The 288,358-nt window shown below is 44.1% G+C and overlaps 2 protein-coding genes and 1 long non-coding RNA gene across 10 annotated transcripts in view; 2 read left to right on the forward strand and 1 right to left on the reverse strand.

Annotated features, from left to right (window-relative positions):
* Positions 1-22,851: 22,851 nt before the first annotated feature.
* Positions 22,852-190,473, forward strand: PRICKLE2 (prickle planar cell polarity protein 2). 5 transcript variants are annotated; one of them, XM_060307450.1, is made up of 9 exons: positions 65,638-67,381; positions 68,385-68,546; positions 91,519-91,702; positions 128,492-128,605; positions 131,487-131,624; positions 134,507-134,710; positions 139,465-139,651; positions 144,550-145,422; positions 188,290-190,473. In XM_060307450.1, exons 3-9 carry the CDS (start codon positions 91,559-91,561, stop codon positions 189,162-189,164), a joined length of 2,535 nt encoding a protein of 844 aa, XP_060163433.1. In that variant the 5' UTR covers positions 65,638-67,381; positions 68,385-68,546; positions 91,519-91,558; the 3' UTR covers positions 189,165-190,473. The 5 variants fall into 5 exon arrangements, with proteins under 5 accessions (XP_030723496.1, XP_060163433.1, XP_060163432.1 ...); XM_060307449.1 differs by lacking the exon at positions 68,385-68,546 and adding an exon at positions 69,884-69,927; XM_030867636.2 differs by lacking the exons at positions 65,638-67,381; positions 68,385-68,546 and adding an exon at positions 22,852-23,128.
* Positions 190,474-269,403: 78,930 nt separating this feature from the next.
* The window catches only part of PSMD6 (proteasome 26S subunit, non-ATPase 6), a 23,053-nt gene continuing 4,098 nt past the window's right edge, over positions 269,404-288,358 (forward strand). Inside the window, exons 1-6 of one of the 2 annotated variants that reach the window (XM_030867631.2) lie at positions 269,404-269,635; positions 270,378-270,583; positions 273,357-273,502; positions 274,169-274,388; positions 274,496-274,604; positions 286,028-286,196. In XM_030867631.2, coding sequence (XP_030723491.1) covers positions 269,491-269,635; positions 270,378-270,583; positions 273,357-273,502; positions 274,169-274,388; positions 274,496-274,604; positions 286,028-286,196 — 995 coding nt within the window. In that variant the 5' untranslated portion in view covers positions 269,404-269,490. The other variant, XM_030867633.2, reaches the window with a different exon arrangement.
* Positions 287,220-288,358, reverse strand: part of LOC115859055 (uncharacterized) — a 10,799-nt gene continuing 9,660 nt past the window's right edge. For all 3 annotated transcript variants that reach the window (XR_009566039.1, XR_009566040.1, XR_009566038.1), the window contains one exon: positions 287,220-288,126. This is a non-coding gene — a long non-coding RNA (uncharacterized lncRNA). The remainder of the gene's footprint in view (positions 288,127-288,358) is intronic.

Raw genomic sequence — 288,358 nt, forward strand, 5'->3', positions numbered from 1 at the left:
ATTTTACATTTGATAGTTGCACACTCCCTTCTGGAGCTCTCACTTGGGCCCCATTGTTGTTGTTGTTATTGAAGGACTTGAGAGTCAAGTCAACCTTTAAGATTTTCATTAAAGTTCCAGATGTAGTCATAGTCATTGCTGCTCAGAATATTTGAATGCTCTGTTGCTCTGGGAGCTTTGAAAAACTATTGAAGTGCAGTTGAAAAAAACAAGAGAGATGATTTCCTGAATCTTGAAAAATGTCAACCTCTTCATTTTGACTTGAGTTCATCATTCAAGTTCCCAAGTTTGCATTTGGTGCTTGAAAAGCACAGTGGTGATAATTAGGGTCTGACTCTAGTTCTTCTCTCCCGGACTAGAAGCATTTTCCTGATTAGCTAGATTCTCTTAAACTCCTACCTGATCTGTTTGCTTCTAGCTCTTTTCAATGCTAAGTGTCAGTGTATCAGTGCCTTCCTTAAAAGTAGTCATGAGGAGTCTGTGTTTCTCTGAGTGAGTTCCCATTTTGAGTTCAACTTTCTTAAGGGCGGTGACTGTTTCCTAGTCCAGTTTTATTCACTCATTTAATCTCTGTTCATTCGATGAGTCAATAAATATTTAAGCACCTACTGTGTACCAAGAGCTATGGGAATCTGGGATTATCGTCATGGATAAATGTGGGCCTTGCTATCTTGTAGTTTTATGTTCTTGAATGGAAGACCAACATGGAACAGGTGATCATACGATCATTTAGTGACAGTTGTGGTGAGTGAATACAACTGTGTATTGTGTTTAATGCAGCGTCATTCACTCAGAGGCTGCATGATTACGAGTTGTTGGTAGTAATTGGAGAGGAACTTCTGGATCCACTTAGTTCAACTTAGGTTGCCCTGTAGTGTTGGACAATGTGCTTTTTAGAGCAGCTCATGTGTTTGTTATTTATGCCGAAGTCCATTATCTGGAAAGCTTTAAAAATTGGGATTTAAATACTACAAGCAAACAAACAGAAAGACTGGATCATCCTCATATTCCCCAGTATGTGTGTGTCAAAAGGATATGGGTTCTCTCAGATCCTTCTTATTACTTTCACAACATTAATATGACTGTGTGTGGCATGATCATGTGTCTGCATTAATATGCATGAGCTCTAAGCTCCATTTTTTCCTCCGGTTGCTTTAAGCATTTATTCCTTGTCAATGATTTTATTTTAAATTTCTACTCCATCTCATACCACTGATTCTATGAAAATGCAAAGTTTTGGTCTAACAATTCAAAGTGACAGGTAAAGATAGGTCCAAATCAAAAATATGACCCTAGTTACTTTTTTTTTTTTTTTTTTGTGGTACGCGGGCCTCTCACTGCTGTGGCCTCTCCTGTTGCGGAGCGCAGGCTCCAGACGCACAGCCTCAGGGGCCATGGCTCACGGGCCCAGCCGCTCCGCGACATGTGGGATCTTCCCGGACCGGGGCACGAACCCTTGTCCCCTGCATCGGCAGGCGGACTCTCAACCACTGCGCCACCAGGGAATCCCAAAAATATGACCCTAGTAAAGAAAAGTAATGAGGAACAAGATGCATGATGGCAGCCACAAACAAATGACTTGGCCACTTTTATTGTTCACAAGCCCTAATTCCGCTCCTGCCACAGTATTAATAGATCTTTCTCATCATAGGAAATGACAGACACATTGGCCATCAGAAGCACCAGAGAATACGTGATTCCTGGTATAGTTTTCATCAATTGATACTAAAGATTTTATCAGTCCTTTTCACTCTGTCTGTTAATACATAGATGGCAGGGATGTCTCTGGAGGGCTTTTGCGATCTTAGGAGCCTGAGCCACGAAGCGGAACATTTCTATCTCATCCAAATGAAGAGACATCATTCAAACGTAAAAATAGCCAAGCGCCAGTGTGCAGATTAATATTCCATGGTGAGAAGACCTGTGGTCTGTTGGCCTGCCCGCACTCACACGCTTGCCAACACGCACATTCTCTCCAGGTGGAGACCCTCCCCCACTTCTGGACAAGGCTTGAGTCTGAGAAGTGTTTCCAGATGCGTTCAGGTGCTGACACCTTAAAGGATAAGGGTGGGCTCTCAGGATCCTCAGCCAGCTGAGTGTTTCCTGGGCTGCACCCCAGAGTGGCATTTAAGCCTGGCAGCCCTGCAGTCGTCCGGTCCATGCACATCCCCCCATGGATGCCCCGTTATCTCTGTGAAGGGCCACCTCGGAGCAGGTCAGGCACTTGCCAAGCCAGATGAATTTGGCAACAGAAACCCTGTGCTGTTTCCATAAAAGGCTGTTGGTCCTTTATCATCAGTTAATGGCGTCACTTCCTTCCAGGTGTGCAGGCTGCTCCTGGAAGAACGTTGGGTGGGTTGGGCGGGCTGTTAACACTTTCCACCTGCTAGACCACCTACGGGGGCACAGGGCATGTAGAGTCAGTCAGTGGTGGGAAGAGCTCTTGTGGGATCAAGGTCACTGTGGAGAACCCAAGGTCACAGGCCTCTCCCTACCTCTGGCTGACTGCCGCCTTGAGGAAATTTAGGGCCAACTTTGTCTGATGTAAATTTTTCAAAAGAAGCTGGAGATCCTGCTTGTTATATAAAATCTCCGGATTTTTACAAGTTGCCAGCTAACGGAGACTTCCGGGAGCACTACGCCAGCCAAACACAACACATCTGTGGGCCAGGGGCCCTTTTATGCCAGGGCCTGGCTACTCCAAGTGTGGTCCCCCGAGCAGCGGCCTCAGCATCTCCTGGAAGCTGGATAGAAATACAGAATTTCAGCTCCACCTCAGTCCCATTGGTCAGAGTCGGCATCTAAACAGGATCCCAGGTGACTTGGATGCATTAAAATTGGAGAATGATTGTGTTGGGGGCCTGATGCAGGGTCTCACTCAAAGCAAGAAGAAGCTTTTGAATTATTGGCTAGAAATTAAATGTTTTAAACGGAATTCCATTTTAAAAGCCCAAAGAGAACCTCATCCTTGAGGTATTAACTTGGATATAACTTTTCTGGGGAGACCTCCTCCCTAAAACCAGGTTAAGTGTTCTTTCTACGTGACTCCGTCCCACCTTGTTCTTACTGGTATTTGCCTGTTTATGAAAGAACACCGTGAAGGCAAGAGCCATGTCTAGTTCCCTTTATATATCCAGCACTTGTTAGGGTGCCTGGCACATAGGGACGTTCCACACATGAATGAATGAGTGAAATCTCCTGATCCTAATTCAGTTATTAAAAAATTGCATAGTAGACGTAGAGGATGGACTTGAGGACACGGGGAGGGGGAAGGGGAAGCTGGGACGAAGTGAGAGAGTGGCATGGACATATATACACTACCAAACGTAAAATAGATAGCTAGTGGGAAGCAGCTGCATAGCACAGGGAGATCAGCTCAGTGCTTTGTGACCACCTAGAGGGGTGGGATAGGGAGGGTGGGAGGGAGACGCAAGAGGGAGGAGGTATGGGGATATATGTATATGTATAGCTGATTCACTTTCTTATACAGCAGAAACTAACCCACCATTGTAAAGCAATTATACTCCAATAAAGATGTTAAGAAAAATTGCATAGTAACTTATTTACTGTTTGGGGGGTTTAAGTAGATTTGTCAGAAGGAGGAAAACTTAGCAGCGGTACAATCTTTTTTATGCTTACAGTCTTCTCGTCCACTCCTTTGGGGTGTATCTTCCATTTCACTGTTCATCTTGTTCTCCCTTACATTCCTGGGACCTGTCCCATGACCTGGCATATGTAGATGCTCAGTGAGGATGTCTTGAGTGGATGAACAAGTAAAAGCAAAGAGCTCAGTAGTGGCTCCTGTACTAAGTAATACTCCTCTCATCATCATCCCTTATTTACCCATCCGAATTACAGACTCGTGGTTTAATTATAAGTTAAAGAAAAAGCTTTCAATATCTGTAATATACATACTATGTATGTATATAAATACAGTGCCCAACAGCACTGTTCTGAATTAAGTGGGGTTTCAGTGCCCTTAAATATGCGGAATATATTACTTTATGAAAATAATGGGACAGTCCTTCATGTTTATCTTACCAAGTAGAAGCATCAGGAGTACCTCCCTTTCTGAGAGTTTCAATAGGTTGCCCTTATGAAATCTGAAGTGAATTTTAAAAAAATAATTAATTAATTAATTTGTGGCTGTGTTGGGTCTTTGTTGCTGCGCTCAGGCTTTCTCTAGTTGTGGTGAGCCGGAACTGCTCTTCATTGCGGTGTGCGGGCTTCTCATTGCGGTGGCTTCTCTTGTTGTGGAGCACGGGCTCTAGGCCCATAGGCTTCAGTAGTTGTGGCTTGCGGGCTCAGTAGTTGTGGCTCACGGGCTCTAGAGCGCAGGCTCAGTAGTTGTGGCGCACAGGCTTCATTGCTCCACAGCATGTGGGATCTTCCCGGACCAGGGCTCGAATCTGTGTCCCCTGCATTGGCAGGCGAATTCTCAATCACTGTGCCACCAGGGAAGTCCTGAAGTGAATTTTGACTACCCCTATCTGATCACATTCTTTATCCACATCTTATATAGAATAGCATATTGTGAAGAAGGAAAACACGGCAAAGTGGGTGCGAAGATAATGTTTCCTATGTTAGTGTTCATTTTTTACATATTCTATACAAAGGTCATTTGTCATTGGGACAAAAGCTTTTGATCCAAATAAAATATTTTAAGTTGGATTTTTTTTTTAAATTACATTTTTGGGTTTAATGGAAGGTGAAATGCTTTGCTAGGATTCTGTCACTTGATAGAAACTGTTCCCATGGTTCTTAACAACTTGGAATATATATTGACACTCTTACTTTCTAAGAGAATTTATTCTATTCAACTTTACTCTTATTTTAGGCTGGGATGGCCTCTCATTTTTGTGTTTATGCATTTGCTAGGCTTGTTTTTCTGTTTTTGTTTTTTTTTTGGTGTGTGTGTGCGATTTTAAAGACTTGTTTTAGGTCTCCTGGCCTGCCATCTAGCATGGCCGTTCTGAGAGTTTGACTTCAGTTCTGAAAGGTGTGGTAGGGCTTTTCAGATAAGAATTCTATTGTAGACCAAAAGACCAGAAAACTGGCTTTCTGTATATGTGTTATAGAGGCTAGCCTTTCTGCTGGTTGTGTAAAGTGAAGGAATAATTGTCACTTTTGTAGATACTTGATTATAATGGACTGAGGCTTTTATAAGATTTCTTTGAATGATGAAGCTGTTAAAATATGCTCTTTATAGTCAACAGATTTTTTTATTTTTAATTTTAAAGAACAGTAACTTGGTAAGCCTTTAATAACTATGTTTGCATAATTAAAGAAAAAGTATAAAAGAAGCACATTAAATTATTAATAGTTGTTACATTAGAAGGTGAATTTGGAGGGTGAGAACAAGGGAGGGAGGGACTCACTTATAGTTTATGTACTTTATGTTTAAAAAGCTCGTATTGCTTTTGTGATGAATTGACTAGACTAAAATGTAGAAAGCATTGAGGAAGCACACAACCTAAAACATTTAAAATAATAAAGACTGATTGAAGCTTATTATTTGCTTTATATTTTCAAAATTCATTCTAAAAGTTATATTGTATCAGTCAGATTTTTTTAATGGAATTTGGTGCATGAATGACTGGGGGTACTTTTGATCTCCTGCTTTCAGGATCCAAAATGTCTTCCCGTGGTAGTTCCTTACAGCACGTGTTTGGTGCTCTTCATCACTGATGTAATTGTTCACATTAAACAATACTTTTCATATGTATAAGATAAATATTTCTGTAGGAGAAAAGTTAGAAAAGTTTATCATCAGTGTTGTGTAGTTTGGGAGCAGATACTCTGGAGCCAGAGGGACTGGGTTCAAATTCTGACTCCATTGTATTCTAGCTATGTGACTTTTAGGTAGTTAGCAGATCTCTGTGTGTGCTTTCACTTCCTCATCTGTGAACTACGTACTAGTACTGTCCCCAAAGGGTTGTTGTAGGGAGTAAATGAGTTTATTTATTGTAGGGAGTAAATGAGTTTATTTACGGAAAGCAGTTTGAAGCATTCATTATGTAAAGCACTTTATTTATGTAAAACATTGTATCAGTTTTCTCATGCTGCATAACAAAGCACCCCAAAATTTAGTAGATTAGAACAACAGTTCTCTATTTCTCATAATTCAGGCAGGCTGGGTAGGTCTTCTGGTCTGAGCCTCGTTGTCTGGGTCTGGATTGGACTATTGGATGCTTCATTCACGTGTTTAGTGTGATGGCATCTGTGACAACAGGAGCTGGGCTTGTTCACGTGGTTGTGGTCACAGGTTTCCTAACAGCAGCAAAAGAGCAAAGGCCAAATGTACAGTTGCTTTTCAAGCCTCTGCTTCAGTTACATTGACTAATATTTCATTGGTCCAAGCACGTCCTATAATCAAACCAAGCCCATAGCCAGTATGGGAGAGTACTGGCAGAGAAATTATTTAGACCATTTTTGCAGACAGTCTACTTCAAGCACTGTACAAGTATTAGCTGCTACTATTACTATTTTTATTCTTATTAATATTAACTCTCCAGCATAAAGCTGCTAAAAGTAAAGACATATTCAAATAAAGCTCTTGACTGTATCTTCAGTTAGTCATTAGCAGTTGCCGTTTCCAAATATTGTGGGAGCCTCAAAAATTAATACCTGCAACAAGAGAGTTTTTAAGAGGAGCTTATTCTGCAGGGCTGAAATTATTGTTTTTGTTACAAACTGTAGCTGTCCCTACTGGTCTCCCTGGGAGCATTTTGCAGGTTATAAAATACAGCGATTACTATGGTAATCATATTGCAAGTATAAAATGGCTTTGACCTACTTGTTAAAATGCAGTGTGTATCAAAATAAAAACTGTGAGCTTAAAGCTAAATGGACTCCGAATAAAAACAGAATAGCAAGACCAAAGTGCTGGAGACATCTTCAAAAGGAAAGGAGGGCGTTCGATAAAGAGGATGCGGTTTTCCTCATCATTTTCCCCTAGGTCTGATGACCTCCAGGAAATGACACCATCTCAGAAAGCACTTCTGTTCTCTGCCCGACTTGCAGGCAGAAAATTTTTTTTTTAAATAATAAGAGCTACCATTTGCAAATCCACATTGTACCAGTCACGTGCTAGGTCTTTTAAGGCGCCGTTTCACTTTCTCATCATGACACCTCCCCAAAGTAGGAAATATTATTCAGTGAAGAAACTGAGGCTCAGAGACAATAAATGACTTGCCCCAAGCCTGGGAATTCCTGTCTTCAGATGCCTGGATCACTAAGGACACATGAATCAGGATACCTGAAAAACCTGTAAGAAATTGGTTACAGTTACACAAAGGGATCTGTACGTTGACATACTCATTTATTCAAGGAGTGTTGAATGTGTGCCTATTGTGTGTTCGACAGCATGCTGATTGCTGTGTTGGTCAACAGGCAGGGCACCTGAGAGGGTCTTCTGAGGTCCAGGAAGGCTTCCCAGAGGTCAAAGATGTGTGGAGGATGAGTGGGTATTACTTGAGGGGAAAGGACTGAACTGGGTTTCAGGTAACAGGGGCAGTAAGAGCAAGAAACCAGAGTACCTACAAACAGGGCAGTTTAGCTGGAGTTGGGGGATTATTTATTTATTCATTTATTTATTTTTTCCGGTACGCGGGCCTCTCACTGTTATGACCTCTCCCGTTGCGGAGCACAGGCTCCGGACGCGCAGGCTCAGCGGCCATGGCTCACAGGCCCAGCCGCTCCGTGGCATGTGGGATCCTCCCGGACCGGGGCACGAACCCATGTCCCCTGCATCGGCAGGCGGACTCTCAACCACTGCGCCACCAGGGAAGCCCATGGGGGACCATTCTGATAAAGAAACTTGGCGCCGTAAGTCAGGGTCAGATCCTGAAGGTCTCTGTGAGTCAGGGTCCTTGATCTGCGGAGTTGTGAGCAGAGAGTGATGTGCTCAGATGTATCATTGAGCAAGGTCATTCCAGACGCAGTGTGTAAAGTGGAATTGGGATGGGATGGCAGGAGCGGCAGGATCTCTGGCGATGAGTAAGGCTGGTGCAGCAGCCCAGGAAAGAGAGAATGGTGCCTGGACCAGGGCATGGGTGGTGGAGGGGCATTTAGAAGCTGTTTGGAAGTAGAGGGAATGGAGGAGTTAAGGATGCCATCGGGTGTCTGACCTAGGAGTCTGGGTAGATGGTTCCACTGGGGAAGAAAACTTGGAAGAGGGTGGTGATCCGTGGTGGGTGTGGTGAATTTTGTGTCTGTGGGACTTCCAGGCGCAGATACCCAAAAGGTAGTTAGGATGCGCGAGTCTGAACCTTAGGAAAGATCTCTGGGATAAAAAGGAGATCTGTGGTCATCAGCACTCTCTAAGCCAGCACCTCTGTACTCTGCCCATCCTTCTTTCCCCTCGTTTGACTTTCTTTTGCCCCTTAGCACTTCTCATCTTATTTGCTGATTGTCTTTCTCCACTGCAGTAGAATATAAGTTCCACAGTGACTGTGTCTGTTTTGTTCACTGCCACATCCCCAGCCCCTAGAGCAGGGCCCGACGCTGAACACATCAGTCAGCCAACAGAGGGTGATAGGTGCCACTGGAGAGAAGGGGAGTTGCTCAGCTCACCTTCAGAGCTGTACAAGAAGAGAGCCCAGGAGAGAACCTCCAAGGACTGCACTAAAAGGAGGCACAGAGAAAGAGGAGCCTTCAAAGAAACCGGAGAAGATGCCGCCTCACTTTGCTCTGAAGCTCTCATGGCAAAATGTTTAGAACTTCCAAGTACTTAAAGAGAGCGGCTCTTGGCCACCTGATGATTTCTGCAAACAGTGGGCAGGATAGAGCCGAGTAGCTGACATGCTTCAGTTCCTGTGTTCTTTTTCTGTGTGTTCTTTTTCCTTTCCTGCATTAAAAAAAAAAACAAAACAAAACAGCCAAATGCAGGCATGGCTCTAGGTGAAGAGGGAGAACCATTAGTACGTTTAATTCAACAAGAGGCAAATTGACTTTATCTTGTGGGCCAGTTGGGATCGTTTGGGAGGAGCTTTTTCTTCCCGGGAGAGTTGTGTTGAGAAAGAGTCTGGGGCTGGCTCCAGGCCCAGCTGGAAGGAGTGCTTTAGTGATCAGTTAGTGGTATTTGCTGTGGAAGCTGTACGTGGGCAGTAACATAGCTGACAGACATTCTCTACCCTCCTCTAGAGAATCCGTTACTATGAGTAATAATTTTCCAGAAACACTTATATTTCATCTCTCACGCTATGCATTTACCAAATGTAAATCCTGCCTACCTCGTTCCCTGGTACTCTGCTTGGTAACTTGAGGGCCTCTGTTTGGTCTCATTAGCATAACTCACTGGGGAGTTGAATGAGGCCAGAGTGAAGGTTGACTTTTTACAGCCTGATCATTTTTATGCTACCCAAGGAAGCTGTGACTCCATAGCTTATAAGTTCGAGCTCCCAGTTTTGTCCATAACTATTAGTTCTTTAGCATACATAATTTTGAGATATAATCAGCCCCAAGGATTGCAATTATCAGAGTCATATTAACCGACCTGCTGATAATTACAGAAATGAACAGAATGTACACATAGGTTAGCTGGCAAATTGAGGTCCCAGGAGCTCTAATTCCTGAAATTATCCTGGAAAGAAATCTGAAGGTGAAGGCTGCTTACTACAAATAGACCTTTAAGTGTTCAGTTATTTCACATTTTCAATTCCATGGTGAAGGGCGATTGGGTCAGTAAAGATAAGTGATGCCATCTGATTTAACTTATTTTAGTTAATAATGTCTACATACTCCTCTCTTTGTGCTCATCATTTTCCTAGAGAAAGGTGATTCTTGAAATTCTCTTGGTGCCCCTCCAGAGGAGGGTAGAATATTCAGTGGACAGTGGTAATGGAAGGCTTCCTTTGGAAAACTCCTAATTCGGATCTTCTAACAAGGAGACTAAACATCAAGCCCAGTGACCAGAAGTATCAAGCGTTATTTACATCTAGATGGGAGGAGCAGCAAGAGAGTGGAAAATGCAGGGAGCCTGGAGACTTTTTCTTGGGCAGCTCATAGTAACTGATTAATTGCTTGACCCTGAGAGTTAAGTGACCCATGAGAGGTCACCTTGACTTGAGAGTAATGATCACCAATGAGGGTGATCTCATTTAAGTCATTATCGAAATACAAATGGTTCTTTTGGATGCTAACGTATTACTCCAAGTCAGTTCAGTCATAACGTGAATTGGACAGTGGTTTGCAATACCCTCTCATCCCCTTGTGTGTGGGGTAAGGGGTGGGGAACCCGACCATCAATCAGTAATGATTTAATAAGTGTCTACAATGGGCTCTGATAGGCCTATGTGAGAAATTCAGAAGATCCTTCAAGCGATGACTGCTATCTTCCCAATGCTGATTTCTGTGGAAGGGGAGGGAAGGAGAGGGGCCAACAAACACAACATGTAACACTTCAGGACATATTCAGTGGTAGGCAGAGCAGTCGTTTATCCATGTGAAATGTCACATCAAGTGTTTGGGACAGCGGAATCGGCATGAGAAGGAGAGTGGTGATTTGGGGAAACTTGCAGTGGCCTGGCTTGCCCTCTGCGCGGAGCGGGGAGAGGCCTCATGGAGAAGGAAGGATGGAAGCGGGACCTTGGAGGACTGAGGGGTCTAGGTTGCGTTTTCCGTGGCTGCACAGTGGATTACCACTCATTTAGTGGCCTCGGACAATACCCATATGTATTATCTCGTGGTGCCGTGGGGCAGGGTGTGGTTTTCTTCTTGGCTCAGATTCTCAAAAAGCTGAAATCAAGACGTTTTCATCTGCATTCTCATCTGCTCATCTTCCGAGCTCATCGAGCTGTTGGCAGGATTCAGTACCTTGCGGCGGGACTGAGGTCCCTCTTTCCCAGCTGTCACCGCAGAGCTTTTTTTTTTTCTTTTAATTTTTATTGGAGTGTAGTTGATTTACAATGTTGTGTTAGTTTCAGGTGTACAGCAAAGTGTCTCAGTTTCACATATACATGTACCCACTCTTCTTTAGATTCTTTTCCCATGTAGGCCATTACAGAGTATTGGGTAGAGTTCCCTGTGCTGTACAGTAGGTCCTTATTAGTTACCTCTTTCATATATAGTAGTGTGTATATGTCAATCCCAGTCTCCCAGTTTATCCCTCCCCTACCTTATCCCCTGGCAACCGTAAGTTTGTTTTCTACACCTGTGACTCTATTTCTGTTTTGTAAATAAGTTCATTTGTACCCTTTTTTTAGAGTCCACACATAAGCGATATCATATGATATTTGTCTTTCTGTGTCTGACTTACTTCACTCAGTATGACAATCTCTAGGTCTATCCATGTTGCTGCAAATGGCATTATTTCATTCTTTTTTATGGCTGAGTAATATTCCATTGTATGTATGTACCACACCTGCTTTATCCATTCCTCTGTTGATGGGCATTTAGGTTGCTTCCATGTCCTGGCTATTGTAAATAGTGCAGCAGTCAACATTGGGGTGCATGTATCTTTTTGAAATCTGATTTTCTTCAGGTATATGTGTAGGAGTGGGATTGCTGGGCCATATGGTAGTTCTAGTTTCAGTTTTTTAAGGAACCTCCATACTGTTCTCCATAGTGGCTCTACCAAGAGCACTTTTAACGGCAACTTTTAGGTCCTTGCCATGTGGCCCCCTCCATCTTCAAAGCCAATGACTAAGAATCTCTCTTACATCAAATGCCCCTCACCCTTTCAATCTGTGTGTCCAGGAAGATCCCAGTCTCTTTCAAGGGGTGATAGGATTAGGTCAGGCTCATTGAGGATAAACTCCTTAATTTAAGGTCAACTGATTTGGGACCTCAAATTACAGTTGCAAAATTCCTTTGCAGCAGTACCTAGGTTAGTGTTTGAAAAATTGAGAGAAGGCATGTGTATTCCCCAGGGCAGGAGTCTTGGGGACCATCTCAGAATTCTACCTCCTACATGGTTAGATAGTAGGCATTACGTGTCCAAGCTGGAAACCAAAGTAATTATCAAAATTATATCTTCTAAAGTGGATTGCACGCGCAGCCTGGAATTGGGAGGAGGCCCTTTTAAAGGAAATGAACTTCAGAGTGGCCAGATGGTGATGTAGAATTGGAGGGGCCTGATTGGCTGGCTTGTTTCATGATCTAGGCCCAAACTACCTCCCTCTCCCTTTTTTCAGTCACTGGCAAACTCTCCTTTCTTGCCCTTCTTTCTTTTCATGCATACAGGCAGGCTTTCCCAGGAGTCCGGGTTCTCCATGGGCTGCATCTGTGGTTAGGGGCATTTGGTGGTGTCTGGAGATATTTGGGGCTATCATAACAATCAGGGATACTAGTGGCATCTAGTGGGTAGAGGCCAAGGATGCTGGTCAACATCCTACATGCACGGGACAGCCTCCATCACAAATTATCCAGCCCCCAGTGTCAATACTGCCAAGGTTGATTAGCTCTACAAAATGTCGCCTTCCTGCCACTCTCGGGTCTCTTTCAAGCCTGAATGTGCTTCTCTTGAATTTCATCTGCCTGAGTGTGTTTCTCCCCTTTTCGACCTCAAGGATTCCTCCTCATTCTTTTGAGACTTGCTGCTACCATCACCTTCTTGTGTTGGTCCAGGTCACTCACTCCACAGTACTTTTTCATACCCAGGGTACATCGCTCCGTGCTCTGTTTTATCAGTGTATGTATAACAGATCTGTCTCTCTCCCGCAGACTGCGTTACTCTTGAGTGTGGGTTGTGTTCTTTTATATCTATGTACCCAGAGCTCATTACTATAATGGCTTGTGTAAAGTAGGTGCTCAATAAGTGTCAGGTGGACAGGTGAATGGATAAAATGTCTGAGCGCCTGAAAAGTTCGTAGAAGTGAACTACCATTAGTTCTCAGTTTCCCATCCCAGCTGCTTACAAGTTGTGTATACTAGAGGTAGGTTACTTAACTTTTCTGTGCCTCAGTTTCCTCCTTTGAAAAATGGGGATCTTCGTAGTTACTGCTTCAAAGGTCTGTTGCAAGGATTCCGTGAGAGAGTTCTCCTAGAGTCAGAGAGTGGGAGAAAATGGGAGGGGCGTATTCATTTGCATAATGCTTCCTTGTTTTCCAAAAACAGTGGATGCAGGTGAGCATGGCTGAATGTGGCATACACCTCCAAAGTAATATACCTGAAAATGCAGGGCCAGAATGTTCCCATAACCACCAAGAAAAGAGATGTCAAGATTTAGACCCAGAAAATGAAAATGCTGATACCTAGACCTCATATCATACAGATTACCTCTGTTAGAAATGCTCAGGGGAAATGAGAGGCATCCGTTTCCCCTGCGAACTGGAAAGTTTGCCTTTTCAATTTAGGGATAGTAATCAAAGATAATAGAAATATTTCCATTTCTTCCCTCCCCCAAATGTAATAATGAAGAGATTCTGTTCAATCTTTAGGTATCATTCATCAATTTTTCTAATGTACTTGATGATATAATGGAGAAGTAATGAATATATTAGTTTGGTTTTAAGAAAGCTTTAAAAATACAAGTTCTGGGCCCTATCCCAAACATAATGAATTTAAATTTCCAGGGTCGGGGTCCAGGAATCTGCAGAATTGACAAAATCGCAGATGGTCCTTACATACACATAGTCTGGCATTTGGAAACTAATGTACTTGGTGATACTTGGCATTAGGAAGCAGATGGAGAGTCCCAAATTCTAGCATGAACAGGGATGACGGGCTGAATTAAAAAATAAAAAAAGAACAGACCTGCACTTGGAGCCAGAAACCCAGCTACCCAGGTGTAGAATAAAGTAGATAGAGTCTAGTGAGAGATGCGTGAAGGGAAAAGAAAAACAAACGACCTACATTTATACAGGTTTTGGTCAACAGCTCAGTGAGAATCCAGTTAATATGATCTTAGAAGCACCGAATCTGGAACGAGAAGGGCATAAACCCACCCTATTCTGCCCTGGTCAAATCATGCTTGCAAGTTTTTCGTTATTAAGAACATTTTAAAACATAATCAGAAGTAGAAAGAATAGTACAATGAATCCCTGTGTAATAGATTTAACAATTATCAAAATTTTGCTACATTTCCCTCATCGATCTCTCTTTCCTTTGGCTTACGGTTCCTCCCTCTTTCCCCCCTCCTTTACTATTCTCCTTCCTAAGTATTCGAAAGCAAATCTCGGACATCATGTTATTTTAACCTTACATACCTAAACAGGTTTCTCTAAAAAGCATGGATATTTTCTTACGGGACCGTATCTCACCGAGCAGCACTGACAATAATTCCTCCTCATTTAATTGAAGTGTCACATTTTTAAGTGGCTGGGATGTAAAAGCGTTGGTTTGAAGCCATGTCCCATGAGGAACCGTGCATAGAAGGAGGTTGATAGAAGATAAAGACTCAGGGTTTTGAAAGACACTGAGTGGAAGAGTTAGCTGGCCTGGCTGTCTGTGATCCACATTGGTGGCGTATCGGCTGCCAGCTTACTGTAAGCAAGAACTTAATCCAGGATCCAGCTGTCTACTGATGAACTGAACTGCCTCAGGAGTTTTCTCTTCTGCAGGGGTGGAGCATGAGATACAACTGAATGGTTTATTTCATTCATTTTGTGAATGGTTGTCAAGTGTCTGCTGTGTTAGGTGCTGAGGATTACTGTGCAGAATAAGACAGACACAATCCCTTCCCTCATGGAGCTTCCAGTTTCTAGCGCTGTTTCCCAGAACGTGAGATGGCTTGGGGTGGTCCAGAATCCATTAATTAACTAACATTGAGTTACCCGGTTAAAAACAGTTCTCTTTTCAGTGTTCTAAACTTTGTAAGTACATCAACAAGGAGATCTCACTTAGGTGCTAGAGTTGGTGCTTCTCTAAAACTTGATCATCTCCCTTTTTAGTTGAGAAGGAACAATGTCATGGTCATAGCCTCTGGCACACCACAGTTCCTCAGTAACTGTTTTTTGAGTAATTTGTTAAACATCTTTACAGAAACAAAATAATAGGAAAATGCTTAATACAGGAATAATTAAAGCCAAAGTGATACGAGGGATGTTTTTAACTTTCGGGTTTTTGTTTTTCACTCTTTAGATTTGCATACAGTAAAATTTACTCTCAGGTTTACCGTTTCGTGAGTTTTTCCAAATACATCCAGTCATGTGACCAGTGCCCCAACCAAGATACAGACCAGTTCTCTATCACCTTCTAAATTTTTCTCAATCCCACCTTCCGTCTCCAACCCTTGGCTTTCTGTGCCTATAATTTTGCCTCTTCTGGAACGTCACATGAGGCAGTCATACAATATGCAGCCTTCTCAGTCTGCCGTCTCTCTCTCCGCACTGCGTACTTGGGATTCATCCATCTTGTTGCTTATGTTCGGTCCTTTTACTCACTGGGTCGTATTCCATGGTCTGGATGTCCCACAACTTGTTTATTCAATATAAATAGTAATATAAGACACATTCAATATGACATATCATGAACACGGTATTTAGCAGAAGCAGATTTAGCAGAAATCCTGAAGGTGGTATGCAAATGAGTGAGTTTTGTGGGGAAAAACTAATCTGACCAACGTACGCGTTAAAGGGTTGTTGTTGGTGGTTCATCTTTGTTTTTTGTTTTTTGTTTTTGGCTACACTGCACAGCTTGTGGGATGTTAGCTCCCCAACCAGGGATTGAACGTGGGCCCTTGGCAGTGAGAGTGTGGAGTCCTAACCACTGGACCGCCAGGGAATTCCCAGTTGTTCATCTTTTAATATCTTACCCAAGCCTTCAACAAAGTGTTTGATTGAAATATAAGTAGGTTTCCTATCACCTTAAGTCAGAACATATTTTTTGGGGCCCCCAGGTAAACCCAGCGATCTCCAGAGCATTCTCTTCACATTCTCTCAATCATTTATTTTCATTTGTTCATTTCTCCCCTCCCTCCCTCCCTCCCTCCCTCCCTCCCTTCCTTCCTCCCTTCCTCCCTTCCCCATCTCCTCCCCCTAATATTTCACTGGAGTTTATGTAACTGAATTAATTAGACCTATTTCTCAAGGAGTTGGTTTTCCATAGAATTCACTTTGCAGTTAGCATGACAGAAGAGCTGGCATATTAATCGAATGCTACAATTTGTTCTTTGTATCTGAATCAGGCTGGGGTTGGGCTTCCTGCTTATCAGTTGTCCCTTTATACCATTCTGTCCTTCGAAGGGAATGAGCCAGGATTCTTTGTGATAGGACCGGGTGATGGTTGTGAGTGTTGATAGATAGGGTGTGGAAATGCTTAACAGGGACAGACTCTATCTCCTTAGTTAGTGTTACAGAGTCCCCAGGATATAAAGTGTCTTATGAGAATAAATAAGAGCTTTTCTTTTCCTTTCTTTGGCTGATGATATCGGTACCATTTAACCGAATAAAATGATAAAAATCTTTGTTCTTTCTTAAATAACCTGTTAATTGCTGTTCTCTGTATTTCATTCACTTGGTATTTCTGAAATATATTCATTTTATAGACATTTCTGTCCCCCAGTGCATTTTAAATCCTCAAGCATACTCAAAGTATATATGTTTTATGTAGTTTTGTGTGTGTCTAGTGGGGTGGGAGGTATGCTGTTTGTAGCTAACCAGGAGATCAAAGCATGTAGCTTTCTCCATTTAGTCTGTTTGCTGCAGAATACAAAGGCTGCTAAAGGATTTGAGTGCATATCTTAAAAGCTCATCAGAAATATTCCAAGCTCTAGATTTTTTTTCTCTCTCAGCAACATTTCAGATGTGGAGGTTCTCCTCGGTTGCCCCTGCTAGTGTTGCTGAATTTAAAAAGGAAGAAAGAAAGATCTGTTCTGTTTTCTCATCTGTGGAATGAGGGGGTTGGACTAGATGGGAGATGTCAGATTTATAGCACTAGTGCTGTCACTCCTTCTCCATCCACATGACAGACATCACTAATCAATCACAGCATGCTTTCCTGCCATATGTAGCCTCAGACTTCTTATCAAATCGCACTCCAGGAATCCACTACTAATCAATCGGTGTTAGCCCAAGAGATGAAATCTATTTGCCATTGTGAAACATGATGGGGTTTAGTCTCTAGTGCAAACTTAGGATGGTTTATAAATGTCAGATCACCACAGCATGGTAGCAGGAAGATGTTGGAGGGCATGGGCAGTTTCAAGTGAAGAAGATTTCAGATCACTACGTTTATGCTCTTTGAAGGCAGGCATCATGTTTTATTCATGTTTTTCCTTGTTTACCCAGCCTATAAGGCAAACCCTTTTCTCTTAGTAGACATTAGATACATGTTTGTTAAATGATGCATGAAGAAATGAATGGAAAGCTTGGCCTTGGCCAATTCTTCCCTCTCTAAGACTGCACAGTTCAGTGCTTCTTCCAAAGGGCAGGTGCAACCCTTGCCATTATTGAATTTCTCTACTTTAATTCAGGCCGTTCCTACAGATTGGCTATATCGCTCTGTGTTCTTATCTGCTGAGCACTGGCAGGACCCAGCAACTTGGCATCATTGGTTGGACTTTACAGGTTCCCTCTCCATCCATTGTCCAGGTCATTCATAAACGTGTTGAGTAATACTGAGGAGGGTCCAGTCTTTCCCTGCTGGACTCTGAATTCTTTCAAGTTGATTTGTGGTTGGGAATCTGAAGGTTTCATGATAAAGAGAAGAATTCTGTCACGGTTTTGGGATTTATCACAGAAGAGAATCACATATTTGACACTTAACATATGCAGCCTTCATTAATTATTTTGGGAGAACTGTATTTTAAGTTTCTTTATTAAAAGGACCAGATTGGATAACTCTTTAAATTTTGATAGCATGATAATGTTACTTTTGCAGGGTAGATTCAGTAAATATTCAATGGTCTTCAAGATAGTTTCATGAAAATAGGCTGAAGCCTCTGTCTTCTTCGGCTTTCAGAAGAAAATCACCTTTTGAAACAGAAGGCAGGGCTTCCCTGGTGGCGCAGTGGTTGAGAGTCCGCCTGCCGATGCAGGGGACACGGGTTCGTGCCCTGGTCCGGGAAGGTTCCACATGCCGCAGAGCGGCTAGGCCCGTGAGCTATGGCTGCTGAGCCTGCGCGTCTGGAGCCTGTGCTCCGCAACAGGAGAGGCCACAACAGTGAGGGGTCTGCGTACCGCAGAAAAAGAACAAAAAAAACCAGAAGGCATTTTTTTCCCACCCAGGCACTGAATTTCATCTAATAATAACACGAGCTACCCATTTAGTAAGTATCAATTTTAGGCCAAGCATTCTGCTAAATGCTTTACATTTATTATCCCTAAACCTCAAAACAACCCCAGGACTGGTGCTGTGAATTCCATTTTACGGATGAGGTGAATGAAGCTTGGAGAAGTTACATAATTTGGCCAAAGTCTCTAGGTGATAGGTGGCAGTACCGGGATTTAAAGCCAAGCCTAACTCTAAAGTGTTTCCTCCGAAGGGTACCAATTCCCTCAGTGTAGATGTTACCCCTTCCAGGAAGCCTTCCATCAGGTACCACTTTTCTGCAAGGCTGGTTGAGATGTTATTCCTCTGTGTTTCTGTAGTCGTTTATGCTCCCTTATGATGACACTCTCCATCTGTTTATCTGCTTCCTCTACCACCAGAGTCAGATTCCTGAGGACAGGGGCTTTGTGTTTCTGTTGGTTTGTTTTGTGTGTGTGTGTGGTTTTTTCTGCCGCTTTTGTTTAATGGCTGAATGAATACAGTTTTCCCAGGAGTTCTCTGCCACTTCACCTTGGTACAGAGGAGCCATATTAATGTACAGCTAGGCCTGTAAGAACCTTCTATAGTTCAGAATTCATTATATTTGGGGATAAAAGATCCAAGGAGATATAGTCCATCTCAAAATGTGGAATGGCACAGTTGCCTCTCTTTAATACTACTAAGTGCCTTCTGCTTAACTCTGTCATTGCATTATCAAACTGTTTCCCTTTTCCTCAGTTCAGTTTTTTATTAACTGTACTTTTATGAGTTATTAATACATGCAGATGTTCTTATGTTTATCCTGCTTGAGATGCCCTGTGCTTCTTGAATCTGAAGATTCATGAGTTTTATAAATTCTAGAAAATTCTTAGCCATTATGCCTCTTCTGAATGTCTCTTCTGTCCCAACGGGACACCTATTAGACATATGTTGGCCCTTCTCAGTCTATCCTCTGTATCTCTTAACCTCATTTTTGTAGTTCTCACCTCTTTATCCCTTTGTGTTTCATCTTGTGTAATGCACTGAGATCTGTATTTCTCTCTTCAGCAGTATTTAGCCTTCTGTTTCACCTCTCCATTCAGTTTGCAATTTTAATGACTCTGTGGGGAGAGAGAGGCATCGTGTCTTTTTTTTTTAAGAGTTTCATTTGTAGCGTTTTTGTGTTTAACTGTTTTAAATTTTATTAATGTTCTTTTCCAAGGTGTTGTTTTACGACCTCTAACTCTTGAGCCTCTGATCCTCATGCTTGTCGACTTGTGACCTTTGACTCTGTGTTTTGTAATTTACTATTGGGAGCTCATGCTTTGCAGGGCCAGTTTTAGCCCAGGTTTCAGGACTGACTCTCCAGGGCAGTTTTTCATTTCTTCTGTGGGGGAATTCTTGGCATATCGTGAACAGGACCAAAGTTTATATTAATGGTTCATTTGGAGTTTTCTGATTCTGCCTTTGGTTATTCATACTCCACTCTCAAGAAAGGCATAGGCCTAGTGTTTCTAATTCTCAACTTAAACGTTTCCCTCCTGCTCAGAACACACATAGAAAGACAAGTTTCCTTGGGTTGGTTGACAATTTTTCTAATCCATTTGTTCACTGAGGGTGCAGTCCTCAGGGAGCATTCCTGGTTTTCTGTAGGAGTCTACTAACAACTTCCTGCTTCTCCTTGTTCCAAGGCCTCATATTCTGTCCTGCTTGGGCATTCAAATCCTAGCCCCTAGGGAACTAAGACAAACCATTCCCCTGTTGCCAGCCACCTTCCCTTCCACCTCATAGCCCCAGCATGAGTTTGCATGCTCATCATTCTTGTTTTTAGTTACCTCTTTATTTCTACCACCTGGGTACTCTCTTAATTGTGAGTCAGCTAAGCCCTTTAAATCATTTTTATTATATTTTACCTAGCATATCTAGGGTCTTTGAAGGGTTGGAATTTTCAGGCTGCATCATTTGCCATCTTGCCAGAAATAGGAGCTTATTACAAGTTCATAGTAAAATACTCAAATAACACACAAGAATATATGATGAAATATTAGTGTCCTTTCCATCTCTGACCTGCTTAGTTCTCAAACCACCTTGCCAGGTATAATAACCTTTATCATTTTCTTAGGCATAGTTTTAGAAGCATTTTATGCACATAGAGCATACATATGTGTATACAATACATGGAAATTTATTTATTCAAGCAGGGATATATTTTACCTTCTGCACTGTACTTACTAATGTATTTTGGAGTTCATTGTTTATTAGTGCACTTAACTCTGCCTCTTTTTTCTCATAACAGTATAGTATTCCATGAAATAGATGTACCATAATTTTACCATTTCCCCTATTTTTATTGGATGATCATCTGCAGTTTTTGTGATATTATAAGCTGTCCTACAATAAACATTCCTGATCATATGTCTTTGCTGAGTATCATTTAACATAATTCTCTTTGTCTCTTTCTCTGTCCTGTCCCCCACCCTGCAGTGATTAATTTTATGTGTCAACTTGACTGGGCTAGGGGATATCCAGATAGCTGGTAACATTATTTTATTTTTTTAAATAAATTATTTAATTTATTTTTGGCTGCCTTGGGATTTCGTTCCTGCACGTGGGCTTTCTCTAGTTGTGGTGTGGGGACTTCTCATCGCGGTAGCTTCTCTTGTTGCGGAGCACGGGCTCTAGGTGCGTGGGCTTCAGTAGTTGCAGCATGCAGGCTCAGTAGTTGTGGTGCATGGGCTTCAGAGCACAGGCTCATTAGTTGTGGCACATGGGCTTAGTTGCTCTGCGGCACATGGGATCTTCCCGGACCAGGGCTCGAACCAGTGGCCCCTGCATTGGCAGGCGGATTCTCAACCACTGCGCCACCAGGGAATCCCCCAGTAACATTATTTTTGAGTGTGTATGTGAGGGAGAGTCCAGAAGAGATTAGCATTTGAATCAGTGAACTTCCTACAGAAGAGTCCTCCTGACCAATGTGGGTGGGCGTCGTCCAATCTATTGAGGGTATGAATAGAGCAAAAAGGCGGAGGAAGGATCAATTTGCTCTCTCTGCTTGAGCTGTGACTTCCATATTTTCCTGCCTTCAGACATTGGCAGTCCTGGTTCTCAGGCTTTTGGAGTGGGACCAGGACTTGCACCACTGGCACCCAGTTCTCAGGCCTTTGTACTCAGACTGCATTATAATACCAGCTTTCTTGGTTCTCCAACTTGGAGACTACAGACCATGGGACTCTTCTATCTCCATAACCATGGGTGCCAATTCCTATAATAAATCTCCGCATCTCTCTCTCTATCCTACTCGTTCTGTATCTCTGGGAAACCCTAATGCTCGCTCCCACTCACTAAGAGTTGGTGACCTCAGCACCTTGCACAGGACCTGACTCTGAGTCGGCACTGAATTCACATCTGTTTCGTGAATGACTAATACTCACCAAGAAGCCAAACCAGCAGTCAGACCATCCCAACCCCCCAGGAAATGTATTTTTTTTAAATTTAATTAATTAATTTGGCTGCTTGGGTCTTTGTAGCAGTGCATGGGCTTTCTCTAGTTGTGGCGAGCAGGAGCTACTCCTTGTTGCGTGCAAGGGCTTCTCACGGCGGTGGCTTCTCTTGTTGCAGAGCACAGGTTCTAGGCGCACGGGCTTCAGTAGTTGTGGCTTGTGGGCTCTAGAGCGCAGGCTCAGTAGTTGTGGCGCACGGGCTTAGTTGCTCCGCGGCCTGTGGGATCTTCCCAGAGCGGAGCTCGAACCTGGGTCCCCTGCATTGGGAGGCGGATTCTTAACCACTGCGCCACCAGGGAAGTCCCAGGAAATGTATTTTGATTTCATTAATAACACTAGCTCTTGACTGTCCCAATAGCCTGTAGCTATTGACTGGGCACATCATGTGGTCCAGATATGAGCTAATACTATCTTTACAACAACCTTGTGAGATGGGAGATTTCATGATCATGCTTTACAGACAAGGAAACTATGGCACAGGTTATATAACTAGTAAGAGGCGGAGGCTATCACTGAAACACCTGGCCTCTTGAATACTGCCTTTTAATTAACACTTGTCACAGCTAACATAGGATGTATCATTGTTCATTCCTTTGTTTATTCATTCATTTATTCCGTCCGCAAGTATTTACTGAGAGCTCACAGTGTTCCAGGCAGGAAGTAATAACACTGTGATGAGGAATGGAAACATCCCTGCTGTGGTGGAATTTACAGTGTAAAGGGAGAGACAGATTAAGCAAAAAAAAAAAAAAAAAAACAAGTGAAACTGTGATGAGTGCCCGGGAAGGGGATAATAATGGGGAGAATTTAGAAGCGCCTAGCTGGGGGGTTCTTCCCAGCAATAGAGGGTCTCCAAATCTGTGATAAATTGAATGAGCCTTGATGGACGAGTAAGATGGAAGGGGTGAAGGCCAAGGGCCAGCCTGCTCCCTGCCTTCCTTGTGTATTCTCCTGTACACCATAATTTTGCTTTTGCAGCCACTGCCAGCTCTGGGGACCTCCACGTGCAAGGGCCACAGGGCCTGTGTCCTTCTGCTTCTGAGGAAAGGTGGCTGAACCCCCCGCCCCCCCCCCACCCCCACCCCCACCATCAGCCTTTTCTAATTTTAAAGCAGTAGCTCCCTTGATTGAAATCTCAATTTGGGAACAGGCCTAGGATTGGCCTGGAGCTTGGAATTTTCACCAATAAGCGCAGCGGTAGGTGGGGAGGCGTCCCTTTAAGCAGCTGGGAGGCAGCCTGGAGAGCTGGAAGCGTCCCTCCTGGGGACCTGAGCGATTTTCCTGGATCCAGAGCTGCGCAGGGAAGCAGCTGCCACCACCGCGCCCCGGGAATGTCACCTCCCTTGCGCAGAGCCCCTGCAGGGCCCCCTCTGGCTCCGGGCAGTTGGCGGCCGACGCCCCGCTGGTCTTTTTAGCCGCAGCCGCATCCCCTGCCCCTGGGTCTGCGGCCCCTTCCCCCCAGCCCTTTAGTTCCCGGCGGTGGAGGCGCCGCAGCGGCGAGCGATGCAAGGCTGAGCCGGGTAAGTGGCCCCCCAGGGCCAGGGCGCACGGAGGGGGCACTGGGGCGCGGGTGCTCGTGGTTCTCAACACCCTCTCTGGGAAAGGGGGCCTTAAACTGGGACAGTAACCTCTGGGAGAGATGCGCCTTGCCACACAGACACTGGGGAGGTCATGAGCTATGGGGAGGGGGCTTTGGGATCATTTTCTTCTGAGCGTCTCCCAGCTTTTGCGCACTTGATTAACCAATAATAGTAACAGTATCACGAGACAGGGATCATGTTGTTACTGTATTAGGACTTCTTCGAGGGAAACATTTAAACGTCCCTGAACTTGCTTTTTAAACAGCCTTTATTTATTCTCTTACAGTTCATTTCCTTCAAGTACTTAAAATGTATGTATTGTTAATGACCTACTTATTTATTTCCCTTACACTCTCAAAAAATGTTTCATGTCTCCAGGAAGGTCTACTTTAAAAGATGATGTGTTTCTCCCCACATTCCTCATTGCTCGTTTTCCTAGAACTTAAAAAATTCCTTGCTTTTCTCCTTGGTGGATATCTGTAATTAAGCAGCTCTGAAATTTGTTCATTTATTCTCTCTGAATTGGGGGTGGAAGTAGGGGAGAGGCCCCCCTCTCCTGGCCTTCCTAGCTCTGAGAAAAGAGTCTGTGGGATGGGGAAAGCTGTTGGGGGGAGTTCATTGGAACCCTGCTCTCCCAGGATTGCAAATGTACCCTCTTGGCTGTTGGGAGACCTAACCTGAGATCATGCAAATCTGGGGTGCCTGGGCAGCTGTATCCTGGGAAATTTTAAAACCAAAATAATCTATAGGGATTGGGCTGGGGGAGGGGTAAGTTTTATTTAAAAGATGCGTTTTCAGCGTCCTCCCTCTCCCCAGTCTGTTTGCTCATGTGTACCTACCTAAGGAAGAACTTGGAAGCCTAATGTGTGGGGCCAGCGGGTTGGTTGTTTTTGTTTGTTTGTTTTTTGGGTTTGGTTGTTGTTGCTTTTGAAGATGAGGCTGCTGGGCTGCTGGAAGAAAAGCCTTCCAGAATTGGAGCAAAGTCTGAGGCATGGATTGCCCAAGTCCATTTCCGCCCTTATTAAATTATTTTGGCTCGTAGCAGCCCTCATTTTGCTGGATTACCTCTGTTTGCAGTTGTTTGGGTGTTGTGTGACTCATTTGTATACTTTGGGTTCCCTGCTTTCTGCCAACAGATGTTTTTATCTGTGCAACTAGTTGAGTAATTAGAGAGATGGACACAGCGCTGTATGTACAGACAGAACAAATACCACTTGGGGAGGATTTGGGCCTTTCCTTTTTCAAATCATCACTTGCCAAATCTTCCCAGCCGTTGGGCAATTCAGATGAAGGTGTCAAGGGAGCTGAGCAGTGAAGAATTTATATGTACAGCTAATTCTGCTCATCTTACAATAAGACATCTTCCCATGGGGCCAAAAAGTGGGGGTGTGGGGAAAGCTTAGAAAAATAATGCTGTGTTCTTAGTCACTGACTACCCAGCTCTCCCTGGATTTCTGAGAACCTGCCAGGAGAAACTGTTGACTAGATGGAAGTTTCAAGAAATGCTGAACAGAAATCAGTACAGGCCCTCCTTGAGCGACTTTTATTTCTGTTTGGAGGAAGGGAACACTTTGTTAGAATAACAAATCGTGGCTGCTTTTCAAGAGCAGAAAACAGTTCTTGTTCCGAAGGCAAGATTCCTTTTTAAGAGTGTGAATCATTTGGTTTAGGTTTTTTGCTTTTTTTCTCTCTCTTGCGGTGGAGGCTTGGAGATGATTAAATGTCTTGTCTGCAGGAAATTACCAGGAGATTTGAGTGTTTTCCTGAATCAGCCTCAGATGGTACACAGCTTTGGGTGTAATACAAGAAAGCTCTGTTACCAGGCAATCTTTCTGCAGTGATACCCTCAACCTCTCCCAGCCTTTCAAGCTTCTCCCTCAACAAGCCTTTTCTTTTTTTATTTTTGGGGCTGGGCTTCCATTTGAGAAACTGAAATAACTCTCTCAGTCCCTTCATGAGCTTTTTAAGATGGAACTTATTTTTGAGACAGTTTTATCGAGCCCACTTCCCCATTGGCCTCCTCCCACCAGCCTTAGCAGGAAAAGCTCTTGGCTCCTTTATCCAAGATTTCCTTTAAGCCCGGATTGCTATCCGTAGGGACACAGATGTCTCAAGGAATGAGAGGCAAAGGTTTGAACTAGCACTCGCCAATTTGGTGGTGACATTTATGGTCTTTGCCGAGAAGGCAGAGTGATTCTGTGCTGCGTTTACCCCCGACGTGAAGATCGGGCAATTAAAAGGCGTCCAGGGACAACCGGGGGGTCCAGTGCCCTGCTTTGTGTAGTGCTTACAGAGATCTGCCATTTTCAATAATTTTGGAAAACCGAATCTTAGAGACGCTCTGCTCCCCAAGCTAGATTTCTGAATCTTTCCTGAAAGGTACCTGGTCACGTGAAGCACCTCCTAGCTGTGTAATCAAATAGGAGAGCTCTGGGTGCATATAAACTCAGCGTGATATTCCGAGTCAGTGAGAGGAAGCAGAGGGAATAATTTTTTTCAGCTACCAAAACACAGAATGGCAATCCTAGTTGAATATAATGAAACTTGATGGAAATTGTATGGAGAGTTTAAATGTAATGTTCCGAAAGAGTTTCTTTGCTTTTTTAAAAATTTTTTTCTCAAAATCTAAATGGCAAGGGATTCTTTCCCAAGATACTTCGCATTTGATTACCGTGCAGTTTTCTGTTTGTTTGTTTTTGGGGGTGATGTTCTTTTTTCATATCCTGCTGCTCTGTGTGACAAGCAGAGGGAGACTTGTTTTTGCAAAGATTGTATCTGGATGTCTTCCAAAAGATACGGAAGATGGAGGGACGCTGGAGGGAACAGACGGACGCAGGTACTGTGGGACTCAGTGTCTGGGAAAACTCATGAATGGTTTCCCTCCAAGTATAGCCCAGAGGCCTTTGAGAATTGCTTCATGTTTGACTTTTTACCAGCCAGCTTGTGTATAGAAATCATCATACCCATCACGAAGGTCTTCCTCCTCCCAAAGCACCTTCCCAGGCAAGATGCCAAACATCAGGGAGTGTGTACGTGACATTGCTTATCACGTCTTTGAAAGTTTGCCTTGTACTACTTTTTCTTTAAAAAAAAAAAAAAAAAAAAGAAGTGACTACTTGATTTCTTGGTAACATTAACAAAAGATTCCTTTGCATTCACCTAGGCGGCTGTAATGACAAAACCTTTAGTTTTTCCAGTGGTTGAGGCTTTGTTTAGGCTTTTGAGGATAAGTGAATATCTATTGAGCTGGATTTCAGGTGAATTCTAATTTTGAGCCCTCGGACTGTCTAGCCTGGAGAAAAGGTCTCATATTAACATGTTATACTTGATGATAGCAGTATATAGAATGATAGCTATTAACTTACTGAGTCTTTGCCAAGTACAGACTACGTGTCTTATCAATCTTTCTTAGACTTTCCTGCACATAAAAATATTCTTAAGAGAGTCTGCTTCAGGGGGTATGTGTGACACCTAGAAATCTGCATGTGAAGAAGCATCTCAAGTGAGACCTTGGACTCTACCTTGAGACACACTTGGCTTTTCCTTTCTGATCGCTTAAAATCCTCACAGTAACCCTGCGGAGTAGGTGCTGTTATCATCCCTGTTCCACGGATGAGGAAGGGTAGGCTCAGAGAGGTGCTGTAACTCTTCTGGGTCACACAGCTACTCAGTGGCCATGCGGGGGACTGGAACCTGTGACTGTCCACCCCCAGTATACGTGGAGCTTACGCTTATGCTTCTGGTGGTTGTGTGGTCTTCCCTTTACAGTTTGGACCTAGTGACCCCTCCCCACGACTCTCTCTGCTGCACCCTTCCCTGTGACGTTGGCATGCAATACGCAGCTGCAGTCCACGAGGGCCCCTTGTGGCAGGATGCAGGAGGGCTGCATGGGGGTGTAGGGGTTCACGTTCATACTGGAGAAACATCTGACTAATTTGCCTTGAGTTCTCTAACTGCTGAACCAAGACGACTCAAGGTCAGATTGATTTACTTGTGAGGTGCTTTCGAGTCCCCCAGCTTTTGGAATTCTTAAGGCAGGTCTGTGTCCTTCAGTGGGTCCTTCCCCAGTCCCCAGTGTCACCTCTTTCCTCCTCTCCAGACACTTCCCTCAGGCTCCTCCGACAAGACCCTTCACAGTTCACACGCCCAACAGGGCTGAAGCCTCTTCCTCATGCCCGTGACCTGAGCCCACCTGGAGCCCATCTTTTTCCTCCATCTTCTGCGTCAGTTAACACCCTCCCCCCCCAGGTAGATTCCTGCCGAAAGCAAATACCAAGGGAAAGTTGTAAAGAAAGGGGCAGAGGCCAGGAGGAGCCTCATTCACGCCTCCTGCTTGATTCCCCCTTGGCCTGACCCGATTTCTCTTGCCCCTGGGCTTATGAACCGGGGCTGATTTCTCTTGCTTAATTGCTGCAGGATTGTGGTACAGGACAAACCACTTAACCTCGTGCACTTTGCCTCCATTATCTGTTAAATGGAATGTTCATGTCAGCCCTTTCTCCTTTGGGTACAAGTGACATAATGTCTGTGGAAACACTTTGGACTTTGTTCAAACACATTTTGAAGACGTGATCCTGTTGCCTTCTAGCAACGAATGGTTCCCCTACGGTGTTCTAGGAAACACCTGTTGGGCGAATGGCTCTTCCAAACAAGAAAGCGAAAACATGGTTCCATGTATATTTGAAACATGCGATACCCTACATCTCTCTTTGGAGGAATCACAGTTCATACCAGCATATTAAAGGCTCTGAGCCCTGGAGTAGGGAAACCTGTTTAACTATGAGTTTGCGTCTTCCATGCTAATATGACCCCAGAACCCTTTTGCAGCCTGAGTTGTTAACGTGCTGCAGTACGCGCTTGGGGGAAAGCTGCTACGCGTCAAGATGTCAGCTCTTCTGTTTATTAGCCTTTAGACAAGTCAGTACCTCTCTGAACCTCATTTCCTTCTCTGTGAAATGGGAATGATAATGAGACCTACCCTACAGAGTTTGGGGGATGGTTAAATAAATTAAGCGACGCGGAGGTTGCCTTCCACCTGCCAGGAACATTTGTGTGAGTGCATCGTTCCCGCCTTGCTGTGGTTTTATTCTTGCGTCGGCAGGTTTAGGCGTATCCCATTGCCGCATCTTCCTCTTGCCTCAGTCTCCTTTGCTCCTCCGTTTCATCTTTATTCGCTCCCTTGCTGACATCATCCAGTCCATGGCTTCACGCGATGGCTCACAGCTTTCCATCTTCAGCCTGGACCTCACTCCTGAGCTCCACACTTACACGCTGAACTCTTTTCTCAGCGTCTTCGTTAGGTGTTCATTGAGCTTCTCAAACCTGATGTGTCAGAGCACAACTGCAGATTTATTCTCCTCCCCGGGCCTTTACCGCGTCAGGCAGTGGCACTTCCAGGCACCCCCGTTGTTTGAGCTACGAACTTTCGGCATATTGGATCTTTCTGTTTTCCACACACTGCCATGTCGCAGCCCAGGGAAGTGAGTCTTTTCAGCTCTATCTCAAAAATATATCCCACACTGAACATGGGGGAGGGAGAGGGAAGACTGACGGGAAAGGGGCTTGAAGTCATTTCCTTGGGTACAAAAAATGCTTTACATTCTCGGTAGAGTGTGGGTTTCATGGGTAGAGGCATCTGTCAAAATTGATCAGGCTCTACACATAAGATATGCATTTTGCTGTATGTAAATTACACCTCAATAAACAATATGATAGAAAAGAGGTTTATCCCAGATGGAGCGCTGCTCATCATCTCTACAGGCACAACTTTAGTATGTGTGACCATCGTTTCTCACCTTGATTACCCAATAACCTTCCCCAGTACCGAGTGTTTTTAAAGCTTAACTCAGATCATACCCCTCCCCTATGTAACATCTTCCAGCAGCTTCCCATTGCAATACGAGTAAAATCCAAACACTTCACCGTGAACTGCGGGGCGGCCCCCTACCCGCCACCTTAACAGAGCTGCCCCTTGTCTGCTCTGCAAGGACGTGTCCTTTCCCAAACACTCGTCCACATGCTCCAGCCACAACGGCCCTTCACACCCAAGTTCCTGCCTGCCTGTGGGCCTTTGCACTTGCTCTTCTTCCTGCTTGGAATGCGCTTCTCCTAGAACTTTGCCTGGCTGGCAGCTTCTCATCATTGACATCCTTAGCTTAAATGTCATTCTGCCAAGAGGACTTCCTGCCCAGCTTTGCGTCACCAAGCCCCGCCCCCTCCCCACACACCATGTTACTTTTTGTCCAGAGCATTTCTCAAGATATAAAATATTTGTTTTTCAGTGTGACAAGTGTCTTCCACTGCCTCCTAGTCCCTGAAGGGCAGGGACTATGTTGTTCAACTCCCATCCTCAGTGTACAGTTCCTGCCACCTAGTAGGGGCTGACTGAGCTGACTGACCGGGACCTAGCTCAGTGTCTGACATAGCAACTGCAAGAAAATTGTTACTTAATGTAAATTTTTAAATTATTTTTATCACTCTCCTCCTTTTCTCAACTCCCTCCTCCTTTTGGGGGGATGGAACGGCTGAAAACCCTCATAGCCTCACTAAATCCCCGTACTTAATGTTTCTGACCTTCAGCTGTTTTTTTTTTTAAATTATAAAACAAGGTCAGCGACAGTTGCCCCTTGCAGAGGTTTGTACACCCCTCGGAGGAAGGTGTTCTTGCAGTAGGAGTGAGGCATTCATGGTTCCTCACCTTTTAAAATTACACCCCCAACTAATGGTTTTCTTTGAAGACCCTGAGCTTCCGAACTTTCCTGCCAGGGAAGTCTAATCAGACGCAGCTGCTGCTCTGGGATTTGACTTCGGATGCAAAGATTTTTAAGATCAACTGCAACGTCCATGAATGGCTTTGGAGCTCAGAAGGCAGTAAACACATATATATATTAATTTGTTGGAGAAAATTCTGCCAAGAGAACAAAGGTTAGACTGCATGTAGAGTGCCCCAACCCTCCCCTCCCTGCTCCCAAAGGCTCTCATCCAGTATCATTGCTGGAGTTCTCTTTTAAAAATCAGAGCAAAGGATTGTACGTTCTAGAAATGGCAAGAAAATCAACACATGTCGGTGGGGATGAGGTTGTCCTTCCTGGGCAGGAAGAAAATAACACTCATTTCTGAAATCCCATAAGCCACCGTTTATTTATTTGAACTGTCTATTGAGTTACTAGGACAGAAATAGTACACAGGTTTTATTTGCCTAGAGCTCTGGTTAAGGAGGACTAGGGGGCCCTTTCAGAGCTCAGGGGAGTGTGCTGTGATTGATTAGCAATGTCTGCCATGGGCAAGAACCATCTCTGGTGTTATACATAAAGAATTAGAAATTGTTAGATATCGAAGGCCCCACAGAGATCATCCAGTCTCACTCTTGATCTGATAACTACTATGCTGTGTTTGGGGGGGACTTTAAAAAATAATCATGAGCTTGGCAAAGTAACACCTCTTAAATTTTTAGACCTTTGTCCCCTCGTGGGTCTCAGCAGTGTTTTCAGCATGGCATACTGCAGCACTTTCCTGGGCTGGTCAGTGGGATCTTCCAGTTAAGACTGGGAAATTCTGTGTTACCATACCGCCTTCTCAAAGACACATAAGACACAGTAAACACATAAAAGGTTCCGAGAAGTCCAACTGTAAAGAAAACTGTCTAACGTTAGTTCCCAAACCTGTATGATCCCACGATGCTTCTCAGGGACACTCGTGTGGCCATCTTGTAGAACATTGTTTACATGATGCTGTACGATGTTTAGCTGATGGAGAGTGTATTTGTTTCCTGTGGCTGCTTTACCAAATTGCCATAAACTGGGTGGCTTAAAGCAATAGAAATTTATCCTCTCACAGTTCTGGAGGCCAGAAGTTTGAAGGCCAAGGTGTTGGCAGGGCCATACTTCCTCCAGAGGCTCAGAGAGACTTCCTGCCTTGCCTCTTCCAGTTTCTGGTGGCCGCCAGCAGTCCTTGGTGTTCCTTGGTTTGTGGCCACATCACTGTAATATCTGCCTCCATCTTCACATTGTCTTATCTGTGCGTGTGTCACATCTCTGTGTCTCTGCCTTTCTCTAGTGAGGACACTTACACAATAACACTTAGGACCCACTCGGATAAGTCAGGATAATTTTCTCCTTTCAAAATCCTAATTTAATTATATCTGCAAGGAGCCTTTTCCCAAATAAAGTAGCATTCACAGGTTCCAGGACTTAGGACATTGACATATCTTTAGGCGGACATTTTTTAACCACCCAGAGGCATATTGACTCAAAAGTCAGGAGGCCTGGATCAAGTTCTCACTTTGCCAAGAGCTCTCCCCAACCTGCACGCCAGCCACATGCTTAAATCAGGGGTCAGGGCGCATGTCTTTACTCCTCAGAACCTCAGTTTCCTCAACTATAAAATGGGATGTCATTGCCCATACTTCATAGCGTTATTGTAGAGATTAAATGCGATAATACTTGCAAAGTGCTTAGCACAGGTGAGCACTGAATATCTATTAGCTTATTACTATAATTATATAGTTTTACTATTGTTACAGCTACTACCACTATTATCATGTCCCTTCTCTTTGAACCTTATCGTCAAATGAAGTTATATGGGTGCCTCATCCCCAGAATATCTAGGGCTCCTTTCAAGACTGGCAAACTATGGTTCCCCATCTGTCAAAGGCCAAGTTATATTTTTTGAGTCTTTTCAAGTGAACATATCTGATGCTTATAAAGTGAACACACTCATGTTCCCAGCATACAGATTAAGAATAAAATGTCACCAGTGCCACAGCGACCCTTCTGCCCCCCTCTTACCAGTGATCACTACCCTTATTTCTAGCGTGGTAGGTTTTGCCTGTTTTTATACTTGCCGTAAATGGAATCATACTCTTTTTGTACCTGGGTTTTTTCACTCAGCATTCTGTTTGTGAGGTTCAATCATTTTGTTGTAGATCGTTCATTTTAATTGTTGTATAGTATTCCATTGTTAAATAAATCCCAGTGTACCCATTCCGTTTTCGGTGGGCAATTGGTTAGTTTTTAGTTAGCAGCTATTACAGAGAATGCTGTAATAGACGTTCTAATACATCCTCCTGGGGAACATTTAATGCTGAGACAAAACACGTGATACTTTTAATCAAGAACTCTCTCCTCCACCTCCCATCCCAGTTGCCTGTTTCAGATTCTTTGCAACATGACAAACTCATAAGCAGCGGTCTTGGCTCACCTAAAGGAACTGATCCCTTCCCTGGCCTACCCACCACCCTCCTAAGCCGTTGGCCAAGGCTCCCTTTCCTTGATGTGTTGACACCTTTTGAGCCTCCACACTTGCCAAAAGACTTTCCCCTTGGCCTGTCTTCCCGTGGGCTGAGCCGGATGTGGTAACCTGCAGGAGGCTACACCCAGCCAGAGACGCAGCTCCGCCTCCCAGCGTCCCACTTGTTGCCACCTCATTCATTGACTCACGCCCCCGTGCCAGTGCGCAGTCCTTGCTTCCCTGACTGCCTTCAGGAGAGACGTGATGCCCACAAGAGTCCCCTTCTTTCTCCATCGGGGGCCTCCACTGCACTCATCCTGCACCCCCATTTCATAATCCCAAGCCTGGTATTTGTCACAGCCCAAACTCTTGGACGGATTAGAATGTGTCCAACTGAGGGTCGGGGGCAGAAGGGTGGTGGAGGGAGCTGGCCCAGACTGGCAGAGCGACATGGGCGTGAGCCAGAAACTTGGCACTGTTGCCCACAAAGGTTGGGAACTTGCGATTTAACTCAACCATATAATTTTCCTTTTGTTGGAGAAGGTTGGAACTCATGTTTCAACTGCTCCTGGTGTTACATCCACGAGAAGCTCTTTCTAGATGCCCAGATTGAGTTTGGTCGTGGCTGAAGCATTAGTGCCATGTGGTGAATGGTGGAGTCATATACGTGGCTTTGCCCAGGGTTCTGTTCATTTGTGTCAGATGGGCAGTTTACCGCTGTCAAATCCGGAGTTAGATGGGGAAATGTAGGATGGATAGTAGGCCCAGTTACAAAGACATTCCAGAGGGGGATCTAAATGAAATTAGACTTACTCCTTTGTCTTACCCATTTTGTCCCTTTTTTGACTAGGTGATCTTAAAGATATGTGTCTATGAGAGGTGGAGTGGGGGGGGAGGCATGGGAAACAGTACATTGTAAGTGTCTTTGTTAGGCTCTCGTGTTTACTTTTTATTGCCTGGTGACCAAGAAGTAGGAAAGAAAGTGAAGATGCTTGGGAAGGCTGAGGTTGACTGGAAGATTTTTTTTTTTTTTAATCTGTTCAAGTCAGCAAAGAATTAAGCCAGACTTTTCTGTAGGATTGTAATATCTCGCAAAGAGGAAGAAATAATGGAGTAACTTCAGTGCCAAGCTTTTTTGGAGATTTAATTATACTCATAGCTGTCATTTACTGAGCATTTTCTATATGACTAGCAGTGTATTTGGGACTTTTCTATACCATAGGTCAACGGATGCTTTCTGTAAGGAGCCAGACAGTAAATATTTCAGATTTTGCAAGACGAGGCAAAGTCGAGGACAGTATGTAGGTACTGATGTAATGAAAAAACAGATTTCGACAACATTTTTATTGAAAAAATTCAAAATATAATAATAATTGAGTATCACTCTTTCATAATACAGGTCTACTAATGAGAAGAATGGAATTCTGTTTTGAGGTGGTGGGGTTTAAGAGCTGTCATTTCCTATCATCACATTGATTCAAACTGGTCATCTCTAAAAATCACTCTTAGCTCCTGGGCCATCCAGAAACAGGTGGGGGGCTGCAGGCTGTAGTTTTATTTACGTCATTGCTGAGCTCTATTTCTCAATAACAAATGGGCTGAGCTGCCCAGGACAGAGAAAAACTCACCAGTGGCATAAGTGAGTTGGGCATTTATTTCTCTCCCTGTAAAAGAAGTTTAGAGGTGGCTGTGTAGGGCTGGTCTGGCAGCTTCACTGAATCATAGTGACCCAGGTTTGTTTTTTCCAGCCCTGCCAATCTCAGGGTAAGTTTTCCCTTCCTCAGGGTCGTTGCGTGGTCCCAGCTGCTGCCACCACATCTGTATTCCAGGCAGCAAGACAAAAAGGGAGAAGCAGAGCACATCTCCTCTTTTTTTTTTTTTTTTTTAATCTTTTGGGGATTTTTTTTGAAGTATAGTTAATTTATAAGGTGTTAGTTTCAGTTGTACAGCAAAGTGATTTAGTTATACACACACACACGTGTGTGTGTGTGTGTGTGTGTATATATATATATATATATATATATATATATATATATCCTTTTTCAGATTCCTTTCCATCATAGGTTATTACAAGATATGAGTATAGTTCCCTGGGCTATACAGTAGATCCTTGTTGGCTATCTATTTTATATATAGTAGTGTGTATATGTTAATCCCAGACTCCTAATTTATCCCTCCCTACCATCTACTCTTTTTTTTTTTTTTTTTTGCGGTACGCGGGCCTCCCACTGCTGTGGCCTGTCCCGTTGTGGAGCACAGGCTCCGGACGCACAGGCTCAGCGGCCATGGCTCACGGGCCCAGCCGCTCCGCGGCATGTGGGATCTTCCCGGACCGGGGCACGAACCCGTGTCCGCTGCATTGGCAGCCGAAGTCTCAACCACCGCGCCACCAGGGAAGCCCCCATCTACTCTTTTTTAAGGAGACTTCTCCAAGTCCCACCCAATTCCACTACCATGTTCTTGGCCAGAACTTGGTCACATGACCACACAGCTCTGCACAAGAGGCTTGGATATGTAGTATCTCTTCCAGCTGTTAATGTGCTTAGAGAACAGCTGGAGTCCTGCTCCTGAGGGGGCAGGAAAGAGATCGGGATGAGTACCTAGAGTTCTCTGCCGTATGTAACAAGGGCAGAAAATGAGCATTGGAGAGACGAGCATCCTCCCCAAGGCCTTGTGGGAGCAGACTGGGATATGAACCAGGTCTGCGCAGCCCCAAGGTCTCTTCTCCCTCTCCCTGCATCTGCCCTGAAGCCTTGTGGGGAGGTACACATGCACAATAGTAGGAATGAGGTGACGGGTGATTTTTACCCTTGCTCCTTCCAAAGATGTTCCCAGGGTACCTATAAGGAAGGATTATGCCCATCATCCTTCAGTGGAGAGCCCTGTGAAGGCTGGACCAGGGCCCATGGCTGTGGTTGAAGCTGAAATTGGGCCTCCTACCTACCTCCCCCTAAACCTGAGTGCATATTTTGAGATGCTACCAAACCTTCTCTCCAGTTGCAGAGAACAGGTAGCAAGAGCAGTGACCAGCTAGCTCAGGCACGCACGCAGAGAGGAAGGTGGCAGGCCTTGTCATAAGCTCACTGGCCTACCAAACTGCAAGAAAAGAAGGACATGGGAGCAAGGAAACAGTGCCTGGGTATGTGGCCTTTTAAAGGGGCCCTCCTCACTCCTATGGCTTAGAATTTAGCCAACCAGGTTCACAATTTCTTACGCTGAGTGAGAAGCTAGGTATGAAGTTTCAGATTCTTTCCACATACTACTTACACTACACTGCATATTTCTACATATACATGTAGAAGGAATCTGAAACCTCATACTTTTGTGTCTGTATATACGTGTATGTATACATATGCAGGTATGTGTATATGCACATATGTGTGATGCATAGATATGGATATGGTTACGGATATGGGTATCTAGCTATTAGAGAGCAGTCGAGTGCTTGCCGAGTACCCAATCATTTCTCTCACCTAATGTCACAGCAGTCCTTTGGGGTACCATCATCATCTCCAATTTAAAGATAAGTAAATACAGTGTTGAGAGCTTAAGTAATTTGCCCAGGACCACGCAGCTGGTGGCCTAGGCATTTGGACTTGAGATTTCACTTTCAACGGTGCTGTTCCTGACTGTAATACTGAAGTCACCCGGTGAGATAAAAGCTGTAAGAGCATTTTCAACAAAGCACATGGGATTATGAGGGAAGGAATGATTCATTTTGACTGGGGAGGGGTGGGGAAAGCTTCCCACAGGTGGTGACATTTGATCTGGGTTCCAAGAATGACTAGGGCCACATGGGTGGGAAGGATGAAGTCCACCGAGAAAAATTGTTGCTGGCTAAAGATATTATATAAGCTACCGTAGTAATAATAACTAGCTGTGGTTGGTTAGGAGGTGAGAAATGGATTCAGGGCCCCTCCTGTGCACCTTCCTCTGCATTTTACCATCACCCTAGGAATAGCTGGTCCACATTCCTGAGGTGGCGGCTTGTCTCACTGTGTTTCAGGCTTGTCTCTCACGCTAGGGGACTAGGGCAAAGCCTCTCGCCAGAAGATGACCTGCGCTGAGTTTTGATGGTCTGGTGTGGAATGGTTTCTTCCTCTCCCTGCTGTATTCATGACTCCAGTGTGTCTAAACCCGCTGTGTGTTAGCGTAAAGGAATACAGCTCATCAATTAAAGAGGAGGTGGAAATAGGTCTTAGTAATGAGGCTCCTGCTTAATCGCATCAGCAAGCTCGGGAGAGACCATTAAATATTTATTGAATTGTTGCATTAACATTTTCACCGTGGCTGCTGTGGACGCTAGAACTCTCTGGAGAGTGCAGTTGTCTAACGTCAAGCCAGGGAAGGGAACGGTGGCTGCACCGAAGCCTACACCCCCGTGATCGCCAACCTCCATCCATCTTGGCCCTAAAGAGATGGTATTAATAATTGTCAGTTGCTCAAGGAGACTCTGTTGAAGGCGCAGAGAGTGAGAAGCCCAGGAGCTGTTCAGCAGGTGCCCCACCTTGAAACGCCTCCCATGAGACCAGCCAGCCTCACTGATGCACGTTCTAAGTTGCCCTTTGATTTTTTTTTCCAAGGCCACTGTTTGTTGAGAGTTTTGTTTATGACGAGTTTTTATTTTATTGGAGTATAGTTGATTTACAATGTCATTAGTTTCAGGTGCACAGCACAGTGATTCAGTTATACACACGTATATATATCTATATATATTCTTTGTCAGATTATTTTCCCTTATCGGTTAGGTTATTACAAAATACTGAGTATAGTTAGTTTAACTGTGATAAACCATGGTAGATGTAGGTCCTTGCTGCTTCTCTTCTCTCCTCCTCCTTAGTTGAAAGAATTCTTTAAACAGGGCTGTGTCCTGCTGGGTGAGAGACTGCAGACTGCATCAGCAGGTTCAGCATTTGCCCTGTGATCGCCTTCCAAATAAGGCATGTTTTAGGTGCTCCAGCCGCTGCTGCCGCGAGGTATTGAGCTGATCAAGGAGTCAATTATTATGCATTAAAAAGCAATTTGTTGTCTAGTGTTGTGAACTCTTGTGTTATTTTTAGGCCAGTCTTTTAATTTATGTGGCATGCAAGGACAGGATTTCTCCCGTGAACTTCTGGAAGGTTCATGGAAGAATAACCAGGGTAGGGGGTGAAGCGACCAGTGGGGGTGGGTCTCTGAATAACTTTGCGATAATCCCATAAGTCAGTAGTGTGAAGCAAGGACTTTGGAGTCAAACAACAGTTCAGATCCCAGCTCTGCCACTTCTCATTTTTATGATGTTCAGTGGGTTACTTAGACTGCTGAAATCTCAATTTCTTTATCTATAAAGTGGATTAATTATAGTATCTACCTCAACAAATGGCTGGGAGAAGAAAATGACATGATGCGCATAAAGCCATTTGCAGAATACTTGGTACATAGCAATCATTTATTAATTGGTAGCTGTTATTCTTATTTCTTGAACTTTTAACTTCAACCTAGAACTTTCTATAAGGCCAGATGGGAGATGGATCTTGAACAATTAAATTGTGGAAATTCAGACATAGAAAGTACCAAAAAGAGATCATCTAATCCAGGGGTTTGCAAACTGTGGCCCTCTGGCCAAATCCAGCCTGCAGCTGTTTTTGTAAATAAAGTTTTATTGGAACACATCCGTGCCCATTCATGTATGTATTGCCTGTGGCTCTTGCTACACTGCAGGGACAGAGTTGAATAGTTGTGACAGAGACTCTATGGACTATGTGGCCCTCAAAGCCTAAAATATTTTCTCTTTGACCCTTTACTTAAAAAGTTGTTGACCCCTGATCTAATCCACTGAGGTTTTTACCCCTGAGGAAACCAAGTCCCAGAGGAGGGCAGAGACTCACCGAGATAAACAGCCAACTCTCTAATGTAAATGCCCTGACTCTTATGCCAGTTCTCCCCCGCATTATGCAGGCTGCCTTCTGGCTTGGTAAGGAAGGGGTAGGCGAAGCAGAGAGGAAAGCTCGTGCCACCTGAAAACTATTGCAAAAGTGCACATGACCAGCAAGTAGACCAGTTCTCTCATGGAGGAAACAGCTTCTTAGAGGTAAAGGATCGACACTGGGAAGATGCAGGGTGGCACCCCCCCCATCTGTTACTGTATCAGCTGAAGGGGGTCCAATCTCATGCTCAGTTTTCTCCAGCCAAGCAACCAGTGGGTGGGGAGGGGGCGTACTTCCCACTGACCCCTCCAGCCTGTGGTTGAAGTGGGTGAGGCACAGTTGATGGTGACCAGGCATGAACCTTCCTGGGAGAGAAAGCTGGTGGAAGAGGCAACTTCTGGAGGCTTTTTTGCTTCAGAGTGTCTCCCCGGGCTGATTGCCTCAGACTTTTCATTCTGTTAAGTTTCCTGCATGAAGCACTTCACTTAATCCTCCCAGCAACCTTATAAGGTAGGAAACTGTTGATACCGTCCTTTTACAGAGGAGGAAGTGGAAGCTCAGAGTGATTAATAATTTGTTCAAGGTCACAGGGTCAGTGGTGGAGCCAGGCCTGACTGAGGTCTGCCAGATTCCAAAGAAAGGAAGGCACATACTGGGAGTGAGGGAAGAATGTTGGCTTGAGTACAGGCTATGCCTGTTGTTGTTATTATTATTGAGACCATCTTGGATTGACTCATGCATTCTTGAACTCTTTGCTATAATGTCTTCAGTGTGTTCTATTAAAATGTGAGTTCACCCATAGGAAGGTCTGACCAGACAGGCAATAAATCATGTCTGTGTGCAAAGTGGCAAGAGACCCCCATCCTTAGACAGTACAGCAAGGCAGAGGGGTGCGTCTGTTGTGCTTGGCAATGTGTCCCCAAAGCCTAGAACAGAGCCTGGCATGAATTAGGAGCTTAGAAAGCACTTGTGGAGTGTTGGAAAAACTAGACTTCCAGATGTGAGATGTTATTCGTTAGAATCACCAAATGAACACAACATTGTAAAGCAACTATACTCCAGTAAAAATTAATTAAAAAAAAAAAAATCACCAAATGCAACCGGGTTCCTGTGCAGCAAAGGAAAGCCTAACCTGGGTGAAGGGGCCCAGATGCAGACCCGGAAATGGAAAACGTCAGACTTGCCACTCAGGATTAGCGGCAACGGGTAACAGACACCCAGATGCGAGCAAGTCCCCATCTCTGATGGCTCCTCCTGTTCTGCCCTGCGTGCAAAACAGACTCTGTGCCTCTTGACAGAATGTTAGGGGGATCTTATGACTGCTTTTCTCCCGCTAGAGAAGGAGCGCTGCATATAGACTTGGAGGAAGTAAGGAATGCTGATGCTGGGGGGGCATTCCAGGCAGAGGGACCAGCGCACACAGAGTGTGCCTGGTGTGTCAGGGAACTCCAAGGAGGACGGGGTTGTGGGCATGGGGCTGGAGCAACGGTGGATGAGCCAGGGAAGGGGAGATGCCAGAGCATGTCAGACCTTGCTGACCTGGGAAGGGACGTGGGCTTTCACTCTGTGCTGCAAGGGAAGCCCATACTGGGGCCTCACATTCTACGATAAATCAGGCCTCTCTGGGTTGCAAAGTTCAGAGTCTCAAGTACAAGCCAAGAGGGAGTTTATTGGCCCATGGAACTGGGAATTCTGAGGGGTGGTGCTTGTTTCAGGCACCACTGGATGGATGTTCTCACGCTGCATCGTGGTGGCCCTCTCTTCTTCATATCTGCTCTCCTGTGTATTGGCTTCATTCTTTCTGCCTGCTGCCAAAGATGACCACTGTCAGCTCCAGAACCCAGAAAGCAGTTATCTCAGGAGCGAGGCTTTCTCACTTTTGCAGTGTCTTTATCAGCATCCTCCCCGCCAAAACACCCAAAATACTGAGGAGCCCTTGACTTGATGACATTCACGCTCATGGAGTAATCAGGAGAGGAGAGCAGTGTGGGCTGCTCTGGTTGGTCAGTCTGGGTCACGTGCCCCCTCCAGACAAGGAAAACTTGGCCTCTCCGTAGCCCAGTGATTCTCGAGCAGTGTGACCCTCTCTTCCTCACTCAGGGGACGTTAGTCAAAGCCTTACACATTTTTGATTTTCACCGTTTGGAGGAGGGGTGCCCCTGGCACCTAGTGGGTGGATGCCAGGGATACTGCCACATACCCTGCAGGACACAGGACCACCCCACGACAAAGAGTTATCCGGCCCAAAATATCAGTAGTGGAGAAATCAAAATGTCCCCATGAGAATATAGTTCCATAAGGCGAAGTGTAATGCAGACGCGGTAGTGGTCTGGCTCTTGTGGCCTTCCATAGTACTTGCTGATTGGTGACACCATGGTTGGGAGGTAAAACCAGTGTTTGCTTTGGTGGCAAAGGGAAGGGAAGCAGAATCGAACCCTGGCATTTGAAAGCCTGGGTTCCTTTCTACCTTTGCTTTTTAAAAGTCTTCGGGGGCTTCCCTGGTGGCGCAGTGGTTGAGAGTCCGCCTGCCGATGCGGGGGACACGGGTTCGTGCCCCGGTCCGGGAAGATCACACATGCCGCGGAGCGGCTGGGCCCGTGAGCCATGGCTGCTGAGTCTGCGTGTCCGGAGCCTGTGCTCTGCAACGGGAGAGGCCACAACCGTGAGAGGCCCGCGTACTGCAAAAAAAAAAAAAAAAAAAGTCTTCGGGCCTTGAGTAAGACATTAAGCTTTTGTCTTCTCTTCAGGAAAACAGGTAGGGAAAAACCCATCTCACCCAGGGGCTGGGAAGGTTGAAGTCAGAGCTCCGTGTCACGAGTTGTTCATTCTAGTAAAGAACCTGTGGTGTGCAGGGGGGCTTGCTACCATCAGCGTTGCACAAAACAGTCTCTGCCCTCAAGGAGCATCCGTTATAATTTGGGTGATAGTAATATATTTAGTACAAGACTGCAAGTAGGAAAATATCCCCGAATAGAGGGGGGTGGGATTCAGATCCGTACAACAGAACTCAGATCTACACAGCTCTGTTCTGGGAGAGGAACAGAGTGGATGAGCTGCGGGGTTCAAGGAAAAGGGCTGTGTAGTCCTCAAGGCATTTACTGTATAAGTTGCGTGTGTTATCATGGTGTCTGTAGAGTCTGCTATTATTGTTTGATTCTGTTTCATAAGAGAGCCTAGCAGGATAAAAGATTTGCCACATTTTGCAGTATGGAATAGTGGGAGGGGGTAATGTTTTTGTTTTTTGTTTTTGTTTTAAAGGAGTGATGGATGCATTATCCCGGTGAAGGGACGAGATTTTCCAGCTGGATTTGTCTCATTGGCTTTACCTCTCGCTTCTTTGATGTGAGTGGTGATTGATCTCTGGTTCAAGTCACCACTGGCCTGACAGCCAGAGAGGCTGACCTTCTGCTGTTTATGTGAAGCAGACTTTAATTATGAGCCTGAACGGTGCTGGTGTCCCCACACCCCCATGCTGGTTGCAGGTTAATTACATCTTCCTGGTCCTTTCTGATTAGAAACTTATTGGAGAAGAGAGGCAATTTCCCTTTGGAGTTGACTGGCAGGTTTTTTGTTTTTTTCTTTTTTGCCTTATTATTTGCCATTTGGCTATTATTAAATGCTTTCATTGAAATGAATAAGGAAGATGGAAGAGGAGTTAGGTGAAACAGTGTTCTGCCAGGACAGATCATTAGCAAGATGTTAGTGGGAATGACTCATGAAAATTAACTGATGTTGCATGAATTATTTCTAAGGTGAATTTTAATTTTCATCTGGTGAGAGGGTGGGCTGCCTTTTTAAAAAAAGAAGTATTATGTGCACAGCTTTCTGTTGCTAACTTTTTCAGTGAGTAAAGTTCCAGTTACGTAAGTTTTACAGAGGATGGTTGGGTTTTCAAATTTTAAGGATTGGGGTGTGCAGACCCTGGGAAGGCTGTCAGTTTTCCTGACCCAACTAAGGAACGAGGAGCTGATTTCTCAGTTGGTGACAGGCCGGTGAAAAGCAGTCCAGACCCAAAGTCGCTTTGATCTCAGAATGATTGTACACAGCCACTTGTGTTTGAGGCCCATTAGAAAATGAAATTCCATGCTGTAACTCCTAATCAAATTAATTGTCTTCATGAAGAAACAGTTGGAGTTGTCAGCCCAGTGGTGTCCCACACCAGAAGGCCTATCTCATGTGAAGTCTTTGTAGCTCAATACATTGCTAAAGGAACTTTAGGGAGAAAGTAGCTCATTTTATCCTATGTCACGCTCATGGCCCAGGTAACTTAAATTACGCCCTACAGTACTTCCGTCTGTGCTCTCCTTCTTTTGAAATGGTGTCTTTTTTTTTTTTAATTTATTTTTGGCTGCGTTGGGTCTTCATTGCTGTGCTCGGGCTTTCTGTGGTTGAGGTGAGCAGGGGCTGCACTTTGTCGTGGTGCGCAGGCTTCTCATTGCAGTGGCTTCTCTTGTTGCGGAGCACGGGCTCTAGGTGCTTGGGCTTCAGTAGTTGTGGCATGCAGGCTCAGTACTTGTGGTTCGCGGGCTCTAGAGCACAGGTTCAGTAGTTGCGGCTCACGGGCTTAATTGCTCCACAGCATGTGGGATCTTCCCGGACCAGGGCTCGAATCTGTGTCCCCTGCATTGGCAGGCGGATTCTTAACCCCTGCACCACCAGGGAAGGCTGAAATGGTGTCTTGTTAAGTAAGGGGAAAGAACTTTGTGTCTTCTAATTGCTGCAAAATTTTGCACAGCTAAACAATGGAATGAGAAGGATCCACCTACAATTAAAGCCTGACTCAGTTAGTTACAGATTATATACGATGCAAGACAAAAAGATTGTAAAATAAAACGTCTTTATTCCTTGAAGATAATAGTAATTTTAGAGCGTTGCTCTTTTTAAATCAGAATGCTTAAAGGTAATCTGTAGCCTGTAAATCACACGGCAAGGTAATATAAATAGGATGGTGCCACTTCAAAAACAAAACCTCACTTGTATCTTATGCAATTAAAATGCATGCATAGTAATAGCTGCAATTATTAAACTGTATTTTAGGAGCGTTCTGTTCAAATGAGAAAAAAATATGATATAGATAATTAAAATACATCATCCAATTGGGGAGCCTGGCCTGCCAGAGAAGGATTCTGTACTGGAAACTGACCAATCAAGAATCGTAGATTCTAGGGGCAACTCTGCCAGTTACTAGGAGCTAGCACTCTGGCTTTAGACTAGTCTCATGATCTGCTTTCAGGCTTTTCATCTACAAAATGAGAAGTTCAAATATGTGATGTCGAGTATATGATTTCTTTGAAAAATGGACTCCTGATTGAGCCGTGAAGACCTTCCTGTGAATAAGTATTGATAAGCTATGAATGAACCATGTGGACGGATCTTCCCCGCTCCTTCTCTGGAATTCCTCACTGTCTTAAGGGGCAGGGAAACCTGAGAAGTCTATGAAGGGCACTTTCTATCTGGAACTTTATTGAAATGAAGGCAGGGGCGTAGCATGGGGGATTGAGACCTCTGGCTGCGAACTGGGCTGAAGTCTCTAGGAATGCCTTTGCATTCCTATCATGGTTAAGGATATAGTTGAGTGGTCCTCAAAGTGTGATCCCCAGATCAGTAGCATCAGCTTTACTGGCACCTGGGAACTCCCTAGCAATGCAAATTCTCAGGCTCTGCCTACCCCAGACCCACTGACAAGCAAAAGCTCTGGGGTTGGGGGCCTAGCAGTCTCTATTTAACAAGGCGGCCAGGTGATTCTGTTGCACATTCAAATTTTAGAACCAATGATATAAGTTGAACCTAGACCACAGGCCTTATCAAGTAGAGAAACCAGAAGATCAATAAGGGAGAAAAGAGAATTTTATTCTAATGTTAAATGGTGGAGTTGTAGGGGGCTGTAGGTTGGGTCAGGGTTACCTGAGATAACTAAAGTCTTGTCCAACACCAGAGCTCTCTTTTTAATAGCATCGCTAAGATCCCTCAGATAAAGTTTTAGAATGACCATTATAGCAGTGAGGTTTTCCAAGGAAAAGGCGTGTACACAGCAGGGATTTTGGTTTTTTGGTTTTTTTAATTGAAGTATAGTTGGTTTACGGTGTTTCAGGTGTACAGCAGAGGGATTCAGCTATATATACATATTCTTTTCCAGATGCTTTTCCATTGTGGGTTATTAAAAGATATTGAATGTAGTTCCCAGTGCTCTGCAGTAGGTCCTTGTTGTTTATTTTATATACAGTAGTATGTATCTGTTAATCCCAAATTCCTAATTTAATTAGGAATTAATTTCCCTTTCCCCCTTGGTAACCATAAGTTTGTTTTCTGTGCCTATGAGTCTATTTCTGTTTTGTAAATGAGTTCATTTGTATCATTTTTTTTAGGTTCCACTTGTAAGTGATATAATATTTGTCTTTGACTGACTTCACTTAGTATGATAATCTTTAGGTCCATCCATGTTGCTGCAAATGGCATTATTTCATCCTTTTTTATGGCTGAGTAATATTCACGCGTGCGTGCGTGTGTGTGTGTGTGTGTGTGTGTGTACCACATCTTCGTTATCCATTCATCTGACGATGGACATTTAGGTTGCTTCCATATCTTGGCTATTAACAGTAGTGCCGCTATGAACATTGGGGTATGTGTATCTTTTCTAATTAGAGTATTGGTCTTTTCCAGATATATGCCCAGGAGTGGGATTGCTGGATCACATGGTGATTCTTTTTTTAGATTTTTAAGAAACCTTCATACTGTTCTCCTTAGCGGCTGCACCAATTTACATTCCCACCAACAATGTAGGAGGGATTTTTGTTCTCTAATGATATTCAGGAGAACTCAGACCAATATGAAAAGTCCTAGTAAACTATCACTTAAAAGAGAAACTCATCTTTGCAGAAATACCACGTTTATTGGCAAAACGAGAACACATGGTTATTCAGATACCTGGTCCTTTCACCCCTGCTTTCTTCTGTGCCTGAGAGCTCTGAGGCCACATTTGGATTTCAGACCATAGAATCTTTGGCTGGAGAATGCTTAGCTGTCAGTTACAGTGAATTTGATGAACCTTTTTAGGAATCACCCATTGGAACCCAAAGAGGAATCTCCTCCATGCCTCCCTGCATTTAAATGATTGGCCTAGTTGAAGGAACAGTTATATCACCTTCTCGAAAACCCTGGAAGTGCTCAGTGCATCCGCCTGAAGTCTCCCTGGACACATAGCACCCCTTCACGGTTCTCAGTTTTCTTTTAAGATCTTCTGTTGTTACGAATGTGAACCCTCATTGCAGACAGAAGCAGCAGTCAACATGTAAAACCTGAGTTTCTAAGTATTTTGAATGCACTGAGTACTTTGGATGCAGACAATTATGTATAGAATGGATAAACAACAAGATCCTACTGTATAGCATAGGGAACTATATTCAGTCTCCTGTAATAAACCCTAATGGAAAATAATGGGAAAAAAATTATACGTGTAATTGAATCACTTTGCTGTGCAGCAGAAATTTTTATTGAAGTATAGTTGTAAATCAACCATACCTCAATAAAAAAAAATTTTTTTTTTAAACTGGAAAGATGGTGGGAAGAGCTGAGAACCACTAGCATTTACATAGCCTTGACTACAGAGATTTCTGATCCATTATTTCCCAGTTTTCCCAGATTGAGAAACCCCGTATACCCCCAGAGGCAGCTTTGCTATTCTTCCTCATCTACCCATTTAATCCTTTTTGTTATGAAACACTTGAAAATAGTAGAATTTTTGGCAGGACATTTTAAGGGATTAGAATTGAACCTTTTTTTTTTTTTTTTTTAAAGCGAGCTTTGGAAAATTGAAAGAAAATTTTCCAATGTCATCTGTCCAGTGAACACACAATTTTCCTTTCAGAAAACTTGGCTTGAAATTGTCTTATGCTTCTTACCCCGTGTTAGTAATAATTTACCCATTGATACTAAATGGCTAAATAGCTTAATTCCACATTCTTTAGGTTAAATTTCAATGTTGTAGCATACATTATTGATCACAAAAATAATTTATACTCATTGATCAAAATCTGACAGCCCAGTTTGGAAGGATTCAGTGTATACTGTTGTATGCTCTAACATACTGGTTGAGAACCACTGGTCTACGGACAACCTCAGTGTACTCATGTATGTGTATTATGTATGCAATTATATCTTTCTATTTTCTATCTCTATCAAGCTGTGGTCTCTGAGTCAAGGACTGTTCCTTATTCTTCCTATAATCCTGGTGACCAAATGAGGCTTAGATTATGCGAAATTGTGGTTTGTTGAAGGCATGTGTGAGTATACCCATTCTCTCTCTCTCGCTCTCGCGCTCGCTCTCTCTCTCTCTCTCTCTCTCTCTCTCTCTCTCTCTGACTCACTCTCTCACTCACACACACACACACACACACACACACACACACACACACAAACACCACCCATTCACTCTTTTTCTTCTGGGCTTGTCACTGTCTTTTCTTTCATCGTCATCACCTAGTGGCCAACATCAAAATGTCCAGCACAGGTCCACTAAATCCAGGGTAATTAAATGTCAACCCCGGCCAGAGAAAGCTCCCTTCTAAATATAACTAGATAATTTCCCCCAACTTTTTCAAGTGAGAGACTAATTATTGCCTGACCTATACTACCTGACTCCCTCTGCCAGCTAGCTCATCTCATAACTTCCCTTAAAATGACAAGGCACAAATAAGTATACAGATTGGAGCATATCGAGATGGTGTTTTTCCACTTGAACTGAGATCCCACAGTTTCTAGCTGTGGTTACCAAGTGGTGGAACAAGCATTTTCAGTGAGCAAAGTCAAACAGTATGAGGTATTCCACGACCGGGGTTGAATTCAGCAAAATATCAAAATACTGTAACTTCCAAAATGTTGGAAGGGTCTCTGTGAGCCAGTGTTGCGATTTCATGCATTTAGCACTTCTTTTTCTCCTGTTTGTTTTTCATTTGTCTTCGATTGCTCCATCTAATGGATGGTAGGTACTTTCCTGAAAGACTGAACGTGTGCCCTTCCATTATTTGGCTGCCGCAGATGGGAATACTAACAATTGTAAGACGAAAGAACATGGGTAATTCAGAAAGAATATACTAGGGGGCTCAAAGGTACAATTTTATGGGGCAGGAATGATTAAAGGCATTGTGTGCTGTATGATCAGGCCATCCAAGATGGCTGCTCTCTTGCTCTCTGTACATCCCCTGCTCTACCATACCCTACTCACCTGACTGGCCTTCCCTCTTAATCACAGATCCTAATACATACTTGTCAGCTCCCCCCCGTAACTGGTCACGTTCTGCCCGCTGTGTGCCACACACACTGGGGTGTTGCTCTAGGGCCTGACGTGTAAGATCCCCCCATCCATTAAACCATTAATGTCTCTGTCGCTTACTGCAGGCTCTTTCTTCGGTCATGAGGCTGAGCCAGCACAAGGCTTGCAGGCTTGTGGGGTACAACCAAACCGGTGCCGTGGCCAAAAGCGTGTAATTTTTGAAGAGGTGGACTAGGTCCTGATCACAATTAATACCTCCTATATTTGAGCCTCAGTTTACTCACCTATGAGCTGAGCTGACTCAGTTTGACACCTTCTGACATCTGTTTTTCTTTTCTTTTTTAACTTTCCTGGATTATGGTTGATTTACAATGTTGTATTAGTTTCACGGGTACAGCAAAGTGACTGAGTTATACGTATCCATATATTCATTCTTTTTCAGATTCTTTTCTCATATAGGTTATCACAGAATATTGAGTAGAGTTCCCCGTGCTATACAGTAGGTCCTTGTTGGTTGTCTCTTTTATATGTAGTAGTCTGTGTATGTTCATCCCAAGCTCCTGATTTATCGCTTCCCCTTTGGTAACCATGAGTTTGATTTCGAGATCTGTGAGTCTGTTTCTACTTTGTAAATAAATTCATTTGTATCATTTTTTAAAATTAGATTCCACATGTGAGTGATATCATATGATATTTGTCTTTCTCTGTCTGACTTCACTTAGTACGGTAATCTCTAGGTCCATCCATACTGCTGTAAATGGCATTATTTCATCCTTTTTTATGGCTGAGTAATATTCCATTGTACATACGTACCACATCTTCTTTATGCATTCTTCTGTCAGTGGATATTTAGGTTGCTTCCACGTCTTGCCCTATTGTAAAATAGTGCTGCAATGAACACTGGGGTGACTGTATCTTTTCTAATTATGGTTTACTCTGGATATATGCCCAGGAGTGGGGTTGCTGGATCTTATGGTAGTTTTGTTTTTAGTTTTTTAAGGAACCACCATACGGTTCTCCATAGTGGTTGTACCTATTTACATTCCCACCAACAGTGTAGGAGGGTTCGCTTTTCTCCACACCCTCTCCAGCATTTATTGTTTGTAGATTTTTTGGTGATGGCCATTCTGACTGGTGTGCCACATGTGTTTTTCTTAATCGCAATACTAACAGCTGGCATTATTGCACTATTACTGTGTCAGGCACTGAGCTAAGGGCTTCACCTGCATTTTGTCAGTTAATCCTCAGAATACTAGTATCTGTCCCCATTTTACTCGGAAGGGTTCAAAGAGGTGGAATACTTCTTAGTTCACAGAACTAGTAAGCGGCAGAGCTGAGATTCTGACTCAGGCATGTTTGATACCAGAATTTGTGCTCTTTTTTTTTTTTTTTTTTTTGCGGTACGCGGGCCTCTCACTGCTGTGGCCTCTCCCGTTGCAGAGCACAGGCTCCGGACGCGCAGGCTCAGCGGCCATGGCTCACGGGCCCAGCCGCTCCACGGCATGTGGGATCTTCCCGGACCAGGGCACGAACCCGTGTCCCCTGCATCAGCAGGCGGACTCTCAACCACTGCGCTACCAGGGAAGCCCAGAATTTGTGCTCTTAAGCTCTACCTTCTATGGCCTCCAAAGAGGCAGTAGTAACTTGTTGCAGGGTAGGATTTCTAAACTACTAGACCAGTGGTTCCCTGAGGGGCCCCCAGAGGACATTTGGCAATGTCTGGAGACATTTTTAGTTATCACCACTGGGAAGAGGAGCGCTACTGGCATCAGGTGGATAGAAATCAGGGATGCTGACAAACACTGTACAGCATGGAGCACAGACCTCACAACAGAGAATTATCTGACGCGCACTAGACCCAGCCTAGGAACGTCCTCTTTACCACCTTTCACAGAAGGTAAATAAAAAGTGCCTATGCTCAACGGTTGGCATCCCTATTTTTAGAGTTGCGTACACAAGTGCATCTCAATACATGTCTGCATTTAAGAGGCACTGGCTTTGGTACAAGACAGACCTAAGTTCCAAACCCTGTTCTGTCGCTTTCTGTTTTTCTTTAGGGCCATCGTTTACACTCTTAAATCTCATGTTTCTCATCCCTCACATGGAAATATTCCTTCCCGATCTTGGGATGACTGGAACACAATGAGTGCTCGGTTAATCATCCCAGCCATCTCTCATCATTGTCTCTTTCCTTTTATAAACACCCCAGTCAACCCGTGCTTTCACAGATGGCCAGGTATGCTCCTGGCTCCACCGTTGATGCTGGCAGGACCCACCGACTGTCATTCACAGACTGGGGCTCGCTGTCTTAAACACACAGGAGATGGAGCAGGCAAAACGCACCCAGAGAGAGAAGCAGCTGTAAAGTAACGGTGGCCTGGCCGTGTGGGATCGAGGGAGGCGGAACAGTGGGAGGGAAAGAGTCCAGGAATTTTGGCCCCCTGCCAAGGTGTCGACTGAAGTGGACTCTTAGGGTTGGCTAGTTTTATTGTAGAATAAATTGTTGCTCTGTAATGTAAATGGAAAATTAGCTTGTGTAACCAATCAAAGAAATCTCTGTGATTCTTTGTGCAAACATTCCACTCAGATAAGGTGAAGATTTATGTATTTTCTTTCAAGAGACCTTTTCTGGAGTAGACCGGGTGGGGAAAGGGGTACAAGTTGAAGAAAGAGGGAGGGGCGGTTAAGTGGAGGAATTTCCTTGCTGGAAAGGCCCCTGAGAAAAATGCATAGTTAGAAGAACGCAGTACTATGTTCGTGTAACTTGAGTTAAAATTAAAATGCAAGGTTCCAGGTAGACTGCTGAGAGGGTGACATTAAATATGCCCTTTTCCTTCTTTAAGAAAAGATCATGATCGTCCTGTGCACATTGTTTATTTATTGGGGTTAGTGTGAGGATGGGAAGACGAGGAAGGAAAACTGAATGAGGGTAGAAGCCTCCAAATAAGACCTCTGATCCCTTATACTGCCTCTAGGAAAGAGAACAGAGGAATAGAAGTCACACCTGTTATTCTGAGCTTCCCAAAGAATCTTTAGCTGATCTGAGCAAAATAATGTATGTGGAGGGTTTTCTTTCCATGGTCTGTCATTCATAGGATGTGTGGCGAGTAATGAGAGGACCAATGCTGTGGAGTATTATCCATTTTGATGTAGGGAGGTGTTTAGATACCTGATGTAGGAGGAACACAAAACAAAAATAAAAACAGAATCTTTTCCCCTGCTTGGCCAATCCTGAAGGTGTGATTCGGGCTGCTGACTATTAGGCTGTTTTTTGCTACTTTCCCGGGTGGTACTGCTGGCTTGTTGACACAGCAAACCTGAGAGGGAAGGAAGGGAAGGATGATTTGTGCACTTGAACACAGGAGGATCCTCTGAGCGGGCCACAGTCTGGCTCAAGTTATAGCTGCAAGGTCAGTCCTAGGGCTGGAGCCCCCGTCCCCAAATTCTAAACCAGGCTTCATACTACTGTGGTATTAAAGCCCTTGGAGAAGACTGAGATGTCCGGGCATCTCTGTAAAAATAAAGCACTGAAAGCCTGTGGGTGTTAAAATACACAGACACACACACACATACATACGTATGTACATACGCACATGTACGTACAAATGCACGTTTATGTCAATATAAGTAGATAAAGGAGAAAACGAGCAGGATAACATATGTGAACTGGCTCTGCCCTGGTATTTAGGAGAGAATCTGTGGGGACTGTGGAAAACTAGAGACGGTGTCCCCAGGGAAGAGGGCTGCCCATTCAGCTCTAGCTGATTGCTGCCTTTTGGGGACTTGAGCTCAGAATGGCCAGATCTTCTGAGTGCTTTTGTGTGCTTATTTTTACTTTTTAAGAGGAGCTGTTGTTCCAGATGTAGGGTTGGCTAACCACAACCGGCAGGCCAGATTCAGCCCAGCACCTGTTTTAATAAAGTTTTATTGGGACATAGCCACGCCCATCTGCTTGCAGGTTGCTAGCTTTCAGGCTACAGCAGCAGCGTTGAATAGCTGTGCGAGAGTCACAGACCACAAGCCTAACATATATATTACTTGGCCCTTTTCAGTTTCCTGACCTCTGGTGTAGCCTCAGTGAAACCCTTATGTGGGCCCCATTTTGTCTCCAGGCCTTCAGCTTGCCATCTTGGGCCCTCAGAGGCCCCTCCTGTCTCATGCCCTTGTTCATCCCTTCTTCTTTTTGGCTCCCAACAGCAGTTCCTGGTGGTTACTTAGACCTCTGAGTCTTATACTTAAGCCTACTTGCAGAATCCCCTGAAGGGCTTGTAAAAATTGGGATGACCAAGTTCCACCTCTAGATTTAGTAGGTCTGGGCGGAGCCTGAGACTCTGCCTGGTCCACAGGTTCCCTGGGGAAGCTGGTACTGCTAGTCCGGCGTCACACTTTGAGAACCAAGAACTCAGATGCGCCATGCTGTGTGGGAGGCCTCAGTATACCCACTCTATCAGGCAGGTGGCTGAGTTGGCCAAGGGAGAGGAATGAAGTCCACAGCACCCGTGGGACAGACACACTGAGGCATTGCACGGCCCACACAGGGGCGTGAAGAATTCTCTGGGTCCTCAGAGATTGCTACAGAGTTGCTGTGTTTCCTCAATTAGAAGAGCATCCAGGCCCTACTCCCTTAGCTTGAAAAGAGGCTCTCACTGTATGGAGAGCGTTCATTACTGGCAGACCTCGTTTGATTGCACTTCACTTTGTTGGACTTTGCAGATATTGTGTTTTTTTACAAAGTGAAGTTTTGTGGCTGCCTTGCCTCCAGCAAGTCTGTCGGTGTTATTTTTCCAAGAGCATTTGCTCACTTCAGGTCTCTGTGTGTCACATTTTGGTAAGTCTCACAGTATTTCAAATGTTTTCATTACTGTTACGTCTGTTACGGTGATCTGTGATCAGCGATCTTTGGTGTTAAACTATTGCAAAAAGATTATGACTCACTGAACGCTCAGATAATGAACAATTTTTTAGCAATAGGTATTTTTTAATATGTACATTTTTTTTTAGAGATAATACACACTTAATAGACTACATGGGACTTCCCTGGTGGTCCGGTGGTAAAGAATCCACCTTCCAATGCAGGGGACACGGGTTTGATCCCTGGTCGGGGAACTAAGATCCCACATGCCGTGGGGCAACTGAGCCCGCACGCCACAATGAAAGATCCCGCGTGCTGCAGCGAAGACCCAGCGCAGACAAAAATAAAAGATAAATAATATTTTTAAAAAAATAGACTACAGTATAGTGTAAACATAACTTTTACATGCATTGGGAAACCAAAAAATGCATGTGACTCACGTTGTTGTGACATTCACTTTATTGAGCTGGTCTGGACCTGAACCTACAATATCGCCAAGGTGCGCCTGTATTTCCTGCGTCCCACAGCTCCATGAAGAGGGGCTGTAACTGCCTCACCCTGCATTCATGGCATTCATGACGAGCACGGGAACTTGCCCATTAGCCCTGGGGTACCTTGTTTTTCCAACTGCTCTCCTTGACCCAGTCAATCTCTTAGTGGTATGATCGCATCCCCCCATAACTGGCCCCACTCAAGCATCCCTTATATCCAGATGAACCGGAACCTAGGATGGATGGAATGGGAAGGGCAGATTCAGCTGGCTAAATGGAAGTTTCAAGAACAGCAATAAATAGGAGAAAAAGGAAATAGGTTCAGTAGTTAGATGAATGCTTGTAGTTACAGCGATTTTGACTTCTCCAAACCTCAGTTTCTTTATCTGTGATAAAGGACTATTGAGATAACCTTGGAGGGTGGTCAGGAGGGTTCAGTGAGATGTTGTGTGTACAGTAAATGCTACTTACGAACCTGGCTTCTAAATCTTCTCTCCACTCATGTGCCTACGGCTAGGTGCTCCTCAGAGCAGTCACCTTGGAGATCCCAAAGGACTAGAGGCCTTTGGAGTGTCCATGGGTACCACTTGATGATTCTGATCTCTGTTTTCTCGGGGCAGCTGACTCTGGTCACTGGCTGACCCTGACCTTCTTTTGTTCTTGGTGTTTCTGGTTGCCAGTAATGTGGCTCTCCTCCTTGGAGCTAGCTGCACCTCCTCTTCTGTGTATCTTCTTTTTGGCTGGGCTCCTACATCCCTTCCTTCCACAGCCGCCCCAGCTGTGAGGAGTTGAGCAGTGAAGACTGTGCCGTCCCCACCCCGTAGCAGGGCTCTGCGTGTGCCATTTAAGGGAAGAGGAATGTGCTCCTGCCTGATGAGTCAGGGGCTGCTACCTCGGAGCAGGGGTGCTAAATAATTCACCACAGCAGCCTGCTCTGACATCCATCTGGGCCTGTCCCCTGGTGACCCCGAAGACACACCAGCAGGGTTCCTGCTTGCACTGGTGTCGTGGGGAGGAGGCAGAATAAACAAGGCAACGGGCAAACCGCCCCGGCTGTCAGGGGCTCCGCAGGCCTCAGAGTCAGGGAAGAATACAGGCGGGGGGCGGGGGACTGATCCGCGGGTGCCGACCGCCACTGCAGTCGGAGGGCTTGGGACGGTGCCCCACCATCCTGACTGTGGTACGTTTACGCTCAGACTGCATTACGTTTTTTAAGAACCTGCTCTGTGCTTTGGAAAGTTTGCCTGTATTATTTCATATAGTCCAGAAAGTCCATGAGGCAGAGACTACGGGATGAGGCTCATGAGAAAAAGTGACTTTTCCCATTTCACACCGCTAATAATAAGGCGCAGAGTCAGGATCTGACCTTGGACACGTCCTGCCTGATACCCAGAGGTCCCTGGCCGTTGGGAATGTTCCTCTCTCCTCCAGACACTGGCTCTCCCCGTGGTTCAGACTCATGTTAGGTCAGACACTACCTGCTTCTCTGAAGGGAAGCAGGTTATGGTGGATAACCGCTCGTTCCATCTGGAAGTTCAAGTTCGATATGTTTTCTGTAGTTTGGACTCTGCCTTCGCCTGGTCCTCTGTCGAGCAAGATGGTGGCTGGAAGACGGAGTTCAGAATGATAGCCTTGTGCCAGGAACTTCCTCCCTGAGGGAAGGTGAGGGTCTTCAGACAGGATTTCCAGTTCTCCTCCAGGGCCTCGTTGAGCCTGGGACTTGAGTAATGGGAGCAGAGGCCTGGAGGAGTAGCATGATGGATTAGAACAGAAGCAAACGCTGGTGAGGCTTTTTCTCAGCCCAGCAGGTCAGAAAGACTTAGCTCTGTAGCTCTAAGAAGGTAATTTTGCATGATACATCCACGTGAACAATCTGCCTCCCTAGCCACTCTCTCATTGAATTCACAGACCACCCCAGCGTGATGGCTGAGCAGGTCTCTGATTTCTGTTTTACAGGTAATCATCATAGTACCTAACACTTAATGAGTGCTCCGGGTGTGTCTGACACTGTGCAAAACGCCTCGCAAAGATTGTTTGAACTCATACGAGAAGAAAAGATATTACAATCAGTTCTCGCCATGATTCACGTTTTTCAGAGGAGGCTTCTGAGGAACAGAGAGGTTAAGTAACTTGCCCAGTGGCACACAGACCACAAGAGCCAGAGCCCAGAATCAGACACAGGCTTCCTGATTCCGTTTCCAGGACTAGTCCCATTACAGCAGGACTTTTTTTCAAACCAGGATAAATTAGATGCCCTTTATAGCAAGCTATTTATAGATGTTAAAGAATATTTAAGATGAAAAAGAGCAGAGGTGGAATCCAGCACAGAGGGTTGAGGGATATGTATGCCATAGCTATACTTCTCACTCTTTCTTCTCCATCAGTCATCTGCCTGACAACAGTCACAGGTGTGACAGTCTCCCAGGGCTGTGATCAGCTTCTGAGGGAATTGCAAAACAATGTTATGTGGAAATATAGGACTGCAGTTATCCATAATGGTCTCGTGAATGACTCATCAGCCATGGCAATGTATGATCAGCTGTGGCATACATAAGATAGGCTGCTGTTCGTGGGTATTCCATTCGTTCAACCCATATTTATTGAAGACCTACTATGTGCCAGGCATTGTTCCAGGCTTTGAGGTTAGGGTGCTGACTGAAACTGACAAAACTCTGCCCCCCTCACCACAGCATGGGGCTTACGTTCTAGGGCTCTGTAGGGAATCGGAGCATAAAGCAACATAAACCAGTAAATCATATAGTGATTTAAGAGTGTTAAGTGCTGGACATTAACTTCAAAATGGCAGTGTGAGAAGCATGGCAAACCCTTTCAGTTAACCAGGGAAACAGTTGTCTGACTGCTGTAAGTTACTTATTAAAAAAAAGCATTTATGGTTTTGAAAAATTGTCCCAAGTGTATGCAACAAACGGAGAAACTGCTCTTCAAGAAAATCTATTCAATCTTGGTAAGAACAGAGAGTGTATGGCATTTGAGCCATGGCCCACTCATCTCCCCTGTTCCCCCTGACACAGATCGGTGTGATGGAAATTCTACTCTGGAAATATGCAGCCAAGAAGGTGGGGCTCCATCTCCACCTAGATCTCAGTCTAGGGCTATGGTTTCCCCCTGGGAGGGACAACCTCAAAGACTGGCAAACACCGTGCCTCTGCAAAGGAGCCGTACTTCAGTCAGATCAGACTGTGAAGCAATTTATGCTTCAGGGTATTGTTGAAAACAGAAAGTAGAATAATCAACTAGCAGTTAGTGGAGGCTAATAGCTGGGTGTGAATCTGATAACTGTAGACCAGCGGGTGCTCAGGGAGACTGTGCTCATGTCCTCTGAGGAGCAGCAACCTCAGAGTCTGCACACTGCAGGGGAAACAGACTTCACGCGACTAGCGTAGCCAGTCACGAAGCAAATAAGCCAACAGCAGCAAACGCCTGGCCAAGAGAAGAGGGAGTCGGTGTTCAGAATTGCTAGTGTATTATCTAAAATGTTCAGTTCTCAAAAAACATATCATGAGTCATGCAAAGAAACAAAGTGTGATCCATACACGTGAGAAAAAAGTAGAAGAAACTGTCTGTGAGGGGACCTAAATGTCAGCTTTACCAGAGACTTCGAAGCAATTATAAATACATTCAAAGAACTATAGGGAACTATCTAAAGTATTAAAGGAAAGCATGATGACAGTGTCTCGTCAAATAGAGACTATCAATAAAGAGAAATTATTCTTTTGAAGAATTATTTAAAAATGGAAATTTTAGAGTTAAAGAGTATAATAACTGAAATGAAAAATTACTAGTAGATTTAATCTGGAGAAACAAAGAGTCTGCAGACTTGAAGGTGAACCAGTAAAATATTATTCTGTCTGAAGAGTAGGAAGAAAAAGAAAAAAAGAATGAGGGAATAAAAAAGCAGAACCTTTGAGAAATGTGAGATACCATTAAGCATACTGACATATGCATAATGGGACCAGCTAAAGGAGGGGGGGGAAAAAAAAGGAAAAGAGAGAGGGCTTCCCTGGTGGCACAGTGGTTGAGAGTCCGCCTGCCGATGCAGGGGACACAGGTTCGTGCCCCGGTCCGGGAGGATCCCACATGCCGCGGAGCGGCTGGGCCCGTGAACCATGCCCGTTGGGCCTGCGTGTCTGGAGCCTGTGCTCCGCAGCGGGAGAGGCCACAAGAGTGAGAGGCCCGCATACCACAAAAAAAAAAAAAAAAAAAAAGAGAGAGAAAAATATTTGAAGAAGTAATGGTGGAAAACGTCCCAAATCTGATGCAAAATATTAGTCTATACATCCAATAAGCTAACGCACTCCGAGTAAATACATAAAAAGAGAGCCACACTGAGACATATCATAGTAAAAGTGTTGAAAGGCAAAGAGAAAATCTTGAAAGCAGTAGTAAGAAAAAACAACCAATCACATATAAGGGAACCCTAACAGGATTAATGACTGATTTTGCAGTCTTGACAAAGACGTTGATAGTTCCTTAAAGTGTTAAACAGAGTTACCACATGACCCAGCAATTCCATTCCTAAATATATGCCCAAGAAAAATGAAAACATACATCACAAAAACATGGACATTTGTCAAAAAGTAGAAACATCCCAAATGTCCATCAGTTGATGAATGGATAAATAAAATGTATATCCATACAGTGGAATATTATTCAGCCACGGAAAAGGAATGAAGCTGTCATCTAAGCTGCAACATGGACGAACCTTGAAACTATTATGCTAAATGAAAGAAACCAGTTACACAAGGTCACATATTATATGATTCCATTCATATGAAATGTTCAGAATAAATTTCTAGAGACAGAAGGTAGACTAGTGTTTGCCTAGTGCTAGAACAGGGGGCAAATGGGGAACGATTACTACTTGCTAAGGGGTTTCTTTTGGGGGTTAGTGAAAGTGTTCTAAAATTAGATTCTGATAAGGGTTGCACAACTCTATGAATATAGTAAAACCTGTTGGATGGGTGAACTGTGTGGTTTATAAATTACCTCAATAAAAATTTGATATTAAGGTTGCTAAGTGCTGAGGAGAAACAAAGTAAGGAAAAGGTTTGACAGTATTAGGAAGATAGGAGGGAGGACAGTCTCAGATAGGATGGGGAGCCCTCACTGAGGTGACATTTTTCAGACTTGAAAAGATAAGAGAGTGAGCCCGGCTACCATCTGCAGGAGGAATACTTGAGGCAGAGGGAAGAGCAAGTGTAAAGACCAGGAGGCAGGCATGTGCCTGGTGTGTTTGGGGACCAGTGTTTGAGTGACAGCAGGGTGGAGAGTAGCAGGAGATGCTGTCAGAGAAATCATGGGGCCTAGATCTCAAGGGCCTTGCTCTGAGATGAGCAGCATTGATGGGTTTTGAGTGGAAGTGTGACATGCTCTAATGTTTGTTTTCGGAGAATCACTATGGTTGTAGTTTTGTGAATAGACTGAAGGGGGGCAAAAGTAGAGGCGAGATTTGATGGTGGCTTGCATCTCCATCCAGGAGAAAGATGGTGGTGGCTTGGAGCAGGGTGAGAATAGGGGAGGTGATGGAGTGATGTTAGATTTTGCATACAGAGCCAACAGGACTAGTCAAGGGTCACAAGATATTCAGTGTAAGGGGTCAGATAGTAACTGTGGCCATACAGTCTCTGTTGCAACTACTCAGTTCTGTCCAAGCATGAATGTAGCTGTAGATGATAAATAAATAAATGGGCAAGATTGTGTTCCAGTCAAATGGTATTTGCAAAAAGATGGAGCAGACTGGATTTGGCTGGTGGTGGGATGTGGTTTGCCAGCTTCTGGATTAGATGTCAAGGGCAAGAGGAAGAATAGAGTGAAGGGTGACTCGAAGGTGTTTGTTCTTAACCAGGAAAGATGGAGTTGCCATTAACTGAGATAGTGAATGCTGCAGATGGAACCCACTTGGGCGGGAGGGGGGTGGGTTTGAAGAACTGAGGTCTGGACTTGTTAAATTTGAGAAGACTTTCAGACATCCAAATGTAGACGTGACATAGGCAGACGGATCTGTAAAGCCTTGAGTTCATGGAGTAAGTCTGGCCATGGACGTGGTGTTTTAAGACCCTGGACCGGATCAAAGAAGTGAAGGTAGACAGGGAAGAGTAGAGGTTCCAGGACTGAGCCCTGAGGTATTCCAGTGTTTAGCTGTCAGGGCGATGAGGAAGAACAGCCAGAGAGTAGGAGAGAAAACCAGGAGAATGTGACATCCTGGAAGCTAAACGAAGAAAGTCAGAGAGGTTTACTCCGTCCTTTCCTTTCCCACTCACGCAATCGTGTTGGAATGCACATGAGCGGAGAGATGTTCTTACAGGAATAATCCTGAATTCCCTCTAATTTCTAGGCAAGAAAAATCATTGTCAAACTTTGTATTCATTAGCTGTCAGGTCACCGGGTACTCTGGTAGGTGCTTGGAATAGAATGGTGAGCCGGAAAAGGCATGTCCTGCCCTCAGAGATGCACAGTCTAGTTAGGGAGAGATGTTAATCAAGTAATCATTAACCCTGAACATGGATGGACCAGAACTGCTAACCAAGGTTGCAGAAACTGTGAAACAGGACACAAGTTTTAAAGGAAAGGAAAGGACACAGGTCTAAGACAGTAGTATTGATGAGTTTTGTACAAAGGAATCCATCAAATCTGGGTGACCAGGGAACCTTCTGTGTTTTTTCTGTTTTTTTTTTTTTTTTTTTTTTGTGGTACGCGGGCCTCTCACCGTTGTGGCCTCTCCCGTTGCAGAGCACAGGCTCCGGACGCGCAGGCTCAGCGGCCATGGCTCACGGGCCCAGCCGCTCCGCGGCATGTGGGATCTTCCCGGACCGGGGCACAAACCCGTGTCCGCTGCATCGGCAGGTGGACTCTCAAACACTGCACCACCAGGGAAGCCCTTTTTTCTCGTTTTTAATAATAAGTTAATTCCAACATATCGCACCCTGATTGGGACACACCTCGTTTTTGTGGGGATGGCTGAGAACCTTTGAATTCGAGGAAGAAATATGGACTTGGTAATCAGACCCAAGAGCAAATCTCAGCTGTGGGTCCCTGTGTCATTCTTTTATCCCCTTTGAACCTTGTTGTCCTCATCTATCAGTGTGGGATAATCAGAGCTACGGTTTGGGATGATGGTGAGGACCAAATGAGATAAAGTGTGCAAAACACCTGGGATATAAGTCCTTCCCAGTCCTTGAGAAAAACAGTATGTCAGCTGGTACGTCTGTGACACTCTGTGTTCCAGGATAATCTTCCTGAGACAGATCTCTGTTGCCAGTTTGCTATTTTATGAGGCAGAGTCTTTTTTTCAGTCTTTTTCCAGGGCATCCTCCGTTTTTTCCAGCGTTGTCTCCCAAAAGAAGCATGCAGGGGCTTGAGTGCCTGCATTTAGAAAGTGCTGGAAAACCAAAGCATCCCTGTACAATCCGTGCTTGTTCTTCTGGTCCTTTACATAGAGAAAATTCAGCTTTTTATTCTGATGTTCAATGAAAATTAGTAGTTACAAAAAGCTGCTGTAATTAAGTGCAGCGTTCTTTATCTAAAACAAAAGTAATGTTTGCTAGCACGTCATGTCACTTTAACAATATTTTCATGGAAATGTGTGATGGTAAACATGTTTAAATCATTAATGCAGTTTTTAATCTTTTGGGGGAAGGGAGCAGTCTTTCATTTTGTTTTGCCCACACTTGCTTGTCTGTATTTCTCCTTTGAATTCATGTAATTAAAAGAGGATTAAAAGGCTATGTTAAAATTTTGTGCGTTAGATTATTGGGATCAAGAATGATTAAAATGTATGAAATGTGGGTGATCCCTAAGATGGTGGAAAAAACAAAAAGGAAGGCCTCTTTTTTGGATGTAAAGTGTGTCAGGTTACTTTTCACAAGGTAGAGAAATGTGTCCATGGTCTGAGAAGCATTTATGATGATGGAATCTTATATAAATGGATGTGAAAGAAGGGGGTGCTGTGGAGAGGGGGTCATCCTTCTGTTTAGCGTGAACAGTTTTATCATTTATGGCTGCATCTCTCATTTTTGCTCACTTCTCTGAAAACCAAGAGAGGAGTAATAGTATATGCTACTGTAGTGTATCCTGTTACATGCGAGGTACTCTACAAAGCACTGTATAGAAAGTGACTCATCTAATCCTGCCCAAACTTTGGTAGATAGATGTCTGCATTCTATAGATGGAGACACTGAGCCTTAGAAAAGGTGATGGGCTGTTAATTAGCAAGGTCATACAGCTAGGAGGTAATAGAGCTGGATTTCAGTGCAGGTCTTTTTGTTGGACTCTTTCCAGGACAATGCCCCCCCCCCCCCCGCCCCCCGCCCGCCTGCTGCAGGAGACAGATTATTGTAGGCCTGAATTGGAAAAGTGGTTAGAATCGCTTGAGGAGAATCTCTTTCGAGCATTTCTATCTTATGAAGGCAGCTCCACCTTCGGGTGCCTGGTTTATCTTTACCTGCAGCGTAGAAGCTTCACAGGTTTTCATTTATTTTCTGCTTACATCGGTTAGATGTTGGTGCTTGGAAGTTAATAAAAATCGAGAATATTTTGTTTACTTCCTTTTGGGGCAAAACAGATGCAACTTTGATCTCTAGTATTCTTTGAGGGCTATTATCATTTCTTTGATGTTAAACATACCCTTGTTTTAAGACATTATGGGTTTAGAACATTGTGTTATTTTTTAGAAATGAATTTACATGGCAAAAATAAAAATTGACAGCTGTGGTAGGCATTACCAGGGCTCCTCATGATCTGTTTTTCCTCTTATTTCTGGGTGTACAGTTCCCAGCCCCCCTGCAGTCGGGCGAGGCCATGGGACTAGTTTGACCAACAGAAGTGATGTCACCCACCTGTAAGCTGAGGCACCTAAAAGCTTCTCCAGTTCTCTCTTCTTCTGTTGCTGTAACCTGGAAATTATGTGTTAAGGTCACAGATACACAAGAAAGAAGCAGACTAGATCCCTGAGTCACTGCTTGGAATGGAGGTGCCTGGAGAGGTTCTGGGCCTCCAGCCAACTTTGCATGAATGAGAAATCAGTTTTCTTTGTGTTAAATCACTGAGATCTATGATTGCTACTGCAGAATAGCCTAGCCCATCCCAACTAATAGAACAGTTCTTTGGCAGCCTCCTCTCCCTCATTTTGAAACATTTGCTGGATTTTGAAATCAAAATGTCAGAGAACTACTCTTGAGTAGATTATTTAAAACTGTATAAATCAATCTCTCTTTGTATTATGTATCAATATGTGTGTGTATATACATGTGTATGTATGTATATATGTATATATACACACATACTATAAAGTTTTAAAGAATATATTCTTTAAAATATATATATATTACATACTAAAAGTTCATAATATAAAGTTTTATGATATGTTTTATAAGTTATATAATAATTTATAACATAAGTTTATAAGTTAAAGAATATATCCTTTAAAAATATATATAATATAAAATACATACTTACAGTATATGTGTGTGTGTGTATATATTAATTACACATACTTACCTTTTTCTAAAATAAAATAAAAACTTAAGACCTTTATTATTAGATAAATGGTTTGAAACTTTGGTAATATAGTAGTTACGATTTCACAATAGCAGAGCCAGAAGGTGCTAGTGTAAACCAGCCAGGACTGGTGCTGTCGTTTTCTTTGTAAAGTGCTCCTAAGAGCAAAGATGCTGCCACTGCTCTGAGTGACCCAGGCCATTTCTTACCATCTCCGGATTCAAACATCTTCCTTAGGTCCAAGTGAAATCCCTCTTTAGCTCATTGAAAATCCATTCCTTCTTATTTTACACCTATGGAGATGGAGATAAAAAAACTGTTCATTATGACCGTCCTCATTAAAGCCCTTCATTTGGGAGGCCACAGTCCTTGTCATCACTTACCTTTCTCTTCTGTAAGCTAACCAGCAGTGATTCGATTACCCTTTCCCCATACTCCTCTAACAAGATTTTGACTAATGCTGGCTGGAATGGAAAGATGATTTGATTTTCTCGCATGTATGAAGCGGACTCTTTGTCATTACCTGCCAGTGTCCTGTTGGTCCTGCTCTGCCATCTTGTGCTCGTGCAGAGGAGTTTTGTTAATTCTGCACTTGTGCTAACACGTTTCTCTCATATTTGTACTCTTCCTCCTGTCTGCAGCGCCCCCTCTACCAGTTAGAATTTGACCTCGGCACTTTTAGCACTCTTTTCATTTATGGCTTCTGGATTTAGTGTCATGCTTAGTAAGGCGTTCCCCCCATAACCTTGTTTTTTTATTCCCTCCCCCCAAATTTTTTTTGACATTCAACGTGATTCACATCACACTCAGTTCCTGATTTCTGATCACTGCAGCCTCAACCAATCTTGTCTTCCTTGTCTCTCTTCCTATATACTGTATGCAATTATGGTCATTTATATAAATATCGTATTGTGCTATATCAATAGAAGGTTCTGAAGGTCTCAGGGGCATAGCCTGTTCTCCCCTCCCCCACCACCAAGAAGTTTGCTGTCATGAATTTGCAATTTCACTCTGTTGTGTAAAAACAGGGCGAGCTTTGCCCCTATTTACCAGATCTCCGAAATTTCCAAAGTAGTTGTTGCCTCGCCTTGTCTAATTCCTAACAGCGTGTTCTCCAAAAATCTGGAGTAGAATATTCTCCAGGATGAAAATAATTGTCACAAGGAATTGTCGATCCCTGGATTTTGTGATTTCAATCATCTGTGCAAGGGTGGTGCACAGATCACCAGCCCCCCCACCTCTAAGCTGCGCTCACAGAGCACATGCTGTCAAAAGGACGTTGGCGAAGGGATTTTGCACCATCCCCCTCCTGACTGCAATCAGACCTTTGAGAACTCTGCACGTGCACCTATCATAATATGCATCACACTCTAATTGCTTGCATAATTGTCTTCCCCTCTCATTTCTAAGCTTTTTTAGCAGGGCCCATGTCTTTGTTGGTCACCATGATGTCCCTAAGGGCTAACACACTGACTGACACATCGGAGCTCATTTAATGAGTGAATGGTTACATGAATGAATGGGTGAAAGACCCATGCTTCCCAGAAACACAGTTGTTTTGCTCTATTGTGCAGATTCAGAAGGAGAGACCCCTGAGACTTCTTGGTCATTTCTCTTGCTTCCCAGTTTCATAGCCATTGAAAAGTATCTGTGTTGCTTCATGGAGAAAAAGTGTGTCAGCAGCTCAACTACATTAGGTGAACTTTTTGAGTCATGCCCTAGGAATGGGGAAGATTTGGCAGTCTTCTGTTTACCCATTCCTCCTGACTTTTGAACTTTAGTCCTTATCTAGTTAGTGCCAAAGTGAATAGTAAAAGGTCATCACTTCCACTACCAATGGCTAAAATTTGCTGTGTGCTAGGTTCAGTGCTAAGGACTTCACACTGAGGATCATTTGGTCCTCAAAACAGCCCTGCAGGGCTTCCCTGGTGGCGCAGTGGTTTAGAGTCCGCCTGCCGATGCAGGGGACAGGGGTTCGTGCCCCGGTCCGGGAAGATCCCACATGCCGTGGAGCGGCTAGGCCCGTGAGCCATGGCCGCTGAGCCTGCGCGTCCGGGGCCTGTGCTCCACAACGGGAGAGGCCACAACAGTGAGCGGCCCGCGTACCGCAAAAAAAAAAACAAACAAAAAACAGCCCTGCAAGTGTGCCCTATTATTGTCCCTCCTGTTGTAGGTAAGAACCTCAGGCCCCCAATCAGAGGGTTAGCAAATGTCAGAGCCAAGGTCTGACCACAGGCACTCCATTCCAGACCCCATGTCATATCATCCCCTCTTAATGAAATGGATGGTCACGTGTCAGATCTACTCCAGGTGAAGATGAATCTCTTTTCACTCTCTGCTGGGCTTTCCTCTTCATTGCTTCCCTGTCTGTCACTTGTGAATTGCTTCTCATACTTCTTGGATGATCACACCGATGATAAGTACATCAGAGAGGCTCATCTTCAGATGAAGAAACTGGGGCATAGAAAGTTGAAGTGACTTGTCCATGGCCACACCAGAGTAGGGTGTCACTGCTTTCATTTGGCCATTGGTGGCCCTAAACTGGTATATTTGGTAATCTCCTTATTGAAGGATACTGTGGTCTGGGGGAACCATCTGCTTCCCCACGTGCTCTGAGTTCCATGTGATGGAGACCTATAGCAGAGTATAATTCACTCGCTTGTATTCAGTTTTATTAGTAAAAAGTTATTTCAGGTCCCATGATTTTCACCATGAAAGGTCTTCTGTGAACCAGAGAGAAGCAGTTTGAAAGAAGTTATTAAGCATTATTAATACAATTATGCATAACAAAGGACGTAATTTAACTTCCCCACATCCAACAAAGAAATTCATTTGAAGCTTCAGGAGCTCTAGCCTGAAGGGCAGAGCTCATGGGGTGGGTTCTTCAGGCGGGGAAGTGGGGAGTATGGGCAAGGAGCCAGTGCTGGCTGCTTTGTCCTCGGGGACACTTCTGCGCATGACGGGATACCCCTCTCTCCCAGCCTCCCCAGCTCTTCAGTCACCTTCCACCTGAGGACCCCACAGCGTTTCCTTATCACAGGCACAGAGTCCAGAGAATTGGCTTGCTCTTGCCTCTCCCCTGGCTCGGCATACTGCATAGGCAGCATTGAAAGAACAATTGATTTTAAACAATAAAAGATGACCACAGAAACACTCAGAGGAGAGATACAACGGCTATCCTAGTGGAAGGAAAACCTTAGTGAATTTTTCTGACTTCATCGAAAATACCAGAAATAACTTATTTACTGTTACTGGTATCGTATCCATCCTTACCGCAGTTCCACTCGGTATTTTTACTTTATTGCACTGAAGCTCAGAGCAAGCACTGTACCTATACGCAGTCCCTAGAACAGCTCATGGCACAGAGTTAGGTGCTCAGAAAGTATTTACTGAATGAAGGGATGGTACAGATGAGAAAACTGAAGACCCCAAGTGTTAAAGTGACTTGTCCAAGGTCACATTTCTAGCAGCCGGCAAAGCCAGGATTCAAACCCAGGACTACCCAGTACTATAGAGTTCTTTCTTCCTGATTGCTTGGATAGGCCTCTTTGTTGGTACAGAAAGATGGAGATTGGAGACCCAGCGATCTTTAACAAAGCCATGGACTGAGGTCCAGGAAATGTCAGTTCTGGCCCACCGTCGCTGAAATCCCTGTGTGGCCTTGGAAAAGCCTCTTCTCCACTCAGAACCTCAGTTTCCTAATCTGTAAAATGGAGAGATGGAAGCAGTGTGTTCTAAGGGTGCAAGGGTCCTCAGAAGCCCCTGGGCAGGTTTATGCTATGTCATCTCTCATGCTCACTTGGAGCTGGGGTCAGGGGTTGACAGAGGGGCTAATTCAACACCCAAGTACATGAGGAAAGCAGTCATTTGTGTTTTATCTCGCAGGTGCAAAAAAATTCAAGGTTGACATAGTCCCAAGCCAGCAAATACCAAATCTCCAAATGAAAGTTGGAGAGAGAAAAGAAAGAAAAAGAAAGTAGAGGCATTTGGAGAGGGGAAGAAAAAAAGCTCTGATTCCACGCCTGGGTTGGTGTAGCATATAATCTGAAACAGGCGCTCAGGTTTATAACTGTGCCCAGGTCTGATCCCTGGCACATAAGAGCGCAGCCTTTAAAAAGAAAAAAAAAAAAAAAAAAAAAAAAAGGCGTGAATCTTTAAAGCCTCTCTTCTCCTATGTGATATTTTTGTAACCCTTTGGAGGTTATGTCGCTAGGGCCTTTGCATGCAGCAAAGGCTTTCTTCCCCTCTTCCTGGCTTGGGGATTATTGATTTGGAAGGCGAGGCTAATTTACATGTAAATAAATCTCAGCGCTGGGCAGAGGGGACGGGACATCCAGATGCCTCGACTGACTTGCTGACGTCACGGCTTCATTAGCATGCGGAGGATGCGAGCACTGCAACAGCGACTTCGGCACCACCAGCAGCTCCGCCGACTGTTATTATTATTTTTTGGCGGAGCTGCACGTTTCCTGGTTCAGTATCTTGGGCTCCGCGACCAGCTGACTGGTCTCCCCGGGGTCTGGCTCAGGATCAGTTGGTGACGCTGAAGCTTCGGTCTGTGACTTCCTGCAGATTGTCGTGAAGGAGGGGAGTTAAGACAAAACTGGGGGTTCTCGGGAAGGCGATCGGATCCGAAGGGAGGGAAGAAGTCACACTTTTTCCCCTGCCTGGTGGGTCCCAAGAGGGGCTCGATCCAGCAGTGTTCTTTCCGTGAGCGAATGCAGAGCAGCCCTGGCTTGAGCCTGCTGCTGCTGGCGTCAGGAAGGGTCCAGATTTGGAGAAGGTTTCCAGAAAAAGATGCTTTGGCTGCCTGCAGTCCTGCTTGCATTCCTAGAAGCCAGAGCCAGGGGAAAAGTGAACTGGGGCAATTGACAAGCTCAGAGGGTCTGGCGGAAGCTTCCATCCAGACTGGGAATTTCACCCTCCCTTGAGGTAGGTAAGAAATTTATCCTAATTCACAAATTGAACAACAGTGCATTTTCTAGGCAGGATGAGAAAGCTAGATCTAGAAGCTTTGCATGGGGGGAGGCAGGACATGGGGGCTCCGTTATCTTGCCAGGTGGCTGTTTTCCATGGCCCTCTGGCACCTCGTCCCTTCTTATGCTTATTCGAAAGCTCTGTTGCACAGTGACATTTCACAGCTCTAGGAAGTCCTGAAGAAACACTTACGTCTTGGTGCTTTAGAAGCAGCTTTTCTCTAAAAGAAGTGTAGCTATCCTTAAAAAATAATCATTTTTTTTTTATTGGTTTAAGAGGGCTTAAAAACAAACCACACACCTGGCTGTGTTCTTGCATTTCGCCTTAGGATGTCAGAAACCATTAGAGGCTCTGGGAAATGAAGACTTAGCTGAGACTTCCAGGTGAAGAAATGGCGCTGGAATTATTTACGTTGAATTTTAGCCAGTGCTTTCGGATTAGAAATGGTGACAGAGCTCCAGAATATGACTGCACAGCCTGGCTGAAACACATGACTCAGTGCGTTCTCTACATTGGGTTTCTTGGAAGAGTGTTCACAGTTAGCTCTCCTTGCTCTTGGTTTCCCCAAAGCCCATCACGGCATTACTAATCTGCCATGGAGGTCTTGCGATGAAATACAGATTTTTAATCCCATTATTTTTTGTTATGTGGTCTTAGAATATGCTGGGGTCTCACGGGAGTTTTATGAACCATAAATAATCCGAGCTGGGCCAAATCACCCTGGGCTGAGTGATCTGTACCAGCTGTGATGCTGTCCGCTGGTCCAGGCGTGGCTCTTGTATAACTTCGGCACGTATGTGATTTCCCCAGCGAGAGAGTGCTGCTTCTAGACGTTGCATCCATGGCCACAGTCAGGGGAGGGCTCCAGTGTGCTGTGACGCTGTACACAGGGACTGTCAGGTACCAGAGCTGCAGCTTGCAAGGCTGCAGTTTGCTTTGCTTGAATATCTCTTCCCAGGGAGTGTTTTAAACCATCTCAGTGAGACTTCAACTAAATGAAGCAGCCTGGTCTCCTTGGTGGAGGCTGAATTGGCTACTCTGATCCTGCTTCCCAGAAGGCTTACTGGCTGCTGATGGCTTTCACAGAGTGGTCAGGATGAGTGTCCCCTTGGGCTCCAGAGTAAGTCACAACTTTAACGGAATTACTGTATTTTGGAAATGTGGATTTTAATGCCTCCTTGAGTGCTTGTAAAGGTTTTGCCTTTCCATCAAATGCTCTTTCCCCTTGGAAATTCTTTTTTTAATGTGAAAATTAAAACATGTTGGCTCCATCAGGCATTACAGTCTGTAAACAATCGTGGGACCGCCAGAAATTGTAAAACAGCATTGTTTGAAATGGCAGATTTGTAAAGGTTCACCATGCAATGTAGGGGAAAAAAAATTGGAAGGAAGGTGCATTCATGGAAGCTTAAGGAATGAACAGGGAATTTAGAGGTTAGGCAGTAGGGGATGATGTTTATCATCAAGGGCTCAGACTCTGGATTCAGAAAGAGAGGAAAATACTTCGAGCTACCTTTCTGGGTATTGTTTCCTGTGTATATCGTGAGAAGAGCAGTAGAACCAATAGGCAGGGTGTAAGGATTCAGTGAGATGACATACAGAAAGCACCTAGCACAGTGCTAGCCACATAATAAATATTCCATAAAGGTTAGCTATTACTGTGGTGGTGGTTGTGATCGTTACCTTTTTATCATCTTTATTCTAAGCGTCGTTGCTAAAAAAATAAGACAGTCCACTGAAAAGGCAATATGCTCACATCCGTTTGTGTGCAGAGAGGTTTAGCCAGCAGCAAAGGTGCCCCCTTCAGTCACTGTAAGGTCCCAAACCATTCCCACTCAAAGGGACTTGCCACTATTTCAACTCCATGGACTGAGTTGACAGAATAAAGTGTATTGTCCGGGCCGCTGTATTTTGCTAAACTGAAAGTCCCGGGATGGTAGAATGAAAATCATCAAGCATTAGCTGGGGCTCCGGCACCCTTAACGAAGGTCTCCTGTTGGGCAGCTGACAAGTCTCCTGTAGAACGCTGCGGCTCCACATTGGAATCAACGCATTTCTGGATTTCTGTACACGTTTCTCCTCTGATGCAACGCTGCATGTGTGAGAGGCCTGCCTTTTCTTTCTGCTTTCTGTTCAGCGCGGACACTAAGCATTTTCTCCTTCACGGAGGCCTTTAAATATGGCTTCACCTGCTGGATGGCTCCTCGGAAGTTCCCAGGCTTCATGTATGCCACCGTATGGGTGACTTTAGCTTATGGATCTGCTGTTAAGGGAAAAGAATGGGCCTCCCTTGCTCACCTGCCTGTGACCCAGCCCGCTGCCCTTGATTTCTGTCCACAGACAGGATCCGTCCTTGCTAGGCTTTCGCCCTTCCCCTCTTGCCAGTGAGCATACTTCAGTCGTGCTGTTTGATAGCTGTTTCTCCCTTTCCTTTCAACGTCTTTCTTTTACATTTAGATGAACTGGAACTCCAGTGCAGAGGTCTGAAGGACAAATTAAAAGTGAGTTAAGGGGCTTCCCTGGTGGCGCAGTGGTTGGGAGTCCGCCTGCCGATGCAGGGGACGCGGGTTCGTGCCCCGATCTGGGAGGATCCCACGTGGGGCCCGTGAGCCATGGCCGCTGAGCCTGCGCGTCCGGAGCCTGTGCTCCGCAACGGGAGAGGCCACAACCGTGAGAGGCCTGCATAACGCAAAAAAAAAAAAAAAAAAAAAAAAAAGTGAGTTAAAGGAACCAGAGGAGTCTGGCATGAAGTTCTTTCTCCAGAAACTCAGAATTGCGGGTTGATCACTCCAGATGGCCATGGTCTTTAGTAAAGTAGTGTTTTGCATGGAGAATCATAGTTATCCCTTGATAATAGCCCACCTGCATTGCCGCCTGATCGTATACGTGACCTTAGAGCCTAAGCTCTCTGAACTTTGGTTTCCCCATATAAATATTAGAAATAGGGACTTCCCTGACGGTCCAGTGGTTAAGACTCTGCACTCCCAATGCAGGGGACATGGGTTCAGTCCCTGGTTGGGGAACTAAGATCCCACGTGCCGCATGGCACAGCCTAAAATTTATTTTTTAAATTTTAAATGTATTAGAAATAAATTTCCCTGGACTCGTGGGACTCATGGGCTTGCTGGGGAATGGTGGCTGCACCGCCCTTGCCCAGTTCCTGGCTCGTACTAGGTGTTGGACTTTCCTTCCTTCTGCTGATTTTGGTATTTCCCATTGGATCCCAACCTGTGAACCACAGGGGGCAGTAGTTCTCATATTCATTCAAAAGAGGAAACTGAAGGCGAAAGAGAGAATGTAACTTACCCTGAATGACACAGCTGGTGACAAATCCTGGTACCCAGTGTAGCGCCGCTCCTACCACACATGGATGGCAAACGCTCCAAGTTTGAGCAGGGCTCTTAACCTCCCTTCTGTATTGCTCGCCTTGAATTAGCAGAAACCTCAGAAGCCAAAGGCATGGCCTTCTCTCTTCTCTGTTGTTTTCAAACACCGAAGAATCAAAATCCTCTGTCCATCAGACAGGAATTCTGGGTGGCGTTTGGGTGAGGACTTTCCTTTTGTGCTTGAAGATCTACTAAAAACTTTTCTCTATTCACTCCCTCCCTGATTGTCGTGCTTATAATCAGGTCATTGCTGGTGACCATGAACTACTGCAGACTAGGAAGCTTGAGGGCTAGGCCTTGGCAAAATCTGTTTTCCTCATTAATGCTCTGGGCTGACACTTGGCACTTTGCTCGTGTCCCAACCTGAAAAGATTTTTAATGAAATGTTCTCATTTTTATATCTTGTCCATGTGTGTGTGGAATGTGTGTGGGTAGAGGGGGTGTGTTTGAATGAAGCAGGGGAGAAAATGTTGGATAAGATCACACCGAGTTTCCAGCATCATGAGTCTCCGCAGTCTCCACTGGGGACCTGGGCAGTGATTTCGGAGACTTGGCTTTCTTTTTTTTTTGGCATGTTGTTTGAGCAGTTCTTTGTTCGGAATCTGAAATCCAGAGGCCTGCTTCTTCCATTATTTCCCTGGGGACAAGGCAGAGGGAGAAAGAAGCGAGCATGCGGGGGAGAGGCGGTGGAGGGGGGAGGTGTGGAGAGAGAGAAGCGGAGAGATTGGGTGGAGGAGTTAGGAGGAGAGGAGGGGAGGGAAGCAGCTGGGAGAATATCAGAGCAATCTCCAAAACCACCATGAAAGTGCAAAGCTGATAGTTCCCTTTGGGTGAAGTCGGAACTCAGAAGACAAGCACCGCGGTTGTACTTCAGCTAGAACTACCTCTACCCATCTGTCCTACAGAACTCATAGTGCAGCCATTTTAAATTCTGAAACCCTACATGGGGCTAAACACAGCAAGAATTTTCCACCATAGCACCATGGCCTATTTTTAAAAATGCATTGATTCAAAAGAGCACATCTTCAAGTACAGTATGGAGCCTGGCTTTCCTTGGTGGGTGTGTAGGCTACACTTGTGGCACTCATTTGGCTGTAAAGTCCGTAAGGATCAAGCCGGCCGAACTGGAGACTCAGATTTTATGAGAGCTGACGTGGAGGAGACACAGCACTGTCGAGAGCACAGAATCCAGAGGCATCACTGGTTGGAAGTGGAGGCATCAAGGGCTGGCCTCGTTTGAGAACGTGTGACCAGAGTCTTGCACACTCAGGACAGTAGGGTGATCCTTTAGGAAGAAGGAACAGTGGTGATTTCTGATACCCCCTTCTTCCTGGTCCTGGCAATTGTGCATAAACCATCCTGGGGTGCTGGAGGGATGGCAGGCACCATTTTCCCCCCGGGATGTGGGATAGAGATGGAGTCCAGGTTGGTACCTTTTACAGGCCAGTGCTGTGTCTGTCTCACAATAGACGGTGACTTGCGTTACCTCCGTTTGCCTCACATTGGGAGTACCATTGGCCTCAGCTCCCCCATCCCTCCTTGGTTTTTAAAAATCCAACCTTACACGTAGGATCCAGCCCCATCCAGGGTTAAAAGTAACTGGGACCGGAATTCTTAGCATTTCATTTCAGCTGGGCAGGATGTCATTTTCCCAGCTCTTTTCTTGCCTCCGTTCATCAGTGTGAGTCCTCAGAGATGCCTGTTCATGAAAGTTCCAGGACTCAACTGAGAAACAGCTCTACTTTCTGTGGTCACAGGGTCAGATATTTTTCAGGATAGCTGTTAGCGTATATGTCAGTGTATGTTCTGGGTATCTATGTGTCTGAAATAGTTTCTGTGTCAGTGCTTGTGTGAATATGTAGAACAGGTAATAAGTGTCACAGGTTGAACTCTTAACCATGTTCTAGTTGATGTGAAGGGTGCTTGACATACCTTGCCTTGTTAATTCTTACAGCAATTACACAGCTAGATATTATTAACTCTATTCAGAAGTGGAGAAACCAGGACTCCTAGAAGTTAAGTAACTTGTCCGACGTTACACAGATAAGAAAGAGTAAAGCTGGAGTTCAAACCCAGGATAATCACCCTCAAAGCCTGAATGATGTCCACCATTCTAGGCCTCCTTACGCTTTTTACTGTAATGTATTATGAATGTGTTTTCTTTGCCTTCTAGATCTTCTCTGTGGAGCCCTCATGGGAGAAATACCTCATTATGTAGCCACTGCTTTAAAATCCTTTTGCTGGATCTTTTGGTAAAATTGGCAACAGCCAGGAGACTGTATCAGGTACAAAACAGAACCGAGTAGCTTGTTCACCTCCAGCTTTGAACGTGGCTTTTAGAATGGAAGTGTGAGGTTTGTTGGCAAGTCAGTTAAGACACTCCGATGAGCAGTAAAAGCTCCGGGCGAATGGAAGCAGCCCTTTTGCTGGACTAGAGGGAACTGGGTGATTCTGCTGCAAGGCCAGTGGGGTCCAGAGAGGGGGCCAGGCTTCCTGGCTTTTGATCGCCCGTTGCATGCACGTCAGGTGCTATCTAGAAGGTATGTGCTTCCCCTTTCTGAGCCTCAGTTCTTTCCTCCCTAAAATGTAGGTCCTGAATTAGATGGTCTGGAAGTTCTCTTCCGGCCCTGACCTGGATGAGTATGAAGTTTCAGAAGGAATTCACCCTTGTCGGTGGAGGCGTGTGATATGTACCATCGGCTGCTCTTGGGCGGAGAACTGAAAGGTCAGGTTTTCTATCTGGACCTGACCTCTGTGTGTTGTGAATATGCACTGGAATATGAGAAGCGGTAGCCCTCCAGAGAGTGACTCGGGGCTTCCTGCAAAAACCTCTGACCTTTGGATGTTTCAGACTAGTGCAGAGGCGGGTGTCTGCATCCCTCAGTGTGTCGGTGCCGCTCATTCACTCCCAGAAGCCCTCCGGGCTGTGTCACGTTTGCCAGCGTCCTGCAGAGTGCCTGAGACCAGGACCTCTCCAGTTTAATGTGTATACACCTGGGGGTGTTGATGAAATGCACACTCTGCATTTTTAGCAAGGTCCCTGGTGATGCTGGTGCGGCTGCCTCTCAGCCACCCTTGTAATAAGCACTGAGGGCGGCACAGGGAAGGAAATTTGACTAAATTCAGAGGCCCAGGTTCGAGTCCCAATTGTGTCATTCCTTATTGCAATAAACCTCAAATAGATCCCTTTAGCTGCTCTGTGACTCAGTTTCTCCTTCTGCGGAGTAATGAAAGTAATTAATAACTAACAGTTAATGACTGCTTACCGTGTGCCTGGCAACATGCTCACTATATTTTTATGTGCTATATCTTAACTAATTCTCATAATAACCTTATGAGGTAGGTTCTCTTATCAGCTGCATTCTATAGAAACGAAACACAGAGAGGTTGAATAACTTGCCCAAGGTCACACAGCTAGTAAATGGCCAAGCTGGAATTTGCATTCACATCATTTGACTCTGAAGCTTGCACAACTTGTAGAAATGATAGATGCGAACAATCTTGGAACTTCTGTGTGTTATACAAGCATACCATATAATTAAATACATTTATTTGTATGATATGTACGATTTATAAATGTTTAGCACACTGAAATTATAAGAAGCTGGTGCTTCCCAGATGGGATGGTATTGGTTTTAAGGGAAAAAAATATTGTTCCAATTTATATTAACGAAAGTCAGATGGTTTGTGAAGTTTCGAGGAGCACAGGTGTTTGCGCTGTTGTCTTGGGCTGTTCAGCTAGGAAATGAAGTGTCAGCTAAGAGGAATGGGAGGTTCTGATTAACTGAATTCCTGGCTGTTCAGAATTAAATCCCATTTTGTTTCCAATCTTGTTTTTGCAAATTTGGACAATATATCCAATCACTTTTCTGCCTTGCAGAAAAGCACAGTTACCCGACTGACTGTGTCTTGTGATTGAGGATACGGCAGCCATGTAAATTATTACCCTGAACACGACTTTCCTGCAAGTGGTTTGATTGTGGGTTGATTGTGAACATCATCTGAGTTTGATATCTCACCGCTCACTGGACCCCAGGCTGTGATCTGGCAGGATAAACAGATGTCTGCTTTCTTCCCTCACCCCTCCTTGTTATTCCTCTAGAAGCTTCTATTTGAATGACAGAGGAAATCTTGAGTGGGGAAAAATATTCTTATTTGAATGTGTACCCATGCTTGAACCCCATTCTTAGAAATGTCCCAGTCTTAGTAGGAGTATGGCAGATACCTAGCACCTGCATCGCTAGGCCCCCATCTCCCTTGTCCATGGTGGACCTCACTGATGACACACCACACTCTTTTTGTCAAGCTCCAGCACCACTTCAGAATCCTACTCAACACAGCACTCCGGGTAGCCTGTATTCATCAGTTGTAGTTACCCTAAGAGATTTAACTTACATGTCATGTCTACCCTTGGACACTCACCTGGAAGTTGATTCTCCGTTTTTTGTTTTTTTGTTTGTTTGTTTTTTTGGCCATGCTGTGCAGCATGCGGGACCTTAGTTCCCTGACTAGGGATCAGACCTGCGTGGAGTCTGATGGAAGCGTGGAAGCGTGGAGTCTTAACCACTGGACTGCCAGGGAAGTTCTGTTCTCCTTTCAATTTAGTAAATATATATCAAACACCTATTAATTGCTTAGGCATGATGAAAAGAAGTTCTGTTTTCCACTTACTCTGCATTTATTCTTCCTCCCCAAAGTGGATGACCTGCAGGCTTTTTGAAATTTTTAGTTAAGGTTTTCACAGATTTTTTTCTTTCTCTGGGATCTACATCCTGTTGTTCTGATTAATATGGTGACCATTCTTAAGGTTCCCATCACTTTTCGTTACCGGCGATGTAGGGTCTTCATCCAGCTTCCCTACTCTGATGCTTCCAGAGGAATACCTGCTTTACAATGAACTGTTTCCTGTAGGCATCCTCTGGGCAGCTCAGCCATTGGCTGGGTGGCCAGTGCATATGCAGTGGCTGCTCTTGGCTCACAGCTGTGATGCCCTCAGCTAAAGCCCTCTCCTGACAGCTTATCTATCAAGATTCAGGAGTTCATTTAAATTACTGCCTAAGTCTCCTACTTGCATTTGAGGTCGTCATCTCAGAAGTCACCTGGAGAGCCTGTAAGGACTAGAAGCTTGCCACCGATTGGGACAATGAATCCCCTCCCCTAAGCGCCTCCCCTGCTTCCTGTGCAGGTTGGACCACCACTTTGAAACACCTAGCTCATTAGGAAGCAGGGTGAACATGCAGAGCAAAGAATTCACACGTGCCTGGCTTCACAACAGGAGCTTGAGTTCTTGCTTGAATGGCTTCTGAAAGGCAAATAGCAGCCTAATCGCTGGGCTTGATTTTGGTCAGACTAGCTTGAACCTGCCTTCCGTTCACCTTGTCAGTTGGGCTGCGTAAACACCAGTGCGGTTTGCCCTTGCCATGATTAAAAATTGTTTTCAATCCTGTATCATTGAGTTTCTAAGATTCAGCATCCTAAGTGGTTGTGATGATATCGTGTGCCATTTTGAATTTTTAAAAGAAAACAGTGCAAAGAGTGAGAAATAGAGCATCTGCAAGATATAAGGCACTGTCTCTGGGCCTGTGAGGAGTAGCAGAGAAGACCTTTTACACTTAGCCAGTTCTCTAAACCAGGTATTTTTTAACTCAGGATCCACAAGCACCAAAGGACCAGCAAAGATTGACAAACTTTTTGAAATTAAACGCAGAATTTTCTGTGAATGTATGTATGTTCACCTTTTTAAGGGAGAGGATCCCGCCTTTCATCAGATTCGTAAACGTGTAAAGTCACCTGAAAGGTTAATAAGAAGTGCTAGATTGGATGGTAGATTGTTGTAAACTCATCCAGGAAACTCTCCTAAGGTTAACTTGGGACTGGAAGAAACTATCCTTTGGCCCTATAGAAATAGAAATACATCGCTGTTCTGCGAAGCTACCCAGGAAATAAGATGAAGCTCTGTGGAGCTGGAAGAAGAATTACCTGGTTCTCTTCCCTTTTATAGATGGGTAAATTGAGGGCTGTAGTCTCAGATGCCAAAGCCACAAGAGTACTTCTTCTCTGTTTCAGATACTTTTTAGTATTCACTTAACAGTTCAACAGTTTTTTGGAACATTTACTTTAGGATAAACTGGGAGTTTTCAGTCTTTCTATATTCAGGGCATTTTTTCAAATATTGGACATTTTGCAGTACACTTAGCGGAATTAAGTTACACTGCAGTTATGGTATACAGTTCTTGGTTGTTCTCAACATAAATCTTTTCTTCTCTGCCCTAACTTGCCTTTGTCTTGTTCAATCCCGGAAGAAGACAGTCTTTCTTTGGTGTGGTTTTGATGACGTACTACTGATCATATGGTTAACTCACACTGTACGTTTTGGCATCATTTTAACAGTATACATTTTTAGTAATTCCATAAAATATATATTAAAAAGCAAAAATTTTACATAGTGATTCTCTCTTCTTTGTGTGCCCATGAAGTGTTCAGCCTCTAGTTGAGAACTGCCAAGCTAGATTCTGGGCTGGGTATTAGAGATTCAAAATTTTAACGATCTACCCACTGAATGCTTATTGTTCTAGTTACAAGGTAACCTCCTTGAGCTTTTGGAAGTTATATTATCGTGGGAAAAACATTTAATAGCTACGACAACAGGTAAAATAGTTTCTGACAGTGACAAATGTTAAGAAAAAAATTAAAGGATAATAGAGTGGAGAGTGAATGAGAAGGGAAAGTGGGGAATCTTTTTAGGGTTCTTGGTGGAGGTGCCTTTGAGTGATTACATGCATAATGAAAAATAGACCAGCTCAGAGAGCTCAGGGTAGGACGCTCCGAGCAGTAAAGCAGCCACTGCAAAGATCCTAAGAGAGGGATGGCCTTGGCACACACACAAGCACAAAGGACCATCAAAAGGTCATTGGGGCCAAAACACGGTAGAGAAGGTGGGGAACGGGACACAATGAAATTGGAGAGACAGGAAAGGGCCAGATTAAATTGTATCTCGGAGGCCAAGGTTAGGGAGTGTGTACTTTATTCTAATTGTAGTGGGAAGCCAGTGGAGCTTTTTAAGCAGGGGGGTTGAGTGTTATCGCCATTGTTTTAAAAAACAGAACAGTTAGTAGAAAATAGATTCTGGAAAGGAATGAGTGGATACAGGGAAGAATAAGCAAGCTGTTGCCATAGCCCAGGCGGGAGGTGATGGTGAATTGGGCTAGAAGGGCAAAGGTAGAAATGGTGAGTAGAGGTCACGCATCCCACGCACCAAGGGAGTCCACAGTCTGGGCTGTTGTTCAGCTCAGCCAGAAGCACGTGGGCATTGCTACATCCTCAGGTCTGGGGGTAGGACGTGCGTCCAGGGGACATAGATCCTTCAACCATCACCTTGTCAAATCTGAATACAACAAACTCTTAAATATTTTCAGTGTCTCACTCCTGTAGACCATGTGAATTCACTTCATCCAGGGCTTCTTTCCAATAAAACATGAAACCAGGAAACGTTCTTTTCTTTCTCTGTACTTCCCTGCATCCTCTCACTGCTGCAGCATGAAGAGACTAGTCATGGCTCAGTACAAAACCACAAAAACCTTTCCATGCATCGGGCTTGAAGAAGGGAAATCAGCATCTTGCCTTTTTTGACTGTACCCCCCTCTGGGAAACCTTGAGAAATGGGTTTTGTGTGTTTCCCTGGACTTGACTGAAGCCAGGTCTCTCCTGAAAATAACATCGCTCGCTGTTGTGTCTAACTCAATATCAATTGCGGGGCCTTGCTTCCAGCCTCGGTATTTGGTAAACACCCAGTTTCTTGACACTCTTGTTTCCCAAGTCCGCTGGGGTCATCTTGAGCCTTGGCCTCGTTCACTGAGGATCATGGATTTCTGGGAAGTCTCTACCTCCAGCCCTTCAGCACGGGTATTAAAGGGCCCTGTCAAGTTTTGAAGGGTGTGACCATTGCCAGAATCCCCACAAGCCGAGCCCCTGAGGCATGCTCTCGCCAGCTGGCCCACATCCACACCAGAAATGGCTGGATTTCAGTGGTTCTCTGTGTATGGAGCTGGCCGAGTTCCCCTGGATGAAAGGCAGCCTAATATAAACTGAAAATGTTATTAATAAGCAGCCACTTAAGAATTTCCTATGACTTGCCAGTGATTTGGGGGCCTCTGTGTGAACAGGGAGAAAAGCACAACTTGTTTTACATGGATTAAGGGACCGGTGCAGTCAGTCTGACGGGGCCCCAGAAAGGCATTCAGGTGTTTGGTGAAGGGCTCTGGAATCTAGCAGATCTAGGTCTGCGTTTCCATTTTCATCCTTTCCCAGCTGTGGGATCTTGAGTACGTTTCAGAAACACTCTGAGCCTTGGTTTTCCCATCTGTAAAATGAGGGTGATATTAGTAATTTCCATCTCTTAACTGTGCTATGAGGATTAAATAAGGAATGCGGGGAAAGTGTTTAGCACAGAGCCCGGTGTACACTCCGTAAATGTCTTCTTCGAAAGGAAAGTTGGAAAAAGCATACCCTAGAAGTAGAACCAAACTGACTTCACTTTTCCTGGTTTAGGGTGAGAAAAAGTAGATGTGGTGTTCTAGACACACCACATAGTAGCAATAGTAGCAACCAAAGCACTTGGCTTCTTTGAGCTCCCCCTTCTCCTTCTATAAAATGGCAATAATAACCCTTGTTCCTCTAACTTTGTAGAGATTTTTGGCAATTCAGAACTGAATTGAAAGTGTGTGGGCAGCTCTGAAGTACTTGATCAGTCCCAGGGTCATTAATTTAATATCCAAACCTGTCTGCCTTATTGTATCTCGGTAAGAAACCAAGGTCGTTTCTGTGACCTTGAAATATTAAAAGGATGGTAAAGGGTAAGTAATCCTTTGGTAAAGATAATAATCAAATTACCTTTCTCAGTCCAGCACACCTTAAAGTATAGACTAGGTTTTTCATAAAGACTTGTAGAAATGACCTGTTTGCCACCCATCTGTTTTCCATTGATCTGTTTCCATCCCAACTAGAATATATTAGTAGGGGTTAGATTGACTTCTAGAGAACCAGAACCATGACTATTTTTATTGACTTGTTTTACTTTTTGTCCCTACCCAGAGCATAGGGCCTAGTAAGCTGGCACAGAGTCAGATTTCACTACACTCAGCGTGCTGTAGATATTCAGTTATTTAATGCTAACAGCAACTCAGTGAAGTGGCAGTTAAGATTGGAACCCAAGGCACTGTGCCTCCAAGATCTAATATCTTAATCCACTGCACTATATACTGTTTTTAAGTACATAGGGGATATTTAATGCTTCAGATTTGGTCTACATGGGCTTAGCCAACTTCTTACACACAGAAGGTAGAGACTGAACAAGTACTTGGGCAGGTGGCATGGAAGAGAAAGGCAAACAAAGAGATATTTTGTGGAGTCTTCCAATTCTTGAAGTTGGGAGGTGAGGAGTGTTAGAATTCAGTGTGCAGTCATTTCCTCAGAAACTATTCCCCTGAAGGACTCATCTGGAAAGGAGGAGCTCTTGGAACATGACCTGCTCAACATCCAATGAAGCAAAAGCATACATGCCATAGAATCATGGTTAACATATGGACAAAGAGAAATGGAGGAATTGATCCGGGCATAACCATTCCATCTACCTTGGTTTCTTCTTAGGGAGGCGGTTGGTCTGACAGCAGTTCAGGAAATCAGAGCTTCTCTAGGTACCCACAGCCTTTCCTACGGATGCAGTGATGGAGGTAGCAGTGTTGCCATGGAGACACCATCAGTAGCCAAGTTCTTTTCCTTTGAGGGCTCACTCTTTCCACTCATTACGATGCTCAATTAGCTAGCTGCGTGTTTGGTAGGCAGATTCCTCACTAGCCTGTGAACATGGTTTACAATAAAGTTAAAACTCCTTCACCTGGGTTGCACGTGTAGTCCTCCAACTGCTAGCTTGTCACCGTCTTAGACTCCTCTCAATATCTTGATGACACCTTCTTCTCTCTCACCTCGTGCCTTTATTCAACCGTCAGGGATACTCCTTCCTCCTCTCTTTACCTAGCAGCCTCCTACTTAGCAAGTTGTATGCAGTGCCCAGCCCCTGGTAGGTTTTCTATTAATAACTGACCTAACAACAAAGTCACAGGACTGTTCACTTTGTTTCTTTGTTTCAAAACTTATTTTGAAAACTTGCAGTGTTATATACAGTTGACAAGAATAGCATAATGAACTTCCAGACACCCTTCTGGAAATGTCTGTGGCTGACATTTGGCACTTCTGTGCTGCTTGTTCCCTTCCTCCCTCTCTTTTTTGCATGTGCCCGCGATGCATACACATAGATTATTATTTTGGCTCAACCCTTTGAAAATAAATGACAGACATAATCCTTTACCTGTATGTATTTCAGCATCTATCTCTAGCTCCTTGTGGCCTAGATCTTTGTGTCCCAGTCAGATAGGGGCTCCTTACTGTTCTGTTTTGTTTTAATCCCTCACAACCACCACCAGAATGCATAGTACATAGTAGATGTTCAGTGAATTATTGTTTAATAAATGAAGCTGCCTTCAAACACTTGCAGTAGTACCCTCTTCCCCCTTGGCACTCACCTTTCCAGGGTACCCTGATCCATGGTTCCTCGTTCGGTAGCAGCTGTAACTCTCTGCTCTAGCCTGCCTGTCTCGTATGTGGGGTGGGCCACAGGGGCCCAGGTGTGGTCTTCACCCAGTGACTGTTGGGAATTGGGGGGTAAGTACTCCTGCCTCCTTGATTCTCCAGTGGGACAGCTCTGAGGAATGTTCTGTACCATCTCCCGAAGCTCCTCGACTGAAAGGAGTCTCAGTTGCCCAGAGCTTCAGCTGGTCATCACCTCTCCCTGTGTTAGCATCCTTCCCCGCCCTGCTTGCCTTCTCCAATTCCCTCTCAGGCCTTTTTGGGATCACCTCCCAAACTTCTTTATGTTCAGATGCCTTCCAAGGATCTGATTCTGGGGAAACCCAATCCAAGACATCATTCCTCAATTGCTGAGACATCAGACCTGGAAATCAGAGTCTGGTAAGAGATACTCAGAATATGAAAAGTCATCCAACAGACTTATTATTTTTTTAAAGGAAATGTGTTGCCACTGCTAAAAATTCCAAGATAAATTAGTCTGAAGTAGGGCCCTGTGTATGTTTCTTCACGGAAATATGAATTGACATATTAAGAGAGGAGACAACTGCCACTAAAGATGATCCTCTGGCAACCCTTGCAGTGCCTGGGAGAGAGAACCTCCTCTTGGTGCAGATGGCCAAAGCCCCTGGAGCCCGGGCGGAGGGCAGGGCGTTGGATGGGCCCGGCAGCGGGTTTTGGCTCTGTTGCTCGCACCAACCTCGTACCCAGCTGGCCCTGTCAGAGTCTCCGCCCTTGAGCTTCTGTGTTTTTTAGGAAACCGTTTTTCCTTTCTCACAGAGATAGAAATCTTGCTTCCAGACATGGCAAGTGTCAAGGTTCATGCCTGGGTCCCTCATTCAGACGGAGGGTTTGCCAAAAAAGGGGAAAAACACAGTATCGTGGCTGGGGGGAGGGGGTAAAGGAGCCAGTGAGGCCGCAAATAACAGGATATGCCAACGTCTGGGTATCAAGACGGAGGAATATAGGAATCCCAAGGGGAAGGGGATTAAGGAGAAAGGAAGAGCTTTCACACCCATTAGGATGGCACGGTCCCCTGAATCTCACATCGCCGCTTGGGCTTTGGGACAGGCAGTGGCTCAGCCAGTTTGGGCGACAGTGATGGGGGAGGGGAGGCCACACACCACCTCCTGAGAATGACTCATGCCACACTCCTCCCCACCTCAGAACCTCTGCTTGCTTTCCCTCTGCCTGGAAAACTCTCTCCCTGGTCTTTCTCAGAGCTGCTTCCTACTTGGTCTTCTAGTCACAACTCACATGTCACTTCGGTGGGGAGGCCTTTCCTGTTCCATCCTCGGCTCCTCTCTTATCTCCTTGCTTGTTTCCATCATGACACTTATCACGACCTATAAATGGCAAGTTTATCTATGTGTTTACCTGTCTGTTGTCTGTCTTCCTCACTTGACTTGAAGCCCCATGAGGCTAGAGATGACTGTCTGCATCACTGCTGTATGCCCAGCATCTTCATACAGTGAGTGCCTAGTACACAGTATGTGCTCAATCACTGTTGTCTGCCTGGGGGGTTGGTTGGATATGGATGGAAGGATGGTTGGACAGATGCAGGGAAGGATGGAAAGATGCACAGAAGAAAAGAAGGAAGATTTGGCCACTCTCCTTAAAACAAGGTGGTGGGAAGAACATTGGTCTTGGAGTCAGACGGCGTAGGTTCTAGTCTGTATAACTTTAGTCGAGTTGCTTATGAGTTTGTAGAACACATAGTTCATCTGCGTGAAATGGATGAAAATGACAACTTTATAGGGCTGCTGAGAATGAGTAAAGGAGATAAACTGTGAGAAAAAATGACTATTATAAACCTTTTGTAAATGTAAGAAATAATATTAATATTAGAAATACAGCCGCCGTGTTCAGCCTTACCGGCCATCCTCCAGTAGCAAAGTACGTACTGGAGTCAGGGTCCTGGGGCTCAGACCTGTGGTGTGGAGCCCTTGATCCTTTGGGGACAGACTTCCGCCTCTCGCAGCATCCTCATCTCACGTGGAAGGTAGGAGCTGAAGCCCTGTGCGCGGGTCGTGTGATCATGTGACGCATGCGATTTCGGAGGGGAACAGGTAGTGTTCTTTGTGATAGTTCAGTTTTGACAATTCTGACCTATTCCTCACAGGAGTATCTCAGCGATATCTTAAAGCAGGGGGACCCCACTTCCAATTCTTACCGGCTCACTTACTCAGCACGGTGATGCCTTTTTTGGCTAAGAATACCCACTGTTTCTTTATTCAATTAGATCCAGGCAGCCTGCAGCCCAGTACAATCTCTCTTCACTCAAAACACGTATTTACCTATTTTTTAGTTAAAAAAAAAAAACAAAAAAACGCGTAAAGTGGGAAAGGTGTTCCACAGTGCGGTAAACTGAGAATAATTTTTGGCTCATTTTAGGCTGATGCTCTGCATTTGTGTGATACGTTTCCAATAAGTCCTCATTGGAAATTTGAGGAAATGGGGCAGCAGAGCAGACTGGGGAAGCCTGGCTCCTGCCCAGCCCCTCGTAAGTCTGGCCTGCCGAGGACAGATCCTTTAGGTGGTTGGCAGTGGCATAAGTTATCACACCTCTGAGAGTCTGTGACCGATGTACAAAGACACAATTCAAAGCCAGGGCTTAGTGGTTTTAAATTATCCATGCCCCATCTCTCCCTACTTGCACAGAAAATTGAAAGTTGATAGCTGTAGAAGTCTGGTTTTCAGATGTTTTTTATCTGAGGAACCTAACTTAACTCTGTGATACCCGTAAGTGTACATTGCAATTCCAGCGTTTTTGGCATCTTCCACGCTACGTAAATAAATTCTCTGATCCTGCTACAGGGCACCAGATCAGAACAAACCCACTTATCTGCATTGAAGAATGCACATCTCCTTGCCGAGAGTGTACATGTGTGGGTAGCTCTGGCTCATGTCTTTTTATTTCGGGCCAGAGTCTTGTCCCTTGGTCCTTGCTGATGGTGTGCACATAGAATGAAATCTGGTCTCTGGTTTCTTAACATGAGGGAAAAAGGGGACCCAGCAGCTGTTTCTGTTTAACAGTGATTATCTCTGGGATTGTGAGTGTTTGAATTATTTTTTTTCTTCTTGCTTATCTGTAATTCCTGATTCTTTTCTACATACATTGTATATTGCTTTTCTTTTTAGGATAAGGAGGTAGTAGCTTTAAATTACCATAGGAGAAAAAGGCTTCCTCTTATTAAGAATAAAAGGAGTTATTCTTTCGCCTTTAGTGAACTCCAGTCATGGAAGAATTTAAACACCTAGGACGCATTTATTATTCAGCAAAAAGCTATGGAGGCTTTTGGGTTCTTTTAGCCCTCTGTCTTTAACAAAGATGTCTTTTCCCGCACCTGATCTCAGCTGCCTGAGGCATTGCCGTATTCAGCCCAGAACTTTGCATTCCTCATCTATCACTTGATTTGTGTTGGGACTGAGCCACTCTTCAAGCAGTCTGTCCTTTGACCCTGTGCATAAAAGTGGCCTGAACCTGATCTGACCATGGACTTGGGACACAGAAGCCCATACCACAGGGGAGGTAGAAGGCAGGAGCAAAAAGCAGGCTGGCAATGAGAGACACTGTTCTAGTGGCTGGTGTGGTCCTGCTTCTCACCAGCATCTTTTCACACACATGCCCCAGAGGGACCTAGCTGAGTGGCAGGTGGGCTTAGTGATATAAGAGTTTAATACATGGTAGTCCGGAGGGGTTGGCATAGATCCCCTGGAACAGTTTTAAAAATGTCCATTGTCCAGAGACCATCCAGTAATGTTGGTAGAACACGCCAGTTTTCAGACTATACTCTGACTCAGGTGCTCCCCTTCTAACTGGGAGGCTAGCTACAGAAAAATGTCCTCCAAGTGCGCGTCAGAATCACCTGGAATGCTGGTGGACATGCACTTCCGGGGCCCTGTCTCAGTCCTATCAAATCAAAGTCATTGGGGCACATCACTGCTCCCTAGTCATCTCCATGTAATGTCTTAGAAACCGGATATACAATTTCCTATGACTAGAATCATCATGATCTGCAGAGTTTGATGATTAGGAATTATCTGTCTCTTAAAAGCCATCGATAGCCTCTGTTTTTCTTTCTACCATCTGTCAAATTATTGGGCACCTACTTTACGTTTTGATAATACTAGAAATGACCTTGAACTGTCCTGGGAAGTATGCTGGTTTCCAGACTTGTGTCTTTGGAACCCTTGGGAGGTTAGGACCATGAAAATGCCTGGATGTTGGGAGAAGGTTGAGCTCGAGAGAAGTTGGGCTCCGGGCCTCCTTCTGTCACATCAACTTGGGCAGCTCTCTTTTATATACTGAGTTTCCACATGGGAGTTCTTTTGCAAAAAAATATTTTCCTCTCATTAAAAAAAGAAGAAGAAAGAGAAGAGGGATGAAAGAGAGAAAGAAGGAAAGCGCGGAGGGGGAGGACTTAATGATGTGTTTCCAATCCTATCCAAATCTAGAATCCTGCAGTTTTTGACTTGAACGTGTCAGCATCGTGTGACAACGGACGACTCCTTTCTTTCCTTCATCCTATCGCTTCTCACACAAAACAAGACATTGTGGTTCAGGATTCAGTGTTATAAATAACCTGTCAACATCTCAAAGATGAGACACCCCCCTAGAGACACACCGCCCCCCAATCTATTTATAATGAATCCTTCGGAATCACGGTAGGTGAGTTAATTGGTAGAAATTGTTAGTGATTTTGCAAATGCTGTGGTCACTGGTGCAGATGACCAGAGTACTTTGAGACGGTTCAAAAGAGAGCCTTCAATACCTCCCGGTATTGTGTATTTCATGGAAGAGCCACTGGTGGCTTCTGAATACGGAAGCGAATGAATTTACAGCTGCAGGTTTCGGGTGGGGGGTGGCAAGGGTTGTTGCTGGGTAGAGGGAAGAAGGGAGACGGAGGATGCAGGATCTCTGCTCTCTGAATCATGCCTTATTCCTTGGAAACCTGTCATTCACAAACCCAATTATGTACAGGTAGAATGTCACCTCTGACAGAATGAAACCAATGCAAGCTTTGTATGATTGGGTTTTTTAATGAAATCCTGCTTTACTAGCAGGTTCTATTTTCATAAATGTCTCTTTAAAAAAAAAAAAAGCCAAATCATATATTTCCCCACGCACTCCTGAGAAGCTTTAATCAGTGTGTCGAATCAGAGAGCTGTTGGGTGTTGCTGTGTGCATTTTGCCAAGAGGGAGAGAAAGACGTGAGGACCGAGAGAAAGGCTCTTGGCTCTCCCTCTGACCCCTCCACACCTTTCTGAGCATCTGGGCCTTGCGTTCCTCATTTGTAAACAGAAGTTGTTCAATTAGTCTCTCCGAAGGCTGTCATGGAAGCACTCAAAGGGTTAAAAGTTCTCTGCAAATAATAATGCCTTGCCACAGAAGTGCCTGTTCATTATAAATGAGGAATGGAAGGCAGGCAGCTAGCAGGGAACATACGTACGGTCCTTGTGGTTTTGATTTACCTTTTTTTTCTTTTTCCTTTTTCTGGTTTCCTCTTTGGTTTTGATTTTTCTGAATGTGTTTGTTGTTCAGGAGTGAGAGGCTGTTCTCTGGTTGGAGTCAGGTATGCCCTCTGTAGGTTGTTATTAGGGCTCGGGGGTCAGATTGATCCTACTTTGAATCTCTGTTCTGCTGGCTATTTCAGGTGTACTTTGAACATGTTGCTTAAACTCTCTGAGCCTTTGTTCTCTGGAAAGTGGGAGTGATATTTCCTTTCTTGGATGACTGGTGTGTGAATCTGGGCTCGTGCGTGTCAGGTGTAAGCAAGTCAGGTGCTGCGCGTCCTGCTCCGGTGCCTCCACGCTAATCCTGCTTGCCCTTATCCGGCTTCACCATTCTTGTTTTGCGTCGCACTTAGCATTTTTAACGTGCTATTGTATATGATCGAATGATTTGTCATGTTTGTTGCTTATTGTTTGTTTCTTCCCCTCTGAGAATATAGGTTCTGTGAGGGGAGGGATCTTTATTTGTTTTCGCTGGGTATCAGTAGTGCCTAGAGCAGTACCTGGCAGATGGTAGGTACTTGGTGGTTATTTGCTGAATGACTAAAGAGGGCCCGAAGCCCTCGCCCCTTTCTCCCTCCTGTTCCGGCTTCTACTCGGTGAGACTCATTATGGATCTGGTTCTTCAATTCTGCGTTTTGCTTTCGTCTTGTCTTTGTTCCTTCTTCTGGAGCTTCGGAGTTCATTAGATTATGTCCATCCAGCGTTAAAAAGTGTGCTGTTCCCTGCCTTGCTGAATAAATGAGTTTCACTGATGAATATTCTGCAGACTGCATTTAGAAAAAAGATCTCTACATTTTATTCTAAAAGTATGACTTTCTAGTAAAAAACCATTAGTCACCAAAGAGCTTCCTGAACTTGCTTAAACACACTGAAACTTTTTTCTTCCCTTAAGTCATAAACTGACATAAAAAGTTTCGGAGGGAAAAAAAAAAACCGAAACCCTGACTGCTTCCCAAGACCCCTGACTTGTTTACAGTAGCTAATTAATTAAAGAGTTACTGTTAAAATGAGCTCAGACTATTTTTAAAAGCAATAGCCAGGGTTTGGATGAAGCTTCTCTGAGGTTGGAGATGCAAACCAGATCCAAGTGTGCATTCTGTCTGGGTATATCTTCAGTCGGATGAAAGGCAGGAAGTGGGAGAATCTGACAAGCCTCACTTGGCTGGACAAAACTGATTTTGTTTCTTTAAATGCATTTTGGTGTCAAAATTCAGGCCAAGACATTAAAAGAATAGGGACAAAAACCGACTGATCATCTCAATAGATGCAAAAAAGCATCTGACAAAATCCAACACCCTTTGTTGATAAAAACACTCAATGACTAGCATAGAAGGAAGCTTTTTCAACTTAAAAAAGGAAAGTTACCAAAAAACGCACAATTATGTAATACTTGATGGTGAAGGATTGGATACTTTCCCTTAAGGTCAGGAACAAGACAGAGAGCTCCACACTTGCCACTTCTGTTCACTGGAGGACCTAGCCAGAGCAGTAAGGCAAGGTAAAGAAAAAAATCAGCATTAGATTGGAAAGGAAGGAGTGCAACGGTCTCTATTCACAGATGATGTGATCTTGTATATAGGAAATCCTAAGGAATACACACACACACACACACACACACACACACACACACACACACACACACACACACACACACACACACACACACTATTTGAACTAATAAACCAGCTCAGCAAAATTGTAAGATACAAGATCAAGGTACAGAAATCATTTGTGTTTCTCTACTCCACAATCTGAAAATGTAATTATGCAAACAATTCCATTTACAATAATGTCAAAAAGAATAAAATACTTGGGAGTGGACTTAACAAAAGAAGTGCACAACTTGTACCTGAAAACCACAAAATATCATTGAAAGAAATTCGAGTAAACTGAAATAAATGGAAAGACGTTCTTTGTTCATGGATTGGAAGACTTAATATTGTTACGATAGCAATACTCTCCGAATTAAAGATTCAGTGCGATCCCTGTCAAAATCCCAGCTTGATTTTTTGCAGAAATTGGCAAGCCAACCCTAAAATTTATATTGATAATTCAGATGTCAGGGGCCCAAAAGAGCGAAAATAATTTTTTAAAAGAAGAACAGAGACTGAGTGAACTGATGAGGATGATTATAATTTTTGTGACTTTCTGTTTGAATTTAAAAAAAAAAAAAGAACAGAGTTGGAGGGCTCACACTTTACAATCTCAGAACTTACTACAAAAAACTACAGTAATGAAGACAGTATGGTACTAGCATAAGGATACACATATAGATCAATGGAATAGAATTGAGAGACCAGAAGAAACCCTTATATTTATGATCAATTGATTTTTGACAAAGGTCAATGCAGTTGAATGGTGCTGGGACAGTTAGATAGGCGCATGAGGATGAAGTTGGACTCCTACTTCATGCCATATACAAAACGCAACTCAGAATGGGTCATAGACTCAAGTATAAGAGCTAAAACCATAAAACTCTTAGATGAAAATACAAGAGTAAATCTTAATGACCTTGGGTCAAGCAACGGTTTCTTAAATATGATACCCAAAGCATAAGGAACAACAAAAAAAATTGGGCTTCCTCAAAACCAAAAACTTCGGTGTTTCAAAGGACGTCATCAAGAAAGGGAAGACAGCCCACCAAATGAGAGAAAATTTTTACAAAGCATATAGCTGATAAGGGCTTGTATCCAGAAAGTATATAAGGAATGCTTTCAGTTCAACAATAAAAAGACAGTTTTAAATGAACTAAAGATTTGAATAGCCATTTCTCCAAAGAAGATATATAATAAGCACATAAAAAGATGCTTAACATCATTAGTCATTAAGGAAGTACAAATCAAAACCATTGTAAGATACCACTTCACACCCACTAGGCAACAATCAAAGAGAAAGACAGTGTCAAGTGCAGCAAGAATGTGGAGAAAATGGAGCACTCGTTCATTAACAGGTGGGAATGTAAAAAAGAGCAGATATTTTGGAAAACAGTTTGATAGTTCCTCAAAATGTTAAACGTAAAGTTACTGTATGACCCAGCAATTCCATTCCTAGGTAAATACCCAAGAGAATTGAAAACATATATCCATACAAAAAACCACGTACATAAATAAAGCACCATTATTCAAAAAAACTAAAAAGTGGAAACAATGCAAATGTCTACCAGTTGATAAATGGATAAACAAAATTTAGTTTATGGAATATTATAATGCAATAAAAGGAAATGAAAGATTGACACATGCTTCAACATGGATTTATCTTAAAAACATCATGCTGTGTGAAAGAAGCCAGTTTCAAAAGACTGCATATAGTAAGATTCCATTTATGTGAAATTTCCAGTACAGGTAAAACTTTAGAGACAGGAAATAGATTAGTGGTTGTCAGGGCCTGGGGGGAGGGGAAGGTGGGAAGTTACTGCTAATGCACATGGAGTTTCATTTGAGGGTGAAGAAAATGTTCTAAAATTAGTGGTGATGCTTTCACATCTCTGAGAATATACTAAAAACCAATGAATTGTAGACTTTAAAATGGAGAATTTTATGGTGTGTGGATTATATCTTCACAAAGCTGTTGTCAAAAAATTCAGGCATATGGGGATTAGAATTCTGGGCTGTTTTATAAGGTGCTCCTGAAGCTAATACTGAAGGTCAGAGTACAGGTACAACAGCTTATTAAAATTATTTCCTCCTTTATTTTTTTCCTTTCTTTTTATTTTACTGGTAGAAGCTAGAAATGCTCTTGTGTTGCTGACATCAGCGTTTTTATTGCTTCATCATTTTTGTAGCCATGGAAAAGGGAACAGATGGTAATCTTAAAAGAGAAATGTTTTATTTGGGGGAGAGAATTGTTATCTTTGGCTGCTATCTTTTGAAATAATTCACATGCATGATCCTCTTGTATATTAAAAAAAAAGCTACCAATGTGGGGTAATTTGGGGTTTCTAATTAGAATTTCAAACCTACAAGTACCTTTAGTGGAGGTGGAAATGTCTTTCCCATGAGATCTTAGGGTCAGCTTTGTTTAATGGGCAAAAATATTTTTGCTCTTCTTAAAGAAAATCTCACCTGCAGTTATTTTTATAACCACTTCCTTTTCCTAAGGTCTAGAAACCTTTTATAAAAAGGGAATGTTGTCACTATTTGTTAAACCTACTGGTAACATTTCTGGTCTGCATATGTATTGTGTATATTTAATGACTCTTCCAGTCAAGGAAATTGTGGTCAAGGTCCATATCTAGTGTTCTACCTAGTAAAATAAAAGGTGTTCTGACATGCCTCTTGGGATACTGATGTAGAAGAAGAGGTTGCAGTCCATGTTTAAATACCCTTAGCGTGCTTACCTGGTGGCCTCTGATGGCTCAGGACGTTTCCAGGTACGCAGTGCCACGCCTTCTACAAAGACAGGCGTGCTGTGGAACTCTCCTTCAGATGCCAGAAGCCGGTTGCCAAGGAATGTGTTTGTGGTTTGGGATCCAAGGGCTGGTGAGTGGCCGGCCAAGTGAAAAACATGGTTTCTTTTGCCTTCCTTCTCACCTCCCGCCTTTGCCGCTTGCAGGAAGATCTGTCTGCACTGCAAGTGCCCTCAGGAGGAGCACATGGTGACGGTGATGCCCCTGGCGATGGAGAAGACTGTCAGCAAACTCATGTTTGACTTCCAGAGGAACTCGACCTCGGATGACGACTCAGGCTGTGCCTTGGAGGAGTACGCCTGGGTCCCGCCGGGGCTGAAGCCTGAACAGGTACCGTTCTTGACAGGAGGGCATTTGTGGGGTTGGTTTTTACCTTTATCTTACCCATCCTTCCTCATTCCGGTTCAGAAGGGAGAGTTGACTGTGCTGATTCAGAGAAGTGGGGCTACATGAGATGAAGATATCTGGGGCCCCAGTGGGAAACCAGAAAGAGAAATGAAACTGAGCCTTGGGTGGGCCATGGCTAGTTCATTCTGTATTGCCATTTTTAACCAAATCTTTTTTAACCAAAAGATTGTCTAGAAACGTCTAGAAACATTAGATAATGAAACTTCATTTTTGGAGAGGGAAGGGACGTTCTACATTGGCCATCAATCTTAATGTTAAGATTCTTCGTAAGGAAATAAGGATTTACCTTATTCTTCCCAGTGATCTAATGCTGTGTTCAAAGGTTTGGCCTGGCTTTACAAAGAAAGACATTGACATTTCCTGAAATATTTTGGCACTGCCCACAGACTGTAAATATTATTAACTTGGTTAGATGAACTTGGTTTCTTTCGTTTCACTGCATTTCTCTCAGTGATACACAGCTTCTGCTTTGCATTTCTTGGTACTTGGAATTTTCGCTTCCACGAGCCTCATGTTGGTTTAGAAGCCCCTCCTGTAAGCTGGATATTGTCGTGATCTTCCCTGTGCGTCTCTGAGACACAGGTTTATCAGAATCTTAAGTGTGCGGCCACTATACCCTTCCTCTGACACAAGAAGTTTCTTTCTCTGGAGATCTTCTCTATGTCTGACAATGTTTTGAAGCTTAAAAACCCTGAAATGTGAAGTCAGGAACTTGAGATGTGGTGATGCTTTTAGAAAAGGTTCTTTATGGTTAGGGAAGACCTAAGAATTCGCCAAGAACTTAAGGATGGGACCCTGATAACACCTCTTTGGTTAGCCATTTCTTGTCTATGGCCATACCACCCTGAATGCACCCAATCTCGTCTTCCATTAGCCATTTCTTCTTCTTCCTTTCTTTCTGAGGTTGTAAATTAACAGATGAAATCAAGCACACAGGCAGGATTTGTTTAGCCAGCAAAGGATTGTTTAAATTTCGAATTAGTCACTAATACTTAAAAATTACTAACACTTAAAAATTAGGAAATTTTAATTTTAAAGTTTAAAATCTTACTCTTCAGGGATTTGTGTGCAGGCCATTGAGTTGAGCACTAGTACTTCTTTCCAGGAAGTGTTGAGAAAGAATGCCTCTCCAAAGTCACCCTAGTCTCCACTAAGCCCTTTTGTGTTAATCTTCCTACGCCCCACAGGCACTTCCGGTTTGTGATCTCTACTCTGATTCTTACTAGGAAGAAAATGTCTTAGAACAGAAACATTCACAGAAAATAATCTGCATGAGAATTGAAGGGACTTCTGTGTTGGGTTATCGGCAGAAAGAAAGAAGTGTGTTCTCTCTTAGTTTGTAGGTTAAGGTTATATCTTGATTTTCTTCTGTTCCAGTAAAGACTGTATTATTAAAGAGTAAGTTGAAGAAGAATGAGAGTATTTGATTGAGTTTGTCTGGAAACTCAGATGAGGTGGTGGGTGACTGAATATCTGTGTTTGACATCACGATTCTACTGGCAGTACTTGAGCAGTGAGTTTTCACACCTCTATACTGCTGTGAGCTTGTTTCGTTTTCTTGCTAACCTCATTTCCAGCAGCTTCTAAGAGACCCACGCTTCTTTTATTCACATTGCTTCCTGCTGAGTTGGGCCCTGAAATTCCAAAGTTAAGCTATTTTCAGTTCCCTGCTTAGGTAGATTGTTTTCTAAGGCCATTAAATATCATTCTATGGTGTTCATATTCAGAGAACATTTTCTGCTGCCCCAAGAGAACAGGCAGTTGCAGAAGCTAAAGATCTTGGTTACATTCACCAATTCCAAAAGCAAGTGCTTACGTATTTTTGAAGGCCACTTGCCTCATCCAAAGTGAACGTCTTTGGAAAACAAAATGACTTTCTTTGATTTGTTTTGAAAGAAAATGTTTAATGCTAGGACTTCCCTGTGGGCGCAGTGGTTAAGAATCCGCCTGCCACTGCAGGGGACACGGGTTCGATCCCGGGTTCGATCCCTGGTCCGGGAAGATCCCACATGCCAGGGAGCAACTAAGCCCATGTGTCACGACTACTGAGCCTGCGCTCTAGAGTCTGTGCTCCGCAACAAGAGAAGCCCACGCACCGCAATGAAGAGTAGGCCCCACTCGCTGCAACTAGAGAAAGCCCGCGCACAGCAATGAAGACCCGACACAGCCAAAAAAAAATTTTTTTAATAAATAAATAATAAATTTTAAAAAATGATTAATGCTATTAAACAAGTGGTTTGAATTATGTCAGATGGCAGGATATTCCCGTCTCTTATAACTGTATTTTTCTTTAAATGGTTTTCTCTATTCCCTACACTTACTCAAACCTATATGATACAGATGATTAGAAAGGAAGTCGTTCTCCAGAGAGAGACTGTCTCTTTAAGCTGTTTGAAGGGCTCTATATTTGTCTAATAAACTATGGATCTGTATTAAAGGTGTTTCAGGGGATCATGTTGCATGAAAAAAATGGTCTTCAAATTTTTTAATTATGAGATCTTTTAAAGTCTGTTATTAATGGAACTGATTATAGGTTTAAAGATTTTTTAAAAGCTGCCTAGTAGCTTTTAGAAAAATTTGAGACCCTAAATGCCTTTTACTAATAAAAATTCTGATGTTTAATACGATGTTAGTGGTCTCTGGTTTGAGAAAAACCATTTTTCTATCAAGAGAAATTACAGTGAACATTCAAATGCTTTGTGCTGGAGGAGAAATAGTCCAGACAAGTTAGGGTTCCAAGTAATGTGTTTTCATTCTTGTTAGAAACCTTTCATTGTATTCCCTGGTCGTGGGGTTGGTAATATGCCTTCAGGTGACACTCTTTATTATTCTATTTCTTCCGAGAAATACCTTCTTCAGTTCAATATAATGTGAACGAAAGTTACCTCCGTTTTAGGGAGGTGTTCTTGAACACCGGCACTTAATTTTATAAAAATCCATTAGCTGCAAAACGCAACCTTCTTAAAATAGTGTGGAAAATGTTAAATATAACAGTCGATGCTGGAAAAGAAAGGCTTCTCTCTTGTATTTTTTAATGGCTGGACTGAAAACTGATCGGAGAAGTTGCCCAGATCCTTTGCCTCTGCTCGCTGCGAATGAGGTGTTTAGTATTATCTAGAGAGCCCTGCGGAGGCAGAGCAGAGAACTGGAGTCTTCCTTGATTGACCATCTGAAGTTATCTATAAGGCTCCAATTTCTCTTCAGGCTTGAGCAATTCATCGCATGTGCCCTGTCTCCTAGAGATGCTATGGTGATACACTTACAGTAGATAATACTTTAGGAAGAATTTGGAAATTATTTAACAAGCTTTAAGAAAGGAAAACGGTGAGCAGGGTTTCTCAATCTCAGTGCTGTTGACATTTTAAGCTGAATAATTCTTGGTGTCGGGGCGGTCCTGTGCATTGTAGGATGATTAGCAGTGTCCCTGGCCTCCACCGACCAGATGTCAGTAGCACTCACCACCCTCTCCCCGCAACGTTGGGGTGACCAAACATGTGTCCAGATATTGCCCATTGCCCCTGGGGGATGAGCCGGGCACCCCAGTTGAGAACCACTGGGTAAAAGTAATGGTAGAACCTGGAGGACATGTCAGCACAAGTCGGGCCCAGTCAGAACAAGAAAAGGATGACTCAATTCAGCAAACCTTTATTTGCGCACCTACCAGGTCCTAGCCCTGGTGTTATAGCTGCTGCCTTGAAAGGAGGCTGAGTGTTTGGCAGAGTGAAGAAGGCGATCCCACGCTGCTCAAGCAGAGGCCAGTGCTCTCCGAGGTGGATCCTGCCATCCTCCCGAGAAGTCAAAACAAGAAGTGAAATGGTGTGAGGGACAGGTGACAGGTGGGTCACCATTTGTCCTCCAAAACAGGAATAGCTTTCTCCTTCTGTAATGGGAAGACTTGCCCATTGAAAAAAAGGGAAAGATAAGAAGAAAGAAAGCAGATAAAAATCACTCATAATTCTCCCAACCAAGGAAAATTGTTTTCCAACCTTTTTTGCATGTGTGTAACAAGTATATATATGGGGTACATTTCTGTTTTGTTTTGGACAGAAATGTGATGATGCTGTCCACTTATCCTGAAATTTTTTTCAGTTTATGTATCATGAACTTTTTTTCTGTGTTTTTTTCTATACTTAGACCCAGATCATCTTTGGGAGTAGCTGTATAGTTCTCCACTGGTAGTTACTAACCTGTAGTGGCACCACCCACCACTAGGGCGTGCTTGGAAATGTATGTTTAGAAGCGGGGGTTGAGGGGTGGGGGAACTTCCCAGGCGGTCCAGAGGTTAAGACTTCATCTTCCAGTGCAGGGGATGTGGGTTCGATCGCTGGGCAGGGATCCCACATGCCTCGAGGCCAAGAAACCAAAACATAAAACAGCAGCAGTATTGTAACAGATTCAATAATAAAGATTTTAAAGACGGTCCACATCAAAAAAAAAAAAATCTCAGAAGCGGGTAGTTATTGTCAAAATGACTAGGGAACCTCCACTAGTATTTCAGTGGGTGGGGGCTTGGGATGCTTAACAGCCTGAAAAGGATCAGACGATAGCGCTGGAAGGAGAATTGACCCCTCCCAAATGCCAAGAGTACCACCATGAACTGAAAATTTATTTTTGAACGTGTGCAGCCTTGGTAGCTTTTCTCTATATTAAGTAAACGGGAGCAGCCACCCTTTCTGCACACTTGCTTGCTCGTCGCCTTCAGCACGATTCCTAGAGGTGGATAGGTCACGTGTAAACCTCTTTAAGACTTTTGATTCATTGTGCCAAACTGCCCTCCGGAAATGTTGTGGCCGGTGCGTCCTCTGGGTGGATAGATGTCATTGGGTACATGAGGATACGTTTTTTTTTTTTATTAGTGCTTCTACTCCTGATCCTTGAAAATCTGAAGAGACCATCAGATCACTTCTCCTGAGCTGAGTGTCCTTTTCATTGATGTTTTGGATACTCCAGGTATCCATGGAGAGTTCTCAAATGTGGATGTCACCAAATGTTAGTCATTTTACCTTGACCTTAATCGTTTTTTTGCACATAAAAAATAGCCATTGGGTTATTTGTCTGGAACTCTCAACGTTCACTTCAAACTATTGCAGGAAGGATGAAGAGTGGATACTAGAAGTAATTGCCCAATTTTGGGCTTTCAAAGCATTCTTCCATATGTGGCAAAATAGACTCTCCAGTACTACCTAAAGATGGGGCTGAATTAGCTGGTTTTGAGCCCTGTGAAACTCTAAAATCTATTTGCTGAGGGTACCTAAAATTCTTTATTTGGCTTTTCATTTTAATTTGATGACTGTTACTCATCCATCAGATGTCAAGGAGTGTCTCCTCAAGGAGTGTCTCCTCAAGGAGTCTCTCTGGCCACCCCCCTCTCCCAATACAAGACTAGGTCTCCAGTCCCACGCTTTGTGACAGACCCCACAGTTTTCCTTTTTAGTGCCTCTCAAACTTGTACTTACTTAGCAGCGTAATTTTTTGTTTAATATTTGGCTCCCCCACTTTGCTTTAAGATCCAGGAGGGCAGAGATCTTGTCTTCTTTGTTCTTCGGGAATTTTCCAGCACCTAGCACAGCACCTGACATGTGGCAGGCACCCCACCACTGTTTGTTAAGAGGCAGGCAGGTCACCGGAATCCTCTGCAGAAGCAGAGATGTTCAGGGTTGCATCACACAGTGAAAAGATAAAGGTCTTTTAAATGTTTTTCTACATGAAGAACTAGCCTGTATCCATTATTCCTGCTCCCTCTACTTCTCTTAAAAGTATGTATTCTAAGCACATTCCCCTAATAATCCCAGCTGCTTCAGAGATGTCTTAGGTTGCAAAGGGGCAGGAGATGGGTGACATCTTAGGAAGGACTATGCAGCAGCACAAACCTGTGGCAGCATTGCCAGCTCCAAGGCTCAGGGTCTGGAACATAGTGTGAGGAACCAAGGGTCTGGCAGAAGCCCTCTGTGTTTCCAAACCAGAGGACCATTTGTGTCACCGTAAAATTTGGAGAACCCATTGCGAGGCACAAGGTGAAGGGGAAGCAGCATAGCCCAGTGGGAAAGAGCTTCACTTCCGGAGTCCAGTAAATCTGACTACTGCTCCATCCCTTTCCGACCTCAGGAGAGTTGTTCAGCTTCCAGGAGCCTCAGTTTCCTCCTGATGATGATGATAATGTGGAGAAAATTCTTAAACTTTCATTGAACACTTGTTATGTGCCCACCACCATTTTCAACTTTTGTGTGCATTACTGTATTTAATTCTTATAACAACCTTATTCGGTAATTATCATTCCTGTCTCTGTTTTAGAAGTGAGTAAAGCAAGGCTCAGAGAAGTGGAATAACTTGCCTGAGGTCACACAGCTAAGGAGTAGCAGAGAGGGATTCATTCTCAGATACCCTGAGCCAGGAGCTGATACTCTTAGACCTCGAGAGCCCAGGGCTGATCTGGCCCTGAGTGAGGGAGTGTGTAGAAAGTTCCCAGGGCAGTGTGTACACATAGTAGATGCTCAATAAAATGATTGTTTCCTTATCACTCTTCTTGTGAAGCTATAGTAAGTGTTGCTGATTACTACTGCGGGGAAGTAGTACTACTTCCCGCAGTAGTAGTACTCCCCGCAGTACTACTGCGGGGAAGCGGGGAAGGAACATAAGACTGTCCAGGGCAGAAGAAGGTTATGTTGGGTGGAAAAGGGACATTAAACATAGGGTTAACCAGAATCCAGGATTGCTTCTCAGCCTGCTCAAGGGCTTTTAATCAAATCATTTTGATTGTGCTGCTCCGGGAGCCTTTCTGTTCTCCAGGTTCTCTGCTGTGGGATTGTCATAAAGGTGCAGCTTCTTTGTAATGAAGTTCTGGCTCCACTGAGCCAGAGCAGCTTGGACAGGGGACCAGACGGAGCCCCCTGACTCTGAAATATCCAGGGTCTCAAGCGGGCTTCGGGGGCTGTCTGCTGTAGAAATGAGGTCTGCCGCCCCCTTCCTCGGTGCCTGGGGTCACCTGCAGCATCACAGTCCCTGGGCCTGGGAGGAGTGAGTGAGCCCCCAGGGAGTTTTCTGTAGGCCGCTCAGAGTGCAAAGAGAACCTCCCCACAGAGGAGAATGGCCTATACTGAGGATCTGCAGGACAGCCGGAAGCGTGGCTCCTTGCCCTTGCCTCTCTTCCTTTGCCTGTCCCAGTCTCTTTAGCAGCCATCTCCAGTGGGTGGGCTTCATGGCAGCTCTCCACTGCATTGTACGCCCCTGGTCCGAGTGGAAGAATGAGTCAGAGCTTACGCTGGAGAACGTCGTGACAAAGGAATAGCGATTGGGCTCTTTCCGTTCCTTCCTTCCCTTAACTCCTGTGCACCTGCTCTGTGTCAGGCACCATGCTAGGCACTGGGGGTAAAAGAGCAACCAAGATCACTGAGGTTTCTGCTGCACTGTAGTTCTAAGTGGAGGTGTTGGAGACCTATACATTAGAAAACAAGGGACTAAGATAATTCAACATTGTGATTTTTTAAATGATGCTAATAGTAGTGCTATAAACATTTAATGAACTCTTCCATGTGCCAGGCACTGTCCTAGGTGCTCTGGGAGTTATCCTAGTGCTTTGTCTCGTTTAATTTATACTATGGAGGAAATGCAGTAGCTTCTGTGATCATGGCTGTGGGCCGGAGTGTTGGGGACCGCGGGGATTAGCTAATTTAGATTGATCGGTCAGGAGCAGACTCTCTGGGGTGGTGGTCTTTGAGCTGCTACTGAATGACATGAGGAAGCCCGCCCTGCAAAGATCTGGCTTGTGGCAGAAGTTCAGGGATTTACGTGAAGCTCAGAAGTAAGATGAAATCCGTACCAACTTTGTATCTGCACACAAAATTTGGGGAGAGTGTTGTTGGATGGTCTGGGGAGAAATGAACAGGGCCCATGCGGTGTCGAGCTCTGGCCAAGGTAGCCACCGACGTGAGGGCTGGGTAGTCCCACTGCTGTCCCTCCCCCTGGGAAATCGAAGGAGCCCCCATCACCCTTCACCTTGATGTTTCTGCCTGCGGGCAGAGATAAGGCAACAGATATCCCCTGTTCAGAGGCGACTAGAGAGGGAACAAGGAACCTTCCCCATGCCGAGGGCATAATGCACAATTTACACACGTTTCTGTCTGCCCCTCTTGTCCTATGCCCTACCTTCTAAAATGCGAGCCTGTTGGAGGGAGACACAGTGTCTTGCTCACCACTGCATACTCAGTGCCTAAAATAATGTCTGATACATTATTCAATAAACATGTTATATGAATAAACAGTCCCATTTAATCCTTGTATAAAATCGTCCACTTTCCCACTGAATACCCTGCAGCTCAGAGAAAATCAGGCTTGACCAGGATGTCACAGCTAGTAATGGGCAGAGCCAGGATTCACAGCAGCCTTATTTGGGCTTCTCTTCCTCCACACCCACCCCGCCCCCTGGCCCCGCCTTCCACGCTGATCCACCCAGGATATCAGATCCGAGGGAGCCAGCTTGGCATGTGTTGGAGGAGGGAGCGGCGTGCATCACGCTAGGCTCTTTCATGCTCGGGGGAGGGAGATGGCTTCTCATCTCCAGTTGACCCTGGTGACCAAGGAATTCCTCTTCCCCCACCTCCAGTTTCCCCATCGCTGCAGGAAGTAGCATGGTCCTACCTTCAAAGACTTGTTTCCCCATCAGCAATCTCTTTATCTCTGGCTCTTCTCAATCTCTCTTCCTGGCTGGGAGCCCGCTTGGTGACAACCAAATTTCGTCTTCTTCCTCCAGTGGCCGTCGTGTTCCTAGTACTGTGTCACATACCTGGGCACTCAACAGTGATATTCATTGAGCAGGTATTTATCAAGTGATAACTATATTCCAGGTACTGCGGGAACAGCCATGAGCAAAGTATCCTTGCTCTTAGGGAGCTGACACTCTAGTGGAGAATACAGACAGATGAACCACTGAATGAACAATACACTTTCAGAGAGTGATGTGTGCTGGGAAAGCAATAAAGAAAGGGTGATGTGATTTAGAGCCAGGGTTGGCCAAATTTTACTGTAAAGAGCCAGATGGTAAATATTTTAGACTTTGTGGGACATACAGTCTCTCTCGCAGATACCCAACTCTGACGTTGTCATGGAGAAGCAGTCATACACAACACATAATGAATGGGCATGGCCATGTGACAATAAAACTTTATTTACAAAAACAGGCAGCGGGTCTGATTTGACCCACAGGCTGTAGTTTGCTGGTCCCTGATTTGGAAAATCTACTTTAGATTGGGGGAGGGAGGCAAAGAAAGCCTGTCGGAGGAAATGACATCCGAGCTGAGTTGTTACTTGGAACGATGGTTAGATTACTCAGATTCAGCCTATTCCGGTGGTTTTCAAAATCTGGTTCCCATGCCTGCAACATGAGTATCATCTGGGAAGTTACTAAAAAAAATACAGATTTTCAGGCTCTGTCCCAGACCTACCGAACCAGAGCTGTGGAGGTGGGCCCAGCGTTCTCTTTCAACAGGGCCTTCAGGTGTTTCTATAACCTTAGCTGCCCTCAGCTTCAGTCGTCTTGTCTGTAAAATGAAGAGACTTTTATGCCGAAGTCTAACGTAGCTGTGAAGGCTAAATGAATTACTCTTCAAAGAGCCTAGGAGATCTAGGCTGACACATCGTAGGTCCTCATAAAATGGTAGCTGCCGTTGTCACCAGCCTCACTGGCTGGGTCTTTGAGACACTGATGCAGATTTGCCCATGGGCAGTAATAGAGGATGAGCCCCAGCATCTTCCCCGTGAGCAAGACGTCTCTCATCCCCAGCTTGTTGCCCCTGTCTGACATACCCTGAATGTGGCCTGAACACAAGGCTGTTTGTTAAAGGAGAATTCAAGATACTTTGAAAATTCGTTGACTGGTCCTGCTTCTTCAGCCCTCTCCTTGGCCTGTTAGCCCAGAAGATGCTCTGGTGCCTGCTGTTGCAGAATCATGAATTCTACATCTGTGACTCACCAGTGGGCTGGGGCCGCAGTGCCAGGCACTCAGCTTCACCATTCACTTTCAGGCTATTGACAGTTTGTTCTTTTTATGTAAGAAGCTATTTGTACCAAGAGGGACAGAGGCTGGCAGGTGTGGGTGCAGGGAGAGAAGAATGACGAAGTAGTTCATCTCTCTAGGCCTGCTGGGTCGTTCTGGTTCATAGGGAGGGAATCTAATAACCCCTCTAAAAGCTCCACAAAAACCATCATTAGACTCGCCAGCCATTTGCTGTGTCATCTTCATTTCATTATTCCGTCAGCACATGCTGAGCTCAAAATGGAATTTCATGGCTGCGGTGAGACACATGGCTCTCCAACTGGATTGGATTAAATTTCTTCTGAGCTGCGTCTCTTGTGTTAGCTTTCACTGTCACTCACCCCCGTGTTCTCAGTGCTCTGTGAGGAGTGAGTGGGGAGGGGAGGGGAGAAGGAAGCTAGGAGGAAGCCTGAGTGCGTGCGGTCTCCTCCCGTTCTCAGGAAACCAGTCACGTGAACGATGTTCTGTTGATCTTGGCTCCAGAGATGCACTGACATCATCGGATGGCAGTGGGAAATGTGCCTGTCTGTGCAACCTTCAATAAAATTGCCTGTTAATGAGCTCATTTTCAAGGGAGCTGTCAGAGATGGGACCAGAATTGGGGTGTAGACTGGAGGGCCTCTGCCGGATGAAGTCAGCAGCAGGGTGGCCAGGTGCCACCAGCAGGGCCCTGTCAAGGCTCGTTTGCAGAGTGCAAGGCCTGGAGAAGCCAAGGCCCATTTGCAGGTGCGGGAGGGGAGACCTGCCATTGGAGTTCCCAGCTTTCAAGGCAGATGGCTCCAACCTTTATAGTAAATGTGCTCTGGGATCCTGGAGATGAGGAGTGAGCCTCAGGACTTCGACATCCTGTAGGCGTTCACAGCTGCACACCCTTTCTGCTGACGGAGCAGCCTACGCTGTGGGCTGCTGCGACAGTTGATTTACTATCAAGACGATCCCCTCCGCCTTCTGACTCCTGAGACATTTTGAGCAGTTTCATGGGATGGTTGGATGAATCTACTATTAAGGCAACTAGTGACTGCCTTCGTCCATCTGTCCATCTATTTGTCCATCCGTTCATTCATTCACTAGGGCATTCAGCCACGGATTCATTCAGCAGTTATTTATTAAGTGCCCGTGAAGTGCAAGCCCTTAGTCTAGGTGTGATTTCACTGTGGCTGTTTTCCAGGTCCAGTGTAGAACTGGAGCTGCCCAGGCCCTGTCTTGCCGTTGTGCTTTGTGTAGCATGCGGTTATTCACAGGCAGGTGTAGACAGTCCCTCTTTGAGGAAGACCCACACAGACTTCAGGCTTTGTGCTGGTGTCCCATGGCTTCTACCTTGTAAGTACCTATCCCCCGGAGCTCGTAGTGTCCAAGAGTATAAGCTTTGACACTGACTAACTCTGTGTTCACATCCTAGCTGTGTTGCTCACAAACATTGGCCAAGTTCATCCACTTCCATGAGCTTTCATGTCATCATTGGAAAAATAAGAATGTCATTATGCATCTGTAGCATGGTTGTGAGAATTAAATGAGACAGTGCCTTAAGCGTGGAGCTTTAAAAATGGCAGCTCTTAGCTTTCTTTTTAATAGCCCAAAGTTGAAACAACCCAAATGTCCATCAACAGCTGCATGGGTAAACAGATGGTGTTGTATCGTAGAGCAGAATGCTACTCTATAATAAAAAGGAATGAACTCTTGATATATACGACAACATTCATGAATCTCAAAATCATTATTCTGGGGCTTCCCTGGTGGCGCAGTGGTTGAGAGTCCACCTGCCGATGCAGGGGACACGGGTTTGTGCCCCGGTCCGGGAAGATCCCACGTGCCGCGGAGCGGCTGGGCCCGTGAGCCATGGCCGCGGAGCCTGCGCGTCCGGAGCCTGTGCTCCGCAACGGGAGAGGCCACAACAGTGAGAGGCCCGCGTACCGCAAAAAAAAAAAAAAAAAAAAAAATCATTATTCTGAGTGAAAGAAGCCAGACCATAAAAGCACATACTGTTTGATTCTGTTTATATACAACTCTAGAAAATTTGAACTAATCTGTAGTGACAGAAAGCAGGTGAGTGGTTACTTGGGGATGGGGAGGTGCATGGGGAGAGAGTAGGAGGGAGGAACGACAGAAGGGCAGAGGAAGCTTTTGAAGGTAATAGGTATTTCGGTCTCTTGATTATGCTGATGCCTTTGTGGGTATATGTATATGTCAAAACTTACCAGGTTGTATACTTCAAATATGTGAAGCTTATTATATTTCAAATACCTCAGTAAAGCGAATGAATGAAGTTGCTCTTTAGAAACAGGAAGGCAAGCATCTTTGCATGCCAGTGCCGGAGTCTTCCTAAGGTTTCATGGTTGCCTTAGGAAGTAACTGAGCCCTCTGACCAAGTACTGTCAGAAAGAAGCGCTCAATATTAATTATGCGCAGTGAAAACGGAGATTCGGGACAGAAATTCATCAACATCCAGATGGACGGCACTAAAAAATCAGTTCCACAGACTGGCTCATTTCATCATCTCTGTAAATGCTCTAGGACGGTGCCTAACATGTAGTTGGCACTCGGTGAGTAGTGGCGGTAGTTATTGCAATTAGAAAGACTGGTAAAAACTCAGTGATCGTATCTTGCTAAGGGAAGATAACTATTCAGGTAATTTCTGAACCTGTACTTCCTGAAGCAAAAGGATAAATTCATAACCTCTCAGCTTGGTAGGGGATCAGGGCTGCCATGTACGGTTGTACAGTTTGTATACTGCACAAAGGTGCCTGGCCAAGGGGTTGATTAAAGGTTGATATTCACCTGGGCTCTGGTGACTACCAGCCAGAGTAGGACATTTTATTTAACCTAGGACACCTTGCAATTTACTTGGGTGTGGTACAGGACTCTCTTCTGAGACTGGGAGCTTACTTTTCGTAATTTGTAGTTGGGGTGGAGGGGGGTGTCTTTTTCTAATTTCCATTACGGTACCAAAAAGTCTAGCAGCAACCTAGGAGGGACTGTAAACGTTAACTAGCCTAGCTCAATGATGACTTTCCATTCTTGCCCTGCAATCCTGGGGTCCTAGGAAACCTCCTTTCTGATTCTTGCCAAAGGGTATTAGGAATAAGAGGTGATATCCTCATGTTCACTGGCATTGAGTGTTCGGTGGAGAGGAGGAGGTAGGTTATGATTTCCCGAGTTTTGATGGTCAAGATTTTGAACACTTAAGCCCCTTTTACTCTTCCTCCTCTTCCATCATTTTGCAAATCATTGCAAGCGTCATAACCTTGGACAGAGACACAGGCAGAGAAAGGAGTTGAAATGCCAACCAACTAATTTTGTCAGCCACTTGGCAACTCTGTTCATATTGTTTGAGGGAGAGGGTCAAGTCAAACTGTAAAAGTAAATTTGAGGTTGGACTTGTGCATGGTTTTGAAGCACCCATCCTCTCGTGGACCCCACTGCTGTGTGGAAATCAAGAATTCATCTGGATGGTGAATATGACATGAGAAATAGCTCTGCTGAAATATGGTCAGTGGGTGGTCTTTCCCAAGCATAATGATTAAAAGCCATGACTGTGGTATCAGATACATATGGAACCTGATCCAGCTCTGCTACTCTCTGGCTATATTTATGATTGGAACAGGTTATTTAACTTGGTGAAGTCATTTTTTTTCATCTATAACATGAAGATAGTAACGGTTCCTGCCTTATAGGGCAACTGTTCCAGAACTCGGTATTTTAAGAACCCGGTATTACATATAATTACTTTTTCTTTTAATAAATTTTATTTATTTCCTTTTGACTGCGTTTGGTCTTCGTTGCTGTGTGCAGGCTTTCTCTAGCTGCAGCAAGCGGGGGCTACTCTTCCTTGAGCAGGCTTCTCATCGTGGTGGCTTCTCTTGTTGCGGAGCACGGGCTCTAGGCGTGCAGGCTTCAGTAGTTGTGGCACACGGGCTTAGTTGCTCCACGGCATGTGGGATCTTGCAGGACCAGGGCTCGGACCTGTGTCCCCTGCATTGGCAGGCGGGTTCTTAACCAGTGCGCCACCAGGGAAGCCCACATATAATTACTGATTGGAAAGACCAATTAGTATGAAAATACTTTTCTTGGAAAAGCACATCTGAAGAAGAAAAAAACTTGAGAACTAAGTCTGAAGTTCTTGTCCAGAGATTGGAGGGAGCGGGGATGGGGGAGACAAGACCCATAGAAATAAGGCTTCAAAGATTATTAAACCTAAACCTTGTAAGTGATATTTAAGAAAACAATCTCAGAGAAAGTATATGACTTGCACATTGTCATATAGAGCCAGAATTTAGAGAGCTGGGTTAATTTATTTCACCACTCTTCCCCTTACAGTACCAGGGAGAAATACCTAGGGACCGTAGAATAGGCAGATGTACAGAAAAGGAAGCATTCCAGTTCAGGAAAGGGTTGTGAATCAGAAAAGTTCAGTTTCAGACTGTGGTTACCTAAGTGACCTTCACCAAGTTTCTTAGCACTTTCTAGCTTCTGTTCCCCATTTGGAAAATAAGGATGTGAATTCTTTCCTTCCCACTCTAAAGTAAGAATAAACAAAATAATGTTTCCAAATTGTTAGAAGAAAGGTGTTAGAATTAATGAACAGTAATTACTATTGTTATAATATACTGTATAGCCTTCATAATTTTTTGTCTATTTGGTCTATTAATGCTAAGAGACATATTTTAAAATCTCTCACATTGTTTATAGATTTGTTTCTTCTTGTATTTCTGTTTTGCTTATATTTTGAAGGTATATTTTTGGGTGCCTAAAAGTTTATGAATATGCTCCAACTTTTATAGATTTTTTCCTTTTATTATTTTGTAATATCTTAAATTTTTTGCATTTAATTTATTTTAACATGAAAATCATTTTTATGGTTCTTAAAAAGTTTATGAACAGATGCATTAATAATATTTTCCAAGAATATAAGTAGGGAAGTGATAGCTCAATCAACAAATTGTGTCACTAATAATTTTGAAATGACCAAGGAGCTATTAATCAATTGTAACATCACTTTTAATCCATTCTAATTATACTTACTTAAATGTAAGTTTTCTTCAGTGTTAATATTGCATACTGGCTTTTTTAAGGGGAATAATTGCAAGACTGTACTTTTTCATTCTTTTATTTCAACCTTCTCTTACGGATTCAAGTAGGCAGCATATCATGGATATTGTTTTTTTCTTTTTAATCCAAACTGATAATCTTCTGATTGATGGATATATTTACATTTATTGTGATAACTGAGATAATTATTACTCCCACTTTTTTTTGTTGTTTTCTGTGTGTTTTTCCTCTGCTTTTTTCTATTTTCTTGAATTCTATTTTTTAATATTTTCCCTGCTTCCTTCATTTTCCTTTGTTGGAAAATTATAGAATACATCTCTAAGAGAAAAACAAATACTGTATGCGAACGCATATATATATATATATATGGAATCTAAAAAAACGGTACTGATGAACCTAGTGGCAGGGCAGGAATAAAGATGCAGACGTAGAGAATGGACTTGAGGACACAGCGGGGGAAGGGGAAGCTGGGACAAAGTGAGAGTGGCATGGACATATATACACTAGCAAACGTAAAATAGATAGCTAGTGGGAAGCAGACACATAGCACAGGGAGATCAACTCGATGATTTGTGACCACCTAGAGGGGTGGGATAAGGAGGGTGGGAGGGAGACGCAAGAGGGAGGAGATATGGGGATATATGTGTACATATAGCTGATTTACTTTGTTGTACAGCAGAAACTAACACAGAAATGTAAAGCAATTATACTCTAATAAAGATGTGAAAAAAAATACATTGCTATTTTCTGGTGGCCACTTGCCATTTCTTAACACCCAGCTACACTGCATCTCTTGCCAGTCTTCAAGTACCCTGAGCTTCCTCCAGCCTCAGAGCCTTCTCACTTGCTGTATTTAATGCATTGCTTTCCCACCTCATTCATTTTTTTTTAATTGAAGTATAGTTGATTTACAATGTTGTGCCAGTCTCTGCCATACAGCAAAGTGACTCAGTTATACACATGTATGCATTTTTTTAAAATATTCTTTTCCAGTATGGTTGATCACAGGATATTGAGTGTAGTTCCCTGTGCTATACATTAGGACCTTGTTGTTTATCCATTCTGAATGTGATATTAATAGTTTGCATATACCAACCCCAAACTACCAGTCCATCCCTCTCTCTCCCCCCATCCCCCTTGGCAACCACAAGTCTGTTCTCTGTGTCTATGAGTCTGTTTCTATTTTGCAGATAAGTTCATTTGTGCCATATTTTAGATTCCACATATAAGTGATATCATATGGTATTTGTCTTTCTCTTTCTGACTTACTTCACATAGTATGATAATCTCTAGTTGCATCCATGTGGCTGCAAATGGCATTATTTCATTCTTTTTTATGGCTGAGTAATATTCCATTATATATATGTACCACATCTTCTTTATCCACTCATCTGTCCATGGACATTTAGGTTGTTTCCGTGTTTTGGCTATTGTGAATAGTGCTGCAGTGAACATAGGAGTGCATGTATCTTTTGAATTATAGTTTTGTTGGGGTATATTCCTAGGAGTGGGATTGCTGGATCATATGGTAATTCTATTTTAGTTTTCTGAGGAACCTCCTTACTGTTTTCCATAGTGACTGTACCAACTTACATTCCCACCAACAGTGTAGGAGGGTTCTCTTTTCTCCACAGCCTCTCCACATTCCACTTCATTCATTTTTAACAAGTATCAGTCTTTATGACTTCCTTCTACCTTTAACAGGGACCTTACATAATGTACATTTTAGTACCATTTCTTAGATTGGTTATGAAAGATTTTTCCTTCCCTATGAGTAGCCTGTGTCTCAGTGCATTTCACAGCTACCTTACCTGACCTTGAATTCATATTTGCTCAAGCTTAAGGAAATTTTTGGATAGTTTCTCTTAAACCAAAATCATATCAATACTAGTAATTGTTTCATTTTTCTCTTATCTTTTTTTAATTTAAAAAAATTCTTTGTACAGGTTTTCAATGTTACTTTCTATTTACAGTTGTTACAAAATATTGGCTCTGTTCCCCTTGTTATACAGTACATCCTTGAGCCTATCTTACACTCAGTAGTTTGTGCCTCCCTCCTCCCCAGGCCCTACATTGCCCCTCCCCACTGGTAACCACTAGCTTGCTTTGTATACCTGTCAGTGTGCTTCTTTTTTTGTTATATGCACTAGTTTGTTGTATTTTTCAGATTCCACATACAAGTGATATCATACAATATTTGTCTTTCTCTGTCTGGTTTATTTCACTTAGCATAATGCCCTCCAAGTCCATCCATGTTGCTGCAAATGGCAAAATTTTCATTCTTTTTAGGGCTAAGTAGTATTCCATTGTGTATATATACCACATCTTCTGTATTCATTCATCTGTAGATGGACACTTAGGTTGCTTCCATATCTTGGCAATTGTAAATAATGCTCCTATGAACATTGGGGGTGCATATATCTTTTTGAATGAGTGTTTGGGAATTTTTTTTTTGCATATATACTCAGAAGTGGACTTGCTGGGTCATATGGTAGTTCTGTTTTTAGTTTTTTGAGAAACCTCCATACTGTTTTCCACCAATTTACATTCCCACCAACAGTGTACAAGGGTTCCCTTTTCTTCGCATCCCTGCCAGTATTTGTTATTTGTGTTCTTTTTGATGATAGCCATTCTGACAGCTGTGAGGTGATAGTTCACTGTGGTTTTGATTTGCATTTCCCTGATGATTAGCAATGTTGAGCATCTTTTCATGTGCCTGTTGGCCATATGGATTTCCTCCTTGGAAAAATGTCTATTGAGTTCTTCTACCCATTTTTTAATTGGGTTGTTTGTTTTTTTGATGTTGAGTTGTCTGAACTGTTTATATATGTTGGATATTAATCACTTATCAGTCATATCATTTGCAAATATCATCTCTCATTCAGTAGGTTGTCTTTTTGTTTTGTCGATGGTTTCCTTTGCTGTGCAAAAGCTTTTACGTTTAATTAGGTCCCATTTGTTTATTTTTGCTTTTATTTCTGTTGCCTTGGGAGACTGACCTAAGAAAACATTGATACAATTTATGTCAGAGAATGTTTTGCCTATGTTCTGTTGTAGGAGTTTTATGGTGTCATGTCTTAAAGACTTAAATATTTAAGTCTTTAAGCCATTTTGAGTTTATTTTTGTATATGGTGTTAGAGGATGTACTAATTTCCTTTTTTTTTTGCAAGTAGCTGTCCAGTTTCCCAAGTTCCACTTATTGAAGAGACTGTCTTTGCTCCATCGTATGTTCTTGCCTCCTTTGTCATAGATTAATTGACCATAAGTGTGTGGGTTTATTTCTGGACTTTCTCTCCTGTTCCATTGATCTATGGGTCTGTTTTTGTGCCAGTACCATACTGTTTTGATTACTGTAGTTTTGTAGTATTGTCTGAAGTCAGGGAGCATGATTCCTCCAGCTCTGTACTTCTTTCTCAAGATTGTTTTGGCTACTTGGAGTCTTTTTTGTTTCCATACAAATTTTAAAATTATTTGTTCTAGTTCTGTGAAAAATGCTGTTAGTATTTTGATAGAGATTGCATTGAATCTGTAGATTGTCTTGGATAGTACAGTCATTTTGACAATCTTGATTCTTCCAATCCAAGTACACAGTATATACTGTATATCTTTCCATCTGTTTGTGTTGTCTTCAGTTTCTTTTATCAGTGTCTTCCAGTTTTTGGAGTCCAGGTCTTTTGCCTCCCTAAGTAGGTTTATTCCTAGGTATATTATTCTTCTCATGCAATGGTAAATGGGATTGTTTCCTCAATTTCTCTTTCTGGTACTTCATTGTTAGTGTATAGAGATGCAACAGATTTCTATTAATTTAGTATCCTGCAACTTTACCACATTCATTGATTAGCTCTAGGAGTTTTCTGGTGGCATCTTTAGGGCTGTGTATAATAACATGTCATCTTCAAACAGTGTTAGTTTTACTTCTTCCTTTCCAATTTGCATTCTTTTTATTTCTTTTTCTTCTCCGATTGCCGTGGCTAGGACTTCCAAAACGTTGTTGAATAAAAGTGGTGAGAGTGGGCATCCTTGTCTTGTTCCTGATCTTAGAGGAAATGCTTAGCTTTTCACCACTGAGTATGAAGGTAGCTGTGGGTTGTCATATATGGCCTTTGTTAGGTTGAGGTATGTTCCCTCTATGCCCACTTTCTGGATAATTTTTATCATAAATGGGTGTTGAATACTGGTAATTTTATACCAACAATTTTAAGATCATTTTAGGTCTGTTGTTTACAGCTTTACTTCTTTCATTTAACATAGGTAAGAACCGATCCTGAAACTCTACTTCCTAAAAAAAAAAAAATGGATGTTTAAAATTAAGCCTTTTTTCTTTTTGATTCATTTCCTGTTTCCAAAAGTGGTTTAGATGAACTATCAGTAGAATAACTAAAACAATGGTAAAGAATCCTCTAGGCAACAAAGGGAAAGGAGATAATTATAACAGAGACCAAGACTGAAGGTTGCTTCTACAACTGGGCACTGTCATCGGCTAACCACAGAACAATATCTGTTTATTTTGGAAGAGACTAAGATAGCACGTGGATGAGCATTGTTTTAGACCAGGTGTCAGGGATGTCAGAATGCTGAAGAATGCCTGCTGGAACTGCTTATTTGGGTCTAAGCCTAGTTGATATTGAGTTCTCTTCTCTTGCAATTATTGACTAGCATTGGTTGCTTCTCATGCCCACTCCAAGAGCAATCAGAAGACTGTCATGAGCTAGAAAGAGGTGCTGTGTAATGGGAATTCTGTGATTTGTAAAATATTGAGTCAATGCCCCAAGGCCGAAAATTCAGAAGAAATTACTTCCCCAGGTATTAGTAGTGATTTACTTCATGGGTCTTCTCTGTGGAAACACAGTACGATACTCTGATTTGTTATAGATTCTAATGGCTGAGGCCACAGTTTCCCCTGCTCTCTTTAATTGTTTTATTAAAAACAGAAGGAAAGTTGCTTATAAAAGGACTTAAATGTAAGTGTCGTTACATTGCCTGATTCACTTTATTTCCCCACTGATTTTCACCACAGTATCAGAGAAGTGTTACTGCAAAAGAACATTTGGTACCAACATGTAATAAAAATCACTCTGAACCCTAGTCACATTCATAGAGATGGAAAGGGGAATGGTGGTTGCCAGTGGCTGGGGGAGGGGAAGTGGGGAGTTAGTACTCGATGGGTACAGAGGTTTAGTTTGGGAAGATGAAAACGTTCTGGAAATGGTTGGTGGCAATGGTTGCCCAACAGTGTACTTAATGCCACTTAAAAATGGTTAAAGTGGTAAATTTTGTGTTATGTGTATTTTACCACAAAATGAATAAATACATGAAATAAAATAATAAAGTAAAATTTAACAGTATAATCTGGGGAATCAGAGCACTCACTTCAAGGACCACAAGGCCTTTGTCGGGGATGGACGTGGGCATATTAACATTTCCCTTGCATAGACCGCAAAGAAAAAAAGTTTGTCAAACTTGAGTCACTTCACATGACCTTTACTACATAACGTTATGCACGTAATATTCAAAGCAGACACATTAGCAGATAGCACTGTTGATTTCCATCGTCTCTGGAATTCCACTTGGTTCATGTGGCTTTCATGATGAAGCAGCCTCTCTAGTCTGTTTATTATTCTAGGTTTTAACAGGAACCACAGGCTTGAAGAATGAACTGTGACTGCACTGGGTATGGAGTCATCAGATGCTCAGGGCAGAGTGTAATCCTGTGACTGGTTTAGGGAGACAGTGGGGTGAAGCGGAAAGAAAATAAGCTTTGAAGTCAGACCTCAATTTAAATCCTGGCTCAGCCCCTTTCTCCTGAGCAGGTCAGATAGGTCGTAATCTAGTCATTCCTCATTATTCATGGATTAGGTATCTGCACATTCACCTCTCTCTCAAAATTTGTTTGTAACGCCAAAATCAATATTCGTGTCACTTTCACAGTCATTCCCAGACAGGTGCAGAGGGGCAATATTTTTTTAAGTTGAAGTATAGTTGACTTACAGTATTGTGTTAGTTTCAGGTGTACAGCGAAGTGATTCAGTTATATATTTTTTCAGATTACATTCCATTATAGGTTATTACAAGATATTGAATAACTCCCTGTGCTATACAGTAAATCCTTGTTGCTTATCTATTTCATGTATGATAGTGGACATCTGTTAATCCCATAGTCCTAATTGGCCCCTCCTCCCTTCTCTTCTCCCCTTTGGTAACCAGAAGTTTGTTTTCTATGTCTGTGGGTCTGTTTCTGTTTTGTATATAGGTTCATTTATATTATTTTTTAGATTTCACATATAAGTGATGTCACATAATATTTGTCTTTCTCTGTCTGACTTCACTAAGTATAATATTCTCTAGGTCCATCCACACTGCTGCAGATGGCAATATTTCATTCTTTTTTATGGCTGAGTAATGTTCTATTGTATATGTATACCACATCTTTTCAAGCCAGTTGTCTCTTGATGGGCATTTGGATCGTTTCTATGTCTTGGCTACTATAAATAGTGCCGCTATGAACATCGGGGTGCATGTATCTTTTTTGAAGTAGAGTTTTCATCTTTTCCCAGGAGTGGGATTGCTGGATCACATGGTAGCTCTACTTTTAGTTTTTTAAGGAACCTCTATACTGTTTTCCATAGTGGCTGCCCCAATTTACATTCTCACCAAGAGTGTAGGAAGGTTCCCTTTTCTCTACATCCTCTCTAGCATTGATTATTGTAGACTTTTTGATGATGGTCATTCTGACCAGTGTGAGTTGATGCCTCATTGTGGTTCTGATTTGCGTTTCCCTATTAGTGACGTTGAGCATCTTTTCATGTATCTGTATGTCTTCTTTGGAAAATGTCTGTTTAGGTCTGTTGCCAACTTTTTATTGGGTTGTTTTTTCAGTATTGAGTTGTATGGGCAGTTTGTATATTTTGGATATTAACCCCTTGCCAGTCACATCATTTGCAAATATTTTCTCCCATTCGGTAGGTTGTTTTTTTTGTTTAATTGATGGTTTCCTTCAGGGGGGCAAAAATTTTGAATATTGTTTAGCCATAAAATGTCATGAAGTTCTGATAGATGCTACCACATGAATGAACCTTGAAAACCTTTTGCCGAGTGAAATAAGCCAGAGACAAAAAGAAAAACATTGTATGCTTCCACTGGGATGAAATAGCTAGACTCGGTGAATTCACAGAGACAGAAAGCAGATTAGAGGCCACCAGGGGTGGGAGGAGGGAGAAATGGGGAATTATTGCTTAAATAGGTAGAGAGTCTCTGTTTCGTATGTTGAAAAAGTTTTGGAAAATAGATCATGGAAATGGTTGTACAACTTTGTGATTATAACTAATGCCACTGAATTGTATACTTTAAAATGGTTAAAATAACACATCTTATGTTATATATGTTTTACCACAGTAAGAAAAAGATTTTTTTAATTTCTTAGTTAAAAATCAACTTTGGGGCTTCCCTGGTGGCGCAGTGGTTGAGAGTCCGCCTGCTGATGCAGGGGACACGGGTTCCTGCCCCGGTCCGGGAAGATCCCACATGCCATGGAGCAACTGGGCCTGTGAGCCACAATTACTGAGCCTGCGCTCCGCAACGAGAGAGGCCACAACAGTGAGAGGCCCATGTACTGCAAAAAAAAAAAAAAAAAAATCAACTTTGGTGCAAAGCCAGTGATATTTTGGTGGTGTTTGTTACTGTGGCATAATCTAGCTCATGCTAACCAAACCTTCCTTCCTCCCTGTTCCTCTAAAATGGCAAAATATGGGACATGTAGAGTTTTATAAACATTATCTAACCTTGAACCTATAGGCCAGTGTTTTACCTTAGCTGATCATTTGGCTTCTCAGAACAGGGAAGACTAAATTCTTACAATTGTATCCGTGATACATTTGAAACTTAATGAGGCAAGCAGCGTAACTGAGGCTGAAAGTAGCCTTGGAGGTCAGAAATACCTACTTCATAATGTATAAATGAGCTCCTTAGTGTTCATATTTTTCCGTGGGTTCACAACCTTGTTATTTTAATGTGAAGCAATGAAACTGCCTTAAAATGAACTGATTCCAAACAAAGATCACCTGTATTTTAAAATGGCTTTCCAACAGTGTTCTGGGAAAGCAGGCTCCAGTCTATGTAAGAATGAATTTTTCTTGGAATTACAGCATGTGTCATTATGCGTCACTTTTTAGTTTAAAATTTGAATTTGTCCTAGGATATCTTCAGTTGCTGCTCTCTAAACTTTTTTTCAAAATGGCTCCACATGACATTGTGAATCTATACTTAGTAATAATAGTCGGGGGAGCGTGGAATGGACTAATGATGTTTACAGCTCTCTACTGCCCTTGTCTTCTTACCTTTTTAAAGAGAGTTTGCCCAAGAAGCGGACTTATAAGTTTCCAACAATGATGTACTGGAACTGGCTTGTACAGTTTCGCAAGATCCAGTTGGTCCGTTTTCAGGTATTTTGTAAGCCAGTTAAATTCAGCCATTCTTAAAACTTAATTATATAAACTTATAATTAACCTATATTAAAAACAAAGGTAATGGGCTTCCCTGGTGGTGCAGTGGTTGGGAGTCTGCCTGCCGATGCAGGGGACACGTGTTCGTGCCCCGGTCCGGGAAGATCCCACATGCCGCGGAGCGGCTGGGCCCGTGAGCCATGGCCGCTGAGCCTGCGCGTCCGGAGCCTGTGCTCCGCAACGGGAGAGGCCACAACAGTGAGAGGCCCGCGTACCGCAAAAAAACAAAGGTAATAAATACTCAAACCTCATCACTTCATGATTACTTTCCCATATTTTACTGTTATCTGGGCTCTTGAGGTTATTTCGTTTAGTAGATCCATACAGTAGAAATACTGTATAATTGTATGCTTCTCTTCCCTGTCCCACATGCAGTGATGTCACATTGGTAGCTTGAAATCAGCCCTAGTAGGATTATTTATACCATGGAAATTGGCAGATGCTACAGATGTAGGATTGATTTATTGTTTTTTGAAACTGTGAAGTGTTTTTCTCTGCCTCTAATGGCTTCTGCATTATAGTCATTTGCCTACTTGTCTTATACAGTCTATTGAAATATAACTTCCTCCAACCAGGGGTAGTTTCTTATGCGTGTGTGTGTCCTTTCCACACAAGTACCCCAGGGTTCCTTGCATGTGGTAGACTGTTAGCCTGCTCAGGCTGCCTTAACAGAATACCACAGACTGGGTGGCTTCAACAACAGAAATTTTTTGCTTCACAGTTTTGGAGGCTGGAGGTCCAAGGTCAAGGTGCAGGCAGGGTTGGTTTCTGGTGAGACCTCTCTTGACTTGCATTCGGCCACCTTCTTGCTGTGTCTTCACATGGCCTTTCCTCTGTGCATGAGCACTCCTAGTGTCTCTTCCTCTTCTTACAAGGATATCAGTCCTTTCTGATTATAGCCCCAATCTTGTCACCTCATTTAACCTTAATACCTCCTGAAAGGCTCTTTCTCCAAATACAGTCACTTTAGGGCTTAAGGTTTCAGCGTGTGAATGGGGAGGCGGGCAGCACAGTTCGGTCCATAAAATAGACATTTATGACTTATGGATTAGATTGCTTTGAAGCCAAGAAATATCGATCCTTCACTGTGTGCCTTTCTGCTAGTTACATTACAGGCAGACCTCAGAGATGTGCAGTATCAGTTCCAGACCACCACAGTAAAGCAGGTATTGCAGTAAAGTCACAAATTTTGTGGTTTCCCAGTGCATGTAAAAGTTATATTTATACTATACGGTAGTCTGTTAAGTGTGCAACAGGATTATGTCAGAAAAAATGTACATTCCTTAATTTAAAAACATGTTGTTGCTTAAAAATGCTAACCATCATCTGAGCCTTCAACAAGCTGTAATTTTTTTTTCTTTTTTTTTTTTTTTTTTTGCGGTACGCGGGCCTCTCACTGCTGTGGCCTCTCCCGTTGCGGAGCACAGGCTCTGGACGCGCAGGCTCAGCGGCCATGGCCCACGGGCCCAGCCGCTCCGCGGCATATGTGATCCTCCCGGACCGGGGCACGAACCCGTGTCCCCTGCATCGGTAGGCGGACTCTCAACCACTGCGCCACCAGGGAAGCCCTGTAATGTTTTTGCTGGAGGGTCTTGCCTTGATAGTGATGCTGCTGACTGACTGATCAGGGTGCTGGTTGCTGAAGCTGGGACTGCTGTGGCAGTTTCTTAAAATTAAACAACAATGACGTTTGCTGCACCGATTGACTCTTCCTTTCACGAACAGTTTCTCTCTAGCACGGCAGTGCTGTTTGATGGCATTTTCCCCACAGCAGAACTTCTTTGAAAATTGGAGTCAGTCTTCTCAACACCACCCCCCACCCCTCCGCCAGTGCTTTATCAAGTAAGTTTATGTACTGTTCTAAATCGTTTGTTGTCATGTCAACAGTCTTCATAGCATCTTTACCAGGAGAAGACGATATCTCCAGAAACCACTTTCTTTGCTTATGTATAAGAAGCAATGGCTCATCTGTTAAAGTTCTATCATGGGATTGCAGCGAATCATTCTCATCTTCAGGCCCCACTCCTAATTCTAGTTCCCTTGTTATTTCCACCACACGTGCAGTTACTTCCCCCACTGAAGTCTTGAACCCCTCAAAGTCATCCATGAGGGTTGGAATGAACTTCTTCCAGACTCCTGTGAATGTTGATATTTTGACGTCTTCTCATGAATCATGGATGTTCTTCCTGGCATCTAGAATGGTGAATCCTTTCCAGAAGGTTTTCAGTGGACTTTGCCCAGATCCATCAGAGGGATCCCTTGCTTTCCCAGCTATAGCCTTCTGGAATGTCTTTCTTAGATAATAAGAGTTGAAGGTCGAAATGGCTCCGTGGGCTGCAGAATGGATCTTCGTTAACAGGCATGAAAACAATATGAATCTCATTGAACATCTTCATCAGAGCTCTTGGGTGACCAGGTGCACCGTCCGTGAGCAGTAATACTTTAAAAGGAATCTTTTTTTCTGAGCAGTAGGTCTCAACAGTGGCTTAAAATATTCAGTAAACCATGTCATAAACAGATGTGCTGCCATCCAGGCTTTGTGGTTCCCTTTATAGAGCACAGGCAGAGCGGATTTAGCATAATTCTTAAGGGCCGTAGGATTTCGGAATGGTGAATGAACATTGACTTCAGCTTAAGGTCACCAGCTGCTTTAGCCCCTAACAAGAGAGTCAGCCTGTCCTTTGAAGCTTTGAAGCCAGACATTGACTTCTCTTCTGTAGCTATGAAAGTCCTAGATGGCGTATTCTACCAATGTGTGGCTGTTTTGTCTACATTGAAAAGCTGGTGTTTAGCGTAGCCACCTTCTTGAATTATCCTAGCTAGATCTTCTGGATAACTTGCTGCAGCTCCTACATCACCTCTTGCTGCTTCTCCTTACACTTTTATGTTATGGAGAAGGCTTCTTTCCTTAAAACCTCACGAATCAACCTCTGATAGCTTCAAACTTTTCTTCTGTAGCTTCCTCACCTCTCTCAGCCTTCATAGAATAGAAGCGAGTTAGGATCTTGCTCTGGATTAGGCTTTGGCTTAAGGGAATGTTGTGGTTGGTTTGATCTTCTATCCAGACCACTAACACTTTCTCCATATCAGCAATAAGGCTGTTTTGCTGTCTTATCATTTGTGTGTTCACTGGAGCAGCACTTTTCATTTCCTTTGAGAATTTATTTGCATTCACAACTTGGCTAACTGTTCGGAGAAAGAGGCCTAGATTTCAGCCTATCTCAGCTTTCGACACGCCTTTTTCACGAAGTTTAATCATTTCTAGCTTTTGATTTAAAGTGAGAGATGTGTAACTCTTCCTTTCACTTGAACACTTAGAGGCCATCGTAGGATTGTTAATTGGCCTAGTGACAATATTGTTGTGTTTCAGGGAATAGGGAAGCCCAAGCTGAAAGGGAGAGATGGGGGAATGGTTGGTTGGTGGAACAGTCAGAACACACACAACATTTATCAATTAAGTTCGATGAACGGGCGTGCTTCGTGGTGCCCCAAAGCAATTACAGTAGTAACTGATCACAGCAGCTACTCTCCCGAATATGCCCATTCTCCCCTGAGAGCATACTGTCACTTAATAAATCCTCGATTTGCTTTCTTGGAAAAAAAAAAAATCACTGATCACAGATTATTATAACTAATAAAATGACAGTGAAAAAGTTTGGAATATTGGGAGAATTACCAGAGAATGTGACACAGAGGCACAAAGTGAGAGAATCCTATTGGGAAAATGGTGCTGATGGACTTGCCTGTCGCAGGATTGCCACAAACCTTCAATTTGTAGAAAACACCATATCTTCAAAGCACAGTAAAGCAAAGCTCACTAAAATGATGTGTGCCTGTATAACATTTGAGCCTCATAGCAATATTTCAAAGTAAATATTATTGCCCCCATTTTACAGATAGGAACATTGACTCTATAAGAGATAAAAAAAATTTGTCCAACTGTGTACACATGGGAAGTGTTCAGTCCATCCATTATTCAGACCCAGACAGTGTGACTCCAAACACTTAGCCACTCTAAGAAACTGCTACCCTGCTTTTTCATACCCATGTACGTGTGTATTTTGTCTAAAGGCAATATTGAAACTGTTATCCAAAATGTAAGCAACTGTTGGGGAATTTTTAGTAGCATATACGCAAATGTGTAGACATTCTGCAAAGTGTTTTGGTAAAATTGAGGTGGGGCGGTCTTGTAATTGCACCTTAAAGGGAGAGTGTTGAAACTCCCAGTTCTTCCGTTTCTAAGACCTCTTCTTTCAGATAGGATAAAATAAATAACTGTCAGATAATGCTCCAAACTAAATGGAAAGTATTTTCTAACTAGACATTGAGGTTTAATATTCTAAATTTAAAAAATTTGTAACGAAAAGGATTGGAAAGGGAGCGAGCATGTGAGCGCAGACAGGCATAGCTGCAGAACAGCTCACCTGATTTTGAGTCACAGTACTTGCTTAGGACGTAATGTGATTACTTTCTTTAATTTCTGTAAACAGAGTTGACTCAACTTGAAAGAAGTTCTCTGGCTTCAAATCAAAAGGGGTGTTGCTTTTGTCCCTTCCTCTTAAAGAAACAGTACATTGACAGTTATTTTATTCATCCTTTTCTTAGCGTGTCCATCATGCATCCCACATCAGTGATCTCTGGTGAAAAAGCAAGTGCTTGGGTGGCATGAAAGGGAAGCTCTATGAGCTTTACTCTGGTTCCTTCTGAAACCTCACCTGTGAGTTCTGTTGCTGGATGTCCCTGTTCACATCCATTGATAAACCAGAAAGGCAGAGAGATGAGATCTGAACACAGCACGCATTCATTCAGCAAACATTTGTTGAGCACCTACTGTGTGTGACACCTTTTTCTGGGGATAGATGGTGCACAAAGCCCTGGGCATTCACATTCTAGAGGGAAAAGAGAGACAATGAACAAGTAGATTATGTATCAGCAACTGGTAAATTATTTGTAGAAAAGCAGGTTAAGGGTTTACCATTTTCAGCACTAGTGACATTTTGATCCAAATCATTCTTTACTGTGGAAACCACCCTATGCATTGTAGGAGGTTTAGCAGCATCCCTGGCGACCCACTTTATGTCAATAGCACACGCGCACACGCGCGCGTGCACACACACACACACCAGTTGTGACAACCGAAAATGTCTCCAGACGTTGCCGAATATCCCTTGGGGGTCAACATGAACCCCAGTTGAGAAGCGTTGGTCTAAAGAGTAAGAGGTGGAGGTACTGATATATTGGGATCAGGGAAGACCTACCTCTCTTTTAAGGTGACTTTTGAGCAAAGACTGGAAGAAGTGAGAATAGGCATCCTGTAAATATCTGGGGGAAGAATGTTTGCAGCAGAGAATGGCTAGTGCAAAGGCACTGAGGTGAGAGGAATAGCAAGGAGGCCATTGTGAGCAGGACTGAACGGGAAGAATGTAGCAAGTGATACGATCAGCCAGCTCTTCAGGAAGCCAGATCATGATCCTGTAGTGAGGACTTTGGCTTTGAATCACAGGGTGATGGGAAGTCATGAAGGGTTTTGAGAAGAGCAGTGAGTGATGGGACCTGGTTTATCTTCACATGGGGTTGTTCTTGCTGAACACCTGCAAAGGGCACAAAGGTGAAAGCCAGGGTCCAGAAGCAGCTGTGGCAATAATTCCAGTGAGCACTTAGTCTAGGCTGGACTGGTTGTGAGGGGATGGGGGAAAGTGACTGGATTCTGGGTATATTTTGAACCTAAATCTGACATGGTTTGCTGTTGAATCAGACATCGGCTGTGAGCAGAAAAGAAAAGAAGGGGTCTTTGAAATATTGTTCTTTGAAAATACCCCAAATGGGCTTTTATTGTTGATTTTTGATCCTAATCCTATGGGAGTTTAAGCACGATGCAGATGTTGGTTAGGCATTAGGTTTTAGACTGTTATTTCCTAAATTACTTCCTGAGTAAACCAATTAAACTTATAATGCGCATCTGCAGGAGAAAAGGGAAGGAGCCAAACTCGGTATGATTTTCCCTCTTAGACGCTGCTTAGCAACATTTTTCTCCTATTGCTTGGGTAATGAAATTCGGGCAGGTGGGAGCCATATGAACAAACGGGCCCTCAGAAGCAACCTGTCACCCCGTGCTCATAGGTACAGTACTACCTGATTATTCTCCAGGTCCCCATTTGGGAACTAGTGTGCACTTTTCATAAAAACCACCATGTGTCTCCAATTCACGCAACATCTCTCCCTTCTCTGTAGCACCTGCCTTCTGAGACCTCAGGCATATGCTAGATATTGCCTCCCCAGATTGAGGTAGATTAACCAAGGTTCCAAGCTTCTTAAACTGTGGGAGAGGGAGAATGTGAAATAAAGGCTCGATCTTCTAGTTAGTCTCTGAGTTAAGATGGGCTTTTATAAAACCTTCCAAATGTGTCAGCCCACATCAGTGATTACACTCCGGGAGTTTTTACCTTTACCTTGTAAAGTCACATTTGCTTTCCCCTTAAAGCAGTGTTTCTCCTGGTTGGGTGTGAGGTTTTTAATAAGAATGCAGAATTCTGGGCTCTATTTCAGACCCAGAGGGATAAAAATGGGAATAATGTTCAATAAGGGCCCCAAATGATTCTGTAGTATGCTAACATTTGAGAACTATTGCTCTATCATTAGGAATTGCATTCACTTCCAAGTAACTGAAATGTAAATAAAGAACTAGTTTATTTCTTTTATTGCTTAAAGAAGTTCAGTGATAGGCAACCCAGGGCTAGTATGATGGCTCTATGGTATATTCAGAAACTCCCATTCTTAAGGTTACTTCATGGTATAAGATGGCTGCTGGACCTCCTGCTGTTGCATGTACATTGCAGCCAGGAAGCCGGAAGGAAGGGGAACTTGGGCAAAAAGACCTTTGTCAACTACTTGGCCTCCTTTAAAAGAGCTCTCCCAGAAGTCACATCTTTACATGTCATTGGCCAGAATTTATTCCGATGGCCACACGTAGCTACTCCAGAGGTACAGAAATACTGTTCTCAGCTAGGCATATTGATGCTCTAAGTAAAATGATGGTATTCTAATTAAGGAAGAAAAGAAAATGGCTACGATTGGTCAGCCATCTCTGCCAGAACTCCCTTACACCATCATACCATGGTGGTGTGGAAAGACTTGAATTTGGAGTACATCGTTTTACTTACTGTCAGTCCATTTTGAACCATATGTTGGTTATGTTATGGAGAACACCAAAGGAAAGCATGTTCATCATTTCTGTGGTCAATCATGCAGACATATTAGGAATTTACTATATCTTTTTGTCTTCTTTTCCATCCATTTGTTAGTCTTTTTTTTTTTTCCCCCTTGATAAAGAAGCCCAAGAATCCATGCAAAACAGAGGGAGACGATGAGGAAGCCAAGCTCAGAAGTGGCCCTGCCGTGTTTTAGCTGTGTGACTCTCAATCTGATGAGTGTAATGTACCACCTCCAGGCTGTGGGGAGGGTTCACACGCCACTGTATGTAAAAACACTTCAGGCATAAGAGCAACTCCATAAAAAAAAAATGTTCCTTGATCCCTTCCTTCATTTGGACTGTGAAGGACAGTTGGTTCTAAATTCAGCCCCCAAATTCTGACTTCTTTGTTGGGTTCCCGCTCTAACAAAATAGGAATGCTTTTGATATGGAAAATGTACCAGCCCCAAATTTGAGCACTTTGCCATTAGGATTTCTCCTTGTTGTAGGAACTGGCGGAATCCCCTTGCTTAAGGATATGTGTAGGTGTAGAAGGAGACGTGTACAAAATTGAGTGAAACTGAACAAGTTCTTTTGCCTCCTCTGGGTCTCCTGGGGTGCCTGGCAATCCCATGGGTTGGCTGTTGAAGGAAAACACTTGGGTGACTCTAAAACTCTTAAAATGGGCTCCCTTGAACCAACAGCAGGGGCATCCCCTGAGAAATGGTTAGAAATGCAAATAATCGCCCTTGCCCCCCAAGGCCCCCTGAATTAGAAATGTGTATTTTAGCAAGCCTTCCAGGTGGTTCTGGTGGAAGCTAACATTTGAGAACCACCGCTCTAAGTAAAGCACGTTTCTCTCCAACGAGGAGCCATTGACTCCCTGGCTTCGATCTCTGCTCAGGCAGAAGTGCTGGCAAATGTGCAGTTCCTTCTGACAAACCCAGTCTTTCCAGCTGGGCGAGGTCTTGCTTTGCAGACTTTATTTGCACACTGACTAAAGCTCTCACAATCCATCTGATACAGACTGACGTTATTGCCAAACCTCGCTGTTGGGAGTCACACTTTAAATAAAGGCCTTCAGCTATTTCATTTTCCTAAGCCAGTTTATTGTGTTCAGGATGCTTTTGTTGGGAGGCAATGTACCTCGTGTGGCTACACCCAGCGCACAATCACAGGGCACCTCTACCTGGGAATCTGTAAATGGAGCGAAGTTCCTAGCACGTTCCACAGACCTGCCGGATAATAGCTGGGTAATGATCATCACTGACAAAGTTCTATTGGATTTGACTATTTACTTGTAAAAATTAACAAGTGAGGGCTTCCCTGGTGGCGCAGTGGTTGAGAGTCTGCCTCCCGATGCAGGGGAGACGGGTTCGTGCCCCGGTCCGGGAAGATCCCACATGCCGCGGAGCGGCTGGGCCCGTGAGCCATGGCCGCTGAGCCTGCGCGTCCGGAGCCTGTGCTCTGCAACGGGAGAGGCCACAACGGTGAGAGGCCTGCGTACCACAAAAAAAAATAATAATAATAAAAATAACAAGTGAAATGTGTTTGGGCTAAAATGAGCAATCTGCAGGGTTTTCACAGGTGGTGCCAATTTTCGCTTTTGTAGCACCAGAAAGTATACTAAATATTTTCCCCTTACTATTGGTATGATTGGTGTTTGTTCTGAGCTATACAGTAGTTTTATTATGGAAGATGCCAAAGCATTTCCGTGCATGTGGCATTTCCATGTTCAGCCAGAGACAGATTGGGAAAGAGAGCCGTTTCTCCCTCATTCCCATCTGTCTGCTAATCCCCTTTGCTCAATGAAGAGCTTGCAAAGTCCAGCTTCTAAACACTAGGAGGAGACACAGCAGCCACCATGAAGGGGGGTTATTTTTACTCCTGGACTTGAACAGGCTTTGAAGAGAATTGGACGTGGTAAAGGACCAACTCACTCTCCTGCCTCACAGCAAGTCAGATCACCTACCAGGTGATATGGGGGTGATTTGGTAGGTTGTTAATTAATAATTAGCTGATTTGGTTTGATAAACGGAGTATTTTAGCAGGTAAGTTTTTAAGTCATCTGCCAAATTATTGGTTGCCTTGTGAGAAATTACGTTAGCACATTTTATATTGAAGGAATTACGGGAATACTGGTAGAAAAGATGCGTTTTCAGTGGTGGTGATGAGTAGGCTGCAGTTATAGAAGGCAACACAAGATGTGGGACTTCCCTGGTGGCTCAGTGGTTAAGAATCCACCTGCCAATGCAGGGGACACGGGTTCGAGCCCTGGTTCGGGAAGATCCCACATGCCACGGAGCAGCTAAGCCCGTGCGCCACAGCTACTGAGCCTGCGCTCTAGAGCCCGCGAGCCACAACTACTGAGCCCATGTGCCACAACTACTGAAGCCTGCATGCCTAGAGCCCATGCCTCACAACAAGAGAAGCCACCACAATGAGAAGCCCACTCAAGGAAGAGTAGCCCCCGCTTGCCGCAGCTAGAGAAAGCCCGCACACAGCAATGAAGACCAAACGCAGCCAAAAAGAAATAAATAAAATTTATTAAAAGAAAAAGTAATTATATGTAATACCGGGTTCTTGAAATACCAGGTTCTGGAACAGTTGCCCTATAAGGTAGGAACCATTACTATCTTCATGTTATAGATGAAGAAAAATGACTTCACCAAGTTAAATAACCTGTTCCAATCATAAATATAGCGAGAGAGTAGCAGAGCTGGATCAGGTTCCATATGTATCTGATACCACAGTCATGGCTTTTAAAAAAAAAAAGCAGATCTACTGAAGCCCGCATGCCTAGAGCCCATGCACCACAGCTAGAAAAGCCACCACAATGAGAAGCCTGCACACCGCAACAAAGAGTAGCCCCTGCTCGCCGCAACTAGGCAAAGCCTGCGCGCAGCAGCGAAGACCCCATGCAGCCAAAAATAATAAATAAAAATTTTTTTTAAAAAGGCAACACAAGATGTCCAGCCAGGAAAGGTGTTCCACAAGAGTAGTCACTGCCTCTGTTGAGTTAAGGATTCAGTCTTTAAGATGGACATCAGCATACCGAGGTACTTATTTACCACCTAAATATCTCTAGAGCTCTCCATCACTGCCTCCCCCTTAGTCCAATCATGTGTTGGGACTCCTTTATCCTCCAGTCTTAAAATGGCATGGAACCTCTCCATTCCGATCTCCAGGTGTGGCCCTTGCCCAAGATGGGGTAAACAGGAGCCTTCTGTAAGGAAGTGGGATTGAGCAAAGCTAGTCAGTCTAGGGTGGACTCTTGAACGGGGCTTGTGTAAACTCAAGTCCTGTGGGGAACAGATCTGCAGAGAGGAAAGAATAGAGCAAAGGTAGGAGGACACCAGGCTTCGGGAGATGGGAAATCCCTTACTAATCACCTTCCATTGGAAGTTTCCATTTCCTCAAGAGGCCCTACCATACTGCTGGGCTTTTTGAGAAAACACTACATCTTTATAATAATTTAGCTTTTTTTCCCCTGAAGCCAAGCCAGCTTAAATCGCATTTTATCCCTTGCAGCCTTCCTTCTTAGACCAGTTATAAGTGGGGGGCTCCCCAGGTTTGGTCTCACTCTACAAGCCGACAGTGTTGCCCTACCTCTTAAAATGGAAGGAATGCCAGGAAGATGTGGATGGTTCCATTTGGAGTATACCAGGCTGGACAGTATACTTATTGCTGTGTATCCATATTATTTATTGTTATTGAGGGCCAAATGCTCTGTCTCCACTCTCGTTTCATTACCACAATCATATGATGAGGATTCGGAGAGGTTTTGTCAACATGCTCAGGAACACGGGGATGGGAAAGGACAGAGCCATGACTGGGGGTTCAGATCTACCTGGCCATGCTGCGGAGAAGGTACAGGGAAAACTCCAGCCTGGGTCAGCCTTGGACGGTAGCAGAGAGACTTTCCTTGTTCAGGGTACCAGTTCAGAAGATGACTGCTCTGGGCAGTGAAGAGAGGGGTATGTGAGTGATGAGGGGTGATTGAGAGGAAGGTCCGTGGAGCTGAAATCAGACTCTTTGTGATCAAACATCCACAGTGATGCATTTTATTTTTTTAATTTATTTTATTGAAGTACGGTTGATTTACGATGTGTTAATTTCTACTGTACAGCACAGTGATTCAGTTTTACATATATATCCATTCTTTTTCACATTCTTTTCCATCATGGTTTATCACAGGATATAGTTCCCTGTGCTGTACAGTAGGACCTTGTTGTTTATCCACATAGTGATTCATTTTATATTAGCATTTGTCCCTAATGTTCTGTAACCATAATGGGAGCTGTGAGAATGACAAAGTGATGTTTCCCCAAGGCTTTTCCACCAGTCATTATTTGACCTGGGAGGCAAAGCCCATTCCCCAAGTTACAGGGACGGGGCCTGCTGCGTTATATACCTGGCCCTTACGTGGTGAGGCATATGGGACACGAATCTCCCGAGGACATAATGGTGTGCCAGTCTCTGATGGGCTCATCGCCAGCTTCTAATCCCAAACTAACTCATGATCTGGGCTTGTATTTCTTCTCAGAGAGAGTGCCAGTAACTTGTGGGCTGCCTTCAAAACCCGGAACCATTGCTTCCCATCCTGAGACTTGGCTTCCTGCCAGGTGCCTCTAGGGAGGGGTCGCAGGGCCCTGGGTCCCAAAAGCTGGCTGGTCTACAGCAAGAAGTCTGTTTATGTTTACCTTTGGGATTTGATCGAGGGGATGATACACACACGATGGTGAATGGTTATGATCATTTGTTACGAAAACAAGGATAGCTTTCACATTTTTTATTAAGGCTTTGTTATCACAAAACCTTCTTCCTCTCTCTTCTAACAATTATGATTTCGTTTCTGGAGATCAAAGTAGACAGAGCTTTCGCAGCTCTTCACTCCAGCATTCCCAAAGCGTGTGGTCATATCCAAGGCTCCCCACACTGAAGGGAATGTGACCAAGTTTGTGGAGCCTAACCAGTATGTTGAATGTAGAGCCCCAAGTCTTCTGTCTTCTCCATTTTGTTGAATGAATGCCTTGTTTCACAAGAGTTGGTCATGATGCTGAGAGACAGTTGAAAAGTATTTTCCATGATGTCATCTGACCTTGTGGGATTTTTTTTTTTTTGGCCTCTCCTATATAAAGCATACCTTCTGTTTTGGCCAGTTTTTTCCCCTAGTTTTACATGCAGTTGGATGCTAGAATGTCTGTTTTCTTTTCTCAGGCAAAATTAGATGTTTGGTGCTTTCCCAAATAGTCTTTAGGGTTGAATGAGCCTCAGAAATTGGAAGAATATGTCCTAACAGCTGTAAACAGGAGCATTCTAGGATGTACAAAAAAAGTCACGTTAATGACAATTTTTAATTACACGCTCTGTATCCCGAATTCAGTGACTTTATTTTTTTATTTATTTATTTTTTTGGTGACAGATCTGAGCTGCTGCCTGTTCTTACAAAAAGCCTAAAACCTAGAGGGCTTTTAATGTAGGTGGAGGCTGAGGGACCCGAGAGTTCTCCGCGCGCCAGAGACTGGTGTTGACTCCAGCGCCAGGGCAGGCGCTGACACATCGCTCTGGCTAGGAAGGCAGGTTACATGCTGGAGACTCACAGAGAAAATGGTAAAGCCAGCTCTCGGGGGAGCCTGCCGAGAAAGCCCTACCCTCCGGGTTCACCAGCATGTTTGCCAAAATCTCTTTTTTCTAGGAAAGTTTGCTAGCTTTATTTTTCCCTTACAGAGAGAGGAAAAGCCCCAAGACATGGGTTATTTGTGGGACTCTTTCTTCAAGGATGAATTTCTCTGCTTGCAGTGAGAAACTCATATGCCGTTGAGTTTCACGAAGGACGGGGACAGCGGGAAGCAGATGTGTCCTGTTGTGGGAATCATCTCCCCAGGAGTGGGAGTGGGCAGGTGGTTTGAGTAATGGGTGAGTTATCTGTGTGCTTTCCATCCTTCAGGTTCACCAGTACTATAGCTGTCTCCCAGAAGAGAAAGTTCCCTATGTCAACAGTCCTGGAGAGAAACTTCGAATCAAGCAGCTATTACACCAGCTGCCGCCACATGACAATGAGGTAAGGGGCTAGAGGGGCCTTCGTAAGACTTTTCTTAGAACTTTCTCAGGACTTTCTGTGAACTGTTACCTTTTTCATAATCAGAATGCTCATTATCAGTGAGATACCCAACGAAAAAGTCTGGCGGTTTAGGTTTTAGCTTCCTTAATTAGAACTAAAAGAAACTGTCGGACACCTTCTGGGGAGGGTTACCGAAAAGCAGAATCTCATTATGGACTGGATTCGCCTCTGTGCCTGGCACTACTAGCTATTTGAGGTAACTGGGGAGCACTAAAATTTAAAAGTTCAAGTCCAGGTTTTGTTAGTTGAAGGACGTGCGATGCTGGTTGCCTGAGCCTGTTAGATGATTGAGATTCCCTGGGCAGTTCAAGTCCGGCACAAACTTCGAGAGTCTCTTGAATTTTCAGCATCATTTCTTAGTAAATGAGTATGTAAGTTTTCCATCTTACACTGTAGTAGAAGTTACATGTCCCGATTTGCATCTGTGAACATTTGTGTTTTTGTCGTTTCCAGTCCAACTTGGCAAGGTCACCCCTTATACTCTTGAAAGTATGACTCGCAGGCCGTCCTTTTTTCTGAACCCAGATACAGGGCACTATAAGCAGGCATTCATCGTCTTTGAACTCAAATTGATCCTAAAGGGAAATTTGTAAATACGCTTTTAAAAGATCATCACGCTTGGGAGGTTTAGATTTGCAAACTAGAAATTAATTCTCAAGTATCTGGTTTTTAAAAATAGTGATCCTACAGAATCGCATTGTCTGCTTAACTCTGATTGTGATTTAAAGAAAAACACAACTTTAAGTTGAAAGGAGAAATTTAAAACCCCTTCAGAGAGCTGGACCCCAGCTTTTTACCAACTGCCCCCACCCACAAGCTCAGTCCCTGAGGAAATGAGTGAGTACTTTTTTAGTCTTTATCTTCCCACATTTGAATAAAAGGAATAAATCAAGAGCCTCAAAAGTGAATTTGAATAAGTGGAGCCAAAGCTTAAAAACTGAAGTAACTCCCTAGAAAGACAGTCCCAGTTCCCTTTCCTATTGTTTATTTCAGACTTCAGAAAACACATTTAAATAATGCTTTCTCCTTTAAAGAGGAGAGCAAGCATTGTAACCAGATGACCAGTTAACTAATTTGGAATTGAAAGTGTGGGTTTTTACAAGCAGGAGGGGTGTGCCTTTCTTTCAGAGCATGTCCCTAAATTGTCAGTGGTGTAACCATATATTCTGGGCCGTTCAGGTCCTTGCAGTTTTTTCTCCAGATGAAGACTTTTTTTTTTTTTTTAACATTTTTTTACTCAATAGAGGGAAGTGATCTGCTCTTTTCTGCTTTTGAATAATTAATTCTGTTTATGGTTAACTGTGGTTTCATGAAAAGAGACCCTTCAAATTTTGTCTTCCTGTTGGTGAGAATTGCTTACATGTGACCCAGTAGACAGATTTGCCCATTTGACATGGCCTTTTTAAGGACAGAGGGTGAATCTAAAGTAAATATTTGATCATTCTCTTTTTCACCCAGATTAGACAATTTTGATGTATACAGCTGCAGTGGTTTTCAAACTAGTCCTGGTTCAAAGGTTTCCCTTTAACCATCTGTAGGACAGATCATCGGGGCAAGTCGGTTAAACTTGCTGATGCTCAGATTATTCTAAAGTAAGATGGGGTGGGATTAGAACCATGTTTCCTGAAGTGTAGCAGATCCTTGATGACTTTGGTTGGTACATGGTCATGGCACTAAATAATACTGAACCACATAATGAGAGACTCACTACCTTTTCAGTTGCATTTCATTGCTTGTGACTGAGTTGTCAAGGGGGAAATTTTAGTTTGGGGGGAGCAGGTATCTCACACCTCTCCAACTCCTGCTACTTTCCATTTCTAAGTAACAGCGTTAAGAACCTCCTTTTCAGAATCTCCGACAAGCAAAAGTAGCCAGCTAGAATCCAGCAATGTGGTTTTGTTTTCAGTCTCGTATTTAGTTTTATGGTCGCTCTGTTTTTTCACAAGTGATATTGCTTTCCTATTTTTAGTCATAATATACTTTCTTTTCAAGTAAATGTATTCAAGTAAAAAACAGTGAGTCCGTTTTTAAAACAGCGTTAAGTAAACAGTAGTTCAAGATTATAGCAAAATTCCCAAGGTGTGCATAAATAAAAGAGAGAATGGGAAATAGCAGATTTGAATACCTTTAATGTCCCTCCCTTAATTCTGTGAGTTTCTGTGTCGGACAAGAAGGAAAATATCTTATGCAAGTTGATGCATTAACCAAAGCCCAGCGGGCAGTCCTCTCCCTCCTACACACAGATAAACACGCGCAGGGACTCCCGTGAAGTAACACAGATAGCGCTGGGCCAACTCCTCAGTTTCACGCCTTTGGTTCCCATCTCATTTTGGGAAACAGAAGCTGTGAGCACGTTGACCGCTATTCTGGCTCGTTGGCCCGGAGCCATTCTTTGGCGTCAAGGATCGTTTCCATGGGCACATGGAGGTGAAAGTATCACGATCAATTGGAAGATGCGGGTCACTTTGAAAGGAGGGGGAAGTCCCCGATCTTGACTTAGCAGCAAAGCTATCCCAGATGGTGTGGCTCTTAGTGTGGGGAGCAGAGTGTGCCCGTGAGGCCGAGGCAGAGTTACAGACCATTCATTGGCCTGCCCAAGAGTGGGGCTCTGGAGTTGGGAGCCTTTAGGAAGCCCTTTGGATGGTCAGCAATCTCAGGTAGAGACTCACTGAAATAGCCCCCAGCCTGGTGGTGTTCAAGTGCCCACAAAGACTGTGAAACCAAATGGGAGTGTGTTTAGTGAGCACAGTCTGAGGCCTGGGCTTCAGGAACCCTCAGGAGCAAGGGTGACCCCTGCGTGCCATCCTCTGTGTCTGTCCAGGTTCGCTATTGCAACTCCCTGGATGAGGAAGAGAAGAGGGAGCTGAAGCTCTTCAGCAACCAGCGGAAACGTGAAAACCTGGGTCGTGGCAATGTCAGGCCCTTCCCGGTCACCATGACAGGAGCGATCTGTGAACAGGTGAGCGTGGATTGCGAGGCGTGCCGAGGGGATTGCTCTGGCGTCCTTTCACTCGTTCATTCAACAGTTATTTTACTGAGAACCTACTTTGTAGGCCTGGGGGATACAGCCGTGGACAGAAGATTTGAAAGCTTGATCTTGCCCTTGTAAGGAGTTCCGTTCTAAGGGAGAAGTCAGACAGTAACAAATAAGATAGAAAAAATTCAGTGGGGAAGGAGGTTAGTGTTGGGAGTGTGCAGTGGTTGCAATTTTCAGTAAAGGGACGGGGAAGGCCCCGCAAAGACATGCAGGAACTGAGGGGGAGGGAGTCATGCAGATGGCGGAATGGGGGGTGTGGCTAAGGGAACAACAAGTTCAAAGGCCCTGTGGCAGGAGCCATTTCTGTTCTGTTTGAGGAACAGCAGGTTGGCAAGTGTGGCAGGGCAGAGGGGATAAAGAAGAGAATGAGTAGATGAAGTCATGTTTCACAGAGGGTTGGGTAAGCCACTGGAAGGAGATAGGGAGCTATTGGAAGGAGTTGAGCAGAGGAATGGCATGATGGAGTTACATCTCAAAATGAGTCCTTTAGAAAGTGGAATTTGCCTGGACCATGGGTCAGCCTCTTTCCCAGGGTCATCCCAGGAGCAGTGCCGTTTAAGCAGGTGGTAAACGGTCACCCCCTTGGATCTGAGGGTTCTTCAGCACAGTGCATGAAGCCCCCTGCATTCTCTCTAGGACCTCACTGAGTCGAAAGTCTGGATTTGTTTTTTCTTCGAGTCTCCTGTAGAGTGCTCCGGGCATGGTGGAGGAGGGTTTTCAAGAAAGCAGGGTGAGAATCCAGCCTGCCTGGGTTCACCCTGCCCCACCTCTTGACCTCCAAAAGCCTTCTGGTGCTGATGGTCATATTTTGGGCACATCTCTTAGCCCTGCTGCTAAGACAGTAGCCCTATCTAACTCCTTAAGTGCTTTGGGGACCCATTCACATACTGAAAATATGTGAACTGGATTGAGGAAGAGAAGGCAAGATACTACCTGAGCGGAGGGAATACCATTTGGGGGCCCTTTTTGGGGATTTCAGAGGGATAGTGTGCGAAGGCTCAGGTGGATGGAATGGAGATGCAACTTAACAGGGAAGCCAGAGGACCACAGATTTGGCAGTGGGATGGGGCCTTCATCCTTGACACCTGCCCCTGAGATGTAGGTGGTCAGAGGTTAAGATGTGAGATTCTGTGTGCTCAGCTCAGGGCCTCTGCCACTCTTGGGTCATTCTTCACCAGTCCAGGCGGACTTCCCTAAGACGATGGGAAGGTTGAGTGTTTCATGGGCAGGTGTCAAGAGTGGCATGGAAGAGTGACGAGAGCCTGGAGGCAGAAAGACATAAGATTGACTCAGGTTTCTGCCAGATGGCAGTGACCATGTTACTTTTCCTGATGGTTTTGCTGCAAAATGGGGCTAACAAATGCCTAGGTCATAGAATCACGGTGAGGATTCAGTGGGATTCCGTGTTGTTAAAGTAATTAAACAAGGAGGCCGTTGGACTGGGGTGGCTCTAATGCCTCGGTAGCCTGTATCAGCAGACCAAAACCTAAACCAGTCAGGGTAGTGGAATCCGAGAAAGTGAAACTGAACAACCAATTGCAAACAGCCAACCAGGCTTTCCCAAATAAGGGGACTGCTTAATCCCTAGTCCCTGAAATACTTCCTGCACTTTGCTTCCACGTCTTCTCTATAAAAATCTCTCCCCGGGTTCGTGACCTTGGAGCGCTCCCAACAACCTTTAGTTTGATGCTTGTAGCCCAATTCGAATCAGTGTTGGAGCAAATAAACTGGAAAACCTGAGTGTGCCTCAGTTTCCCTTTTAGAAGTATGCATACCTCAGCTACCAACGTTAGCACAAAAGGCAGGGGTAGCACTTTGCATAACGTAATGTCTGTCTTATGTCTGGTCACTCGCATGAATGAGGCCCCCGAGACTATTCCATGAGACCTTGACTTTCTTTTCTATGAAGCGTCACAACCCTTCTGCTGGCCAAGGTGTGCGAAAGGTTTGGAGGTCGCTTTTCTCCTCCTTGGACATTGCCCCCAGCCACTCATGTGGAGCCGTAGTGCTGGACCCTCAGGCTGGGAACCTCAGGCCAACACCGTGGTCAGCAGAGAGCCTCCCCCCGGACCTGTCACCTCACACTTTACTCCTCCCTCAAAGACTGCACCGTATTCATTTTATCCCAAGTGCAACTGGAAGCATGGGTCATCAGGGACTCTGCCTTGTTCCTTTCTGGGTAGGGGGAAGGGACTTTGGAAATGAGTGAGAAGCTCAGGAAGGGGAGAAAGAAGCCCTTTTCATAGTCTGGCTTTAGGAGTGGTACCTTTTCAATCGGGACTGTGTAAAAAGATGGTAGGTAAAAAAAGCATCCCTGAAAGGCTTCTAGAGAAGATGTTAAAAGTGGGCATATCTTTATGAACCCACTCCCTACCATCCAAAGTGCAGACCTCCAGGTCCTCCCAGAGGTCCTCTAAACCCCCTCCCCACTCACGCATCACCCAAACCCCACACAGCCTACTCTTTCTAGCAGTAGTCCTGGCTGGGCCTCTGGAGGGAGTTGGCAGTATCTAAAAGATCATGAGACCTCCTGCTGGCAGACTTTTCCTTTCTCTCTCACCTTTGGGATTGCTTATTTTCTCAGTGACAGGGTCTTCCTCGTGTTGGCCCTAGGAGGGGCAGTGGGGGAAGGGCAAGAAAACCCTGCCTGCCTGTGTGTAGAGCAGGTAGCACAGAAACTGATTTGCAAGTAAGCGCTCAGTCACCAGCTAGTGATGCCGGTGGTGGTCGTGTATCCCTCCCGCGTGGCGCTGAGAGACGGGGCGCCGGTGTTCCTCTTCCTGACGTTTCTGTTCGCCTTGCAGTGCGGAGGCCAGATCAACGGCGGGGACATTGCTGTGTTTGCGTCGCGCGCCGGACACGGTGTCTGCTGGCACCCACCCTGCTTTATCTGCACTGTCTGCAACGAGCTCCTGGTGGATTTGATCTACTTTTACCAAGATGGGAAGATATACTGTGGCAGGCACCACGCGGAGTGCCTGAAGCCGCGCTGCGCAGCCTGCGACGAGGTCAGAGTCCGCCCGGCTCCCTGGGTTACACCGTAGCCAGCACGTTGTCCTGTGGTTCCTGCATGGAAGAAAACCATAGGCCACTCCCCTCCCCTCTTACATTAACCCTTTCAGAAATGAAGCCCCACCATCCCTCGTTGCTAGAATGGCCAGGACGGTGACCTGCTTTACTGAATGTGACAGTCTCATGGGCCGCTAGAGAAGACAGTTTCTAGGGCTGAGGACATTTCCAGGGGCACTAGGTCAGTTCAGAACTCTAAAAATAAAAGGCTTTGTGCAACTAGAGATTTCAGCCCAAATCCCAGGAAGTAATCATCGTCAGTAATCGTGTGTCGTTTATCTTAAAATCTTGGGTTTCCTGAGATTCGATGGGACAGTTTGGTTTGAGAAGACGAGAAAATGGGTAGCATGATTTGATTCTCCCACAATTTACAAAAGGTCTGATGAGCATTCAGGGGGCACATGGCTACTCCGTCTGGAAACCTCTGCCCCACACTCTTAAGAGGTACTTGAATTTGCTTTTCCGAGTAAGAGAGCAGTCCGGACACAAGGTTCATACCTGGTGTTTTCTCCCAGCAGAAGCACACCTAGGTGTGATCTGGGAGCTGAAAGATAGAAAACCTGGTTTAACTTAAAAGTTGGGGGCAGAAAGGAGAATGTTCTAAACCTGACTGATTTTATGGGACATATTAGGAGAAAGATCTTGGACAGGGGTTTCTTCGTGCATAAAGTAGGTTTTTGGTTCTTTCTGACCCCATAACCAGCAATGTGGGACCCTGAAAATAACACTCCTCTTTTTCATCCAGAGTCCACTATTACTGTGGGCATCTCTTCCTTAAAAGCCGCCAATCAGAGACTCACTCCCCTAGAAGGAAGTCAATTGGCCTTATCTAACTTGGATTCTAATGCTACCAGTGATATTCAGAAGAGACCCTCTGGGCAGGTAGTTGGTCCAGTTCTAGTGATTGTGGGCAGCCCCTTTTCCTGCCTGCCTCAGTTTCCACATCTGGAAATTGATGCTCATGATACTTAATATTATCTAATGGCAAATAGAATAGGATGATTAAAGTGGTTTGAAATTTTTGCTTATTGAGATCTTATTCATACAGCATAAGATTTACCCTTTTAATGTGTACAATTCAGTGGTTTTTAGTGTATTCACAGAGTTGGACAACCATCACTACTGCCTAATTCCAGATCATTTTCATCACCGAAAAAGCAACACCAGGTCCATTAGCAGTCACTCCCCTTTTCCCCTCCCTCTAGCCCCTGGCAACCAGTAATCTCTGTCCCCATGAATTTACATATTCCAGACACTTCATATAAGTGGATTAATGCAGCATATGACCTTTTGTGTCTGGCTTTGTTCACTTAGCACAGTGTTTTTGCGGTTTTCCCGAGTTCCAGCATGTATCAGTACTTTCCTTTTCATGGCTGAAGAATAACCAGTTGTGTGTATATATCACATTTTGTCTAGCCATTTATTAATTGATAGACATTTACATTGTTTTCACTTTTTGACTATTATGTACAATGCTGCTATGAATATTGATATACGAGTTTTTGTGTGGACATATATTTTCTGTTCTCTTGAGTATATACTGAGGAGTGGAATTGATGGGTCATATGGTAGTTCTATGTTTAACGTTTTGAGGGAGTCTAAGCTGTTGTCAAGAGGAGCTGCACCATTTTACATTCCCACTATCAATGAAGATTCCAATTTCTCACATTCTCCTCAATTCTTTTTTTTTTTAAAACATCTTTATTGGGGTATAATTGCTTTACAATGGTGTGTTAGTTTCTGCTTTATAACAAAGTGAATCAGTTATACATATACATATGTTCCCATATCTCTTCCCTCTTGCGTCTCCCTCCCTCCCACCCTCCCTATCCTACCCCTCCAGGCGGTCACAAAGCACCAAGGTGATCTCCCTGTGCTATGCGGCTGCTTCCCACTAGCTATCTACCTTACGTTTGGTAGTGTATATATGTCCATGCCTCTCTCTCGCTTTGTCACAGCTCACCCTTCCCCCTCCCCATATCCTCAAGTCCATTCTCTAGTAGGTCTGTGTCTTTATTCCTGTCTTACCCCTAGGTTCTTCATGACATTTTTTTTTCCTTAAATTCCATATATATGTGTTAGCAAACGGTATTTGTCTTTCTCTTTTTGACTTACTTCACTCTGTATGACAGACTCTAGGTCTATCCACCTCATTACAAATAGCTCAATTTCGTTTCTTTTTATGGCTGAGTAATATTCCATTGTATATATGTGCCACATCTTCTTTATCCATTCATCCGATGATGGGCACTTAGGTTGTTTCCATCTCCAGGCTCTTGTAAATAGAGCTGCAATGAACATTGTGGTACATGACTCTTTTTGAATTATGGTTTTCTCAGGGTATATGCCCAGTAGTGGGATTGCTGGGTCATATGGTAGTTCTATTTGTAGTTTTTTAAGGAACCTCCATACTGTTCTCCATAGTGGCTGTACCAATTCACATTCCCACCAGCAGTGCAAGAGTGTTCCCTTTTCTCCACACCCTCTGCAGCATTTATTGTTTCTAGATTTTTTGATGATGGCCATTCTGACTGGTATGAGATGATATCTCATTGTAGTTTTGATTTGCATTTCTCTAATGATTAATGATGTTGAGCATTCTTTCATGTGTTTGTTGGCAGTCTGTATATCTTCTTTGGAGAAATGTCTATTTAGGTCTTATGCCCATTTTTGGATTGGGTTGTTTTTTTGTTATTGAGTTGCATGAGCTGCTTATAAATTTTGGAAATTAATCCTTTGTCAGTTGCTTCATTTGCAAATATTTTCTCCCATTCTGAGGGTTGTCTTTTGGTCTTGTTTATGGTTTCCTTTGCTGTGCAAAAGCTTTGAAGTTTCATTAGGTCCCATTTGTTTATTTTTGTTTTTATTTCCATTTCTCTGGGAGGTGGGTCAGAAAGGATCTTGCTGTGATTTATGTCATAGAGTGTTCTGCCTATGTATTCCTCTAAGAGTTTGATAGTTTCTGGCCTTACATTTAGGTCTTTAATCCACTTTGAGCTTATTTTTGTGTATGGTGTTAGGGAGTGATCTAATCTCATACTTTTACATGTACCTGTTCAGTTATCCCAGCACCACTTATTGAAGAGGCTATCCTTTCTCCACTATACATTCCTGCCTCCTTTATCAAAGATCAGGTGACCATATGTGCGTGGGTTTATCTCTGAGCTTTCTATCCTGTTCCATTGATCTATCTTTCTGTTTTTGTACCAGTACCATACTGTCATGATTACTGTAGCTTTGTAGTATAGTCTGAAGTCAGGGAGCCTGATCCCTCCAGCTCCGTTTTTCGTTCTCAAGATTGCTTTGGCTATTCGGGGTCTTTTGTGTTTCCATACAACTTTCTCCTCAATTCTTGTTTGTCTTTTTCATTATGGTCACCTTAGTTGGTATGAAGTGACATCCTGTGGTGGTTTTGATTGGCTTTTCCTTAATGGCATATAATGTTGAGCATTTGTTTAATGTATTTATTAGCTATATGCATATCTTCTTTTTGGGAGAAATGTCTAGTCAAATCTTTTGCCTATTTTTTCACTTAGGTGATTTTTCTTTTTCTTGTGGCTTTGTAAGGGTTGTTTATATATTCTGGATACTAGTCCCTTATCAGATATGTGAATTGCAAGTATTTTCTCCCATTCTGTAGTTATATTTTCACTTTCTTGATGATGTCCTTTGAAGCATGAAAGTTTTTTATTTCAGTGAAATCCAACTTCTGTTTTTTCTTTTGTTGTCTATGCTTTTAGTAGTCATAGCTAAGAAACCATTGTCTGATTGTCTGATCCAAGTTCATGAAAATTTACACCTGTGTTTTCTTCTAAACATTTAATAGTTTTTTTCCTCTTACATTTAGGTCTTTGATCCCTTTTGAGTTAATCTTTATATGTGGTGTGAGGTAGGGGTTCAAATTCATACTTTTGTATATGGCTATTCAGTGGTCCCAGATAGATTTGTTGAAGAGAGTATTCTTTCTTCCATCGAATGTCCTTGTCACCCTTGTCAGTAATCAATTGGCCATAAACACTTGAGCTTATTTCTGCCTTGATTACTGTAGTCTGCAGTAAGCTCTTAAATCTGTGCTTTGAAATTGTAAAAAACTCTGTCTTAGGGGTCAAAACACAAATGCTTCTGAGGGCTAGACAGTTATCGTAAATGAAGGTGACTCATTTTAAGGTAACAGTGAGTGGTGAAAAAAAATGACAAGCTACAGAACTCATCACTCATCTGAAAGCAGCAACCCCTCTTATTGTTGCCATGCAAGAACGTGTAGCACACGTTGCCAAACACGTGTTTTCTAAAGAGAAACCAGGATTCCAGGTGTTCATGTGACATTTCTCATTTTAAAAAAATATTGTACATAAGCCAGATTAAATCGATATGGCCAAAGCGCCCATGAGCTGTCAGTGTTTAGTCCTGCTTTATATTCTTTAGGGTAGCATGTTCTTTGTCTTTATACGACGTGGTTAAATTAATCACCGACCAGGCCAGAAACTGTTTCATTGTGCTTTAGGCAAATCCACACGCGGGAACTGATATAGATAGAGAATAAACATACACATATAGATTTTCTGTTTAATAATTGGTGGACAGGACCTATTTCCCTACCCTTCCAGTTTGGGGCCCTCATAGCTTTCCACCTTTAAAGTACATTCTCCTGGCTGGCTCTTATCCACTGACCATTTGGCTTCTCCATCTCCAGATCATCTTTGCAGACGAATGCACAGAAGCTGAGGGGCGACACTGGCACATGAAACACTTCTGCTGCTTTGAATGCGAGACAGTGCTGGGCGGCCAGCGCTACATCATGAAGGAGGGAAGGCCCTACTGCTGCCACTGCTTCGAGTCCTTGTACGCAGAATATTGCGACACCTGTGCCCAACACATAGGTGAGGCAACTCTTGGTGCTCAGCTTGGTCCTACTCTGACTGGATCTGCTTTGTGTCTGGTATAGTTAGAATCCCTTTGATTGTAAGTGATAGAAACCCAACTGATACTACCTTAAGTGACAAAGGAAATTTCGTGGCTCACAGGACCAGAAAAGCCAAGAAGGACATTGGTTTCAGTTAAGGATGGTTCAAGGATTCAAAGTCTGGTTCTTTTTTTCTCCTCTGTGTCTCAGCTCAGTTTGCTTTCTCTTGACAACATTTGGAAGCAAGCTGCCTTCGCAAGGTGGCCAAGATGACCCCCCCAGCTACACTTAGTCTTAGCACTGGTATTCTCTAAAAGGATGGGATCGTGTTTTTTCCAATATCCAAGTCAGGTCCTCCAGATAGGAATGCTGTAACCCCTCATTTGGTCATCTGTTCCACCCTGGAAAGAAAAGAATAGGGAGTTCCCATTGGTCTGCCTGAATCATAAACCCACCCCCAAGGTATACAGTCCCACTACCAAAGGGAGGAGGAGAGGTCTCAGAGGAAGATATGAGGGGAAAATGTAAACAGACGTCTTCCACAGCCTCCTCGGAAAACCTTGGGGGTCAGCAGAGGGAGGAAACAAAGCAGTCCTCGTGGTAGGAAGAGATAGTCAAGGAAACCAAATGGTTTCTGGCACGCATGTCTTTAAAAAAAAGTCAGCAAAAGCTGACCCAGCCAAAAACGAAGTGAGAGAACCTCAAATAGCTCAGAAGCTATAAACTCCCCAAAGAAGTGGCAGATATGAGATGGTGAAAATCATTTTCCCTTTTCAAGCAACTGATTTGTTCAGCCCTTCCATGCTGTTCCCGATCGTGCTGCATCTGTAGCTTCTTATTCAGCTTTCCTGTTCTGGCACCTTGAGAATGGGCTGCCCTTTAAAAAGAAAAAAAAAAAGTTGGCAGCAGATGAATGTCTTTGAGACCAGCAGCCTGATCTTCCTGTGGCTTGTGCAATTCCAAGAAGTCTGCTCGGAGGCTGCCAGCTTCTTACCTGTAGTCGGGAGATACGGAGATAATCAGTGTGAGAGCCTGTTGTGCCCCGCTTGGAGACATCTGCTGTGTGCTTAGTGGTCCTTTGTCGTTGAGTCCATCCCTTGGACTCAGGCCCTCTTCTGTGGAGCCCTTCTGCACTGGAGTCCCTGCCAGGCCCAGGGTGGAGCCTTGCTGTGCCAACCTTGGTCCAGCAGCATTCCCTTCTGGGAGCTGGGGTGTTGCGAAAATCCCCTTTCCCCAACCCCTAAAAGCCTCCCCCTCTCACAGCCTGATGCATTTCTCACAGGGTCAAAGAGGTTAAACAGACATACCTCCCTTTATTCTAAGAGCTAGGAAATGAGCTTGATTTGGACAGGTGGTGGGGCAGGTGAGGAAGGGCGAGGGGTGGGACTCGATCAGGGGAAGTGGTGTGATGGTGCTGACCCAGCACTGCTCACTGTGGCTTCTGGGTCTGCAGGGAGGTGCCTGCTCAGCTGAGAGCGGCTGAGTATAGACCACTTACCTATGGCAGCCATACCCCCTGCTTGTTAGTATTTCTATTTCTTCTGTCCCTTTCCATCGAGGCTTAAAAGCCTCTCCAGAAACTGCCACTTAGAATTTTTGCTCAGTAGCTTGGACAAGAGAAAATATGTCACCGCAGCATGTACACCTCAGAAGTTCCCTGTTTTCTTCTGTTTCTGTCTTCTTTTTAGCTTTGATTGGCATTCCCTTCTCCTTCCCTCTGAAAGCCATAAAAAGGCATCAGTGCTTTATCAGAAAAGGGGACCACTGTGGCCTGCGGTATTATCACTGCTGTGGTTAAAATGCTGTCCCTGATTTTTCTTTTCCTAAATCCACTTTTCTGTACAACATACTTTTCTTGCGACAGAGAAAGGGTATGCTCTGTATATCACACATACCACAGTGTCTGGGTGCTTTGCTCTGACCGTATTATCCAAATATTCCCTATTTATACAGCCACTCAGTGCGGACCCTACAGCAGGAAGCCGTTGCCAGGGCAACGGTACTTTTGCCTGCTCACAGCAGAGTAAATAGTCCTATAAACATACCGAGGCTGTAGCAGCAGTAGACACATACACCCTCAGAGAAGTACTTAAAGGGCTTAGGGAGGGAATAAAAAAGGAACGCTTAGATGTGGAACGGCCGAGCCCTTTTCCAGATGTTTAGAGTTCAGGAGCAGTTCAGAGCACCATCTGACATCGTTGATGTTTATCAGGGACCACGTTTCACTGCCTGCTGGGCCGCTTTGGAACATGCCTCCCCCTCCGCTCTCCCTACCGCGGCCCGGCCTTTTGTGAGGCCCCCATCCCCAGAACTAGGCCCCTGCTGCCGCATCTGAGTATGTTTCCTCGCAGAAGCACAGGGAGGCAGCTGGTGGAGGGACAGCCCGTAGGAACTGGACTTGCCGCACACCTCTGAAAGGCAGTGGATAAGGCTGCAGCTGCTTGGGATGCTGTGCTGAGCTGGAGGTCACAGTGAGGATCCAGGGCAGCTGGGATGTCAGTGGAAGCTCTCTGGAGGAGAGGGAACGGGGAGAGGGGAGGGAGGGCCGAGCCAGCCTCAGAGTTCTTTCTTGGACAGCATCCAGGTAGCGGCCCTCAGAGCAGAGAGGGAGGCAGGCATTGAGACCTAATAAAATCTCAAGAAGAGGGCTGGGAAGAGTTAGCAGAGCACTCACTGCATCTTAACTCAGTTCTCAAGCAACCCTCTGAAGTAAGTACTATTATTATCCCTGTTTTATTGTGGAGAAGACTCAGGCACAGAGACATGAAGCCACTTGCCTAGGGTCACACAGCCCAACAGCGGCCCAGCCAAGATTGGAACCAAGCTGACGGGCTTCAGCATGTTTACAACCAGCTGGCATGGCACGGAGCTGCGATTTGAACTTGCGTTTGTCCGAGTCCTGATGCCTCACCAGGGAGTTCGGCCTGCCTGTGCTGCCTGCTCCTGCTTCCCCCGGCAGCCTGACGGAGGAGAAAATGTTTCTGGAGCCCCAGCTTTGTGCCTGCTGTCTCTAGCCCCTCCCCTGCCGGTTTTCACTCCTCCTGGGAATGCGGTGCTGAAAGGGAGTTGATTCAGTGTCCCTCTGATCTTGGAGTGACCCTTGTGGTGGCTCCTGTCCTGCTAAAAATCCCCCCTTGGTCCCTAGGGCCTGACTCCTGAATAAACAGAGACCCCTTAGTTCAGGGAGGAGCTCCTAGGAGAAGAATTTACCTTACGCTTCTCTCTCCCTGGACTCCAGGGACATAAAGGGAAGTGAGGGGTACATGGGGAGGGCCCGGAGAGGCTGCTGTGCCATCTGCCTTTTGTTCTTGCCCTTCTCCTTTCCCCTGTTTCTTGTTCACAGCCTCTCTAGACAATTGTCTAGAGGTTACTCTTGGAAAGTTCAGACTCAGGACTCGAGCCACCAAAGGTGAAAGTTCACATTGGTACTGCCTTTCGGGAGAGGCATTGATCGCTAGGCGTCAGGATTCTTGCAGAGGTCCCTTCCCATCCCACAGTCACTGCTGGGTCTGCATTTTAAGCAGGCTCTCCCTACGGGAGGCTGGGAGGTAGGTCCCACAGCTCCCGGCTCCCATTCTGCCCGTTTAGCAGCTGCTGTCAAAAGAGAGTCTCCCCGTGTCGCTCTCTTAGCAACAGTCCCAGGTGACTCTCCCTTTGGCCTGGTGCAGGTCAGGTGCCCACCCTTGAACTAGTAACTGGGCTGGGAGATATGGTGTTTTTACTGGCCAGTGCTGGTCCAGGTGTGGCTTTAGCCCCGCCCAAAGCTCATGGCCCAAGGGTGGCAGGGAGATGGTGTCCCACAGGGAAGTTAAGTCCTGTAACCAGAAGAGGGCAGAAGAGACTCTGAGACACAACAGGGGCTATGGGAGGTTCCCAGAAGCAGGTGTAACAATGTTATGTAAACGAGACACAGCCCGGGCACGGGACAGAAGTTACGCAAAGGATATGCATGCTTACGGTGAGGTGATGTCTTTGACAGACTGCATCCAAGTTTTTCCTTACCGTGAGCTAAAGTCCACTTTTTTCCTTTCCACTAAACTGCTAAAGTAATTACCCTTTGGAATGCCAGGCACTGGTGATGGAATTCAATTCATTCATCCATTCCACACATGAAGAGCCCCTACGGTGTACCAGGCCATGTTCCTGGAGATACCCCAGAAACTTCATCGTACAGCTTCACTTTTAGTAATTAACACATGCACATATGTAGTGGCTCAATGTCAGGCAGTATCCATGCTGTGAAGAAAATAGAGCAGGTAAGGGTGGAGAGTGGTGGAGAGTAGCTTTTAGGGTGGACAGGAAGACTTCTCCATGGAGCTGCCGTTTGAGCAGACCCCTGAGTAGACTGAAAGATGATTATCGAGGTCATGATTAGGAACAAGACTTCCTGAGTATAGATCTCATCTATGATTCCTAGCTCCTTTACATTAAGCAAGTTATTTAACCTCCTCTGCCTCTGTTTTCTCCTCTGAAAAATGGACGTAATATTAGAAACCTACCTCGTACAGTTGAGAAGTTAAGTGAGTTTACATACACGCAAAGCATTTAAAGCAGTGCTTCTCACACCCTAGCATCATTATTGCTGTTTATCTGGAGGAACGCGCCCCAGGCGGAAGGATTCATGGACAGGCCATTTGGATTTAGTTTCTCTGCACTCAGAGCAAATGAGTTAAGAAGGGCCTGACTGGGTAGAACGAGGGGGCTGTCCTAATAGGACATGACTACTATTTACACGGGGGCCTGACCATTGATTTATTGACATTTTATTCTGCTGCATCTGGAAGCCTCCGCCAAACCAGGGTCCTGTGTGTTTTATGTCGTCACGTAATAACGCTGAGCAGCTCGTCAGCCTCTTCCTGTCTCTTCTTTTCCCAGGGATCGACCAAGGTCAAATGACCTATGACGGCCAACACTGGCATGCCACTGAGACCTGTTTCTGCTGTGCTCACTGCAAGAAGTCCCTCCTGGGCCGGCCGTTCCTCCCCAAGCAAGGCCAGATCTTCTGCTCACGGGCCTGCAGTGCCGGGGAGGACCCCAACGGCTCTGACTCTTCTGATTCGGCCTTCCAGAACGCCCGGGCCAAGGAGTCCCGGCGCAGCGCCAAAATCGGCAAGAACAAGGGCAAGACAGAAGAGCCCATGCTGAGCCAGCACAGCCAGCTGCAGGTGAGTTCCAACCGGCTGTCGGCTGACGTGGACCCCCTGTCGCTGCAGATGGACCTGCTCAGCCTGTCCAGCCAGACACCCAGCCTCAACCGGGACCCCATCTGGAGGAGCCGGGACGAGCCGTACCATTACGGGAACAAGATGGAGCAGAACCAGTCGCAGAGCCCCTTGCAGCTCCTCAGCCAGTGCAACATCAGAACTTCCTACAGTCCGGGAGGGCAAGGGGCCGGGGCCCAGCCCGACATGTGGCCCAAGCACTTCAGCAACCCCAAAAGGAGCTCATCGCTGGCCATGAAGGGGCACGGCGGCAGCTTCATCAAGGAATGCCGAGAAGACTATTACCCGGGAAGGCTGAGGTCCCAGGAGAGCTACAGTGATATGTCCAGCCAGAGCTTCAGCGAAAACCGAGGCAGCATCCAAGTCCCCAAATATGAGGAGGAGATGGAAGAGGAAGGGGGCATGTCCACTCAGCAGTGTCGGACCCGTCATCCCATCAGTTCACTGAAATATACCGAGGACATGACGCCCACAGAGCAGACCCCGCGGGGCTCCATGGAATCGCTGGCCCTGTCTAACACAACAGGTGAGTTCTGTTTACCTGGAACACAGCGAGCGGACTCTCGGGGTGACCTGATGCCAGTCCTCAAGGTTTGCACATTGTGCCCGCCATGTGCTCTCATCCGCCGGGTCGTTGGGGAAGGTGAACCCAAGTGTCGATGGCTTCTGTCTTTGACTGGATTCCCTTTAAGCAGAGCCTGAGGCAGGGATTAGGGTGCCTGTGATGTGTTGAGGACATGCTCCCAAGGAAGGGGAGTGACAGAAACAGCCTAGGGCAGGGGGGGGAGCCAAGTGAAGAATGGTGTCTGGGCTGGAGTCTAGCTTCAGCCTGAGCCCACAGGGGTCTCTGGAGGATGAGTTGTACCACGTGGTTGTTTCCTTCTTGGGACAAGGGGGCTGACGTTTTGCATCACCGTGTCAGTTATTGGCCCAGGGCTGCTGGAGAGTGACCTGGGGATAAGGATGTGGATGTGGGCACGGGGGCAAGACAGCTCCCGTCAGCCAAAGGCAACATTCAGGAGAAGGGGTGGCAGTGAGCTGGAGGGGGATACTCATGAAACGGGGTGCCGCCTGGGACATCAAAGCATCCATGACAGCTTCCGTGGCTGTCCTGAACCCCAGTATCTCATTAGGGAGCCGGATTTTTTTTTTGTTTTTTGTTTTTTAAAGAAGATATTGGGGGTAGGAGTTAATTAATTAATTTATTTTTGCTGTGTTGAGTCTTCGTTTCTGTGTGAGGGCTTTCTCTAGTTGCAGCGAGCGGGGGCCACTCTTTATCACGGTGCACGGGCCTCTCACTATTGCGGCCTCTTGTTGCGGAGCACAGGCTCCAGACGCGCAGGCTCAGTAGTTGTGGCTCACAGGCCTAGTTGCTCCGCGGCACGTGCGATCCTCCCAGACCAGGGCTCGAACCTGTGTCCCCTGCATTAGCAGGCAGATTCTCAACCACTGCGCCACCTGGGAAGCCCGGGAGCTGGTTTTAATGTGTAGATAAAGATGAAAGAAATGGGGATGGACAAGGAGAAGGCAGGCAGGCTGAGAAGGACAGAAGTGTTGGGAGAGACAGACAAACAGACACCCCGTTGACTGTTCTGGCCAACCAAATTTTCCAGCTGTTTTCCGTACGTGTGAAGACGATGTCAGTGTCCTCTAAGATGCCACTACTCAAAGTGTAACCTGAGGATCGGGGCTGTCCGCAGTGCACCCCGAGATAAGTACTGAAATTGACAGTGTTTAGAAACTCTTAGAGCAGTCTGACACTGCTGGGACATCCAAGTGCACATCCAGTGGGCTCGTCTCACGGGTCCAGGTGCAGACCACTCAGGGCGCTGTAGACGCACGGGCGAGTTGTCTGTGGCAAGTGCTGGGTATGAGTCCTGCTCAGGTGGGTCCCATATCAGGCCGCCACGATGGACTGAAAACTAAAAAAACTGGTCCTTCACTACAGATAACTTGGGAAATGCTGCTCTAAGATGCACTAAGTGTCTCTGCCCCTTGTTGGCAGGACACCGAGGAGGGAGATGCACTTCTGTCCCTTACAGTAGAGATTCCCAGAGTCTAGTGTGTCTGTCTGGGTGGAGACTGTGACAACCTGATGCACATCAGCCCTGGATGGAGAGACGGCCACTACTCAGCCCCAGCTGGTTGTTGCCACTTGCAGGGATGTTTATTTATTCAACTAAGAGTGATAGAGCTCTTGCCATGTGCCAGACATTGTTCCAAGCACTTGATAAATAGTCACTCACTTAATTAAATCATCACAACCCTTTGAAAGGTACTCTTAAAATTCTCACTTCAGAGTTGAAGAAACTGAGGCACACAGAGGTTGAAGGACTTGCCCTAAGTCACCCAGCTTTTTTTTTTTTTTTTTTTTGCGGTACGCGGGCCTCTCACTGTTGTGACCTCTCCCGTTGCGGAGCACAGGCTCTGGACGCACAGGCTCAGTGGCCATGGCTCACGGGCCCAGGCGCTCCACGGCATGTGGGATCTTCCCGGACCGGGGCACGAACCCATGTTCCCTGCATCAGCAGGCGGACTCTCAACCACTGCGCCACCAGGGAAGCCCAGTCACCCAGCTTTTAAACAGGGATTTGAACTTCTGCATGTGACCCCAGAGCAGTGCTCTTAATCACATCAGGGTACCAACCTAATCTGAGCCCCATGCTGTCAAATCTTCCAGTTTTTCCAAAGAAGTTAAAAACGTGGATTTTTTTAAAATGTGAAACCTATTGGAACTCTCTGCTGGACAAGCAAAACGTGTCTCTGAGTTGTAGGATATCTATGCGGTGCGTTTTTAATTTTCATCCCCCTCCGATGCTTTCACAGCTGTGTTCTCTTTTGTCCTGGAGGACAGATAGCAGATATCCTTACCCCCATGTTTCAGATGACAAAAATGAGGCGTTGGTGACTAAGCACTTTGCCTACTGTCGTAGAAGTGAGCAATTAGTGCAGAGTGACGACCACCTGGCTCCCAGCCCAGTTTGTGCTATTCTCAGAAGATTTATTTATATGCTATAATTATTTAAGAGGCCAGGAGATAAATGTGTGGTTCACACTCTGAAGCAGAGCTTCTCAAAGCTAGACCACCTGCATGGGAATCATTGGCTGCTTGATTGAAACATGGACTCCAGGGCCTCCTCCCCAGCCCGGTGTATCAGACCCAATAGAGGTGGGGTCCAGGGACCTGCATTATTTTTTTTTATTCAAACAGAAAGTCACAAAAATTATAATCATCCTCATCAGTTCACTCAGTCCCATGTAATTATTTTTTTTTTCATCTTGATCTTTTGTTAGCACTTTGATGAACGCATCAGTTTTCCATTAGAGTTCTGAAAATGCTTATTCATTCAGTTCAGCAGTATAGTCAGTTACCAGAAAGCTGTACTTGTCAGAGTCTTTTTCATGAATCAGGAACCTGCATTTTTACCAGCTCCCTGCTGGTGCCGATGCGACCACTGTCTGAGAGCAGTTGTTCCTGGGTTTGTCTGTTCTGCCTTTATTGTCCTCACACTGTAACTTAGGAGGAGATCTAGGGCTTGGAGAATGTTGGAAAGGCCACACAGGTACATTTGAAGAACACACGGTCTCCGATCCTAAGGAAGAGGCCGGGTTGCTTATCCTTGAGATTTTCTACGAATCCTTGGGCAAAGCAACAGGTGCCCCTCTGTCACTGAGATTTTTGGAAAGCAGCCCTGAACCATGTCTGATAGAGCTGAGAAAAATTGCTCAGATCCGCACTGTCTGATACGGTAGCCACAAGCCACGTGTGACTGTTGAAATTTGAGTTAATTGAAATGAAATAAAATGAAAATTCTAGGCCCTCAGCTGCACGAGCCACATTTCAAGTGGTCACTAGCCGTGCACTGAATTTTAAACTTCTTTTCATTTTAATCAATTTCACTTTCAATAACCATGTCTAGCTAAGCTAGAGGCTACCCTATGGACAGCACAGATGAAGGAAGTGAGCTGTTAGGCCGGGCACAGTTTCAACCCCATTATTAGTCTCTTTGGAAGTTCTCTCATGAGCTCTGGTTTGTCACATTCTAACCTAACGGTTTGGAGTGCCAATTCTGGAGTTACACTCCCTAGGTTCACATCCAGCCTTCGTCATGTAGGAGCTGTGTGGCCTTGAACAAGTTGCTTAAATTCCATAAGGTTCGGTGTCCTCATCTGTGGAATCTGGTGAATAATAGTACTTCCTTTGTAGGGTTTTTGTAGAAGGAAACGAGTTTTTGTAAACTTGTGAATATAGTCTTTGACACATATGGCTGTCTCTGATGGTTACCCGCTACTTTTTATTATTATTATTATTTCTCTCTCATCCCAAACACACTGGTGCATGGTTTTGGCCTCTAGGGATGTTTTGGATTTCGGTATCTCCCAGCATCCAGCAGCTGTGCAGGTTCTCATTTTTAGGTTTGAAACTGCTCCCGTGGGTCCTCTTTTTCCTAACCAGCCTGAGAAGAGTGTGAGAAATGGGACTAAAGAAAGCATTTTGTGCCCCTGTGTTTCCATGGATGTGTCAGACACATCAGTGTGGAAGGGAGATGGTAGCTAATATTCATAGCACTGCTTCATTGTTCATCACTGGAGCGCACCCTAAATAGCCCTTCACATCCTGTGCCGGACACACATCACCAAGGATGTGGTGTTGACTAGGCTTGGTAAGCGGTCCTTTTGCTGCTGACCCTCACTGTTGCACTCAGATTTTGCTAGAAAATTCAGTAGTCTTTTGAGAAGGCAGTGTTCTGAACTATCTGTGTATCTTCAAACCCTGGAATCCCAGTCTATGAGTGAAGGCACGTGTCACCGAAGTCTTAGTCAAAACACCTTGATTCTGCAGCGAAAGCTAGATTTCAGAATGATGCATTTTTTTTTCCTCTTTTATGGCCAGTAACTTGTAATTAACTAAGTCTGCAGTGTTTAATCTGGCACAAAGCATGATCTTTTGGTGGGCAGCATTTTTCCTTAGAACAGATCTTAGAAAAGCAGGTAGCCCCAGCGGCTGGCCAGCCTCAGATCTGGCCTTCGACACCTCCGGTTTGGTTTAGAAGTGGGAGTGTACTGTCCCTGCCTCCTCCCTGGCAAACACAGTCCATCCATTCTGCTCACACAGAGTGCATCAGGCGGGCACGGTCACCATTTGCATCCCCATCATTTGGAGTCTTGCAGAAGCTCTTTAACCCTGCCATGGCCTAAACATGCCTCTAAAGCCGCTTGCAACCCGGGTGATCATAGTATTAGAAATGGGAATAACAGAATCAACAACAACTAACATTGCCACGTGTGTGTGTCATGTACTAGGTGCAGTTCTAAGCACTTTGCAGGAACTAACTCACAACATCCCTGTGAGGTAGATACAGTTATTTCCGTTTTACAGGTGACTTAAGTGAGACACAGAGAGGCTAAGTAGCCCAAGGCCACACAGCTTGGAACTGGAGGAACAGGATTTAAATCTGGGTGTTCTAGCCCCAGAGCCTGTGCCCTTGACCACCGTGTCATGGCAGAAGCGGATGATGGTTATGTGGGTGATCAGTGGTGATGACCGTAGTAGACCACTGACTACGATGTCACATGGTAAAGACTTCATATATAACAGCTCTTCCCATCTTCATGACAATTCTGTGAGATAAGTCTGATGATTATACCCATGTTACAGTTGAGTACACTAAAGTTCACGGATGTCATGACCTCCCTCCAGTCACCACTGATGGCCAGGACCTGAGCCCGGGTATGATAGTCTGCAAAGTCCCTGCCCTTAACCTCTCTGACCTGCATCCTCACAGGAAGGGTCATCTTCATATCAGGAGATTGGCACAACGGCTCTTTGCTGAAGGGACAAGGATTCCTTTCCCTGTTGCAGCCGGTTTGCTGATATATCTGTGAGGCTCGGGCAGGGCTAGAGGGAAGCTCTCAAATGAGAGGTGAACAGCAGAGGCAAAGGTGGCTGTCCGAGGTGATGTGCCTGGGTCAGACGCAGGAAAGATGAAGGAGACGCGTGCAGACCATCTGGAGGTTGGCATCTGGGCAGGAGGCACTGATGGGGCAGAGACCGCGGCTGTAGAGCAGGTTGGGGTCTGGGTTCAAGTCTCACTGGGGCAGGTGAATAGAGCTGGAATTGAGACTGGTTGCCTCAGGCAGAGGCCACACCAGAGGACAGCTAGAGACCGTCAGCTGGTCCCCAAAAAAGGGCCCTGTTGACAGCGAAGAGGCTGCGAATAGGGCTATTTCTTGAGGATCAACCAGATTCTGTAAGGAGTGGTTGGGTTAGAGAGAACTGGGACCTATAGGAAGGAACTGCAGATGTGGATGGGAGTGAGGGAAAGGGAAAGGTGGTTTCTGTTCATTCATTCATTCAGCCAGCAAATGTGACTTGAGTGCCTCCCTCTGTGAGTTACAGCAGAATGAAGGAGAGCATGAGCTGTAGACCAGTTGGCCAGTTGGAAATTGGTCTTTGTGGTTTAATACCTATGTTATGCTAGGCAGAACTGGCTTATCTATTCTGTGCCTTACTGTCATCTTTTGGCGGGGGGGGGCCGTGCTGCACAGCTTGCGGGATCGCAGTTCCCCAACCAGCCATCGAACCCCAGGCCACAGCAGTGAAAGTGTCAAAACCTACGCACGAGACCACCAGGGAACTCCCTCACTGCCCTCATCTTTAAAATGGAATGCCAGCAGTGCCTTGTAGAGTTGTTGTGGGAATTAAATGAGTTAATTCCTACAGAGAATTTAGGACAATGCCTGACGCCCCCTAAGTTACTATTAGAGATTATTCTTAGTAGGTGCCGTGGCCTGTTCAAGGTGCCGGGGATGCAGTGCTGAACTAAAGTGGACGTGGGCCTTCCCCTCCTGCACATTACAGTCTAATGGAGTTTAATACATAATAACCATCTAATTGTACCGTATAATTTTGTATCAGTGGTAAATGTGGGGCTAGGAGGGTATACAGCGAGGGCTATAGCTAAGTTGGGGAGGTCAGAGAGGGCATCCGGAAAAAGTGATGCTTAAGGGGTAAAGGGGAAGGAGCATTCCGGGTAGCATGTCCGCATGTGCAGCAGTCCTGTGGTAGGAGTGTGTGGCAAGTATAAAGATCTGGAAGAAGGCCCTGTGGCTGAGTGACGCACAGAGAGTAGTAAGGCTGGGAAGGAAGGCACAGGGGGATGGTGCAGAACCATTTCAGATATTTTAAGGGTTTGGGCCTTTCCACTAAGGACAGTGGAAAGCCCTTGAAGTTTCAGGCCAGCAGGGAGGGGAAGTGACATGATCAGATCTGCATTTTGAAAAGATGGCTCCGGCTGCTGTGTGGGGAATTGATTGCAAGAGGGCAAGTGCTGATACAGTGAGACCCATTAGGAGGCCATCCAGGACCGTGCAGCCAGGAGAGGAGGTGAAGGTGGCAGCCCCCAAGGTGTAGACAGAGCACAGACTGAAATAAGAGGATGCAAGTGATGGTGACCTAGGAGAGGAAATTGGCAGAGCTTTCAGTGCCCTGGGGGAACGGTCTCAGGAGACAGAAGAGGATCGATTTGAAAACATAAAAATGGATCAAAGTTTGCCTGCTCTGTGATTTTTGACCCAGGCCAGCGTTAGCAGAAAGTACACGAGTCACTGGCCTGGATATGCAGACGCACAGTAGGAGCAGAGAGGCTTCCTGCTGTCGTTGATCAGTGTTGCACTGTTGTGGCATGTCCACACCCTTATTATTTTTTTTAATTGAAGTATAGTTGATTTACAATATTACATTAGTTCAGGTGTACAACATAGTGATTCAGTATTTTTATAAATGATGCTCCATTTAAAGTTATTGTACAAAATAATGGCTGTATTTCCCCGTGGTGTACTACACACCTTTTCTGCTTACCGGTTTTATATGTAGTGTGTGTCCACGACTTTAACATGCATCACCTACATACCTTGACAAGAGAAGCTTGGGGGCATCATACAGGGACGTATTGATTGCTAGGGGGTAATGGGGTAATTTTTCAGCATTTCTGGCAAACGGGAAAAGGAGGAGAAAACATCAGTGTGAGGATCTGAAGTAACAACTGGAACAGCCCACTTTGCCAAGAATGTCTGCAATGTTTTTAAATCCTTGTAATGCGAAACATTTTTATATTTAATTTGAGGCAGGCGCGTTTCTCCCGTTCTTCTGCATAGCTTAGATATCCATCCTCTAACCCAATTTCTCTATTAAAATTGTTGGGTAAAACCTCCTAACCAGCTGGCGCCCATTACTCGAGGGCTTCCCCTCAGACGTGCCCATAAATCACATGGCCCAGATCTTCCTGATCATTTCCTCCACTGGGGAAGATGTGCACCCCAGTCTGGAATTACAGATTTGAAAACCTAGAACTCACCTTGAATTCTGTCAGTTGGCCCCAGAGCCAGCCCAGGATCTACTTGGGAAATGCATAGGGATTGTCTTTGTTCACTGGAATTAGAGAACTCTTTTGTTTGCAAGCATCAGAATCCCAACTCGAAAGGGTGTAAAGAACAAGGTTTTGTTTTTAATCAAGTAACTACAAAGTTCCCAGATTTTTGTTCCAGGTACAGCTGGATCCGTGTGCACAAATGATGTCATCAGGACTCAGCCTCTTTCCTCTCTCAGTTCTTGTTTCCTCCACACTGGCTTTATTCTCAGGCAGCTCTTCCCAGGGGCAGCAAGGAGAGCTCTCAGCAGCTCTAGGCTAACGTCCGTTAACATCAGCTCAAGGGGAATGGGAACTGATCTGTTTTAATAGTGTCACTGAAAGTCCCAGAATTGAGTCGCATTTGCCTAACTTGGGCCACCCTGGGGTGGGGGGGGGGGTGGAATCAATGCTCTTTGGCCAAGGCCGAGTCACATGTCTATCCCAGGAACTAGGCAATGGGGTCAAGGTCATCAGAACTGTAGGGACTGAGAATGGAGATGGGGAGCTTCTCCAAGGGAAATCAAAGTAGCCTTTTCAAAGGAAGAGGGATTGTGCTGCAAGAAGGTAAAAGCCACAGGTGTCTACTTCTGGACCACAAGTATTCCACCCATCTGGGGCTGACCCCACCCCTCCCCCACCCCTTGATCTGGTTCCTTCCTCCAAAAGCCCCACCATTTAAACTTGACATCAAATGTCCGTTACGTATGTCAGCCATGTTTTTCTGGAGACACAGCTCTGCTCTTTGGGGCATGTCCCTGTGGTGATTTTAATCGGGAGGTTTCAGATGGTTTGAGGGACAGGTTGGATGGTACCCTCTCGCTCCGTGTTGAGGAAGTGATTCAGGAATGCTTTCTGACTGGTCTCATGGGGTGACTGCCTCTGTGCTTCTCGAGGAAGCCATGCCCTCTTGTTGGCATTTCTTAGCTCTGAACCAGGCTCACAGACCAGGGACCAGATGAAAACCAGCAGAGTGAATGTCATAGGAGAGTCTTTTTGTTCCCTATGTCTTTCTGTCGGTGTTTTGGTGTGTGGGGAAACAGAGGACATTGTCAGAGCCAGGGGTGACAGATGGAGAGCAGTGGACAGACGGGACAGAGCCCAGCCCACGGTGGCTGGCGCACCCCTGCTCCCTGTCGTGGTCTCGCTGACATTTTCTGGGTCCAGAGAAACTTTTCCAGCATCCTGGTTGTTGTCTTTTAATAAATTTATTTGTTTATTTATTTATGGCTGCGTTGGGTCTTCATTGCTGCCCGCAGGCTTTCTCTAGTTGCAGTGAGCGGGAGCTATTCTTCATTGTGGTGTGCGGGCTTCTCATTGTGGTGGCTTTTCTTGTTGTGGAGCACGGACTCTGGGCACGTGGGCTTCTGTAGTAGTGGCACACGGGCTCAGTAGTTGTGGCACACGGGCTCAGTAGTTGTGGCACACGGGCTTAATTGCTCCGCGGCATGTGGGATCTTCCTGGACCAGGGCTCAAACCCGTGTCCCCTGCATTGGCAGGCAGATTCTTAACCACTGTGCCACCAGGGAAGTCCCCAGTGTCCTGGTTTTTAATAACCATTCAGGAGGCTTATTTATAGCCTTCTTGGGCGTGAGCAGTCAGCTATGCAGAGAGTAAGGAACCGTGGTTGCTGACAGAAAAAAGATGGCTGATTTTATTTGTTTTATTACTGAAAGTGCAACGCTGGAAAAATGGGTCTAGGGTGGAGGCCAGGGGGTGATGGGCCTTTCAGACTGGTACAAGATCTTACAGAGTGGGTTTTTAAAGAATGAGCATACGTTACTCTTGGAACCTTTGAATTGGGGAATCTCACATGGGCAATGAGCTAGCTCTTGTCCACTTGAAAAATGGCTTTGAAATGCAGGTGTTTAGGATTTATTTTTTTAAATATTGACAGTTAGGAAAATGTAAAAGAGAAAAATTGAGAAAAATGATAGAAACGGGAAATATATCCCAACGCCTACCACTCGACTAGTGCTAATATTTTGGTGAATTTTCCAGTTTTTCCCTGTATACTGGTATATCATTTTTTTCTGAGTTGTAGGCAGACTGAATATTTTGTGTCCTGAATTTCTTCATTTGCATTCTAATATCAGCTTATGTTCAGAGCTTTTGTAACCCATCATTTTTGATGACTGCATTAATATTCAGCTGAGTGACTGTTACTACGTCTCTGGAATTGGACACTCAGGCAGTTTCCAAACTGATTTTTATTCAAATCTTGATTTCCTTTGCGTTCCATCAACAAAACGTACTTTTTTGACCTTCCCTTTTCTTATCAACATAAACCTAAATATTTTGGCTCAGTGGCTCACCAGATCCTTGACCTTCTCAGCTTGGCCACTTGGGAAAGCATTTTAGCATCTCCTCCACAGAGTGTTCTGGTGGCAGCATGAGGTCTGTCAGCAGTACTGCGCCGACCATCACCTGTCTTAACCCTCTTCAACCCATACATGAAGTGTGTCCCAGAGCCCTGGAAAATTAATGTGATTGAAACCCCACTTCCTAGCATGAGCCGTAGGGAGCCAGCTTTTAGGAGTATACTTCTCCATGTGAACAGTCAACCGTCCACTCCATCAGTTAGAGTCATCCAGGGACCACCTACATTATATTCCTTTGGGATGCTTGCCAATAATGCAGATTCTTGGGCCCCACCCCAAACTCACAAACAGAATCTCTCAGGGCTCAACCCTGGACTCAGGGTTTTCTAACACGGGCTCCCGGAGGACTCTCAGGCCCACTAAGTTTGAGGAAGGACCACTGAGCTAGAGATACCCAGACTCCTCACCTCATCACCTGAGTGACCAGCCATACTTACCGTTTCGTCTAGGGCTGGAACGTTCCTCTATCCTACAGTGCCCTTTTGCATCTCCTCTTAGCCCTGAGTCCAGCCTCCTGCGTAGACAAAAGAAAAAGTAGACCGTGCTTGTTCTGAAAAGCTCTGAAGGTGTCCCTGATAACAAATCGCTCTTGGTCCAGTAAGTGGCATTCTCATGAGTTAAGAGCACATGATCTGAAACATATGGGTGGGATATTCCTTAATGACATTGTATGGGTTAAATAGGAAAGAAGGTAATACTTGCCAAGTGGTTTTGGTATTTTCACAGGATACAGCAGAAAAAGTGGGCAATAAAACACTCTTCAAATAGGACCAGTTTCAGTTCTAAATCAGTGTGAAAATCAAAAGGCCATGAAACCAAAGTTTCATAAGAATAACTTTCACCAGCCCTCCAGTTTTTTACCACCATCGTCTTGAGAGCACCCAGGTAGCTGTCTGTGTGCATGTATGTGTTTCTTCTGAGCTCTGTTCTGCCAGGCGGCTCCTCCAGCCTGCCCTTCCCAAATCAAAACCAGACCGTGACATGTTTCTGCGAGGCAGCTGTCACAAATCAGGCTGAGCAAGCAGGCGGGGCACCGTCTAGAAGATAAAGTCTCTGTGTCCCAACACAAAATTACTAAGAAAAAACCTAGTGTTTTCTTTGGTACGAAAACTTTTAACAGCTTAAAAACGTCATACTGAATTACCCATCCACTTAGCTAAGATTTACGGCATATTTCTTCCTTTTTTTTTTTTTTTTTTTCCCTCTGTTCTGGAAAATCATATTTCTCAACTCTCAGCTACCCAGGGTTTTGGCATTCCAGTTTGCAGACCACCCAGCCCCCATCTTCTCCTTTCTCTGTTTTTTTCCCCATGTACAAGGAGTGCAGGCAAAAACGAGCTCATTTCGCTCCTTGCACAGAGGAGTAGAAACTGTCCTGTGCATTTCCATTCTCCAGACCTTTCCTTGGAGCAGATCCTTGACTCTCAGCTGTGCCGGGTCTCAGGGATGCTTGTTTCCTGGGATCAGCCGTCCTGCCCAGTCACATCTACGTCCCTGAGAGTGTTCAGTCCAAGGACACCCGTGGGGACGTACTTTCGATTCTGACATTGTGAGAGCATCCATGGCAAGGATTCTATAACTGCCCAGCAGCAAGCAGTCTGGACCTCGCCAGGGTTTCTCATCCCGGCTGGAGCAGACTTCCAGTGGCTGCCTTTCAAAACGGAGTTGCTCATTTAAAAGGGCAGGAAAGTCCGTTTCAGGCTTTACATGTGTCTTTTCCTTGGGAGCAGATTGATCTTAGAGCTGAAAGGCAAGTGAGAGGAGGAGAGAACAGCCTAGAACAACTCATCCTTTTTATTTCTTTCGATACTGGGTCCTGGGTAAAAAGATCAGGGGGAAATTCCCTTTGCCTGAGATGCACATTCATGTACAGACACTGCCCCAGGGTGAGCGTGATGGTCTAGATGAGTGACTCTCATTAGGGCCAGGTGGAGGTGGGGAGGCTGGGGATTTTGCCACCCAGGGGACATTTGGCATTGTTAGGAGACATTTTTGGGGTGCAGGGTGCTCCTGGCTTCTAATGGGTAGAGGTCCGGGAAGGTACTGCTAAACATCCTCCAGTGCCTAGAACAGCACCTTCCCTCCCGGCAGAGAATTATCCTGCCTCATGAGCCAGTAGTGCCAGAGTTGAGAAAGCCTGGTCCAGACACAGGGAATTCGATTAGAAAGCATCAGCCCCCATGAAAGCCACTGAGAACCACATCTGAGGAGGTCACGATGTCACATGAAGGGGTGGGTCTGCCTGGCCTGGCATTTCAGAAGCCCTCTCTGCAGCTGAAAGAACCCTTTCTGCTTCTTGGTCTGACCCCCAGCCACAGCGCACAGTGAGTCTTACGGTTTAAGGATCAAACCAACCTGGTTGAAATCCCATCACCACTCTAGCTGCGTGACCGCGGGCAAGTGGCTCAGATCTCTCAGTCCCTCAAATTTCTGCCACATGGGGCTGTCATGGGACAGGAGGTAATATGCAGAAAGCATTTAACTGCGTGCCCGGCACTTGGCAAACTCAATATTTGAGAGTTATTATTACTCTTTTTATTAGGTGCCCCAGTGCGCTGACCTCCTGTCCCTTTCCTTTTAATTCTGTCTCAGCCCGTTGCTCATTTGCCAGGGAGAAGGGGGATTGAATGGAGCTCAGACATCATTATCATAGACAGAGATGGAAGGAGAGGGCCAGGATCAATAGAGGAGCCTGAGGTCTGGCGGTTCTGAGATGTCCCCCCCACCCACCTGACCCCCCCCCCCCCGAGCTGCGTTCTGTAGATGTCACACCAGACCATCGCCCCTGGGAGCTTTATGGCTTAGATTTTCAGGAATGTTTGTAACTGGAAAGATGAGCCCCTTTCTCCCTGAGTCTCAATTTCCCACCTTGTCTGAGCTGAAAGAGGCTACCAGAATCTGTGGCCTAATTATGCCCACATAACACCTATTAGTGCTAACATAACACCTATTAGCACTGAGGGAGCCCGCCTCCCCATGTAAGGAAGCCAGGATGTCACCTCCCAGACCACAGCCTCTCCTCTGCTGATCCCCCTCCCTCCAGTGTCAATGAACTTCTCAGACAATTCCCATTTGCCACAGCTTAGAGGAGTTAATTTGTTCTTGGAATCTGTGGATGAGAAACAGGCCCAGTTCTGGGCCATGAGCTAGGAAGACAGTGGGGGGATGTCCAACAATGGAAATTTTCCACTGAGATCATTGTCAGTCTCAGAGACATGCCCGGCTGTTATCTGCAGATCCGTTTCAAGTTCAGGCCCCTCGGCAGGGAGAGGAATTCCAGCCTGGCCTGAGGTGCTCATGAAGGTCTCCCTAAAGCAACCCAGATCTCACCATTTTTTTTGTTTGTTTTGAATTGAAGTACAGTTGATTTACAATGTTGTGTTCATTTCTGCTGTACAGCAGAGTGACTCAGTTATACATATATATATTCTTTCTCCTATTCTTTTCCATTGTGGTTTATCACAGGATATTAAATATAGTTCCCAGATCTCACCGTTCTTGAGTCAACCGTGGATGACTGGGCTTTCTGTCACCTGAGCATTGTCCTTTGTGGCTCTTCCTGCGCAGGATTAGGGCAGTCCAGGAAGCAGGTAGCTTCCTCTGTCTTCTTCTGCCCTCTGAAACTTTTTAATTTGGGGACTCTGTAGTCAGGGCATGTGGGTGGCGCACCTTTATCTGGCAATATGGGATGGAACACAGCAGATTGGAGGACATTTTTATTCTGGCTCCTCTCTGAGCCCCAGGACTGCTGCAAAAGGAGAATTGCAAGCATTCTTAGTGGGTTTTCCCCCCTTCCCCCGCCCTCCAGCAGCTGAACCCAAAGCCCTCCGGGGAGCATTGAGATGTAAATATCATTCACTTGCAACCCAGCCTCTAATATTGTGAACCTCAGTGGCAAAAACTGCATAAGATGCCCCATCATCCTTCATGGTATCCCCCCAGCATACATCTCTAAGGTGCTGGGTTTCTAGGGTTGCCTATTTATTTATTTATTTATTAGAGTTGCCATTTTTAAATTAATTTGTCTGTTTGTTTGTTTATGTTGCCATTTAAAAGGGAACCATGCTCGTGTGTCTCCCTCACCCGCTCACACGCCCAACAGTCCTGTTTTATCTATCTTCTATACCAGAGTTTGATACAAGATTTTTTTTTTTTGAAACAAAAAGAATGGGGAAGAGAAAGGCATTTAAAACATCTTGGTTCTGAGTTGTTTTATATTCATTTATTCAACAAATATTTATTGGGCGTCTACCATGTGCCAGGCACTCTGCTCATTGCCACGTACAGGTTGGTGAATAAATCAGACGCAATCCCTGTGTGCGTCAGAGCCCCAGCAGGAAACAGATGGCCCAGGAAAGGGTAATTAAAGGAAGCCTAAGGAAGGAGGCCACTGGGTAGCAACTGATGCCTTAGGCAGAGAAGCTCAGCCAGCCTGCAGCCTGGGGGAGGGATCCGGGCAATAAACATCCTGACCTCTCTCACTTTCTGCCCTCTGATTTCCTCCTGGGAGTCAGCCCCAACCAGAAGCCCAAGGGTAAGAGAGCCAGCCATTTGCAGCTTTCTGGGAGAACAGGGTGGAGTTGGTCATAACTGTAGCAGGGGACATACAAGCACACCAAGGGCAGATGATGATGTGTGATACGAAAAACACGAGCAGGGTAAAGACATGAGAGAATTGAGGATTAACAACATTAAAAGGATGGTCAGGGAAGCTGTCTGAAGTGATGTTTAAGCTAAGAATTAGATAAGGACTTGACCTTGCAAAGGAAGGGAGGAGGAGAGGAAGAAGATTAAAGGCTTAAGGAATAGCATATGCAAAGGCCCTGAGGCAAGAGAGAACTTTACAGTTCTAATAGTAACTGAAAACAGGCCAGTGTGCTAAGAGTGTAGTTGTCAAGGGGGAGAGCTATACTTAGAGCTCTGAAGCACTCACATTTTATTGCTGACTCAAATTCAGCCTCCTGGCACCCTGTGAGGACACTGCCCTGGTCCCTTTTTAGTGGGGTGTCTAAAAGTAGAAAAAGGTGACTTGCAGAGTAGGTTGGGAAAGCAAAGGCATGAGTACGCAGAAACACTAGGTCAGAAATATCATGTGTGTCGGGGAGTGTGGGGGGAGAACTTACTTGAAAACAAAAATGTTTTTGGAAAGAAAAAATCTGAACTCTTTCTGTTGATCTTTGTGTTGCTGTAGCTTTTTTTTTTTCCCTTCAGTGCTGATTTCTGGCTGGTTGTCTCCTGGATTTCATATACATGGTAACTTGAATTTTACCCCAGGTATCCTGGCTTATTTAGCCAAGCCACTAATATATAAATCTGATTAAAGCAAAAAGCCTTTCCTTAAGTAAACAGTAAGCCCTGAAAACATATGATTCACAAATCTGCCTTTATTATTGCACAATTTAGCCAGTTTGGGCCATAGCAAATAGCCTCCAGGGCTCTTGGGACAGATCCGTTGGTCCTCAAGAAGAAAGGAGGATGTTTCCTGGGTGGCTCTTGCCATAGTTACAGAAGGCTTTCACCCAGGCTTCAAGGATCTGAATCCTTCCACCTTTCCTCAAAATTCCTTCCTAAAGGGAAGGTCCAAGAGTTCAACAAGATTGTACATAGTTGGGGGGAAATCATCATGTGACATTGTCCTTGTAGAATCTCAGCGCTGTGGTAAGACAAGAGATGAGACCAAGTGCGTTCACAGTTTAGGACACATTCAGTGACTGGTGACCAAGGCTTATCCTCACGAATCGCAAGAGCCATCACATGTGTGAGGTCCTTGGCGCCATTAGCGTGGTTCTTGTTAACAAGGAAAAGGGAGCCAATATCTCATGGGAATTCCTACCTCAAACTCAAAGGGTATAAAGTGAATAATTAACACTTATTCGAAAGAGAATGGCCACCGTGTCTTCTCCTTCTCTTTTAAGAGAGAGTTTAGTTGGGCACCTATTGGAAAGATGTTAGGTAGTGTCAACGAAAAAGTCATCAACGATCTAAGAAAGAAATGGAAAATTTTATTTGAGCCAAGTTGAGGATATAACCTGGGCACAGCCTCTCAGAAAGCTCCAAGAACTGTTCCGCCCATCAGAGGTCAAAGCACAGTTATTATACGTTTTTGAGACAGAGGGCGGTACATTTAATGACATATTGTTGACGGTTCGCACAGTCCAGATCTGTAAGCACAAAGCGGTGGGCCATGATGACTCCTTACAATATTAAGAAGGAATGTTACCTTTTAAGGAACTGTCTTGGTGGTAGGAGAACGATGCTCTATACGGTTGGGGAGGTATTTTGGCCAGTGGGGGAGGTATGGTCGATGCCTAATGCAGATACACAATGCACCGTGGAGGGGAGAGGAGGCCAAATGGCAGAGAAAAATTTTTTACGTTCAAATGTTTCTTGCCTGGCCATAAAATATGAATTTTATTTCACAGTAGACAAGAAACTCCTCGGACACTGGTTCTCAGTTTTCACCACACAGGAAATCATGTGGGGAATATAAAAGAATACAGATGCCTGGGCCCCCCACACACACACACACAAGATGTCAATTTAACTGGTCTGGGGTTTGCCCTGGGCGAGAGGATGTTTTAAGACTCCCTGTAATTCTACCAGGCAGACAAGCTTGAGAAGCAATGTATTAAGGCAAATCCAGATTTTTCAGCAGGTGCGTATATTTCCAGCTTCTGGGATGATTTATGGGTGGTTCTGCTTCTAGGGTCCCCGTCTGGTCTGTTTTCTCTCTGTCTGCGAAGTAGCGCACATCCTAAGGGAGGGAGCTCTCATTTCTGAGCGTACAGAATGCTCTCTGGTAACATCTTCGCTCTGCCAAATCCAACCCAGAAGCCAGATAGGCCCCTGTTGAGTTCTCAGCTTGGACTGTTAGTTCTGTAACCTTGGACAAATTACCTAAACTCTTTGAGTCTGAATTTCCTCACCTATAATAAACCTTTCAGAGGATTAAATGAGAAAGCCCTTAATACAATTCCTGGATCATAGTAAACACTCAAAAACGTTTGTGGTTTTCATCAGCAGAGATGTGAAAGATTCCCAGGACATGTGCATTTTGATTCTGTAATAGCTAAGGACTGACCTGGGAAAGCCAAGTGAACCCCGATAAACAACAATAACAATTCTAGCTATGATCCCGGTCTTGGAGATGAGGAAACTAAAGATCAGAGAGTTCAAGGTCACACTGCTAGTGACGAGATGAGTGGGGATTAGAGCAGGTTTCCCAGGCTATACTTTTCACCACCATTTCATATATTTCTCTCCATAAAATAAAAGCTCTAGAAAGAAGAGGGGACTCATGGGGACTGACATCAGCCCTTAATCTTGGCCGACAAAAGGGAGTTGACCCAAAGCTCAGGTTTTTCTCTGATGGGAAGGGTTCTCCAGAGAGACATCAGCTAGTGGGCAGGGTCCCCCGATTGCCACAGGCACCTCGAAAAATCATCTTCCTTGCCCTTTCTTCGTTTGCTTCCCTTCCTCACAGCTGTCCAGCCCATATGCTACCTCACAGCAGCCAGGGCGCCAGCCCAGGCTCAGCGCAAACAACCTCAGCAGCTGCTGTTGCAAGATCAGGGCGACCGGCTGAGCCCGGTGGGTCCCCCCTCTTCTTGCGCACTGCTTCTCTTTGCTGTGGTAGAACCACAGTCCTCTGCAACTTGCTTTCAGTAGCAGTGGTTCAGACCATTGTATCTCATGTTTTGTTTTAAATGAGGCATGCCCTCTTTTTAACAAAATAAACGTGAGACTTTTACACCCCACCTCACCCCGGTTTCTGATTCTTTTCACTCCTTCTCTCTTGTTCAGAGGACTATCCTCTGTACATCCCCAAGGCAACCAAGATCTACTGTCATAAATAGAGCTAACATCTGGGAAGCCTTTTAAGTGGGACACTATGTTAACTACTCGTTTAGACGTTCCTTGGTTAATGTTTGTGATAACGCTGTGAAGCATACGTGTAGCGTCATCTCTTTGTCACAGATAAGGAATCCAAGTCTCGCACGTGTGGAGTCACGTGTTCAGGACCATAAGGCAGCAAGTGGCCTGAACCAGGGTCCCAACACTTGCGTCCTGTACTTTTAACCATAATCCCATGGTTCTCGACGGGGACATTTGTCAATGTCTGGACCCATTTTGAGTTGTCAGAGGAGAGGGTGGGATGCTGCTGGCATCTCGTGGGTAGAGACCAGGGATGCTACTCAACATCCCACAGTGTACACAGCCTCACCCCCGCCAGAGAGAATCACCTGACCCCCAATGTCAGAAGCGCCAAGGCTGAGAATCTCTGCCATAGCCCTAAACTGCTAAGCTACCTCTCCTTAGTTTGTCCTATGAAAATGATGGTTAATATGGTGTTAGAGTATTGAATATGCTTTTGAAAGTGCCCATGCCCCTCCCTCACCCTCCAACTCTCCCCTGGTTGGGGAAAGCACAGCCACTCCACTCCCCACTTTGATAATCCCCAGGTTTGACTTTGTCAAAATCACTTCACCCTGTTAGCAGCAGAGGTTTGCATCTGTCTTCCTAGTTTCTTTTCGCCTGTGGAGGAGTTCATCTGTGTGCTGGACCAGCTTCTGGAATTCAGTGGCTCCAGACGTGGAGAAAGCAGGTGGGTGGTCTCAGACCACGCCAGCCCTTCCTGTTCCCCTTTCTCCTGTATCTCCTCTTCCTCTTCCACCACCAGCACCTCTCTTCTTTGTTGAGGTTCCACTTCAGTTGGTGTCTGCGGCCCTCATTCTGAGTCTGATTGGGAGACCCCAAAGCACAAAACGGGACCGAGAGAGAGGAAGCAGGTCAGGGTTCCAGGGTTGCAGCGTCTGGGTTATCTTCAGCATCCTGGCCTTGACGTGACTCGGACAGCACCACAGGGCACGTGGGCAGCGCTGCCAGGGCCTCAGGAAGGGAGGGCATTGCCTGTGCTGAGCTGGGCAGGTAGGATCTGACTTTTGGGATTGAGAAGCAGAAGACGTCCGCGGTTGAGAGCTTAAAAACTTCAGTCAGGCTAACCCGGGCTTGAGCACTCCCAGTGTGCTCTGGGTGACTGAGCCCGGCCCCCGCCAACTTCTCTGAGCCTGATTCCTCTTCTGAAGAATGAAAATAACCATACGCACTCTTCGGGGGTTGATGAGGATTGAATGAGGTTGGATATGTACAGTTGCGGAGCACCACGCGTTGCTCATGGTCGATATCCAGAAGGGCACCTCGTGTGAGATGCTCAGTGGAGAAAAACTGATGGAGGACAGGCCACAGAGGTGGGGCAGGGAGGTCAGGTGGACAGTGGTGGTGGGAATAGTAGTCATGATAGTAATGGCATTAACTATTGTAGTTTCTGTGAAATGAGGGCTATGCCTAGAGCATCACATGCGTCAACTCACTATGTAAGGGCAGGGTCTGTTCTTGTTCCCTGGTGCGTCTTCCACAAAAGTCCTCTGCTTCCGTCTCCCCTGCCTTGTTTTTCTCTGTAGCACTTAGCACCATTTGATATAGTATGTATTTTCTTTCTTTTTTTTTTTTTTTTTTTTTGCGGTACGCGGGCCTCTCACTGTTGTGGCCTCTCCCGTTGTGGCGCACAGGCTCCGGACGCGCAGGCTCAGCGGCCATGGCTCACGGGCCCAGCCGCTCCGCGGCATGTGGGATCTTCCCGGACCGGGGCACGAACCCGCGTCCCTTGCATCGGCAGGCGGACTCTTAACCACTGCGCCACCAGGGAAGCCCGACATAGTATATATTTTATTGCTTGGTTTGTTCATTGTCATCCTCCACTAGTGAAAAGGAAGCTGCATGAAGGCAGAGGCTTCATGTGGTTTGGTTTTGCTGCTGTTGCCTCGGCAGCTGAAGCACCGTCTGACACAGCAGGCGTTTGGTAAATCTCTGAGCCACGGTAGGCATTCGTGAAATACGATGCTGCCTGAATGAGCCTCCATTTTACAGATGAGAAAACAGAGGCTTAGAGAGATTACGAGATTTCCCCAAGATCCCATGGCTCCTGAGAGGCAGCCAGTGTCCACAGCCTTTGTGAGCAGACTGCCTCATCCAGCATCGTTTGGCCAGTAGTGATGACCACAGGTAAGTGTCCTTGGGGCTCATACCTAAAACCAGCTACAAAGGCAGAACGTCCTTCGCTTGGGTTCAGAACTTTGAGGTCGAGTGTGGGTGGAGATGGGATGGTTTGAGATCTGAAACCACCTACCCTGGTTTCTCATGCCTCACGTATGAGCTCCAGATATTTTCAGTTGCAAACAGCTGTGAATAACTTAGCACGAGATTCAGGAAGGAACTTATTTTCTTGTCACTTCTCACAGTGTCCCAGAAATGATAGGCTTGTGTGTAATATCCTTGTCCCCAGCTCTGTTTCAGCCCCAGAGAAAGAGCCTGGGAGGTAGGCTAAGGTGGAAGGGGGTAGGCTTCTAAGTTTTTCCATGTAATTTTATTAGCTTCTCTAATTACAAACAAAATTCTTTTTTTCAAAACTACAAAACTACAGAAATGTGTATGGTATAAGTTGAAATTGTCCCGTAAGTTCTACTCTCCACCACCATTAGGTGAATACTCCTTTGGTATTTATCTCTGGGCATACACTGACAGGTATCTAATTATAAACAAAAAAGTCATCATACTGTTTTGCAATTTGTTGTTGTTGTTTTACCTAACAGTATACTTGTTGGTCTTTGTAGCTCTAGCGTATCTGAACCTATATAATATTTCATTGTATGATTATAGTATCATCCTTTTAAGACATCCCCTATTGCTGGACACTTGGATTTTTTACAGTTTTTTTATTGTTACAATTTGTGTTCTGGTGAATATGTTTTTACTTACATTCGTGTGTTTGTTCAAGTTTTCCCAGAGCATAAATTCCCAGAAGTGGGATTTCTGGATCCAGGAATATGCACATTGCAAGTTCTGTAGATGCTACCAAATTGCCCTCTTTTGGTTGTATAACTTTGCACTTCCATCAAAAGACTGGGGACTCTGAGATGGTCACTTGGTAGGACCAAATCCTGCATGAGGACAGGGGCTGTACATCACGCCCCGTGTGGTCACCCACTTGCTCTGATATTTGCAGGTTTTCAGTGCTCAGAGCACAGAGAACTGCTTTGATGGCCCAAGAGTTGGAGGCAGACCAAGTAAAATCCCTCCCTCTCTACTAGTCTCCAGCATCCTAATGGGTTTCTCGGGTACCAGCCATCTGAACAGTTTCCAGGGGAGCTGAGTTGCCATCTACCCTGGCTGGGTTGGCACAAGGACCACACTTAGTGTCAAGGGTTGGGAAATTAAGTCATCAGTCATCAGCAGCCGGGATCTGGCGGGAAAGGTAACACAACTTGTCCTGGAAATTCTGCATCTGACAGTGGCCCAGGGCCTGGCGGATCAGAGAATCCTTGCACCTTGCTCGGTGCTGGTGAGGCAGAGTGACATAATAGGCAGCTTTCCACACTCTGAATTCCAAGGTTGCTGGCAAGTGAGGGGAGCTGGTGCTGGGGACCTGTTGTTTATTTATTCACACTCATATGACTTCAAAGCAGTGTTTTTTTTAATTTTAAAGGCATCAAAATTAGCTGAAGAACTTGTTGAAAATGCAGATTCTTGAGCCTCGCTCTTAGGAGTTCTGAGGCAGTAGATCTGGGAGAAGCCCCCCAGGTGATTCTTACACAGGTGCTACCAGGCCCACACTCTGTTTTGAAGTGAGCCCTGTCCGCTCAGTTAGGACTTTCTGGGGGTAGGGCCAGGCTAACAGGTACCACATGATCCGTTTGAGGACTGGTAGTAGGGTTAGACTGATGAAAGATGACAAAATACACAAATCTTAGGTTTAGGTTTCTCATTCTCTTTTTCTTTTCTTTCTACCAAAAAGCTACAGCCCTAAATGTTTCCTGACTGTTCAGGAACCACCTAAGTATTTTCAATTCTAACCTCTCTGGCAGCACCCCAATAACTCTTCTTACTTCCCTTTTACCCCCTTGATCAGAACTTACCTCTCCTAGGCACCATTCCCTTGGGGATCCGGTGCTGCTGTGGTACCTATCCAATAATCCATCCTGATCTGATTATGGGCAGTATCTCTCTCGGATCATGGAATCAAAATCACAGACTCTCACAGAAATGGGTGAAGGGGATCAAAAGGTACAAACTTCCAGTTAGAAAGAAAATAAGTGTTGGGGTTATAATGTACAGCAGGGTGACTCTAGTTAATAACACTGTATTGTGCATTTGCACGTTGCTAAGAGAGTAGATCTTCAGCGTTCTCGTCACAAGAAAAAAGAAAGTTACTGTGTATGATGATGAATGTTAACTAGGCTTATCGTAGTGATCATTTCGCAATGTACACACATACTGAACCATTGTGCTGTACACCTGAAACTAATGATCCATGGCAATTGTGTCTCAACTTAAAAAAAAGCCTTTTGAACCACCTCAAAATAAATCACAGACTCTCCGCTGGGAGGAGCTTGGAGACTCTCTGGTGGAGGTTCAGAAGAAGAGCTGAGGTTCAGAGAGGAGAAGGGATTTATTCAGGATCCTGCTGGTCTTTGCAGCAGAGTTGGGACTGGGCTCCAGTTCCTTTGCTTTCCAGACCAGTGACTTTTTCCTTTGCCCTAGTAAACACAGTTCATAATAAATATACAATCCATGGAGTTTCACAAATGAAAATTAAAGATTTGACTGAGGTGAAAGGAGAGTGGCCTGTCTGCAGGGCCAAGACTCGGGTGAGGCAAATCAGAAGGAGTGCTAAAAGCTCAGTGATCGAGATAAGCAATATTTTAGTGCAGTATTTTAAGAATCAAAATTCATGCAGAGATTCATGATTAACAAAACATAAAATTTGTAAATAAAGATAGGGTCAGTTTTACTGACTTTTTCCTTTTGCCTCAGGCTCCAGTTTTGCTGGGCATGGCACTGTTACAGTGCAGGGATAGAAATGGTAAGCAGATATGTTTGGATTTTAACAGGAATCAGTGTTGGTAAGCCAGTATTTCCCAGAACCTGTCCTTTTGAGTCAGGGTGGAGCCAGGCTGGCAAGGTGTTCTATTGTCTAAGTATGGAAGACAATGCATTTTTCTATCTCCTTTCCGAAAATTCCTACTGCCCTTAAGCCAGTTAAAGGTTTTGAGAAGATCTTCAGAAATTCCCAGATTTATTTGCCCACAAGTATTCTTCAGCATAATCCAGAGAGGATACTTTGCAAAAACTTCCTTGATTCTCAGGATGGCTCCGTGTCAGGTTGGCAAGGTGGGAGGGGAGAGATTTGAGGGCCTGGGAGGACTCTGGATTCCCAGCCCCTGCCAGGTAAACAGCTACTTTTTCCATCTGTGTGGAGGGCGAGCCAGGTCAAGCCCAAGTTCCCTCAGGAAGTCAGGTGAAGGACACAGACTGGCTGACACAGGAATTGAAGATGGAGAACAAGAAAGAAATACCCATGGCCGGGTTCAGTGTCTTTATGCTTTCCAAGCACCCACTCCTGGCTTTAGTGGCTCTCTTCTAAGGATCAGGGCAATAGATTGGTGCCAGCTTTGTTTTTGTTGATGAGAAGAGAGGGAGGGACAGGATAGAGCAAGGCCTGCTTCCTCTCCCTCTTTCTATGGGTCCCCTGGCTCCCTGGCCAGAGCTCTGGGGGCCTTACGTGCTCAGATACAGGTCTGTTTGACACACACCTTCCTAGATGTGTTAATGAGAAACAAGGGATGCCAGGCTTTCTTTCTAAAATCATGAGGTAATAGAAAGCACCCCAGACCTTTGCTGTGCCAAGTGTGTTCTGTGGACCAACCACATCAGCACCTCCTTGTTAGACAGTCAGAATCTTGGACGCAGCTCCAAACGCAGTAGATCCAAATTTTCATTTTAAGATGATCCCTGGGTGGCTTGCATGGCTGCTAAAGTTTGAGAAGAAGATGCCTTTGAATGTCCGGAGGCCTCATTCAGTCCCTGCCTCCATCACTAACTCCCATCGTTATCCCCGACTTTGGGCAAGTTGCTCATCTTTTTTTCCGTTTTCAGTTCCTCATCTGCAGGTGCCACTGCCTTCCTCTCTAAAGATGGAGGAGCCAATGGAAACTGTCTTAAATCGGAATTAATAATGGAGCAGTAACGATTACTTGTTAATTCTTACCTAAGACCTTTATTCTTTAGCATGAATTTATAAGACCTTGGTTTTTAAGAACCCAAAACCATGCCTCTCTTTCTGTACATGCGTCATTTTGCATCCATTCATTGATTTATTCATCCATCTTTCCTTTTTTCCATCCCCACCCTTTTATCCATCCTTCGTACCATCTGCCCATCCATTTAAAAGCCACCCCATCTACCTGTTCTTCGTTGTATCCTTTCATCCGCCTAGCAGTCGGTTCAGTAATTGGCTGTGTCATACATGGTATCATGAACTTCTATGCCAAGAATGGTACTTTATCAACGCCCAGCTAGGGAACTTGAGAAGCAAGAATGCCAAGTGTAAAAGGGTGCATTGTATACTGTCTCTTAAATCTATAAACCACTTTCATCCAAACTCCTGCGCTCCCTTATCAAGCTGGCCAGCACTGGTGGGAAATGCGTACGCTTAGCGGGGAAGAGAGGCTGTGAACAGGCAGGTTTCATGAATGTGTGCATTTGCCTAGGGATGAAGGTGTTGAAGTTCCCTGCGCCTTCCAGTTAAAAGGGGAAAATAAAGAAGAAAATTTAACCCTTCAGACCCAACAAAGCCTAGTATTAGCTGCCAGTCTGACCCATGTGTACTAGTCATATAAGTCCAGTGTACCAGACAGGCTCGTGATGAAGGGGACGAATTACACATAGTCACCTTTTAACTTGTCTTGAGTACATGCTTGCCTCTCTTGGTGGCACTCTTTATAAATTTTTAATAGATGTGTAACAAACAGAAATGCGCATACATCATCGGTGGCAGCTCAGGGAATCGTCACACCCAGGGCACAACTTCCAGGATCAAGCCGTAGCCCGTGACCAGTGCCGCAGCAACTCCCTTAGCATCCTCCCCCCGCCACCCCTCCCTCCTCTCCGAAGTAAGCACTGTCCTGACTTAACAGCAGCGTGGGTGAGTTTTTAATTTTCTATAAATGGAATCATACTATGTGTATCCTTTGGGTGTGGCATCTTTTCCTTGATGAGATCCATCCGTGCTGTTGCAAGTAGCAGTAATTCATATTTATACTGTAGAAAACTACCCATTAAGGAAAAGGATTTCTTTGACTTGCTGCTGCTGGTTCAAAGTTTGGATGTGTCGCTGGCTCTTTCCTTCTCTGTGCCCGTGTCCCTCCTCTGTCTAAGAACACTCCTGACATATTCCTTTTACTCACAGAAATAAAAGGCAAGAGGTCGGAGAAGAGTTCTGAAGTAGCTGCTCTGAGATCGTAGGCAAATCATTCCATCTCTCTGTTACCCACTTGAAAAATTGCATAACAATTCTTAGCAACTTGCTCTATGACAATATGCAGAAAAATGCTCTAAAAGTGACAAATACGGGGTGGATGACATTGAGAACACACCATCCGATCTCTCTGCACCAGCACTGTTCTAAGCACTTTTTGTGTTAGCACACTTAATACTCACCTTCACACTAATGAGGTGGATTCTACTATCATTCCCATTTTACAGCTCAGGGAACTGAGGCACAGAGCTGTCCAGGGTCTCTCCTGGGGAGGCACAGCTGTAAGGGAAAGAACTGGAGGGTGATGGCGAAAGCCAGCCCCCTCCCCTGCTGCCCTGTGCTCCTCGCAGGTGCTTTATCAGTGCTGCCTACAAGCACGGGCAGGATGGTCTCAAACCCTTGTTGACCTAGATGAAGCTCCCTCTGGCTCCTCTGCTCACCTTCCTGGCCTCACCCCTGCTGCTCTCCTCTTGCTCTCTGTGCTTCAGTCACACTGCACTTGTGTCACTTCTTAGAGCACCCGGAATTTTCTCTGGTACAAAATGTTCTCATTCCCTCTGCCTAGAATACTTCCTCCCCACCCTCTTGGTTTGACTGGCTCCTTCGCATCCTCTGTGTCTCAGCCTAATTAGCACCAACACAGGGTTCTTCGCCAACACTCTGTCTAGGGAGCACCAGCCTTTTACCGTAAGTCCCCTACACACGAACGAGTTCAGTTCTGAGGGCGCGTTCGTAAGTCGAGTCTGTCCATAAGTCCAACAAAGTGAGCCTCGGTACCCAACTAACACAGTGGGCCATATACCGCTGCTTTTACGCTTGCTTCTGGACATCCTGGGCTTAAAATAAAGATACTGTACTACTGTACTCTCTACAGTACTGTACAGTAAAGTACACAAAAGCACAACCACTTGTAGAGGATGCACGCACGTGACCACGTACGCCAGACACGTGAAGTAACTTACATGGTTGGACATGTGAGTGCACGTTCGCATCTTTGAAAGTTCGCAACTTGAAGGTTCGTACGGGGGGGGCTTACTGTATTCTCCATCTTAGCATCGTGTTTCTTCCCTGTCTCCTGATGACTGTGTAATAGCTGTAATGGTGTGAGTCAGTCATCTGTTCTCCCTGTACGGTGGAATGTCCTCGTGAGGCGCTGCCTGACGGGGCCTTGTTCACACTTGTACTCACAGTGCCTGGCAATGGCAGGGCTTCATCAAAAGCCCTTTTGAAGAGACCAAGTGGGTCTCTGGTCCCTGGCTGCCCGCTCCCTACCATGGGGGAGCCGTTTCACTTCTGTCCCATGGAATCAAGTGTTTCCTGAGCAAATACTCCAGTGTGGTCTGCTTGTTGACTTGGGCTAACGGGTCCTGGAAAGCAGCTCGGGGTCAGTGTGAGCGCAGAGCAGACGCCAGCAAATCATCTTCAGGCGGTTTGAATTTTTTGCGCGTCCTTTCAGTTAGCAGTGGGCTTGGGGATAACACAGCCACAGTCCCCCAGGGAGCTGAGGCATAGTGAAAACTGACCCCACGTGTTTCCAAATATGCTGCTTCCTGGCTTCCTTCTTTGCTACCTTTCACACGTCCATCTGTTACTGGGGTAAGTTTATCAGGAAGTTAATGAGCAGGTCAGCAGGTGGACGGTAAGAGACCTCCAGTCCGAACCCCAGTGTTGATCCTGATCAGGCTCGTTCTTGTGGCTGTACCAGGTCTGTGAGGTCTGTCAGCGATGCCCCTTTAGTCCTGTGGTAATGCTTGTCACTTCCCAACCACGCCGGTTCAGAGGCACCTTCCTACCACAGTGCTGCTGAAGAAACAAAACCTCTGCCGTCGGGGAAACCAGAATTAGTCATGGCCCTCTCTGGAACCAGCTGGGCTTCCGTTTGGGCCAGTCTCACGGTGTGTCAGGGATGGGGCAGTGGCCCTTCCCTGAAGGGGGCTGGCAGGCCGAGGTGGGGTTAAGGGGGTAGGCAGACGTGCCCGCTCCCACCTCCCCTCCAGCCTCCCCTCCCCCATAGCAGCTGGTGAAGGAAATTGTTTCACACATCTGGCACCACTCCCCCTGGTGCCACAGGAGCAGACGGCAGACGCGTGCCTGCGAGCATTTATGACCTGCTGGTCACTTGGGACGCGCTAGACAGGCTGGTGACCAGAGGAAGGAAGGAAGAAAGAAAGCTGCCTCAAGGGCTCGAGATCTCAGAAGCTTCAAATGGGGGAGGGAAGTAAGGCAGCAAAAGACTGAAGCCCAGGGAACTTCTGAAACCCACTGCGGGAAGGACAGGCTGCCAGGAGTGGGTTTGTTGAGAAAAGTTCAGAGAGAAAACAACTTTGCAGTTCCCCCGATTTGGGAGACTGGCCACACCCAGCCTAGGGGAACACATTCATCCTTCTCTAGAAAGAGGGTGCGTCTGCCCTGGCTAGTGCTAGGCTTAACCACTGTTGCCCTCGGAGGGTCAGGAACAAGTTCTCCTTTGTCTTCGATCAGCAGCTCCAGGATTGAAACTGTTAGAGCAGCGGTTCTCTGTCAGGCTGCCTTTGTTCCCCTGGCGATATTTGGCGTTGTCTGGAGACGGTTTGAGTTGTCACAAATGGGAGGGGGAGGGTGTTACTGGCTCCTAGTGGGGAGAGGCCAGGGATGTTACTAAACTTCCTACAATGCACAGGACAGCTTCCAGCACAAAGAATTATCCTGCCCAAGATGCAGATACTACCGAGGTTGAAATCCCTGGATTTAGTGTCTCTGAGGGTACGGGCTTTCCTGGTTTAGAAGCACCTGTAGTTGCAAAGAAGATTGCCCTTGAAGCTCTATCACAAGTCCGGCAGTGTTCCTCTAATCCTCAAGCGTGTGTGAATCACCAGAGGATCTTGTGCAAATGCAGATTCAGATTCTGCAAGTCTGGATCGGCTGCCGTTGCCCCTGGTCCACAGGTCACGCTTTAAAGAGCAAGGGATTTTGAGTTTGTTCATAATCTCTCCCCTTCCTTTCCTTCTCCCTCTCCCCTTCTCTCCATCCTCACTCCCTGAGCCTTCCCTGTTGTACTCTGTTCAAACCAGTGTGTGCCCTGTCACCAAGGAACATGTGGTGGTGGTTAAACTCCACTGCCTAGATGACAGGTTCTCTGCAGCTGTTGCCAATTTGAAGTTCAGGGTGTTGATGAAATCAGTCGACTTAGTTGGGAAAAAACGATCCCAAGGGACATGAGCAGACTACCCACATGCATTTAAGTCAGCTGGTACCCCAAAGATATTTTTTATGGTCTCAGTTAGCCTGGGTAGAGCCCTTGACTTTTGGTGATGCTCAGACTTGATACAGCTTCACGTTCACATTCACGTTCTAAACCAGAGGTTGAAACTGTTTCTAGAAAGTGCCAGATAGTAAATATTATACGCTTTGCAAGTCATGCAGTCTCTGTCACAGTGACTCGCTTCTCCCATTATAGCAAGGAAGCAGCCATAAACAGCATGCAGATAGATGGAGTTGTGTTCCAATAAAACTTTATTTACAAAAATAAGTACATAGCGAGCTGGATTCGGCCCATGGGCCATCGTTTGCAAACCCCTATTCTAAACAATTCCTTTTTCTTCATGTCTGTGCTTCAGAAAAAAAAAATATTGGGAAGACCTTACTAAATCATCAGTATGGGTTGTAAATGTATAGAGGGCAAAAAGTGAGTAGATATTCTTTCTTTTACTGAATTGCATCTTTCAAGTTGGCAGAAACACAGTTCTCTGCCTACGCCAGTTGTGGGTTTTTTTGTTTTGGTTTGGTTTTTTTGTTTGTTTTCGCAGGGGTGGAGTACGGCTAGAAAGGGCAATAAGTGAGGAACAGAAAGAGATGCCAGTACGTTTAAGTCTGCATTTTCTTCTCTCTGGCTTGAGCGAATACCTTCTGCTCTTAGAATAGAGGGAGGGAGCCCCGCAAAGATTGCCCTTCTCTTCCATCAGACCCAGAGCATTCTTTGAAGGTAGTGATTTTTCTCACTGTCACTGGCTTCTGTTGAGACCTCCTATTTGCAGGGAGGAGGCATTGCTTGGACAGAAACGCTGGAGTGTTGTTTAAAGCGCCCTGGCTGCATTTTCGGGTTGACAGTTTAACCACAGGGAACCACAGGCTAAATTCGATACTGACGTCTCCTTGTTGGGGCACCTGAGGGAAACCCCCAGCCCCTGCGGCATGTGGACATTTCTGTCGCTCCTGGCCACGCCGACCCCAGGGATAAGGATAAATCAAGGCATTGAACTCCACGGTCACCATCCAGCGCCTCTCACAAAGCCTGCTTTATTAGAAGAGGAGAAAACCCTCTCTGTCTATTAATAAGACGGAGTTCCACTGGAGAGGAAAGCGACCTAGCATCTGTGTCTCGTGCTGCCCGGTGGGATCTTCTGCCAGGCTCTCCAGAATGTGTTGGGGCCCTGAAGATGCCAGTGTTAAGTGCGGGGTCAGACGATGGGCTTCCGCCAGAGCTCTCTGGAGAACTTAGTGTGCAGTTTCCACCTCCCATACCACAGCTGTGCTCGTTCACACACACACACACACACACACACACACACACACACACACGTTATGGCTTGGGCAGCGAGAAAAGTAAAGTTCATTCATTGCAGAAGAGCAGAGTGGCGTTGAAAACCCCATTTGGTGGGACTGTATTGGTTTGCAGTGTTTTGACACTGAGTGTCATGCAACACAGACAAGTGGAACAGAGAGTTGCATTTCCTCTGGGTAGAGAAGTCAGCCCCAGCTGCAGTTTAGAGGCACACATTATTTTTATCATTATTTTAGTGGCTCATCTTCGGTGAACATCATGATGTGTCTGGTCCTGTGTGGCTCGTCTCGGGTTCGTTCCTTCATACAATCACGCCTTCAGCAAGTATTTGTTTGTCTTTACAGTTGGCTGTGTGTAAATTTCTTGGAGCATGCGCTCTTTCACTGGGGACTCCTAGGCCTTGCTTACTTTCTTCCCATGCATCGAATACCAGCTACTGAGATCGGGGCTAGCCAGCAGGAGCCAGCTCCTGCCCTCTTGGAGCTTATAGGCTCGCCAAGGAGATGGAGAGGAAATCAAAACTACCCAGATTTACGGTAGTTGTGATGAGGCTTCAAGACGTAAGGTGGGACTTCCCTGGCGCTCCAGTGGTTAAAACTCTGTGCTTCCACTGCAGGGGGCACAGGTTCGGTCCCTGGTCAGGGAACTAAGATCCTACATGCCGCGCAGCGTGGCCAAAAAAATAAATGAAATAAAAACGAAAGGTATGTATTTTCTCACCCAATCATCACTAAAGCTTTTGAACTCAGGTACTGTTGTTAGGCCCATTTTACACACGCATCTCAAGAGGTTCCGAAGTTGCCCCAAGTCACCTTTCAGTTCTGCTCAGAGTGAGTTAGAGAGGGAAGGAGAGTTTCTCAGGGTGAGATGTGAGCTGGGATAGTATAGGTCCATCTTGGGGACATGGAAGCTGCTCATTTAAACAGATCTCCAGCAGTGTGATCAATAAGACAAAATATTTTTGCAGTTTGAGGGGCCAACTATAAACCACACGTTCCTCTAATATTGGAGAAGCCCCAGATGGTGGGCCGTGTAATGAACGGCCAGAGACAATGAGATTGATTCGTGTGACCGTGGGTTTTTTGGTTCCTGATGATTGGCATGCCACTCATCCAGATTACAATCGGGTAATCTTTTAAGTCCTGGCCTGCTCCAGGTCAGAGGGTGGTTGCGTTTTCCTAGCTGTGGGCAGCGTGAGGATTCATTTACCTTAACTCCCCCAGCAGGATGCCCAGCACTGCTAGTTCCAGTGTGGTAAACAGGGGGGGCAAGATCCCTGCTCCCAGAGGGCATCCATTTGGCTACCAACTTAAATTTAAGAAAATAAGTCAGAGTGGGGTCTTTAAACAAGGGTCAGGTGCTACAGAGTGACTGTTTGGGGGTGGGGGACAACTTTGCTCCTTGAGAAAGAACAATCAGGGCAGGCACCATGGAAGAGGTGGTATTTACGTGAGGTCCTTAGTGATCCAAAGAAGGCAGCCACGCAAAGGGGAGAGTTTTCCATAAGGGGCTGATATGAGCTTGCTGGTGTGTGTAAGCGCGACTAAAGCAGAGTCAGCCAGGGAGGAGCATTTAGTCCACCATCTTGGAGAGACTTTGACATCTGCATAAGGTTTCTGGATTTGACCAGTAGTGAAATTAACCACAGAGCCGCTCTGTTTAGAGGCAGGCACACAATTATCGCTCATCTCTGGGCAACACTGGCCATTTTGTGCATGGCCTGCGTGTAAGAAGCCCCTGAAGGGGACTCTGAGTTAATAAATGAGAACATACACATTTCTCCTGTCTGGAGTGAGCCGGTGGCCTTTCCAATCCTACCCGCACATCTCCCAGCTTACGTTTAAGTAAAACTGATAGTGGACTCTGAGCTTGAGCAACAGGGCTCTCTAGTTCTTGCCAGAGGACTTTTCTTTTGTGGGGATTGGAGATGCTGAAGGGTATCCTGAGATTTCCCAGGAGGCAGAAGTACAGTTCAATAGGGCATCATCACCTCCCAGCAGAGTGGAAGCTCTCCTTCCTCACGTTTACTTCCTCATTGAATATGAATGTATTCACACACAGGACATTCTCAGAAATGCATGACTTTGTGGCTTATAAAAGACGGGTTCAGGAAAACAGCATGTTTGGGAATGTATAGTATTTGCTAGATTATTTACCCCGACCCTAATTCCAAAAGCCCCGCAGAGATCATCGCTCCCACCCATGTAGCTTTTGTTTCTCTGTGTGATTTTTGAAGGATTTTTTTTCCTTCCTTACTAGAGTTTATCTGCCCAGGCTAGTCATTGATCATCTTGTGTTGCTATCCTCTCCGCTCCGCCTTCAGCTTGGGGAGGTTCTGGAAGTGATTAGCTGTTGTAAATCAGCTTTTATGATGTGTATGTCACAGATAAGCAGCTCGGAAAGCAGGAGTCAGAGAACTCCACTCCTCTTACCCTGCCAGTTATCCCAGTAATGAAATTTAAAAAAAAGAAGTGACTGAAAAGTATGATGTTGGGCAGAATAGTTTCTTTGTAGACATATCCAACGTTTAAATTGAGCTCTTTAACGAGAACACTGCATTATTTTTACACCGTTTTATTGAGTTATAACCTACATAAGGTAAAGCAAACAAATATTTAAACTGCACCTCAAGGCATTTTTACATGTGCATCCTTTTATAATCATCACCCAGCTCTAGGTAGAGAACATTTCCTGCGCCCTGGACATTTCCCTGTGCCCCTCCCACTCTTCTGACCTCTGTCACCACAGACAGCCTTAGCCTGTTCTTGAGCTTCACGTAAATGGAATCGTACTGCCTGTACTCTTTTGTGTCTCTCAGCGTTTTCTATGAGATTCATCCATGCTGTCCATGTAGTTATTCATTCTCGTTGTGTAGTATTCCAGTATAGCATGGTTTCTCAACTGGGGTATTATTGACATTTGGGGCTGGATAATTCTTTGTTGTGGGGACTGTCCTGTGCATTATAGTGTGTTTAGCAGCATCTCTCTGGTCTCTACACACTAGACACTAGTAGCATCCCCTACCCCCAGTAATTTCCCCTGGAATTGAAAACCTTTGCATCACATAACTATACTACAATTTTTAAGAAACTTTTTATTTGGAAATAAATTCAAACTTATTGAAAAGTTGCAAAAATGGAAAAAACAATACCCATAAAGTATTTACCTAGATTCACCTATTGTTAACATTTTACCCGTTTGGTTTATCATTTGCCCTCTCTTGTGTACACACACACACACACACACACACACACACACACACGTGCGCGCAGTGTATTTCTGAACCATTTGAGAGCGAGTTGCATCCATCTTGGCCATTTACTACCATATACTTCCGTGTGTATTTCCCAAGAATAAGGATCTTCTCTGACATTATCCTAATTATCAGTTAACCACAGTATATTTAGCATAATACATTTATGAGTTAGCCCATGTCCCAATTTTTGCATTTGAGGAAAATTTATCCTTTGTAGCATTTATTTTCATTACAGTGCAGGTTCCAGTCCAGGATCAGGTATTGTATATAGTTGCTGTGGTTCCTTAATATCCTTTAGTCTAGAACATTCACTCAGTCTTTGTCTTTTATGATACTGAATTTCTTTTTAAAAATACAATCCCTTTTCTTCTTAATAGAATATTCCTCATTTGGGGTTCGTCTGGTCTTTCCTCCTGAATCCATTCAGGGTATGTGTTTTTGACTGAAAGACTCCGTAGGTGGTAGTGTGTCCTGCTTAGGGAATCCCATCTGGAGGGACATGGTGTCAGTGGCACCTCGTCCGTGATGGAGGTGGTCAGAGTGTTGTCTGATTATTCCACTGTATAGTTACTAAATTTTCTCTTATAGATAATAAGCGATATGTGGGGAACCACTTAACAACACCATGCAGATATCCTGCTCCCCAGTCAAATTTAACCCCCTAAATTTAGCATATTTCGTGTCTTGCATGAGCCAGTCTTTACCTACAGTGGTTACAAAACGATGATCTTCCAAATCCAGCACTCCTCCTGCACGCACACTCCAGCCTGTTATGTACAAGAGCCCACGCTTCTCCCCCATTTATTTGCTGGTATTTCTGTCTGTTATCAGTATGGATTCATGAATTCTGGTTTGCTCAGTGGTTTATAAATCAGTACTGTCTGAATGCTCGAATCGCTCAGCTTTGGCTGGTGGGATCCCTTTGAAGTTGGGTCCTGTATTCTGAAAACGAACCCCCCTTCATTTTTGTTTTCTGTGTGTTTTTTTTTAATGGTTACCAGGGGCATTTATTTATTTATTTATTTAACATCTTTTTGTTGTTGTTGTATTTTATTTTATTTATTTTTTTATACAGCAAATTCTGATTAGTCATCCATTTTATACACATCAGTGTATACATGTCAATCCCAATTGCCCAATTCATCACACCACCCCCACCACCACCCCCCTGCAGCTTTCCCCGCTTGGTGTCCATACGTTTGTTCTCTACATCTGTATCTCAATTTCTGCCCTGCAAACCGGTTCATCTGAACCATTTTTCTAGGTTCCACATATATGCATTAATATACAATTTTTGTTAGTCTCTTTCTGACTTACTTCACGGTGTATGATAGTCTCTAGATCCATCCACGTCTCAAAAAATGACCCAATATCGTTCCTTTTTATGGCTGAGTAATATTCCATTGTATATATGTACCACATCTTCTTTATCCATTTGTCTGTCGATGGGCATTTAGGTTGCTTCCATGACCTGGTTATGGTAAAGAGTGCTGCAGTGAACACGGGTGCATGTGTCTTTTTGAACTATGGTTTTCTCTGAGTATATGCCCAGTAGTGGGATTGCTGGATCATATGGTAATTCTATTTTTGGTTTTTTAAGGCACCTCCATACTGTTCTCCATGGTGTCTGTATCAATTTACATTCCCACCAACAGTGCAAGAGGGTTCCCTTTTCTCCACACCCTCTCCAGAATTTGTTGTTTGTAGATTTTCTGATGATGGCCATTCTAACTGGTGTGAGGTGAACCTCATTGTAGTTTTGATTAGCATTTCTCTAATAATTAGTGATGTTGAGCAGCTTTTCATGTGCTTCTTGGCCATCTGTATGTCTTCTTTGGAGAAATGTCTATTTAGGTCTTCTGCCCATTTTTGGATTGGGTTGTTTGTTTCTTTAATATTGAGCTGCATGAGCTGTTTGTATATTTTGGAGATTGGAGATTAATCCTTTGTCTGTTGATTCGTTTGCAAATATTTTCTCCCACTCTGAGGGTTGTCTTTTTGTCTTGTTTATGGTTTCCTTTGCTGAGCAAAAGCTCTGAAGTTTCATTAGGTCCCATTTGTTTATTTTTGCTTTCATTTCCATTACTCTAGGAGGTGGATCAAAAAAGATCTTGCCGTGATTTATGTCAAAAAGTGTTCTTCCGGGCTTCCCTGGTGGCACAGTGGTTGAGAGTCCGCCTGCCGATGCAGGGGATACGGGTTCGTGCCCCAGTCCGGGAGGATCCCATGTGCCGCTCCGGCTGGGCCCGTGAGCCATGGCCGCTGAGCCTGCGCGTCCGGAGCCTGTGCTCCGCAGCGGGAGAGGCCACAACAGTGAGAGACCTGCGTACCGAGAGAGAAAAAAAAAAATGTTCTTCCTATGTTTTCCTCTAAGAGTTTTATAGTGTCTGGTCTTACATTTAGGTCTCGAGTCCATTTTGAGTTTATTTTTGTGTATGGTGTTAGGAAGTGTTCTAATTTCATTCTTTTACATGTAGCAGTCCAGTTTTCCCAGCACCACTTATTGAAGAGGCTGTCTTTTCTCCATTGTATATTCTTGCCTCCTTTGTCATAGATTAGTTGACCATAGGTGCATGGGTTTATCTCTGGGCTTTCTATCTTGTTCCACTGATCTATGTTTCTGTTTTTGTGCCAGTACCATATTGTCTTGATTACTGTAGCTTTGTAGTATAGTCTGAAGTCAGGGAGTCTGATTCCTCCAGCTCCTTTTTTTTTCCTTCAAGACTACTTTGGCTATTCGGGGTCTTTTGTGTCTCTATACACATTTTAAGATTTTTTGTTCTAGTTCCGTAAAAAATGCCATTGGTAATTTGATAGGGATTGTGTTGAATCTGTAGATTGCTTTGGGTAGTATAGTCATTTTCACAATATTGATTCTTCCAATCCAAGAACATGGTACATCTCTCCATCTGTTGGTATCATCTTTAATTTCTTTCATCAGTGTCTTAGAGTTTTCTGCATACAGATCTTTTGTCTTCCTAGGTAGGTTTATTCCTAGGTATTTTATTCTTTTTGTTGCAGTGCTAAATGGGAGTGTTTCCTTCATTTCTCTTTCAGATTTTTCATCATTTGTGTATAGGAATGAAAGAGATTTCTGTGCATTAATTTTGTATCCTGCAACTTTACACAATTCATTGATTAGCTCTAGTAGTTTTCTGGTGGCATCTTCAGGGTTCTCTATGTATAGTATCATGTCAACTGCAAACAGTTTTACTTCTTCTTTTCCAATTCGTATTCCTTTTATTTATTTTTCTTCTCTGATTGCCGTGGCTAGGACTTCCAAAACTATGTTGAATAATGGTGGTGAGAGTGGGCATCCTTGTCTCATTCCTGATCTTAGAGCAAATGCTTTCAGTTTTTCACTATTGAGAATGATGTTTGCTGTGGGTTTGTCATATATGGCCTTTATTATGTTGAGGTAGGTTCCCTCTGTGCCCAGTTTCTGGAGAGTTTTTCTCATAAACGGGTGCTGAATTTTGTCGGAAGCTTTTTCTGCATCTATTGAGATGATCATATGGGTTTCATTCTTCAGTTTGTTAATACAGTGTAGCACATTGATTGATTTGCATATATTGAAGAATCCTTGCATCCCTGGGATAAACCCCACTTGATCGTGGTGTATGATCCTTTTAATGTGTTGTTGGATTCTGTTTGCCAGTATTTTGTTGAGGATTTTTGCGTCTATATTCATCAGTGATATTGGTCTGTAAAAATTTTCTCTTTTTGTAGTATCTTTGTCTGGTTTTGGTATCAGGGTGATGGTGGCCTCATAGAATGAGTTTGGGAGTGCTCCTTCCTCCGCAGTTTTTAGAAGAGTTTGAGAAGGATGGATGTTAGCTCTTCTCTAAATGTTTGATAGAATTCACCTGTGAAGCCATCTGGTCCTGGACTTTTGTTTGTTGGAAGATTTTTAATCACAGTTTCAATTTCATTACTTGTGATTGGTCGGTTCATATCTTTCTCTTTCTTCCTGGTTCAGTCTTGGAAGGTTATACCTTTCTAGGAATTTGTTCATTTCTTCCAGGTTGTCCATTTTATTGGCATAGAGTCGTTTATAGTAGTCTCTTAGAATGCTTTGTATTTCTGCGGTGTCTGTTGTAACTTCTCCTTTTTCATTTCTAATTTTGTTGATTTGAGTCCGCTCCCTCTTTTTCTTGATGAGTCTGGCTAATGGTTTATCAATTTTGTTTATCTTGTCAAAGAACCAGCTTTTAGTTTTATTGATCTTTGCTATTGTTTTCTTTGTTTCTCTTTCATTTATTTCTGCTCTGATCTTTACGATTTCTTTCCTTCTGCTAACTTTGGGTTTTGTTTGTTCTTCTTTCTCTAGTTCCTTTAGGTGTAAGGTTAGATTGTTCATTTGAGATTTTTCTTATTTCTTGATGTAGGCTTCTATAGCTATAAACTTCCCTCTTAGAACTGCTTTTGCTGCATCCCATAGGTTTTGGATCGTCGTGTTTTCATTCTCATTTGACTCTAGGTATTTTTTGATTTCTTGGTTATTTAGTAACATATTGTTTAGCCTCCATGTGTTTGTGTTTTTTACATTTTTTCCCATGTAATTCATTTCTAATCTCATAGCGTTGTGGTCAGAAAAGATGCTTGATATGATTTCAATTTTCTTAAATTTACTGAGGATTGATTTGTGACCCAAGATGTGATCTATCCTGGAGAATGTTCCGTGCGCACTTGAGAAGAAAGTGTAATCTGCTGTTTTTGGGTGGAATGTCCTATAAATATCAGTTAAATCTATCTGGTCTGTTGTGTCATTTAAAGCTTGTGTTACCTTATTTCTTTTCATTTTGGATGACCTGTCCATTGGTGTAAGTGAGGTGTTAAAGTCCCCCACTATTATTGTGTTATTGTCGATTTCCTCTTTTATAGCTGTTAGCAGTTGCCTTATGTATTGAGGTGCTCCTACGTTGGGTGCATATATATTTATAATTGTTACATCTTTTTCTTGGATTGATCCCTTGATCATTATGTAGTGTCCTTCCTTGTCTCTTGTAACATTCTTATTTTAAAGTCTATTTTTTTCTGATATGAGTTATTGCTACTCCAGCTTTCTTTTGGTTTCCATTTTCATGGAATATCCTTTTCCATCCCCTCACTTTCAGTCTATATGTGTCCCTAGGTCTGAAGTGGGTCTCTTGTAGACAGCATATATATGGGTCTTGTTTTTGTATGCATTCAGCAAGCCTGTGTCTTTTGGTTGGAGCATTTAATCCATTCACATTTAAGGTAATTATCGATGTGTATGTTCCTTTGACCATTTTCTTGATGTTTTGGGTTTGTTTTTGTAGGTCCTTTTCTTCTCTTGTGTTTCCCACTTAGAGAAGTTCCTTTAGCATTTGTTGTAGAGGTGGTTTGGTGGTGCTGAATTCTCTCAGCTTTTGCTTGTCTGTAAAGCTTTTGATTTCTCCATCGAATCTGAGTGAGATCCTTGCTGGCTAGAGTAATCTTGGTTGTAGGTTCTTCCCTTTCATCACTTTAAGTATATCATGCCACTCCCTTCTGGCTTGTAGAGTTTCTGCTGAGAAATCAGCTGTTAACCCTGTGGGAGTTCCCTTGTATGTTATTTGTCGTTCTTCGCTTGCTGCTTTCAATAATTTTTCTTTGTCTTTAATTTTTGCCAGTTTGATTACTATGTGTCTTGGCATATTTGTCCTTGGGTTTATCCTGGATGGAACTCTCTGCGCTTCCTAGACTTGGGTGGCTATTTCCTTTCCCATGTTAGGGAAGTTTGTTTTTTTTTTCTTTTTTTGCGGTACGCAGCCCTCTCACTGTTGTGGCCTCTCCCACTGCGGAGCACAAGCTCCAGACGTGCAGACTCAGTGTCCGTGGCTCTCGGGCCCAGCCGCTCGGCGGCACGTGGGATCTTCCTGGACCGGGGCACGAACCCATGTCCCCTGCATCAGCAAGCGGACTCTCAACCACTGCACCACCAGGGAAGCCCAGGGAAGTTTTTGATTATAATATCTTCAAATTCTTTCTCTGGTCCTTTCTCTCTCTCTTCTCCTTCTGGGACCCTTATAATGCGAATGTTGTTGCATTTAATGTTGTCCCAGAGGTCTCTTAGGCTGTCTTCATTTCTTTTCATTCTTTTTTCTTTATTCTGTTCGGCAGCAGTGAATTTCACCATTTTGTCTTCCAGGTCACTTATCCGTTCTTCTGCCTCAGTTATTGTGCTATTGATTCCTTCTAGTGTATTTTTCATTTCAGTTATTGTATTGTTCACCTCTGTTTGTTCTTTTTTTTTTAAACAATTTTTTTTTTTTTTTTTTTTTTTTGGCGGTACACGGGCCCCTCACCGTTGTGGCCTCTCCCGTTGCGGAGCACAGGCTCCGGACGCGCAGGCTCAGCGGCCATGGCTCACGGGCCCAGGCGCTCCGCAGCATGTGGGATCTTCCCAGACCGGGGCACGAACCCGCGTCCCCTGCATCAGCAGGCGGACTCTCAACCACTGTGCCACGAGGGAAGCCCCTGTTTGTTCTTTAATTCTTCTAGGTCTTTGTTAAACATTTCTTGCATCTTCTCGATCTTTGCCTCGATTCTTTTTCCAAGGTCCTGGATCATCTTCACTATCATTATCCTGAATTCTTTTTCTGGAAGTTTGCCTATCTGCACTTCATTTAGTTGTTTTTCTGGGGTTTTATCTTGTTCCTTCATCTGGTACATAGACCTCTGCCTTTTCATCTTGTCTATCTTTCTGTGAATGTGGTTTTTGTTCCACAGGCTGCTGGATTGTAGTTCTTCTTGCTTCTGCTGTCTTCCCTCTGGTGGATGAGGCTATCCAAGAGGCAAGTTTCCTGATGGGAGGCACTGGTGGTTGGTAGAGCTGGCTGTTGCTCTGGTGGGCAGAGCTCAGTAAAACTTTAATCCGTTTGACTGCTGATGGGTGGGGCTGGGTGCCCTCCCTGTTGGTTGCTTGGCCTGAGGCAACCCAACACTGGAGCCTACCTGGGCTCTTTGGTGGGGCTAATGGCGGACTCTGGGAGGGCTTATGCCGAGGAGTAATTCCTAGAACTTTTGCTGCCCGTGTTCTTGTCCCCACCGTGAGCCACAGTCAGCCTCTGCCTCTGCAGGAGACCCTCCAACACTAGCAGGTAGGTCTGGTTCAGTCTCCCCTGGGTCCCGATGCACACACTACTTTGTGTGTGCCCTCCAAGAGTGGAGTCTCTGTTTTCCCCGGTCCTGTCGAAGTCCTGCAATCAAATCCCACTAGCCTTCAAAGTCTGATTCTCTAGGAATTCCTCCTCCCGTTGCCAGACCCCCAGGTTGGGAAGCCTGACGTGGGGCTCAGAACCTTCACTCCAGTGGGTGCACTTCTGTGGTGTAAGTGTTCTCCAGTCTGTGAGTCACCCTCCCAGCAGTTATAGGATTTTATTTTACTGCGATTGCGCCCCTCCTACCATCTCATTGTGGCTTCTCCTTTGTCTTCGCACGTGGGGTATCTCTTTTGGTGAGTTCCAGTGTCTTCCTGTCGATGATTGTCCAGCTGCTAGCTGTGATTCTGGTGTTCTCGCAAGCCTCCCTTCGTTTTTTATTTTTAACACTTCCTCACTTTTTGGCATAACAAGGTGTTCCAGGCTCATCTTTTACCTTCCCTCCTCCTATCCTGGAATTAGCCATTTCTCCAAAAAGTCCTGCCTGATTCCTTTTAATGGGAATGCTAGAAAATACCACAACTTATTTATCCTTCCTCCTGTTAATTGACGTTTGAATTGTTTTTAGTTCTGGACTGTTATAAAGAAAGCTTCTCTGAATACCGTTTTACATTTTTTGGATCCATAAACTGTTTTCGGTTGGGTATATAACCAAGAGTGGCAATGGAAAGTCACAGAAAAGAACAACAAGGACTATTGTATAGCACAGGGAATTATATTCAATATCTTGTAGTGACCTATACTGGAAAATAATCTGAAAAAGAAAATTTATATATATATTTATATATATGTGGAAAGAATTTATATACAATGTGTATATATAGAAAGAATTTATATCTGTGTATATATATATATATATATATATATATAAACTGAATCACTTTGCTGCACACCTGAATCATTGTAAATCAACTGTATTACAATTTTAAAAATAACATACATATGTACATACATAAATAAATAAAAAGAAGGACACAGGATCTCCACTCTGGCTATATACCCAACAGAAATGAGTACATTAAGTCCACCAAAAAAGTGAACACAGGTATTCAAAGCAACTTTGTTCATAATTCATGTATGTATATATACACACACATAGATATATATACACATACACACACATATATATGTATATTTAGCTTTAGTGGGTATTGCCAAGTAGTGTTTCAAAGTGCTCATAACAGTTTTGTGAGGGGAGCCAAAGTTGTTGGCCCCGTTAGGTGGGGTAATCGGTGGCAGGGGTTCTAATGGGCCAGTGCAATCCAAAGACATGTTGTCTGTGACCAGAAATGGCAAAGCTGCTCATCTTTTCCATCGATAATGAGTGGGAAATGCTGAGATTTTGCTACCTGGTCCATTCTTAAACTGCTGTTCTAGCGAGTGCTGCTTTAAGATGGGCAGAATGGAAGTTTCTGAAGTCAAGAATCTCCTGCTCCCTTCAACATGGTTTTCATCTCAGTGATGGCAGTGACAGCATGTAGGGAATGCAGGATCATTGCTAGGGGCTCCTGCTGTTAGAGAGCATTCGGGTCACTGCTTTGTTTTAAAAAGTGTCTCCCCAGGAGAAGGAGGAATGCCCCCCGGAGTCCCACTCACATCTTCTGACTGCTAGGGGCCCATTTGGAACCCTGAAACAGTCATTTACTAAACACCCTGAGAGAGTAAATATCCCTCTGTCTACATCCAGGGAGCCACTTAGTTTTCAAGACATCTGGGATAGAGGCCCAGGGACAGCAGGCAGAGCAGGAAATTGCTGGAGGTAAACACGGAAGTGAACTGGTCCCGTATTATGGGACTAGACTCTAGGCTCAGTGTTGCTAGGAACTGCTTGGGCGTGGCCCGGCCTCTATAGCTTAAAGGTTCTTTGTCCAGAATATCTCTCCTGTGGAGCTTATAGTCATCATTAGAACCAGCGAGGTGATTGAGCACTTTTTAAAGTGAATTTCTGAACAGAAGAAACATCACTTATAAGATACATGATGGGCTCTTAAGTAATTTTGATGAACCTTTGGAGGAATTCATGACTATTAAAAAAACATCTCGTGGATGCATTTTAACCAGGTGTCCCCTCTAAGTGGACACTGGCCCGCTATGGAATGGGGAGAGCCCTCCTGCATACTTTCTGAGCGAGCCTGTGTGCAGTGTGCAACTGTGCAACCGTATGCAGCGACCCTGGATAGATAACGGTTCAGATGACCCACAGCGACGGGACTCCCATGGCTGCACGTTTGTATTAACCTCTGTGAACCTTTCCTCTCTCTCCCCCAGGCCTCTCCGCAGATGGTGGTGCCAAGCGCCAGGAGCACCTCTCCCGGTTTTCCATGCCCGATCTCAGCAAAGACTCTGGGATGAACGTGTCCGAGAAGCTGAGCAACATGGGCACGCTGAACTCGTCCATGCAGTTCCGCAGCGCCGAGTCCGTTCGCAGCCTGCTCTCCGCCCAGCAGTACCAGGAGATGGAGGGAAACCTCCACCCTCTCGGCAACCCCATCAGGTACAGAGACCTGCAGGCCCACGGAAGGATGCATCAGAGCTTTGATTTCGATGGGGGGATGGCGGGCAGCAAGCTGCCGGGGCCGGAGGGTGTGAGGATCCAGCCCATGAGCGAGCGCACGCGGCGGAGAGCCACTTCCCGCGAAGACAACCGCCGCTTCCGACCTCACCGCTCCCGGCGATCCCGACGCTCTCGCTCAGACAACGCCCTCCACCTGGCCAGCGAGCGCGAGGCCATCTCTCAGTTAAAAGAAAGGCCCCCCCTGAGAGCCAGGGAGGATTATGATCAGTTCATGCGCCAGCGGAGCTTCCAGGAGAGCCTGGGCCAGGGGTCCCGGAGGGACCTGTACGGCCGGTGCCCCCGGACTGTATCGGACCTGGCTCTGCAGAATGCCTTTGGGGAGCGATGGGGACCCTACTTCACTGAGTACGATTGGTGTTCCACCTGCTCTTCGTCCTCGGAGTCTGACAACGAGGGCTATTTCCTAGGAGAACCCATCCCCCAGCCCGCCCACCTGCGATACGTCACGAGTGATGAGTTACTGCACAAATACAGCTCGTACGGCCTCCCCAAGTCTTCCACGCTAGGTGGCAGGGGACAGTTGCACAGCAGGAAAAGACAAAAGAGCAAAAACTGTATCATTTCTTAATCCGATGGGGGTCAGGGGATAGGGGAAGATGGGAGGTAAGAATGTAAATTCAGAAACTTGCACTGTTTTAAATTTTAAAGCTCTTTGCTTTGGTGGTTCCAGGGAGAGATGAGAAGAGCTCTCTGTTGATGGCGGCAAGGTCACCGACTGACTCGATAGGTAGTCACAGTTCTTGGCATGTTGAATATTATTTGCACATTTCACTTTGGAAACGCTATAGACTCTACGGAGGCCAGGATTGGTCACCTCCTTCCCGTCCGTCTGTGTTGAGCTGCCACTGGCAAGATGGCAAAATTGTTTCCCGCTCGCTTATATATTATAGCCTCTCTGGTTCTCTCCCTTTTAGGACCCTTTTTCCAGTACGTAATTTGTTTATTAGCCAGGACCCAAGACTAAGTTATTTACATGTCCATTGTAAATGCGATGTAAATGAGAGTTCTGATAAAATATTTTTGTATTTTGTAATATCAAAGGAATTTCTATATCGTAGGACTCAGTGGAGCCTTGCATGCACGTCCAGCATTGTCTTTGAGTAGTACTCCAAGGTGGTCCAGGACCACTTTTTTTTTTTTCTTTTCTTTTTTCTATACAAATTTGTTACATGTCAGTGAGACCTTTTTCAAAGGAGTTTATTCAATTTGGCTTTTTGTGGCTGAAAAACAAAAATTACCTATTACACCCAAAGCATTTGATGCTCCATCTATCTTGAGGAGCCATCCTTAAGTCCGCTCCCAGCCTCAGTAGAATCTCTTCTCTACAAAGTGATAGTAACTTTTTTTTTTATTTATAATTGCCGGCGTAACTTTTGCCAATTAGAAAAACCAACCAGTGTCAGTCAGGTTCCGTGAGAAGCGCCATCCCTGCTGGGAACACTGAAGTTGCTTACCACTGAGCTATCCCTTGGGGAACATAAAGTGTCTGTGAGTGGTGCGGTTTGTGTGATGTCAGCATGACATTGTTTTGAATGTGGCATTATTTCCTGGTGCTCGTTTCCTGGATCGTATTATCCGCTTTCCTTTACCAAGGCAGACAGCTGCCTTAGCCTGACAACCGGTTGTCCTCAGCGCAAATGAACTTCAGCTTTGGGAATTTCGGGCCAGAAAGGTTCCGAGGGACTCTGGGAGTGATGGTGTGTTCTAGGTCGTAGGTCATACGTGGAGAAGGAACAGGTCAAGGGTAGAGACTGAAGGGGAATATGAAGGAAGGTCAGAGCAAAGAAGAACTTCTGGAAATGAAGTAGAGGAGACTTGACAACCACCTCGAATAGCCCCCAGTGCTTGTGGGGAAAAAAAAAAAAACCCAGTTTAATGCGCTCCGTAACCAGAGTATCTGGGTTACCCAGAAAGATTGAGCTGCTCAGGAGATTTCCGTGTTATGGTTTTGAAAAACAGATGTTGCTGAAAGGGGGGTTTCCATTTTGAACTTTGGGGACCGTCAGTCAGATAGAAGATGGGCTCAAAAGTGAGTTTGCTTAAAGAAGACATTAACGGTTGTGTTGTTTATAGTAAAATAAAACCTCCTACCTTGCTTCAGTTAAAAGTGAAGCGCTTGCTTTTACTTCCATTCTCCTCGTCCCCTTCGTGGATTGTAGCAGTTGAAATAATCCATCGGAGGACCCACCTTTAGTGAGGTGTACTGTCGATGTAGTACACAGTGTATCTCAGTGGCCATCTGCCATGGTGAGGCGAGCGTGGTCTCTCTTCAGTATAGTAGTTAATATTTTCTAGTACTTTTTTATGGGGAGAATGTGAAAAGTGGCTTTTTAGACACCATCCCTAATGGGTCTGGGGGAAGGAAGGCTGTAAAGGATGTGGAAGTGGCACTCCATTCAGGATGTATTAAAATAATTTGCTTTTCAGGTATTAATAAGACATTTGTCATTGTCACTGATGTTTTGAAAAAGCAATGCAAATGTTGGTTGTGGCTGTTTTCCGCATGCTTTCTTCATATCTAAATGCTTCATTAATTACCCAAGCCTCTGGAGAATTAACTCTATTACGTTTGTATAGTGAGTTTGTAAACTGCTTGGCAAACTGATTAAGAAATAATGTACACCGCCACGCTACCAGCGTGGCAGGTTTCTGGTAGAAATGGGGCGAGTCCAATTTGGAGTTCTAAGTTGCTGGATGGATGAGAATAGAAAGGCATTTTGGAAGAAGAAGAGAGAGAAAAAAGTAGATCATTTAACTTAGTAAATAACTGAAAATAATGTCTGTCCTCTGTGGCCTGGAATCCAAGGAAAGAAATTCTCCCAGTGAACGTTGCTTTCTCTTTCCTTTTTAGAGTACCTCTTACATTTCCCAGATGAGGCTTTAACCACCGTCAGCAGAAAGAAGAAGGTGGCCTAGAAACTGACACCTAATTAGTGCCCCGAGGGAGAGAGGAATAAGCAATTTCAGATCTAGCTGCCCAGGGAGCATCCATCGGCTGAACTGGTCAGAGCTGGAGGCGTGTTGAGATGCAAGCCTCAGGGTCAGACGGTCTGTAAGCAAGATCACCTCCATCTAGTCCATCACTGCCAGTGTCTCCTTCCCACCCCACATGCAGCCAGGCACCTTATGGAGAATGCCGATGGAGGACAGGTAAATCCTCACAGTGAGGACGGAACCTGCAAGTATATGCCTTAGAGGGAGCAGGACATCATCGTATCGGGAGTTCCTCCCCTTAGTGATAACTTACACCTAACATCCCAGAATCCCATTCCCCAAAGTTCAATGCATTCGTTTCCGAGGCGGGATCTGAGGGTCCTGGCCTGATCATCGCCGGGAGCTCTTCTTGGTCAAGCGTCATCTGTGGGTGAGGCTCGCACTCACCTCTTCTTAGATCATCATTTCATCTTTAATAGGCTGTTTTTAGAAGAGTACCACAGTTTATTTTCTTTGCTAATGCCTTGGGTTTTGTTTTGTTTTGTTTGCCTACCTCTTCTCATATTGATCTCCTTATCTTTTGGATAAAACCCCACTTTAGCGTTCATTTCATTTCCTGTCGCTGCTCAATTCAGGGACAACAGAACTGGCCCTTTCCCAAGCAGAAGTCAGTGACAGTTTCCTGAATGGCCCTGCCAGTGCATATCACCCTTGATGTTATGAACAAGTTTGTTAGCAGGCTGGTGGCATTCAGGTACTCTTCCATCTGTCATAGAATTCTGGGATTTCTACCAAGTGTGACGGTAAATGAGGTCAGGGAAACCAGAACCATACTTCCCGTTTTGCAGGTGTTCAAGGGAAATTTTTTAGTGTTGGTTGTTTGACCCCCTCTTTTCATATTCACCTTCTGTTCTCTAGTCCTTCCTTTCCACCCTCAGCCAGCCCCGTGAACAGGCAATTTTGCGTTTCTCATATGTGACCTGAGGACAGCTCTTTCTCATCCTCTTTTCCCATTCTGTAGGATGTTTCTTCAATACACCAAGATTATATTTCTCTCTCCTGCAGCAGCTCTCTGCTTCTTGGGTACCACCAGCCATTGCTGAGTTCAGGTGGGGCCAGTAATACCACATATGTAGCCTGTGCTCTGCCATCCCTGCAACCTGGGCAGATATAACCAAGGTACCACTGTATACTTTCCCAGAGAGCACGGCTGCAGCCTCAGAAATCTTTTCAACACTCCAACCATCCAGGACTAGTTGATCAGAACTGATTTTATTCGTCTGATGACAAATCTTATTTGTGAACTGATTCTTATTTGTCTTTCTACCTTGGGCTCTTTTGCCATTGGCCCAAAACAGTACACCAGCCATTTAGGAAGCATCATCCCTAAATAATTGTGAGACTCCAGTTTCTATGCCCCCGTTTTGGAGATGCTAAAGGAGGCTGACTTCTTTAGGCTAAATAAAGACAACTCTCTTTGGCCTCCTTTTCCATTCTCGTGTTCTTGGTCCTATCACAGAGGCCAGATAAGAGTTCGTCCTATTCTTTGTCTAATCCCACCTTCTAACAAGAAAGAACACAAAAATTTAAATTCCAAGGAGAAGTGCTCTTTGCTGTTTCTCTCTAACAGAAACCAGATGCTAATGCATAAGAAGGAGAATCTATGACAAAGGAACGTGAACGATGGCATCAGTCATCTGAGGATTTCATGCCAGAAGGCTGCTATTAGCACTGTTTAGCACCTTCAGGGCTTTGAAAAGGGCTCTGCGACAGCATTCCAGGTACAGGACACAGCCAAGCCTCCTCTGCATATTTGGAAGGCAGTTCCAGATGGCCGCCTTTTGAGGTGCGTTTCTTAAAGCGCAAGAGAAGTGGAAATGAAGAGAGTTTTGCCTAGCCTCCAGTGGCCGGTCCCTATGGGGCCTCAGCAGACACCAGAGCCTGTTCGTCTGACCCCTCGGAAGCAGTCATCAAGGTTAGGATCAAAAAAGGATTTCAGTCTTTTTCCATTTTCTCATAGTAGGATCCCCTTCAACCCAAGACTCCCATAAAGTATAATGTACTGTTGGGAGCTATACTGTTTTATAAGCTTACTTCCTGCTGACAAAACTAGCTTTCCCCAACAGGAATAAAAAGGCGGGGAGGGGGGATGTCACGTAGTGTTAGAAAACATTTCTGTGATTTAGATACGATGACTCTGTAGGAAAAAAAAAAAAAAAGCCTTGTTCTAGCCTGAGAGTTTTCTGAGACATCCCTCACCCTACTGAGTATGGCCACTGACCAATAGGTCGCTGACCAAGCTTTTCTAAATTTTTCAGAGAGAGTTACTCAAACCTCTCTAGTGAATGTCCATGTTTTTCCATAAAGCATTTTGGTTCTATCGTGGACCCTGACTTCACATTCTAAGACCTATGGGTCCTCCTTATTCCATAGTAAATTAGGACTTTGGCAGTTTTCCCGCTCCTAAACACATTCTTTCCTGTACAGGATCACTTTGTCCATCTCCTGCTTTAATTCCAAGTACGTAAACAAAACCTCAAAGGGCCTGAGAAGGTAAGGCATGCCAGAGTCTGTGTTGTGTGTCGGGTGTCAAGCTATTTGTTAAGAAGGTCTGCAGTAGACCTTTGGTGTGGGCTCTGCCAGAGACTGTCGTGAACACTTTGCTTGAGATCCGTGCCCTGTAAAATGGATATGATGTTTTACTGATGTCTGTAATACATTTGTAAACTTCCAATAAAATTTGAATAAAAGAAAGGTTGCCATTCTTCTCAGTCTTCCCTTGCTTTCCAGGTTTTTGGAAATCGTTGGCTTTGAGGATCTCAGCAAAAGAAGAGAGAGGCTGCACTTGTCAGGGGGGTGAGATTTGCTACAAAAGATGAACCTGATAGCTTAAATCAGGATTTCTCAACCTGGCCACTATCCACATTTTGTTCCAGTCCATTCTTTGTGGCAGAGGACTGTCCTGGGCGTTGTAGGATGTTTAACAATACTGCTGACCTCTACCCATTGCCAATAGCACCCCTCCCCCTGAGATGTGACAACCAAAAATGTTGTCACATTAGGGTAGCTACTATTAAAAAAAAAAAAAAGGAAAATAACAAGTGGATGTGGAGAAATTGGAAAACTTGTGCACTATTGGTGGGAATGTAAAATGGTGCATCCTCTGTGGAAAACAGTACGGCAGTTCCTCACAAAATTAAAAATAGAACTACCATATGATCCAACAATTCTACGTCTGGGTATATACCCAAAAGAATTGAAAGCCGGGCCTCAAAGAGAGATCTGTACAGCCGTATTGATAGCATTATTCGCAGTAGCTAAAAGGCAGAAGCAAGCGAAGTATCCATTGATGGATGAGTGGATAAGCAAAATGTCATCCAGACATACAGTGAGCTATTATTCATCCTTTAAAAGGAAGGAAATTATGACACACGCTGCAACGTGAATGACACTTGAGGACATTGCTAAGTGAAATAAGTCAGTCACAAAAAGACAAATGTTGTATAATTCTACTTATATGAGCTACCTAGAGTAGTCAAATTCGCAGACACAAAGTGGAAGCCTGAGGCTGGGGAGAGAGCGAGTGGGATGTTGTTTAATATAGAGTTTGTGTTTCAAGATGAGAATTCTGGAGATTTGGTGCACAACCATGTAGATGTACTTACTACCGAACTGTACACTTAAAAATGCAAATTTTATGTTACCTTTATTTTACCAGAATTTCTTAAAATGCCTTCTTAGCTGCGCGTCCCCTGAGGACAAAATCACCGCTGGTTGAGAACCACCAGTTAAAATGCTTTGCCTTCTTAGCATCTCCGTTCCTTGAGGGTTCTCGAAGCTGACTCCGACCCCGGGCCATACGGTTAATTTTCACTTATTAGCAAGAATTGAAACCGGCAGATGACCGAAAATATTTGTATTTGCTTTGAAGCAGATGATAAGTGGGTTGTGTGGCACGTTATATGCGTGGCTGTGTTCCGGTTAGGATGGTATTAGTATTGTCTGGGAGCCAAGGCCAAAGCAGCATGTAAATTAGATTTCCCCGTGTCTGATCCACAATATTTGGGACCTGCTGGATACTGCAGCATCATTTATTCATTCATTCAACAAATGGTTATTGAGAGCCTGCTCTGTGCCAGGCACTGTTCTAGGTGCTTGGGATACAGCAGTATACAAAACAAACAAAAACCCCTACCCTAAAGGAGTTTACCGATTTGACTTTCTGCTAAGCGAGAAGTTGGCAACTGCCTCACCCACCCTTAAGCCTGAGGACTTGGGAGCTGCAGGTGAGAGTTATTTCATTCTAAGCCCTCTGAGAGCCTTTGGATGAAGCTTTTAGAAATGGCAATGACTGTGCCAGTTCTGCTCACAGACCCTCCTGGGGAGCATGGCCGTCAGGTAGCCACGGTTTCACTCCATGACCCCCCTCTTCCTCATCCTCTGTAGAATGATTGGAGTCAAGAACAGCAGCAAACCAGTAATCTGTAAGTGACCTGGCAAGACATGATAAAGTGGACCAATCAGATTATCTCTCTTAAGTATGTAAATTAAGAAATTCCGTGTACATTGGTGCAGCCATTATGGAGAAACAGTATGGAGGTTTCTCAAAAAACTAAAAATAAAGTTGCCATATGATCCTACAATCCCACTCCTGGGCATATATCTGGAGAAAATTATAATTTGAAAAGATACATGCACTCCAGTGTTCACTGAAGCACTATTTGCAATAGCCAGGACATGAAAACAACCTAAATGTAATGTACATCAACAGATGAGTGGATAAAGAAGATGTGGTACATATGTACAATGGAATATTACTCAGCCATTAAAAAAGAGTGAAATAATGCCACTTGCAGCAACATGGATGGACCTAGAGATTATCACTGTAAGTGAAGTAAGTCAGAAAGAGAAAGACAAACACCATCTAATATCACATACATGTGGAATCTAAAATATGGCACAAATGAATTTATCTACGAAACAGACTCAGACACAGAACAGACTTGTGGTTGCTGGTGGGAGGGGCGGGGGGAGGGGTGGAATGGGATTTTGCGATTAGCAGGTGAAAACTATTATATATAGACTGGATAACAAGGTCCTACTGTATAGCACAGGGAAGTATGTTCAATACCCTATAATAAACCATAATGGAAAGGAATATGAAAAAGAATGTATTGATATATGTATAACTGATTCACTTTGCTGTACAGCAGAAATTAACAAAACATTGTAAATCAACTATACTTCAATAAAATAAATTTTTAAAAATTCCGAGAGAATGAGACAGTGGAAGTTAAAGCTAAGAGGATGTATAGGGAGAGCTGGCCGGTGGAGTTAGGCCCACAGGATCATGATAAGATGAAGGATGGGAAAACAGAAGCTTGGGCTGAGAGGGGGGTCCAAGAGCAAAGATGGATGCGAGCAGAGAGATGTGAAGTGACCCAGAGGAGCTGGTCCCCATGACTCCCTCACCTCCACACAGATTCCAGTTCCTGCCTTGGAGGTGCTCCTCTAGGATTACTGTAGGACTTTGGTCCCTCCCCGTTGTGTTTATGTATCGTTTCATTACATATCTACACAAGCTCCTATTCACACTGAAGTGTTCCTTGCAACCCTGATTCAGACATGAAGGATGAATTCTGAACGCCAGTTTCCACACCTTTTCTTTTGCCCCACTCCCCTTTAGCATTTCAAATTCCGTCTCAACCACTTGCTAGTTGTGTCATCTTGGGAAATGTCCACCTCCTCTCTGAGTCTTGGTTTTTAGCTAACAAATGTGAGTATAGTGGCATTGTTGTTTGGATTTACTGGAATAATGCACGTGAGGCTCTTAGCACTCAGTCTGCCACTGTAAGGGCTTAAAATAGGTTAGCTGGTGTTGATGTCGATGTTGTTATTACTACTACTATCCCACCCATAGAGAAAGGGTGGCCGGAACTAGATACCGTTAGTATCTTGTCTGAGAGTATTCATTGTCTTTTCTTCTAATGTAAACATTAAATAGGATTTTGAGACATCCCAGAAAGGCCTGAATCTTTACCATATTTTAAAAATGCCTGCAGAGCTAATTAAATGATGCACATCTCCCACAGAGGTTATAATTAAGTGCATCTGGGGTAGAACCCCAGTATCTGCATTTTTAACAAGGCTCTCCATGTCAGTCTGATCTAGCTGGTTTGAGGACCACACTTTAAGAAATTCTGCCTCAGCATTTGTTTGTTTTCTTCCAAGTATCTGGGCAAAACAAACAAAAAACAGCTCTTCCAGCCCCACCCATTTCTGGAGAAGCTGATAACAAGCCCTCTGGTCAGGAGGGAGAGATATGAGCCTGGGGTTTATAATCCAGTTTTGGAGGATCTCGGGTATATTCACACTTGCCTAGAAGTGACAGTCTTCAAAAAAAGAAATGTAATTTAACTGACTTTAATTTTTCTGAGAGATATATATCACTGTATATTAAAGTGATATGTAGAAGAGAAGCATAGCATGGAAGAAGAAGGTGAGTTTGTTACCGAAAGTGGGGTCTGGCTGCCCGCCGCTCGAAAGCCGATAGTAGAGACCCTAGGTTGGTGGAAAGGAAAGTTTGCTTATTTCAGAGGCTGGCAACCGGCGGGAGAGGGCAGACTCATGTCCAAAGGCTGACTTCCCCCACTGACAATCAGTGGGCAAGAGTTTTAAAGGGTAGTTTCACAGGTGTATAGGCAGAGGGAGGGGACTACATGCAGAAACGGCACAGTCAGCTCTGAGAGTCATCGTGAAATTGGTCATGCGGTGCTCTGATCCACGTCATCTTGATTGTCTCAAGTACAGTTAATCTTCATTTCCAGGGTCAGTTTGTTCCCATTTCTTTGAGGCCTGTTCTCGGAATTGTGGCAGCTTCTGTCATGGTTACAGTGTGGTCATCATGTAGTTAACTTCTTCCACTTGCAGGGGGACGGTTTCTGTATCTACAAACCAGCTCAAAGGATATGGCTCAGAATATTATCTATAGCCTTTGAGGAGGAACTAAAGGTCCTTTGCTTAATCACTAAACTATTATTATTTTGTCTTGTTTGACTGTTTTCCTTTGTTTCTGCATTTTCTCACTTCTCTAATTAAATTTATTCTTTGACTAAAGTTTTTCTACAGACAATAGGCAGGCGGAGGACATGGGGGCAGGGAGAGGGATGGAGAAGGACCTTAGGGTCCTGCTCCATTTAAGTTTATTGTGAAATACAGTCTAACAATTATGTTTGAATTTGAGAATTGCTACTTTTGGTGCGTATAGCCAATGGATTTCACACGCCAGAATTACCTAGGTAGATTATTTAAAATCCAGAGTCCCTGGCCCCATCCCTAGAAAGTCTGATTCAGCAAAACCTGGTAAACTGCATTTTTCATAAATATCTAGGGATCTGAGAAGACCCTTTGGGAAAAACTGCTCTGAGCCTCTCTCGTCGTGGGAAATCCTTCATATTCTATGAGCCCTTAGGTGCTAAATGCATGCAGCTTGTGTTATAGAGCTTCAGTCTGGAAGAGTCCGCTTCTCAGGTGTTCATCTACCATATGTGGAAAGTACACTGGTTTCCTAGTGATCCAGAATGAGAAACGTCAGCCTCTTTGGAAAACCAATGCCAGTGTCACTTCTCACTACAGCTAATTTGCCCGAGAGAGATGTCCAGACAAGACTCCGAGAAGGAAACCTTACCAGAAGATGCAATAGGTAAATAATCGAAGACAAACACAGGCTGAAGTTTAGCGGGAAATAGTCAAGACTTTAAATGACACAATTGTACCCAGCAGAACAGCTTTATCAGCAAAATACTAGCAGATACTTGTTTCCCTGATAGGCTGGCTGATTCTAGAGATAAAACAGATAATGTGGGTTGTTGGACAGCTTTGTACCATTCACACACTAGTTAGCAAACACATGAGACCAGAAGTACCAGAAAGTGAGCCCAATAACTTGAGGAATTTGGGCCATAAAAGGCAACTCTCTTAGGCCACATTCTTTCGATTTTAGGTGGTTGAAACTTACTTCAAACAAACTTGAGCATAAAGGAAAAAAGAGAGAATTTATTTGAAGGAGACTGTGTATCTTGCAAGAATCAAAGGACAGCCCGTTCATGAGAACTTGGACCCAGGAAGAAGAAAGCCACCAAGAGCTCAGAAAAATTCTATCCCAGTTTTTAAATCTGTTTCCCTTCAGCTGTCTGCTTAATCTCCCTTTGTTGATCTGCTTTGGCAGCTTTGGGGAGCTCATGGACATAGGTGGCTCTCCACGGCTCCCACATTTAACCCCTTATTCTCAGGAAAGAAACTCTGATTGGCCCAACTTGTATCAGGTGCTCATTCCTGGTCCAATCACCTGTTGGAGGAGAGGGGGTGATGCCTAGGTGCCAGCATGCTGGTGGGGTGCTAGTTCTTGTGGGTGAGGAAAGAGTTTTCAGGTAAAGAAAGTCATGGGCTGGGCAGACCCACCAAAATGTACCTCCTGTAACAGCTATCCCAGCGGGAAGAACCAGGATTATCACCTATTGGATGTATTTCCAAACAGTCGTGTGCACTGTACTTATTGAGTTGGAGCTACTATCTCAAGGGAAAGTTTCTACAATCCTCCAAACCCTATGACTCCAACTGGCCCAGTCTCAGCCACGTGGTGCATTCAAAGAAGTACAATTCAGGAACCAAGAAATATTATAAATCTATACTCATTATTTGAAATCTATACTGTCTCTCAGGGAAATGCCAAAGGAGAGGTGAATTCTTCAAGCATAGCAAGCATCTTAAAATTCTCTCTCCATCGCTGCTCCTCTTACTATTCTGCACATGGATGTCAGCTTTCCCCCCAAATTCTCTCTTCCACCCTGAAACATACCCTGTGCACAGATTTTTTTTTCCATCCCATGTTCCCATCTCCCTCACCTGCTCTTTATTATGTAAATCAATCAGCCACAGTGTCCTATATCGTTTTTTCCCTCTGTTTTACTCAATACCCAGACTCCCTCCATGCTGTGCAGTTTCTGATACTAGTTGAATTTTTTTCTCCAAAACTTCAGGAACCACAGAGGTCTTTTTTGTCTAACTTCATCGGCCATGTGAATTCCATCCAGCTGGCGCCTCAAGCCAGGTAAGAGGATGACTATGTGAAAGTTGCTGTATCTGTTCTCATGGTCAAGACCCATAACCTAGGAAACCTTTATGGTCAGGCAAGGTCTCAAGTCTGGCACCTTCTCTCTGTCTTCAGCTCATTCTGCCTCAGAGAGGTGTTCAGACATGAACACGCAAGCCACCGGTGCTGGAAAGCACTGCGTGACGTGCATATGATGAAAAAACAGCATGAAAGTCCAACCAAACTGATCTTTCCAGGTCTCCTTGTGGTCTCTGCCTTGCACCCAGCCTTTTGTACCTGCTGTTGCATCCACTTAAAACACTCACATCCCTACCTTCCCTGTTCTACCTGTCCTTCACCTGACAGATGACTCCTCATTCTTCAGGGCTCAGCTCAGATCAGCTTCCTCCAGGATGGTCCAAGCCCCTTGGAAATAGGTACCTCTGCCTCAGGCTTCCAGGGGACTCTGCATATCCCCTTTCTCCATGATGTACTTGTGAGTTTATGCTTCTCCCCCATTACAGCCTGTACTACTCAAGGGCACAGGCATGCTGGCTGTCTTTTCAGCCTGTTCCTCTGGGGCCTAACACAGAGTAGAGCCTCAAAACATATTTTGAAGGAATGTCAAAAGGAAGATTCCTAAAAATCCTTGTTCAGTAAATTAAAAGGGAAAAGGGAAAGCACAAGCTCAGCCTTCTATACCTCGAATGTTTGCATTCCCTCCAATGCTCCGTGTTCCTTCTAAGACTGAGGCTTTTTTCTTCTGGTTGCCGAGTTGCTGCAGGGCAAAATTTCAGTCAGAGCTTCCTATTAGTGCCTGTGGCTATGATCGGGTTTGCATTACTGAATTTCCACCAGATTGTTTTTGTTTTTTTAACTCTAGCTAAGCATAGTGCTTTCCAATTTCAAGGAGTAGTACTGCCCTTGGACTCCATAATGAAGCTACCAACTTTTCAAGTGCTATCAGCTCTAAATGCAAAAACCAAAGTCAAGAATTCATGCCACTGAATTATAATCAGATAATTTATGATCTAACGAGAGAACCATCACTAGGAAGTGAAGGTTTAAGAATAGGCAAATCCGGGGCTTCCCTGGTGGTGCAGTGGTTGGGAATCCGCCTGCCAGTGCAGGGGACACGGGTTCCAGCCCTGGTCCAGGAGGGTCCCACGTGCCGCGGAGCAAGTGGGCCCATGTACCACAACTGCTGAGCCTGCGCTCTGGAGCCCGCGAGCCGCAACTACTGAGCCCGCGTGCCACAACTGTTGGGGCCCATGCGCCTAGAGCCCGTGCTCCGCAACAAGAGAGGCCACCTCGGTGAGAAGCCCGTGCACCGCAACAAAGACCCAAAGCAGCCAAAAATAATAAATAAAATAAACAAATTTGTTGAAAGAATAGGCAAATCCATGTTGATCTGGAAAGCATTACCCAGGAATAAACTTATATTAGCAAATGGAATAAATTATCATATCTCAATATTCTTCTTTCATGGGTCTAGTGCTAATTACATGGCTGCTGTTTATTAGAAAATATGCCTGAACAAGCCAGGACAGAACCAGGGCACATTTAGTAGGTAATAGAAATCTGCAACCGAATTAGAAATAAATGAGATGGTACAGTCCTTAATAAAAGCCCCAGTGGCAGAAGAAACACAAAAAAGGAAGCTGATGCTTTCTATCCAGTAGCAAAAAGTGAATCTAGCAAAAGCAAATGTTATTCTAATTTTTCAGGTACAGTCAGTTATGCTTCTTGTAAACAGGAGCCCAGTGGACAAAGGTTTGCAAAGACATACATTTAAAAGGTAGGTAATGCTACTGCCATAAAATTTTTAGAGGTATTGAAACCAATTTACTTATCTACAATCTAGGGTTTTCTCTCATCTCTCTTTACCAGGGTGGAAGAACAGACCTTCCCACCTGAAAATATGGAGGTGAAGAGGAAATTTTCCTGGCCTGTAAGAGAGAACAGAGGGCTAGGAACATACATGGAAGTCAGTAATGAATTCCTCTGACCTAGAAACAGGGGGGACTAACTATATTCCTTTCACTTCCAAAGTATTCCCAGATAAAGAGCCCAGGAAAGAAATTGGCTCACTTATTTGCAAAATCTATCCTCTAAATTTCATCTCTCAACTGTTTCAAAGTTGTTTTTCAGTTCTGCAGAATGATGATTCAGGGGGCGTTTTGTGTAAAGAATGGGTGTGGTTGAGACATGTAATGCTCACTGAGTATCCATGTGTTCCCTCCCACTTCCCTGCGCCTCTGTGGTGGGTGGGGTCATGTGACTAGTACTGGCCAAAGGACTGAGGGAAAGTGAGGTGTCAACCCTAGGCCTTTGTCTGCAATCTCTCATCCCAAGCCCTGGTGACCAGGATGCACAGATTGAGATGCTGATGATCATTGGATGGAAGCAGACCAGATCCCTGAGTCACTGCATGGAAGAAGTCATCCATAACAAGCTTTGTTTCAATAAGGAATACAGTTGGCCCTTGAACAACTCGGGGCTCCAACCTTTCACCCAGTTGAAAACCTGAATATAATTTATAGTCGGCCCCGGAATGCATGGTTTCTCCGTATCCAAGCTTCTTTTGTATCTGAGATTCCGCATCCGTAGATTCAACCTCGGATGCTGTAGTACTGTAGTATTTACTGCGGAAAAAAACCGCATGTAAGTGTATCCACACAGTCCAAACCCATGTTGTTCAAGGGTCAGCTGAACACCTTTGTTGTATTAAACTGTAGAGATTTCAGTGCTAATTTGTTGCTACAGCATAATTCAGCCTCCTGTGACTAATACATGGGGGCCAATCTAAACCTCTCAAAGTTCCTCCTTGCCTAGACCATCTGGTCATGTGAGTTATTCGATGGCCATGAGAAGTTCTGAAGGCCATAGGGCCAGTGCTTTGGATGTAGTTTCTTTTTTGACTTGCTTGCTTTGGTTTGGTTACATTGTTTGGTTAGCTAAAGCCTCCGTCCACGACAATGGCCTTGGAGAGCTACAGGTCTGTGAGACGGTGAGCTCCAAGCCAGTGCACACCTATTTTGCTCACCATTGTATTCACACGTGCTAAGCTCAGTGCCTGCACAGAGTAAGCGCCCCCCAGAGATCTACTGAATGAAAAGAATAAAATAACTAATTTAACAATTTAATGACTCACGCAGAGATTATCCGGATTGTATGAAGCCCCCCATCACGCAAAATGCTGCCCTTGAAAAACTGGAAGAGACCTTCCCCTTCATACAAAGGCAGAGGCTGTGGAAGAAAACCACTGAGCTGAATTCACTGGACAACATACTCATTCCTCAGGTATTTATTGAGTACCTACTGTGTGCATTATTCTAGGATTGGAGATAAAACAATGAATAAGTCAGACAGTCTTCCTGCTCTCATGAAGCTCTACTTTGCTTTTCTTATGTCTCTTTTTTCAAGCTAAAGTTTGGCCTGCAAAAAGAAAACTTTCCAATTATCTAGTTACCTGAGTTATCTAGTGTAAAGTGTAAGGCACGGCAGAAGGCTCAAGTAACCCCCAGTATGTTAACTCTGCAACCCTCAACTTTCCTGGAGCCCTTGACTACTAACCAGCTTGCCTTGCTTCAGCATCATTTCTGGGGCTTCACCTGGAGATTCCCACCTTCCTATTTCTTACTTGAACTGAGGAGATGACCCTTACCTTCCTCCCTTGCCCAATCTCATTCTTCAGAAAAGCGGTTTCGTTTTCTGAGTTTCTCTTGATCTCCTCCTGGGTCAGCGTCCTGCACTTTTTGTTTTTACCAATTTTTTACCAGTGGTTTTAGGGATGGCTTGCTAGCCTTCCCTGTGTTAAGTATCTCCGGCCAAGGTCAGAACTATGAGTGCTTTCAGAAGGGTCACTGAATCTCCAGAGCGATGCTCCCAAGTGTCTAAACTGAAGTCTGCACTGAACTGGCCCAATGACTCAAGAAAAAAGTTTGCCTCCTCCATCTGGTCCTTAGAGTATCTTCTGGGACCACACAGAGTAGAATCTGAGCGGTGCTCTGGGCTCAGAAGGGCAGCAACGCTACTGCACAGCTGCTAATGACCCCATCTCCTGCCAGTGCTTTCCACCCCCCTACCCCTTGCCCCGACCCATCACCAAACAGCTGTAAATACATAGCTGACCACCCTCAAGGGTCTGGGATGGGGGGGAACTTCTCCAGCATCCAGTCCTGCCTTTGTACCTTCTGTAGCCTCTCAACTGCTAGGCCAGTATTTTGAGTAGATCCAACCTCACACATAAGATAAATGATACCCAGAAACACATGTGCCCCTGAAAGGAGTCTGTCTCACATCATTAGGGCAGTCTTCCTCTCCCTCACAGTTCTCTGCCCTGCAAAGGAATGCCATCCACACAGTCCTGTAAATGAATCTTTTTTTATTTTTTAAAGACTGAGGCCAGTCCTAATGTTCACAGCAGCATTATTTACAATAGCCAAGATATAGAGGCAACCTAAGTGTCCATCAGCATATGAACAGATTAAAAAAAAAAGATGTGTGTGTGTATACACACACACACACTCAATGGAATATTACTCAGCCATTAAAGAATGAAATTTTGCCATTTGCAGCAACATGGATGGAGCTGGAGGCTATTATGCTTAGTGAAATAAGTCGGGCAGAAAAAGACAGTAGGAAAATCTATATGGAACCAACCAGAAGATAAAGTATTTGACTGGTCCTATTCAGATGCCTCTGGGGACCTGGGATCCTTTAAAAGGGAACCAGGCACAGGTTCAGACTGCTCACATTTTATATCTTGGCTCTGCCCTTTGCCAGCTGTGTGCCCTTGGGCGTGTTTGTTGCTCTGTCTATGTCCCAGATAGAATGAAAAGGTAGAACGTGTGAGAGGCAAAGAGAAGTTCTCCTTTGCTAAGAGGTGAAATGAAACCCAAGTATATAAATGAACAAATGAACCCCAAGTAGGGTAAGCCAAGGAAAGAGATGAAATGGCTCAACTTGCTTGACTCTGATTCCTTCTCCTTCCTGCCTCACCCTCATCAAGATCCTTCTTTTTCAGGTAAAATTCATCACGTAGCTTCCAAGCCTAGGAGCTAGCTCTGCTGGGGGAAGTTATGAGACGTCAAGTGAGAACAGGAGGTCCCTCTGACGTGCTGGTTGAACTCCAGGACACGGCTCCATTTATTCTCCCAGTGGAACACCACATTGCTTCCTCTCATTCTTTTCCAACAGGGCTGATCTAGGAAAGAACGAGGACCAAGTAAGTAATCAAGCCTTTGGATATGATCCATATGGCATCCCATCTGTGAGCCACAGAGAGATTCAAAGTTAGCTAGTGCTGGGGGCCAGACCATATTTACACCATTTCCAGAATGGGAGCTTTTGACTGATCCTTGGCAAGTACATGAGAAAGTTTACTTTCCTTTCTTAAAATCTGTGTTTCTGTTGCTATAATGTCTAATGCCTTTAATGTCTTTTAATAATTACACTTGTAACGAGGATAGCGTGGGTGCAATTGAAATTGCATTTAGTTGGGGACCTGTTAGAATGTCAGAGCTTTGGGGAAGTATCTTCCTGGGCTTTGGGGTCAGACCACATCCCTGAGGGTGAGGCTGGGGAGGTACTTCCCCTGGAGAGAATGGATGACTCCATTGCTGATGACTTTGGGGGGAAGAGAGGACTTCCTTCACAGTCAGGCTGGAGGGGACTTGGGCCAAGATTCTGAGGCATGGAGAGGTCCCAGGAGTGGATGTGCTGTCTGGCTATGTCAGGGCAGTGACCATGCATGGCCCATGAGGGCACCATTCTTTTTTTTTTTTTAATTTATTTATTTTTATATTTATTTTTGGCTGTGTTGGGTCTTCGTTTCTGTGCGAGGGCTTTCTCTAGTTGCGGCAAGCGGGGGCCACTCTTCGTTGCGGTGCGCGGGCCTCTCACTATCGCAGCCTCTCTTGTTGCTCCAGACGTGCAGGCTCAGTAGTTGTGGCTCACGGGCCTAGTTGCTCCGCAGCATGTGGGATCTTCCCAGACCAGGGCTCGAACCCGTGTCCCCCTGCATTGGCAGGCGGATTCTCAACCACTGCGCCACCAGGGAAGCCCATGGCCCATGAGGGCACCATTATTAAGGAATAGAATGTGAATTGTGCCCTGGAGAAATGTACAACAAGATGGCCCCATGCCAGACAGAGATAGGAGCTGGCTCAGCAGGAGACCTGGGATGGGCATGGGCTTGTGCCTAAGTTGAGAGGCCTGTAACCATGCTTGGGGCGATGTGGTAGGGAAGAAACCATCTTTCTCCTATTGCTGTGGTGAGACTGGGAGAAAGACATAGAGCAGGGCACTGGGGCCAGCAGCAGGAGTGGCCCATGGGACACACGGTCAGCACGTAGCGAGCTCTTGTTTGGGGCAGAGGTGACAGGAGGATTCCTGAGCAATGAGTGTTTGGGGCAGTAATTGTGTCCTTCAGCTTCATAAGGCAATAATCACCTGTGAGCAACCAGGCATCTGACTGTGATTAATTAATATGCTTCCTGGACATCTGGGGTGAAGGAGAGAGACGGGCTTAGATGATCAGCCAGGGATAGGGAGTCACTGTATTTTGGAACATCTGTGTCGGGTGATAACGTTTGTACACAATGGGGAATAGACGTCCCAGTTATATGTGATTCTGTTGGTTTGTTGCCTGTGGAAGGAAAAGGTGATCAAATGGTCGTGGATTTTATTTATTGTTTTTCAATATTTGTTTACTTATTTGGTTGCCTGGGGTCTTAGTTGTGGCAGGTGGGCTCCTTAGTTGTGGCATGCGAACTCTTAGTTGCGGCATGCATGTGGGATGTAGTTCCCTGACCAGGGATCGAACCCGGCCCCTTGCATTGGGAGTGCAGAGTCTTATCCACTGCACCACCAAGGAGGTCCTGGTGTGGTTTTTAGATGTGTTTAACTGTTCTTTAAAAAAAAAAAAAAAAAAAAAACTGGTGAGTTTTATGAAGATGCTGAATTCTAGTTTGTTGGAAATTGTCGTGGGTTGAAGTTTGACTCCCCCAAAAGATCTGCCCAAGTCTTACCTCCAGTACCTATAAATGTGACCTTCTCAATAGAGGTCTTTGCAGATATAATGGAGGATCTCCAGATGACATCACCTGAGATTTAGGACAAGCCCTAAATCCGGTGACCGGTGTTCTGACAGCAGAAAGAAGAGAGACACACACACACCGAGACACACAGATGGAGAAAGCCCTACGAAGATGAGGCAGAGACTGGAATAAGGTGGCCACAAGCCAAGGAACGCCAGGAGCCGCCAGCAGCTGGAAGAGGTAAGGAAGGATCCTCCTTTAGAGCCTCCAGAGGGAGGATGGCCCTGCCAGCACCTTGATTTGGGGCATCTGGCCTCCAGACTGTGGGAGGGAAACTTTCTGATGTTCTCAGTTGCTTGCTTTGTGGTGATTTGTCACAGTGGCCCCAGGAAACTAATGCAAAAGCATATTCAGTGTTTGCTGGTATCGAGTGAAAACTCAGTCATGATTTCACGCCCCTTTCACTAGAGGGAGATTCTCAAAACCTGGTCTAAAGTATGTGACTGATTCATTAAGTGCTGTTCTGCTGTTCTGGGACAACAGTTCTTTTTTTTTTTTTTTTTAATTCTAAAACTGTGCTATACACTGCAGACAGTTTTGTAAGTTTTGGACTGTGGGCCGTAGCACTTGTCTTATGCAGTTGATATGTCTGAGTTCTTTCCTAGTGTAATAGAGCTACAAGGGTAACACTTTTTTTTTTAATTTATTTATTTTATTTATTCATTTTTGTCTGTGTTGGGTCCTTGTTGCTGTGTGTAGGCTTTCTCTAGTTGTGGCGAGCGGGGGCTACTCTTAGTTGTGGTGCTTGGGTTTCTCATTGCCGTGGCTTCTCTTGTTGCGGAGCATGGGCTCTAGGCGTGTGGGCTTCAGTAGTAGCAGCATGTGGGCTTCAGTAGTTATGGCACACGGGCTTAGTTGCTCCACGGCATGTGGGATCTTCCTGGACCAGGGCTGGAACCCGTGTCCCCTGCACTGGCAGGCGGATTCTTAACCACTGCGCCACCAGGGAAGCCCGAGGCAACAGTTCTTAAACTTGAATGCACATCAGAATGCCCTGGAAGGACCATTAAAACAGAGTGCTGGGCCCCACCCCAGGGGTTCTGATCCAAGCAGTCTGGGATGGGGCCTAAGGATTTGAATTTCTGACAAGTTTCCAAGTGCTGCAGCTGCTGGTTTGGAACCACACTTTGAGAACCACTGAGTTAAAGTTACACGCCACTCCCCAGCCCCCACCCCCGTGCCCCTGCAAGGGAGTGCTTCTAAATTTAGAAACTAGTGGGAATTTAGGGGAAAGCATCCCACTTGGGATGAACGATGGGAAGAATAAAATGTGGTCTTTTTTATTTCCTGTGGTTTACAGTGGCTCAAAGTTATAAATCAAAGAAACAAAAGCTATTCTGTGATTAGCAATATTGCCTCTTTTCCCAATCGATCTTTGCCGTCTTCCTCCGAGTGTAGACGAGTCTATGGACTGATCTGGTGCTTAGTAGGCAAACCATTTGAAGTCCCTGGGGAGATCGTGAATCCATGCAGTAGTCGTAAACTTGGTTACAACTGCAGGGTGATTTTGTATTACACTGGACCCGTCTCGTGCACCACTTCACTTCTCTCGGTCCAGCCTCTTACTGCACCTGCCGCTCTGCCAGTGAGGTCAACCCAGGCATCACCAACTTCGTGCAGACACAGCCTGCCACTGCCTCTCCTTCGGTCCTTGTTCTGGGCCACTTGCCTCTTGCTTCCTGCCCTGCCTGGGTCTTCTCTCATTCCTTGCACACGCAACCCAACGTGCATAGTGCAAGGAGTTAGTGCTCGTGAGGTCGTTCTTGATGCTAAGGAGCTGAGCCAATGGATAAATATTTCCCTTTTCCAGTTCCTAGGTGGGCAGTCCTGGCTTCTCTTTCACATGGCTTCTCAAAGTGTCCTATGGGATTCTTTCTTGCCCATATAGGTGTCCAACTGAATAACAGTTCTCAGTGCAGACTTCATTTCTTCCGTGTTAACCCTCCATCCTTCAGTCCTGCTCCCTGGGACCATTTCCCAAAGAAACCTGCCTGCTCTCAAGCCTTTGGCTCAGGGTCTGCATTTTCGGGAACCCAGGCTGAGACGCTTATCTATACCCTCCTTCTTCCTTTCCCACCTTTTGGAGATTGATGCAAGTTCAAAGACTCAGAGTGTGTGTGTGCCTAGGAAATTTGGGGTGTCTGCTGGCTTCTGTTGGGTAGCTTTGACACAAAGAAATGGAATTTCCCCATGGGTGATTCATGGAAGTGGGCAAAAAAGGTGAACTACCCCCAACCTTCTATCCTCCCTGGAGAAAGACCTTGGATTTCATTGACTGTTTTCATCAGAGGGAGGCCCGTTACTGGCTCGGGCAGATCCCAAAAAGGCTTGGAGTTCATCTGTGCTCACAAGCTAGCTATATCCCATAGGAAGACCCTACAGTTTTTTCTAGTTTAATGCTGTGCAAATGCTTTGGCTTTTTAGCCTCTGAAACGCCTAGACCTGTATGAGAAGCTAGTCCAGTGGTTCTCCAAAACTACTCTATGGATGGCCTCTTTCAAAATCAGCAAGGAAGCTGTTTATTTTTCAATCGCGGTAACATATAAATGACGTAAAATTTACCATTTTAACCATTTTTAATTGCACAACTCGGTGACCTTAGGTACATTCATTCTGTTGTACAACCATCACTACTATTTCCAAACATTTTTCTTGACCCCAGACAGAAACTCTGTAACCATGAAGCAATACTTCCCCGTTCCTGGCCCCTGGTAACCTCTGGTCTGATTTCTGTTGTCCAGTCTAGATATTTCATCCAAGTGGAATCGTATATTAATTATTTGTCCTTTTGTGTCTGGTTCATTTCACTGAGGATAATGTCTTCAAGGTTGATTCATGTCGTGGCTTGTGTCAGAACTGCGTTCCCTTTTGCGGCTGAATAATATTCCACTGTGTGTATATACCGCATTTTGTTAATCCATTCGTGAGCTGATGCCACCTTTTGGCTATTGTGAATAACGCTGCTAGGAACAAGGGTGTACAAATGTCTGTTTGAGTCTCTGCTTTCACTTTCTTTGGGTACATACCTTGAAGCACAATTGCTGGATCCTATAGTAAGTGTATGTTTAACTGTTCAGGGAGCACCATGCAGTTTTCCACAGCAGCTGTGTCATTTTTCTCACCTACAATACAGAAGATTCCATTACCTCCACATCCTAATGGCTTCGTATACCTGATGGGTGTGGAATGGTATCTTACTGTGGTTTTGATTTATTTGCCTAAAGACTAACTAGGGAGCTTTCAAACAGATCCACGTTCCTGAACTCTACCTTTGGGTATTTGGGGTGGCTCTGGGATTGGGGCCATAGACCCAGTACAGTCTCCTATCTAGTCTAGAAATCTCTTTTTATAATTCCCTGAAATTTTAATCCAGTCTCTGCATATGTCTAACTGTATGGGACTTGCTGCTTTCTGGTCAAGCCCAGTATACTTTTACCCAGTTTTAGTGATTTATCTCCTAATCGGAATTTGTGTGACTTACAGACACCTACATAGTACGGGGCATGTTTTCTCTACCTGAAGGCCACCATTCTCTCACCTCTGCTTTCCCCGGCTCCTTCACCCTATGGCTTCACCCTGGAGACTTTTCTCAGACCATCCCCCTCGCCAGGCTGAAGCTGGAGGACCCTAGCATCTTAATCTCCCTCTATCACAGTGTTTCCACATGTGTTGCAATTTCCTGTTTGTCTGTCTCTGCTACCACACTCTGAGTTCCTTAAAAGGTCACAGCTGTCTACGCCGGTGTTCCCTGGTGTCTCCCCGCTGCCCCGTGCATAAGGTAGGCACTCAACAAACAGAGGTTGAAGCATCTGTTGAAAAACATAAATTCTGCACTAAAGGCACAAGAAAATACTTCGGGTTATTCTTCAGTATGAAACTCAGTTATGCTTGTTAACGTTAGGAGCCCCCCAGTCAACCAGAAAGAAAGAGGATTTACTAAAACCTAGATAGCCTTCAAATCAGGGGACGGAATCTTAAACCCATGAGAAGTATCATCTGTAAGCAAAGGGAGCTCGAGAAGCTGCCTAATTCCTTTCTCTCCTCACTCTTTTCCTTCACACAGACTTATTGCAAGCACATACACTATGTGCTCAACCTGGACTTCCTTTGTACTTATATTTTTACTTGTGCATTTTACCTACAGCATTGGAAAAAGTAAGTTTGTCCCAATTAGAATAGGTCTTTTCAACTGCTGACACATGTTCATAGAGCATCTGGATATAATCTGATTAGCATCTGGTGTGAGGCTGTGAGATACTATCTCCCAGCGTCTCCCGTGGAGAAGGAAAGGCATAAACTTGCATTCATTTGGACCATCCTAGTGTTGACATCTGCTGGGCTTCCCATCCTCCAGCGCTTTGCCAAAGTTCATCTGGGCAGAGAGCATCACCCTAAACTCTCAAGGTCCCGCTGCAACTGGAGCAGAAAAGAAATGTCAGCACTCTGGGCCGGTAAGAGAATCTTAAGTCTTCTCTCCTCTCACCCTCTGTATACGTTTGAGCCAGTATGGAATGCATCACACATGTCTATAGAAGGAAGAGTATCAATAATTGATAGGCCTCTCCCTGCCCCAGCTGTAGACACTGCCAGCTCTTTGGTTTATGTATTCCCCATTCACCTTCAGTTTGCACCCTCAGATAATGTCGCATGATACATTTCTTGAGAATTCCTTCCTAGTTTTTGTTTTGTTTTGTTCCTTTATGAGGCACAGCTTTAAAGGCAAATAGTTTCATGAAGTTGTGTTTGTTTATTTTGAGGGTTAGTTTTTGTTTTAGGTTGAAGCAATTCGAGCTGGTTTCCCGAAATGTAAACACATGGGTATCTTCTCCCTGCGAATGCTTAATTCCTGGTGTCTGATGAATACATTTCACTGAATTGGGGATGTGGGAGCAGCCACTTGACATTCATCACCCATAGAACAACTGAGCTGGGAAAGCTTCGAAAGGCTATTCTGTGTAACAAGGAAGGAAAAGGGGGGTGCGTGCTTTGAGCATTAAGTGGTTACTTGGGCAAGGTCTGAGATCATCCTAGATTCATCACTTTTTGTGATGAGACAGGTTTGGGGAGACAGGGTGACTTGTAAACATTTGCCTGAGTCTCACATACCCTTCACCTATGTAAGCCCAGTAGGGCCAAACAAACACACTGATTTATGTTAGTGATTCAGGCAAATAAATATTTACCGAGCGCCTCTAATCTATCAGGCGTTGGAAGGCATGCAGAAGGGAGCAGGCCCAACATGTTCCCTTGTCCTGACTACAGGTAGAGTCTCGTAGGGAAGACTGGCCATCAGAGATGAGCACAGACATCAGTGCGGTGTCCTGAACCGTGGGGAGGTCAAGAGTGAGAGTGTAGACGCAAGAAGAACGGGGATGGGGAGCTGCACGGACTGAGGTGGTGAGCATGGCCTCCCTGAGGATGTGACACTTCGGTTGAGGCTTGGAGGCATCCATCAGTTGGAGGCAGAGAGTTCAAGGCAGGGACAACATCTTGTGCAAAGGTGGGAAAGAGCCTGGCACAGTCAAGGAGCTGAAATAGTGCAAGTATAGGTGGAGCCAAGAATGAGAGTCAGAGGTTAGAGTGAGGGAAGAGGTGGGCGGTGCCGGTCCCACAGGCATTTCAAGCCTTACTGAAGCTTATGTTCTTGTCATAAGAACAGTGGAAGCTCTTAAAATTGCTTAAATCGGGGAGGATGTTACAATCCAATCTAGGATCAATGGTTGTTCGGAGAATAAATTGTAGCGGCAGTAGTAGAAGCAGGGAAACAAGTCAGTAAGTATGGAAGAGAGTGCTGATTGCTCAGTTAATAATCATTCTTCCTTTTTAAAAAAAAATCCTGATTTTATTCTAGTTGGTAATAACACTACATCTCCCTAACCCCTTGCAGCTAGGACTGGACAATGAGATGAAAGTGAAATCTTGGGGTAAGCCTTCTGAAAATCCTTTGAGAGGGACTGATTCATCTGGGAGAAGGCCCTTTGGCACTTCACCTCCTTCCCCCATCCTCCTGCCTGGAGTACAGATGTGATGGCTGGAGCTTCAGTAGCCATCTTGGATTATGCAGTCATCAGGGTTGGCCCAAGGAGGTGGCAGAGGGGATGGAGTGATGGGGGAGTGGGAAGTGAAAGGCTTCCCATAGAGGTGATGCTTATACAGCATTTTGGAGGACCAGAATGATTTGATCAAGTAAAGAAGCATCAGGGCAGCAATTAACATTTCCTGTTGTTTTTGTATGTTTAGTTTTGTTGTCATTTCAATATACATGAAAGATAAGGCCAGGGGTTGAAAATGGCAGCTCATAGTCATATGCAGCCCTGTGACATATTCTATTTGAACAACACTTGGTTTCAAATTTTTTAAATTTCTCGTCAAGCTTTAAAAGTTAGGAGATTTCATATAAAAATCTGGTTTGGAGGGGATTCTCTTGAAGAGCTAACAAGATTGGCACCCTGTTTCTGCAAAGCAAGATAGTTAACTGAGTCCAAGTAGTAACGGCCTACGTCTCTTGACTCACTCACTGCTGATGTTCCCTGCTTGGCCCAGTGGGTACTTCAGTCTGCAGGCCTGAACCAAGGCTCCCTGCCAGCAAGACCCATGCAACACTCCCTAGACTGAGACTCTCTGAGGGCAAGTGGTGGAAAGCAAGTGTTAATTGCATTAGGAGACTGCAACGCAGATAACTTAGGATGCTACCTTGTTGAGTTTGGGCTTGAGAGATGAGGGCAGCAGGGTACACAGAAGCCAGACTGGGGAGGCTGTGTGAGCTAAGCTGTGAGGTGTGAACATTTCCTGGAAAACCATGGGGAACCAAGGAGCATTTTAGAGATGAACTCCTTAAACCAGGTATGTTTTCAGACTTGTGCTTTGAAAGCTGGGTGAAGAATGAATTGGAAAAGACTGTAGTTTTTTTGTAAACAAGTATAATTACCAGTTTGTATATAGTTGATGAGTTTGTACACACACTTTTTTTCATTTGACTTTCATAACACTTCAGGAGTCAGGTATTGTATATATTAATTTTAAATATCAGAAAACTGAGGCTCAAAGAGGAAATAAGACTTGCCCACAGTCACATACTAAGTGACAGAACCATGACTCTTAAAACCAAAGCCAAGGGGATTTTTCCCGCCCAGGACATAGTTTGCAAGACAAAAGATGACAGTCTGATGTATTTCAGTAATGAATTAGCAATCAAAAAGAAATACGTATTTTAAAAATTGATATGATGAAATAGGCATATTTCATCATCCTGAAACTTCATTTTCTTCCTTTCCATTATGTCAAATCTAAATGTCACTGTCCAAGTCTTGATGGCCTTTCATTTGTCTTTTGTTTGATTTCTTTCTAAATATCCTCCCACTCATTTGGTTCCCTTTTCCTCCCACTTCCTCTTTGCTTCTCTTTCCTTCTCAGTCCAGGGCTTTTCTTCCAGTGAGCTCTGATGCACGTTCAAATAGCTAAGTTTCGCCAGAGTTCCTCGTGTGCTCATTGAAGCAACCAACCCGCCATAGCTGGACTTTACTGGTCCCCTGTCTCGCGCATCCCGCCCTCGCCCCCCAGGCCCCACACAGATCTAAGGGTCATTGAGTTAGGACACACCTTGAGAGATCACCCTGAGCGTCTGGGCTGGCTGAGTCAGGCAGGAGAGTCGCCCAGGCAGCCCCAGCCTCCAGGGAAAGGCATTCCACAGTTGCCCGAGGCATCCTGTTTCTAGGATCTGTCTGCACCAGCACTCAGGAGATTTTCTCAAGCACTCACCTAAGTCACGCCGTGCATATATGGCAAGGACAGTGGCCATTCATGCTAGCCTCTCGCAGTCTTCCCTCCCTTTCAGAAGTGCAAAGCTTACCCTTCCCCATCCATACACACCCTCTCCTCTGCTCCTCCAGGGAGTGAAAATTTTGGCTCAGAAATCCACTCAGGGAGGGCTCCCAGCTTCAGCTGGCCATCTGGCATGACTGCTGCCTCCAAATTACGTTCACATCCGTAGATAACCAAGTGGATTATCTCCAAGAATCATCTCCTCAGTGAGAAGAGAGGAGGTGGAGAAAACATCACATTCATTTGCTTGTCTGGAAAAGACCGTGGACATCAGCAATTTGCCCTTGCTGGCAATAACGTTTGGTTACCGCTCTGTAATGCAAAACCTAAATGAGGCTTATTAGTGTGAAACGAAAAGGCCCTGAAGGGCAGCCAGGGTTTCCAGAACAGGCATCCGCTGCTGTGTGGCACAGCCATAGAGCGACAGGTCCCAACTTGGGAAAGGTCAGTAAGGGATCAGAGTACTCTGAACGCCTCACTGACCCATTAACCACCGTAGGTATGATTAAGATGCATGTCCTTCCATTTCTGGATGTCATCCGCTTGTTGACAGGTTGTTCAGAGAATGAAAGCTAATGTTTAATAATTAGCCCAAGCAAAACATTTGTCAGGGAGGCAATTCTGGGAGAAGCTCAATGTCTTGCTGGCCTCTGGCAGCTTGATGAATAGAGTTGATGTAAGTACATGTCGCTCGTAAGAATCTCTGTCCACAAACTCAAGAATTCCAACCTTTCTTTACTTTCCCTTAAATCAGTGATTCTCAGTCAGGTGTAATATAGGTCCCCAGGGGACATTTGGCAACGTCTGGAGACATTTTTGATCCTCAAAGCTGGGGGCAAAGAGGGGGCGCTACTGGTATCTAGTGAGTAGAGGCCAGGAGTGCTGCCAACATCCTACAATGCACAGGATAGACAGCCCGCAGCAAAAAATCCCCCAGCTCAAAATATCAGTAGTGGGACCTCCCTGGTGTTGCAGTGGTTAAGAATCTGCCTGCCAGTGCAGGGGACATGGGTTCGATCCCTGGTCCGGGAAGATCCCACGTGCCGCGGAGCAACTAAGCCCGTGCGCCACAACTACTGAGCCTGTGCGCTAGAGCCCGTGAACCACAACTACTGAAGGCCGCGCGCCTAGAGCCCATGCTCCGTGACAAGGGAAGCCACCGCGATGAGAAGCCCGCGCACCGCAACGAAGAGTAGCCCCCCGCTCACCACAACTAGAGAAAGCCCGCATGCAGCAACGAAGACCCAATGCAGCCAAAAATAAATAAATAAATAAATTTATTTTTAAAAATACATATATATCAGTAGTGCCAAGGTTGAGAAACCCTGCCTTCAACTGACATAATTTCTACTCTAAGCCTTCCATTCTACTGGCAAGATGATTAATGTCTTTATGTCATTAAAGATTAATATCTTTATGATGAATGTCAGTTATTATTGGGGTTTTGACCCAAGGCTGAACCACAGTTCCGGAGTCTTAGGCTGAGACAAAGTTGGGTGGGGGTATTATGCTGAGAGCAGCAAATCCTTTGGGGAGGCAGCCAAGGGTCACATCAACTGAGGGCTGACTTTCAGCCCCTGTTCCTCGAGGTCTTTCCTTCTCTGCCAGGCGGCTCAGTGGGATCTCCATGGCTTCAGGAGCTGCAGCCCTTTCTCCTCTTCTGACTTTAGCTTGGGGGTGTCCTTTCATCTAGAATCTGCCCCCTGATTTTTCTGCCAGTCTGTTTTCTTGCAAACCTTCTTCTTCCTCTTAGTACTGCAGAAACTTCCTACATTCTGTATGGGACAAGAAATCTCCCTGGCCACTTATACTTTCTTCTTAGGCATATGCCTCCCTTAAGCTTGAATAAAGTGAAGGGAAAGAATAGGACAGAGGAGAGGGAAAAAAGCACATAAATTAACATCTCAAAATATTATCCAGCAGTCAAAAAGCTAACGGGGAAGTCAAATTAAGGAACGTGCATCATTCTTGACCTGGATCTAGCAGGGGTACCAAAGCCTTCTTCTCTTCTTCCCATAGCACCACCTTTCATGCCTGTGGGTAATACGAAATTAATATCAGTTTTCAGATATGCTGACCTCAGTTATCACCACACTGAATGAGAAAGGTTTTAAGGTCTCAGCCCTGGAGAAGATTTCTTGGAAATATTTACACCTTGGCATAAGAAGAAAAAGTTAAATTTTTGCACTCACTGGCAGTTAGAATCACCCTAAGAGTTTGTTCTAAGCAATAAAAACTCCTTTTGGAGATGATCCAACAGCATCTGTTAAAATTACAAATAAGCGTACCAGTAGACCCAATAATCTTTCTTCTGGGATTCTATCCTGTGGAAATAAAAGAATTTTGATACATGAGCATTGTTTATAGAGTCAAAAAAGATAAAGAAAAAAGGCTGAAAGTCCATCACTAGAGAAATGCATTGGGAAATGAATGAGTTAGAATACATCCATATTACGTGTGATGGTTAATTTTCTATGTCAGCTTGGCTGGGCCACAGTGCCAAGATATTTGGTCAGAGATTCTTCTGGATGTTTCTGTAAAGGTGTGTTTTGGATGAGGTTAACATTTAAATAGGTGGACTTTGAGTAAAGCAGTTTACACTCTGTAGTAATGTGGGTGGGCCTCATCCAATCAGTTGAAGGCCTTAATAGAACAAAGGCTGACTGCCCTTAGCAGGAAGGAGTTCTGCCAAAAGATTGCCTTTGGAATCAGACAGCAACTCTCCCCTGGGTCTCTAGCCTAATCTGCAGACTTTGGACTTGACCAAGCCTCTACCATGACATGAGCCAATTCCTTAAAATCAACCTCAATCTCATTCTCTCATTCTATTTGTTTAAAATTTATTTTATTGAAGTATAAGTGAGTTACAATGTCATATTAATTTCTGCTATACAGCAAAGTGATTCAGTTTTTAACATATATATGTATATATATACACATATATTTTCATATTCTTTTCCATTATGGTTCATAAGAAGATATTGAATATAGTTTCCTGTGCTATACAGTAGAACCTCATTGTTTATCCATTCCATATATAATAGTTTGCATCTACTAATCCCAAACTCCCAATCCATCACACCCCCCACCCCCGCCCCTTGGCAACTGCAAGTCTGTTCTCTATGTCTGTGAGTCTGTTTCTGTTTCGTAGATAAGTTTATTTGTGTCATATTTTATGTTCCACATAGAAGTGATATTATATGGTGTTTGCTTTCTTTTTTCTTTCTTACTTTGCTTAGAATGATAATCTCTAAGTCCATCCATGTTGCTGCAAATGGCATCATTTCATTCTTTTTTTATGATTAAGTAGTATTCCATTTTGTATATGTGTGTATATGCAAACCACATCCTCTTTATCCATTCATCTGTTGATGGACATTTAGGTTATTTCCATGTCTTGGTGATTGTCAGTAGTGCTGCTGTGAACATAGGGGTGCATGTATCTTTTTGAATTATAGTTTTGTCTGGGTATCTGCCCAGGAGTGGAATTCCTGGATCATGTGGCAACTCAATTTTTAGTTTTTTGTGGAAACTCCATACTGTTTTCCATAGTGGCTACTCCAATTTACATTCCACCAACGGTGTAGGAGGGTTCCCTTTTCTCCACATCCTCTCCAGCATTTATTTGTCGACTTTTTAGTAATGGCCATTCTGACCGGTATGAAGTGGTACCTCACTGTGGTTTTGATTTGCATGTCTTTAATAATTAGTGATGAAGAGCATCCTTTCATGTGCCTGTTGGCCATCTGTATGTCTTCTTTGGAGAAATGTCTGTTTAGGTCTTCTGCCCATGTTTTGATGGGTTGTTTTGTTTTTTGTTATTGAGTTGTATGAGCTGTTCATATATTTTGGAAATTAAGGCACTGTTGGTTGCACCATTTGCAAATACTTCCTCCCAATCCATAGGTTGTCTTTTCATTTTGTTTGTGGTTTTCTTCGCTGTGCAAAAGCTTATAAGTTTGATTAGGTCCCATGTGTTTATCTTTGCTTTTATTTCTATTGCCTTGGGAGACTGACCTAAGAAAACATTGATACAATTGACATCAGAGAATGTTTTGCCTGTGTTCTCTCCTAGGAGTTTTATGGTATCATGTCTTATATTTAAGTCTTTAAGCCATTTTGAATTTTTGCGTGTGTGTGTGTATGTGTACATGCTGTGAAGATATCGTTCTCTCATTCTCTCTCTCATTCTCTTATGATGGGCTCTTATGGGAGTGTTCCCTCAGACACACCAGTAGTTCCCAAACCCAGCTATGTACCAACACTCACTCTGGGGCCTTTATTTAAAAAGTACTGATTCCCAACCTGTGGCTGCCAAGGGGGAAGGCAGGAGGGAGAGGGATGGACTGGGAGTTTGGGCTTGGTAGATGCAAACTATTACATTTAGAATGGATAAACAGCAAGGTCCCACTGTATAGCACAGAGAACTATATTCAATATCCTGTAATAAACCATAATGGAAAAGAATATAAAAAAAGAATGTAAAAAAAAGGTACTGATTCCCATGTAACCAGACTTTTCCCTGCTGTATCAAATCAAGTATCTTGGGACTCGGACCCAAGAATAGAGAGAGAAAGAGAGATCAATCTCTGTCTTATTGGTTCTGTTTCTCTGAAGAACCCTAATACATCATAGAATACTATGCACCTATGAGTTAGGTCTACACCTAGGAACCTGCAGGGATTTCCATAATGCATTAAGTGAAAAAGCAACATACGGAAATACATGTTGTAAAAAAAAAAAAAGGAACAGCCAAAAATGTGCATATGTATATTAGCATGTTATGTATGGGCATAGAAAAGTGTTTGGGGAAAAAAATGTAATAAGTTTTAACAGTAGTTATCTAAAAGGAGAGCAGGGAGGTAGAATGAAACTAGTGTGAAATCAGAAACTTGTCATCAGGTAATGTCAATGAAAACTGCAGAATACCAAATTCTGTGATACTGTGAAAAATAAGAAAATACTAAATATGCTCATAGTCAGGGATTAGAAGTTAACAATTAAAAAATGAAAAAGTTCATATGCTTTTGGATTGGAATTTAGGGCCACGCTTTTACTTGAATTTCTGATAGTTTAATATTATAATAATTGAGAAAAAAAAAAACCAGATTCTTGGGTCCAAGTCCCAACATTCTTGATTTGGTAAAGCAGGGAAAAGACTGGGTACCTGGGAATCAGTACTTTTTAAAGAAAGGCCCCAGTATATCGGCTCGGTGCTTTGTGACCGCCTGGAGGGGTGGGATAGGGAGGGTGGGAGGGAGGGAGAGGCAAGAGGGAAGAGATATGGGAACATATGTATATGTATAACTGATTCACTTTGTTATAAAGCAGAAACTAACACACCATTGTAAAGCAATTATACTGCAATAAAGATGTTAAAAAAAAAAAAGAAAGAAAGGCCCCAGTGATTGCTGATGCGTGGCTGGGTTGGGAATTACTGGTATGGATGAGGAAACACTCCCAGGAGAGATAAAAGGCAGAGAGTGTTTCTACAGATTGCCTGCTAAGGACAAGGACACCCTCCTAAGGGTGAGTGGGAAGGGGGCATCCCTAGAGCTTCTGTTCTTGGGGCTTCCTTCTGGTGGCAGCCAGGCTGAAAGCCTTGAACCTTCTGCGGACTTCCTTCTTATCCCACACCTAACCCCAGTGCTCAAAGCTTAGTCCCAATATCACACACTGAGTAGAGTCAAATCTGATGTCAAATGAACATTTCAGGACTAGGGAAATATCCTTAACCTTAAGCTTTTCTTAAGACCCTCAAACCCAGGACTTCCTTTCCTGGCCTTGATCCCACTGTCCTCCTCTTCAGGAATGGCCTTGGTTCCTGGAGGAGAAGACATGTACAAGATATATGTGTCCATGCATTTATATTCCCACATCCTACAGGCCCTAGCGTGGACTCAATCAGGCATGGCGATGGGGACTCGAGGAACCTGAGGAAGTGACATTTATGAATTGTGGGAAGGAGGGAAACGACACTCCCTGGGTTTGCCAAGTCAGAATGGGCACTTGCTGTGATTGGGGTATCTTCCATTCTTTTCTGTTTCCTCTGTGCTTTTGCCTTTTGCTTTTTCCTTCTCCCTCTGTAGCCCAAAAGTCACTAGAACAGGGTACACAGTCAGAGTTGGAATGAAACCATTTCAGGTTATCACGCTTGCACTCCAGGCTCCAAGTAAAGTCCCAGAGACTCTCAAAGCTGTTACCATGGCCCTCATCAGCACTCCAACCGCCCCATCACTGAGTCTGCTGCTAACTCAATTCATTATTATTTCAAAGATGCATTTGCTTCCCCCAGCCACCACCAGAAAAACTGTGAAGGAGGGCTCTCAGGGTGAACAGGAGGGCAATCCCAGGGCTCCACAGCAAGTACCATGCCCACAGTCTCTCCTGCGCCCCACTGGAAGGGTCTGAAGATCTGGGACCTCCTGGAGCAGGGAGAAGGGGTTGTGGGAGGTGAGACTGAAGGTGCAGGCCACCCCCAGCTCTCACGGGCCACGGTCACCTCCCCTCACTTGCCAACTCCGCTCTTTCGAATGCCATCTTTCTCTTTAGAGATGCAAAACTTCATATAGCCCTGTGTAATGACTTCAAGTCCATTATCTCATCTGATTCTCACTGGTTCCCAGCAAGGCGGATGTAGGGCTGTTGCTCACTTCATCTCCACGTACAGATGGTGGCAATGAGGCTGAGAGGGACTTCCCTCGTGGCGCAGTGATTAAGAATCTGCCTGCCAATGCAGGGGACACGGGTTCGAGCCCTGGTCCAGGAAGATCCCACATGCCGCGGAGCAACTAAGCCAGTGCACCACAACTAATGAGTCCGCGTGCTGCAACTACTGAAGCCCGCGCGCCTAGAGCCCCGTGCTCCGCAACAAGAGAAGCCACCGCAATGAGAAGCCCGCGCACCGCAATGAAGAGGGGCCCCCGCTCTCCGCAACTAGAGAAAGGCCGTGTGCAGCAACAAAGACCCAGTGCAGCCAAAAATAAATGAATAAAATAATTTTAAAAAAAGAAAGAAATGAGGCTGAGAAGCTAGTTAGGTGACCTTCTCAGACCCAATTAATTCATAGTAGAGGACATGGTACTTGAACCCAAGTCTGACTCCAAACTTCTTTTTTCTCATACCTATTGCACTGCCTTCTCACCTTACATCAATTGTTTGTTGAAGGGCACCCTCTTTTCCATTCCTTAAATATCCAGCCTTTAATCTTTGCTTATTAGATGTGAAAACCATTCTCTTATGATTGACAAGGCCCTTGACTCATGCTGTTTTCTTTTTGTGTTTGCTTTCATTGTTAGCTGTTTCGCCTTTGCCTTTATTAGTCATTCCATGTGAGGGGTTTTTACTTTATACTCTATGCATCACAGATTATTCAGGGCAGAGAGTTTTGCAGATGTGTTGGGGACAATGTGAACTGAAATTGGCAAGATGTATTTTTTCCCCTAAGTGGAAATTATTGTGCTGTTGATGGGATGGTTTGTCTTCTTCATTCTGGGGACACTTGAACAATGGGTTTGAAAGTCACTTCCGAGCCAGCAGCACAAACAATACCACACCTGAGAGTGAAAGCAGAGGAGTGTCTTGAAATCCGTGATAGGAGTGTACTTCTCCAGTTAAGGAAAACTTTCCTGGTCTGAAAAAATATAGCGTGGAATAGAGCCAGGCCCACAGGCAACAGGAGAATGTCATCACTGCCAGGAGAATACTCTGGGGCATGGATTTTTGTTCCTGACAAAAGAGGAAGGTCTGCCTTTTGCTCATAGAAACATTTTCCCAATGGAAAGCCCCAAAACTATATCTGTCAAAGTATTTCACGAGTCTCAGCAATTGGTAAGAAGTAGAAATACTCATTAGCCATCAAGAGTGGAGAGAAAAAAAAAAATGGGCTTCAAGTTCGGGTCTTCACTTCAGCAATTTTGATGATCTGTAGTATTTGGATGAAAAGCCAATAAATTATTATATGATGAGATCGATAACCCAGGGTAGAATCAAAGCAGTTAAAAGAATTCTTCATTAACTGCAAGGACAGCTGATCTCATTGACCAGAAATCTGTCTGATGACCAGTTTCCTCTGCTCAGCTCAAGATGCACTGGAACGTGACCTGAGTTTGGCCAGCATTTGAGGTCCCTGGAGGGTGGCTGTGGATCCTGTGATTCTATAGTCTTACAGTGCATCCAGCTCAGCTACAGTAAATATTGCTTTTTGTAACGCTGGAACGTCAACAGTCTGGTGGGATGTGGGATATATTTCCTTAGGAACTTGGAAGAATAGAGCCACCCTACTTCCTTTCCTCCCTCCTAAAACCCAAAGGCCTTGATTTTGGTCATGGTCTCTTTTATGCCAAATTCAAGAATAAAGATGAAGGTGTCATGTGCAAATGAGCCAGTGCCCTGGAGACAGAGCTGCAGGCCATTCTGCAAGCCTAATAAGAAATGAGTTGCCACAGTATCGCTTGAGAGACAGAGAGAGAGAGAGAGGACAGAAAGGGCCCTTATTAATCTGACATCTTTGTGACTGGCCCTTCAGGCTCTTATCTTCCACATCTCACTGGTGTTAACCATTTATTATTTCATCCAGGTGCACTGCCAGCCCACTTCTCTGAAGGGCACTGGAAAAGACCCCAGCTTCATTTCTGTTTTATCTTCTAGGGCAGACAGGAAAATAGCCTTTTGCCATTTCCTCTTGATTAGTAAAGAAGATCCAGTGGTTTCTACCTACGTGAACAAGGACCACCCTATACAAGAGGAGAGCAAGGCTCTTTGGAGTTCTGTCGATACAGAACTGACTAAAATTGAAATACTAAAGCAGTTAACTTTGGTATAAAACATGTTGTCATGTTTTTTTAATCATTGCATTATTTATTATATATTTTCAAAATTTTTATTGGAGTACAGTTGATTTACAATGTTGTGTTAGTTTCAGGTGTACAGCAAAGTGAATCAGTTATACATATATGTATGTCCATTCTTTTTCAGATTCTTTTCCCATATAGGTTATTACAGAATATTGAGTACAGTTCCCTGTGCTATACAGTAGGACCTTGTTGTTTATCTATTTTATATATAGCAGTATGTACATGTTAATCCCAAACTCCTAATTTATCCCTCCCCCCCCCCATATTTCCCCTTTGATTTCAAGATATGAATCTCTTTCTGTTTTGTAAATAAGTTCATTTTTATCAATTTTTATTAGATTCCACATATTAGTGATATCATATGATATTTGTCTTTCTCTGTCTGATTTAATTCACTTAGCATAATCTCCAGGTCCATCCATGTTGGTGCAAATGGCATTATTTTGTTCTTTTTTTAAAGATGAGTAGTATTCCATTGTGTATATGTACCACATCTTCTTTATGCCATCTCTGTTGATGGACATTTCGGTTGCTTCCGTGTCTTGGCTATTGTAAATAGTGCTGCATTGAACATTGGGGTGCATGTATCTTTTCGAATTATGGTTTTCTCCAGATATATGCGCAGGAGTGGGATTGCTGGATCATATGGTAGTTCTATACTTAGTTTTCCAAGGAATCTCCATACTGGTCTCCATAGTGGCTGTATCAATTTACATTCCCACCAACAGTGCAAGAGGGTTCCCTTTTCTCCACACCCTCTCCAGCATTTATTGTTTGTAGACATTTTGATGATGACCAGTGTGTCATGATTTTTTCATTGATGAATTGCCCCGAGCTTTGGCATTAAACATTAACATGCGGCACATAAACCGTTAAAATGTGCCTGCCCAGCTTCGGCTCTAGTCTGTCTGTCTACCTCATACAGGGCTAGGGAAAAGGCAGCACCATGTTTTGCTTCACAGTTTGTAACACTCACTGGATCTTCACAATAATGCTATTGGGGGGGGGGGTGGCGGTATTGTTTTGCCCATTTTATAGATAAGGTATTGAGCTTTACAAGAACTTGATATATTTACTGTTTGCTGGAAGTTGCTCCAATACAATGTGAAGAACTAGCATTTGCAACCCTCTCTTCTCAGATTGGTCAGTTGCATTATTGTTCATCCAATTTATGGAACGTTATTGCAGCTGTTTACCAAAGTGGGATGCCACCATGGTGCACTAACGCGGGGGATTGGCCACAACATACTGTGAAAATACAAGTGTGTGTTTTTATATATGTGTGATGAATAGAAAGAGTTCTGGAAGCATGTTCACACAACTGGTAACAGCAGTCACTTCTGTGGAGGTGCATGTGATGGCGGAGGTGCCTTAGCTCTTTATTTCATGTACTTATGTATTGTTTGAGTGTTTAATGACAAAGATATATTACATTTGTAATCAAGTTTTCTTTTACTAAAGATAAATGACTAAAACATTCTCCCTCCATTAAATCTCTTTCCCCCTCTATTTCCAATTCTGCAGACCTGCAATAAGCAAAAAGAATATAGTTACCCTCCATGGTAAAATTAATCCACAGTGACACAGACGCACATGACCACTGCCCCACCTTGTGAGAGGCAGTCCATGAATTTAAAACAAGAAAGGAGCAAACATTGACTCCTTTGAATTTGTGCAGGGCGCTTTCCCCTTGTCAGCCAGTTTGAGCCTTTCACTATCTATACAGAGAAGGTGTAATTAGCCCTGGTTCTACAGGTGATAAATCCAGAACTCAGAAGGAGTAAGTGACTTGCCCATGATCCCATACAATATGTGGCAGAGCTGCGTTTGTGCCTTTTCTGTACCACACTGCCTCCTGGAAACTAGCTTAATACAGTTGTATTTAGGTGAAACTTAAGATCCAGAATGATTATCATTTGGTTTCTATTTCTCCTTTTGCGAGACCTTTTAGTTTAATTTTTCTTGGCAATAATCTTCGCGATCCTAGTTTAGAGAAATGAGGGCAGTCCCCTGGGAGGGAAACAGGGGCCATTGGTTAATGTAATTTTTGCTGTCTCTCGATATAAATTGTATGAGCTGGATAGAAATCTGGGTAGCAGAGGCATTTTGGGTGAGAGTTGGTGACTGCAGCCCTCACAGCATTTCAGGCTACCTCTTAGCCCCAAAATGTTCCTTCATACATCATTATCTGCTGTCTCCCGTTGTCCTTTCTTTGGTCCAGCCCTTCTCTCAACGTGGAGACATGCGGGCTCCCACCCAGGAGGAGGAGATAGGTTACAACTCTAGAAGCATTTTTGTTGCCAGATAATACTGTACTTCCCCTCCACACCCAAGGTCACAATTTAAAAATGTCAACTGGGAAAAGAAATCCACTAGATTTTTATTAAACGACTTGATTTTCCAGGGGTGTTTAACTCAAATTTTGGCTAAATGGTAATTGGACAATTAAGGAATGACCCCTAACTCTCTCGAGTGAATTTACAGTTTTGTTAAGGACCAGGGGGAAAAAAAACCTAGAAGGGGAGGTCACCAAAATATTAACAATGCTTATGTGAAGCAACAAGATTACTAGCAATTTTTTATTTCTTCTTTATACTTTTCTAGTTTGTCTCAAATTTTCTGCAAAGAACATGTACTCGCTTTTTAGTCAGACTAAAACGTTATTTTTTAAATTCTGAAAAGCAGGACGCAAAGCTTTACTTGCAGTATTATCCTTGGTATGTAACGATGTGCTTAAATTACTGGGGAAATCAACTATACGTCAATAAAATAATTAAAAATAATTACTGGGGAGAAATGGCGAAAATGTTTATAGTGTCTGTTCCGAGGCAAAGGCATTATGGTTGTTTTTTTGTCTTTATATGTTTATGTATTTTTCACATTCTAAGGAGTTGAAGAGAATTTTTAACCTTAAAAAATAGATGTTTTTAAAGAGTGGAAATTTGATGGGGAGGGCTAATTCTATTAAACTCCAAAATGTTATTTTTATTCCTATAGTAATGACATATCCCCCTCATTCCTGGAATAGTTGAGATTTCTCCAAGATACCTAATTTATACTCAGGGAATAATGTATCCGTCTTTCAAGATCTAGCTCAAAAATGCCCTCATTCCTCCCAAACTGATTTAAGTTATTTCACTTACAAAATATATAATGAGCCTCCACTCTGTGCCAGATATCATATCATGATGTTGCTATTTCAAGCAAGTTCTCATCCTCAGATGATCTCCTTTCCTTGGAGAACCCTGAGACCCTAGTCACCCCCATCTCCCTTCCAGACGCTTGTCTCAGGGGCCGCATTTCATCAAAGGGGTCTGTATTTTTTTTCTTTCTTTTTTTCGATATGCTTCACAGCTGGAGCTGTTTTTATGGGGTCAGTCCCGATTACTATGAATGAGATTTCACATCTGGGACAACATGGTGATCCTTTGACTTAGCAAGCCACCCTCTAACTCCATTTTAAAAGGGTATCAAAAGCAGGAGCTGGAGGTGAGAGAGGAAACCTGAAGAAGGAATTTACCTAGGAGCATCAGGCTTACCTTCCTACTTCTGACTCATCTATCTCTTTGTTCATCGTTGAAACTATGACTGAATCTTGTATCGCCATCCTTGCTTTAAAAAAAAAAAATTCCTTTGGCCAGCTGCATCTAATTTGAGCCTTGTTTCATTAAATACTCACAGTAAAGGTCTCTGGCAAACCTAAGAGTTAATATTATGCCAGCTCATTTTTAAAAAACATATAAAGAGTTCCAAATTAGGACTGAATTTAAAACCAGCATTCTTTGCTTTAAAGAAAACTTTTATTTTTTTTTAAATAGGGAGTGGTGCTTTTTCTAGAAGGAGGAAATAGTGACTATAAACTACATATGTAAATCAGAGCAGCTTACCAGCATCAAAGAAAGAAATCTGTTTATGGAGCTCAACGTTCCTTCTTTGACACAGTACAGTAAATGCAATATGGTGACACAAACCATTTGAGTAAATACCAGCTCTAATAATAGCTGCATATCAGTTGGAAAGTATTTTTATCCTGTGTGTGCTAGCTCCCTGGCCGTAGCCTTTATCAAGCAGAGCAAAATGTGTGATCACTCTGGCACCGTTTCAGAGAAAGAAGTGATTGATTGTTTGATCCTTGGAAGCATCGATGCTGCTTAATGGGTCCTTAGAGCTAAGAATAATGAAGGAAAAAACCCTGCGTGTCGTTTGATAACCTCCATGGCTAAGAATAAGAGTTTGGGAGGGGAAGGAGTAGAATAAGAAAAGAGGAAATTTAATTCCCCAATTAATCTTACTCTGCTTCTGACATAATTCTGGATGGCGTAGAATATTAAAAATTGGCATGCCCCGCGTTCATGTTCTTCCCCTCCGTCCTGTCTCTTATCCATCTCTGTCCGATTTTCCCTGTAGAACAGGGACAGGATTCCGCAAGGACTTGTGAGAGAGGGGAGGAGAAAGTGAGTCCTCCCTAAATTTTGCAATATTTGATTTAGTTTTCACCTGAAGTTCACCTATAGGTGGTCTTATGAGATTCAAGGTGTTCTCACCGTGGTTTTAAATATGCTCACACTCTCTGACATTTGCTTTAAAAAATGGAGCCTAATTCCCATTCCCTGGAGTGTGGGTTGGACTTAATGACTCACTCCTAACTAATAAAATATGGCAGAAGTGACAGCGTGAGACGTCTGAAACTAAGTCGTAAGAGTCACAGTTCTCTCTCTCTCATCACTTAATCTCAGAGAAGCCAATAGCCACATTGGGAAGCTGCTCAAGCAGTCCTGTGGAGAAGCCTGTGTGGTGAGGAACTTCTCCCAAGAGCCTGCAAAGGGCTGAGATCTGTTACCAATAGATCCAGCCCCAGTCAAGCCTTCAGATGAGTGTAGTCCCAACCAACAGATTGCTGCATCATCAGGAGACGCTCTGAGCTAGAACTACCCTGCTCAGCCACTCCTCTTCCTAAGAAAGGGTGTGACATCATAAATGTTTGTTGATCTCATGGCTAAGATAACTTTGTTGATAACTTAGCAGATAACTTTGTTGATAACTTAGCAGTTAATTCTTCACCTTTCCTCTTGAAGGCTAGATAATAGTACATTCCTCTTGGGCACATTGGTAACAAATTTAAATCATGGGCGTGTGTTGTGATTTCCTGTGAAGATTTGTGTACCCTCATGTTCATATACCTGAGGCAGAGCTATGTTCCCTAACTGCTTTTGGACAGATATAATTATGTTTTCATCTTTTAGTTGTACAATTGTCACATATGGTTTGGTAGACAGTAACAATAATTTTGATCATCTCATTCTATAGATATGTCAGAAGTGGCCTAGTTGTGCCACAGATGACACATTTAGTGGCGGGGACACCAGTGTTCTGATCAGCTTGGATAACTTTCATAATTTAGATATGATGGATTTAAAAAATGAATTAGTAACAGGGGCCAGAGTCCGTCTTAGGAAGATAACAGTCTCTGTCTGGAAAAATACCTGATGAGTTTCTAAGGCAAAAGAGAAGGCCCTAAGAGCACAGATTTTGCAGGAGTAAAGATGACAGTTGGTTACACATCTGTGTGTTAGAAAGAATTCCATATAACAGTGGAAGTGGTGGTGGGAAGAAGTCAAACACCAGGTAACCAAGAGGGAGGCTGCAACTCAACCATGGAAATGGCCATGGGTGTTTTAAGAACAGGACTGTATAGCATTGATTTTTAGTGGTTTGAATTTCTTCAGCAGAAATCCTACATAAATCTTCCCTAGACGTTCAGTAAGATGTTGTGGTTGTGTAAGCGATTCATTTAATGGAAATTAAGAAGAAAGAACTGACAAGGTGTGGGAACCTTGAGGATTAATTCAGCAGAACTCAGAGCTCAGGGCCATGGTGATTCACAAATACCTGAACCCCCCCCCCCCCGCAAGGAATTTAGAGAAATCTTGACAATGGCATTGGACTTCTCAAAATCTATCAAAAAGCAGGTCTGGTTCAAACATAATGACTCAGCTAACATCTGTATTATGTGCATAGTTCATTTTAGCCTTCCAAATGACTATAAATCCTCAGTACGGAGTTTAGTTCATGCTCATGTATTTTCCTGCATTTGTGTGTTCAGAGTTCTATCCCTCTAGATGGTGATGTTACCTAGACTTTATTTTTTCATGAGTTCATCTACAACACATACCTAGTGAATATCATCTAAAACAGGACTCCCCCTTGCCTCTGTGTGGGGGGCGTCTGTGCGTTTCTTGGCTTTTTCTAAAGTGTAACACACTTGAATCTACATGACAACTCTATGAGGTAAAGCCTATTCCTATCAACATTTTACAGATGAAGAAACTGAGACTCAGTGAAGGCACCTAAATGTCCCAAGACACACAGCTAACAAACGGGGGGAAGAGAATTCCTATTAGGGATTGTTCAGCTAAACAGCCTACACTGTTAAGTGCTATGCTGAGCTACCTTCCTACTGAAAATGGGTGAAATTTTGCAAAGGATCTGAAGGAGGCATAAAAGACTCGATAATAAAGCAATGGATTGGGCATAAAAAGGAACAAAATTGTGCCATCTGCAGAGACATGGATAGACCTAGAGACCGTCATGCAAAGTGAAGTAAGTCAGAAAAACAAATATCGTATAATATCGCTTTTATGTGGAATCTAGAAAAACGATAGATGAACTTATTTGCAAAGGAGAAATAGAGACAAAGACGTAGAGAACGGACGTATGGATACGGAGGCAGGGGAGGGAGGGTGGGATGAATTGGGAGATTGGAATTGACACATATACACTACTATGTATAAAATAGATAACTAGTGAGAACCTACTGTATAACACAGGGAACTGTACTCAGTGCTCTGTGGTGACCTAAATGGGAAGGAAATTCAAAAAGGAGGGCATATATGTATATGTATAGCTGATTCACTTTGCTGTACAGCAGAAACGAACACAACATTGTAAAACAACTACACTCCAATAAAAATTAAACAAAATAAATCAACGGATTGGGGATCAAACAGAAAATGACAGAGGACCAAATTGATTAAAACAATGTATTATGTAAATACTTGAAGAGAAGACAGCATTGTCACCAGGGGTCATCTGGAGATGCTTCTTTGAGGAGGTGGGGCTTGAGATGGGTGCTGAAGGGTAGACAGGACTGAGGGGGGCAGAAAATAATCTAGGCAGGGAAACATCAAAGCGCTTACAGCCAGAGAAGTGGGAATGACCTGGCATATTTGCAGAGAAAACTGGCCTGTCTGGAGTAGAGGACAGAGGCTGGTCTCTTGGAATAGAAGGGTAGATGAAGGTGGAGGGAAGAGGGAAGTGACAGAGGATCTTGGATGCCAGGTGAGCAATGAAGAGCTTTAGGGTCATGGTGGCCCAGAGCACTTTGTGGTCAGGTTTACCTTTGCTCTTGAGATGCCGTCATGACCGGCTGAATGCTTTCCTTTTAGGAGCAGGCATCATTTCTTATTCTTCCCACTATCTGCCCCCATTCATAGTACAGTACCTGACACCCAAAGGCACTCGTTCATGGATGAATAAATAAATGAACGATCAAGAAATGAAGAAAGAGGAAGGGTGGTAGCATAGAGTAGGGTAGAGTCTGATACACCTGACCGCCCACTTGCTTTCCACTCACTGTCTGGGTATCTTTGGGCTTGGTTCTCCCTAAGCCTCAGTTTCCTTATCCATAAAGCAGAATGAATAGCAGTTGTAACCTCTTTGCGGTTTGGGGGATGTTAAATGAAATAATGTGTGTACGACATTTACCATAGTGTCTCCTATATAGTAAGCCCTCAATACAATACATTAATCTCACAAATCAACTTTAGTGCCTCTAGACTCACAGAATATAAACCATAGAAATTAGGAAAAATCTTGGGGAGAATGGTAAACTTTCCTCAGAACCCAGGATAGGGCCTCAAGCTGAACTTTGGGCTAAGTCTCAAGGGGCGTGCCGGCCTCTTGATTTTAACTGGGAGAAATGCCTGGGAATGTGATGGTGAAGGGTCTTGAATGCTTTGTCAAGGGTGTTGTTGAATAAAGCAGTGACAACGCTGTATCTGTTTTAGAAAGATCTTTGGCAGTGTGGGTGATGGCTTAGGGGACAGCAGGACTAGGGCAGTTCACTAAGAGGCTACTGTAATAGTCCTAGTAAAGATGATGAGGGCTTGAATGACTGCTGTGACTGTGGGGATTGAGAGAAGACCTTTGTCTTAAGAGGCTGGGAGAAGAAACTGCACTGGATTTGGAGACAGAGTGAATGTTGTGGGCAAGGATAGAAGGCGAGGACCACGGAGGCTTATTTGAGCATCTGGGTGACTGGTGATGCTGGAGGTAGAAGAGAGGGCAAGCGCTGGGGTAACTGAGGATGTCAGCTCGGGCAACCAGGTGACTCCTTTGACCAAAGTAACAAATAAGAGGGGATAAATTTATTTTATCTCCTTTTAGGAATTCATAACAGCTGTGCACACAATGAAGGCTGCCCCTGACTTGCCCGAGAAAGTAAAGTTCCAATGGACTTCCCCAACCCCTGCCAAAAAAAAAAAAAAAAAAAAGAAAAGAAGAAACTTAAAACAGTCCTCATGTTTACATTTCACCTGGCATCTCTCTCTGCTCTATATTTCACCACTGGTCTTGAGAAGGGAGAACTTTGCCTCAGGAAGGGCCATAGTTACAAAGAAAATTCCCGTGTAACAGTGAATCTTCCTACCTCCACCTGATGACCCACTTATAAGAAGATTGAAAATAAGTTAGTACTGGAATCAAATTCCTCCCTAACGTAAGAATCAGGCAGTTCATTTGGCTTGTGTGTGCCTGCATGTCCGCGTGTGAGCATTGGTGGGTGTGTGCATCACCCCTCATTTACATGCACAGAGGTATACGCAGACATGGAACACAATACTTTAGAGAACTCCCTTTTAATGGGCCTTGGTATCACCATGGTAACATGAGCAGAAGCAGTACTCCTAATCACTCAGGGAAAACCTGCGGTTTTGTGATACACGCCCGTGGGGAGATTTCAGCCATCATATGGACCATTACAGCATATGATGCTCAAATAACCTCATGGGCTCTGTTTATGTTTGACTGCTTCTAATATTTCTCATATCTGCTATTTCAGTCGGCCTTCTCCTAGGACCACAGCTCTCCAGCTCTCATCCTGGTCCTTGGTGCTGAAAAAGACTTCCCTCTAAGGGTCTTTGGGCTACTGTAAATGGGGCCTTTCCCCACTTAGGTGACATTGGTGCAGAAATAACTTAAACAATTCTGCTATGCCTTAAAGGTATTTGAAATTATATATCATTAAAAATAGCTGAAAAAAAATCTTCAAAATACCAGGAGAATTCATTTCTCAGGTTGTCTATGTACTTACTCACTCATGAAAATGACACGTCTGTGACCTACAGACTCAAAATACCAAGTCAGAGGTCAGCTACCTGTGGGGAGGTTTAAGAAGTGCGTACTCAGTCGCTCCAGAAGATAATCAATCTGGCCTTTATTATTTTTCTTAGGAGAATTGGAACTAGCATTCATTAGAGAAATCCACTTCCCTCCAGCTCCAAAGGGACTTCGAATTTTCCGATTGTACTGAAGTATTGTATCTCTAGTAATAGTGGTCCTAAGGGAGAGCTTCTTCCTTCTATATAACATTCAAATAATCTTCAGAGGCTTCTGTCTGCTAAAACTGGTTTGAAAATTGGATTTTACTTAAGAATTCATCTTTAAGTACCACACCATTACTTTTGCTGTGTCATCTGTATACAGTGTCATCTACAAAGGTTGTCATGAGCCTTTAATAAGTCAGTGGTTTTCTATGTTGAGCTTCAGTTGAAACAGAGCTTGTCATGAAAAATTAAACAGTGTTCATTTTAGAATGTTTTATAGTAAAGATATGTGTTTATGTGTATTCACACAAACATATGCACACATATATACTTATATGTATATGTGCGTAGGTACACATATATGTATGTAAGGATACATGTGTATTTTTATGGCATAGAGGTTGAGTATGGGTTGTAGAATCAAACTGTCATGATGCGAATTCTCCCGCCATGTGACTTTAAGTTACTCGACCTCTCTGCATCTCAGTTTTCTTGTCTGTAAAATGGGGCCAATAATAGCAATTACCTCATAGAGTAGGGTAATGATTAAATAAGTTAAGAAACATGTAGTTCTGAAAACAGCCTGGCACATAGCAAGTGTTCAGTAAACGTTAGCTATTTTTATTAGAAGTAGTCCAAGCTACCCATATTTTAAAAAATTGAGATACCATCAAACAAGAAACGTTTAAGTTATTAGTGTGTTTTACAACATGATAATAGCATTATTCCTATGGTTTGCTCTTATTGGAGAGTGTGACTCGATGGTGGCCCTCTACTGCCACATTTTCCGACCCAGGGTCTTCTCATGAAGAATTAGCCATTCAGGTGGACATCTCTTCCCCTAAAGCCTTCAGCTTGTCAGGGAGCAAATTAAATCCACGTGGAGAAAGCTGCTTCAGTTGTGGTCACTTTTTGCCATTATTGGTGGTGGTCCTGGTGGTGGAGTTTTACTCTACTGTGAAAACTCTCCTTTTCCTTGTTGGTGTAGTGGCAGGAAAGGGAGTGTGGAGTTTCTAGCCTGGATACGCATATTCAAGCAAGGTTGGAATTTCAGGAAGATCTATTAGAAGGAGGAGGGTGGGCTGGTGGGGCTACTTCTTTTGAAATCAAGGTAAGTGGTAGCTGACGATGGTCATGGTCACGGTGGGGAGCGTTTCTACAGTTTTGTCTTAGTACCTCAGAAGTTAAACACATACCTTTAACCTTAAGGAAATCTGGGCTCAGAAAAGGGTAATAATGGCTGAAGTGACGTAAGAAAGAAGAATTGGTAACAGTGGCTCCTCTTCGCTAAGCAGGTACCACACTCAGCACCCTGTTCACTGTTCTCCTCCCACCCCGCCGCTCAGGGAAGGCCCTGACGAGGGCCTATATACAGTGGCCTGAAGCTCCATCCACACCTGTGCACTTGCACGTTTAGACGGCTCTGAGGAGGTAACATTGGTCCCTAACCACAAGTAAGGTGCTCTTATGCTTGTTTTTTTTGTGGTTTTTTGTTTTGTTTTTTTTGCGGTACGTGGGCCTCTCACTGTTGTGGCCTCTCCCGTTGCGGAGCACAGGCTCCGGACGCACAGGCTCAGCGGCCATGGCTCACGGGCCCAGCCGCTCCACGGCATGTGGGATCTTCCCGGACCGGGGCGCGAACCCGTGTCCCCTGCATCGGCAGGCGGACTCTCAACCACTGCGCCACCAGGGAAGCCCTTATGCTTGTTTTTAATAGACTTTATTTTATAGAACAGCTTTATATTTACAGATAAATTGAGTAGCTAGTACAGAAGGTTCTAATATTCTAGGTGCCAAGTTGCCCTACTCTTCACATCTTGCATTAGTATGGTACCTTTGTGACATTTAATGAACCAGTGTTGAGACACTACTATTATTATTTTTTTTTTTGGCCACCCGTCACAGCATATGGGATCTGAGTTCCCCGACCAGGGATCGAACCCACGGCCCCTGTAGTGGAAGCGTGGAATCTTAACCACTGGATCTCCAGGGAAGTCCCTAGGGACACTATTATTAAAGCGTATTAAAATCCATACTTTATTCAAATTGCCTTAGTTTTTACCTGATGCCTCTTTATTGGTAAACCTAATGTCTGTACTTCATTCAGATGGCCTTAGTTTCTACCTAACGCCCGCCCCAGGATAACACCTTACATTTAGTTGCCGTGTCTCCTTAGGCCCCTCTTGGCTGTGAGAGTTTCTCAGACTTTCCTTGCTTCTTATGAGCCGGACTGTTTGGAAGAGTCTGGCCAGGTATTTTGTAGGATGGCTGACAACTGGAGTTTTTCTGCCGTGTTTCTCATCCTAAGGGTGGGGTGGTGGGTTACTGGGAGGAAGACCATGGGGGTATAGTGCCATTTCATCACCTCTTTTGAAGGCGACATGATGTCAGCGTGATTGTGACTGCTGGTGTTGACTTGATCCCCTGGCTTGGGTAGTTGGTCAGGTTTCTCCACTATAAAGTTCCTCTGTTCCCCCCTCTCCATACCATACTGTGGAGGCAAGTCACTGTGCACAGCCCACATGTAAGGGCTGGGGAGTTCTCCTCGCAGGCAGAGTAGGTACAGAAATCATTGGGAATTCTTCTTCGTGGGAGATGTGTATAGTTGTTTTTCAAGTGAGACTATGCAGAGCAGAAGAAAATTGACCAAAGAGAAAATTAATGGTAATCAGATGTGTAGAGAGGAAGAGGATGTATTGAAAGCAACAAAGGAAAAAAGTCTGAGAAGTAACGTTTTTCATCCATTTTTGAAAATTACCTGAATAGTCAGACAAGTAAACGGAAACATGTGCAACAGTATTTATTGCTGTATTGCTTATAATACTTAAGAACAGAAAGCAAGTAGAATATGCAAATAACTCATGGTACCTGCATATAACTAGTAAGTGAGAAACATTTTGTAAAATTGTATATTTAAAATTACTGGCATAGAGGGGCTTCCCTGGTGGTCCAGTGGTTAAGACTCCACGCTTCCACTGCAGGGGCCCCTGGTTCGATCTCTGGTCGGGGGAAGTAAGGTTCCACATGCCGTGTGGCATGGCCAAAAAATAAAATAAAAAATAAAATAAATCTTTTAAAAAAATTATTGGCATAGAAATACAGTAATAGTATGTTGATGAATGAACTATACACAGTATGAGTATATTTATATAAGTATACTTATATAAATACACTTATAAGTATATATACACATGTATGTAAACATATATAATGTCTGGAAGGTTAGCTAATACAAGAAAAAAATTACTGTCATTATCTTTAGCTGGTAGGACTGTATGTCATTTGGAATATTCCTTTGTAATACCTATACTTTGTATTTTCTTCAATAGCTTTTTATTTATCTAATAAAACATTAAAAATTGAAAGGAAATTGCTTAAGACAAAAGTTTTACTGACAAATACAACACTAGCCCATGATGTTAGTGATCCAGGTCATCAAAACCCCGCTATACGCCAGCTTTTAAAATGCTGCTCTGGGACTTGGAACAGAGAAGGAGGGCAAGAGCTGCATTATTGTGTTTTGCTGTTGTTGTCATTGTTTGGCCGTGCAGTGAGGCTTGGAGGCTCTCAGTTCCCCGACCAGGGATCGGACCCGTACCCCCTGCAATGGAAGCACGGTGTCCTAACCACTGGACCCCCAGGGAATTCCCTTCATTTTTATTCCATTTTCTCTCACACCAGTAATCTAACTGCAGATCATTCTCTATTCATTCTGAGACTCTGATCCCAGAGATCGGAGAACAAAGTGGGAACAAAGGGCTGTGTCGCTCCAGCCTTTCCCCATCTTCTCTGTGCCTGCCTGGGCCTTTGTTCAGTGAACCCCATGGTCTTCTCTTCCGGACCCCCCACCTCCCACTGCTGCTCTCTCCTCTCTGTGTCCTCCTCTCCTCCTGGCTACGTACTGGTCTCCCTCAATGCACTAGGTTCCTTAGCCTCGCCATGTAAGACCCTTCATCGTCTTGCACCAACCTCTTCAATTTCAACCTAACCCCTCACTCAAATCAGAATAGGGTCACTGCAGCTGAACTGTAGACAGGCCATGTGCGATCTTCCTCTCCTGCCTTTCCTCACCTCACCTCCATACCCTTACCTCGGCTCTCCATTTTGTGACCCCTCTCTTTCCTTTAAGGTCCAGGTTAATCGCCCCCTGCCCCTTCTCTCTCTCTCACACACACACACACACACACACACACACACACACACACAGGCGTGCACTTTTTCCAGCTATCCTGAAGCCTGTGGTTCCTCTTCCCTTTTATCTTCAAGAGCGCCTACTGTCTGTCAGGCAGTTCTCAGCAGAAGAACTGAGTGACTGTTATGTTTTCATTGAATCCCTTAAGAGTAGGGCTCACTTTTCTCCTAGACAGGTACTTCTGGTGCCTAGGACAGTGCGGTGCATGCCTTTGGCCCTCACTAAATGTTTGCTGATGCTCATGGCTCTATGACAGTCACAATGGGAAAGAACTAGTATGTAGCAGGTGGGTTTGAGGTAAGAATAAACATAATATAAATATAGCATTAAAAACCCAGCTACGGGACCCAGACTGCCTCTGAGTTCTGTTGCCCACCCACTGAGTCACCACAGGCTCCTTACTCACCCTCTCTGAGTCTGTTTCTTCATATGTGAAATGGGCATGACAATGGCATCTACCTCCTAGAGCTGGGGTGAGGATGAAATGAGTTTAGTCATGAGAAGGTCTCGTTGTTTGCAAGTCGTCAGACAGGGTTAGCTCTTGTCATCTAGTAGCTGGTTTGTGAATACCTCCTTCAAAATCATGTGGGCTGTGAGCACAAAATCTGTCTCACTGCTATGCCAACACAACTTAGAAGTGCACACACTCCTGAAGATCCAGACTGATGTGTTGCAGCTGTTTTAAAATGTACCCAGCGTTTTTAAAATCAGTTGTGCTGCAATGGCAGACACAGACAACTGCCTTTGAAATCAGGGTTTGTTACTCACTGTTCCCAGGAGGAGGGGACACACCATGCCATGCAGGGCCACCTGGAGAAGCACCAGGGTGGTCACGAGGCCGCAGGAACGAGGGAAAGCATGGCAGAAGCCTTTCTTATTGAAGTGGAGGAACGTGGGTGGGTGGGGATGTCCCTTATTGGGCAGGAAACGAAACAGAGATGTTGGGACTTGTGGTTGGAGAGTCTGTAACGTGAGTTCTGTGTGCTCACAAGACCCAGGGATAGGATGGATGGAAACCACTTTGCCTGTTTGTTTGGCCCATGATCTCAAGATGCCGAATTGTCAATTACAGAATATCAAGAATGATTATTACAGCAGCCCAAGCTAATCTCTCTCCATGATTGCTCTTTCCTTTGGTTTTCAGTGTCGTCACCTTCGTTTCTATCACTGTTTGTGTCTCTTCCTCTTTGTGAAGTGGCCTTGCTGGGCCCTGGGTTTTATTGAGATCTCCCATTCTTTGGTCCCTGTTTGTTTATCTCTCTCCTACTCTTTGACCCTATTTCCATTATACCCAAAGAAAGGTTTTTTTCTCAGTCTTTCACTTTTTTCTATCTTTGAGGGCTGCTCCTTTTCACAGACAAGACTAGAAACTTGGGAAACAGAAGGAAGCCAAGGCTGCGTTGCCATGTCAACCCAAGGCGGAGCTGACTTCTCAGCATCGCACACTCATCTTTCTGGTGTATGAACTAGCAGCATCCTGGAAAATGGTTTTGCCCACCAAAAAGGCTTTTGGCGATTGTCGAGGATACCTAAGCTTTGCCTCTGAGGCCAGCCTGTCCTGTGGCTTCGGTGAGCCGCCGAGTGAGAGCTGATGACTTTGATGTTGTTGTCGAGACAGAGCCCGACCGGGGCCCAACACCCTTGTCCCTGTCTCCCTTTTCTGAAGAGAAGCCCCACTTAATATCCACGCCAGCACACGGCTGGAGAATTACAGGAAATCCTGGCTCCACTCAGCTGAAAAGAAAGAATTCTTACAGAAGAATTTCAGGCTCTTTTACTATTTCCCCCTTTCTTGTCGTCTGGCTCCGTGCCCTTATTCTGCTTTCTTTTCTCCGTGCTAGGCGCACCCCTCCCCCCAGCATTCTGTTCAGAGGAACAGAAGACCCCTAATGTGTAGCCTTCCCCTCTGACTTCGTTGAGCTTCTTCTCTCTCTTTCTCTTTATATTTTACTGCATGGCTCCTGATTACTATTTTATTTATTTGTTTTTTTGAGGTAGTGAAACTTGTTGGTAAATGGCCACCTCTCTGGCTTTGATGTCTGCTCCCTTTTAGGGGGTCGGGGAGAGGGTCTCACTTGATGACACCCTCTAATGATGATGACAGCAGAGAGATGAGGACACATTTGGAGTTCTAGAGGGATCTCTTGATTTAGCTATTTTGGAGCAGAAACGCAGAATCAACAAGGAGCCCTGGAATTTCAGTCCCAATAATTGTCTTTCTTTGATTCTGGCTTTTACATCCCCAAATCAGCCATCCTGCTGTTTGCCGGTCTCTTTTGCTTCGTGTGTCCTGCTGCCGGTCTCAGCAAGTGAGACAGACCAGACGGTACTAGAAGTGCTTGTTAAGGAGAGCCGGAAGGGACCGACCAAACCTGCCCCAACTTCCCGTGACAGAACTGAGTCCAGCCTAGATTCCATTCCGAAACGCAGCTGCATCTTGCTTCATTTGACTGAAGCAAATGCAGTCAGTTTTCATCCTCTCTGACATTTATTATTTGAGGAGGGGCTGTCAGGGGAAAGGATAATAGCCACAGATATGACAAGGTTAAAGGACAATGAGCCTGGTCTGAAGCATTGTCTTCCGACGGTTGACATCCTGGGTTCATCCATCAATATAATTGACTTGGCGGAGCTGCAGGGTGGAGTAATTTCTGTAATGCACTTTAGCCTGTGCCACAAAATGGCATGTCTGGGATAAAACGTCTGAAGCCAGTCGTTTGGGCAACGTGCTTAAAGTTAGAACTGCTTGCGTCCAGGAAGATGCTTAATTAGATCCATCTAGGAGCCACCAGCTGTTCCTAAGACACACAGAAATGTCTGAAGTCTCCTCTGGTTCTGCGGATATGGGTAGGTGGCTCCGCATTTGCAAGCAGAAAGCTCTCTAGGCCTGAGTGGCCAAGCTTGACACACAGAGCTCACGTTTTCCTCTTCCTCCGTCCTCTCACTCTGCCCTCAAGACCTGAGGACTTCTTAGCCACAATAGTAATACAGCTGCAGAGAGATCCTGCCCTGGAAAGGGCCCTGTTGATCTGTGCATGACCGGCCATGTCCCTCCTGTCTTCTCCCTCAGAATCTCAGAGGTAAACCGTGTCTTCGCCAGACTGATTTCTGGACCTTGATGATGCAGTTGTGGACAGGGAGAGAATACAGATGAAGGAAACCGATAGGCAGGAGGGGAAGCTGGAAAGGGTTTTTTCAGAAAGGCTGAGTCGATCTACAGAACCACAGTTTGGGAGAAGACAGTGTGAAGGGAACATCGTGCCGCTGGGACTGAGGGAGTTGCATGGTTTTGTGAATCCATGGCTCTTGAATTGTGGAGGAAAGAAAGGGAGACTTTGATGTATGCTGATGAGTTATGAACCTGTCAGGAAGATTTGAGATGAGTTGCCAGCCTCACCGGTTGAGAGGTGAAAGGAGCCTTTGAAGTGATAGAGCTCAGCCTCCCATTCAACGCAAGAAACTCTTCTAGGGCATTCCAGCGGAAGGGCCACCCAACCTTTACTTGGAAGCCTTCGGTGATAGGAAATATGCTCTTGCATTGGCAGGTATAGCAGACCACTTGAGAACGCAAATACTAGAGCCAGACTGCCTGGGTTCAAATCCAGGGACCACCGGTCACTGGTTGTGGTGCCTTAGGTGTGTTCCCTAGCATCTCTGTGCCTCAATTTCTGTATCTATAAATTGGGGATGGTGATAGTAGAGGGTTATCATAAGGATTAATTTGATATATTTTTTTCTTTATCCATAAAGGATATATGTCATTAAGAACAGTGCTTGGGGCTTCCCTGGTGGCGCAGTGGTTGAGAGTCCGCCTGCCAATGCAGGGGACGCCGGTTCGTGCCGCGGTCCGGGAAGATCCCACATGCCGCGGAAGGGCTGGGCCCGTGAGCCATGGCCGCTGAGCCTGCACGTCCGGAGCCTGTGCTCCGCGACGGGAGAGGCCACAGCAGTGAGAGGCCCGCGTACCACTAAAAAAAAAAAAAAAAAAAAGGAACAGTGCTTGGTCTATAATAGCAAGCATAAATATTTTCTATTATTATATTATTATCACTGTTATCAGGTTGTTCCATGTATTAGAAAGTTCTTTTTCAGTTTGAGTACATTTGACTTCTTTTACTCCTGCCTCTTTTTCCCATTTCTCAGCCCCTGAAATAACTCAGAACAAGGCTGCTCTGCCTTCCACATTGGAACCCTCCAAACATCTGAAGAGAAGTATCATGCCCCTCTTTGCTTTTCTTCCCTGTATCGTAGAGGAGAGATTATTTTGCAAATGCTCTTTCTTCTATCCAGAACACTTTTCCAGGTCACGTTTTTCTTGTTCTAACTCAGATTCCTCCGTTTGCAAGATGCCTTCCCACATCTGAGTAATTTACACAATATTTTACCCGTGTTCTCTGAGTATAAGTATAAAGATAAAAGAACACAGTACAGATTCTCACAGCCATTTGAATGTGTTACCATTTTATCATAGGAATTGTTCTTCCTGGTAACCCAGCACAAAATGTTTATTGAATAAATTAGATGGAACATAGAAGTTGGATGGATATAAAGCAATGGCCTTCTTCAGAGACATAGAGCATTTCTCTTGGGGAAGACAGTCTTTGGAGCAAGGAGACAGGTGGAAAGATGCTTTCTGAAAATGCTTTTCAAACATTTGTAGGAAACAGGCATGCCTGTGATTCCACAAACTGACAATTTTACCCCTATTAGTTCCATCAAAGAGGGAAGGTTTCTTGGGTTCTTGATTTTGGATTGCTTGGTCAGCTTTCATACTGCTTTGTGGTACGGATTCCTATTTAGGGAGGATTGAAAAACAAAAGACAAAGAAGCAAGAGAGGATAAGTGGATCCAGATGATAAAGAAATAAAGGCAGGGAGTGAAGACAGGAACAGCAGAGATGGAGGAATCTTTTAGGTCTGGATGTGGGCAGAAGGTCCCTTGGAAGAGGAGTGAGAGAAGACAGTGTTTTTTTTTGTTTGTTTGTTTTTTGTTTTTTGTTTTACAGTGTTTTAATAGAAGTCACTGGCTACAGGGTAACAGTTTAAACGTGGAGCATCATGAAGAGAGGCTTTTTAAGGGAAATTAGGTTTGCACAAAAATGTTGTCTATTAAGTGTTTTCTTGTGAGATTGAGTAAAGATTTCAATGGCGTTTGATGTGCATTTTCTCCTGGTGTTTGAATAGGGCATGGCCCGTAGCCCCAGCCCTGCAGGATCCCACTTGTATTCGGGTTGTATTCTGCTTTGGCTGGTCATTTGGGTTAACACTCAAATCCATGGCTATTCTTGTTTTGTGGGACAGTGAATGATGCTTCACTGTAGCACATGGCAGCCCCAAGTAAGAGAGCAGCTGCTATACAGAGGCAGCAACATTGATGTCTATAAATGTGTGAAATAATTAGGCATGGGTGCAGTTCAAAAGAGCCCATAGGGCTTCCCTGGTGGCGCAGTGGTTGAGAGTCCGCCTGCCGATGCAGGGCACATGGGTTCGTCCCCCAGTCCAGGAGGATCCCACATGCCACGGAGTGGCTGGGCCCGTGAGCCATGGCCGCTGAGCCTGCGCGTCCGGAGCCTGTGCTCCGCAGCGGGAGAGGCTACAACAGTGAGAGGCCTGCGTACTGAAAAAAAAAAAAAGAGCCCATAGGCCTCTTAAAATTTTCTTTGTATTAATATGGGTTTCCCAAATGGAACCAGTCATTAGTTACAACCTTTACCTAGAGACCGGCCCAAAGAGCAAATTATTTTGGAGGATAAGACCAGAGCAATGATATATCCTTGCCTTTGTTTCTATAAATTAATGGTTGAAATGTTATTTGAAATAGAAAATTTACGTAAAATACCAGTATTCTTTTCCAGACTGGGCTACTGGTACAAAGTCTTTCGTCAGTGAACCTCTTATGAAACCTCTGTCCATCCTTGGAAAAGCCCCCTGCCATAGGGAATATATCCAATACTTTGGCTCCCTGGAATGTAAAAGGACTAGCTATCCCTATCTAATTTTAGCCAAGTGTTCATGTTTTCAAATTGCTGTTTTAATTGTACAAAGACAGGAAAGTTGGCATTCTTCAGTTTTCCAGTGGAAAGGTGGTATATGTGCCCTTCCCAATACGAGATCCTAATTTTAAGAAAAGCATTGATCAAAAATATAAAAGAAATTGCATTATGGTAATACATGGAAGTAGGATCCTTAAAAAGAATTCCCTATTTGACCATTTCTCTTAGGACGTCAGTTTCTGCCCCTGTTACACAAATCCAGTCTTCTTGCAGGTTTCTAAGCTTGTTACTCTTCTGGGGTTAAGCTTTTCCACCTTCATTAAAGAACACTTAGCATAAATACCACTATGAGAAGCTTGGAATTGTGTATTTTAGCTAATCTTCCCAGACAGCTCCATCAGAATTGGCCCCAGCTTTTTAGGAATAAGTTCATTGTAAAGTATTTTTTTTTTCTCTTTTTTTTTTTTTTTTTTTACATCTTTATTGGAGTATAATTGCTTTACAATGGTGTGTTACATCTTTATTGGAGTATAATTGCTTTACAATGGTGTGTTAGTTTCTGCTTTATAACAAAGTGAATCAGTTATACATATACATATGTTCCCATATCTCTTCCCTCTTGCGTCTCCCTCCCTCCCACCCTCCCTATCCCACTCCTCTAGGTGGTCACAAAGCACTGAGCTGATCTCCCTGTGCTATGCGTCTGCTTCCCACTAGCTATCTATTTTACGTTTGGTAGTGTATATATGTCCATGCCACTCTCTCACTTCGTCACAGCTTACCCTTCTCCCTCCCCATATCCTCAAGTCCATTCTCTAGTAGGTTTGTGTCTTTATTCCTGTCTTACCCCTAGGTTCTTCATGACAGTTTTTTTCCTTAAATTCCATATATATGTGTTAGCATACAGTATTTGTCTTTCTCTTTCTGACTTATATAAAGTAATTTTTATTTGACTGTTGGAATTATTTCAATTTGCTACCAAACCTTGACTTCATTTTTACCATTAAATTTGACTTCAAAAATTTATGGAAAGCTTTTACCACATTCTCTGTGTTTATGAGAGACTAGGTGGCTGGGACTTCCCTGGTGGTCCAGTGGTAAAGAGTCCGCATTCCACTGCAGGGGACGTGGGTTCGATCCCTGGTTGGGGAACTAAGCCCACGTGCCACAACTACTGAGCTCACGTGCCTCAACGAGAGAGCCTGTGCGCCACAACTAGAGAGAGAGAAAAAACCCACACTCCACAGCTAGAGAGAAGCCCGCGCACCACAACAAAGAGACCGTGCGCCGCAACTAAGACCCGACGCAGCCAAAATAATAATAATAATAATAATAATAAAAAAAGAGAGGGCTTCCCTGGTGGCGCAGTGGTTGGGAGTCCGCCTGCCGATGCAGGGGACGCGGGTTCGTGCCCCGGTCCGGGAAGATCCCACATGCCGCGGAGCGGCTGGGCCTGTGAGCCATGGCCGCTGAGCCTGCGCGTCCGGAGCCTGTGCTCCGCGGCGGGAGAGGCCACGACAGTGAGAGGCCCACGTACCGCAAAAAAAAAAAATAATAATAATAAAAGAGAGACTAGGTGGCCATACACACTAACATGGTAACAGTGATGATCTCTGAAAGGTAGAACTACAGACAATTTAAATTTTCTTCTTTTGAGTAATAGTAAGACATCTAATTAGAAGAAAAATTAAATGTTATTTTGTTAAGTATCTTTTTAAAGAAATTATAGAAGAAACTTTTCTTTGTGCTCCCAGGCTTTCGGAGGAGGTGGAGTGCATATTTCTCTGACATCACTTACATGTGTTCTAGATTGTTTATAAAGGGATCAGAAGAGAAAACTCAGCAAAAAGAGGGAAGAGACAGGATAAAAAAGAATCGCTCATGGAGTCATGCAAAAACTGGTTGTCTTATAAATGTCTGAAAATGTCTGAAAAGCTTGAAAGTGATTTAAGCTGGATCTATGCAATTATTTTACCAACTTAGGTCAAAAGCCACACTTTAAAAAAACCCAAATGCTGGGCTTCCCTGGTGGCGCAGTGGTTGAGAGTCCGCCTGCCGATGCAGGGGACACGGGCTCGTGCCCCGGTCCGGGAAGATCCCACATGCCGCGGAGCGGCTGGGCCCGTGAGCCATGGTCGCTGAGCCTGCTCATCCGGAGCCTGTGCTCCTCAACGGGAGAGGCCACAACTGAGAGGCCCGCGTACCGCAAAAAAAAAAAAACAAAACAAACAATAAAAAAACCCAAATGCCGACAATTCTAAGCAAAAGTATTTTATCTGCATCGATTTCTACTCCATATAAATGTAAAATTGGCCCAAAATGTTTAAAAGACAGAACAAAACCAGAAGCATTCTTGTGCTCTCTCTCTCTCTCTTGCTCAGAATGTGAGCACATTATAGATTAAAATAAACCAGAAGAAGGTTGGAGTTTCAATAGGCATTATCCCAGGCAATCGAGGGATGGGAGAGTAGGTGGTGGGTGAGTAGATATTAAGAATAAAATCTAAAAAAAAAAAAAAAAAGAATGAAATCTCCTTGGTTGCTGAATTATCTGTGGATTTGTGCCCACCCTCTGCTTCGCTTTGGTGGGGAAGCAGTGCTCTCACATGGCTGTGTGACATTCCGTGACATGCACTGCAAAGCTCAGAGATGTGGCAGAGAAGATGTCAGTGTAAGGGCAGTCTGTCTCCAGGCAGTGTGACCTGGCCATCCGAGGTGCTGCTTGGTGACTGAGAGATTCGTCTGAACAAAACACTGAGCGCTGTTGATCTAATGACATGGCACTGCCGAGATGCGTGAGATTCTCATATCAAGTCTGGGGAACACACACCAGAGAGGAAAAGCCAGGACAGCAGGCTCTGTACAGGCAATAGAGGTGATGACAGTGCGTGAATAGCCGTGTTTTGTCAAAGACTGACAGTTGTTCATAAAGGGCACTCCCCAGAACAAACCAGAACAAGTACATACCTAAATGAAGTCAGCTGATACTCAAAGGTTTTCAAGCTAAAAACCAGATTGCTTCACTGCAGGCAAAATGCTCCATTTAAGACTCGTAATTGGAAGGCACTTTATCGACCTAATGATCAGGAGGAAGCTGATTATTAGAAATGCCTGCGTTATAGACGCTAGGCACATTCTGCATTCAGTTCAGAGTTACAGTGAAAATAATGAGGATTTTCTTAAAATACAGATCTTAAGTTCTTTGTGGCGTTTGTGTTAATGGGTCTTTTGGAGTTCAGCCTTGGGTAGAGTGAGCAGAGAATAACCCAGATGTGAGCGTGGACACTGGATCCTCCTGCACAGAGAACTCGGTGATTCCTGCAACGTAAGCCAGTCCCATCTAAGCTTGTTCTCACCGGCAAAAGCAGCTCACACGGCCAACACCCAGCGTGGCACATGGCCCTGCCCTGCATCAGAGCCATGGCAGAGAACGTGAGACGGGTCAAAAGGGAGCTACTATAGAGATATTATGAAAACCCACCACGTTAATGTTTCCTCAAGTTCGTGGTGGCATAAGAAGAGAAGAATAAAGTGAAATACGGAAACAGAAGGAAAACCAAACCTTGGTCTGTTCACAGTGACGAATTAAGGGCTGCTCTAAGCTACCCACTCTCCTCTCTCAGTTTTCTCTCAATTATCTGTATAATTGAAGTGAAAGTGGTGCTTGGGGTCTGAATTATCAAGCTGATGACTTCACTTTCTCTAATTCACTCTAAATACATCTACTTAGATTTTCTAAAATAACTTAAAATAGCAACTTTGTACCTCCGTCAAGAGGTGTCATTTTTTTATTTTATTTTTTTATTTCTTTTCTTTTTTGCGGTACGCAGGCCTCTCACTGTCGCGGCCTCTCCCGTTGCGGAGCACAGGCTCCGGACGCGCAGGCTCAGCGGCCATGGCTCACGGGCCCAGCCGCCCCGCGGCATGTGGGATCTTCCCGGATCGGGGCACGAACCTGTGTCCCCTGCATCGGCAGGCGGACTCTCAACCACTGCGCCACCAGGGAAGCCCAAGAGGTGTCATTTTTTGATTGGAACAGAATGATGAGCATATGCTGCCTGACACCTGATAGGTACTCACCGGCTATGAGTGTGTTCCCCACCCCACCCTGATTATACTGTCCTCAGACAATGAGGCTGGAGGCCGGGAGGCCGGGTAGAAGTCTCTCATGTCCAGCAGACAATAATAAGGTAGCGCTTCGGGGACCGTGGGTTAATATTTCAGGATGTCCACCCATTTTTGTCAGGCCCCAGAGCCTCAAGATCCATTTGAGAGGGAATGGATAGGACTTGGTGACCAACTAGATAGCTGTGGAGGGAAGGAGCCAGGAGAGAGTTGATTTCTCATGCTGGGGCAGCAGAGTGGATGGAGAGGCCGTTTCCATGGCAAGGAATGAAGGGCTTCGGGTCACCCCTAAGAACATCAATCATTGTGCCGTGCGGGGAAGCCCTCGGGAGGTTATTGAGTTATGTGGGACTTTGGTCGGCTTTTTAATTTTCTTGCTTCTTCCTTAGCTGACAAACTGTCCCCTGTCACTTCTTGATACTCTCAGTGCTCCTGCTTCTAAGCGTTTTCCTCCTTTACTTTCTAATTTGCTGCTTCTGGAAAACCCAGGAGGCAAGGTGGCTAGAGATGTATGTAAAGCAAGAGTCTCTAGGGGCAAAGTGATGGTCCACAGACCAGTGTGCATTTTACAGTCCCAGGCTTTGCGACTTCTCCCCCGGCTGCTCCCAGCGCTGCTGTCGCTTTAAATGGATTAGGTCTTCACAGATCTGGCATTCAGAGAGCTGCGGACGTATTTATTTCTGTTTTTAATATCAACTTTGAGAATACAACAGCTCCCTCAAGTCATCAGGTGATTATAAATTTTTAAGGTACGATTTTAAAATTTCTTGGCTGTCACATAATAAATAATAGCTGATGTTTCTTGGGCACTTAGTAGAGACCAGACCCTGTTCTAAGCACGTTTCATGTGATATCACTACGGATCAGACAGTATTATTATTATTTTTTTTTTTTTTTGCGGTACGCGGGCCTCTCACTGTTGTGACCTCTCCCGTTGCGGAGCACAGGCTCCGGATGCGCAGGCTCAGCGGCCATGGCTCACGGGCCCAGCCGCTCTGCGGCACGTGGGATCTTCCCGGACTGGGGCACGAACCCACGTCCCCTGCATCGGCAGGCGGACTCTCAACCACTGCGCCACCAGGGAAGCCCCAGCCAGTATTATTATTATCCAGTTGGTAGACAGGAAATCGGAAGCATCAGGAAGTAACTTTTCCCAAGGCCACACAGTCCATAAGCAGCAGAACCAGGATTCAAATGCAAGCAGGACTCCACAAAGCAGGACCCTAACCCAAGTGTACTCTAGTTCCCTGGTTGAATAAGTGAATGGGGCTTAGAACCAACTTGCAAATGGTTTCTGCGAATCTTTAGGGCATAAAGATTGTAGTTGGTTAGTAATACAACTCAGGCTTAACTCCCCTGCTCCCACCTTCCTCTGATTTCACAGCACACAAGCCTCAACCACATCAGACACGTTTGCCATTCCCTGACTCGGCTACTAATGCAGAAAAGCAAAACAAGGACGAAGCAGAGTTCACAAATTAGGTGACTGCTGGCCCAGTCACAGAACATACCTGGTTAATTCACTGAGGCATATTAACTTGTGTTGTTGTCACCATATCTCTTCCTCCCCTGGTCCAAGAAAGTTCTCCCTGTGTGTTTCCACTGTGTTATGGGTTGAATGATGGGCACCCCCCTGCCCACCCCCCGCCAAATTGATACGTTGAAATCCTAACGCCCACTACTTCAGAATGTGACTATGTTTGGTGATAGGCCTTTAAAGACGTAAAGTAAGATGAGGTCATATGGTGGACCCTAAAACAATGACTGTTGAGAAAAGGAGATTAGGACACAGGCACAGATAAGACCATATGAAGACACAGAAAGAAGGCAAGCCATCTACAGGCCAAGTAGAAAGGACTCAGAAGAAATCAACCTTGCCAACACTTTGATCTCAGACTTCCAGCCTCCAGAACGATCAGGAAATAAATTTCTGTTGCTTAAGACACCCAGTCTGTGGTACTTTGCTATGGCAGCCCTAGGAAATGAACACAGTGACCAGAGAGGTTTATATTCAGAACCTTAAGTAGAAATTGCCTGAAAATAGCCTCCCTCACTAGCTTTTCCCCAAAAGTTTAAGTTCATTGAGGAATTACCTTAGGAAGAGGGGAGGAAGTTGAATTTTGGGGGCAGTGGAGTGGGGGAAGGGCAGAAGTTCAGAAGGCTGATGGGCAAAGAAAATTCTCCAAGACTAGAAGGGCGCCTGGCTTAGTACTAGACACAGCGGCTCCCCTCTTTTCACCACCCCCAATCCCCCTGCCCAAGAATGACCCAATTGAATTCCATCCATATCAGTCAGAAAGAGATTCAGAGGTAGATATTATTGTATAATTTGACTATTCTATTAATTTGAACATAATGACATAACTTGCGTCCTCAAGCTTGCTGAGTAGAAACTTGAGTGAAATCACACCCTTTAGGAAAACATGAATCATCTAATCACGAAAAGGCCCCAAACAGAAAGCTGACAGCAGCGACCACCATTGCTCCTTCCTCTCCAGCACTGTCCCCTCTTCTGCTGGGGACACACCTTGACACGTCATTGAAGAATGACCTTTCCCCCAAGTGCATGGGCCTGGAGGACTGTCCATCAGGATGCTTGCCTTGCCAAGGACAGGCGTTGGACCAGCTGGACTAATTGGATTCTCCCCACTTTCTGAATCCTGAGAGAAGGGATATAAGGCAGAACAGATGCTGAAATTATTTCTTCCCAACTTTCACTCCCTGAAATCACTGGCCAGATGGCTGGAATTCCTTGGAGCTCCCATGATGAGACCGGTCTCCAGGCTTCACTTGCTTCTTGCGAGGATCCACATCTCCCTTGAATAAATTTCATTTTTGCTTAAGGCCGCTAGAGTCTGTTTCTGTGGCTGACAGTCCTGAAGCCTTAGTTAATACAATGCCTGTGGAATCAGATCCCAGATGTTAAGGTGGGAACAGCAGATACAGCACATTGATCACCACTCTTTGGGGAATGTCATAGTCCGTTATTTATTGAGATTTTCAGCCACCCATTTCCTCACAGGTGGTTCAGTTTGCTAAATTTAAATATATGAATTTTGAGATTAGAGACAGTTTGCTGCTGAATCTGAGGTTGAAACCGTGATTGTCATGTGCATGCCAAAAGGTGCGTCACTTCAGAGGCATTTGTCAGAAGCAGTGGTTCTAATTCATTTACTCATTAGTTCAACAAATATCTACTGAGCAACTATTATGTGCCAGACACTGGTTTCAGCAAAGGGGATACAGCAGTGGCTAATCCATTGAAAAATCCCTACACTCATGGAGTTGAATTCTACTGAGAAAGATAGGCACTAAAAGAGAGGAAGTAGATATATAGTATGTTAGATAAGGGGAAGTGTCGGTGGGAAACAATAGGGAAAAGAAGATAAAAAGTATTAAGGAGTAGAATGCTGTAATTTTAAATAAGTTGAGACATCGAGATTATATAAACTTGTCTGTTACATACCTGTGAAGACAATCCAGGGGACTAAGGTCTTCCTTTTATTTATTTTCATAACAGTTTTATTGAGATACAATTCAAATACTATATAATTCACCCACATTCAAAGTACCATACAAGCACTTTTAGTCTAGTCACAGGGTTGTGCAGTCAACACCACAGTCAATTTTTTTTTTTTTTTTTTTTTTGGCGGTACGCGGGCCTCTCACTGTTGTGGCCTTTCCCGCTGCGGAGCACAGGCTCCGGACGCGCAGGCTCAGCGCCCATGGCTCACGGGCCCAGCCGCTCCACGGCATGTGGGATCTTCCCGGACCGGGGCACGAACCCCCAACTTCCCCATCACCCCAGCCCTAAGCACCACTAATCTATTTTTTGTTTCTGTAGGTTTGCATGTTCTGGACATATCACATAAATGGCCTCGTATAATATGTGGTCTTTTGTGATTGGCTTCTTTTCACTCAGAATAATCATCCATGCTTTTGTATGCAAATTCCTTTATATTGTCGAACTGTATTCCATTGTATGTATGTACTGAAATTTGTTCATCCGTTCATCTGTTGATGAACATTTGGGCCATTTCCAGTTTGGAGCTATTACAAATAAAGCTTCTATGAATAGTTGTATCCATGTTTTTGAATGCATGTCTATTCTCTCTGGTAAATATCTAAAAGTAGAATTGCCAGATAATGTGTTTAACTTTTAAGAACCTGCCAAGCTATTTGCCTCACTATTGTAACATATTACATCCCTACCAGTAGTGGATTAGAGTTCCAGTTCCTCTACATCCTTCCACCGCTTGCAATTGTAGCCATTGTAACAGGGATCTCCTGAGGTTTTAATTAGCATTTCCTTAATTAATGGTGTGGAGCATTTCTTCCTATGCTTATTTGCCTTCTAGATATATCTTCTTTGGTGACTGTCTGTTTAACATCTTTTGCCCATTTTGTGTTGGTTGGCTGGCTTTGTTGAGTTTTGAGAGTTCCTTGTATAATCTGCGTACAGGTCCTCTATCACATACACACTTTCCAGTGAGTTTCTCCTAATCTGTGGTTTGTCTTTTCATTCTCTTATCAGTGTCTTCTGAAGGCCAGAGATTTTACATTTGCATGAAGTCCGACGTATAAATTCATTCTTTTATGGATTTGGATAATAAATCTTTGTCTAACCTAAGGTCAACAAGATTTTCTTCAGTGTTTTCTTCTAGAAGTTTTATAGTATTGGGTTTTAACGTGTCGAGAGGCAGGGATTCAAGTTCACTTTTTCTGCATATGGAAATCCAACTTTTCCAGCATCATTTGTTGAAAAGTCACCATTGGTTGCGTTGCCTTTGTGCCTCTGTCAAAAATCAGTTGTCTAACGGGGAGGGGGAAGGGGAAGCTGGGATGAAGTGAGAGAGCGGCATGGACATATATACACTACCAAATGTAAAATAGATAGCTAGTGGGAAGCAGCCTCATAGCATAGGGAGATCAGCTCGGTGCTTTGTGACCACCTAGAGGGGTGGGATAGGGAGGGTGGGAGGGAGGGAGACGCAAGAGGGAGGAGATATGGGGATATATCTATATGTATAGCTGATTCACTTTGTTATACAGCAGAAACTAACACACCATTGTAAAGCAATTATACTCCAATAATGATGTTAAAAAGAAAAATCAGTTGTCTATATGGGTGTGGCTTTATTTATGAACTGTCTAGGCTGTTCCCCTGATTAACTTTGTCTGTTTTTATACCAATACTATACTGTTTTGATTACTGTAATTTATGGTGATAGTGCCATATTTGTATGTGTTGTGTGTGTGTGTGCGTGACATCATGGAATCTCGTCCCTAAATATCTTAGCATGAAAGTTTTAAGAATGAGGGCATTGTCATAGTTAACTTGCAACAGCAATATAAATTAGTGATAATCCCAAATATTATTTAATATACAGTCCATAGTCACATATCTCTAATGTCTCCCAAATATTTATAGCTTTTTTAAAAAATTTAATTAATTTATTTATTTATTTTTGGTTGTGTTGGGTCTTCATTTCTTTGTGAGGGCTTTCTCTAGTTGCGGCAAGTGGGGGCCACTCTTCACCGCGGTGCACGGGCCTCTCACTATCGCGGCCTCTCTTTGTTGCGGAGCACAGGCTCCAGAAGCGCAGGCTCAGTAGTTGTGGCACACGGGCTTAGTTGCTCTGCGGCATGTGGGATCTTCCCAGACCAGGGCTCGAGCCCATGTACCCTGCATTGGCAGGCAGATTCTCAACCACTGCGTCACCAGGGAAGCCCCATATTTATAGCTTTTAAAGACATTTATGAAGGTCTTTTATCAATATCTCTAGCTTTTCTTTGATATTTCAAAATTTTTAATTTTTTTGCTGAGTCAATTTTCACACTTTATCATATTGCTAGGAATCCATCCTTTCTAATTTTGAAAACTGTTGCTGTCGAATTGATTATTCTGTTCTCCTAAATTATTTTAATCACTTCTGTCTCTGTGGTTATTTCTCCTTTCTACTCTTACCCATATTTGCTCACACTCTCTTTATCTCTCTTGCTGTCTCTTTCCTTTAAGGGGTTTATCTTTTTCATAAGTCTTGGCCAAGAAAAGCAACATTTGGATTTAAGTTATCCTCGCTATCCTCTTATGGTACCTTATTACCTTTGGGGTTTTATCTTTATTTTATCTCTCTTCCTAGTTTCTTTGGGTTTCTTTTGTTGTTCTCTTTAGGAAATTATAAAAATGAATTCTTAGCACCTCTTGGTCTTTTTTCTTTCGCCATAGATGCGTTCAAGACCATGAACTCTGGGGATGGGTCTCACTGTGTCTTACAGGTTTTGTATGCTGTGCACTGCTTTTTGTTGCTTTCTAGATAGCTGGTAATTTTTCTTCTGGGGTTCCTTTTTAATCCACAGATTATCAACAGCTCCTTTTTAGTTTCCAAATGGATAAGATTTTTGGTCATTTTTGACACTTAGATCTTTTTAAAAAATTTTTATTGAATTGTAGTTTACTTACAATGTTGTGTTAGTTTCGGGTATACAGTAAAGTGATTCAATTATACATATATAGAAATATATATATCCTTTTTTTACATTCTCTTCCATTATAGGTTATTACAAGATATTGAGTATAGTTCCCTGTGTTATGCAGTAGGTTGTTGTTGGTTATCTATTTTATACATAGTAGCGTGTATATTTTAATCCCAAATTCCTAATTTATCCCTCTCCCCCACTCCCCTTTGCTGGCCATAAGTTTGTTTTCTATGTTTGTGAGTTGCTTGTATCTAATTTTATTTGATTATGAACTGAAAAATTGTGATGTTTAAAATCTCAGTGCTTTTGAATGTTTAAGGTTTTAATTGTGGACTTGTGTCACTTCTTTATGATAACTTTTAATAGATATTCTTGGACCTTTGAAAATAATGTACATTCCCTATTCAATGGATGTAAGGTTCTGTATATAAGTACCAGTTATATCCAGCTCATTGATTGTATTTTTCAATTCCTCTATGTTCTTGCTTATTTTTTTCCTGTTGGATATGCTGTCTCAGGAAGATATCTAGAAGACTCTGACTATAATAGTAATTTTATCAAATAGTTCTTGAATTTGTCATCGTTTTTGCTCTGTGCTTTTAACTTGTAGAGTTTGGTGCATAAATGCTGTGTCTCTTATACTGCTTTAACAAAAGTCAGCTTTGTGTTTATAAAAAGGCCCTGTATATCCTTGAGGGGTTGAGTGGTTTGGACCTCTGCTATTCATCTTCTTCCATCTTGAGACCTCTCTTCCAGTTCCTCTGTGGTTGGTTTTGAATCTTAACTATTTCCTTGGAAAGGGGTATTTGAGTATCATAGTTTCTGGCTATTTGCTTATCTTCAGATATCTTCCTGACTGTTGGAAGATCTTGGCCGGATAGAGGATTCTTAGGTTGCAGCCCTTCTCTCTTAGGTGCTACTCCACTATGTCAGAGTAGCAGGTGGGAAGTCTCAGCCTTTTCTGCTGAGTTTTTGTGTGTGCGTGTTGGTGGGGGGTGGGTGCAGTGTGAGGGTCTTGGGGGAGCAATATCAATCAGGGCTGTCACCTTGCCCAATGCCAAGAGGCACCATCCATGTCAACTTTCGTCACAAGAACCGCAGATGACTGCGGGCCCACCTCTTTCCAGCATCTGCCGCTATCTTGTTCTCATCCTTGGTCTTCCCAAGCCTGGGCTCCAGGTACTTCCCCAGCCCAAGGGGAAAAATACTTCTGGTGGTTTTCTCCACCCCGCAAAGCTGACGGCCTCACCTGGACTCCACTATCCTTAGGCTTCTGCAAGAGGACCCCATGAGAAGCAGATCAATGGAGGTGAGCATGGAGGCAAAGGAGGTTGCTTTCTTGGTGCCATAGTCCCAGAATCCCTCCTCATCCTCTCTGAGTGTAGAGTTCTTTTGACTGATTGATTGATTGATAGATTTTTTTTATTGATGTTTAAAAATTGAAGTAGAGGGCTTCGCTGGTGGCACAGTGGTTGAGAGTCTGCCTGCCGATGCAGGGGACACGGGTTCGTGCCCCGGTCCGGGAAGATCCCACATGCCGCGGAGCGGCTGGGCCCATGAGCCATGGCCGCTGAGCCTGCGCGTCCAGAGCCTGTGCTCCGCAACGGGAGAGGCCACAACAGGGAGAGGCCCGCGTACTGCAAAAAAAAAAAAAAAATTGAAGTAGAGTTGATGTACAATGTTATGTCACTTTCAGGTGTGCAGCAAAGTGATTCAGTCACATATCTATCTATTCTTTTTCAAATTCTTTTCCATTATGGTTTATCCCAGGATATTGAATGTAGGTCCCCGTGCTCTGCAGTAGGACCTTGCTGTTTTGAGTGCAAGGTTCTTGGAGTTAAAGCTTGCTTAAGACTCTTCCTGCGGACATATGAGCTCTTCAATTTTAGACATCCCACAGTGACAGCAAAGCTGCTGTTCAGTAACTGTAGCATCCTTTTAAACAGAGTAGGCGTTCAATTATTTTTCCCTAAAATAAAGCTTAAAGTGTGGCATCAGTGTTCTCCACTAAAAAAAAAGAGGGATGTTAACATGTTCAGGCATTTGGCGGTTACATACGGTCGAGGAAATCTCCCAACCAGCTTGCTTTTGAAAAGGGAAAGATAGGACCACAGTGCATGGCGTGACGGTCCAGAGCACTCATGACCTCCTTGGAGAAAGTAACTCCACGAGAGACCATCTATCTGGTTAGAAAGTGGCGTCCATGACCTGAACTTGTTTTGCTATTTCTGTAGGCTTTTATTAGAAGGTCTCACTGAGAAGAAAGAAAAGAATGTTCCTATAAACTTGGGACAGAAAAGCAATAAAAGCCACTAGAGACAATCTGAATTTTTTTTTTTTTTTTTTTGCGGTACGCGGGCCTCTCACTGCTGTGGCCTCTCCCGTTGCAGAGCACAGGCTCCAGACGCGCAGGCTCAGCGGCCATGGCTCACGGGCCCAGCCGCTCCGCGGCATGTGGGATCTTCCCGGACCGGGACACGAACCCGTGTCCCCCGCATCGGCAGGTGGACTCTCAACCACTGCGCCACCAGGGAAGCCCAGTCTGAAATTTTTATTGTAATATTTCACTGATCAGAAGGAGGAAGCCGGAAGCCTCACGAGGTTAGAGAAATCATAGACGATATGGACAGACCATTTTTTTTCTGCCTTGTGGAAAGGTAAAAATTAATCGGGGAGTGTGGTTCAGAGCGGAAGAAGCAATTGGTCTAGTTGTGCTAGAATGAAGTATACTTTTTGTGAATTTTTTTATTGTGGTAAAATATATACAACATAAAATTTGACATTGTAACCATTTTTATGTGTCTCATTCTGTGGCATGAATTACATTCAGTGTTGAATAAACCTTCACTATGATTTCCAAAATGTTTTCATCTCCTCAAAGAGAAGCTTTGTAACCATTAAGCCTAACTCTCCTCTTCCCCCAATCTTTGGTAACGTCTTTTCTACTTTCTGTCTTTATGAATTTGCCTATGTAATGAAGTACTTTTGTGAACCAGGGAGCTGTGAAACTAAGTTGGAGCTTGGGTGAAAAGACTGATCCTTTTTTTTTTTTTTTTTGCATTTTATTTATTTTTTTTACACAGCAGGTTCTTATTAGCTATCTGTTTTATACCTATTAGTGTATACATGTCAATCCCAATCTCCCAATTCATCCCACCACCACCTCCACCCGCCGCTTTCCCCCCTTGGTGTCCATACGTTTGTTCTCTACATCCGTGTCTCCATTTCTGCCTTGCAAACCGGTTCATCTGTGCCATTTTTCTAGGTTCCACATATATGCGTTAATATACGATATTTGTTTTTCTCTTTCTGACTTACTTCACTCTGTATGACAGTCTCTAGGTCCATCCATGTCTCTACAAATTACCCAATTAGAAAAGACTAATTCTTGATGGATTCAGTACTTAATTTTATAGACAAGTGAAGCCGTGCAAAGTTTCAGAGCAAGAAATATGACCTGATCTATACGTAGCTTTCGTAGCTTCATCTGGAAGAGGTTTGTGGAATGGATCGGGGTCTGGAGACCAGTTGAGAGGCTGTTATAAAGCCCCAGGCTGGGGGTAAGGAACACTAGTAGCTGCTACTGAAATGGAAAAGAAGATTTAGGAGACATTTTAGAGGAAATACAGGAGGAAGCCACTACATGACCTGGCAAAATTACCTTGGGGATAAGGGGAGGGAGGATAACAGCTGTTTTGAGTCTGGGTAACTTGGGTGATTAATTTTTAAGCTACACTTAAATGAGACATTCTATTAAGAAGTCAAGAAAACAGTTACTTAAATTATCAGCACAGTACAAGGAAAAGGTCTGAAAGAGGTGTGATGTTCTTTTAGGATAAACCCAAACTAAAGAACAAAAGAATTCTATCTTCTCTTAAACGTCATGGTTCGTGTGACATGGTACTTCATAGGAAGGGAAAGAGGTAGGAAGGATGGGTGGTCAGTCACTCTAGGGTGATGGAAAGTAACAACTCAGGGAGGGAGTGTGAATTAATTCTATGTGGAAGATCAGTCCTCGTGGAGGATTCTGCTATGGTCAATGCTTGGCAGTGGTAAGTGTGATATCATGGCTAGGAGCCTGGAGTTTGGATCCAGACGTCTTGGGTTCAAATCCTACTCTGTCATGTACTAGCTGTGTGGGCTTGGTCAAGCTACTTAACCTCTATGAACCTCTGTAATAAGGAGTCATAAGAGTATCTCACTGGGTTGTTATACACAGATTAAATGATTTAGCATTCGTTGAGTGTTTAAAGAAGTACCCGGCTCAATGGTTTGAGTTAACCAAGAATACTGGCCTCCACGTCAATGCTAATTATTCATTTTATGGTTAAAAGTCAATTTTAAAATACATAATTGGTATCATCATAACTCACTTTGAAAAATTCATTGACTTGGACTTGGATTGTTTGTTTCTATGGGGTCTACGTTTTTTTTTAAATTTGTTTATTTATTTATTTATTTTTTGCCTACAACGTGTAATATTGAGTTGAGCACATAGTAGGGCCTGAATCACCATATGGTTGACTAAATGAAGGAGATAATAAATTATCTTTATCCACGTCTAAAATTAGGAATACGGATTTCTAAGGATCTTTTGCTTCACTTGTAACTAAAATCAGGGGCACTGTTTTGAAGGTCATATTCAGCTTTTTTTTTTTTTTTTTAATTTCATTTATTTATTTATTTTTGGCTGTGCTGGGTCTTCTTTTCTGTGCGTGGGCTTTCTCTAGTTGCGGCGAGCGGGGGCCACTCTTCATCGCGGTGCGCGGGCCTCTCACTGCCGCGGCCTCTCTTGTTGCGGAGCACAAGCTCCAGACGCGCAGGCTCAGTAGTTGTGGCTCACGGGCGCAGCCGCTCCACAGCATGTGGGATCTTCCCGGACCGGGGCACGAACCCTGTCCCCTGCATTGGCAGGCAGACTCTCAACCACTGCGCCACCAGGGAAGCCCCATATTCAGCTTTTAAATGAGAGGGTTTTTCTATCATTTTTCTCCCAGGAAATTTAGAAGACGCCCAAATTGGCTGTGCTTAATACCAAGTGCCTCCGTGCGGTACACGCTTACCCCTGGACCAGCTGCACGCCGCCTTGCCCACCGCCCCTGGAATTCCTGATCGCCAGGCGGACCTGGGGCCCCCGGGCGGCTCCTCCGCAGGCTGGGCTCTGAGAGATTCGGTGGGCGCTGCTGCCCTCTGCTGGTGACCGCACGAAACACCGCTCTCCGTTCCCTTCACCTGGGCTTCTTGGAGGAAAGGGACTGAACCTGTGAGTACCTCCGAAACCTCCCTCACCCGCACCCTACGCTCTGCAAAAAAAATGTTCAAAATCAAAGCACTACTAAGTGGTATAGATGAGCAGTAGGAAGTCTGACACAGTTCTGATTTTTCCCATTAGACCACAGCTCTTCTTTAAATGTTCACTATTTAATTCTTTCCCAAAGTGCACTTTCCTGCGCCTCTGCTTTGTTGAATTGGCTGGATACAGCGCTGTTTCGATGTGTCCAGTGTAGTGTTTTCAAGTTTATCTTAAGAAGAAATTGGAATGTAGGTGCCGTGTGTTCTGGACTGGTCGCACGATGTTTAGCAGTGCTCTGTGGTTGTGTCTCAGACTCCTGATGACAAAAATCAGAGACTCACCCTTTTTTTCCTCTTTCAGTATTTATGGCCTAGTGGTTAGCTTTGAATTTATACCTTTTGTAGTGCCTTTTGCCTTATGCCTCTTGATCATTTTTGTTGTTAAATGATAACCTTTGATTTCTGGAAATCATATCAGTTCATAAGGATTTTCCTTATTCTTTTTTAGCTCAGCCTAATGCTTCATCGTGTGTTATGTGCTGTAGCTTATTCGACGCCTTTCCTATATTTGGGCATGTAAATTGTTTCCAATACTGTACAACTTCACGTAATGCTGCCATGAATAAGCGTGTGCGTGTGTATTTTTGTATGACTGGGGGTGTATCTTCAGGGTAGTGATTAGAAGTGGGATTGCTGCCTGAAAAGGTGAGGGCATATGTAGTTTTGTTCCATTTTACCAGACTTACTAGGGGCAGAGGCTCACTCTGAGAGGGTTAGTGACTAGCATTGATTGTGAGGATACTTGTGATGAAAGAAAGAGAGAGAGGGAGAGAGAGAAAAAGAAAAGAAAGAGAGGAAGAAAGAAAGAAAGGCAGAGGGAGGGAGGGAGGACCACATGGAATTTTAGCCATGTGGTCCTATCTCATGAGGACTTAGGAAAATAGTCTGGTTGGCAAGGAGGGGGAGGCATGCACTAGACCTCTTGGGACAATTAGAAACTGTAGCACGACTCAGCTCCTAGAGACCGATCTGCTGCTTGCTGGTTCTGGCCGTAAGGCTGACCTTGGTCCCTGCACAGCCTGGGTTGATGCAGATTCGTTCCGGTATGCCTGTCCCCGTTGGTGACACCACTCTTGTCTGTCTGGCTACTCTTCTTCCCGCCACCACCTGAGTCCTTGGCTCTGTGAGACACTCATCCCTTCCTCCTGCTCTTCCTTGCCAGCTCGCGCCTAACTGTCTGATCTGATCGTGGCCACTCTAACTGCACTGCCTATTTCATGCTGTGCTCTGTACGTCCACTACTAACTGGGGAACCCCACCACGTTTCTAATTCAGGTTCTGATAAGTAAGAGTCTCGGTGCCCCGTACTTCCCTTTGGGACAGAACTGGTCATGCCAGGGCGTCTCCTAGGCCACCTGCAGTTTACACGGTGTGTCATGTGTCCCCCTAGGGCAGCCTCTCCAGAGGGGCTCATGGGTGGCACTGGAGCTACGACAGGTAACAGGATTGATATTTCTATAATTGAGCAGTTCACCAGAAAAGGGAACATGGCCGCGCTTATGACGTTACCTGTTATGTCCTCAATGGCTGCACAAGGCCAGTTGTACATCTGTGCTCTTTCCCATCGCACTCCTGTTTTTAAACTGTCAAGAGGGAAAAAAAAAATGCTATCACGTGTTTCATCACTTGTTTTGTATATGAAGGGAGGTAATTACTAACGGAACTGAGAAAGTTGGTACCAGGTAACTTCCTGAAAAAGTGATCCTAAACCAAGTCCATCATTTGTATCTTACCCTAAATGTCCCCTTGTCACAAAAGCCTCTCCTTACCATCGCTATCCCAAGAATGTGTTCGCGTCCTCGCTATTCTGGCCACTGTCTGAATAATTTACTTAGCGGTCTGTTGTTTGTTTACCTTTCCCCATTCCTTCCCCACCAGAACATAAGCTCCATGAACTTAGTGGCTACCGGTCTGTCCTATACCCACGGCACCCAGAACGGGGCTCGGCACACAGTAGGAGCTTATAAATATTTGTTCAGCAAATCAGTGTAATGACGGCGAGGCTGTGTGGAAAGTGTCATGCTGTGTGACACGTTCGACACTTCCTGCTGTGTGCAAATGGCTTTTAGTAATCAAAAATTAAACTGATCTTGTTTACATCAATTATTCCAGCTCGATAACCCAATCCAGAAACAAGAGCATTTTGTAAGTACTCTTCTTCCTCCAGAATGCTGCTTTGCAAAGGTATCTTCTAGCGAGGGAGAAATGAGCATGCTACGTGGATTGATCATTATGCTGCCATAACGCTGGAGTTTGGCGTGTTCGGAGCAGATGGTCTAAGTCAGCATCCTCTGAGGTGTCATCAGTAGCTGCCTCTAAGGAAGGACGCTGGCAGTGGCAGAGGTAACTGCGCCTGCTTAAACCCATCTCGGACGTAAGCGGGGAAGCTGTCATCAGCCTCTCATATCAAGCCTTTGAAATTCAGTCAAAACGCTGAAAGTGCACGCCATTAAAAGTGAGCATCGCCACAGCCAAGCAGATGAAGTTAATTATACACCAAGAGGACCGTTTTTTAATGCAGTGGGCATGGTCGTCATCCGCATCAGCAGCCTGCGGGGCCTGGTACAGCACACGGACTACGTTCTGCTCAGAATGAAAGAATCCAGTCCCCTGAAACAGAGCATCCTTTTCAGAGCCAAATGCTCTCACATAAAGGGAAAGTACAAAGGCTGAGAAGAAGGAGGGCCCGCTTGATCGGGTTTCTAAGTAAAACCAGGCTCCAATAGAAGAGAGCTTGTAACACTCATCATAAATGAAGAAAGTATGATTTAAAAATAAACCCTAGAAGCAGGGCTGATAAAGGAGACATCCCTGCCCTGAGCTCACCATAGCCCGTGTCACGTCAACGTTTTAATTTCTAGGGGGCTGGATTCTACAAAGAAGAGGCATGTTTATTTTTTCTCCAAGAGACAACAAAGACCCCAGACTTCAGGCTTCTCTAGCAGGGTCTTTGTGAAACTAGTTAATCCAGTCAAATGGAGTTAATGGCTACAGAGAGGTTGATGGAATGGGCAATTTACTGTTCAATAATGAGCTGTCAATATGGGTCAAAGAACCCCTTTGATCAAGCCAATCACGGCAACCGTTCAGGGTTCCATTGATTTCTCTGCAATTAGTGGGCACGGTGCTAAAAAGCAAAGACGAAGACAGACCTGACTAGAAATGTGTCTCCTCTGTGCCGAGCAGAGAGCCTGACAGCAGGAGCTGGGCACGTGGCCTCAGAGAGCGTTGGCACCTGGCGATGAGTCCCAGAATCCCCTGTGATTTAGGTCTCTGGGCAATTGCAGTCGAAGTTTGGTTACGAATCTACAGTAGGAAGAATTGGAAACCAGAAAATACCCGTCGTTTATAATTTAAACGGCTCTCTCTGCCTCAATGACTATGTATACAGGTTTTCTCTTAAACTTAATAATGAGGTTTTTTTTGTTTGTTTTTGTTTTTTTTGCTGTACGCGGGCCTCCCACTGTTGTGGTCTCTCCTGTTGCGGAGAACAGGCTCCGGACACGCAGGCTCAGCGGCCGTGGCTCACGGGCCCAGCCGCTCCACGGCATGTGGGATCTTCCCGGACTGGGGCACGAACCCGTGTCCCCTGCATCAGCAGGCGGACTCTCAACCACTGCGCCACCAGGGAAGCCCAATAATGAGTTTTTGATCATACATCCACTCCTTATCAAAAATCTGAGTCTCTGATGATCATTTTTGGGGGGTTGGGAGGATTCTTTAGTTCTTTGCTGATGGACTTGAATTTATCTTCCCCCTTCTTTGAATTGAAATACTTCATGTCTTAGCTCCAGGTTTCAAAACATTGGCTAATAATTTATACTGGATTTTGTTTAAAGCTGGGCTTCACCTGAAATCATAAATCAAACGACAGAAGTGAGGATTTTCACATAATTCCCTGAGAGATTTATCTTCACATAAAAATGTGAAAAGTGAGGTGAAAAAAAGAATAAATGACAACTAAAAGCATCCCAAGTATAAAAGTCAAAATTTTTCCTGCATTCATTGTAATCAGTCTCTTGTTTTCATCCAAGAATGCTCATCGCCGTCAGAGTTCACCCTCTTGTCTGTGGGGTTAAAGTAATTCCTCAAGTGGAAAATCTCCACCAGAGATACGGGTTTCCAGAAGTGTCCACGATGAGTAACACATTTAAGAAAAAACACCCATCATGTATCCAGGAAGAAGTCTTGTTTAAGGAGGCAAAGAGATTTGCAGATTCCAGACCTTCACAATTACAAATTCCAAAGCAGAGCCTTCAAACAAAAATGCAGAGTCTTGACTGCTTTTCTCAAATATTTAAATGTGTTCTTCAAATTATTCAAGTAGTATATGGTTTTTAAAGGTTTGGTTTGAAAAAACCCACAGTGCCTGGCTTCCAGCACCTTCCCCAATAGTATCCCACATCCAGAGGCCACCACTTTTAACCTTGTCCTGGGGGTTTGACCCCTGTCTTTCTAAACAACGTGCTTGTACTGCTTTTGAACTTCTTTTCCAGTCTTAGATATTAACTTTTAACTGCCCACCATGAAAAGTAAAGCTCCGTGCAGACACACATTTTCTCAGATCCTCTGAAAAAGTTTCAGTCCTGGCTGAAAAAAAAAAAAAGGACATGAAGGCAGAAGAATTTGTGCTGATTGAGAGCACAGTGGTCTGGGCCCCATTCCTAATTGCTGGGCCCGTCGTTTCCATGGATTTCCCATCCTGCTCTCATTAATTCCACGCCTGCTCTCCATCTTCTCAATCTGTTTTTATCCCAGCTTTGCTTCCATTTACATTGTTATAATGACATAAATGTTATTCACAATTGAGCCATGAATTATTTCAGAGTTATATTTTCTTTCCTGTACAACTTTGGTGCAATTGGGGTTAATAATTGTCTTGTGGTTTTGGGCATAGTTTTCTAAGTTCCTATCTCAGACCTAGACTCTCAGGCAAGAGTATAAATACACTCTCAGTATTTTCAAACTCATCATGTATTTGATCTGTTTCTTCTTTTTGGAGATTCCCTTCTAGAAGCCTCCACTCCATTCATTCATTCATTCATTGATTCAAGAAATGTGTGTGGGTGTCTACTAGGTGCCAGGCCATCTTCTAGGCACTGAATGTGCATGAAAGATAGGATTCTTGCCCTCCTGGAGTTTACATTGGAGTTGGAGGAGATAGAAATAAGCAATAAGTCTAATAAAACATATTATTTTAGATGACGGTACATTGTATGGGAAAAAAAGTGAGCTTGGCAACATGGATTGGGAGTGCAGGAAGGGGGGGCGCTAATGATGTTATGAACAGAGGAGTTGGGAGAGGTGACATTTGGGCAGCCTTGAAGGGATGAGCGGGTCACGGGGAAGCGCATTCCAGGCAGAGGGAATGGTCGTGGCAAAGGCTCTGATGTGAGAATGTGCCTGCTGTGTTCCGGCCATAGCTAGGAGACAGGAGCTGCAGCAGGTGCGTGAGGGGAGAACGGTCGAAGAGGACAACACGGAGACATTGGGAGGTGGCATCTCGCAGGGCCTTGTGGGCCACTGTAAAGGGGAACTTGAACTTGAAAAGGATCACACCATGGTGATTGGTCTGTCAAGAGGAGCACCAGGGGTGACGCAGGGAGACCAGTTAGGAGACCAACATCCAGGAGGCAGAGAGTGGCGGAGTGGACCAGGTGTTAGCAGGAGAAATGGTGGAAAGCGGCCAGACTGGGTAGATTTTGAAGTTACTGTGAGTATGATTTCCTAGGGAAGTGAATGTGAAGAGGAGAGAGGGGGAGAAAGAAAAAGAGGTATCACGGGGAACCCACTTCCTGCTCCAGTTTTTCTGGAGCTTTCGAGGTCATCGACAAGGTTGTCATCCTGAGATCTCTCTTTTTTTCTTCATTGGAAAAAAGCAGAAACTTCATTTAAACAAAAAAAGGAAAAATTGCACATAATTCTGCCACCCAAAGATAACTACTGGTAACATTTTGATGTATGCTTTGCCAGACCTTTTTTTTAATTGAAATATAGTTGATTTACAATGTGTCAATTTCTGCTGTACGGCAAAGTGATTCAGTTATTAATATATATACATTTAAAAAAATTTTCTTCATTATGGTTTATCATAAGATACTGAATACAGTTCACTGTGTGTAGCACCTTGTTGTTTGTCCATTCCCTGAGCTCTCTCTTTATACCATCCCAGGGATTCCTCTTCCCTTGGGTTGGATTCTCCATTTTCTAGGTAGAGTTCATCCTCTGCGACTTCCTTCCTGAGAATGGGCAGATGGGAGATATGTTTGAGATTTTTGTAGGTCTTCAAATGCCCATATTCATTCCACAGTAAAGGGTGAGTATGGGATTCTAGGCTGGTAATCATTTTACCTTGATCTCTGAAGGCCCTGTTTCATGGTCCCCAGTGTCCCATTTCAGGAGATATGAGCCATTCTGATGCTCATTCCTTCCTAAGTGACTTTGTTTTTTCTTCTCTTTTAACCCTTGGCATTTTCTTGTTGTGCCCACTGTTCTGAGTTTTCACAGTGGGGCGACTTTAAAAGAAATCCCTATTGCTGGGTACTCAGTGGATTCTTTCAAATTAGAAACGTGGTGTCGTTCAGCTCTAGAGTGTCTCTCGTCTTAGTTTTCTCTGTTCTCTCTGGAACTCTTACTCAGATGGTGGCTCTCCTGACAGCTTCTCTCTGAACACCGTCAGGGAGGTTCCTAGTTCGGATTCTCCAGAAGAAAACAGAATCTGCCCAACCAGTTCATCTAGTTGAGACAAGACAAATTGGTCATGAATTGCTAACCAGCCAATGAATCAGTTTCCCTCAGCTTCACTCATCTGATCAGCTTTGGGTCACATGACCACAGCTGCCACTCCTGAGAGTTCCATAAAGGAGGATAGGCATTTGGGAACGGGCTTATGTCCCTAAGATAGAGCTAATTGCAAATATTCTTTGCTGTCAAATCTTATGTCAAGTAATAGATTCTGGGCTGGAAAATATGGTTTTATAGATATATATAATATATATATTAAAATATATATGTATAGTTTAAATATATATATTATAAATATATATTATTCCCCTAGTAAATTGTAAAAATATTTTAAACATGATATACCTTTCTCTTTAGATGTACATTCCAGATGGATCAAAGATTTAAGTGAAGATAGAGAAAGAGAGAGAAAGGAAGGAAGGGAGGAAGGAAAGAAGAGCATAAATATACCAGAGGAAAACATGGATGAATATTTTTCAAACCATGGTGTTGGAAAGGTTTGACAATAAGAACAGAGACCATAAGGCAAAGAATGACAAATGTAACTACATAAACACTGTAAACTTTTATGTTGAAAAAAATTCCATAAAAATGTAGAAAAATAACTAGAGGAAATTTTGCAACAGTTGACAAGCATTTAGTTTCCTTAAGCTATGAAGAGTGCTCACAGATCAATAAGGAAGATTTCGTAGAGGAATTGATAAAGCAAGATAGGTATTTCATCAAAGAGGAAATATATAGTGTCAGTACAATTGTGAAGAGAAATTCAGCGTCATACTAATAAGAGAAATGTAATGGGAAAGCAACACTGTTTCTGTTGCCGAAGATTAAAATGGGTGATAAAAATGTCTTGGCAAAGGGGGAGACAGGCCCTCTGTTTAATGTTGGTGGGAATGTGAGTTGGTGTATAATTTTTAGAAAAATAATTTAATCCTTATATACTATGTCAAAATGCAAAACGTTCAGCCCTCTTATTCAGCAATTACACTTCTAGGGATTTGGGGTAAGAAATAATTACCCAAGTGTGAAAATATACGCATATATATATATATATATATATGCAAAAAATATATATGCAAAATATATGCAAAAACCCCTAGGGTGTTTACGAGAGTGAGAAAATGAAAATGATTCAAATTGATATCAATTAAGGATTGAAAGGGGAAAAGTTGGTACATAAAAATAATGGAATCCTATGTGGTCATTAGAAGTGATGATGTCAATCCATATTTACCGGCATGGAAAGACATCTACCATACATGGTGGGGCGAACAAAGCAGTTTATAAGGTACAAGTTTAGAATGATCCTATTAATATATATCTAGGTGAATTTCAGTGAAGCTAAGTGTCTCTAGAATGTACGTTCCCCTGAGGACAAGGCCTTCATGGTCTTCACTGCTGTGTTCCCAGTGCCTCAAACTGTGCCTGGTACTTTGCCGCTGTGCAATAATGTTTGCTGAATGAATGAACGAATGAAAGCGGTTTACAGAGTTCTTCACCAAAAGTTTAACATGAAGGAGTGCTGGTAATTTTTTCTGTGCTCTCTACATTTTCTCTGTCTTTTGAGTTGCCTTCAAAATGTTTACTTTTACCAAAACAGATGCAGTATTAAAAACCTATGGTAATGCCTTCTGCTGGTGAGAACGTGGCAGTCCCAAATGTTTCAGTGACTGTGTAAACTGGTTTAACTCTTTCTGAAAACCACTGGATATTCAATATTTGAAAATCACAAAGAGTTCCTTCCTTGTGCCTATTAATCCTGCCTGGGTATTTATGCTAAGGAAAAAAAAAAAACGTAAAATATGAAATGCTGTGTACATCCCAAGGTGTTCATCTTGGTTTTTATATTAGGAAAATAACAACCCTGGACAACCTAAAGGCACTTCTAACGGAGGGAAGAGTAAAAGTAAATTATGAAAATCCACTAGGTGGAATTTCCTGTAACCATTACCAGTTCTGAAGACTCTGTAGCAACATGAACAAAGAGAGGCTGAAAACACAGGCACGCAACGACTTAAATTCTGCATAAACAAAGTAATGGTGCTTTGTTATTAAGAGTGTGGAATTCTGGAAGCCGTTTTCTGAAAAGAGCGGAAAGAACATGAGCTTTCGAGCTGCAGACAGAGGTTTTTATTCAGGCGTAGCTGTTGCATAACCTTGGCTGGTCATATTCCCTAACTTCTTTGTGCTTCATTTTTCTTATCTACAAGATGGGCTAATAGTACTACTTCCTAATACTGGGAGAATTCAAATGAGATGCACATAAAAGTAAAAGCCATCACAGATATAGAGACAAACTAATGGTTACCAGTGGGGAGAGGGAAATCCAGCCTTGGAGTTGGGCACCACCCACTCTGGGACTCTCGTGGCTGAGAGCGAGGGAAAGACACCGGCGACCACACGAGGGCGCCCGCATTCGGGACGGGTGAGGCATTCCCGGGCGTGTCCAGCAGGAGACGCTATGGGCGGAGAGGGACCGTGGACCGGAAGCCGGGCTGGAGGCGTCCGGGCGCAGTCGCGGACTCCTTCCACTTCCGCCGCCGCCGCCGCAACGGGACCGGGCTGAGTTGCTGTTTGTTCCGAGCCGCTACCCTCGCCGTTGCGATGCCGCTGGAGAACCTGGAAGAGGAGGGTCTGCCCAAGAATCCGGACCTACGCATCGCGCAGCTGCGCTTCCTGCTCAGCCTGCCGGAGCACCGCGGGGACGCGGCCGTGCGCGACGAGCTGATGGCAGCCGTCCGCGATAACAGTGAGGCCGGCGCGAGAGCCGAGTCAGCGGCCTAGGCCTGGGCAGCCCCGCGCTCCCGAGCCTGCGGGGTTTTCCACAACGGGGCTCGCGACCCCGGGGCGCCCCTGCGACGGGGTCCCCGAGACCAGACCTGGCCTTTGCGCCCCTCGGGGCTTTCCTTTTGTCGGGGGCGCCTTCTGGGACCTCCAGCCTTGCCCTCAGAGGTTTGCATCTCTGTGCGCCTCCCACCCTGGGGCCAGCCTCGGGGCGGGGGGCGGGCGGATCCCGAGGTATTGAGCCCCGTGCCAGGCACGGAGGAGAGACATGACTTACTGGCATTAGCGACTGGTCTCGGGGACTTCAGCATTGCGGGTGGAGGGGAAACTTGGGTCGGTTCCTTTCGCCCTTCCTAGCAGTGAATGGCAGCGGGCCCCGTACCCTTGTACGCACGGGTCTGAGTGTGTGTGTGTGTGTAAACAAGCTTAGCCTTTCCCTTGTTGGAAGACTCTGTGGGAACAGAAGCCGCCGAGAGGCAAACCGAGGTTGTCCTCCCCCCGACCCTAGTAGAGGGCGGCGGTGACAGGCATGGCCCTGATGCTGACCGCCCAGCCCTTTACCAAGCTCTGTCCTATTCCTTCCTCCTGGCAGGTAGGCGACTGGTGGATGACCTCGCAGTCGTGTACGAGGAAGGAGTGGGTAGACACTGAGGTTAGGGCAGGACGGGGCCTCACTCCTAAGCCACATCCCTCTTGTTCGCTCTCAGACATGGCTCCTTATTACGAAGCCTTGTGCAAATCCCTTGAGTGGCAGATGGACGTGGACCTGCTCAGTAAAATGAAGAAGGCAAATGAAGACGAGTTGAAACGTCTGGACGAGGAGCTGGAAGATGCGGAGAAGAATCTGGGAGAGAGCGAAATCCGAGACGCGATGATGGCAAAGGCCGAGTACCTCTGCCGGATAGGTGACAAGGTGAGTGAGATGGCCTCCCCTCTCTGTAGAGCCTGAAATGGGCACTGTGCAAGGTTAGTAATGTCTCATTTTAAAAACTAACGTCCTTTTCCACCAAGTGCGGAGGTAACCTGCTTGCCTGAACTAGTGAATCAGTGCAAAAAATTAATAAAGAAAAAGTTAGTAGTCTTCTTGCTACACCCATTCTGTCACCTGCCCCCAGACAGCCACCGGTGTGTAGTCTTCCCCCTCCCTCTCTATGCCAATAAAACAAAGTGCCTGTTCGGAGGTGTTTGTTTATTTATTGTTTTTACAAAATTGGGATCATTCTCAGTAGTTCACTTTTGTAACGTATCCTGGTTGGGAAGCATTGGTTCTGGTGCATTTTGAAAATTATTGTTTACACAGATAATCGTCTCCTTGTAAGAAACTAAAATATTATAGTTAATGGTGAAGTTCTATTTGGTTTTTCTTTATTCTCTATCTCCTCAGATAATCCTTTAAATTCTTTTATTGTACATTTCCACACATGTGTATGTACTTGTAGAAATTAGGTAGTATTGGTTTAAAAAGTTTGTTTTACATCAATGGAATCGTAGTGTACTCATGTTGTCCCGTTTACTTTTTCATTCAGCATTATATCTGAGTGACTTCCTGTGTTAATGTTCCTAAATCTTGCTCATTCTGGTTGACTGCTAGCTAGGAGTCCATGGTAGGGCTATGCTGTAGTTTATTTAGGTATTCAGTGGTTGGGTATGTGTGTTGTTTTCAGCTGTTTTTGCTAGGACAAGCCACTGCTGTAAACACATGCCTGTGTGTGTGCCTCTTTGTGTATATATGCTCATGTTTCTCTAAGGTGTATTCTGTGAGATGGAATCTCTGGGACGAAGAACAGTTTTTATCTTAGTATGTGTGGCCTGTTCTCCTGCACAGCAGCCAACGTAATTTATACTCCACTATCAGGGCACAAGAGGGATACCCACAAGCATTGGATCTTTTAAATTTTTTTACTTAGTAGTTCTGTAATAGTGGTTAAGAGGATGGGCTTTGAATGTCCTAATTTTAAGCAGTGCACCCTGAAGTATTTACATAATGGATGACACGGTGTCAATATAAAAAAATTAAATAGTGTGAGCTCTTGGATAAGATTGCTTGGGTTGTATTTCTGACTTCAGTAATTATGATTTACTCCTCTGTATGAGTTTCCTCATCTGTTAAATAGGGATAATGATAGTGCCTAGGGGCAAAGAGCTTAAGACTAGTCCCTGCTGCAAAGTGCTGAAATGTTAAATGGTACGAGCTATTATTATTTAGTTTAAATTTAAAACAAGTTTTTTTCTTCTGATTATAAATTTAGGGTTTGGAAAAAAAGAAGCTTTGGTCATTGTAAAAAGTTGGAAAATACAGAACGGTTTAAAAATAGCTAATAGTTTGTGTGGCTTTCTAGGCTGTGTGTGGTTTGCTTTGGTTTGGTTTTAAAGAGGATGAATTATTACACGTGAATGAGAAACTTAAAGCTTTTGATTCAGGCCTTAAGGAATTTCAACAAGGATGTTTGAATCAACATCAGGGGGTTGTAAATCGGTGATGTTCTAATAATATGTTCCATATTTGTTAAATAGCCTTCTTCTAAAAAGAAGAGTTGTCTTTTTTCCCTCCTGTTTAATTTCTTGTTTTAATATTTTATTTTGTGTACTATTACTAAATAATGGACTTAGTGCATTTTTATTATTCACTGTGGTGTATTGATTACAGTCATTATTCTTTCCGGTGCTCAATTTGTTACAAGTTTGTTAGTGCAGGTTCCTTCAAGATGGTTTCTTGGTCCTTTTGACATGATCTCCTTGGTCTTCCTTATAACAAGATGTCACAGGCTCACCTGTTATTTTCACTCTCCAAACCTGGAACCATCCATTTCTCCTAGGATCCCTGGTTTCTTTTACTGGGTGATAGTATTTGAAAACCGAGATCTTAGTACTGGGTGTGCCCATTACTGTCTTGCCAGTCTCTTTTTAGAAATGTATGAGGCATAACTAATAATTACGTAAAACGAAGCCAGACACATACTAAAAGGTACCAAGTATAAACAAATGATTTTATTCATGTTCATTTTTTTGTTTTGGGGGGTTGTTTGTTTTTGTTTTGTTTTGGTTTTTTTTTTGTGTGGTGGTGGTGGTAGTTTTTTTTGCTGTTTTTTGGCCAGGCCACGTGGCATTGTGGGATCTTAGTTCCCCAACCAGGGATCAAACCGCATCCGCTGCAGTGGAATCTCAGTGTCTTACCACTGGACTGCCAGGGAAGTCCCACATGTTCATGTTTTAAAAGCAATAAAAACATTTTATTCCACAATGATTTGAGATAGAATTGTATATTTAAATACTCAATTGTGTTCTAGTAGTCAGTGATTAAGATAAAATATTTATTACCCTTTAGGTGATAAGATTGACAGTTTACAGTAATTTTACAGTAGTGTATTGTAATTGTTAAAGGAAAAAATATAGAACAAAGAAGAATAAATAATGGTGAATAAATTATGAATGTGTTTCTTCCATTGTTTTCTAGAATATAAGTATATGCTTAGACACAGTTGATGTGTTTTTTATAAAAGTGGAGAGAATCGTATAAGGAGCCCCATGCAATTATCCCCCGGCTTTAACAAGATCAGCTCATGGCCATACTGTTCTATCTCTACTCCTACATGTTTCCCCAACTCCTTGCTAAGAAAATCCTAGACAGCTGTTAGCTTTTGAAACTTTTAACCTTTTCTCACCTGTTGCCTTGGTTCTCTTGACAGGAAGGTGCTCTGACAGCCTTTCGCAAGACATATGACAAAACCGTGGCCCTGGGTCACCGACTGGATATTGTGTTCTATCTCCTTAGAATTGGCTTATTTTACATGGATAATGACCTCATCACACGGAACACAGAAAAGGCCAAAAGGTGAATTTTATTTTTTCATTTTTTTAGTGTTTTATTTATTTATTTTTTGGCTGTGTCGGGTCTTAGTTGCGGCACACGGGATCTTTGTTGAAGCACGCAGGATCTTTTTGTTGTGGCGTGCTGGCTCTTCGTTGTGGTGTGTGGGCTTCTCTCTAGTTGTGGCATGCGGGTTTTCTCTTCTTTAGCTGTGGTGTGCAGGCTCCAGGGCGCATGGGCTCTGTAGTTTGCGGCACACGGGCTCTCTAGTTGAGGCGCGCAAGCTCAGTAGTTGCGGCGCGCGGGCTTAGTTGCCACACGGCATGTGGGATCTCAGTTCCCTGACCCGGGATGGAACCCGCGTCTCTTGCATTGTAAGGTGGATTCTTTACCATTGGACCACCAGGGAAGTCCCCAGAAGGTGCGTTTTAGCAGTGGGGATTTATTCCCTCTAAATTATGATGCTACAGATAAGAAATTGATGTAAGAAATTTACCTATTTTTTTTGTTTCCAACTAGTAAATTTAGTCAAATAATTAATGTTCTTACTTACAGAAATGTTCTCTTTAAATTTTTCTTTTTGGTCTAAGTTGTTAAAAGCTGTTTTCTCTTTCATAATAACACAAAACTTGTAAAAAGTGGCACACTGTTTATTTCCAGATCATCACCTTACTGTTTTGTATTTTATAGCTTGATAGAGGAAGGAGGAGACTGGGACCGGAGAAACCGCTTAAAAGTATATCAAGGTCTTTATTGTGTGGCTATTCGTGATTTCAAACAGGCAGCTGAACTCTTCCTTGACACTGTTTCAACGTTTACATCCTATGAACTCATGGATTATAAAACCTTTGTGACTTACACTGTCTATGTCAGCATGATTGCTTTAGAAAGACCAGATCTCAGGGAGAAGGTAATGACTGGATCATATTTAAAGAATACCCCTTAAATACACAAAAATACACCTTAAATACACAAAAATCATTAAAGCACGTATTTGTTTTTAAAAAAAATTTCTAGGTAATTAAAGGAGCAGAGATTCTGGAAGTGTTGCACAGTCTTCCGGCAGTTCGGCAGTATCTGTTTTCACTCTATGAATGCCGTTACTCAGTTTTCTTCCAATCATTAGGTAAGGATAGAGTTGCTCGTTTTGACTGTCTGTCTTCATCTTATTCCTGACCCTGTTTGCAGATAACCTAAGATGATTTTTCACATACATGAAAAGTATAGTGTGCAGACAGCTGTAGGGCTTTGGTCAGTACAGCTAATCTTTTGCCCATCTTGTTTAGAGGGGGGTTAGCAGACTTTGATCAAGTGCTTTTGTGTGGTCCAGGAGGTAAGATTGATGTTTACATTTTTTAAGGATCGTTTAAGAAAACAGGACAAAGAAAACTACATAACAGCTCTATGGCTCTCAGCGGCTAAAAATATCAACCATCTGGCCCTTTGCCGAGGAAGTTTGCCTGACCCCTGGTTTAGAGTCTTACTGGGATGTAAGGCAGAAAGTGAGCAAATGGTTCGAAGTACTGAGTTTTAGAATTGAGATCTTGAATCTCCGTTTGATTGAGTTGATGTTAATTGAGTTGAATTCAACAATGGGTTATTTATGCAACAGCTAAATCTTTGTGCCGATTTGCAAATCATTTTCAAGGGATGTTGTTTGAGAAAATCTGTTGAAAGTGCTTGTGGTGTTCAACCCAAGGGTCCTTCCCAGATGATTTTCCTAAAACTTAAATAACTTGGCATTGATAATTCTCTTGTTTGTGCTGCAAGTTTCAGTAAGTATTTGGTTAATAAGTAGGTAGAATTTACAAAACATGGGTTAGGAGGACTCCAAATGATGGTCTTCTGTGTTTGGAGTAGGTTTTGGCCCAGTGTTTATGGAGTGCTTTCTGCATAAAGTTAGGCTGCTTTATGGGAATTCATACTACTCCCGTCATGCAGTGTGGGAACAGGGCTCCTCAAGTGTGAACGACCTGCATGGCCCTGTCTTCCCATATGTGCACGATGGGTGGGTTTGCACCCAAGGTTGTACTTCAGAATTGCCCTTCTCCCTTTTTTCTGCGTGTGGATCTCGTCATTATTCTGCTCAAATGTGGCGCTTTTCCCTTCTTCCTTCAGTCCAAAAATTTTAAAAATCCCTTCTCTGCATTCCTAGTCTTATTTTAGTCTTATTTTATCTTATTCCTAGCCCCATCCTCTTTTTTTATTGAGATGTCAATCACTATAAAATTCAGTATTTTAAAGTGTGTAATTTCAGTGGTTTTAGTATATTGACAAGGTGTGCAGCCACACCACTAATTCCAGAACATCTTCATCACCCCAAAAGATGTTCTGTACCCATTAGCAGTCACTTCCCGTTCCTGGTTCCAGCCCCTGGTCTTTCTGTCTCCATGGATTTGCTTGTTCTGGACATTGCACATGAATGGAATTACACAATATGTGGCCTCTTGTGCCTAGCTGCTTTTGCCCAGCATAATGCTTTTACTGTCCTCCATGCTGTAGCGTGTATCAGTGCTTCATTCAGTTGAGAGCTGAATGATAACGCCGTTGCATGGATATACCACATTTCATTTATCCGTTCATCAGATGGTGGATACAGTATAAATAACGCTGTAATGAATGTTTACAAGTTTTTGTGTGGACACAATGTCTAGTTTCTCCTGGGGATATACCTAGTAATGGAATTGGTGTGTCATATGGTAACTCTTTGATTAACTTTTTGAGAAACTGCTGAACTGTTCTCCAAAGCAGCTACACAATTTTACATTCCCACCAGCAGTGTGTGAGAGTTCCAGTTTCCCCACATCTGATACTGGTTATTGTGTGTCTTTTTGATCGTAGGCGTCTTAGTGGGTGTGAAGTGGTATCTTACGGTTCTGATTTGCATTTCTCTGATGACTAGTGATGCTGCATATTTTGTCATGTGCTTATTGGTCAAATGCCCTATTTTTACTTACTTAATTTTTTTTAATCTTTATTTTTTTTATTTTTCGGCCATGCCGCGTGGCTTTCAGGATCTTAGTTCCCCGACCAGGGATTGAACCTACACCCTTGGCAGTGAAAGTGCAGAGTCCTAACCACTGGGCCGCTAGGGAATTCCCTGCCCCATTTTTTAAACAGCAAATTATTTTGTGATTCTTTTTTAGAGTTTTTCTCTACTGCTACTTGAGATAATTAAGAGTAGACCTTACGCTTTTTTCCTTTGTAGTGATCTTGACACCAGCACAGTGCCCGTATGTTATTGAGTGCTCTGTGTAACTGTAATTTAAGAGAAAAATGGGGGGAAGTGCTATCCTAGTGTGATGAAATTGATGGCTTTTGGAAACTTTTGAATGGTTAAGGTAATCTCTTTCCATCTTCCCCATCCCTACTGGCAACCTTTTAAAATTTACTCATTTCCCAGATAGTTTTTTATTTTTATTTTTTTTTAATATTTTAATTTCATTGTAGTATAGTTGATTTACAGTGTGTTAGTTTCAGGCGTACAGGAAAGTGGTTCAGTTATACATATACATATATTCATTCTTTTTTAGATTCTTTTCTCATATAGGTTATCACAGAATATTAAGTAGAGTTCCCTGTGCTATACAGTAGGTCTTTGTTGGTTATCTATCTTATATATAGTAGTGTGTGTATGTTCAACCCGAGCTCCTGATTTATCCCTCCCCCTCCCGTTTCCCCTTTGGTAACCGTAAGTTTATTTTCGATATCTGTAAGTCTGTTTCTGTTTTGTAAGTAAGTTCACTTGTATCTTTTTTTTTTTTTTTTTTTTTTTTGCGGTACGTGGGCCTCTCACTGCTGTGGCCTCTCCCGCTGCGGAGCACAGGCTCCGGACGCGCAGGCTCAGCGGCCATGGCTCATGGGCCCAGCCACTCCGCGGCATGTGGGATCTTCCCGGACCGGGGCACGAACCCGTGTCCCCTGCATCGGCAGGCGGACTCTCAGCCACTGCGCCACCAGGGAAGCCCTGTATCTTTTTTTTTTAATTAGATACCACATATGAGTGATACCATATATTTATCTTTCTCTGTTTGACTTACTTCACTTAGTATGATAATCTGTAGATCCATCCGTGCTGCTGCAGATGGTATTACCTCATTCTTTTTTTGTGGCTGAGTAATACTCCATTGTATATGTGTACCACACCTTCATTATCCATTCCTTTGTCAATGGACATTTAGGTTGCTTCCATGTGTTAGCTGTTTTAAATAGTGCTGCAGTGAACATTGGGTTGCATGTAACTTTTCGGATTATGGTTTTCTCTGGATATATGCCCAGGAGTGGGATTGCTGGATCATATTGGTAGTTCTATACATAGTTTTTAAAAGATCCTCCATATTGTTCTCCATAGTGGTTGCACCAATTTACATTCCCACCAACAGTGTAGGAGGGTTCCCTTTTCTCCACACCCTCTCCAGCATTTATTGTTTGTAGACATTTTGATGATGGCCATTCTGACCCTTGTGAGGTGATACCTCATTGTAGTTTTGCTTTGCACTTTTCTGATAATTACTGATGTTGAGCATCTTTTCATGTGCTTTTTGGCCATCTGTATGTCTTCTTTGGAGAAATGTTGATTTAGATCTTCTGCTCATTTTTATTTTTATTTTTTTGGCTGCATTGGGTCTTTGTCACTGCGTGTGGGCTTTCCTCTGATTGCGGCGAGCAGGCTTCTCATTGCGGTGGCTTCTCTTGTTGAGGAGCACAGGCTCTAGGCACATGGGCTCAGTAGTTGTGGCCCACAGGCTCTAGAGCACAGGCTCAGCAGTTACAGTGCACAGGCTTAGTTGCTCCATGGCATGTGGAATCTTCCTGGGCCAGGGCTTGAACCCATGCCCCCTGCGTTGGCAGGCGGATTCTTAACCACTGCGCCACCAGGGAAGCCCTGCCCATTTTTTGACAGCATTGTTTGTTTGTTTGTTTTTGACATAGAGCTGTGTGAGCTGTTTGTGTACTTTGGAGATTAATCCCTTGTAGGTTGCTTCATTTGCAAATATTTTCTCCCATTCTGTGGGTTGTCTTTTCCTTCTGTTTATGGTTTCCTTTGTTGTACAGAAGCTTTTACGTTTAATTAGGCCCCATTTGTTTATTCTTATTTTCATTACTCTAGGAGGTGATCAAAAAAGATATTGCTGTGATTTATGTCAAAGAGTGGTCTGCCTATGCTTTCCTCTAAGAGTTTTATAGTGTCCAGCCTTACATTTAGGTCTTTGATCCATTTCAGGTTTATTTTTGTGTATGGTGTTAGAGAATGTTCTAATTTCTTTTACATGTAGGTGTCCGGCACCACTTATTGAAGAGACTGTTTTTTCTCCCTTGTATATTCTTGCCTTCTTTGTTGTAGATTAATTGACCATAAGTGCCTGAGTTTTTATTTCTGAGCTTTCTATCCTGCTCTGTTGATCTATATTTCTGTTTTTGTGCCAAGTACCATATTGTCTTGATGACTGTAGCTTTGTAGCATAGTTCGAAGTCAGAGGGTTTGATTCCTCCAGCTCCGTTTTTGTTTCTCAGGATTGCTCTGGCTATTCAGGGTCTTTTGTGTCTCCATATAAAGTAAAAAAACTTTTTGTTCTAGTTCTGTGAAAAATGCCATTTGTAATTTGATAGGGATTGCACTGAATCTGTAGATTGCCTTGGGTAGTACAGTCATTTTGACAATATTGATTCTTCCAATCCAAGAACATGGTATATATCCTTCCATCTGTTTGTGTCCTCTTCAGTTTCTTTCTTCAGGGTCTTACAGTTTTCAGAGTACAGGTCTTTTGTCTCCTTTGGTAGGTTTATTCCTAGGTGTTCTTTTTGATGTGATGGAAAATGGGATTGTTTCCTTAATTTTTCTTTCTGATCTTTTGTTGTTAGTATATAGGAATGCAAAGGATTTCTGTGTATTAATTTTGTATCCTGCAACTTTACTGAACTTTACTGAATTCATTGATGAGCTCTAGTAGTTTTCTGGTAGCATATTTTCTATGTATAGTATGTTATCTCCAACGGTGACAGTTTTACTTCTTTTCCAGTTTGGATTCCTTTTATTTCTTTTTCTTTCATTGCCATGGCTAGGACTTCCAAAACTATGCCGAATAGAAGTGGTGACAGTGGCCATCCTTGCCTTGTTGCTGATCTTAGAGGGAACGCTTATAGCTTTTCACTGTTGAGAATGATGTTAGCTGTGGGTTGGTCATATATGGCCTTTATTATGTTGAGGTAAGTTCCCTCAGTTCCCACTCTGGAGAGCTGTTATCATAAATGGGTGTTGAATTTTGTCAAAAGCTTTTTCTGCATCTATTGAGATGATCATATGGTTTTTATTCTTCAGTTTGTTAATATGTATCACACTGATTGAGTTGTGGATATTGAAGAATCCTTGCATACCTGGGATAAATCCCACTTGAGTATGCTGTGAGATCCTTTTAGTGTATTGTTGGATTTGGTTTGCTCGTATTTTGTCGAGTATTTTTGTGTTTATGTTCATCAGTGATACTGGCCTGTAATTTTCTTTTTTTTTGTGGTATCTTTGGTTTTGTGTCAGGGTGAGGGTGGCCTCATAGAATGACCCTGGGAGTGTTTCTTCCTCTGCAATTTTTTGGAAGAGTTTCAGAAGGACAGGTGTTAATGCTTCTCTAAATGTTTGACAGAATTCACCTGTGAAGCCAGGACTTACGTTTGTTCGAAGTTTTTAAATCACTGTTTCAATTTAAGTACTTGTGATTGACCTGTTCATATTCTGTATTTCTTCCTGGTTCAGTCTTGGAAGGTTGTATCTTTCTAAGAATTAGTCCACTTCTTCCAGGTTGTCCATTTTATTGGCATGTGGTTGTTTGTAGTAGTCTCTTATGATCCTTTGTATTTCTGTGGTATCCCTTGTAACTTCTCCTTTTTCATTTCTCATTTTATTGATTTGAGTCCTCTCCCTTTTTTTTCTTGATGAGTCTGGCTACAGGTTTAGCAAGTTTGTTTGTCTTCTCAAAGAACCAGCTTTTAGTTTCATTGACCTTTTCTATTGTTTTTTTCTTCTCTATTTCATTTATTTCTGCTCTGATCGTTATGATTTCTTTCCTTCTACTAACTTTGGGTTTTGTTTGTTGTTCTTCCTCTGGTTGCTTTAGGTGTAAGATTAGGTTGTTTATTTGAGATTTTTCTTGTTTCCTGAAGTAAGAATGTATTGCTGTAAACTTCCTTCTTAGAACTGCTTTTGCTGTGTCCCAAAGGTTTTGGCCCATCATGTTTTCATTGTCATTTGTCTCTAGGTAATTTTTGATTTCCTCTTTGATTTCTTCAGTGAGCCATTGGTTGTTTAGTAACATATTGTTTAGCCTCCATGTGTCTGTGTTTTTTACAGTTTTTTTCCTGTAACTGATTTCTAATCTCATAGCGCTGTGGTTGGAAAAGAGGCTTGATACGATTTCACTTTTCTTAAATTTACTGAGGCTCAATTTGTGGCCCAAGATGTGATCTGTCCTGGAGGATGTTTAGAAGAATGTGTATTCTGCTGCTTTCGGATGGATGGAATGCTCTGTAAATATCAATTAAGTCCATCTGGTCTAATGTGTCCTTTAATGCCTGTGTTTCCTTACTGATTTTCTGTCTGGATGATCTGTCCATTGATGAAAGGGGGATGTTAAAATCCCCTGCTATTATTGTCTTACTGTCAATTTCTCCCTTTATGGCTGTTAGCATTTGCCTTATATATTGAGGTGCTCCTGTGTTCGGTGCATATATATTTACAACTGTCACATCTTCTTGGATTGATCCCTCGATCAATATGTAGTGTCCTCCTTTGTCTCCTGCAAGTCTTTATTTTCAAATCTATTTTGTCTGATATGAGTACTGCTAGTCCAGCTTTCTTTTGATTTCCATTTGCATGGAATACCTTTTTTCCATCCCCTCACTTTGTCTGTATGTGTCCCTAGATCTGAAGTGGATTTCTTGTAGATAGCATATATACGAGTCTTGTTTTTATATCCATTCAGCCAATCTGTCTTTTGGTTGGACCATTTAATCCATTTACGTTTAAGGTAATCATCAATATGAATGTTTTATTGCCATTTTGTTAATTGTTTTGGATTTGGTTTTGAAGGTCTTTTTTTCTTTCCTTCCTCTTTTGTTCTCTTCTCGTGATTTGATGTCTGTCTTCAGTGATGTGTTTGGATTGCGTTTTCTTTTTTGTGTCTCTATTGTAGATTTTTGGTTTGTAATTCCCATGAGGTTTTGATATGGCAGTCTGTATATGTACAGGATGGTGTTAAGTTGCTGATCTCTTAATCTCAAATGCATTTCCAATATCCTGCCTGTGTACTTTCCTCACAATTGCTGGTTTTGATATAATATATACGTGTGGATGATTTCCTACCGTTACTTTGTATTTACCTCTACCAGTGAGCTTCTCCATTTGTAATTTTCTTGATTCTAGTTGTGGCCTTTTCTTTTTCGCCTAGAGAAGTTCTTTTAGGATTTGTTGTAAAGGTGGTTTGGTGGTTCTAAACTCTGTTAGCTTTTGCTTGTCTGTAAAGCTTTTGATTTCTCTATCGAATCTGAACTAGAGCCTTGCTGGGTAGAGTATTCTTGGCTGTAAGTTTTTTCCTTTCATCACTTTAAATATATCATGCCACTCCCTTCTGTCCTGCAGTTTCTGCTGAAAAATCAGCTGATAATCTTATGGGGGTTCCTTTGTATGTTATTTGTTGCTATTCCCTTGTTGCTTTTTACATTTTTTCTTTGTCTTTACTTTTTGTTAGTTTGATTAATATGTGTCTTGGAGTGTTCCTCCTTGGGTTTATCTTGTATCGGCCTCTCTGTGCTTCCTGGATTTGAGTGTTTCCTTTCTCATGTTAGGGAAGTTTGCAGCCATAATCTCTTCAAATATTTTCTCAGGCCCTTTCTCTCTCTCTTTTTCTTCTGGAACCCCTATAATGTGAATGTTGGTGCATTTAGTGTTATCCCAGAGGTCTCTGAGACTGTCCTCATTTCTTTTTTTTTTTTTTTTTAATTAATTAATTTATTTATTTTTGACTGCATTGGGTCTTCATTGCTGCATGCGGGCTTTCTCTAGTTGCACAGCGACCGGGGGCTTCTCTTTGTTGTGGTGCGCGGGCCTCTCATTGCGGTGGCCTCTCTTGTTGTGGAGCACGGGCTCCAGGCGCGCAAGCCTCAGTAGTTGTGGCACTCGGGCTCCAGAGCGAAGCCTCAGCAGCTGTGGCGCATGAGCTTACTTGCTCCGCGGCATGTGGGATCTTCCCGGACCAGGGCTCGAACCCGTGTCCCCGCATTGGCAGGCGGATTCTTAACCACTGTGCCACGAGGAAAGCCCTGTCCTCATTTCTTTTCATTCTTTTTTCTTTATTCTGTTCCGTGGCAGTGATTTCCACCATTCCATCTTCCAGCTTACTCGTTCGTTCTTCTGCCTTAGTTATTGTGCTACTGATCCTTTCTAGTTTATTTTTCATTCCAGTTTTTGTGTTGTTCATCTGTTTATTCTTTAAATCTTCTCTTTGTTAAACATCTCTTGTAACTTCTTGGTCTGTGCCTCCATTCTCTTTGAGATCTTGGATCACATTTACTGTCATTAGTGTAAATTCTTTTTCAGGTAGGTCGTCTACTTCCTCTTTATGTAGTTGTTCTTATGGATTTTTATCTTGTTCCTTCATCTGAAACACATTGCTGTCTCGTTTTGTCTGATTTTCTGTTTGTGGTCGCCTTTCTGCAGGCTGGAGGATCGTAGCTCGTCTTGCTTCTGGTGTCTGCCCTCTGGTGGGTGAGGTTGGTCCTGAGGCTTGTGCAGGCTTCCTGGTGCGAGGGACTGGTGCCTGCTCACTGGTGGGTCTTGTCCCTCTGGTGGGCAGGGCAGTGTCAAGGGGTGTGTTTATAGGTGGCTGGGAGCTCAGTATGGCTTTAGGCAGCCGGTCTGCTGATGGGTGGGGCTCTGTTCCCATCCTGCTGGTTGTTTGACCTGAGGCTTTCCAGCACTGGAGCCTGTAGGCTGTTGGGTAGGGCCAGGTCTTGATGCCAAAATGGTGACCTCCGGGAGAGCTCATGCTGATCAATAGTCTCTGGGGTCTCCCCCCAGAGACTAGTGATTGGTGTGAGCCACAGCCAGCCCCTGCCTCCCCAGGAGACCCTCCAAGACTCACAGTTAGGTCTAGCCCTGGCTCCTGTGGAGTTGCTGCTTTGTGCTGGGTCCCAGTGTACATGAAACCTTGTGTGCGCCCTCCAAGAGTGGCGTCTCTGTTCCCCCCAGTCCGGTGGAGCTCCTGTACTCAAGGCCCACTGGCCTTCAAAGCTTTTGGGATTCCTCCTCCCAGTGCCAGACCCTCAGGCTGGGGAGCCTAATGTGGGGCTCAGGACTCTCACTCTTGTGGGAGAACCTCTGTGATATATTTATTTTCCAGTTTGGGGGTCACTCGCCTGGCAGGAATGGGATTCGATTATGTCACAACAGTGCACCTCCTGCCGTCTTGTTGTGGCTTCTTTTCACTGAGTGTGAAATATCTGTGTTGGTAGGTTCCAGTCTTCTTTATCAGTGGTTGTTCAGCGGCCGTGATTTTGGTGTTTTTGCGACAGTAGGTGAGCTCAAGGCCTTCTACTCTGCCCTCTTCTCTGGCATCGAGTGGTGGCTTTTAGTTTGGATGCTTGCTGCCTCTTTGCTCAGCGTGTGCTGGCTGTTATCCACTCGATATGGGTGTGCAGGTATAGTGGCCCTTCCCGGTATAGCGGGGTTAATTAGCACTTGGTGCCTTGTGGCGGGTCTCATATGGGTGGCTGCTGTTCGCACACTTCTGGGACAGCGGGGACAGGGCCTGGTGCCTGCTCGTGATTTCCCGGATATTTAAAATACAAAGGACAGATAGTTAAATCTTTTTGACAACAGTCATCATTTGTATCATTTACTCTCTCCTTTTATGTACTAAGGCATGTAGCATTTATTTGGTTTTATATATAAATAAGCCTTTTTGCTTCTCCAAATATACATAGACTTTGTACTATAAAATATTTTATTTGAAAGATAAAATAGCATCCTTTTCTGGGTAATACCTGATGGTTTTCAAAAATTAAAAATAAACTGAGATGAGACAGTCCTAGGTCCAAATTCATTCACACGTTCACATGCACAGAGTTCTTCCGGAATAGAAACATTTTAAGATTGTTATATATCCTTCCAGAACTTTTATTCATTATATGTACTTTAAAAATCAGAAAATAACACACCAAAAAAAACCCCAGAGTTTTTTGTATACATGGAAAATTTTCAAACTGTATCATAGAAAGAAGAAAAAGTTTCTCTAGCCTTTGATTGCCCAGGTCATTTCTCTAGAGGCAACTACTGATTTCACGTTCCAAGGGTGTCCGTCCAAGGGCATTTGTATCCAGACGTATAAGCACGTAACACCTTTAAACACGTGTGGGTGTATTTTACATGCAGTTTTGTAAGTAGTTTTTTTTTTCTTTAAAATGTATCTTTATGTCTTTTAGAAATAGCTGGTATTGAGTCAGTATTTTTACGTGGCTGTCGGGCATCAGACGCTGTGTATGTAGTGGCAGATCAAACAGGCAGAACTCCTTGCAACTGCCAGTTATCCTTTTTTAAGGACCTTAGAACTTCAGTGTATTGAAATAATGTATTTTCTCTGGACCTACTGCCTCATCCTTTGTTAGGCCTCTCAGTGACTAACTGGCCCAGGCTTGGTCATTGCCCTTATCTCTATAATTCTGTCATCAAATACATATGGATGGCAGTGATTTCCAGATTCATGTCTCCAGCCCCACACTTGCCAGTGAGCATCAGACCCAAGCCTTGGGATCTTTGACTTGGGTGTCTGACAGGGGAATCCACCTCAACCCTGCTGAAGTGTAATGTATGAATCCTTCCCTCCCCACCTCCCCCCACCACCACACACACACACACAAAGCAACTCAAAAAAAAAAAAAAAAAAGAAAAATTCTCCTTCTCCAGGGATTTTTATCTTGTTCAAGCCAGAAACATAAGTATATTCTTGAATCTTTTGTCTTGCTTACCTTCTGTATCCTTGTAGCTGTCCTCCTGCTACGTTCTGAACCTGCTCTCCTTTCTGCTCTTGGGCTTAGCCAGGCTCTTCCTGCCTTGGATCTTTGCATTCTTTGTGTTGCTCTAAGCCTCCTGCTCTCTGCAGGGCAGGTTCCTCAGAGAAGTCTTCTCCTGTCGACTCCAATCCCATGGAAGCCCTCCTGTTCACTATCACATCAGTTTTATTTTCCTTACAGAACTCCTTCTTTTCAGAGTACCTTCTTTATTTGTTCATTTATTTATCTCCTCTCTTTGAAAATTTAGTTGCTGTGGCAGCAGAGATCTTGTCTTTTGGTTTCCTACCGTATCCTCATTATTTAGAACAGTGATAGATAGTAGTAGATGTTCAGTAAAATAATTTGCACTTGTGTGTGTGGATTGCTCATTAATACTCTGTATACACTTTGTAGATAAAGGCTGTTAATTTCTATCATGTTATAAATCCATCCTCCAGTTTAATCAGTTTATCCAAAGGGAGGTCCTTATAATTGTCATGTCATTCATTGCAGCTGTTGTGGAACAGGAAATGAAAAAGGACTGGCTTTTTGCTCCTCATTATCGATACTACGTGAGAGAGATGCGGATTCACGCATACAGCCAGCTGCTCGAGTCATACAGGTCATTAACCCTGGGCTATATGGCAGAAGCCTTTGGTGTTGGTGTGGAGTTCATTGATCAGTAAGTTTAAATAACATCATGTCAGTTTACTTTTTACACTTACCTTTGCATGTGTGAACTTGTATATTTTCTCCATTTACATTGCTTCCCTCAATTATAAAAACAAGATCTAAGAATTTTCCTTTCAATATCAAAACAATCATATCCGTTATCTCTGCTTTCATGTGTTTCTACCGTAGTAGCAAAGATGGGACAGAAGTCTACTTTTAATAGTAACTGGAGCAGAAGTCGTCTCTGTTACGTCTTTGTGAGCCACACTGCTGCTACAGCAGTGACTCTTAGGACCTAGTGTGAAGTATAAGATAGATAGAGAGCTATTTCCTCTGCTAATGCCTTCAGTTTTTTGGTTGCTACTGCAATTCTGGGCAAACTGGTTGTTAAAAATGGAACTTCCAGCGCTTGAATCAGATTCATCAAATATGTATTAAAGCCTTAACTGAATGGGTTGGCATTGTTTCAGGTCTCTGTCTTCATGGAGTTTCATTCTAGTTATGGGGAGAGTTGGCAAGTAAGCAAATAAACTTGTAAGTCAATTCAGATAGAAGTGAGTCTACAGAGATAATACAGTGGCACAGAAAGATGCGTAGCTGCAGCATGGTAGTGGGGGTGGGGGGGTAGCCGTGGGAGAGTCAGGTGGTGTACGGTCGTGTAGGGCCTGGTGGGGAACTTGGGTTTTAATCCAGGCGCTGTGGCGAGCCACTGGAGCATTTTAAGCCTCCGGTGGGTAACACGGTTCCATGCTGTCTTAACACACACTGGATGGGGAGACCAGGTGGTCTGTTCAGCAGCTCATGGAGGAGATGTCCCCGTGTCTTGGACGCAGGGTAGTGGGTGTAGAGTTGGGGAGAAGTAGATGTTCAGAATGTGAGCTGTCCAGGGGTATCTAGATATTTAAGTGGTTCCCAGACATCAGCCTTTTAACTTTGAAGATGTAGTTTGCAGTGGCTCACAGTGAAAAACGCACTTTTTAATGAAGCTGCATTTCATTTTAAAAGACCACACTCTCTTTAGCCATTTTGGGTTTTTTTCTAATATTTTATTATGAAAAATTTCAAACATGATGAACATTGTAAAGAGTTACACTGTAAAGTCCCATAGATCCTTGATTCTGTAATTTATTAACATTTTGTTATATTTGTTTTATCACCTTCCATCTGATTTTTAACCGCTTGAAAGGAAGTGTCAGACACCAGTACATTTCACCCCCAGTCATCTTAGCATGCATAGATGACTGGGGGGTGCTTGTTTATGGGTGGGCGGGTTGGTTTTGAGTAATCTTTACGTTCAGTAAAATGCACAGATCTTAACCGTACCCAAACTATGGAGCCAGAAATTTCCTCCTTCTCTTCTGTGAAAGAAAAAGAGGCAGTGATGGTGGCTTTTGTTGGTTATCCTATCCATACCAAAATAGAAGGCTGCGTTCCCTCGGTTGGTTTGGTTTTGTTTCACTTCTGAATTGAACTCGTGTGTGAAATTGGTAACCACTGCCCAAGAGCAGTGTTGTAAACGTGCTTCTCATGCGGCAGTGTAAGGAGTGGCTTCCTGTGGTGGGCAGTGCACAAAAAGCAGGGGCCGGTCTGGCTTCCTAGCCTTTAGTTTCTTAACTGTGCTGTGGTGGTGATAAAGCCGTGTCCACTGGTTGGGAGCAGTGCGAGGCTCAGTTGAAGCTGTGGATAAGATGCACAGAAGCAGGGGAGTACCAGTTATATAGACACACTGCAGTGTTCTGCTAGTCATTACAACGGCATCTGAATTGATGCTATGTGGTACATTTCTGGTGGTATTTCTTAATTGTTCCCCATGGTCTCAGACCAGCTTTAGAGGCGGAGGTTGTCAAGTACATACCGAGCTGCAGTTGTTGTTACCAGAATAGGCCTTCTTTGAAATATCTGATTCACGCCTGGGTTTTCACAGATTGTTTTCTTCCCTCCTAAAATGATTTTGGATGATTGAACAACGATTGTACTTCCACTTCCTTAGACTTAATAAGATATTGTCGGAGAAGGGGACCAGGCCATTATTTGAATAAACCAGGCCTTCTGTTGACATATGTAAGGTTAGAAACCATACCCATGGGCTGTATTCTCCCATTTTGTTGGTAGGTGGTTTGTTTGGGGAAGATGAGTCATCTTGGGATATGTTTGATTGATTAGCACACGGGG

This window comes from Globicephala melas, chromosome 11 (genome assembly GCF_963455315.2).
Source record: "Globicephala melas chromosome 11, mGloMel1.2, whole genome shotgun sequence".
NCBI classification, from domain to species: Eukaryota; Metazoa; Chordata; class Mammalia; order Artiodactyla; family Delphinidae; genus Globicephala; species Globicephala melas.

Bases quoted from the DNA above. Each gene is read 5' to 3' on its own strand.
- PRICKLE2 (XM_030867636.2), top strand. From the start codon at position 91,559: ATGGTGACGGTGATGCCCCTGGCGATGGAGAAGACTGTCAGCAAACTC. The intron at 128,606-131,486 runs GTAAGGGGCTAG...GTGTCTGTCCAG, and splicing joins TGCCGCCACATGACAATGAG to GTTCGCTATTGCAACTCCCT. The intron at 145,423-188,289 runs GTGAGTTCTGTT...TCTCTCCCCCAG, and splicing joins GGCCCTGTCTAACACAACAG to GCCTCTCCGCAGATGGTGGT.